Raw genomic sequence first — 288,358 nt, forward strand, 5'->3', positions numbered from 1 at the left:
ACGCTACCTCCAGAATCTACGGATTTGATCCAGCCTAGGAATTCGGCAGAAATTCCGGCAGCCATCTCAAGCCACTGCAGCGCGGCAAATTCAAACGCGAGAAGATGGCGATGCATGCTCCCCCCGCTCCATTCGACCCAGCGAATGACGAATGGGAAGCCTTCATGATTTGTTTCGAGTGTTTTCTCGAAGCGAATGAATACACGGGGATCACCGACAGCCAAAAGAAAAACATCTTCCTCGGCTACTGCGGAAAAGAAGTATTCAACACGGCCAGAGACCTCACCGCGCCTACTCCAATACAGGCAGTATCATGGGCAGCGTTGCAACAGGCTCTACAGACTCATTACGCGCCAAAGCCTTCCCGCCATGTTTGCCGCCAAGCGTTCAACACGAGGAACCAGAAGGCGGGAGAATCTATCAACCAGTACTTTGCAGCCCTACGAAAAGCAGCCACACAGTGTGGATTCAGAGACCTGGATGAGCAGATAATGGATCGACTCGTTAGCGGGCTGAGAGACATTTCCCTACAAAAGCGGCTGTTAGCCAAAACCAATTTAAGCCTACAGATCGTACTCGAGGAGGCAAGAGCTTCAGAAGCAGCAGACAGATCAGCGGAGACAATTCAACGCGGGTTCAACGCAGGCCAGCCAGCGCCAAGACACACGAAAGTTCACTATGAGGACACAAGCCCCGACTACGAGGATCCCGAGTTCGAGGACAGTCACCTGATGCGGAGCAGTCACTTGAGGCCTGGGGGGAGACCCGGATTCCGTTTGCCACCCTGTGCAAGCTGCGGAGGGAATCATCCCAGGTCTACTTGTAGGTTCAGGAACGTTGTTTGTTCGCACTGCAACAAACTTGGGCACATCGCACGAGTGTGCCGGAGCGAAGTCCCTGCCTCACGGCAGCCACCCATGTACCACCAACAGAAGCCCAACCCAGGGGCTTGGCGAAACCAAAAAGGGCGCCCAGAGAGAAATCCACAAGTGTTTACCCAGAGAGAAAATTCCCAAAGAGCTGAGCGAGCGTATCCCCAAAGGGATTACACACAAGGAGCTGAGCGAGCGTATCCCCAGAGAGATTACTCACAAAGAGCTGAAAGAGCGTTCTATCAAGACGCTCAACGAGAGTATTTTCAGGATACAGATACTGAGATAGAGTTGACCCAGAGAGAGGAGTTGCGAACGTATCTCACCACGATAAATCAGGTCCGCCCCAAGCGGCCAAAAAGGCTGAGAGTCACAGTCCTCTTGGAGGGCTCACCTTGCGAGCTAGAAGTTGACACAGGATCGACCCTGACGATCATTTCATGGGCATCCATGAAACAGGCTATCCCTAGCCTCAGAAAGAGCCAACTACGCGCTCCAGACGTCCTGCTACGAGACTACCAGGGCAACCAAGTCCCCATCGTGGGCCAAGGCACATTCCAAATCCGTTTCAAGGACATCGTAGCCCAGCTGCCCGTGACCATCGCCAGCGCGCCATTACAGAACCTTCTGGGGCTTGATTGGTTTGAAGCCCTGGGGTTAGAAGTCACCGGAATCAACGCCGTGGAAAACAGCAGCGCTGAACAGATGTTTAAGGAGTTCGAGGATGTGTTCAGCCCCGGTCTGGGTAAGTATGTGGGTAAACCAATCTCATTCAATTTAGACCCCAAAGTGGCGCCAATACGACTTAAGCCGAGACGAGTGCCTTTTGCACTCCGCCCAAAAATAGATAAGGAGATAGATAAATTAGTAGAGCAAGGGGTCCTTGAGCCGGTGGATCACGCGCGTTGGGAAACTCCCATTGTGACACCAGTAAAGCCAGATGGGTCAGTCCGCATCTGCGCGGACTATAAATGCACAATTAATGTCGCGCTACAACAAAGCGCATATCCTGTGCCTGTAGTACAGCACCTATTGCACTCGTTGGGGCCAGGAAAGGTATTCGCTAAATTAGACATGGCACAAGCTTACCAGCAGTTGCCTGTAGATAGCGCCACAGCGGAGGCCCAAACTATAGTGACGCATAGGGGAGCATTTAAATGCAACCGGATACAAATCGGCGTGAGCATTGCTCCAGGATTGTTCCAGAGCGTCATGGAACGACTTTTGCAAGGGATACCGGGGGTCGTCCCTTATTTTGACGACATCTTGGTGTCCGCTGCAAATGAGGAGCAATTAAATAAAAGAATCAGAACTGTTTTGACCAGAATCAGAGAGAAGGGTCTCCGCCTCAAAAAGGAAAAATGCCAATTTAACGTGCCCAGCATAGAATTCCTGGGTTATAGAATCGATGGTCAGGGAATACACCCCACCTCAAAGAAAATTAAGGCGATCCAGGACGCCCCCACACCACGAAATCAGACCGAGTTGCAGGCCTTCCTCGGACTACTTAACTTCTACAGCGTTTTTCTGAGGCAGAAGGCGACCGTTGCTGAGCCACTACACCGTCTACTCCAGAGGAACGCACCATGGAAATGGGGATGATCCGAAGCTGCAGCTTTCGCCGGAGTAAAGCGCCTGCTTACCACTGACTCACTGCTAGTCCAATACAGCCAGACCCTACCGCTGGTATTGACCTGCGACGCATCACCCTTCGGAGTTGGAGCAGTCCTCAGCCACAGGATGCCCGACGGAAAAGAAGCACCCATCGCCTTCTACTCCAGGACTCTTTCATCGGCCGAGAGGAATTACAGCCAAATGGACAGGGAAGCGCTAGCTGCTGTAGCTGGAGTAAAACGTTTCCACGAATACCTCTACGGCTGCGATTTTGAACTGATTACAGATCACAAACCGCTGTTGGGACTTTTGGCAGGAAACCGCCCCACTCCCGTATCCTTTTCTCCTCGCATGACCAGGTGGACTGTTTTCCTGGCTGCGTACTCATACATATTGATTCATCGACCGGGCTCCACTCTAGGACACGCAGACGCACTCAGCCGTTGCCCACTACCGGACCTTTTGCCAGACCCCACTCCAGAAATACCGGTGCTGCTCATTGATTGTTTGGACTCAGGACCGGTTTCTTCCTACGACGTTGCAAGGTTTTCTTCTAAAGACATGTTAATAAAACAAGTTCAAACTTGGGTTTGGAGGGGGTGGCCAAAGGGAAACGTGGGCCCGGAATTCAAAGTGTTTTGGTCAAAACGGGATGAGCTCTCTGTGTTACAAGGTTGCTTATTGTGGGGGGATCGAGTTGTTATTCTGCATGCATTGCGTAAGAATGTTTTAGATGCTTTACATGTGGGTCACCCGGGGATTGTTAGGATGAAAGCGTTAGCAAGAAGTTACGTTTGGTGGCCAAACATGGACAAAGAAATAGAGGAATGGGTGGCCACTTGCGACCCATGCCAGGAATCGAGACCAGCACCACCGGAAGCGCCAGCCACAGAATGGGAGAAGCCTAAAGCACCATGGTCGCGATTACACATCGACTTCGCAGGGCCGTTCCAAGGTCAGACTTTCCTTATAGTTGTGGATGCATACTCGAAACGGCAGAGGCAGTCATTAAGGTTCTACGGCGACTTTTCGCCACTCATGGCCTGCCCGACCTCCTGGTCTCCGATAACGGGCCCCAATTCACGGCCATGCAATTTGAGACATATCTAGCAAGTCAGGGAATTCGGCACGCCCTCGTCGCGCCGTTCCATCCGGCATCAAATGGACAGGCGGAGAGAATGGTGCGATTCGCAAAAGAGGCCCTCGCTAGGATGGGTCCAGGTGATTGGCAAACACGCATTGACCATTACCTCTTAATTCAGCATATTACCCCAAGCGCAACGACGGGTAGGAGCCCCGCTGAACTACTCATGGGCCGTCGTCTACGGTCTCACCTGGACCGTCTTCACCCGAATTACTCTGCCACAGCTCCCCCAGACTCCACAAGCAAAATTCGGTCTTTTAGCATAGGGGATTCAGTATACGCCCACAACTATGCAGGGGGAACATTGTGGATGCCGGCAAAGATCATTGGCATCACGGGTCCACGATCGTATCTGCTGGAGCTGGAAGATGGGCGGAACTGGAAAAGGCACATCGATCAACTTCGGGGTCGCCTAGCACATTCAGACCTTCGAACCGAAGACGAGAGTTTTCAGCCAACGGAAAGTCAGCCACTCGAGAGCCCCATCATAGAGAACTACGACACCTGCGAACCCAGGTCGGAACAAGAGATCGAGCACGAAGCAGAGCAGACCCCAGACAACGCAACCGAGCAGACTCCGGAACGCCCTAGCAACGAAGGCACAAAACCTCCCGAACGTGAAACAGGAAAAACACCCGATCCTGCAACCACTTCTAACCAACCCGAACTGCGACGCTCCTCCCGAGCGAGACAAACACCAACGTACCTAAAGGACTATGTTACTAACCGCAACGTTCCATCTAGGAGGGGAGGGGTGTTAGATATTAACATGGAGGAAGTCTCCTCTCTGGTCCGCTGCTACAGCGGGAAACAGGTATTACTCTGATTGGTCAAGAGGCGTACCCGAGTACTATAAAAGGGGAACCCTCCAACCACAGAGCAAGCTGGATCACTACTACTACTAATAAAGAGCTGTTAAGTCACTTCGTGTCCGCAGTCTGTCTTTCGTTGCCCAGATCCAACAGGTGTTGTCCTCCACTTCAAATGCTGCCAAAAGTGCTTATCTGTAACCTGAAATAACTGGTCCAGAAGAGACAATAACTGGAAGAAAATAGTATGAAAACATAGCTTTATATCAGAACTTTTCCTCCCCCCCCCATCCCCCACTTTCTGTGTTGCATGAATTAAATGCTCCAAATATTTTTGAATTCCAGCTCCATCAGTGCTCCAGGCTCAAAATTTGTATATAATAATGAATAAGTATTCTTCACTTCATACATTTTACTATTAACAAAATCTCTCTTATGGTATCAGCTGACCTGGAACAAAAAATCAATTTGGTAAAGAAAAATTATACAAAAGTGGGATTGAAATAATTAACACAATAGTTAATGTTAAGTAAGTTATTTTTGTATCAGTCAGAGCTAAATGAACGGTAAACAACTTTTGTTAAACTACTCATTTTAAAGTGATCATTAGCTAGATTGTTCATTCAGAATATATGCTGTAGTGTATTGATGACAGCATAGAACAAAATGTATAGAAGTGGAATTAAAAAAATTTATACATACTGATACCAATCAGCAATATATGCTTCACAAGAAAGCAGCTTTCTATTTTAGTAGGTCATCTTTTGGACAACTAAGGGCATTTCTAAATTAAACATGTTTTAAAATTTAAAATTGTTCCAATCTCAGTTAGCAGCTACATGAAACCACAATGCTGGCTTTCTCCACTTGCTATATTCCCAAATTCAATTGGAAATGATGCCTGGGAATTTGATGTTCCCAGTGACATTGTGGAAAGTTCTGCAGTGTGTATAGCAAGGGCCAACTTGTATTTGTAGTAGTAAATGTTTGTTTTTAGAAAACAGTAAACATTTTTAAAATGAGATGCTGTTCCAGCACAATTGCCTCATCTGGTTAGACTCGGTCCATCCAACACCTTTGTCCATTCATAAGCTACAAGCAGCTTACCCTTTTTTTATGGGGAGAGGCCTGGAAATAATGTCTTTCGGTGATGATTTTTATTTTGTGGAACAGCATCTTTCCCAAAGTCAGGTGGGCAACCACTTTGATGATATCCTGGAAATTGATTAAAATATAGTTTTTTAAAGAGTCTCTGGAGAGTAATTCAGGTGGCACTATCTCTTAGTTGATGCTGTTGTTTGCATAAGTTGTTCTACTATTATATGTTCATGTTTTTCTAAGATTAACCAGTGAGAGTCCTTGATGATTCTGGTAGTATATAAAACAAATAAATACATAAATTAAAACAAATGCATTTCCGACTAAGGAATGTTTCTGTCAGTTTAAAAACAGCAATGTGAAAGCAGGATCTTTTAAATAAATCTTATTTTTTGTCTTTGCTATTAAAGCAAATTAAACAACTAAAAGCTCTTTTTATACCAAAAAACACAGGCTCTGAATGAAACCAACAATTGTGGTGTTTATGAAACAAACAGTGACGTGCGGTGAGGTTTATGGCTGGTGAGGCTGGTGACGTCATCAGGAAGGCGGGGAATGGAACCACGTGTGCTGGAGGCTGAGGCTGCCTCAGCCTCCAGCACACGTGATCCCATTCCCCGCCTTCCTGAGCGTGCTCCACCGGCTCGCGCTCCGCAGTCCTTGAAAGCGACTGGGGAACGACGAGAACCTTCCTGCCTCTGCTGGACTTTGCACGCTCCTCGCGACTGCAATAGATGTCCAGAAGTGGCAGGGGCTGTTGGGCTGGAAGGCCAAACCCCATTAGCCACAAAAGTCGCTTCTGGACGTATATTACAGTCACGAGGAGCATGCGAAGTCCAGCAGAGGCAGGAAGGTTCTCGTCGTTCCCCAGTCGCTTTCGTGGCTTCGTCATCCGGGAGCGCCGACAACATTTCTGCCTCCGCAGCTCGTGGGCGCGGAGGGACGGAGGTAGCCAGAGTGGAGCCGAGGCAGTCCGGCGGGCGAGCGACCGAGGATCAGGCTGCCTGATCCTCCATCGCTCGCTCACTTGCTCGCTCTTTCATCCACCCGGACCGCCTCGGCGTCACTCTGGCTACATCCGGCCGGCCGTGCCCGGGAGCTGCGGAGGCAGAAATATTGTCAGCGCTCCAGGATGACGAAGCCACAAAAGCGACTGGGGAACGACGAGAACCTTCCCCTAGTCGCTTTCGTGGCTTCGTCATCCGGGAGCAACGAAAACATTTCTGCCTCCGCAGCTCCCGGGCGCGGCCAGATGGATGTATATAATATTATAATATTATATAGTATATAATATTATATACTATTATGTCATGAAGAGAGGTGAGGCTCTGCCTCCCCTGCCTCCCCTGACCGCACGTCCCTGGAAACAAACAATTGTGGTTTACAGAGAGAGAGAGAGAGACAGAGAGACAGAGAGACAGACAGAGACAGACAGAGAGAGAGAGAGAGAGAGACAGACAGACAGACAGACAGACAGACAGACAGACAGACAAAGAACTCAGCAGCTGGTTTACTCAGTTCATTTTTATAACACAACATACTGTATTCAATCAATAAAACATAAATTGCAACTATGTTTGAACAAGTGGTTTAATCCATGTGTGAAACCAATTACTGTGGGAATGGGAAACAAAACTCTGCTTAATAGCTTTGCTCATATAGGCCTTTATACATGATGGCAAGTTAGCAGTGGAATATTGATTAGCATAATTGGTTAAATAAAGGTTTAGTAAGCCACAGTTGATAAAGATTATGCAACAACCAGGGCCTATAAACACCATGGATTGGGTTAGCATAATATAGGAAGCCAAGATGATATGAATATTATTGTTGAATAATAATAATATTCATAATAGTAAGGAAGATAATCAAAGTTTACATCCTGCGACTATATCTGTACCATCAAATATCTACATCTGTCCATCCCAGGTCCTTGGAAAAGACTTGATAGACAGACCAGATTGCCAAATCCAGTCTGAACATCTGGCTGACTGTGTGATGAATAAATAACAAGGAAAGATAATGTCTACCGAAATATAATAAAAACTGATAATTTGGAGAATCATGAAAAATTCAAAGCAGAGTTCTTAGATTATATACAATACTAGCTATTGGGCTCCATTTTTATTATTTATTTTTTTGAACAACATGCCTATTTCTATTGTTTTTATTGGAACAATTATAGACACTGCCCATACAAAGAAATTGTACCAATAACTGATACAGCTTTTACATACTGGGTCAAGAATAAGCAATAAGATTAAAGACCAGTTTGCTGGGACAAACCCTAACCCTAGTGATCGTGGCTTATCCTGAAAAACTAATCAAGGTCAAATGTGATTAGCATTTGATGGGGAGAGACCATCACAAAATTTCATAATGGATTGTATACTAGATTGGGAAGTTGAAAAAAAGGGCTAGATTATAGTGGGAAATTGTGCCAAACTGTTGCTGAAAAACTAAGTGAACATGTCCACGAAGATACCACAGAATAAAATACAGCTTAAATATCAGCTGATCAAGCATATTAGAGAACAGTAGCTGTCACAGAACAATAGTCAGAATGTATCACTCATGAAGAAATCATACTTTATTTCTCTTGGAAAGGATTAGCTGACAAGCAAGTGAATTATTTGTAGGCCCTTCTAAAAACAGTGGGGTACTGTATTGTGCTGTTCGTCCCTACTGTAGTGCCTTTTGGACTCTGCTCACTAAGGCTTTCTATAACAAGGCTAGAGTCATAAGCACCCATTAAAAGCTAAGACATTGAAATTATATGATACTGTCTGTAGTGATACCATACTACAGGTAGTTCCTTACTTACAACAGTTCATTTAGTGACTATTGGAAGTTCACTGGCACCGAAAAAAGTAACTTATGATTGTTTTTCATACATATGACCATTTTAGCATCCCCATGATCATGTGATCAAAATTCAGATACTTGGCAACTGATTCATATTTATGACGGTTTCAGTGTCCTGAGGTCATATGATCATCTTTTGCCACCTTCTGATAAGCAAAGTCAATGGGGAAGCAAGATTCACTTAACAACCATATTAGTAACTTAACAACGGCAGTGATTCACTTAACAAATATGGCAAGAAAGGTAGACAAATTTCATTTTACAACTGTCTCACTTAACAACAGAAATTTTGGGTTCCAATGTGAGTCAAGGACTACCTGTATATGGAATATCACTTACTCCCGCCTTCCCACCCACTTCCTGTGGACATCTATTGCTAGAGTTTATATTTGTGGATATAATTGTTTAACACATGTGTTCTCTTCCAGAAATAAAAAATAAGAACATAAAAAGGCCAGTCAATACAATGGGGGTCATTTAGTTCAGTATTTTGTATCATAGTGGCCAGCAAAGATGTGTTCATGGAGCTCACATGAAACAATGAAACTTCCATTGTTCCTTTGAAACAGATGCTATGTGAAGTAATCTGCTTTGATTTTTGGGCACTGGGCCAGGTCCTTATGAATTTGTGGATCTCCTTTTAAAAGTGTTGAAATTGGTGACTCCCTCTCCAATAACTTTATTTAGGAAAATCTATAAAGAAACAAAGCAATATTTATCCTAAGCACCATAAAAATATTAGTTAATACAATATTAATGTATTAACCTTCATCTTATTGTACACATGTTTAAACAGACCTATCTATGTCACATTCATCAACACAATATCTCCAAAATTAAAACAAATATCTAAAAAATGGGAGGGAATTGGACCAGTAAATGACTCACTTCCATCAAATGTGAAAAGTTCCTATATTTCAGTGATTGATTAGAAGCTAGAACTTGGATTGTAGTTTCTGACATTATGATCAAATCCGTGACTTCAAACGAGATCATCTGAAGAGTTTCGCTTATAGATGCCGTATTTTTCTCTTATGATCACCCAGAGCCAGGTTTCCTCAAATTTGCCCCTGATGAATGAAATGTCCTCACTTTTAACTTTTTAAAAGATCCTTCAAATACATTTTTAAACTAGTTTCTAAGTTTAGATTTTACTTTTTATCTTACTTTTTATTGCAAACTGCTGAAAGATGTTAATAATCCACGGTGTAACAGGCTTCATAAATAAATAAAGGCTAAGGAAAGCTGAAAACAGGATATTGTGATGATTGCCATCTACTTGAAACCTGGATTATGAAGGTCACCTGTTATTGTACATATTCCATCTGGAGCCAAGCCAAAACACAAAGGTAACTGAATAGAAGATGTGGGAGTTCTTTCATCGCCCATTTGATGAACTAGCCTTTACTTGTAAGAGACGTCATTTGCAGTGGCCATCACAGACATAAAACCACACAATCCAGATATGTTTTTTTTTTAAACAAAGAGGGTGGAAGTTACTGTATCCCACTCAGTGCATCTCATTTGTGGAAGAAAGTATTTTAAAATCACCAAGTAATGTCTCTGTAGTTGTAGAAATTCAAATTGACATATGATGTATAAATAAATGCACAAGATTTTTCAGTGAAGGTATTCATTTCAACATTAAAACTAGTAGATAGTAGACTTGCTTCTTGATAATCAAGTGATTAATGCATTCTTCTTGTAATCCATGCATGAAAAAGGCTAGGGAATCTGGTGGATTAATCTCTAAAATCAGTAAGCAACATTTTCTGAACATAACCTCACTGATCAGGTATAGGGAGTCATAGAGATGACTTTGGAAAAACAATTCAGAGACAGTGACAACAACATATGCAAAAACATAAGCCTGGGAAACAGGGACAAGATTAGGAAGAGATTAAGACAGACTTCTCCCTGATTCCCTGAAGTGGAAGAGGCAGGCATGGAAAAATGCATTCTGTTACAATAGTTTATCTCAATAAAATGTAGTTGCAGACTTTTTGAGGAGTCTGTTTTCTGAGCTGATTAACCTTGAAGGGTTGGAAGAAGGTCTGTAAAAATGCTTAGATACTTCTATAACAGACATAATATTTCCAACCACTGGGATATGACACAGGCTGACTACAAGAGTTGTATTGGTAATCCATCTCTATCACTCCATCATAGGGATAGACAACTGTAATCCCAGAGTTTATGTAGTTTGGGGCAACTGTATCTGGTCTACAAATATGTCCAGATAATCTTGGAGAACAGAAGTGATTAAGAATTGTATTACTTTGCTGCTTTCTTGTGGTCAGCCAGATTTTTGCAGGCCTTAAAAGGTAGCATTACCCAAGCCCTTCAACCATGCAGTATTTGTAATTTCAATGCAAAAAGTGTAAAAACTGACAAACTATACCCTATTATCAATGCTTAAACATAATTTCAAAAATTATACAAGGCTATAAACTCAAAACATACTTTATTTTGAAAACCCTAAAGAACCAATCCTAAAGAAAATTCTTAGCTCCATTCACATATCTGATCCTGATCTATTGTTACTGTTCTCTCCAAATTACGCCCAAGCTTTGCTCCTCATAATCACAGAAGAGTTGTGTCCAGATATATTGAGGGCAACAATTCCTTTTACAAATGCTATCTTGGGATACAAGGACATGTAACCCTTAGGGGAAAATAATGACAGTCATGAAATCTGTCCCCCTCCCCAGAGACATGTTGAGAAGAAGAGTAGGATCTTTCATTCCCTCTTTTATTTATTACAATATGGATGGCAGAATCTATCACCACCACCACCACCCCAGCCACACATACTTATCACAAACCACAATTCAAAACAGAAATGAACACTTTTAATTGGTTTGTTTGTTAATTTGTTTGTTTTGCAGTCACAAGGGCAGGAAAGAGAAGACAGATAATTGCCCAGTTTGAACCTATAATACTAAACTATGATTTAGCATTATGTCTGAATCTGGCAGCCAGTTAATTCTTGCTTCTGAACTGAGACAGCCTAATGTAAAATGGAAGCCTGAAGGCAGCAAACAAGCAGCATGAAAAAAAATCCTATTTGGGCTCTCTGTTTAACTAGGAAATGCCCTCTTGAGGTGGCTTATCCTGTTTCTCAAGAACACCCTTGAAAAATATGTAGTGAGTGCTGAAGTAAACATTTACATTCAATAACTCAGGTTTATTAGTACCATTAAAACCTGTCCATTAAAATATACTTAACAAGGTTGATTAAAAATGGTATATCTTCATTTCAAGTCTGACACAAAAAATTCAGGATCAAAATATAAATGGTAGCTGCTGTAAAGAAAACAGTAAATATTACCATACATTTCGTTCAAGGATCTGAAATGTTTCTGATGTCTAACCTGATTTCTTCCTCAAGGGGAGCTTGCATTACATTTAGAGGATACAAAATAAAGGGTGGCAAATACTGTAAGATTGTAAGAGATATATCCCTAGGTCTGGACCCTAATTTCATGAAGATGCCATTCATCTAAGAGACTCTTTCCTTTCAAAATAATCACAAAAGAAGCTTATTTCTTTCCAAACCATTCTAAGCATATTAGCTTTCTCAGGGGACCAAGCCAATGGGTACTCTAATTGTAAGGTTAGTTTTAGTAATTGTGCCATTTGTACCTTAGCATTCTTTTCAGGCATATTATATGATTCTATAAGCAAATGGATGTAGATTCTTGTATTACTAACATAATATTTGTCTCTCAATCATTTTTTTCCCTTATTTTATCATTATGTTCACTTTGTGTAATTATATAAACTGATTTTGTTCTTTAATTTTACACAGCAAAAGCTTTTTATTGTATAGCAGAAAGCACAAGTACTTCTGAGAGATATTGAATTTCATGCACATTAGAAATAATCAGGTCTTCTGTTGAAATCATTAGGAAAAAATGATCTTCCTAGTTCTCTGGTTGACGTATTAAAGGTTCAGTGATCTGATTCAGATATCATACTGAGTCATGGTTTTGTTTGGTTTTGGCTTAGCTTGGTGTGAATTTTGTTCCTCTGAATTAGTAAACTACAGTTTATGGCTGGGTTCAATCTATAGTCTCACATATGAATTCAACCAGTGAAACAAAGAAATAAAATCTTGCTTCATTGAAATACGTGGATTCAGCTACAGAGATTATTTTCTAGTTTCAGATTTGCAATATCAAATGGCAAAAAGGACTTCTCTAATAAACAAAAATCAAAACAGTAGCAATAAAAAAATCCAGAAAGTATTTAAGCAAATATACAGTAGTACAACTCTCCGTTTTGTTTTTTCATGAGTGCTTTCTTTTCAGCACTAGCTGCCCCATTTCATTTAGACGTTGGGAAGAGAAATGGTCCCTCTGAGAGAGGGGGGGAGGGAGGGGGAGGGAGGGGGGAGATAGATCTCAATATCTATGCCTCATACACAACTAAAATACCGAACTGAAGGCAGTTTCTTGGTGCTATTTTAATAAGCATTCTCACAACTGTAATTTGGCAGAAAGGTCTGTTGACATCAGTCGCACTGCTTCCAATCTAAGGTTTTATGTGCCTCAGTGGCAAGGCTGATGAATAGTTGCAAATTTAATCTGAGGCTATTTCAGATCAGCAATTGGGGAATTCCATAGATTTTTTCCCCCTTCTACCTAGCATCATCTGCCCAAGGGAAAAAGATGGTTACCAATTTAGGCATTATGCGCAGTCATTGAACTTTGAATCAGTAGTAGTGACAATTGGGTACAGAAAAAGCCTAATATATATTTGCATGAGCTCAGAAGGGCATTGACAGAGTTCCTTTTATCTTTATTATGATTCCTCATTTGCCACTGACTTGTCAGATAGAACTTTCTTTTTTGAGACACACATTCTGGTTTTCCAGAGAATGTATACTCCTATGTTTAAAAATATCCTCTCTAACAGTTTACAGATGGAGAAGAATATGAAATCAAGGAAAGCTCATATATACCTGCTTCCACCTGCTTTACCCTGTAATTTCATATATCCCAATGACAGGTCTGCTGAGAGATAAAGGATGAGACGAAGGGAAGGGAAGGATGCCAGACTTTCAGGACATACTGATAGACCAGGAAAGTCTAAAAGGAAAGGGGAAAAATCTGAGTCTTGTACGGTGCTCGGAGGGCCTACCCGCCCACCCGAGCTCCTTACCAGTCTTTTAAGTCTTCTGCACGTCCGCAGCTAGAGCATCGCGGAGGCTCGCAGAGGCGCTAAGATGCATGCACGCGCTGTGCACATGTGTATGTTCGCTGTGCATGTCCACATGGACGACGCCGGGCCCATTCCAACCGTACCGGTTGGAACGGGATCCGGAACCCAACACTGGTTCCCATATATCCCAAACTGATAAATACCATACAGAACTTATAGGTAATGAACAGCTGCTGGAAGTATCCTGTGCATTTCGGTATGAAACATGAAGTTGGAATAGGCAAAAGGATGCCACCTACCTCTGAAATAATAAAAACAGTAGAAACTATGGCTATGTGAAACCTCTTGTCAACAGTAGCAGTTAAAAACCTGTATTATTAAATATAGGAATAGCAAGAAATGACTGCTAGAACCTAATTTCTTCCCTAAGTTAAATTGATCAGAATGCCAGAATTTTTTAAAGGACAGGTCTGTTTGTGTAATACTTAACTGCAAGTCCAAACTACTACCTCTAAACAAGCAAAATGGTCATAAACAAGCAAATCTGCTGGTGACCATGCTAGACAGGATCTCATTAGGAAAAAGAAAGCTTGAGAGGCAGATCAATAGAAACATGTAATCTGTTACCTCAACTAACTATTTTACCTGGTTGGAATAGGCCATATTGAAATCAAGTGTTTAAACATGGCAATATAGGCTGATGGTTTTTTTTAATGAAACTTCTGAATACTTTTTTGCATATGCAATTCTAGCCAAAGTTTTCCTAATAATCTATGTGTATAAATAAATTTACTTTAATCTTACATGTATGATTATCTTAATATGATAGCAAAATAAACCCTCTTGTGTATATACTTTGTTTCAGAATAGTGCTAAGGGATAAAGGAATAATTTTGTTTAATTTGGTTCAAGATCCACCTTATTATTCTCTTTTCAGCAATGGTCATAACAATACTTTTGAGACTATATAGGCAATAGTCTGTTGCTGTTTGCCTGCAATGTTCCCTCATATGAAATGATTATGAAGAATTATGGAACTATAACTGTAGTACATGGAAATGAAAAAGATAAATTATAAAAAAGCTGTTTATCCTCAAAGACTTAATTTAAGTCAGGTTATTTTTTTCTGCAAAAAAACATCCAAACAAAAGCCAGTCAACAATATGCTGAGCTGAACATTTTACAGTTTTAATCAGAAATATTTAAGAACCAGAAGACTGAGAGGGTTAGCAATATCTAGAACATATCTAAATTAATGAACATAATCTATATACATAACATACCATCAACCCTCCCTAAAAATCAATGACATAATCAAAACAAATAATATTTCTCCTTCTGGCATCCTTCATCAACAACTAGACAGTTGACAAGCAAAACACAAATATATGCACACATGAAAGTTACTAACAGTAGATATTACCAATAGTAAAATTGGAACGATTTTAAGATTGTTTATCTTTGTTATTCTCACTGTCTGTAACTCAAACTTCTAGAATTGGCCTATTGTGAAAAGTACAGCATATTTTGGATGAGAAAATGTTCAACAAGCCATCTCTGAATAGATAATTCTTTTTAATGATAGATTATAGAATAGATTATTATTTTATGATAGATTATAGAATAGATTATAGAATATGAATAGATTATTCATATTTATGTGAGGACCTATTGTAAACATTAGATTACAGTGTTCATGATACACAAATTTAATTATTTAATATTTAGCTGCTCAGCATAAGAAAGAATTAGTAAAGGTCTTTGTGGTGTCCTTTTCCAATATGTTGTCTTGAACCTATGTTAGATTAACCTGGGCTACTACTCAGAATCTCTATGTTAAGAGCTTTCTTTTCCTCTAAAATGCCATAGATAATAAGGGAAGACAGTCAAAAATTGTAGGTTGCCAGCCACTACTGAACAATATTGCATCAGTAAAACTGGTTTCTTGCTCTAACAAATTTCCTCTTTTTTCAAGGTGACTGGACCATGTTTAGAACATTGTCTCATTCAGCATAAAATTTGTGATTTGGTCCATGCCCTAAATTCTCCTATTTGATGATTCTAGGAATGTTAAATAAGATACAGCAAAATCCAAACAGATGTAGAAAAGCTTTTGAATCTATAAAGATCAGCAAAAAGTTCTGATTCCTATGTTGTAAAGTTGAAGTTCTGTACAACAGTTTATAGTTATGCAGTTATTCATGCTATTCCATTGTGAAATGAGTAAAGTTCAGGCAGAAAATCAAGGGTGTGTTTTTGTATGGAAGATTGAATTCTGTTCATTTGTAAAATTTCTGGGCTCACAATTCTTCATTTCCAAGTATATCTTTTTATACCAGTTTTTCACAGGGCAAGTGTATGGGTTATTTTAAAAAAAGAGAAGTAGATTGCACAAACTTGAAATCTGCTATTCGTGACTGAAGCTACATCTCTTTTGAGTTCACCAAAACTCACTTTAGGCATGTCTCATGTACCATTTTGTCCATGAGTGCTGACCCTAATCAAACTGCCAAATTTTATATTATGGAATTAATTTATAAGGCTGATCACAGTTTTACTTTGTAAGAGTTTTTTTCTGGGGAGAGACTTGCAGATTGAAAATTGCGAAAGGAAGTTTTATGTTTTTGAGAATTCTCAGAATCAAAATAGCATGAATCTCAGTCCAGTAGTAAGGAAATGTTCAGTTTATAAAACTTAGAGAAATTAATCAACACAGGTTATAAGATATATGTCCTCCATCATTCCAACTCTGAAGTTCTTGTTTTCACAAAACAGTTGTGTTTACTAAATCTGATTGCTAGAATCTAGTGCTACCTATGCAGCAATTGGATGTTTACAGCAACTTCTCAGGTAGGTATATAATATTTTGTCAAATCCCTGAAACAGAAGTGCATAACTTGTGGCTTTCAGGGCAGCATTGAACAATAACTTCTAGCAATCCTAATGTCTGACAATACTAAATGGGTCTATTGCAGGGGTGGGTTGCTGCCGTCGCTACTGCCAGTCCGCTTCACGCATGCTTCGCTCACGCACGTTTGCACACTTGCCTGTAAATTGTTCTGCGCATGCGCAGAACATTAAAAAGGGACTAAAAAACATGCCAGTAACGGCATGGGCGACTGGAGAACTGGTTTGGGGGCATGGCCAGCCTGGGTGGCTGCCAGGTCTGGGACCCAGGCCAACATGCCATTATCGGTTCACCCAAACCAGTGCAAACTGGTAGCAACCCACCTCTAGTCTTTTTTATTTTACAAAATAAGAGTTTTTAATTAACCACTAACTTTCACATTACTGTGATTGCTATTGAATAAGAATCACATCTGTCTCCTAGTTCTGACATGCATATAAACATTAAATACGTTTACAATGCTATTAAAGTTGACCTTTTGTCAACTGAAAATTGCTAAGTGTTTTTGCAGTTATGAAATTATCTTAAATGCCAAACAAAGCAACTTGATTTCAAATTCAAAACTGTCTTTATAGGAAAACAGATTTCATCTTAATACCTGAAAGAGGGACCAGAGAAAATCTTACCAAAGGGAAGAGTAAGAAAGAAACCTAGTGTCGGTGACTTAAAACTAAGAACATGCTGTTCCTGCTCCCTAGCCAAGCAAATTTAGGGAACATTACTATGTGCTGATTTAAGTGAGAAGTGCAGAAGTAAATATTTGAGGTTTATTTAAAACACAGGTTTATATTTCAAGGAAAATACAGGAAGTATACTGTAGAGATACAGAATTATTTTCACTTCATAGAATAATAAATAAGTTTGTTTAATATTACGTTACTTTAATATTTTTGCATAGAAATCAGAACTTCGATAAGAAAAGCTGAAGGTATAGATGTCAGTTGCATAGGTCCAAAATTCAATCTAAATAGATTGCTGACACAATGGGGTTTCCTTCTGATACCAATATTTTATAGCGTTACAATCTGGAGTTGACACTGTTTTGAATGGAAGCCAATCTGCATTCATTAAAACAGGAGAAGCACCTATAACTTTATTATAGCAAGAATCTATAAATAGAAGATAAAGAGGTTCCAGTTGAAAAGTAATGTGAGACAGCACATTTGAATCAGGAAGGCCTACATTTAAATCTCCCTGTGTGCTTATGTAATAATCACTTCATTTTTCAGAATAGACAAGTTTAGAGGAAAGGAAGAAAGGAACGAGGAAGGGTAAAGTTTGGACTGCACTGGGCATTCGCTTCATAGAGCTAACAGAGCTAACATAGACAAAACCAATGTGTATAGTATACTAACTATCTTCACTCATTTAAAACAGAGAGAGTGAGAGTGAGAGAGAGAGAGGGAGGATACTGAAGATGAAATGTCATCACAGGGGAGCAGAATGCCTGATCTTCTCCATGTTCTGGGGTATCAGCAATATCCAATCAGACTCCTTATTCCTAATATTTTCATGTTTCTGTTTGTGTGCTACTGAATATATGAATCAGAGTTATTAAGATAAGAACAGTTAATGAGCCCTAATTATAGTGAATTATTAATTGCTAGTTTATACATTTTACTATGTTTTATTTAATTGCTTTTGTATTTTTTATAGTAATTGCTATAATGATTTCTATGCAAACTCCACTATGGAATATAATAGATATGTTGATGTAGTGTCTTTTGCAACTATCAAATACTGCTTTGCATGTTATGCCATTATTACTTTTAAGAATGGAAACTCTATGGTTCCAGAGTACCGTAATGACTGTCAGTGAACCAAAATATACAATGGGGTTATTAGCTGCTTTCTAGAAATGAGCAATGATAATAATTGCAATCATCATCCATCTTTTACGATACTGTTGCTTATGATATTCTACTTAAGCATACATGGAAATCATATGCCAATATTAAGCTTTCTCTGTTACATCCAAAGAATCTACTTGCTCCCTTATCATCTTATCTAACATAGCTAAACCCATAGTGGGAAAGCAGGGACAGACAACTGATATTTTTAACTTCAAGTACCTGGACTTGAGAGATTCAGTAGGAAAGACTCAGTAGATAAGATGCTACAAATTCAACTCCATCTAGCCCTTTTGACAAAAGCATGATATAAACATAAGCATTGTACAGCTTCAACCTTAGAATGGAAACAGTCAACCCCTGCATTAACTTTTATGAACCCCATTTCCATACAAGCATGGATTTTACTGTCCCCGTGTGATATCCTATAATGAAAGATATGAGATTGTGATAGTATGCAATATCTCTAGGGAGATAATTTCTGAGAAAGCATAGGATTTCACTTATGCACCACAATTTCCCTGCAATATTTAATTTTACTCCTTGCACGACTGGTTTCTGTCATTCACAGACCAAGTTGGCTATTACTGATACTATGCCAAGATTTATTCAGACTTTACCAACATAATGGAATTTTGTAGCAATCCTGTCCACACCCAGCAGGTTTAACTCAAGGATAGAATTAATAAAAGCTGAGTTAGTGCTTATGAAAAATGTCAGCACAAAGCACAGTGTTTAGCATTGTTCAAGGTTATTATAATTCTTATCTGCCGCCATGCTTTCAGAAGTTATGCAAAAGATAAAGACATTAACACCAGTTATATGAGTATGTGAGATAAGGATTGAAAGTAATAATAAACCCTTTTCCCACACACCTTCAGGTTCACCTTCCATTGCAGGCGGCCAGGGATTTACAGAATCTGACATAGCTAGGACCCAGTGATAGCCTGCCAGTCCTCTGACCTTCTCCAATAAGACTTACATATTTCTTCATCTTTTTGGAATGAAGCAGTGATAGTCTGTTAGTATTCTCCAGCTTTTGGGAATACAGTCTAAATCTAAGGTGTTCTGTTTGGTAGATAATATTAGGTTATTATGTGTTTTGTAATTCTGTATCCCAATAGGTCTCAACCTTTTCTTCATCGTGGATCCCCTTTAAATAACCTTTTGTGGTCATGGACTATGGCCACGGCGTCAGGCCTGTAGTTATGTTTCTTTTAGGATCTTTGGCCTGCCACACTTTCTTATATTTTTCCTATGCTGTTTCATTAGTGTAGTAGTTGGGAGGGGGGACTAGAAAGGAGTAGGATTGTGGAATGTATTGTTGTGATTCTTTCTAGAAGCTCAAGGTCATCTTTTGTCTCCGCACCTCGACACCTGACCGGAAGCAGAGGGGTGTAGATGCCAGCGTGGAAGATGATGATTGGAACATGTGATGGATTATGGGGTGTAGGGATAGATTATGAACTTTCAACTGGGTGGAATTCCAGGAAGAGAATCAGAGTTGGAATTCCACAGACGTGCCAACATGCCTGTATGATTAAATTGGAACTTTAAGGATGATTCTGCCTTGGTCTCTGATTGATTTCATGCATGGTATTTGGAACGCTGACACATGGACTACCAAGACTTAACTCAAGATTGAAATTGAAATTGATCATTAACATTTATTCAAGCCTTCATGGACCCCCTGTGATGATATATGGACCACAGGTTAAGAACCATTGTTGTATCTTGTTTAATTTTGCATTATTATTACCTCCCCATAGAAAAACTTAATTAACTAGTTTTGATATTTAATCAGGATTTTCCCTTGTATTTCCAGGGGAGAAGAGAATACCCTAGTTTCATGAGTACGTTTGAAATAACCACCAAGGCATGGAAACAAGAATGCAGACATTGAAGATGCCATTGTTCTCAACTCAATAGTGGTTGGAAAGCAATCCCATTCATTTGTTGAGTCAACTTGAGGCAGGTGATAAATGAATTTGGTAGGACTAATCCTGCAGTTAAAAATTAAGCAGTTGAGTACTGAAGACGAAGAATATAAATACAAAGGTGAGAAATTCTGGTGTATTCTCCGAAATATCTTCAGAGACAAACCACAGAATGGGAACTTATAATAATATTTATGTGGCATAGCTTGGGTTCTTGGAAATAGCTGTAGATTACATCAACTTAATAGAGATTCTAGACTTTTGTTTTTCTTTTTTTTTAAATGTAGTTTATATTGATCAAAACTTCATAACATAAATAGCATGCCCCCAACTCAGACTTCCAGATGTGGTCTTATTAAATTCCCAGAATCTAAGGTTGTTAATGGTAAGTCTTATGTAAATATTCGGAACAGTGTCATGGATGTATTCAGAACGATCTTCATGGCTAGATTTACATTATAATTCCTCTATTAACCTCAACAAATTGGCTTATGGCTATAGTTTTACCAGATATTCCAATCAAAGTTTTGACAGTTACTTTGGAGGCAACAGCGTCATAACCTTCTTGGAAGCAAGTTTTCCCCAAAAGGTGCAGTAAGTTTGTAGATTTTATATCATTTAGTAGCTTTGGGAATAGATATTTCCTTATTTTCTAGGACAGGAGGCTTCTATAAATTGCAAGCTTTTCAATTTTATAAAGCTTTTATTCTTTCCTCTAGTTAGATGCTTCACAAAGTCATGGACCAATCTTAGGTACTTGGGATTCCTGATTCATGCACAACAAAAATAGTTGCACCCATCTAAGCATTATTAATTAAGCTTGCAGGTAATATCTGATGATGTGAGAAAATATAAGGTATAAACAGTGGTGGGTTTCAAAAATTTTTGGAACCTACTCTGTGGGTGTGGCCTGCTTTGTGGGAGTGGCTTGAAGGCCATGTGACCAGATAAGAGTGGCTTGCCGGCCATGTGACCGGGTGGGAGTGGCTTGCCAGCCATGTGACCAGGTGGGAGTGGGATGTTAGAAGATCCCAAATGAAGTTAAAAAGGCTGGGTCCCAAACCGAGCTGGATTAACTGGGATAGGGGGAATAGGGGGTAGAGCTTCACCAAGGACCCTCCTCTCCTTTCCCCTCCTGATATCGCTGCCTTTCCCCAAAAAAGCAGAGGGCATCAGTATTTAGAAGGAGCGTCTCCCAACTTCCCCCCTTTGTGTCACTCTTTTTCTCTCTCTCTTCCTCCCCCCTTTCCTTCCTCCTCCTTTTCCTCTGCACGGTTCCCCCCAGTTTTTCATGCTGAGCCATTGGGGGAGGGCAGAGGGAGAGAGAGAGACAGATTGAGGGGCGCAAAGAGATGGGGGTGTCTCATTTTGAGAAGCCTCCCTTTGCAAAAGATCGCTGAGAGGAGGAAAGGGAGGATTCCCCATCCCACTCAGCGCTGTTTTCGATGGGAGGCTTTCCCCCCCCTCTCAGAGCTGTTTCCCTTCGCAAAACATCGCTGAGAGGAGGAAAGGAAGGATTCCCCACCCCACTCAGCGCTGTTTTCGATGGGAGACTTCCCCCCCCTCTCAGAGCTGTTCACAAAACATCGCTGAGAGGAGGAAAAGGGAGGATTCCCCACCCCACTCAGCACTGTTTTCGATGGGAGGCTTCTCCCCCCCTCAGAGCTGTTTCCCTTCAGAAAAGATCACTGAGAGGAGGAAAGGGAGGATTCCCCACCCCACTCAGCGCTGTTTTCGATGGATAGGCATCCCTTGGTTTAGCAATGGAGTGGCTTCTGGACAGGCGGGGGGGTGAGCGAGCGAGCAAGTGAGTGACAGGGGCGGGGCAGGAACATACTTCCCGGTTCATTGACCAACTGGCTTGCCCGAACCGGTGCGGACCAGCAGAAACCCACCAAGGGTTATAAACATCAAGTTCTACAAAGGTATTTAAAAGAACAGTCTTTATTTGATAATTGTGTTCGTGATTAAAAACTTCAGCATAGACTGCAAAGCGGAAGATATAGTAGCAATTATAAATCAACACACTGAAAAGAGCTTTTGGGCCTCTGAATTAAACAAGGAGTGCAAATTGCTCTGAACTATTTTGACTAGAAAGGATTAATCATGGAATTCGCCTGGCAAAATTTCAGAAGTCTACAACACTATAGGAAAACAATAAAATTGTGTTGTACTATACAAATGTGTTTCATTAATAATTTATCTATTATTCAAGAAGAAACATAGCAATTTGTAAAGCAGATCCTTTTCTCACATTGAGATAATGACAGTTTTGCCCATCCATGAACACTAACTTTGCAACAAAATAGAAATAAGCCATCAAAGTAGAGTGAACATTTGAATGGAAAATATTATTTTTATATAAAGTGGCACACAATTTTCTCATGATATAAAAGTTTTATGAAAAGAAATTCAAATTTTGAACATGACCTAAATACATGGTATGTTGTAAATTTTTACTTTACGTAATGCAAAAGTGCCATAATATGGCCAAATGTATTGACTTTGAATGTTTCATTCTTATTCACATTTGCACAAAAGGGGAACCTCATTATCCTTACTTGAATTATCTTGAAAAAAGTATAAAATTGGGTGGCCAAGTTCACTGAGTTCAATATTTAAAATATTTAGATACAGAATATAAAACCTCATTTAAAACAATAAAACTAATAAAAAGAATCAAATAAATTAAAATCTATATAAATAAAAATGTAATGTTTGTTTGTTCAAAATCTCAAATCTTCGAAAGTTCTTCACTGATTGCTTTGAAACTTTGACACAACGTTGCATTAGAATATATGTATGTTTTTATATACGTATATTATATAGATGTCACACCTGTGACAGGTAAAAACATGCTTTTCTCTCCTCTCCTCCTGCCGGGCCTTTGCTGTCTGAGGTGGGGTGGCGCCTGCACCATCCCTTGGCCGCCTTCCTCCGCCCTTAAGCCAGACTCCCCCTGCCCAGCCCAGCGTGAGTGCTCTCCACCACCCCCACACAGCGAGCCAGCTACGGCCCCGCCAAGGCGGCTCTGACGGAGGGTGGCGGCGGTGTCAGCCTGAGGTGCAGTAGGGCTGGGGCGCCCACTGGGTGCCTGGTGAGGCGGCAGCTGCAGCGTGGCATCTCTAGATGGGCCGCGGCTGGCGGGAGCTGCCTCGCATCCTTCTCCTCCCCCTGCTCCTCAGGGGATGCCGGCCGCCTCCTCTCGCCGTTGCCACTGAGGGAAGCTGGGTCAGGGGTGGCGGACACCTTCTCCTCCTCTCCTCCTCAGCCCGGCTGGGCCGGCACCTGAGGCAGGTGTCGTCATCATCAGTGGCAGCGGCGGGCCTTCTGCCGGCCTCAAAGCAGCAGCAACCACAGCAGTCTGACTCAGCACCAGAGGCATGGGAGAGGAAGAAGATGGCACAGCCTGCGATGTTGCCTCAGCAGTCCGGCAGCAGCAGCAGCACCGGCTTGGAGGACTTCCCGCCCAACCTGCTGGCCCAGCTGATGCCGCTTTCCCCGGCCTCCGATGCCACCTCCATCTCGGTCTCCTCCTGCTCTCCTGGGGCATGTCCGCTGAAGAGCCTGGCGCTGCTCTCACAGGGAGGAGGAGGCGTCGGGGGTCCGGCAGCCGCCTAGTTGAAGAAGAAGAGCAGCTTCCAGATCACCAGCGTGACCCCAGCGCAGATCTTGGCCAGCCTCAACTCCAACAACAGCATCGCCGAAGATATGGAGAGCTACGACGACCTGGACAAGTCACAAACCGAGGACTTCTCCTCCTCCGAGATACTGGATGTCTCGCTCTCCTGGGCCACCAACTTGGGGGAGGCCGAGCGCAGCTCCTCCGAGGAGAAGCTCAACAACTTCCACGAGGCTGACAGCCCCGACGCTGTCTCCCCCAACCAGCCTCGCCTGGCCCAGCAGCCCCGAGGCCTGACCAACAACAGCACCCACCCATCGCCCCACTACGCCCACGGGAGACACCCCCCAGCCTCCCTCCCACGCTGGGGTCTGGAGGGGCCCCATCCAGCCCGTCGTTCCAGAAGCTGCCCGTCGCGGAGAGCTTGGAGGGCTCCAGGCTGGGGCCTATGGGAGTGTCCTCCATGGTGGCTCTTGCAGGGGCCACCATGGCTCACTTCCATGTGTCTGCCGGGGAAGCCGTGTCCGGTGCAGCGAGTGGCAGGTGGGCAAGACCCTCATGAACCTTGCTGCTGCTAGTAACGGCATGGCCCTGCCCGGAGGGAACCACCCTGGGAATGTTTCTTTCTTCGCATGCTTTTGGTAAATGTGCCCAGTCCAATGTCTTTCCAGCAATTGAAAATTGTTTCTCACATGGACAATTATATGTTGCATGTTCTAGAGCCGGCAAACCAGACAATCTATATCTGCACAGACAATGGAACAACAAAAAATATTGTATACCCACAATCATTGTGAAATTAAACATATTAGAAACTTGCGCTTTCTCTTTTCTTTTCCATTTAACTAGACTGGGCCACAGCAACACGTGGCCGGGTACAGCTAGTAATATAATAAAATCATTTCACCCCCCACCCCAGCAACAGCAGATCACACGAGCCATTTAATGGGCTCCATCGTGCTCTGGGTTACCCAGGCCTGCTTGCAGAACCAGGTCTTCAGCGCCTTCCGGAAGAGTATTAGAGTAGGGGCTGTTCTAATCTCTGGGGGAATGATGTTCCAGAGAGAGGGAGCCACCTTGGAGAAGGCCCTTCTTCTGGGTCCCACCAGGTGTATCTCTCTTGGGAATGAGACCTGCAGCATTCCCTGCCTCTCCGCTCTGATGGGTCAGATAGATGTGACAAGCAAGAGACAGTCCCTCAGATAAGCTGGTCCCAAGCCACGAAGGGCTTTAAAGATGACAACCAGCACCTTGAATTGCACCCGGAAGCAAATTGGCAGCCAATGCAGCTCCTGCAGGAGAGGTGATTCATGTGCACACCGGGGTCTGCACAAAACCATTGTTTCAACAATGGCAAAGAGTTTCTTGAATTGTGATGCCCTTGTCAACTCTGTGATCTGAGCTGAAGCATCTTTGTTTATATACAAACCTAAACCTTGATCTTGTAGTGAAGAAGCTACTGAAATGCCTTGGTATAAAAATAAAAACCATTAGAATGTAAAAAAAAAAACACTTGGTATTTATATCAGCTGAATAAATATTAACAAAAGATGAAAGTATGCAATTAGCAATGAATTATATACAAATGTGCATGCAGATAAGTTGATACAATGTTGTAAATAAATACAGATATATGACTAATATGACAGCATGTTACACCCAATTACATAGGCTACACAGCAATATTTCACACCCCAAATAGAATAGAATAGAATTCTTTGGCCAAGTGTGATTGGACACACAAGGAATTTGTCTTTGGTGCTTATGTTCTCAGTGTACATAAAAAGACAAGATACATTCATCCAGAATCATAAGGTACAACATTTAGTGATAGTCATGCGGTACAAATAAGCAATCAGGAAACAATATCAATATAAATCGTAAGGATACAAGCAACAAAGTTAAAGTCCTGCAGTCAAAAGTGGGAGGAGATGGGTGAAAGGAAAGATAAGAAGATTAATAGTAATAGTAATGCAGCCTTAGTGAATGGTTTGACAGTGTTGAGGAAATTATTTGTTTAGCAGAGTGATGGCATTGGGGGAAAAAACTGTTTGTGTGTGTAGTTGTCTTGGTGTACTGTACTCTATAGCGTCATTTTGATAGGAGTTGAAACAATTTATGTCCAAGATGTGAGGTCTGTAAATATTTTCACAGCCCTTTTTTTGATTCATGCAGTATACAGGTCCTCAATGGAAGGTTGGCAGTAATTAATGTTTTTTCTGCAGTTCTGATTATCCTCTGAAGTCTGTGTCTGTCCTGTTAGGTTGCAGAACCAGACCAGACAGTTATAGAGGTACATAATGTTCCCACAGTTCTTTCCTCACTACATATATGTATAACCTGAATCACAAAATACATGTTTGGTTTTGGTTTATTGTAAAAATCCACATTGCGATTTATAAAGCAAACCATGTCTTAACATGTCATCAGTGTTGGGCTCCTATCAGTTTGGACCGGTTTGGCCAAAACAGTGGTGGTTTCGCAGCCTGGGTCACTGGAACCGGCAGCTACCCAGGCCTGCCAGGCCCCAGAACCTATGCCGCCACCATCTTGTTTTTCGCTTCTGCACATAATTTTTATTATACTGCGTATGCGCACAGGCTCGCACAGCACGCCTACGAGTAGTGCCTGCTGGAACCCACCTCTGCATGTCATGCATAATACCATGTATTATAACTTCATCAGTAACTGCCTATATGCTTTCTAAATACTACTTTGTAATGAGAAAGCAGATTCTGCCATCAAATCTCAAATCTGTCAAAAAGTGTGAGTTATATGAATTGTTGTTTCCAGATGGCAGATTTCTAGTTCTACGTAGCAATCAAAAGAAATTGTGCAAATATTTCTTTTACCCCTTTTTCATGTATATGCTGGGGAAACTGAAAAAACAAAAATCAAATCAAACTTTGGCCTCCTGAAAAATTATGTAAATAAAGTATACTAATTACACATTGAAGAAAAAGTTTCTGTCCAAAGAATGCAATATTTTCTATATTTCTTTAAAAATAAATATTGACTGTACCTAGAAATATATAACATATTTTACCAGTTAAAGATATTGCAGTATTTTTCAATTTTTGACATAACATCAGATGTTATGTCAATCTGAATGTCCTTACAATGTCCTTACAAGACTGAGTCTTCTTGCCAAAGTTTCTACTAGAACAAATTGTTTTCCTCTTTGGGTAAACAGATTCAAATTGATAGCAGTTATGGATTATAAATTAGAATATTTATTGGCAATAAAAATAAGGACGTTATAGATGCCTTTTCCTGATTACTTGTTCAATTCAGTCTTATATAATTAAGCTATTTTGAAACTGTTTACATGTACATAGTGTTGGTTACCGTTCCTTGAACCCACCTCAATTGTCCAATATTTGTGGAGTCCTTGACGCTTCCTAAACTGAGTGGGCAAGTGACAAATGACCAAAACAAACAAACCTCCAAACAATAACAATGGAAGTCAAAACGTTTATTAAAAGCAATCCACTCGGGAGATGTTCAGGGGCTGCAGTAGACAAGAATCTCCTGTCCTTCAACAGATGCCACTAAAAAAATACAAAAATTAATCCAGCTGTTTTAGCTGCAGGATTTGCAAGTTAACATCAGTTGCAAGGGGTGACAGCTGGTTATGGGTGATGCCGGGGTAGAGGCGGGAGAACTCAGCACAGGACAGGAGGGAACGGGAGGATCTGGAGTCGACCTCCATTGTGCAGGGCGACCCATCGAGCAACAGGGAGACTGTGATCTTCTTCGATCCGGTCGAGGCGTGGCTGACCGACACTGCAGGGGTGGCAGAGAGGTCTGGCTCGACAGTGAAGCAGTCATCTCGTCAGCGTTGTTGGCGGCAAGGCTGCTGGGGGCGAGGTGGTGCCTGCTGGCTGGACGGTTGCACGGGGACGTCTGGGCGCTGAGGTAGCGGCAAAGCAGCCCGGCAGACCTGGGGCAGGTGGCCCTTCTTGTGGCATCTGCGGCATACTGAAGCCTTAAAAGGGCAAACGGTCCAGGCATGGTTTCCTCCACAACCAAGGCAGACCCCCCTGGTTTGACGGAACGGCTGCTGCGCTTGGTGCCGCAGCACGGCCCCCAGCTGGTCCACCTGGTCCTCTTCCTCGAGGTCTTCCAACGGCACGAGCTTGTCTATGAGGCAGGCTTGGGTGGTCTGAGGAGGTAGTTGGTTGTTGAACATCTTAGCTGTCAGACAGCTCCACAGTTCTGGTCTCTTCCACCACCTGCTGCAGTGTGATCTCCGGTCGGGCCAACAAACACCTCCTCAGGTGGAGGTTCCGGACCCCGCACACAAACTGCTCCACCAGCGAGTCGTCCCGGTCAGTGAACTCGCATGGGATCGCAGCCGTCCTCAAGGATTGAAGGAATTGGCTGATTCGGATTCCTTCTGTATGCATTGGCGAAATGCGTAATGGTGTGCAATCCGTGAGGGAGCTGGAGCGAAGTGATTCTTTAATTTGGCGATTAAATTGTCCCAGGTGAGGGAATGAGCCGGGAGTGGCGGCAAGAGCCCTGGCAGCGTTGAACATGACCGGCCTGCAGCAGCTGAGGAAAAAACTGACCTTGCAATTCGCGGGCAGGTTGTAGTTGCCGTTAGCTATTAAAAAGCATTGAAGCGCTCCATGAACCTGGCCCACATCTCGCCTGGGGTTTCATAAGGAGCGAAAGAGGGCATTGACGCCATGGTAGTGCCTGTAAATGGGACGAGGAGGCAAGAGCGAGAGACAGAAAAAAAAAACACAGCCTCATCGGCTGAGGGAACACCATTCACTCCCACTAGGGCGCTGTTAGCTGGCCTCCAGGATCCCACCTTTGTCACCAGTGTAAAAGAGTGGCCGAAGGATGAGGCAGGACGAGTTCTGAGGCAACTCAACAGGTTTATTTAGAACGAGCAGTCAAAACTATATACATAAGGAGTTCAGCACCTTTCCCTGCTTGACAGCTATTTATACAGAGCTGTCAAGCAGGGCAGCCAATAGACACGCCCTGAACAGTCCGCGCTCAGCCAAGCAGTGTCTTAGCCAATCAGGCGCGGCTTGGCTGTTGCTGGCTGTCAGGTCATAAGTCGAGGATAGAACATAAATCATACACCACAGTTGTCAAATTTGTCGTGTCACCTTGTCGTCATGTGACATTTCGTAACATTTTTCCCATTCGTGGAACTGGGTACTTGACGCATCCGGCCCATGGGCTGCCAGTTTGACACCCCTGCCATAGACTGAGTCATTAACTAGAGTAGGTATTATTAGTACAGTAACAGATTACATATCCCATTCAGGAACACAATATAAACTGAATCACCCATCTCAGGAAACATAAAAGCAGGTAATTCTGAATCAGTATTTTGTACTACAGTATAGGATATATGAACTGGATTATTTTGCCACAATCTTGATCTAATATCCACACTGAGAAAAATGGGAAGAGCAGAATTCAACAACTGTGTTAGCTGCCTTGAACTAGAACATCTCGGATGGAGAATGAATGCATATATTTATGTACAGGTGGTCCTCAAAGTACAACCCCATTTGTAACCAGAATTTTCACTGCTAAGCAAGGCAGTTGTTAAGTGAGCCAAGTCCAATTTACAATCTTTTGCCATAGTTAAACAAATCACTACAGTTGTTAAGTAAATCATGCAGTCATTCAGCGAATCTGCCATAACCCATTGACTTTGCTTGTCAGATTCCATCTGGGAAGGTTCATAAATGGCAATCCCATGACCCTACAAGGCTGCAACCATCATAAATAGATGCTGGTTGCCAAGCTCCTGAATTTTGATCACATGACCAGGGGGGAATGCTGCAATGGTCCTAAGTGCAGGACAAGTCATAAATAATCTTTTCAGGGCTATAGCAAAGATTTTCCAAGGATGCCTAAACTTACAATAATTTTATTGCTGTTGATATATAGATTGTCTGTTGTTGCTTTTCTACCCACAATACTAAACAATTTGTACAAAGGGGACTTTATTTATATATATATCCCCCCAAATGGGGACTATCAATTATTTTTGTCTTTGTAGATAATTTAGAATCCTTGGATAATGCTCATATAATCTCTGTGCCAGACTGCAAATTTAATAATTCTCCATCTTACCTAAGAAAGTAATCTATTAGAGGCACGGCTTCGACCTCATGAGTACACATTGTATTGTTTTAATTGGGTTCACGCAGCACATTAAAACAGATTATGACCCAATGTGATATGCAAACCCATTCAATATCTCCTCCCAATTCCTCAGCTTTCCTTTTAAGGTTTAAAAACAACTCCCACGAACACGGCAAAGGAGTAACATCTTTTCACCCAGGAATTTTCTACCACAACGCTATTTATGTAAGAGCCTACTGTTTTCTACTTGGACAGTTGTTTGAAAATCCATGATGGTCCATCTTAAGATGCCAGAGACATGTGGAGGACATACTCATTTTCCATTATTTGTATACTACATGTAGGGGCAGAGACTAGAAATCTCGGTTTTGTAGAGCTGCTCCAAGTGTTATCTACTTCAGCAGCAAGAGTTAACTCTGAGTAAATGCTTCCTTCCATGCTCACTGACAAAGTTGATTTAGAGATACCCCCTCAGCTAAATAGGTTACAGAATTCACATGGCATCAGCTAATCTTCCTCGACTGGGTTGAAAGGGTGAAAACAGGGCCCTTAACATAAAATAGCGTCATAGCAGAAGCTTCCTAGATGTAGGGCTGTTACTCCTTTTCCTTGAATGGGAGTTGTTTCTAAACCTCGGACCTTGAGAGAATAATTTCCACATCATTTAGCCTGTCCATGTCGGGGAATTTTTGGAGGATGCTCAATTCAAAGAAAGTATTCACTAGTATGTACCACACCAATTTAATTTAATTCCTGTGCAGCAACAACCACCAACTTCTCAGGATTGTGATAGAATTTAATAAAAACAGCAATAAAAACTTTAAGTTTTCGGTTTGTATAACCATGCGTGGACTGTTTTTGTGTGGGGACTGCGTTTCTCCCCCTAACGTAGGACATCTTCGACACCCTAGGAAAGCAAGGCTTGGCTCAGTGAAAGCCATTACACATCTTTTAGCAACTGAGACGTCCTGAGCAGTTTTCCCTGGGAAGCCAACATCCCCTTGGAGCATGTGGAGATCCGCTCCTTCCTTCTATAAACCGCCCTCCTCAACGTAAAGGTTGCCGGGGCTTCTTGCAACCTCCGTCACGTCTGAGCGTCTTGATCGCGATATCTTGAAGCTTGGTGGGGGTTTTTTTTCCTTCCTTCACAGCAGAAGGAAGAGCCGGGGAACTTTCCTAGCCGTCCGCCCACGGAGGAGCAGTTTGCTTCGTAGGCCCGCCCATCCCCGCTTCGAGCCCAGCGTCAGTTTTATAACCCGCCATCTGCCTGAAAGCTCTTCTCCGTCGAAAGGAGGCGGAGGCAAGCAGCACGCCGGGCGGATGCCTTCTTCCTTTCCCTCCTTCCGGACACTACGGGAGTAGTAAGGACGCTGCTGGCTGAGTCGTCCTGCAGGGGGAAAAGCGGGCCACGCTGGACCGCGGCCTCGCTCTTTCTCCGAAAGGCATTTAAGCCAGGCTGAGGCTCCCGGCGGCCACGCAGCGGACAAACCCTAACCTCGAAGTACGCCAAAGCCGAGCCAGCATCCGCCAGCTCCAGGAGTAGCGCCCGAACGCTGCTCCGCCCTCGCCGGGCCAGATCCCTCCCTGCTCGGGCTTTGCCTCCGCCTCCCGCTCCCCTAGCAGCGGATGCTTTAAAGACTCGTCCCCGAGCAGCGCGGCTGTTAGGCGATTGGCTGCCGCCGGCCCGCTCTCCTTCGCTCCTTGGCGCCGGCTTTCGCTCGCTTCGGGGGTAAACTGAGGGGAGGGAGGGGGATAACGGAGGGCCCAGCGGAAGCTTTGCGGCTGAAGAGGCCAGCCGCCGGCCGGATCGCACAGGCGTACGCACACACGTGTCGAGACCTTATTCAGACTGAGACAGCGTAGGTCCGTGGCGGGTCGGTCAGCCGGTTTCCTCCTCCCCTCCGCGGCCCCCCGGGGAGTGCTGTCGCCTTGGCGCCCGCGATACCAAGCGTGTGGCGTTGCTGCTTCCAGCCGTCCCTGAGACTTCGGGAGACGAACCGAGGGTGCTCCTTGTCTGCGGGGTCGTGAGGTAAGAGAAAGCGGGAAGCAAGGCGACGGGGGGGGGGGGGAGTAGCGGAGACGGAGACTCGTTCCCTCCCCTCCTTCGGCTCTTTCCTTGTCTCGGGTTTCGAGGAGGGGGACCCGGGTAGGCAGAGGGGCGAGAGGGGCCAGCAGCTGCGGAGCATCACCATCACCTGGTGCGGCGGCGGCGGCGCTAGAAGGACTGGGGCGGAGGGACTGGCAGGGAGGGAGCGGCAGGGCCGGGCCGCGCAGTTATCTACCGAGGAAGTGCGGCGTGTTGCCTTGCTTTCTCTCGAGGGCGGCGGAGTGGAGCCCGGCAGCGGCGGGGCGCCATTAGGTGGTTTTAAAGCGCCCCGAGCGGCAGCCAACTGAGGGTTGTTGTTTTTTTTGCTTGCTTGCTTGCCAGAAACGAAAGGACTTCATTGAACCAGCCAGAACCGCAAGGAGGTCTGTTCAGGTCCGCATTGTCGCCGCAGAAAAGCAGAAGCCATGGAAGCAAAATCTTCGCGCGCATCCTCCCCGCCGCCCCGCTCCGGCTCGCCGAAGCTCAAAGCTGCAGCGGCGGCAGGGAGAGAAGGAGGAGGAACCACCGATGCAGCAGCAGCCACAGGCGCGGAGGAAGTATCTCGTCTGCCGGCGAGTGACGGGGATGCGCCGGCTGGCACAGGCGACTCCTCGTCGGACCCGGGGAGCACCTTGACTCCTGCCTCTGGAGATGGGCTGGGCAGACCTCTGGGTCCGACGCCCAGCCAGAGCCGCTTTCAGGTGGACCTGGTGGCAGAAAACTTGAGTCGGGCAGCCATGGCAGAAGAGGGGAAGACAACTGAAGGCACCCCCGAAGTCCCCGGTGATGGGCATAAGAAAAGCAGTGAGGAAGCAAAAGGCCGGTTCAGGGTGAATTTTGTGGACCCCTCGGCTGGAGACGATAGCTCTGGTGAACTTGGAGGTGGCGGCCCAGAATGCTGCAGTGTCAGCTTCCAGAATGGTGGTGACACGGTTATGAGTGAAGGGAGCCTACATTCCGGGGGAGGCTCAGGAGGACACCATCACTACTATTATGACACTCATACGAACACGTACTATCTGCGCACCTTCGGCCACAACACCATCGATGCCGTGCCAAGGATAGACTATTATCGGAATACTTCTGCTGGTCTAGGAGAGAAACTTATTCGGCCCAGCCTCGCAGAGTTGCATGATGAGCTGGACAAGGTGAGTGATGGTGAGCAAGTCAAGAATATCTGGTAACCCCATTTGGGATATTTTTAAAAAAATGGGGCATCAGGCTGATGCAGTGTCTTGCTGAGAGTATAGAAGTAGAAAAATACTGTGTTTTTCTAAGCAAGGTGAGTTTTATTTAGAATCTATATATAAATGTTACGTTTTCTATGTTCTCTCTGCATGGACTTTGGCTTTAAAGATATGCATTGCAAATGTATTTTCTGTCTTTCTGTCTTTCTTTATGTTACATATTGTCTCATGTTTGTGCATCATTTACATGGAGCCAGTACACTTTATAGGTCTGTAAAAGTTAATGGAACACTACAGCAGTGCTTGTCTGGTCTAAGGTAATAGTTCCCCCTTCCAGATATCTTAGTTCATTTTAGATTAGGACAAGTGGTTAAGTAGTTGCTGGAGAAACACAGTGTAAAGTCTCTACATGATGTAGGAACAACTGAAGGCCATCTTCAGATAGGCCAGAAGAAATCCCTTTATTAATATGGATGCTTGATATAAAATATTCTCCCTCAGCTTTCTGGTTTTCTGTGTGCTTCGATTATTTACTGGTGCCAAGTTCTTTGTCAGTCCACTGGTCAGACTTACTGCAATGTTCATGGATTTATAAGCTGTCTATAGATATGTAAATTATGTTTGAGAGGCTATTTTCAGAATAACAAGCTTTTACCTAAATAATTTAATAACACAGGCTGCTTTAAAATTGCATCTTCCCAATGTCAGAATTAAACATGCATTTGTTATAAGATGATGAAAGGAATTTAAACTCAGCAGCTTAAGTACTTCAACTATGTGTAGGTCTGAAACATATTAAGGAGTTTATAGTTCATTATGAACTTTATTAGTGCTTATTTATATTGTATTTGAAAGTTTTGATAACTTTCTGAGCTCTGTCTATTTGAAAAGTAAGTCTATAAGAGCCATTGTTAATATTTCTGGTTTTATTAAATAATTAAGATTTCCCAAAAAGAATTGCATATTGACTATTACTATTGAAAACCTGTTTGATAAATTAGTATAAAGATTAGATAGTTGGTTAAAGCAATATGTTAAATGTTGACAATAAGGTAAATATACAATGGAAATTTGGTTCCCATTGTGTTAACAGCCTTTTAAAGATATAAACATTGTTGCTGACGGGAAAAATCTGGCATGATGAATATTGAACAGGTATTATACTACCTATTATAAAGCCTGCTCCAAAATTTATCTAGTGCCTAGTGTAATATGGAAGAATTATATTAGTAGAATATAAATGTCGTTTTCCTGTAACAGTGCAACTCTGTTAACTCCAGAATTCATTGAGTTGGCTTGGAGCTTATTAAAATCTATTTGTCTTGAGTATTGTCTAAATTAGATTTCCATTTTTTCAGGAAGTATATTCTAAGCATGGCAGTTTGAATCTAAATACATAGAGTGTATTTATGGAAGAAGTAGGGTATTGTCTTGAAAGAAATGAAACAGGTTAAGCAGATATTTTTAGACAAATGAGTATTTTCCATTAAAAGTATACGTTGATTGCTTTTTAGCAGTTAAAAAATTGCTACACATGTATAAGCAATCTTAAAATGAGCAGTATATTCTGTAAATGTAAAATGGTTATTAGTTTAAAAATTGAAGTTAATGTAAATTATCCTGCTTAGAAAGTGATTATATTTATTATCTTTCTGTCGTGTAGCTTTGTCATCAAGAAATCTTGCAGTTGTGGTTATGTTGATTGTGTGAGGGCAGCCTGTCCTATGGAACTGCATGCAAATGTGGTATGTTTGAGGATTATTGTCAGGTCAAGAGCTGAAATGTTAGCTGGGTGGCTCTTTAAAGCTTGCTTAATCAACTAGCTCTAATTATCTATTAACTTAACATTAAAAGTAAAAGAAAATGTTAAAGAGGGATAGATATCCAAAGAAATATATCTGATGAAATCTTAAGCCAAGCTAAAATGCACCAATTCGGTTGGTTACCTTGGTTCTGCATTACTTTATATCTTTTTTGATATAAAAATGAGGGTTACCTTGAAGTGAGGGGTTCCTTGACAAGGATATTTTGAAACTAGTTACACATATAGCACTAGTTTAGGTACTTTATGATATCAAGTCAGCTGATGTTATAAGAAGGTTCAGCCAAAGCTACTAATGCATCTCCGAGTAGCAAATGCATTAATCATCTTGGCAATCATTCTGGCTTTGCTATATTGTATGGAATGTGATCTTGTCAGTAACATTTTATGTTAAAATTTGAAGAAAATATAATTTCTCATTTCTTAGAATATTTTAAAGTTGATCTATGTTATTTGAGAAGATGAAGAGTGACTGGTTTGATGAAAATCACGAGACTGATTCAGCAGCACTTCAGGTTAAGAACAATGTCTACACCGACAGGCAGAATGAACTGTCACCTGTCTCAAAGAAAGGCAAGTTTAAGCACCTACAGAAATACAGGATGAGTGGCAGCAGAGAAAAGCTGAGCTGGTAGAATGCTGCCACTGAAATTCTTCAGCGTCAGTTTATGGCACTTGTAAATCAAGATGCTTCCTCTTGTTGTCATCTGAGCTTGATCAAAGATCAGGAAGAATCTAAAAATCACTAGGCTAAATAGTTTTCTAACCTATTTAATAGGCCATCCACAACTGATCCTGCTGTCTTACAGCAGATTCCTCAGCTGTCAATTTTGGATGCCTTAGTCTGATGAGATCAAGACAGTGATCTTGCAGATGAACTCAAATAAAGCAACAGAGCAAAGGGTATTCCTGTTGAGATCTATAAAGCTCTTCACCTAAATACCGTATAATTGTTTCAAGGAAGACATTTCGTTCATGGAAGAGATGCCTGATGATTTCTGTCATGCCCTCATCATAGCTCTTTATAAATAAGGGAAGTTAATCAAACCGCATAAATTATAGAGGCAGCTCACTGCTGTCCCTTGCAAGATCTCCCCCCCCTCAACCTCCGTTTCTCCTGAGTAGACTTGCCAATGTTTTGGAAAAGAACCTCCTGGAGGCACAATGTGGCTTTTGGCCAGAAGTACAATAGACATGATATTTACTGTGAGACAAGTCCAGGAGAATTTCGTTGAGCAGAACAAGCCTCTTTACTCTTGTCATCAAGTTGATAAAGCCATTTGACACTGGAAACGGGGGCTCCCTGGATCATCCTGAAAAAACATGGATGACCAAAGAAATTGATTGAAGTTGATTCAGCTGCTCCACATCAGAATGACAGAATAGGTTCTTTACAATGGTGATAAGTCAACTGCATTTATCATTTCCATTGGAGTTGATGCTGGTACTAGCCCCAGTCCTGTTCAATCTGTCCTTTGCTTGCATATTGTCCTATTCTGTCCAAGGTCTGAAGGAGGGAATTATATCAGCTACCCATTTGATAACTCTCTTTGACCCTTGTCCCTTGAACACATGGACAAAGGACCTCCATGCATTTAAAAATAATGATTGCTTATGATTATGTGCACTTGACGCAGAAAGACAGTGATCTACAATTTATGTTAAATAAAATTTTAGATATTGGTATACTCTTTAGCATGACTATCAACCTGAATAAGACTGAAGATTTTGCCAGCCTGTGTCAAATACCAACCCTATAGAAGATCACTGTTGATACCCAGCTGACAAATTAAACAGCTTCAAATACCTGGGAAGTATCATCTCAAACTATACATCTTTGGACTAAGAAATTGATCACAGGATCAGTAAGGCCAGCCAGATTTTGGGGCAGTTGTATACTAGAGTGTTTAATCATCAAAATGTCCATATCTCCACAAAGCTGAAAGTTTGCAGAACTATAATTATCCTCTCTCTCCTCTATGAATATGAGCCCAGATGCAGGATGAGACACATCATCAGAATGGATGAACATTTATGTCTAGTTAGTAACTGTATGGCGAATTGGAGACCAGAAAGAGACCTCAAGCTTGTCCCTACATGTGCCAAAGATGCTGCCACCAAAAACTGATAGAATATTATGAGTAGCAGCACAGAATAGCATCCACAATTATTGTAATAATGGACTTCTAGTGCCTCTATTTTCTACAATGTGCTTCCAGACTGGGACTGCCACCTCCGTGTTCATAAATGCACAACATTGTGTCTTTTTGAACTCAAAGGACTACCCATTATTATGTGAACAAAACTTAAAATAGTTTGCTTTAAACTCCTGGGGAGACGAGGTCTATAGCTGAAGTAATCATTTATTCTGCCTTTTATTCTTATCTACTACATTGGATTATTTGGATTTTCCTACAATACAACATAGGTTTATTGTATACTTTTGATTATAAATATGCTGTGTGGTAATCAGATTAGGAAATGAAAAAACATGAAGGGTTACATGAGTAAAGGCATTTCTTCTGCCAGAAAGCATGTTGAAGAATCCTTCAATCTATTAATCTTACATTATCTGAGGATTACCAGATTTCAGAAGGTTTAATTAAAAGTAATGACTTTGATGCTACAGGTTATTAACAGATGGAATTTGTAATTGAATTTTAGCCTAATGAAGTTCACTGTCAAATTATTGATTATTTATTTAAAACATTTATATAGCCTCCCTTTATACCAAATTCTGGGTTGCTGCCAATGAAGAATTAAAACAATATAAAAACCATCTAAAACTATAACAAAAAAACTGACACCAATTCAAGCTTCCAATATTCAGTCGTTTTAACCATGCTAGTGCTTGATGGAAAATCTAGGTATTTAATTTTTTGTTTCTTTTTGGATGACTAGAAGTGGTAGTAAAGTTGAGGATTTGACATATTGTGCTTTGCTGAGTCCTTCCCCCCCAAAAAATAAAAATGGTGAACCAAATAGTGGTGATTTGTGTGATTGAGAATGATGTGGATGACTTGCAAGAGCAATTTACAAATTCATATGAAAAAGATTAATGAACTTTATTCAGATATAAATTGCTGTCAGGCTTGACATTTCATAGGAATGCATGGGCCATGTTATTAAAGTTCTTCAATTTTGGAAGATTGATGCAAATCAAGTCTTTCTTACATCAAGGATCAAAAATTGCCAGCAATTATTGTCATACTATAAGAATGAATGAGAGGAATTTCTTCACAGAAATTGTGACAGCCAACAAAACAAGTCCCAGGACCAAAATGCCAGTCCATAGAATATTATTATAAAATCTCATATATGAACAAAGGATTCAAAACATAGGTTTTGACAGGAAACATCATGGTTATTGTTCAGGGTTTGACGGGAAAACTCGTAGTTATAGTTTTTGAGAAGCAGATAGTGGTGTTCACATAGATTTCCTTGAATCTGGCACTACTATTAATTTGAAGCACTGTACTGCAATACATATTATATACGGTTCGAAAATAAAATAAGGAAATTTGGATTGCAATCTGGCAGTGTTAGGTCTCATATTTCACAAGACACCCAGTAGTTATTTGTGAAATCGAATTTCGCAACCTTATTCCATCTACCACATAGTCCAAAATTTGTACTATGCAACTTTCACCCTTTCCCAAATTTAGGAATACTTTTGTGGATATTCATTGGACTCAAATGAAGAGGTACAAAGGACTGTCAAGACTGGGTGAAAGACAAAGTTTAGAATTTTTTCATAATAGGTTTAAAAAGTAGCTTGTTCATCACTGGCAGAAGGGTAACAAATGGTGATGATTATAGGACATATATTGAACATGTAGAAAATAGGAAGGTGTGTTTGATATGTTCATGGTTTTGAGTTATTTGTAAAAATAACAGGTAGAATATACATAATGTGAAGAAGTAAATAGAGGTAATAAATAGAGCTTATTTTGAGGATTATTTTTTCGGTTTCATTTATTATAATATCCATATAGATACTATGGAGATTAATGTATTACATTCATTAAACTTCTTATAATCATTTTCTGTGCTTTTTTTAAACATTAAAATCTACAGCAGCCTTTCTCAACTGGGATTCCATGATGAGTTGTTTGGGGTTCTGCGAGAGCCCATGATTGGGAAAAAAGGGTGGTGGTGTTTTTGTTTTTTACTTTATGCACCAATACTCACAGTGGCAGGAATTTTTACTCACCTGAGTCAGCTCCTGGCCTGCTGTTTTGCTGATGTTTTAAATGTGTTGCATAAGCAAGAAGTGAATTCTGTTGTAAACTTTTTAGAGTATGTTTTGTGATTTTTATACAGGGATCCTTGATATCTGAAAATTATTTCAAAGGCTCTTCTAGGGTAACAAAGTTTAGAAAGTCTGGTGTAGAACATTGAGCCTTTTGACTGAATGTAAAAGTACCTATGAATTATGTATACAGATAGTTCTCACTTCACCACCATAAATGGGGCCAGCAACTCTTGTCACTAAATGATATCATTAAGCAAGTCATCATGTGACAGCAACAAACTTAAGTCCTCACTTCCATCATAATTGTTTAGAAAGTCACCCATGGTTAGACATCAGTGACCAAAGCTTGCAGTTTTATTGCCAGCTTCCGTATTGACTCTGCTTGTCAGAATCCAGCTGTGATGCATGCAAATGACAATCATGTGATCACAGGACATTATGAGAGTCATAAAATACCCACCAGTTGTGAAATGCCTGAATATCATGTGACCATGGGGACACACTGACAGTTATAAGTGCAAGGACTGGCGATAAAGTTCCTTTCTCAGTGCTGTCGTAACTTTGAATAGTCACTAAACAGGTCAGTTATTTAGCAAGGAATATCTGTATATACTTGCTTTATATAATTGACATGATTTCTATAGTCTTTTGTGAAAGTTATTCATTTAAATATATTTTGTACATCATGCAAGGCATATTTTATTTAATAAATGAATCATATAAAACATTCATATGAAGCTTCACTAGCTTTATATAAAAATGTTATCATAGAGTGGTAGACTACTTTTCTACAAAGGAAAAAAAAACATTTCCAAGCTTTCTGATATTAGTCAGAAAGTATTCTGCCATTTAATCCTTGGTTACAACACTATCAACATTAAACAGATTTATTAGAGACTCTTTCTTACAATCTCCCTTTCCCTTCTGATTGTTATTGTGCCTTAGGAGCTATTTGAAGATGGCTATGCAAATGGAGAAGAAGGAACTCCCACTGGAGAAGCCACTGCAGCATATACTGCTGATAGTAAAGGGATTGTCAAATTTGGCTGGATTAAAGGTGTCTTGGTGAGTAAACTTCGGTATTTCAAGTAATTCTTAATTTCTATTTAATGTTTTAAATCATGTATGGGGTGAGGTTCAACATTTCATGAATGGTAAAAAAAGATCTTATGATAGAATAGAACCAGAATTACTTATAAAATAGAAATATTTCAATTTAGTCACTTAGCTCACAGTATTTTCTGTTCACCCAAATACCAATATTTAATTCTATTACTGGTTTGATATGTAAATATATTTTCAAGTTCATATCTAGGGTGAAATAATTTATCCATCTACTAAAAGCTGTGCAGACCCCGCTTTTTTTCTTGTCTTGGTTCTCTTCAGTCTTTTTCATATTTGTTGTCACTTAACATCTCTGTTTTTGCCTGGCAGAGTTTTTCCTTCTGTTTGCCTAGCAGCAATGCATTTTGTTTGCTTATTTCCTTTCTTCTTGCCTGGTAGAGAGGGTGAGAGCAGGTGTGGGTTCTCAGGGAACGGTGCTGCCCATCACAAGGAGATTTGTGGGGTTGATAGCGTTCCCTATGCCCGGAAAATATGCTAGGCTGGAGTATTAAGACAAGTTGTGAGGTCGCTATTTCCAGACTGCTTCTATTCCAGGCCTTTTCCTGTGGCCTGGCATTCACATCTGTAGAGCACTCATTGCCCTGCCTTTGCTGTTTAACATCCATGAAGTGTCATTATAGGCCATAGAAAATGGCTTGGAAAGACAGCATTTTGAGGTCCCTGTCTGTCTATCTGGCAGTTTTCATAGTCACTGCCCCAAAGATTCTTTTTTTTAAAGAATGAAAAGGTAAGAGTATCACTGGACTGAAAAAAGTAAGCTATGAAAATGTTTTCATTTGTGTCTTTTCATTCTTGATAGTCTATTTTTTTTTGTTGATTGGATTACCATAGTCCACAGACTACTTAGAAAAAACCCACATCCCATATAATTTATTAGTTCATTCTACCACAGAAATATTATAGAGCTATATGGTTAATTTGTAATAAGCAATATTATGGTTAGTTATATGTAATTAGCATCTTTTAAATTTATTTGAGATTTCTATTTCTATATTTTTTGCTTTCTGTTCACTTATGCTGGCTTCAAGGATAGTATTGTATCTTTTCTATGGTTTAAACACTCCTTACAAAACAGTTTTCAGTTTGGCATGTTAAGAAACTACAGCTCAGTACTCACACTCTTCCTATAGCCATACAAAGCAAATGGCTCCAAAATGGTGTACACATAACAACAAATGATATGTTTTTTGGAGTGACATTATATATTATGTTTGTTTTTTATTATACTTTTGGTTTATAAACAGTGATCAGTCTTTTTCTGGTGAACATGTTTTCTTGCTATTAGGAATCTAGAAAGGTAATACATTTGTTTTCTTTATATAATTATTGATTAGATGTTAATAATAATTTCTTTCAATAATATACAATTAGCTTTTTAAAATTGTCATCTTGCAATCTTGTTTTCTAAACTATCTTTTTATATGTAAATTAGAAACTTTTGCCCGCTGTTAAGAATATAAGATCTTGAACAGTAATTATAATGAGCTTTAAACAGAATAACAGAGTTGGAAGGGGCCTTGGAGGTCTTCTAGTCCAACTCCCTGCTTAGGCAGGAAACCTTACACCACTTCAGATAAATGGTTACCCAACATAGTGTTGGAGCATTCACAACTTTTGGAGGCAAGTTGTTCCACTGATTAATTGTTCTAACTATCAGGAAATTTCTCCTTTGTTCTAGACTGCTCCTCTCCTTGATTAGTTTCCACCCATTGCTTCTTGTCCTACCTTACTGTAGGTGCTTTGGAGAATAGTTTGACTCCCTCTTCTTTGTGGCAACCTCTGAGATATTGAAACACTGCTATCATGTCACCTTGTCCTTCTTTTCATTAAGGCATACCCAGTTCCTGCAGCTGTTCTTCATATGTTTTAGCCTGCAGTCCCCTAATCATCTTTGTTACTCTTCTCTGCACTCTTTCTAGAGTCTCCACATCTTTTTACATCATGGTAACCAAAACTGGATGCAGTATTCCAAGTGTGGCCTTACCAAGGCATTATAAAGTGGTATTAACACTTCACGTGATCTTGATTCTATCCCTCCGTTTATGCAGCCTAGAACTGTGTTGGCTTTTTTGGCAGCTGCTGCACACTGCTGCCTCATATTTAAATGGTTGTCCACTAGGACTCCCTCTCATAGTTACTATTATTCAGCGAGGTACCACATATACTGTACCTGTGCATTTTGTTTTTCTTGTCTAAATTATTTTTTTCACCATTGAATTTCATTCTGTTAGATAGCCCCCAATGTTCAATCTGTCAAGATCCTTCTGTATCTGAAGCCTGTCTTCTGGAGTGTTGGCTATTCCTGCTAGCTTGGTGTCATCTGTAAATTTGATGTTCCCCATTTATCCCCCCATCCAAATCATTAATGAAGATATTGAAGATTACTGGACCTAAAACAGAGCATTGGGGTACCCCACAGCATGCAGTTACATTGAGGACTACATGTTGAGTGCGGTTGTTCAGCCAGTTACGAATCCAGCCAGTTACGAATTTACTTGCTGAAAACTCATCTATGTGCTGTTAAAGTTAGATGGATTCCAAGTTGCATCTTGAAAAGAATGCTTGAAAGCCTGAGATGCTTGGTTCTCTCATAAGAAACTTTTAACTTGAACTGTTACAATTACTTCAAAAATCTAATTTTAATATAAATGTTACTTACCTTCATGTTGATGTAGGTACGATGTATGTTGAATATCTGGGGTGTGATGCTCTTCATTCGACTATCCTGGATTGTAGGACACGCTGGCATAGGTAAATACTTCTAAACACCATATTTTCGCTATTGCTAAAATTCCTGAGATTTGACATGTGACAAAATATAGATTATAGAGTAGGATTACTGCTAAATGTCCATAATTTCTCAAAAAGCAAGAACTGAATGGTTAAAACAACTGTGGGTTTATTTTTTTTGCAGAACTTTCACATTTTGGGGTGAGGGAAGTTTGTTTCTATATTAAAACATAACACACCCGAATGATTATCCCTATATTTGATTCCCAGAAGTTTATGTAGGTGACTTTCTTACTAAAAATTAATATGATTTCTACTAAAGTTTGTTTGAAAAAAATATTGAGCAATTGCTGAATATGTTTCATTTGCTGGGAACTAGCAGTATCTTTTACACTCCCATCATTAAACATGTTTCCATATTTGACATTTATGTTACTTTTGTTATTTTTATATATTGCAATCAGTTGTTAACATGTTCGATCAACCTGGTATCAATAACACTTATTGACTAGATAAGTAGATTTTCAGGTCTTCCAATAAGACATCTATTGCTGCTGTAATTCACCACTTAAATGTATTCAATTTTAAGGCTGGGTTACTGCATCTGTTTTTACTAGTTTGGTTTTCTTTATATTTAATTATACTCCCATTTTCTCACTGAGGTGTTTGACTTTGATTACTACAGTAGAGCTCTCTAGTCATTTGTACTTTTAGAGTAATGTCAACCAACAAAGCCCAGTTTGATATTTATTTCTCCACTTTTAAAATTGCATTCATCATCTTCTGATCAAGCTTCTTTCAGTTTATATTTGATACATAGATCAAATAAATAAGACAGATAATTCAGTCTTTGCTGACCTGATCTGATTCTTTGCCATTTTCCTGTTCTGTGTGGTTTTTGCATTTGAAAATGATCTGAGAATGCCATTTACCTAAAGGCATATCCCAGCTTGACAGAATTACAGGCCTTCCTGTAATCAATGAAGTACATAGTGAATTATTTTTAGTATTCTTTGGTATTTTTTCTCAATTATCCAGAGAGCAGTATTGTCTCTTGTTTTTAAAACTAGTTTGAGCATAGTATTCTATTCAGCTTTGGATGATCCTAAGAATTATTTTGCTAATGATGAAATTAAAGATGGGTGCAACAGTTTGCAAAGAGTCTTCTTTCTTTGATATTTGCATTAAGGTGATCTATTCCAATCACTTGCCAATGTGTCTTTCTCCAGATTTACTGTTATAGGATGGAATCATTCAATCATTATTTTGTTACCTTGTCACATTTCTGTAAATATTTCATCAAATCCTTTAGCTTTTAAACTTGATAGTGGATTGTTCACCTAAAGTTATCATCTAGTACTAAAGGTCCTTGTAAATAGAGTTTATCTTCTAAGGCAGGGGTGTCCAAACTTGGCAACTTTAAGACTTGTGGACTTCAACTCCCAGAATTCCCCAGCCAGGGAGTTGAAGTCCACAAGTCTTAAAGTTGCCAAGTTTGGACACCTCTGTTCTAAGGTAAATTGGATGTTGACATTGCTGTTATTCAGAATTTCATTACATATTTTCCAACTTTTGTTGAATCAGTATTTTTTGTTAAATAATATGCATTCGTTTTAGGAAATATATAGTCCTTACAAATCATAACAATTCTATTTTCCTTATAGGACTTTCTGTCTTGGTTATTGCAATGGCCACTGTTGTAACTACTATCACTGGCTTGTCTACATCAGCAATAGCTACCAATGGTTTTGTGAGAGGAGGTAAAACTTCATCAATACTTACATGTAGTTGGTATAAATGTTTTTTTTAGCCCTACATTTATATATAATAACTTACGTATGTAAATTCCCTGATGGAACCATTTTTCGTATAATTTAAAGAAATGTTTAAAGACCATGAAATATATGATTGATGTGCATCCAACAGCAATTTGATACCACCTGCAACAGCAATAACAAAATATTATGCTAGCTTGTCAGTGTCAGTTAGTTTCAAAAAACTTGTTTTTGGTAACTTGTTATAAAAATCCTCTATTCATCATGAATGTTTTGCTTAACAAGCAGAACAGTTACTTGCATGCAGTTTCATAGTTCTTTGGTTGTAAGGAAAGTTCTAGAAAATACATGAGTGCTTTATCCCTTGATCTTTTTCCATACAGTTAGTAGCTGTAATTCTCTCTATCTTTCTGCCTATCTATAGTGTCTATCTGTCAGTAGGACAATCTGTCTGTTAGGTGTTGTTTACTTCAGTGCTAAACAGATGCAAACATTTTCTTATAAGTGAATTATATAATGTAATTAATGCTGTACTTCTTAAGACTGTGCACATGAAAATCAGAATTGACCTCAAATAGAAAAAAAGGGGGAAATCAGTGCTTGTAGGATATAATCATAAATTCTGTGCATAAAGATATAATTTGTATCATAACTTACATCTTACACTGTCTGTTCTTTTTTAGGTGGTGCATATTATCTCATTTCCAGAAGCTTGGGGCCAGAATTTGGTGGTGCTATAGGCTTGATCTTTGCATTTGCTAATGCTGTTGCCGTAGCCATGTATGTAGTTGGTTTTTCAGAGACTGTTGTTGATCTACTTCAGGTAAACTCATTCTTCTAGTGTGATGTTTGTTATCTTTATGTTTCACAGTGTGAAGAAGATTTCCTCAGAACAGTTCTACTTTGGAATTGTTTATAAAAACCTTTTAGAGAGATGTGGGACAGTTTGGATTTAATGGTGGTAGTACTGCAATGGACAAAATATTTGCTGAGATCAGCCCAAGATCAAATACATCATTAAATTATGCATACTGGAAAACCTGAGGAGGTCTATGATTCATCAAAATAGTTTGATAGTTCCAGTAGAAATAAACCTGTGAAAAACCCATGAGTTTATAAAGTATCCCTTTAAAGGTTTGTGCAACTCTAGGAATAATCATAATGGGGGATTTGGTGCTATGAAGATTATTCAGTCATTTAACATCTTTCATTTATTAATTATTGGTGACTATAGCTTGTGCTCTATATGGTGTGCTTTACTTCCAAACCAGAATTTGAAAAAAAAATGAAGTCTGGATTAGAGGGCAAAGGCAAGTTCAGTGGTGGGATTCAAATTTTTTTACTACGGGTTCTGTGGGCGTGGTGGGCGTGGCAGGGGAAGGTTACTATAAAATTTCCATTCCCACTACACTCAACTGGAAAGATATTGTAAAATCTCCATTCCCTCCCCACTCCAAGGGAAGGATACTGTGAAATCCCCATTTCCTCCCAATCAGCTGAGACTCCGGAGGCAGAGAATAGATGGGGGCGGGACCGTCAGAGGTGGTATTTACCAGTTCTCTGAACTACTCAAAATTTCTGCTACCGGTTCTCCAGAACTGGTCAGAACCTGCTGAATACCACCTCTGGGCAAGTTATACTTCATTGATGACCAACCTAAGTGGAAATTAAGGCAACATGAAAATATGGAGCGTACATACTTGTCATGTATTTCTAAATCACAACTTTATTTTTCTAAATTTAGGAATCAAGTGAAAAACATTAAATTTAGAAGAGTTTAATATTAATGTCAATGATTAGAGATAGTTCTTATAAAATAGAGCAAAATAAACTTCAACACTTGTACAGTCAGGATCTTTGATCTAATTATTGTATGTGACAAACTAAAATGTTCTGTTTTCAAATATTCTTCCTAATCTTCTTTGTATTTGTTAAAATATTATTTTAGTTTGTTGCAATATTAACTCTATTACAATTATCTCAATTTTTTTGTAGGAACATGACATAGTTATGCTGGATCCAAGTAATGATATCAGAATTATAGGAGCAATTACAATTGTTGTTTTATTAGGCATCTCGTTAGCAGGAATGGAATGGGAAGCTAAAGTAAGTAATTATGATTTTAAAAAAGATATAAACATATAAGTAATTATGAAAAAATGTGCAAAAAGAAGATGCATACATTACAAAACAGAACATATTCAGACATCTAAGATGCATACATTACAAAACAGAACATATTCAGACATTGCAATAACTTTTCATCACATAGTTACAATACAGAGATTATTTAAATTGTCTGTTAACATAGCTTTTCCATTAGGGTAATGGGAGCAAAGGATTCTTCAGATACGACTGTTGCAGTCCTAGAGCATAGTATCAGAGTTTTGTTGTGAATGCAGTAAGATTTGTGACAGTTTTATGCCCCTCAAAAGAAAATTTACAATTCTATGAATGCTTTTCAGAAGTAAGTACTATTATTTTAATACTGATGAAATGACACATAGGACCGTAACATTGTAATTTTTTTTAAAAAAAGTATTTCAGAAGGAGTTAAAACAAGATAGTATTTTTTTAGATTTAAAAGAATGCCATGGCATTCTTATCCTATAAGATACTTTTTTTAAAGGATAAGTTATTTTCATTTTATAAATCTAAAAAAAATATTATATTCCTTATATTCCTTTTTTTAAATACTTAAGATCTTAATATGATTTACTTCAAAGAATTACTATGTTTACAAGTTGGTTTCATCAAATGGGGAAAATTCTAGATTTTCTGTTACAAAACATTTTCAAGCACAAACATTCCTACTTCTGACTCAATTGATGGGAGGTTGACGTGTCTAAAGAACTGTATTTATAACATTTATTTGACTGCCTATTTAATCAAAGTGATCTGGGTAACTCCCCCCACCCCAAGAATACCTAAGAAAAAGACAACAAATTTGCAATTCATATACCTACATACAACAAAGAAACATTAAAGCAGTAAAATGGTAATCTAAACAGTAATAATACTATCATCCAGTTTCTGATTATTGAATTTAACCTTTTGTTTCTATTTTTAATATCTGTTTCTGAGACAGGTTTTTGACCCCTTTGACTAATAAGGTTACCACAGATAATAGAAATTGGTGAACTATGCTTTTAAATTTATTCAATATGAAAGAATATTTTTGATAAGCAGATGGCATTGATTAAAAATAGAAATCCCAAACCTTTATAATTTATATTTCACTCTTAACTAATAGATCAATATATCTAAATATAATGTTGGTTTTAATTTGGAGAATTGTTTTATATAAATATATTAACCACTTGATATTAATTACTTGAAAATTATAGGCACAGATTGTTCTGCTGGTGATATTACTAGTAGCTATTGTTGACTTCATGATAGGAACATTTATTCCATTTGAGAACAAGAAGCCTAAAGGATTTTTTGGTTACAAAGGTAAGACCCCAAAAAGCAAGTAATTTCTGTAAGTAATCTCTCCTTTGCCTGACCTTTTCCTGCTTTCAGCACAATCACATTGCTTTTGATGTGTAGAAGAGCAAACAGCTTGCTCTCTTACAATCCCATCTCTGTTCTGCAAGATGGGGGAAATAGGAAAAGAAACAACCAAAGGTCAGATATAGGATGTGTACTGTCTGTAATGGGGAATTATGTGACTGAGGAATACTGCAAAGGTCATTAAAGATTGTAAGCAGGCTGTAAAGTTGTTTTTTCCAGCACTGTTCTCATTTTAAACAGTCATCCGAAGACTGTTCAATAAGTGATGACTACCTGTATGCTGTTTCTAGTTAATATGTCTACTGTAATCCTACAGGAATTCTTGTAAATTTAAAAGTGGATTGCATTAATATCTGTGATTTAGTTAATAATGGGAGAAAAATTACAGGTAGAAAGATACACTGATTTGGTGAAAGATTGTATTTGTTAAAAAAACATCTAAATATCTACCTTACAGTTTGTTTTTTAAGTATTAGATAATTTTTTAAAGTTTCCTTGTAGTTTCTTCAATGGAATAATAAATACGAAGTTTATTAGACAGCACAATGTTAAAATAATTCTTTTTTAACATTCTTATTTAATAGCTGAAATATTTTCCGAAAACTTTGGACCAGATTTCAGAGACCAACAAACTTTCTTTTCAGTATTTGCTATATTTTTCCCAGCTGCAACAGGCATTTTAGCTGGTGCAAATATCTCAGGTGATCTTGCGGTGAGTGATGTTTAGTTCTTTTGTCGCTATTCAGTTCTTTGGAGTGTTCTTGTGGTTCATAAATTCAATTTTTTCCAGGATCCTCAATCAGCCATACCCAAAGGGACACTGCTAGCCATCTTAATCACTACAGTGGTTTACATAGGAGTAGCAGTATCAATAGGTAAGCAATTTTCACTTCTAAATTGGAAGTTTCTTGATGTGTGAGCATGATTTTTCCCAGGTTGTTTTTTACAATTTGAATTATCGTTTATTCTTCATATAGAGAATATCATCTTATAATTTTCCAAATACAAAATTTATCTATCTACTATGCATCATCTTAGACCAATCTTCTATATTGTAGTCCACTTGGTATTGCCAGGTATTTACACCTCTATATAGACAGAAAAAGGTAGGGCAAGAATAATATTATAAATATTGTATATGCTTCTAAAGGAGAATAAAAAGGACAAGAAAACCAAACTGCAGTTCAGATAAATTAGTTGTTTAAAATTTTCTAAAAATAGATTATAGATATTGTGAAGTTAATTTTTTTTCTTTATAAACTGTAATAGTCATTTCAGTAGAAATTCTCCCCAAAGCCAGGCATCATTTTTGCTTTTGCTTTTTATGGTATTTATGTTTTATGTTATTTAGATTTTTATACTATCAGTATAAATTTATAGTGTATGTCAACTACTTGGATTTCTAAGCAGTGCTTAGCTTTCGAAAATATCAGATTAGCAGTGTAGGATACTAGAGCCAAGCATACAGAACAAATGTTGTTAACGAAATTATTAAAAAGTTGAATCAAAAAGAAAGAAGAGTCATTACTAAGAACCTATATTTCTTCTTTATAACATATAAAACAAACTTTTATTTTAAATATGTTAAATTAGATAAAATAAACCTAATTTTACCAGAGTTTAGTCCACAGTTTTTTTACACTTCTGAGGTGTTGTTTCTCTAAAGTTGCTTAAAATTAGATCTATAAAGAACAATGTTAATTGCAAAGGCAATATGATAGTTTGTTAGATGTTAGTTCTTGGTAATAATTTTTTTACCTAGTTCATAAAAAGTTAAGTTTAGTTTTGTGATGCTTATATGGCATTTAAGAATCATATCATTCAAGAATACGGCATTTTTACAATTCTGTTTCCCTAGTAGCATAGAAGATTAAGATGGGGAGATGAGGTCTGCAAAAAACCTCCTTCCCCTTTCTTTCCACAAATAAAATCTCAACCATTTCTTCACAGACCCCCTTTAAATATATTTTGTGGCCACAAACCCCCAAGACTTAACTCAAGATTTAAACCATAACATTTCTTCGAGCCTTCATTCACCTCTATGATCACATTGTGCCCCCCTCCCCCCAGAGGTCCATGGACCACAGGTTGAAAACCACTTTTCTATTAGATTCAGTTGCTCTTTTGGGTTAAAAGCTATGTAGAACGAAACAAATAAGTCTGCATCTGCTATTTCTATCATGGTATATGTCTCATTGCTATTGCAACTTCCACAGATACTGGTGTATTTTTGTGAATAAGATCATCTAATGTCACTGGACATCAAGAAGCAAAGGATTTGTCAATTTTGCTTCTTTTCTAGTTCATAATTTGTGTTAATATGTTTTACTTAATTGCTTGAATTTATTGGTCCACTCCCACATTCCTGGCTTTCTGGAAGATCCTAAAATGTGCTGTGTGCTATGCTGTTGGACATGCAGGTGACTGACGGAATAGAGAAAATTCTTACCCCCAAACCATCCATCATCTTGGTTTTAACTTCTGTATTCAAATTTTATAATTTTAATTGATTTTAGGACTTTTTAACTGTATTATACACCGAGCTGCCCAAAGTTGCTTTTATCAGTGAAATGTGTGGCATAGAAATTTAATAAATAAAATAATTAGAAAAAAACATAATTTACAAATGTGGGTTTTTTCAGAAGATAAATTTGTGTACAGAGTAATGGGCTATTATTTTTCTTTTCCTGTCTCTACCTATGGCTATCAGTTGTTTAGAATTTTTTTACTTCCAGACCTCATTTGTTGTTCCTGCAAAAGAATCTGTACATCAGCATAAGCTAATGCCTGAGCAACATAACTTTATATTTACTTAACATAACTTATATTTGTGGCCAGATGCTTTTCATAAATGTGCATAAATGCTGGTTAATATATTACAACAATATTAGTTTCCCATCCCTTGTGAAACAGGTCCAAAGAATTTTAAATTACCGTATATACTTGAGTATAAGCCGACTCGAGTATAAGCCGAGACCCCTAATTTTACCCCAAAAAACTGGAAAAAGTTATTGACTCGAGTATAAGCCGAGGCTGGGAAATGCAGCAGCTCACAGTAAATTTCAAAAATAAAAATACCCTCTCTCTGTTCCTCTCTCTGTCTGTCTGTCTCATTCACACACACACACACACACACACACACACACTGTGGTCACCTTGCAGGCCAGTTGTTGAGTGTTTCAAATGTGATTGGAACACTCAACAAGGTGACCACAGTGTGTGTGTGTGTGAGTGACACAGACAGACAGACAGAGGAACAGAGAGAGGGAGAGAGAGAGGGAATCAGAGAGAGACTGACAGAGTCGAATCAGAGACGTACTTTTAACTACCTGGCAGCGGCGTTTTGCATTGGGGGGCTCCTTAAAACATCCCAAGACTTCGGAGGGAAGTTTACAGCCCTCCCTCGGAACGCTTCGGAGGGAAGCTTCTGCAAAGGCGAGTGACAACAAGTCTCCCAGGCTTTAATTTGCCAAGCTGTGCGCACGCGCCTGTTTTCCACGGCGTGGAGCAGCGGCGAGATTCTGCGCGGCGAGCGATGATTCCGGGGGCCATCCGGGAAGATGAGGAACGTGAGGGGGGACCCTGCCCCCCCCACTGATGGCCCCCAGAATCATCGCTCGCCGCCCAGAATCTCGCCGCTGCTCCACGCCGTGGAAAACAGGTGTGTGCACACAGCTCGGCAAATTAAAGCCTGGGAGACTTGTTGTCACTCGCCTTTGCAGAAGCTTCCCTCCTTTTTTTGTTCACTGGAGTATAAGCGGAAGTGGATTTTTCAGCCCAAAAAGTGGGCTGAAAAATTCGGCTTATACTCAAGTATATACGGTACTAACGGACTCGATCTATTTTCAACTTGTTAACCTGTCATCTACAGTGCATTCAGAAAGTATTCAGAACCCCTTCACTTTTGTCAATTTTGTTATGCTGCACCCTGATTACATTTGTTGAAATTCATGTTTTTTCTCATTAATCTACACTCAGTATCCCATAATGACAAAGTAAAAACAGTCTGTAAATTTATTAAATATACTATATTAATAACAAAATAGTTAGCAGGAAGAACAGTAATAATACACAAAAAAAAACCCAAGATTAAAATTCCAAAACCTTGTTTACCATAGCTTTTTAACTATTCCAAATCGTGCCCAAAATTAACCTTGGTTGGTTCCAGAGTAAATATTCACAATTGGTTTTTTAATGTCTCTCATCAATTGTTTTTTGATTGAATGCAATAAATCCAATCTTAAAAAGCCAGTCTATCTGCCCCGAAAAATCCAGATGAAAATTGTTTTCTAGTTAAATGTGATAGATTCACATTTCCTTCAATCCACTTAAAAAAAAACAATTTCTCATTTATCCACCCAGACAGTTTTCTATTTTATATAAAAGTACAGACTTGGAGTTGAGGAAAATGTATAAAGTTGACTCTTGTTATTTCTGAGTCCATTTTTCTTCTCAACCAGTTACTGCTTTGAAATCACATTCCTTTTGTGGATTTGATTTGTTTATATTCGGTTTCATCTGAATGTTTTCTATGCCCTTTATGAGTTCATCAAACATTTTAGAAAAACTTTCACCTAAAGATTGCATGTTGTCAAGCAGTCTTTTCCCCCCCAAATGTCAGCTTCCTTCCCTCTGTTATCTGATATGTTGTTACTCAATGTAAGTAGATAAACAGAACAAGAAAAAAACAAAAGAACAGGAAAGGTATTGATATCTCATTCCAAGAAGTTAATGAAGTTAATGAGAACAGCCAAATAGATCAAAGAAGAAAAGGAGAAAAAAAACCCCAGATAAAATCCAACAGGGAGTTAAACTAAATCAGCATTCAGCCAGCCAATTAACCTTTAAAGATAAAGAACAAAACAAAACTTGAAAAAGTTAAATTAAAGCCCTGGCTTGCTTATGTGAATGTTCTGCTGAAAGGAAGAGGTGGAAAAAATACCAATGACTTTCTGGCTGCTCCTATAGGTAGCTAGAATCTTTGACATTCCTCCTCCCACATGGGTCCATAGCTGTCCAAAAGTTTCATTGGATCATTCCTAGATGCCCCCATTGAAATCCAGTAAGCAACACTGCCAAAGAATCAGTTTTGGCAACAAAAACAGAAGATTGTCAGCAGGGGAGAAAAAATTTCCCTAATGGGCAGCAGCCATCATGGGGGAGTAGTTGTTGTTGATATATTTATGAAGATCTTTATCAAAATCTAAATGACCTTCTTTATAGGAATGGGTTAAGATAGCTGTAATGTAGGGTGCTTTTCTGCTTGGTAAGTCATCTCTTTTTCATCTACTTTTCTAGGTTCCTGTGTTGTTCGGGATGCCACCGGGAACCTTAATGACACAATTATTAATGAGCTGACAAACTGTACAACAGCAGCCTGTAAACTGAATTTTGATTTCTCTTCCTGTGAAACAACAAAATGTTCTTATGGGCTAATGAAAGACTTCCAGGTAAAGCACAATTTCCAATCCTGGGAATTCTTGGAGGGAGGGAATTTTCTATATTATATACAATTTTACAAAGAAAGATCTTTTTATGTTAAAAGGATGTGAAATTAAATACTTAAAATGGAAAATGTTTCTCTCATTGGATGTTTAAATGAAAGTCATGCTTTTCTATGTTTTTACGTTGGTGGTTCCTTTTTGTTACCTCCTTCATACACACACTATCATCTATCTATCTATCTATCTATCTATCATCTATCTATCATCGGATTTTAATTATAATAGTAAAATCTAATACAAAAAAGAGAAAGGGAAAGGTGCAGAGGAGAAGAAAAAACAAAGGAAAGAAAAGAATATAGAAAATATATGAAATAGCGGTCTTCCATCTTTGTGTTCATCATAAACATTTTTGTAACTCTTCATCCCCACTTAGTTTGCAATGATCTCTTCATCCTATACCCATCCCATTTCTTATCTATAACAAATTCATAAACCATGGTCTTTTCAGTCCTAATATCATTAGAAAGTCCATTGATTAACAGCAACATCTTATTTTGACCTTAATCAAAGAAACCAACTTTATATTCCTTCCTTTTAGTTCAAAATATTAATTTTTTGTCCATTCAGTGTTTCAAAATTTGATATATATATATTTTGCCAATTCTCACAAGATTCTTGTAAGCTTTTAACAAGTTTTTTTTTGTAAATCCAATGTAAAGAATTGCCCAGGTCACTCTTGTGGTTTATTATTTTTATTTTCCTTTGTATTATTAAACATCAACTGGTTTTGCATGTCTTAGACTTAGACTAACTTTATTGTCACTTTAAATGTACACTAATCAGCATACATTAAAATGAAATTTTGTTGCATGCAGCTCTCAAAGGGTCACCACCTCCAATGTACACTACATAAACATCACAAAAATATAAATAAAGAAATATACATATACTCACATACATTATAGTACAGGAAAAGAAAGATGTGCTCTCTTCATCCGATGCAGGAAATGCAGGTGCTGGTTTGAATGCTTCACTAAGGATGACATGTAGAGAGATCAGTCCAGATTGTTAGTTATCTATACCCCCAGATATTTAATATTGTTGACCACCTCTTCAGCTGCATCTTTGATACTGAGTAGAGTATGACTATGCTGGCTCTTCCTAAAATCTACAATGATCCCCTTTGTTTTATTAACATTTAGAATCAGGTTACTTGTATTACCCCCTCCACCACAGCCTTCACCTCTTCCCTATAAGTATCTTCATTATCATCCCGGATAAGACCCACCACCGCCATGTCATCCACATACTTCACAATATGATTTGTAGCAGATTTGGCACAACAGTTGTGGGCAGTGATAGGATTCAAATAATTTAACAACCGGTTCTCTTCCCTAATGATTTCTTCCAACTACTAGTTCACCAAACGGCTCAGAAAATTAACAGCCGGTTCTCCCAAAGCGGTGTGAACAGGCTGAATCCCACCACTGGTTGTGGGTCATCAAATTGAACAGTAGCGGATTCAAAACACAGCCCTGTGGGGAACCTGTACTCAAGGAGATGGAGTTGGAAACTTTTATTCTAACTTGCCAGACTGAGGCCTATCAATAAGGAAATCAAGTATTAAAACCTAATAGCATTAATTTGTTCACCAAATGCTGAGGAATGATTATGTTGAATGCTGAACTAAAATCAACAAACAGCATTCACACATGAGTATTCTTCTCCAGGGGCACCAAGCTAAGATGAAGCACATAGGAAAGTGCATCATCTATAGCGCGATTCTTCCGATAGGCAAACCTAATGAGTCAAATGTAGAGGGAAGACATGAAACCATTTAGAGAGACATCTTTTTCCATGTCATTTTTAAAATAGTCAGTTGTAGATCCATTTCTATCCATATCTATCTTGTCAAGTAAAACATGTTCTTCACTTGAAACATATTCCATAATATTTTTGCAGACAAATTGTTGATAGAAACAAACATTACTATTAAGATTGGTGATAGTAATTTCTGCTTCCAAAAGTCCCCTTCAGTAGCTATCCCAGTTAATTAACTGTTAATTAGGCTTGCGTAATTTTATCCTTTAACTAAAATCTTTACTTCCCTCTAGTGTCCAATTTTTAAAATTTATATATTTATTTTTAAGGATTAAAGGGAACGTCCTGCATAGACCTGTTGTCTGCCTGGTGCTTGGACCTAAAAAGCCTGCAGGGACCCAAGGGCAAGAAATGGATCACAGTGTGTGGGGGGGGGGGGGGGGCTCGACAGGGCAGATGGGCCTTGGGCCTAGGCTTGTGCTGGGAGGCCTGAGGCACCCCATACTCTGCTTAAAGACCTATTCATTTAATGACTGTATCAGAGGAGCAGGGAGTGGGATTATTAAGTGAGGCCATCTTGCTTAATAGCCATTGTGACATGCAACCATAATTAGTAGACTTCATTATCGTTGTATTTCAAGGACTGTCTACTCCTTTCTCTTATTTTCCCCACAAGAAGCCGGTGAGGTAGATTGAGCTGAGAGAGAGTGACTGAATCAAAGTCACCCAGTCAACTTCATTTGTTTTTCTTTTCTTTTCTGTAATAATAATTTCAGGTTTAGTCTTGGCAAACACTTTTCATGTCTTCAAGTTTTCAGAAAGTATAAGGACATTGAGGCCAAACAGAGAATGCAACAAATATTTTAATTAGAAATACTGCCATTCAATTTTTTGAGAAAGTTGTATTTCTTTTGTACAATTTAAAAAGTTTTAAACCTCTAAATACTTAGTAGTTCTTTCAGGACAATAATCTCATTGACAGCCCATATATTACCCACCATCATACAGCTGTTTCAAAATAGGAATTGTTCACACTATGAGGAAAAAAAAATACATTTAAATTCCTGTCCAATAAAGGTCAAATAAGTTTGGTCCCCTTCAGTGGGATAATACAAATTTGTATTGTAATTGGAACCAAGAGCTTGCCAGGGTGAATCGTAACTCATAATGGTGAGACAGTATCACTCACATGCCAGACAAATAGTGTTAACAAATATCACATAAGTATTGTTTAAAATAGGAAAATTAAAACCACAGTTTTAAAGGAATATTATCTGCCTATCTGCTATCTGAGTAATCTAGGTAATTTGGGTAATCTAGGCTCCTTCCATCTAGGTAATTTGAATAATCTAGGCTCCTTCCATCTAGGGCAGTGGTGGGCAACCTTTTTTTTCAACTGAGCCAAATCTCGCCAAAACCACGATTGAAATTTATTTTGAGAGCCACATTTTTAAAATCGAAAATACATAGGATGGTACACTGTTTTTAGTTTCAATAAGTTTTTATTGAGAATATTCTGCATGCAAGTATCCACATAGGTCGGGAGGATACAAATAACACAACTAATAAAACAAAAACTTTAGAACGATATTATTTATCGATAACGTTAAATATTTATCTGTGGATGACACATATATGGCATCTTATGTGTGTGTAAATAGTATTATAAAATTAGTGGGGCTCATCATGGATATTTTAAGCAGGGTTCTCCACCTTGATGGATACACCCAAACAGTAGGCAAGAAGTAAAAGTAATAAAACAGGCATGCACACATTGCACTGGCTCTGCAGTCAAGTTGAATAAAAGTAAAAAATGACAACATAAAATGAAATAAAAATCAAGATACAACTAAAAAAGTACATATAAAAGTATGTGAAAACACACTCAAATAGTCCTCACTGGTACTGTTATATATTGACCTCAGAACCTGGCCACTAACTTATTTTGCTGGCTCCTAGATTACGATATTCCGCAATTTTATGTCCACACACCCCTTTTCACATCAACCCTTTTTATGTCAATCCCACAATGTCACATTTCTCCCCTCATGTCACATTTCTGCCCCTCCATGTCACATTTCACCTCCTCATGTCACATTTCACCCCCTCATGTCACATTTCTCCCCCTCATGTCACATTTCTCCCCCCTCATGTCACATTCCCCCCCCCTCCATGATGGCCATCACGCCTTTCTCTTTACCCTGCCCTGTTCACATCTCTCATTTCCATAGTTAGGCACACTTTTTGCCCTGTTCACAGTTCACATCTCTCATATGAGTACATAATTCATAATCATCCCCCACCTCCATGATGGCCCTCAGTCACCCCTTTCATTTGTCTCTCCCTGGCCCTGCCCACATCTCTCATTTCCAAGTTCAGAGGCATATAGTTCATATTCATCCCCTCCCCCCCTCCATTCCCTCCCAACCCTTCCTTTTTCTGTCCCAGAAATTGAGTTCCCAGAGGCAGGCAGGCCAGGCCATTGCTACACCTACCGGATGACACGCTGCTGATTTGGGAGGCACAGTCTTCTTCTGAGGGCGGCAGACAGAGAGAGGATGCTGCCTCGCCGCCACCGCACTACACAGAAAGTCACGCCCCCCCCATACCACATGACCCGACTGGAGATGTGTGGAGCCGGCCGCAGGGGCTGCACACAGGGCACGCACTGACAGAGGCTAGCTGCAGAGTCCTGACTTTTGGGGCGGCCGTCCGAGAGGAGGGAGGGGAGCGGGCGCCCGGCACACAGAAGAGCCGCATTAAAGTGTGTAAAGAGCCGCATGTGCCTCGCGAGCCGCGGCTTGCCGACCACTGATCTAGGGAATTTGGATAATCTAGGTTCCTTCCATTAAAAAAATTAACAATTCATTTATGAAACAGTTTAAAATGTTTAAATGTAAGCAGTGTGGACCTTGCTTTCAAAATATATATATATATATATAGTCAGTGTTAATACAGATTCCATTTTCACAACATTAATTCTTGCAGGCAAACTATTTTCTTATTTCTTATTCAATATACAGGTAATGAGCATGGTAGCAGGATTTGCCCCACTGATAACAGCTGGTATATTTTCTGCAACTCTTTCTTCAGCATTAGCCTCTCTTGTCAGCGCACCTAAAATCTTTCAGGTAAGAAGGATTGTTTTCATTGTTTTCTTCAAACATGATCCATGTTAAAAAAAAATACTTTTCGCAACTTGCTTATAATTTATGTAGTATTCTTTTTTTAAAAAAAAAACCTACAATATATCTAATAATGCTGTTTTGTCTATCAACTATATCGTCTTGTGGCTATATTGTTGATGATCTGTATAGTTTTAATGTTATTGGATTTTTTGTTACTGCCTATGTGTGCTTGGTCCTTGTCTTCTAAGATTTAATGCCTTGAGTGTGTTTTTATATGTCCATACTTTAATTGGCCATCTCTTTTGATCCTAGGCATTGTGCAAAGACAATATCTATCCAGGTTTTCTGATGTTTGCTAAAGGCTATGGGAAAAATAATGAACCTTTACGAGGGTATCTTCTCACTTTTTTGATTGCTCTTGGATTCATATTAATTGGTTAGTTTAAATCATATTTGTATACAAAACGTTTTTAAAAACTCTGAATTATGTGGCATGATCTGTGGAAATAAAATATGACAATACAATACCTGAACTGAGCCTTACAAATTTTACCGTGTTTTCCCCAAAATAAGACAGGGTCTTATTTTCTTTCGACTCCCATAATAAGGGTTTGGCCTTATCATGGGGGCTTATTATTTTCTGGCAGGTGGCGGGCGAAAAGCGAGACTCGCGTCTTACCTTTCCAGCTCCATCACGTTTCTCACCATTGTGTCCAGGAAAGCACGTTGTAAAAAAAAACTTCTCACAAGTTCAAACTTCTCAACTCGCGAGAAGGATTTTTTTACAATGTGTTTCCCTGAGCACAACGGTGATGAACACAACGGAGCTGCCAGTGTCTGGTAAGACATACGTCTCGCACTGGAGCGCAATTTGGGGGTTAACAGGTGGGGTGTGGGATGGGACAGGGCAGGCCGTGAGATGCGCATCTTACCGGACACTGGCAGCTCAATCACGTCTTTTGGCCAGTCTGTGCAAAGAAACACTTTGCACAGTAAAGAAAAAATTCTCACGAGTGTGAGCAATCAACAGCTTCTCGAACTCGTGAAGTGTTTCCCTGCACTGACTGGAGCGCAATTTGGGGGTTGGCAGGTGGGATGGGGGATAGTGCTGGCTGGGCTGTGAGACGCACATCTTACCGGACTCTGGCAGCTCCATTGCATCTCTTAGCCAGTCTGTGCAGGGAAACACCTGCACATGCGGCTTAGTAGTTTTTTTTTGGGAGGGGTGCTAATTTTGGGAGGGAGCTTATTTTAGGGCATGACCTGAAAAGCCTTATTGGGCTTAGTATCAGGACGTCATATTTTGGGGGAAACACAGCATACAGATTAATTTCATCAGTCACATTAACTAGTTAGACTTCAAAGGCTTGTCACTAGAATTTCTCATTTTCTAAATATTTGAACAATCTTTTGGTTAATCCAGCGCTCAACATTAACAAATGCAAAGAAGTATTTCTACCTTGCAATTACACTATGAAAAAGATTCCTGTGTAAATTAACCTGCTTAACTGTCATGGTGTGCAAAATATTGCACTATTAAAAATAAGTTATTAACATGACCTGGTCTAAAATCAAATATCAATTCAGAGCAGCTATACAAATACTTACCTGAAGTATCCCAATAGTATTCCATCCATTAGAACAGAATTCAAGATCCCTAAATACAGTTTTGGAATGCTTCTCGAAAGCTCGAAATATTTCAGACTTGAAATATTTCAGACTTGAAATATTTCTAGTTCTAAATATTTTGCATACTCTTAAAGTTTGGGAGGGGGTTTTGTGGAATCTGTGCTGAGAAGAGCAGAGGGAGAGAGAGAGAGAGATTGATTCTGTGTATTTATACATTTTGCTATATTCTTAGTAAGAGGTATTTCAGCTTGATTTCAGTTCTAGAGTTGTCTCATCCTGCTATCCCAAATAGTGTAAAAAGCTTTAGCAGAAAAGCCACTTTTGCCACCCTAATCCAGATTGCATATGTCTGCATATATGAAGAAGGCAATCCTTTTAATTTGCAGCATCACTCTTGGAAGTTATGTCTTTCGTTCATGTAAATGCCTCACTATAAAAGAATACAAAATCAAAAGAACTACCAATTCAAGTAAGGAGCTGTTTTTCCATAGCAGTCTGCTCTAAAAATCAATATGATTATGTGTTTCTGTCTTTGCAGCCGAATTGAATTTAATTGCTCCAATTATCTCCAATTTCTTCTTGGCTTCCTATGCTTTAATTAATTTTTCCGTGTTCCATGCTTCACTGGCAAAATCACCAGGTATGGATTTTATATTGTTCCTAGTGAGAGCATGGGGTCTTTTTAAAAATACTTTTCAACAATGCTAATTGTACATTCATTTTTAAAATAAACACCATCAGCAATAAAAATAATTTTTAGCTTAATCAGATTGTAATCACTTTGCATTGGAAGTTTGGAGGGTGGGGAGAAGGCATAGTATTATTATACTATTTTCTTTCATTTTTGATATATTTAAGTACATTGTAATAGCAACTGCATATATGAATGCTGGAAAATTTATGTAACAGGTTTTTTATACAACGTATTAAATGTGGCAATTAAAGGTTAAGTTTTATATATGTCATAACATATGATATAGATATATAGACATGTGTGTATATATATGTATGTATGTATATATGTATGTATGTATATATGTATGTTTATTTGTTTTTGAATAGGCTGGCGTCCTGCTTTTAAATACTACAACATGTGGATATCTCTAATTGGAGCAATTCTCTGCTGCATAGTTATGTTTGTTATTAACTGGTGGGCAGCACTCCTCACATATGTTATTGTTCTAGGACTCTACATTTATGTAACTTACAAGAAGCCAGGTGGGTACATCTTTTTTAGCCTGTTGGGTTTGCATGGTTTTCCCCTTTGCTGCTACTTCACTCTAAGCCTTGTGTTAAGTTTAGGTGAAGTAAATTAAAATCAGGATTTGTCTGTATGGTAAAATTGAAACCATTTTTTTTCAGAGTAACAGTTTGTCGAGGGAATCAGTAACAAAGGGAAATAAAGCACTACTTTTCAAATAATGTTTGAATAGTTCAAGCATTTTATTATATGTTTACACAGCAGTCCTATTTTGCAAGACTTTCTTAGCTAATATGCCTTCAATGGCTTTTCTTTCAGACCAGACTCTTGTAAGCTCTTTCTCAGCAACATTCACAAAGCTTTGAAGAGAGGCAGTAAAGGTTTTCTTGGTTACATCTGGGTTTTGGAATCAATTTATTTTCAGTATCTTTTTCCTTAGGTTTCTTCTTTAAGTTTCTTTAGTCATAAATCTGAAATCTGATACTCTCCTTTGTGCCTTGAAAGTTCACTATTACCTCACAGTATAGCCTTTTGGCTTCTCAATCATTACTACTGTCCTCTGGGACTTTTTCCAAATAGGATTCTTATACCTTTTTTTGAGCTCAGATTTCCTCATCTTTTTCTGAAACTGTTTGTCCAGAAATGCCATTCTAATTCTTTTTACCAATTAATATTTTACTCTAATTTCTTATAATCGTATCATACAGTCATTAATCTATAGTTAAGAAAACTCTTAGAAAGTTAGCTAGAGCTTTTTTCTAATAAATATATTCATGGTAACTATTAATTATCCTTTATATTAAAATGTGACGAATCCCCATTTTATTTAGCTATAAAAAATATAAAGGGACCCTTAAATTTGAAAAATTTGCATATCTGATTATTCTTGGAACTTGTCTGAAGACAACAGTTTATGCCTCCATAAGATACTGTATTTGATTATAAAAATACATTTTAGGATCAAGTAAATTGCTAGTGATACTGCCTATGTGGTTTTTTTCTTTTCTTAATGAAGTGCTAAGATAATTTATCTTAACTCTTGAGTCGTGTTGGGATGTGACTTCCCTGATAACTAGAAGCATGAGTATAACATTCAGTTATGTTTTCTTGAAATTAAGATGGTTATAGGGCATTTATGTTTTAACATTAAAGTTATTTTTTGCAGATGTGAACTGGGGTTCCTCAACTCAAGCTTTGACTTACCTGAATGCTTTGCAGCATGCTGTCCGCCTTACTGGTGTGGAAGACCATGTAAAAAATTTCAGGTAACTTGAAAAATAGTAATCTGTATATTACTAGATTTGAAGCATAAGAACAGCAGTCTGGGGAGAAAAAAAATATATTTTTGAAATCAAATGTTTGGAAAATTAGGGTTAGTTGACTTACACTGAATTGGAATGTTCAAAAGTATCGCTATTGGTATTGATTGGTTATAGAATTATTATAGCCTTATTGATCTTGCATATTAGTGCCTATTTACCATTTTCCTTAAGATCTTTTAAAGTGACTTGATTAATGATATGGTAAATATGGTTTGAAATATGCATAGATTACAGAATTCATTTAATGTACTTCTCTACTACAGAATTCATTTAATGTACTTCCCTATTGCTGATTTGGACTAAGCATTCCTCTGACAAAACATATAAGTGGTTCTAGCTCCACTGTGTGATATTGTTATGGATCGCAGAAGAGGAATTTTGAAACTTAGTGTTTTTATTAATTACAATCTCCCAGAGATGGTAACACCAAGTTAAATATGCCAAGGCCAATATGCAGCAAAGATTCATAAGTCGGGTTTTTTTTTCTGTGGGGAATTTGCTTACATGATAGCTTAACAATAACATCAAAATATTATTACACCCTTGTGTTGTATTTATCTCCTTTGTTTTGATATACTGCAACCTAGTCCCTGACCAATAGATTAGGTCAGAATCCATGTCTTTATTTTAGTAAATATATTTGTAGACCATATTTTTCACTTGGACAACATTATTCTAGGCCAGTATAAGGGAGTCTTTACAAATGGTGATTCCAGTCACACGAAAAACATGGTGCTAATTCCGAATTGTTTTCATGTGCAGATTCTGCTTAATGGCAACATTTTAACAGCAGTTCAGATTGGATTGCAAAAATGTACATATTAACTGTTGTTTGCATCTAAAAATAGGCCACAATGCCTTGTCATGAGTGGTGCTCCAAACTCACGTCCAGCTTTGCTTCATCTGGTCCATGCCTTCACCAAAAACGTAGGATTGATGATCTGTGGTCACATACATAGGGTAAGTCTCTAAATAATTGGGTATACTTCTCCAAAAAAATATTTCTGTCCCGTTGTTATTTTCCCCTTTCCCTTGTTTATCTAGAAGTCTAAGATAATGCAAATTGCATGAAATAGAAGAAAGGAAATAAAAAAATAGTGATACTCTAGTTATGGTATCAAATAAATTTTGGTTTAATAGTTTTATCTTTAAAGCTGGTAGCACATCTTGATTCTTAATAATCATAAAGCAGGTAAAGGTGAAGAAAACTCTTCCTTTCAGATAATTGCTTTTTTATGTAACATAATTAACAGCGACTATTCAAAGATTACTATTGATACAAAGATCTTGCCAATCAGTATTACAAATAACATCCATAGCATGATACAAGTTTAAAATATTAGTTCAGGGTATAGGCTGAAATCGATTTTTATTAAGCTCCTTTGCTGCTGGAGGTTACAATTTAATAATGTGTCATGAAATATTAAAATGTTGTTATAGTTTTGCCTGTTGTCCATTTTTATATTATTTTTGTAAAACCAGTTATTGCTTGTATAGGGAGTAATGTTTGTCTTATGTAAGTTTGATAATGTTGTAATTGTGAATAGAAGCAGGCAGATAAGATGTTCTTGGAGAATGAGTTGTTTGCTAGCTACTGAGGAACATTTTGACCAGCCTCGTCTATCTAATATTCAGATATCATGGTACACAAAAATAGTTGAGATGCAGAAGGTTTTAGGTATACAGTTTCTGCAGTTTCTCATACTCTGTGAAATGGGTAACATATATATTGGTGATTTATATATATATATCTATATAAAAATCACTATGTACATATTGCTCATTCATATAGGGTATGTAAGATTTCTAAATTGTGTGAGAGTGGTTATCAGTAAAGGTTTTTTTTAGTTTGGCTTTTGTGTTAAAAAAGAATGCTAGTTCATGGTTTCTTCAATTATGTTCTAAATAATTTGTTTAGGATATTTTTTTTATCTAATCTAAGAGATATCATATCTTTTGATAGAACAGTACATGGTCCTCAAAGAGGAATGCACATTTAAATTTCTTCCAAAAATTTTGATCAGGGGTTATGTTTCTTTTAGGGTCCTCGCAGGCAAGCCATGAAGGAATTGTCAGCTGACTTGGCCAAGTACCAACGGTGGCTTATTAAAAACAAAATGAAAGCATTTTATGCTCCAGTACATGCAGAAGACATGAGAGATGGTGCCCAGTACTTAATGCAGGTAGGTGGTCTTTCTAAAAAAGAGATTTCTCTTTTGCAATTATTTGTGTTCTTTATTATATTATGCAAATTATTTGTATATTTTGTGTTATAGTTACATACATCCCGATAGATGGGAAGGCTTTACAAGATCGTTTAATTAATAATTTCTGTTTATAAATACATGTTATCTACACACGTTTTAGAACTACATTATAGGAAAAGTAATATCCAGAAAATAAAAATGGTGAGAAATAGGTGAACAGTTTTTCATACAGCAGAAATTGAAGCTTGATTGTTTTTCATGTATTAGAAATTGACATTCTTTTGGTTTTGAGTATCAAAAAGCAAAGAAAGGGAAACTAATTTTTCTGCAGCTGGGTTTCATGCATTGTGAAGCTGGATTACAATTCACTGCCTCTCACTTGCTGCAGACCATTCTAAAAATTGCTACAGTTTATAGAGTTCCTTCTTCTACTCTGCCATATTAATGAAAGGTGCACGTATTCAAGAAATGTGTATTTGAATATTCTCTTCATTAGACGGCAACATGACAATAGATTTGAAGTAAGTCTTAAAGCTATAAAATTCTGTGTGCTCTTACAAGATGACAAAACCACTCTCCTGCTCCCTTTCAGAAAGAATTTCATTCAGAATAGAATAAAAAATACTAGGTCTCTACGGAGATAATTCTGTTGGGTTCCTTTACCTTTATAATTGTACCCTCCTTTCTGACTTTCATTAGAAGAATCTAGAAGGTGGCTGATAGAAATCAGAAAACAACTGCAAACCCTGCAGTACATTATTTTAGTAGGAAAATAGGTGTTGTTCTCAGAATCTCTTTATAGCCTATTCCAGCGATGGCTAATCTGTTTGCCATCACATGCCAAAAGCGGGGGGAGCATGGGGTTGTGCATGCCCTGATCCATAATTCTATGCGCCCTCCCCCCACGCTTGTGCGCGACACCTCCTGCACCTGTGCACATGACCCCCACCCTCCCTCTACTTTTGGCATGCAATGGCGCGGTGGACCCGTTTTTCATCCTCCCAAAGTCTTTCTAGGAGCCTGGGAAGGACAAAAACAGCCGCCCTGGCCCGTTTTCCTTCTTCTGGGTTGCTCATAGGGCTGTTTTTCTCCCTCCGGAGACTGATGATTCATTATATGTAGGGAGAAGGATTACGTATGTATTAATATAATTTTATAATATAATTTTATTCTAATGCTCTTATTAAAAATGTAGGAAGAGTTTTGAGACATTAAATTACATGTTTGGGCTTAAATTTGCTTACAAGATTAGTTTTTACTTCATTACTCATCTTGAGGCATTTAGAGGGCTTCACAATTTCAGCTAGTGTTGTCAAATGATTCTCAGTAAAACATAGGACTAGGTAGGGTAGAAAAATTCCAGTGTTTTATCTTACCTGAATAAAGCAAAGTTTAAAGATGGCATACCATTCCAAAGTGCTGTATGTACTTTTTTTTCTAGGCTGCAGGTCTAGGAAGAATGAGGCCAAATATTCTTGTTCTCGGGTTTAAGAAGGATTGGCAGTCAGCTGATATGAATGATGTTGACATCTACATCAACTTATTACAGTAAGTAGTAATTAAGATATTGTTCTTGTAACCAAATAGCTATACATATCAAGTTTTCATAATAATTATAAACAGCCTTTTTCTGCTAGTATGTTCTGATATTGTGGGCAGTAATTCAGTACAATACTGCCTTATAAACTGATCTTCTAGGCATATTGATGGTTCTGAAGTGGATATCATATTTCATTCAGAGTCCTTTTGATTATATGCAGGGAGAGAAGGAGCTTTTTTTCCACTCCTGTTGTGGATGTTCTGAGATTTCAATAAAACAGGGTCCTGGATTGCTGATGAACTGACAACATATCTTTAAGGGGGATCTTAGAATAACATAGGATAAATGATATTCAGTTCCTTTTCAGTGTCATTTTTCTAGATTGCCTGTGAAGGTTGAGAGTGAGGACATCATATAAGTGATCCATCAGTGGAAGAGAGGTGAAGCTCTTCAGTGGGCTGCCAGGCACAACTATCCCACTTATATTTAGTATTTACACGAAGCCATTGAGAACTTTTATTCAATTTCATAAGATGAGGTATCATTATCTCATCTATTTATTGGGTCAAACAGGAGATATTAACAAAGTTCTTTTTTAATGTATGGAGGCTGTTAGGGTCTGGATGAAAACAAACAGATTTAAATTGAATCCCAGCATGGCAAGTGTGGCTGTGGGTTGAGAAATTAGCTAATTTCAATAGAGTTTTGATCCTAGATTGCTCACTTTGCAATGCAAGTGTACAATCTGAGATCCTATCATCATTACAGCTCCTGCTGGAAAAGCAGAGTGGAGGACTTTCAGCACTGCTCAGTCTTATGTGGGCTAGTTCTATACCAACATGCTTTGTTATCTATTAGTCATGCTTTTGTTACTTTATACTTTGATTTTGCAATTAATTTTACACTGGCTTGCCTCTGAAGACTATTTGGAAGCTATAGATGCTCCAGAATGCAGTAGATCAGATCAGTTTACTCAGATTAGATATCTATTACAAAAGCTGCATTGGTCGTCAGAAAGCATATTGGTATAATTCAAGTTAATTGTCATTATTTTTAAAGTGTTTATGGCTCAGGCCCCTCCAATGAATTCCAAAGAGGACATTTGCTGCAGGTCACAATCCCTAGGCAGTATCTCTAGTAGGATTTCTGAAGGCAAGCCTTCTCTGTGGCAGTTCCTTTTCTTTGGAATAATGTGCCTAGAGATGGGAGTGGTCATATCCCTGATATTGTTTTGGGGTGGGAAAAAGACATTGGCTTTGAGGATTGTGTGGAAGGATACATTGTTCCTGGAGAAGTGGTGCTACATGTATGATTATAAAACTGTGATTATGTACTGTTGTTTTTGCTTTTTTGTGTGATATGGACGTTACCCAGTTGTTCTAAGTCAAAGACTACCTGTAATGATTTTGCCAATGGATAGCATTTGAACAAAAAGCTGAAGCTAGAAAGAACAGTATTTTAAGTACATTTTTTGTTTTATAGGATGACCCGTGGAGACATTTCCTATATGGTTTGCTTGATCAAACTTGCTTGTCCTTTCACATTAATTGTACTAATTAGCCAATTCTGACTGCTCGCTGGTTTTCCCACTTTATTTTATTTCAGTGATGCTTTTGACTATCAGTATGGAGTGGTTGTCATCCGTCTGAGGGAAGGTTTGGACATATCTCATCTTCAGGCACAAGGTAACCCTTAATATGATTTGGGATTTTCATAGTATTAGAATTATCCTTGCTTTACAACAACAGTAAGCACTCTTCTGATGTTCTCTTTACTGTAATAGGCTTCCTAGATACTATTGTAATGTCTGCATCAGACTCTTGAGAACCTCAGGGGAAAAACAAACCCAGCTCCTTAGAACATTCTGTTATAGTAGCACTCTACTTAATCTTGTTTTCTGCCCATTGTGAGCACTTGAGCTGAGTTCTATTTCATTCTCAAACGTCGTATCGCAACCTCTGGTGGTGGCTTCTTGGGAGTTTTGCCTTTTCTTTTAGCTAAAAATAATAAGGACAAGAAACACTTTTTTAAAAAGATCATTCTTTCCATAATCACACAATTTTGACACTAGTGAGTTCATTACTTAATAGCCTGGAGCTACTATTTCTTGCTTTGCATCTTCTTCAGCTTTTTATTTCTATTGATTTCATTTCTGCTATCCATCATTGCTAGTTTGATAAACTTGGCTCCAAGAATTAAGATCAAGAAATTACTGCTGAACACCCTCCCTCCCCCAATTATCTCTCAGGTTGAAAATGAAATGCCTCTGTCACAGTAGCCCCAGGTACAAGTATGTAGATTATTGCATCTCCAGTGATCAAATATTTCATCAGACTTTGTTTACACAATATTGTTGAAATGATTTGCATCAAGATATGCATCAGTGGTGCTCTTTATTATATTATTTTCATAAATGTCTTGGGATCAATGAACAACCTGAACCTTGATGAAGAAGTTAAATGAGGTGAAGAATTGGGGATACCTTATCTAATGCTGTAACATTATAACCATCTTTATATGCATATATGCTCATAAATTGATGTTTCTGAAACCTTTGGAAAAAATTCTTTTACATCCATTCCTTTCTAGATAAGCTTACTAAATAACTATGTATTTAATATGTAGGCACCATGAAGAATGATGACAGATTATTTTCCTGTGATTATAACTCTTCACTTGCAGCACATTCACACAACCAATCTCCATTCTCTTGCTCAAATAGCAATAGCACTTAGACTTATATACCGCTTCACAGTGCTTTACACTTAGCGGTTTGCAGAATCAGCATATTGCCCCCAACAATATGCGTCCTCATTTTACCCACCTCAGAAAGATGGAAGGCTGAGTCGACCTTGAGTGTGCCAGCAAGGCTCTTGGCAAATGCTACTTTTGCAGTTATTACTTGCATTCTGAATATGAACATTGAAAAATTTTTAGTTATAGAGATTCTAGTGGAACACCTATGCAGAATCCCTATGTGCAAAAGCTGGGATTCCTCCTGGAAAAATCATGGTTTCAAATAGCAACCTATCCTTGCATAAATATTAAGTCATATATATTTTAATGTTCACAGAAGAATTATTGTCATCCCAAGAGAAATCGCCAGTAACCAAAGACATTATAGTAAATGTAGACTACAGCAAGAAGACTGATACGGTAACTTCTAAGCCAGTTAGTGAAAAAGGACCTATTCATAAAGGTAACTATGTATGTAGTACATGTATACTTCTTTTTTTCTAGGAACTCAAGGTAGCATATATAGTTCTTTTCACATAGGTGTATGTGTGCACACAGACATACATACACACACATAATTATTATTATACCAACCCTACAATGTAGATTTGACTCCAAATAGTAACTGATGACAATGTCATAGTGCTGTGTTTATTTAAATCTAAGACTCCTTGCTGTATAATGGAATAATTGTGCAGATCTTTTATTGGCCATATATCTGGGGAAGGGAATATGTTAATTCACGTCTTTTCCTTATTACATTTTGTTTCATATTACAAAATTTGAAGTTGGTGAGAGTTTCAGAACCAGCAGTGTTCAGCTTTGCTGGTGTGCAGTGTGTTACTGAATCTTATTCATTACAAATTAAATGAATAAATAAAGCTTTTGGTATATTGAGTCACTGCACCAAAGGGGTTGCTGATATGATTATGGCAAGCTTGTTGACTGTAATGTGGATTAAATTTAATAGAGAAATATATTGGCTCTGCCAACTCTAAAATATGTATTACTTGTATAGTAACTTAGTCTATTTTACATATTTGCCCAGTGGTACAGCTTGCCTTGAGTTAAATGTGAGACTGATCATAGATTTTACTCATCTTATTTCCATCTTAAGCTAATGTGGAATTTTAAATTCTATCAATATTTTCTCCCTGGATAAAAATATTTTTGTGTATATGCATGTTTTGTATGCATGTGTGTGTTCATATGTCTAGTGCAAAGAGGAGGGATATAGTGGACATTTATTTTAGCTACTGACATGATTCTTTTTTAAAAAAGTGTAGTGGTATAAAGAAAAGTTGTGAATATGCTAATTAATAACATGATGGCACGTATTAATTCATATTCATTTTTTTACCATTGAATGGTAAAACTGAGTGGTCCATTATCATTAATATTGCAAATAACCTTTTTTCATTTTTTGTTTACTTTTAAAACTTGTCCAGAAGAAGAAGAAGATGTCAAGACTACAACACAGCCACTTTTGAAAAAAGGCAGGCCATTTTCCATATTTTTGTTTTGTTTTGTTTAATCCATTTCCTCTTTCTGTCAGTGTCCATTTATTATTTCTTTCATATCTTATTTTGTATATGGTTTATCACAAGTAGAAGTTAATAATTCAGACTTCCTGGGAACTTGGGTGGATGTTTTGGCTAGAACAGTGTTAGCGTTTTTTTTTTAAATTTCAGTAACTTTGTTTACCTAAATCACTTTTTATTTCTGTGCTAAAAATGTAAGGATAATATTACAGTGTATGTGTGTCATTGTTGCAAATAGCTGATAAAAGTGATGCTAATTATTTCAAGCCATGACCAATATCTACATCAGTGTTTCTCAAGATTTTGTAGCTTTAAACTGTGTGGACTTTAACTGCGAAGTCCACACAGCTTAAAGCTGCCAACAACAGAGAAATACAGATCTAGATAGTGGAGTAAAAAGTGGTTGACCATTCATTTACACTCCCACTCCTCTCTGCAGTCATCTGTACTGCATATTGGGAGCTTCAAAGGCATGCAATGTGATGAAACTAAAAAAAATTCAAGTGTGATATTAGGTCCATAAATTTTAGAACATATCCTCTTTATCTCTTATTTTTTTCTATTCCTTGTAAACCAGCTTCTGCATTTGAATGGAGATGGCTGATCGGATATTTTGGACTTCATTTTCTTCCAAATGTCACTTCTCAATTTTACAGATCCTAAGGGCCCGTCTGTTCCTCTGAACTTGGCTGATCAAAAGCTGCTTGATGCAAGTTCCCAATTTCAGAAAAAACAAGGCAAAAATTACATTGACGTTTGGTGGCTCTTTGATGACGGGGGTAAGACTTTTTTTAAAAAAAATTACAAGAAAATTAGAAATATTATCTGGTATTTTTTTTCCAGCATTTGCTCCACACTAATATTGGGCTTTTTTTCCTCCCCTCTAGGCTTAACACTTTTGATTCCATATCTTCTGACGACCAAGAAAAAATGGAAAGACAGCAAGATCAGGGTGTTCATTGGTGGAAAAATAAATAGAATTGACCATGACAGAAGAGCGTGAGTTTAATGAATTAACAAAGTTCCTTTGGCTAAGATTTTTTTCTACTTTAACCAAATCAATTAATCAAACCCAATCAGTGCATTAATATATTTATTATATTGTTTATATCAAAATTCATAAATTGCTTTAGAATAATGATAGTGCTACAATGGATGAAAAATTTATATATAATGACTCCTATGTTTTGTTGATCATCTTCTAAGCACTTCAGCATTTATAAGGAATTGCTTATGAAATGAAAAGTGGGATGAAAAATTAAATGTATCTATTTTTACTTAATCATTAGATTTAGAACACACTAAAAAAAATCTCATACAAAATATTTTACCCTACACATTTCATAGAATGTAAAAGTTGGAATAAATAATTTAGTCTAATGTCTGCACAGGGTAGAAATCTACTATAGCTAGTCCTTGACACATGACTGGTTGCTTAGCAACTGTTCGAAGTTACAGTGGACATCCCCAGAGTAGCTTACAACCCAGATTCAAAGTTTTGATGGCTCACCCCAGTCACATGATCACATATTGGGCCGTTGGCAACCATATTGCATTTATGGTTGTTTACAGTGTCATAGTCATGTGACCATGTTTAATGGTGGGTTTTGCCAGAAGCTGGCAGTTACTTCCAGTTTACAGCAAAAAAAATGCTCATTGTGAATGGGATTTGCTGAACGACCATGTTCGCTTAATGACCATGATGTTTGCTTTATAAACTCTGCATTTAATGACTACAAATAAGGTTATACAATTGAATAGGAATCACATGATGACTCATTTAACAACCAGCACAACCATAATTCTGAGCTCAATTATAGTCATAAGTTGAGGACTGCCTATATTAATAATATCCTTACAGAGGCCCCGGTTACTTGTCCCAGCTTCTGCCAACCTAGCAGTTCAAAAGCATGTAAAAATGCAAGTAGAAAAATAGGGACCACTTTGGTAGGAAGGTAACAGTGTTCCATGTCCCTTCGGCATTTAGTCATGCCGGCCTTATGACCATGGAGACATCTTCTGACAGTGCTGGCTCTTCGGCTTTGAAATGGAGATGAGCACACACACACCCTCTAGAGTCGGGAATGATTGGCACATAAGTGTGAGGGAAACCTTTACAAATGCCTCCTCAGAAAGAGGATCCAGAACTTTCAAGGTACTATACATTTCATTGTTGAATGTTCTATCATCAAGATTTTCTTCTTGATGTCTACCTGTGCCTTGTCATTTAAAGCCATTGCTGCTTCTGTCTTCAAAAATAATCTTATTGTTCAGCTCTGTTTCCTAGACGACAGCCTTTCAGAGACTTCTAAGCAATCATTATAGCTCCCCATCACCTGCTCTTCAGGCTAGCTGTACCCAGTGCCTCTTAGCCTTTCATAAATATGTTATTGTGGCTACTGTCCTCTGGAACCATTCCAGCTTATCAATATCCTTACATTACTGAGCTCAGAAGTGGATGCAGTCTAAATTCCTACTGTTAAGTATGGTCTCCTTCTTTTAACTTTCAGGATGGCAACACTGCTTAGCAAATTTCGGATAGACTTTTCAGATATCATGGTTCTTGGCGATATCAATACAAAACCAAAGAAAGAAAAGTAAGTTGCATACTGATTTTCAATATCAATTTCTATATAATTTAAATGAGATATTAGATCAATATTTAGACTCTAATGTAAAATGATTATACAGTGAGGCAGGGGTGAAATTCAGCAGGTTCTGACAGGTTCTGGAGAATCGGTAGCAGAAATATAGAGTAGTTCAGAGAACCAGCAAATATCACCTCTGGCTGGCCCCAGAGTGGGGTGAGAATGGGTATTTTGCAGTGTCCTTCCCCTGGAGTGGGGTGGGAATGGAGATCTTGCAGTATCCTTACCCTGCCACGCCCACCAAGCCATGCCCTCAGAACCAGTAGTAAAAAAAATGAATTTCACCCCTGCAATGAGGTTTCATTTTTAAAAATAACTTAAAATAATTAGTAAAAAAAAGAGCATAGATATTGAGTAAGAAATGGCTTTTACAGAACATTGCTATTAAAAACAGAATCATTAAGTGCCATGTGAATGTCATGCTACTATTTAAATAGCATTTCCCTGTGATAATTTATTTAATTATAGATTTAACAGCAGAACCTCAATAATGAAAATAACATGTTAGTATGATTTTTTAAAATTACCGTATAATCATTTTCTCAAACTACAATCTGAAAACAAATGGTAATATGGAAGACTACAGATAATTCTTGCTTAACAACTGTAACTAAGATTGGCAATTTCATCACTGACAGTCATTAACCAAAATATCACACGACCATGTCAAATTTACAATGCAGATGCATTGCAGTATTAAGCATATCACAATGGGTTGTTAAGGCAATGTCACATGACTACAATTTATAATCTGCCCCTTGAGTTTTCATGTCGAAACCTGATTTTGAAGGTTGCAAATGGTAACCACATGTCTGTAGGATGCTGCAACCTTTGAAATTCAGGTTGCAAAGTGCCTGAATTGAGATTGTGTGACCATGTGGATGCTGCAAGCGCCATTATTTCAAGAACCAATTGTAAATTTATTTCTTCAGCACTCTGATAGGTCCAAGCACACTAGCTGAAGGGGCAGTTGGTAAACAAGGACTATCTGCAATAATAAGCCTCTGCCCTCTAAAGTCTTAACCAGTGAATCTTGTCCAGATATAAAAAGGCAGGATTAAAGTTTTAGTGAAATGAAAATTCCAACTTTACAAGGTAATGAACAGGCCCTACACTACCTGGGAAGACTTAGTGTTTTTAAATAGAGGTAAATTGCAAAACAAATTTGTGGTGTCCTTAGTGCTCTCTCAACTTGGTTGTTTGCTCAGGGGCTGCGCTGAAGATATTATTTAGTTGAGATAACAAAACATCCAAGCTCAGAGACGATCAAGGATTCCATCGCTTAAACCCAGGCTACATTTATTCTCTTCTATTGGAAAAAGAAGTTGCTAGGGACCAGGATACCTCTGTGCAGAGATATAGTGGCTGTTCAATTCCAGTTATTAGGCCTGCAGTTTTTAATGGCATGATATGGTATGTGACATGGTAGTCGCATGCTTTATTGCTGACATTGTGGTTAAAACCTAGAATTGATATATTTCAACTCTTGTGATCAAATAACTTTCAGCATTGCAGCCTTTGAAGAAATGATTGAACCATTCAGACTTCATGAAGATGATAAAGAGCAAGATGTTGCAGACAAAATGAAAGAAGATGAACCTTGGAGAATCACAGATAATGAAATTGAGCTATATAAAACCAAGGTATCTAGCATTCTTTTCCACATGTACAAATTTTTGAACTTTACATCAGTATTCCAAATTAATTTTAAAATGGTTATTTGCCTTTCAGAAATCAGTAATGCTTTCATTTTTCCTACAGAGTTACCGTCAGATTAGATTAAATGAGTTACTGAAAGAACATTCAAGCACAGCTAATCTAATTGTTATGTAAGTACTCATTTCTGTAATTCTTGGCATCCTTTCCAGTAAATATTTGAAATAACAAATCACTCAAAAGTGTCTTTGTTTAATGCCCGTTCATTCAGTAAATATTAAAAGTTGCAACAGAAGTGGGGGAAAATGAAATTGTGATTAATCATTGAACTTACAATCATCATTGAACCCTTATGGTCACATGGTAATTTAAGCCAGTTCACATTTATGACCACTCTTTGCCTTTGTCTTTGCCTGCTTCACCCTCTCCGCTGGGTTTACCACCCTGGCTATGCGTGGAGGCACCGTGACTCCGGGACTTCTTGTGCTGTGACTAGGGATACTTGCACCCTTGTGCATCATCTCTCACCCTTGCCAGGCCTCACCGGTGACCTGCTCTCTTAGTCCATGGTCATGTAGTTTGTTGGCCATTCACATATCCTCCTCCAGTCCCACTGCAACTCTTCTCACCAGCCACTTGCACACCCCACCTGCACCAGTTCCAATCTAACCTTGATCATTCCTTGAGTGGACTACATTAGATGCTTTCTGAGATTACTCAGGCTGCACCTAGGGCAAACATGATAACTTTTATCATAAGATGACCTCATCTTTGTAAAATGATGCCAATTATATGGTTGTTGCGCTGGTTGTCAGTAGCTTCTGGGACCAGTTCATTTCCTTGAAAGCCACTGTTGCAACAGGATATGTGATCAGAGATTTTCTAGCTTGAGTCTGTGTATTTTAGACATGCCTGCTGTGAGTCCCAACCCCCTTCTCACGAAGTTCCTATGGAACAGGCTTCCTGTGGGAATTTTCATTTTTATGCCAACCCTGTTGTCTCTGTTTTTGCTTTCTTTTTTAAAAAAGGAACATAATTTGGGGGGTTTGAGATTTATAAATATTGCTAATAAGCATTAAATAACTAAAATAACCTTGGATCAATGTAAGCTTAACGGCATAAGAATTGAGTGATAATGGAAAGAATACAGTACGGTGGTTTGCAGTAAATTACTTATTTAATTGGGTGAATTCTGCTTGAATATAGGTCTTGCTACTAAAGAACCTGGGGATGATTAGTAGAAATAGTAAATCAAATAAAAAATTTAAAACTGCTTTCAGTGGAATTGTTTATCAATACAACTCAATGAACAACATTGAGTAAAACCATTTCATGTCAAAAATATTTTGGATGTCAGTTCAGTTTAAATTAGATTACATAATACAATTCTAATCCTGTGCATCTGTGAATAATTTCCCCCTACCCCTCTGTTTTTTAATAGGAGTTTACCAGTTGCACGAAAAAGTGCAGTATCGAGTGCATTGTACATGGCCTGGATAGAAGCACTTTCAAAAGACCTGCCACCCATTCTCCTTGTCCGTGGAAATCATCAAAGTGTTCTTACCTTCTATTCATAAACTCTCTTGTGCAAGATGCAACGGGGAAGAAATGGTACTTCAGTGCCTAGAGGAAAGGGACTGGGAACGTTCGATTAAGATATTAACCTCATACAGAGGCAGAAAGTGATAACTTTCTCACTATTCCCCTGACTCAAAAGCACATAAGGAAAGTCACTATACTCCTAAAGTTGTGGAAGTTCCATTTTTTTCTAATTCTTCTGTAATTTAATCTTGCTAAATGGGGGAGGATTCCTTAGTAAAGAATAAATAAACAGGTTTTTCTTTGCTACTTGAAAGGCAGCAATAAAAGTGTTTATTTTTGATCAATGAATGGGTTATAGATTTATAAAAACCTTTTAGCCTTGAGGTGCCTTCTGAAGTTAACCAAATTTCATCCATATATCGTTTTGTAAATTTATAAAGTCAGCCTGCCATTGGTTAAAACTTTAGATCAGACTTCCTTTAGTTTCTAGACTCTTCCATCTTACAATAATAAAGATGCTGCATTCTGGTCTTCCATGAAGGTATTAGTTTGGACTGTTGTATGTTTCTTATTGTTTTGAACGGGGGGTTGTGTGTCTGTGGTCTGTGTATGTGTCTGTTTAAGAGACTGGTTAGACCTAAGAGGTAAGTGGGATGACTTGGCTATGATAATAAAGTCAAATTCATGCAGTTAGCATTGAGGACTTTGTAATGTTCAATTTTTACTACTGAAAGATGTACGTAATGGGGAACTACTGATGTTCTCCTATTCCATCCCGTCCTATGTTTTCCTTGGGCTCCTATGACAGAAGATTAACCAGCCAGATTTTATTGTGCAGCTCCATTGTCAAAGGGTGCTTTTGTCACAGGATGCCATCGGTGTTGGGACTGATATTGTGTGTGCCCTTTTGGGGGCACCATATGGATAAAGAGTAGTTCTGTGGGACCATGTTTTCTCCAGGGCATCCAAGGGCAGTTTATTTAAAATCTGCTAAAACTCTTGCTAAACACTCAGGTTTGGTTCTCTTGAGCTTTTTAATTTGATAAGAAGATGGTGTATTCCAGAACTGCCCATTTGTGTGCCCTCTGTTTATGGATGGGTATATATTTCAATTGCTTTATATTTTTTTACTCTATGAACTGCTTCCTGAAGAATCTCTTGAGGCTTTATCCAATAAATAGTAACAACGCTTATACCTGTTACCTGTAGATTGCCTAAAAATATGTTTCAACTTTTGGCTTTAATACAGAGCACCATATTAGATCAAAGATCTATACTTTCAGAGTTTGTAAGTGAACACATAGCATATAAAAACACAGCTTTCTTGCTACGTGAGATCAAAATCTGTGAACAAATAATTGTTTTGGAAGATCTGGTTATTGGGACAACAGGATTCTTGCATAGTGTAATTTACCTTCAGTAACCTACTGCTCTAATGCTGATTGGGTTTTTTTCCAGAAGTGCAATACACGTTGGCTTCCACATAGAGTAATTCGTTGCCAGGATATATTTTTGAAAGGAAATTGAAAGTTTATAATAGTTTATTGTTACTTTTAAAAAAATCACATTGCAAATAAGAGTATTGATTACTACCAGATTGGTTGATTGTTGCTGTGATGAGAGAAGATGTAAAATTACTCAGTGAGGCTGAATTTCCTTTCCCTTGTTTTGTTAAGTGCAGACTTAGAATAGGATAGAAAACAATGTCACCATCTGGAAGAAATGCACTTGGACATGGAGTAGTTTGGTCCATTCAGGGCAGCCAGTATTTGTGATGTGCAAAAGAAAGGAATTGCATTTCTGTCTGTGTTTGGTGGCTGAAACAATTATTTTAACATTTGGATCCATTAATGGGTACCAAATGTAGTCTGTGACTTAAAAGTTCTTTATCCAATGAGAATTTCCAATATTAGAAATTCCAAATGCCAAGTCCTGATTATAACATTAAAGCTCTCCAGGTAATATATACTATTAACTTGTTAGCAAATTTAGCCATTCCAGTCTCTATTTACTACACATTTAAATTTCTTTTGGACGCCTTTTAAGTTTCAATTAATAACTTGAAATAGTTTTCCATTGACACTCAGCAATATCATTTTTATAAATTTATTTTGTGAAATTTGGAAGTGTTTAGAAAATAGTTGAAGAAATTGATTATTTATTATTTTCATTATGTTTGTCTTTCCTTTTTACACAATTATTTTATATGCTACTTTGTTTATTTAAAAATGAACTACGGTCTTAATTTAAAGCTTGAGCTTTGGTTGGTACTATCCACAGTCCAAAAATGTTATGTCATATTTTGATAATGTATTGTAACTGTTATCTACAGTTATGACTTTTCTAATGTTTTAACAACATGGAGTATTGCAGCTGCTATACTATACTGAAGAGGGATCACTGCAATAAACGGAAGTGAATTAAATACCTTTTGTCTAAATCATTTCATTTTTATTGATGGGCTTCCCCTACACTTCCCACATCTACCCAGTGGAGTTCTGACCATTTTCCTTCCATGTCATCTGTTTTGGTTATTGCAGGTTTAATATTTCAAGCACCATTGACACTCTTTCTGTCGTCTCCAGATAAGAGAACTTCTATCTATCATAGTTGGCCCACTTCCTTCTCCAGGGGAATCTGCCTAACAGCTACTTGCTTCTAACTGTCTGCACAAAGGCCAAATATGAATTACTTGGCCGAATCAGCCTAGCCCAAGCAGTCTTGCTTGTCAGAGATAAGAAAAAATGCACAGGTTTTTTGCCTGTTTATCTGTGAATGAACTCATTCTTAAGTTTGAAACTTGTATGTTTAAATTCAGAAACATCGAGTCCCATCCAAAGATTATTGTGTCATTCTTCCCAGTCACCCACCCAGGCCACAGATGGTCTCTCTCTCTCTCTCTTTCTCTCTCTCTCGGTCTCTCTCTTTCTCTGTCTCCCTCCCTCTCTCCCAGGCTGTGTACTGCCCCCAATTCAGCAAAACATCAGCAACAGAATCCTCATTTATCTCAGAAGCCAAATAGAATATAATGTTCCATATTCCAGTGTATATATGGAATATTCCTTTTTTCACGACTGTTCTGCATATGATGAAGAGGACTGTGATCCATAAAAATATTTGTATTGGTGTTAAGGTGCCACAGAAATCTGCATAGATCTTTCCGAATCTTATCCCACTCAGTATCAGTACCTTAAGTATGAAAAATCAGCTGCCCTCGGTATTGGCTCTCTGCATTTGAACATCACCCCAAGGAACTCCATTCTGGTTGTCCCTGCTTCAAAATGTTATCTGCTGTGGCAGCTCAGTTGCAAACAAGGCTATACTGCATTTTGAATACAGGCAAACATAGTCGCAGTTTTACAATATCTAGAAATTGAGGCACTTTTTCAGAGGGGGGGGGAGCAGCTTAATTTTACTGATACATGGGCTGTGCCATTTGTGCTGTTTTCCAACATTATGGATGAGTGCCAATAGTTAAAGAATTCAAAATAACTATCCACACACAAAAATGGGAATAAAAAGCACTTAAGACGTCTAGAGCCATCCCAATTGCTTTATTTACAAGCCTACAAAGAAGCACGTTTCCAGTCCCAGGAAAATATTTTTCTGGTCAGTGCTGTACTTGCATCTTTCAATTTTATTTAATTGCATTTAAAAATCCCCTCCCCTGACCTCATTTGGAGCTCTGCTGTTGTTCCATTGGAGGGCCACAGTCCCTTGAGATGGAACCGGTCAGTACTCCCAGCTTGTCTTTGCTACAGCGTGTGTTGCGTTGAAACCACTCCCTTCTTCAGCTTCATGCTCAGCTTCACTGAGCTGGAACTGGTGGTTAATTATGCAGCTCCTATAAAAGTTTTAACGCTTTTTAAAAATTCAGCTGACCTGTAATCATGTTTTATTGTATTATTGCAATACTTCTTGTGAAAATGAAACTTGGATTGCTTTACATTCCTTTTTTGTATCCACGTTTTTTTCTTTGTGAGATTGTTAAAGATAAACTTTCCTGTCTGCTTTTCTCCCATTGTCCTCTTCTTCAGCTGATTAGTGTACAGTTCTACAAAAACCCAGTTCTATTCATTAAGATGCAAAAGAATTCTGCATTTAGTTTTAACCCACGAGGAGTTCAGCAAAATATGTCAGTGATTCACAAATCTATGCAGAATTGCCAATAATTGCCTTTTCAGCTCTAGTCTGGTTAGTGTATGGTTTAACACAGGGGTGTCAAACTCGCAATGACAAGTAACGTATCGCGATTTTTCCCCCTTTGCTAAAACGGGGATAGGCATGGCCAGCATGTGACGCATCCGGGCTGCAGGCCGTGAGTTTGACACCCCTGGTTTAACAGGTTTCATGATAGAGATATTTTTCTGGTCATGAGCTCTGAATCTAAAATTGCAAATCCTCCTATCCAAATACTAAGCTGGGCCACAGGGAAAAAAATAAGCTATTTTATTCTTTCACCTGCTTAGCAACGTTGACTAACCACCTGCATCTTGTTGGAGGCTGGAGCTTTCTCTGTGGACCTGTGAGCATTCCTGAGGGGGAGAATCTTACTCAGAGCAATAATTAGCGAAAGCAGGTTTTTAACATGCATTATAAGGATAGGCAGCACCTAGCACTGAGATAACTACATTCCATGCCCCACATTGCTGAGAAGAGGCAAGAGGAAATAACCTCACCTTAGCCACCTCTTATATAGCAGGAAGATAGCCAGTATAAGGTTAGCCCCACCTTTGGCATGAAAGGCAGCTGGGTGACTGGGCCAATCATTCTTTCTCAGCCCAACGTACCTCACAGGGCTAATGCCGTAGGGAAAATAGAAGGAATGTATGTTGGATATGTTCACTATCTTGAGTTATTTATAAAAATAATAAAGGCAAGGTTTTTTTAAAATGTAAATTTACTCTCTATATGTACTTTTGATTCGCTATATCTACGGCCCATAGATCATGAGGGAACAAAGCCATGGAATTGGAATCTTCAACAGGCATTTCATTTCATTTCCTTGACTCTGCCTGTGGCCCCAAATGACAGCATTCACAGCAGTCTAGAGATAGAAGATCATCTGCTCAGTAGCATGCCTTGAAGTCACTGCAGGGCTGGTTTGTTCATCCAAAATGGGAGCACTAGTGTTAGGCCTGCAGTCATATTCCTTGTAGGATCTTTGGCCTGCCACACTCACTCTCTTTCTTTACTATGCTGTTTCATTAGTGGGGAATTGGGAGGGGGAATAGTAAGGAGTAGAATGTGTGTTGTCAAAATAAAACATTCCTTTCTAGAAGCCCAAGATCATTCTTTGTCTCCGCACCTCTGCACCTGACTTTAAACAGATGGGTGGAAATGCCAGCCTGGCAATGGAAGATTGGACCATGTGATGCACTTGGGGGTGTGGGGACAAGATCATGAACTTTCAACTGGGTGTTTCCCAGGAAGCTTTCAGATTCGGATTTCCACAGATGTACCAACGTGTCTCTCTTATTAAATCGGAACTTTGATGAAAGCTATGCCTTGAACTCTGATTTAATTCTGGATGATATTTGGAACGCTGACAACTAGAGCATGACAATTATCCCTCGGGAGGGGAAAAGGTGTATGTGAGCGATGGCGTTACAGGTTGGGCTGGATAACCACACTATGGATACCAGAGTGAGTGGTAGATCTTGCTAGTCCTCTATAACTTGCCTTAGAATAAAGAAAGAGAGAAAGATAATTGTCATGACTGAACTCCAATGTTCTGGTTCAAACTTAGTCTTCCCTTTGTAGGAAGCTAGGCTTATACTGGAGTGGAATTGAGGCTCACAAGTTAGCTTTCCGTTGCATTTAATTTCCTCCAGGAAAAAGGAGTAGGTATGAACTTGCTACCTGGACTATATAATACTAATTTGGGGTTCTTGTTGGGTTTTTAAAATGTTCAATATTGTTTTGTCTTCTTTTTTCTTTTTCTTTTTTGCAGAATTAGAATGAAAATATTTCTGAAGAATGATAGGAAAAGTCATTTTTATCTCTCCTCCAATTTGTTTTCTCTTCCAGCAAGATTGCTAGAAGCATCTCTCAACCGGCCTCTTCATACCTATCTATGCAGGAATGGAGGCCAGTTGAATTGAAACAGACTATCTCAAGTCTTGACAGACTATGTCAAGTTTGAAATGAACAAGATAGTATGTCAACTAGGAAACAGAAATTGAGAACACTTGTCATATGAAAGTTGTCAAACGCCATCTTGTGGTCAGAGAAAAATCCTACAAACCCTGCTTAATTTGATTTTAATATCAAACTATAGATAGTGACCCAAAATGACTGCTGTGGTTGTCACATTTTGTACCCTCCATACACTAAATTATATATATTATTTATATATATAAATATTTATATTTATAAATATTTATAAATATTTATATTTATAAATATAAATATGAACACAAATCCAATCAATCCACTTACTGAAACACAGCCAGCACTCCACAGCCCCCACCAAGATTTATAGAAAGACGGCAGCTCTGGCCACGCTTTAAGCCAAAAACACCAGCCTGAGGATGGCGAGTGAGACCACCATATATGGAATCATATACGTCATCTTCAGGCTGGTGTTTTCGGCTTCGTGTTTGTGTGAGTAAAGCGTGGTCGGAGATGCCGTCTTTCTATAAATCTTGGTGGGGGTGTGTGGAGTGCTGGCTTTGTTTCAGTAAGTGGAATGATTGGTTGTGTGGTTGTATCATGATTGGTAGATTGGCGCTGATTGGTGCTGGCTGTGTGTCCGTTGTTGTTTTGTGTTGTAACGGCCTGGGTGGTGGGTGGGGCTCGTTTGTTGACTAGGGCTGGTTTCCAGATGTCTGGTAGGCAGGAGGTATCATCACGTTTATTCATGTTGTGGGGCAGTGACGTGCGGTGAGGTTTATGGCTGGTGAGGCTGGTGACGTCATCAGGAAGGCGGGGAATGGGACCACGTGTGCTGGAGGCTGAGGCTGCCTCAGCCTCCAGCACACGTGATCCCATTCCCCGCCTTCCTGAGCGCGCTCTGCTGGCTCGCGCTCTGCGATCCCCAACAGCAGCTGCTTTTCGGTGCTTTTCTGTGCGTCTGGCGTTTAGGACATCCGGCTATCTACCTAAACGCCAGACGCACAGAAAAGCACTGAAAAGCACTTCGCCTCCAAGCCACTTCGTCTTGATGACGTCGCTGACGTCACTGCTGGGCATGGCCGGACAGAGGTAACCAGAGTGGCGCCGAGGGGTCCGGGCAGACGAAAGAGCGAGCGAGCGATGGAGGATCAGGCAGCCTGATCCTCGGTCGCTCATCCACCGGACTGCTTCGGCACCACTCTGGCAACTTCCGTCCGTCCGCGCATGGCAGCTGCGGCAACGTCATCAAGCCCCTGCCACTTCTGAACGTCTATTGCAGTCACAAGGAGCGCGCAAAGTACAGCGGAGGCAGGAAGGTTATTGGCGCTTCCGAGAACCCTCCTGCCTCCGCCGGTTGCCTCCGCCGGTTGCCCAGCTGGCACCGCCCCACGCGCGCTCCTCCTCCTCCCTCCTCTTCCTCTTATATATATGAAACTCCCTTGTGGATATTATTATTATATATTATTATTTCATGATGAGGGGTGAGGCTCTGCCTCCCCTGCCTCCCCTGACCGCACGTCCCTATTGTGGGGTGTTTCTCTATTTCGATAGCTTCCATAATTATTCTCTTGTTGAAGTGTTCAGTTTTGGAGATTAATTTGGTTCCTTCAAAATCAATTTCATGTCCTGTAGCTTTAAGGTGCTGGAAAAGGGACGAAGTTTTTTCTTTTTTTCTTACTGCATTCTTGTGTTCTGCGATGCGTGCATTTATTCTCCAATTAGTTTGTCCTATGTATGTTTCAGGGCAGATTTTTCATGGTATTTTGTAGACTCCTTGGTTTTCTAGCTGGATTTTGTCTTTGGGGTTTCTTAAGATGTTGGCTATTTTTTGGTCAGTGTTGAAGGCTGTCTTGATATTGTGTTTGTGGAGAATTTTGCTGATTTTATCTGTGGTGCCTTTGATGTAAGGGAGGAGGGCGATGCCGTTGTCCTGTTCTGTGTCTCGGTTCTTGGGAGGAATCTCCCTTTGTATTAGGTTGCTAATTGGAATCCGTTGGAGATTAATACGTTTGTGAGAGTGTGTAATTCAGTTTTCAGGTGATCTTTGTCGGCTAGGTGTTTGGTTCTGGAGATAAGGGTCTTGGCTACAGAGTTGATCTGTGCAGGGTGGTTATGGGATTGTGTGTTTAGGTAGCGGTTGGTGTGTGGGTTTTTTTTTTGGTAGATGGTGTGTCCTAGGGAGCCATTGGGTTTTTTGTAGATTAGGATGTCTAGAAAGGGAAGTTGATTGTTAGCTTCTATTTCCATAGTGAATTGTATTTTGGAGTGTAAACTGTTGAGATGTGTGAGGAAGTTTTCCAGTTTTTCTTTCCCATGTAGCCAAATTATGAAAGTGTCATCTACATACCTGAGTTTGGGTTTGTGTTCAGATTTATGTAAGGCATTAGTTTCAAAATGTTCCATGTATAAGTTTGCGATGACGGTGAGAGGGGTGATCCCATGGATGCTCCTTCTATCTGTTTGTATCTTTGTCCATTATGGATGAAGTATGTGTTGGTTAGGCAGTGGTTGGTCAAGTCCAGGATGTGTTTAGGGGGTTGTATTTGTTCTGGATAGCTGTCAAGAATTCTTTTATAGGCACTTGGGTGAAGAGGGATATGACATCGAAGCTCATGAGTAGGTCACTGGGTTGTAGGTTTTGTTTCTTTATTGTTTCTATGAAGTGGAGTGAGTTTTGTACGTGGATTCTGCATAGGGTTGGAGTTGTTTGGCGAGGAATTTGGCAAGATTCTCTAGAGGTGAGCCTATGGAGCTGACTATGGGTCTGAGTGGTGTTCCTTCTTTGTGTATCTTGGGGAGGCCATAGAGTTTAGAGCATCTGGAAGATTTCTCTCTGGGAATGATTCTTTGCTGGATCTCTTCACTGATGGGAGAAGCTTTTATTTTGGATTTGGTGGTTTTTTCCAGGTAGGTGGTGGGATCTGTGTTTAGAGGTTTGTAAGCAGGGTCTTGGAGTAGGTTGGATAGTTTGGCTTGGTAGTCAGACGTGTTCATCACCACTGTGGCATTACCTTTGTCTGCTGGGAGAATAATTATGTTGTTGTCTTTCCTCAGGTTGGTGAATGCCTTTTGTTCTTCTTGCTGTAAGTTGCTTCTGGGTGGATTGCTGGGGCAAAGGACGTTGGTGATTGCAAGTCTGTTTTTATTGGCTTCATCTGGGTTGATTTTGGAGAGTGTAGCTTCAACTCCGCATATGATGTCTTCAGTGGGGATGCGTTTAGGGGCGACTGCAAAGTTGAATCCTCTGGAAAGGACATTGGTTTCAACTGTGGTGAGGGTTCTGTCTGATATGTTGTGTACTGTTTGTTTCATGAGTTGCTGAGGGGGGGGGGGTTAGGCTTCTGTCATTTTTCTAGTCTGTAGAGTTTGTATGAGTGTTTCTCTGTCTTATAGGAGGTTTCTGTTTCTGCTCTCCAGAGGGCTAGTTGTTTGGATTTGTCCCAGAGTGCTGGGTGGATTTTGTTGCTGAGTTTGAGGTGAAGAGTGAGCAGGTCCCGGTTGGTTTGGTCTAGTAGGAATCTTTTCCTGTGGAGTTCGTTTCTGATTAGGGCTAATTCAGTTCTTTTCAGGATCCTTTCGGTGGCTGAGGTTTGTGAATGGAATTTTAGTTGGAAGCATGTGGGGATCAGGCTTTTGTCTTGGCAGTTGCGTAGGAATGTGAGGTCACATAAGATGGTGGCTCTTCGGACTTCAAGTTTCTTGTAGGATCTGGTGAGCAGGAAGGTTTCCTCCCCATAGAGGTAAGATATTTGCTTTCGTAGATTTTCACGGGTATAGGTATACTGGTCTTGTTGTATTGGGGTATTTTTCCATATAAGATTGAGATTGTTTTGGCAACATTTCGGTGAGGTCTCACTCGCCATCTTCAGGCTGGGTTTTGGGCTTAAAGTGTGGTCGGAGCTGCTGTCTTTCTAGAAATCTTGGTAGGGGTGTGTGGAGTGCTGGTTTTGTTTCAGTAAGTGGAATGATTGGTTGTGTGGTTGTATCATGATTGGTAGATTGGTGCTGATTGGTGCTGGCTGTGTGTCCGTTGTTTCGTGTTGTAATGGCCTGGGTGGTGGTGGGGCTCGTTTGTTGAGCCCCACCCACCGAGACACAGAACAGGACAATGGCGTCGCCCTCCTCCATTACATCAAAGGCACCACAGATAAAATCAGCAAAATTCTCCACAAACACAATATCAAGACAGCCGTCAACACTGACCCCAAAATACCCAACATCTTAAGAAACCCCAAAAACAAAATCCAGCTAGAAAACCAAGTAGTCTACAAAATACCATGCAAAATCTGCCCTGCAACATACATAGGACAAATGAACAGGAGAATAAATGCACGCATCACAGAACACAAGAATGCAGTAAGAAAAAAATAAAAAACTTCCTCCTTTTTCCAGCATCTTAAAGTTACAAGACATGAAAGCAGTAAGAAAAAAATAAAAAAACTTCCTCCTTTTTCCAGCATCTTAAAGTTACAAGACATGAAATTAATTTTGAAGGAACCAGGTTAATCTCCAAAACTGAACACATCAACAAGAGAATAATTATGGAAGCTATCAAAATAGAGAAACACCCCCACAACATGAATAAATGTGACGATACCTCCCACCTACCAGACATCTGGAAACCAGCCCTAGTCAACAAACTAGCCCCACCCACCACCCAGGCCATTACAGCACAAAACAACAATGGACACACAGCTAGCACCAATCAACACCAATCTACCAATCATGATACAACCACACAACCAATCATTCCACTTACTGAAACAAAGACAGCACACCACACATACCCCACCAAGATTTATAGAAAGACGTCATTTCCAACCACGCTTTAAGCCCAAAACCCAGCCTGAAGATGGCGAGTGAGATCTCGCCGAAACATTGCCAAGACAATCTCAATCTTACATGGGAAAAGACTCGAATACAACAAGACCAGCATACCTACACCCGTGAAAATGTACGAATATATATGTGTATGTGTGTGTGTGCGTACACACACACACACACACACACACATATATATATGCAATGAATCTCTGCTGATTTAATACCTAGACTTTTGTATTATAGGTTGCATGAGGTTTTTAGCAAAGTCATAAAACTGACATCATTCCTTTAGTTCCAGTACTACCTATATAATATTCAGGAAAATCTTTGTTAATTCTAATTCTATAGAGCAGGTAAGAATTACTTTTGTTGTGCTTTCAGCAAAACATGCATTGGAATACAGACATTTTAAGTGTGACAATTTCCCCATATCTCAATTTCTACGGCAACTTTGTTTTGTTCTAGAAGTCTTCCTGAACCCGTATGTATATTTAACCAAGCAAGAGCTACAATTGAACTAAAATTATCAATGTATACAAATTCAGGCTAAAAAAAGATCTGAGGTCATAAAACAGGAGTTTCTGCCAGTGTCTTTAGATTAAGCACTGGAGAGGAGGGTCATTGAACAAATATTAATAACTATTAAATATTTAATCCAAACAAAGGAACCATTCTCTACGAACAGAACTTTCATTATTTGTAGTTTAGCTAACTTTGCATTGCTCATCCTATCTTCTCCAGCATTTGCTGAGAAATGCGGGTGATTCTTTGCCCTTAAATTCCAAAGCCAGCATTTTTTTTCAAACCCCTTGTGCTGTTTTCAAAAGCAAAGGAGGCACCCATTTAAATAAAGGTAGGGCCAAGTGCAGCCAACTATTTTAAGTCTTTGAAGAAGGAAAGAATGGAGTAGAACCTGATTCTGTGCATTACCAGGTACAATTTGAAAACTGAACTGAATGGAAAGAATACACTTCCACCTAGGTTGGCCTACATTTCCCATAATTCTTAGCCACCATACAGTATGCTACATATACTGATAAATTATAATCAATTTGCTACACATTCACCTGCAAAGGAAAACACTCAGGGTTACTCAATGCAATAAGGATAGGTATAAAGAACAGCATAAATGCACAACGGGTGATTTGAAATCTGGGTTTAATTCTTAAAAGTAAGGTCATTGTCACTAATTTTCTATTTACCTGGAATGCCGCAGGTGATCTGAACTCTGCCAGCCTGGTCCCTGAGCTCTACAAAATTCCACTGTCATTTGCCAGAGTAGCTGCACTGAAAGTGGAAGCATCTTTTTAACGTGTAGCTAAAAGCTACAAAGGGAAAGGAGAAAGAAGAGGGGTAGTATACTTCCCCCCCCCAAAAAAATTAGAATATTCTTTGCAATCGGGCCCCAGTGAGAAGAATAGATTGGGGGAGTAGAAGAAAGTTCAAGGATTAAAACATGATCATTTTGATTTGCCTCATTCTGATTTCTGGAAAGGACTAGTGATCCAATAAAGAATATTTGTAGCTCAGGGATAAAATGTGGGGCCCTTAAACTTGGTTGTTTTCTTGCAGACATTTCATTATCCAAACTAGGTAACAGCTTCAATGCACTGATGATCTTATCTAATTGGAGTAATGAAACATCTGCAAGAAAACAACCAAACTCAGAAAGCACTAAGGACCCCTTAAGACTAGTGATGGATTCCTTACATTGCTTTGCTTCCTGATGACCAGGTCATCTGCATCATTCCTTAGAAACCTCCATTCTTTCCAAATTGGCCTTTCAATGTATGTGCCTCCAATTTACAATGCAATACAATACAATACAATAGTAGAGTTGGAAGGGACCTTGGAGGTCTTCTAGTCTAACCCCCTGCCTAGGCAGGAAACCCTATACCGTTTCAGACAAATAGCTATCCAACATCTTCTTAAAGACTTCCAGTGTTGGGGCGTTCACAACTTCTGGAGGCAAGCTGTTCCACTGATTAATTGTTCTAACTGTCGGGAAATTTATCCTCAGTTCTAAGTTGCTTCTCTCCTTGCTTAGTTTCCACCCATTGCTTCTTGTTCTACCCTCAGGTGCCTTGGAGAATAGTTTGACTCCCTCTTCTTTGTGGCAACCCCTGAGATATTGGAACGCTGCTATCATGTCTCCCCTAGTCCTTCTTTAAATTAAACTAGACATACCCAGTTCCTGCAACCGTTCTTCATGTTTTAGTCTCCAGTCCCCTAATCATCTTTGTTGCTCTTCTCTGCATTCTTTCTAGAGTCTGCACATCTTTTCTACATCGTGGCAACCAAAACTGAATGCAGTATTCCAAGTGTGGCCTTACCAAGGCATTATAAAGTGGTTTGTTCTATCAGGGCTACTCTCAGCGCCAGCATCTGGGAGGAGGGCACTGTGCAGGGTCAGAAAGATGGAAACCACATCAGGCCTTTGTGACACAAGCACACACATTGATCTTGCATTGTTTTGCATGCACCCATAAAAGGGGGGAAGCTCACAGCACAACAGTGCCACACTACTTAGCCATTTTGACAAAAGCAGCAATCCTGTAACTATCTAGAACCACTGCATCTTTGATCGTATTCTGTTCCAAACAATAAAATTAGAAGCTCCTCAAAAAAAAAAAAGGTCAGGTATTTAAAAAGTATAACTTAGAAAGTTCCAGCAAGGATTTAATATATGTTGGTGGCTCTTAATGAACACCTTATAGCAACTTGAAGTATGTTTTATAGAGGTACATAAAGTGGAAGTGTTAATCAGTAAAAGCTCATTAAATCTGTTAATTAAGGAAATATTTCTCTGCCAAACTGAGAACACTGGTGCAAGAAGATAGCTGACCTTGAAGCCTGATCTGTCTTGCCTCCTTTTCCAGAATACAAAGGATGTTTTTGTTCAGGGGGAGGCAGGGCTAGCTTCAATCTGTTATCACCTTTTTTAAAAGAATAAACATAGGGCCCCACATGACTCATATCCTTCTGCCTAGGATTCTGCTAGCCATCAGAATAGACAAGTGTCAGCAGAAGCTTTATGAGTTGTCTAGCAATGCTTTGCCAGGAATAGTATGTATTATTGCATGCACTGATTTCCACACTACCTATTTTTCATAGGGTTCAAGGAGGTTTAGAATCCTATGTAATAAACAGAAGTGTTGTAAGGAGACCATTGGCACCCTGAATGCTCAGAATAAAAACCTGTTTTTAAGGTCTTTTTTAAAAATCAGGTCATCAGGACAGCCACCAAGAAGCCCTCATGGGATGGGAATCCTCAAATCCTTTCTATATGGGTATGATCTTGTGGGACCTATATGTGTGGGGGACCAGAGCTGTCATGCCACTAAATGCTGGGACCAAGGCATGTTGAGACCCAACCCAGGTAGAGAGCCTCCCTTCCGAATCTAGGATAATTTGCCATGGCCAACTCACTGAAGACAATTCACCATAGCCAATTTGCCACAGCCAACTTGCTGCGTCTAACTCATCATGGTCAACCCGCTGCAGGTTAACTGGCCACAGGATAAGAATTACATAATATTTAAGACGTGGTGGAATAGAATTGTTAAAGAAAGGAGGGACAAAATGAAATGTGAATGACAAAGATTGATATTTTTTAAGAATTATTTTAAATTAAATTGAATTGTTGAATTGTCCCACAGCAAGGTGTCCCAGAGTTGGCCACGTTGAGTTACTCTATTCTGCTCCCCTCCTGCCTTTTCCTCTGTGCAGGGAAAGACGTCTCAGGCCCTGGAAATTATTCCTCTTCCTACCTGTGCAGATTAGATCACATAAGTGATTAATTTAGGGGCACTACTTAAAACAGTCTGTTAAATAAAATTACCAAGTCATTAACTGAATTCATTATTCAGATTCCCAATATACTTTGACCCACAATGTACAAGTGGAGCCCTTTTTCATACTTTCCATCTGTCCTGTTTTTCACAGTAACATTTTTCAGTTTTATTTCAGGAAAAGTGCTACAATTCACCCAGGAAACAATTATAATGCTGTGCAAATTCTGCAAAATTGAAAATAAGGAGAGAAAACACATCATCATCCTTCACAATGTTATAATTTTTACCATTTCCCCATATCAAAAGAAAATAATGCAGCTACCGGAAAATAAGTTTTATTTCAGGAAAATTGATGCTGTATTAATACAAAGACCAACAAAATAATACTGCTTTTTTTTTCCAAAATGCAATTTACAAGGTTTTCTCTTTTCATAAAAAGAAAATTCACAGAAAATACAGAGTATGAACCAAAACAGTGAGCATAACTTCTGGTAATTTTTGATCAGTAAAGGTTAAAAAAAAAAACAGAGGAAAAAGCAGGCATGGAATGTGTTTTGTGTTGGTTCACGTGAGGCTTTTTTATATGACCTGTAACAAGTACAAGTTATTATTTAATAGCACCATGGTGACATACACTTATTAAATGACAAATTAAAACAAAAATAAAAAAACACACTAAAATAAATGCCAACACATTGTACAAAGGTAACATAAAATAGGTTATGATAAAAGGAGACATATTGTGTATAACTACAGCATTAATGAACAGTCTTATTTTCCAATATGTGCTTTTTTTTCCATGCAGCATGAATAGTGTACACATATGACAATTCTGCAATAGCTCAGACATGTTTATTTCAGGATGAATTCAAGCCAGCACCACTTAGAATGAAACATCTAAGATGTTCCCTTCTAAGAATACATGATTTGTAATCAGCTGCCCACAGTAATGCAAATGCGTCAAGCACCTTTTGTTGTAGTTTATGAGGTTTGTGTGACATAGTGAGGTTACCTGAAGGAAATACAGTACGGGTTGGCTTGCGATACCAAGGATATCACAAGCATTCCAGGTGTTTTGTTACAGTGGTTGTGCATCATTTCCATGAATAGTCTTCTCTGATAGAAAAATCTAGTTTGTATGATGGGTATGTTGGGTATCAGCACCAAGTTTAAAGTTGAAATTCTGATCGTAGTTATTTAGGATAATGCATTATTTAAATATCTTGCCTAGGGAAAAGAAAGCCCTTGGGTAGTATATTACAGTGCTCATTTGATCACGTGATTTTAAAAAAAAATGCTTTGTGGATAATAGGCACAAGACTGAGAAGAAACTTTTTCAATCTATTCGTTTCTGTTCTTTTTTCTAAAATACCTAATACATGTAATAGTTCAAATTCATAAAATTGCAAAGAAAAGCAAGTGCTTTCTTTTTCCTTTTTAACACAGATTGTTAATTTCTCCATATATTACTGCATTAAAAATAAATAAAATCTCTGTTTTTAATTTAGGAACTACAGCAAAATCATCAATATGCTAGAGTGCTTATAGGAATAAAAGTAACTCACATTTTGTGCCATTTAGTGCCATATATGATTTTTAAGCACATTTTCTTTTTTTCAAAAAATATATATTTAAAATTGAGATTATATAGACAATATAGTAATCATGATTGTTGGCATTGTAATCAAGGTTTTGGTAATAGAAATGTTGAGGTCTGTTCTTCAGTCTTATTCAGGACAGAAAGATGCAGAGGTCACTATTTGCAATTTTGGGTCTTCTGAAAAAGTAAGTTACTGACCCCTTTAAAGCTTTCAAAACCAAAGTATATGATATGATACGTGAACAGAAGGGAATCCTTCATGATGGGAGTGAGGAAGGAAGGTTTTAATAGAGTTCAATCCAAAGTCTCATTTTAAGAGCTTCTCCAAGTTCCCCTAGGAGGTAGTTGTCCTCATTGCTTTCTTCCAATTTCTTTACTTCTTCCTTTTTGTACAGAGGAATGCTAACTATTTCCAGTGTGTAAATACCAACTGTGGCTTTTTTCTTAGCAACCTGAAGATAACTGAGCCCATCTTTCTGGTGTATCCGGAAGGTGCTGTTGTGATTACCAAAGGAGATAACATAGCGGTTGTGATTTGTGAGGGTCTGTATTGCAGGCATGAGATCTAATATATGTTCTTTATTGCCAAGGCCAGTTACGCTGAATCTCATCTTCAATGGAAGATCAATGTCCAAACTTTCCAAACTGATCTGTTAAACCACAAAGCAAAGATAAAGGTAAAAGGGCTAGGCAAACCTCAATATTTCTGTTTAGGCATTTGTTTAAACCATAGATCATTAATTATTCTAATTTTCCATCATTGCTCCTACCTGGCTCTAGCATGGTACCAAGACCAGAAACTGCATTTTGGAGCATGTATAGACATCTAATGGACATCTACCATTCTTTCAGAATATTTCATCCGAAATGAATTTTACATTTCATTTGTGCTCTGATAATTTACTGGGTAATTTATTCAATAGAAAAATATAGAATTTGCATAGGACCTGATCAGAAATACTGATCAACACAGGAGCTGAATAAGCTTCTTGGATGAGAAGTGAAACGAAAGGGAAAAAACAGGAAGATCAAGTTGCCTTTTGAAAAAGCATCTTTGGGACAATCGTGACCTTAGATGTTTGAGAATCTCCAGAGATGCTGATCAACATACTTTAATCATATCACCAAAGCAACCTTCCTCACACACAGGCCTTCAGATGTGTAAGATTTATGTTTTGTCAGCTAGTAGAAGCAAAGCATACATGGTGTTAAATATCAATTAAACCAAGTGTTTATCCAGAGGAAGGTTAGCATGAAGTAATTCCCACCCCTGATGAGAAAATCTCATTTTACTGTTCTTTCATTTTAATAAAACAGTTGTGGGGAAAGTGTGTGTGATGTCCACAACTATCTGATAAATTGGAAAGCCTATCACTATGGAGGTTTACATAATCTGTGATGTCATAATCAAATGGCACAACGTCTGGCTTGGCATCATTTGTATGATGACCGCTGCACACATTAAGACATTTATACCATTACCATCATCATAATTAGCCAAATTATATAAACTGCAGTAAACATTTGATCCATTGCATGCAATATCTATTCCATTATGCACTGAAATTTCACTGCAGTTATAATGATTAATGACTAATGGTGAGAATAACCGCAAAGCATGAAAAAAACAGTCAAGAATTGAAAGTAGGATTCAGTAGACCAGAACAAAATTATCAATTGATTTATTTTAATTTCTGAGACTCACATGCCGTAATTCTAAAATGAATCTGAGTGGCTTATATCACGTTTGATAAAGTAATCATATGAAGATTAATTTGAAACAGTTTTTTCAGGATTCCTCAATATTATGTAGTAACAATCTTTTTCTCTGATGATTGCAGATAAATTGCAACTGATTAATCAGTCCAATTTCGATTTATTTCAATCCAATTATTTTGTTTTGTTTGTATATACAAAATCTCTTTGAAATTGGAAGGGCAGAACTACTGTGCATAATGATTTCACATTCTATATTAATGCTATGCAAGCTCATGTAAAAAACTGCTATTGACAGAAAACAGTGGGCAAAAGAATATCACTCTTGATGTTAATAATGCAAATAATAGTTTCTTTTCAAAACTCCCTAAGATTCTGACCAATTCAGTGGATGATATTGCTTAGATCTGGTTTTGGAAAACCAAGTGCAAATCAGTTGGACAGTTTTTGCTTACCTCTGTAGGTTCAGATGGATTGAGGCTTCTTTTCTTCCTGCTGTCTTTTTGGGAGTATCCATTAATTTTACACTCATAACATCCTTCTGGGGACAAAGCATTCTCTTCACCTTGATCCACTGGTAGATACTGGCCTTTACCAAATCCCATACCGGAGACGCAGTGCCTGATAAATAATGTCATAATATTAGCACCTGGAGAAAGAAGGCTTTTTTTATCCAGGTTGCTAACTCATAAGAGAAAAGAGTAATGTTTTCAATCTTTTACTTTTCACCTTTGTTAGTAACTTAGCTTCAGGAAGGGATTTATTCCTTTCTAAACCTTTTGTGTAAATTACATACATATTTAAACAAAACAAAACAAAAGCAGGGACACTAACACAAATAGAACAAACATTTGTAAGACAAAGGAATACATTTCTATTTCTTTCTGCAGAGTGGCAAGTCAAAGATATATTTAAAAAGGTAATGTAAATGGAATTAAATATATATTTTATTGTCAAGGTTCTCAATATATATCACTGCTATTTTATATGTAAAAATCAGAAATTGCATAGTGTCTTCATTCAAGGTGATGTGATATCATAAATACATCACTGGATAATGATGATATATTTCATCATTAGCTTTGGAATTATGGTCATAAGTTATGGCGGCCGTAAAGCAGGTCACCACATGATCTGACTCAACTTTATGTCCACGCTCCGACTTTCCAACCTGTGGTTGATAAACAAATGAAGCAAAAGAACTACCTGACCAAGGGGGATAGGCCACTCCCCTGTAGGCACATAAGGGACTATGTGAGATTCTTTTTTTTCCGACCTAGTGCTGCAGTTCTCCTCCTGTTTGCCAAAGAGACAAGCAGCATTTTTTCTCTCTCAAGGAAACTGGCTGAAAAAGGTCTGTCCTGAAATCCAGTCTTAGATTTTGAGATGGACCTTTTTCAGCCAGACCCCAGGAACCAACCAGACAGCAACAGCTTGTGATCTTGTAGACTTTCTGGAAAAACCAGCAGGGAAGTTTGCCAATGGCAATCATATGATTGCATGGCGCTTGGCAACCAGTGGTGGGGTTCAAATATTTTTACTACTGGTTCCGTGGGCTTGGCTTATTGGGCGTGGCATGGCTTGGTGGACATGGCTTGGTGGGCGTGGCAGGGGAAGGATACTGTAAAATCTCCATTTCCTCCCCACACCAGGGGAAGATTATTGCAAATTCCCATTTCTTCCTGATCAGCTGAGACTCGGGAGGCAGAGAATAGATGGGGGTAGGGCCAATCAGAGGTGGCATTTACCAGTCCTCTGAACTACTCAAAATTTCTGCCATTGGTTCTCGAGAACTGGTCAGAACCTGCTGAATACCACCTCTGTTGGCAACCCATCCTAAGTGTGAATGAGTTACCAAATGCCCAGATCACAATGCTGTGTCCTCATGAGTGCTGGAACAACCGTAAGTTAGGATGCTGCTCAAAAATCTCTTTGTTCAGCACTGAAGTAATTTTAAATGGCCACTAAAAGAATGGTCATTAAACGAGGACTCTCTGTAATTGCAAGCCAATTGATAAGCACCAAATTGTGATCAGATGACTGCGGATATGCTGTCAGGGAAGCAACTTCTAGGATTAGTTCAAAATGATTCAACTCATGGAACAACGGTGGAGAGGAGACATAGGATACCACAGAAAGTAAGATTATTGTTTCTTGCATAATTTAGGTGGCTAAAAAACTCTACTGATTAAATCTACTCCTGAAATCTACTCCATCTACGCTGAAAAAGGCTATTCTGTCAGTGGTGGTTTTACTCTGGATCTGGTTCACATATTTAATTTTCATCCAATCTGAATTACACATTGTAAATTCTGTATAATTGTAATGTAAACACCATGGCTACCATCTTATTCAGTTTCATAAATATTTCATGTTTAAGCAACAGGTATATGATTTGTCTTACAAAAATGTAACTGGAATAGCATGAATTCAGTGTTCATTGGAGAACAGAGGAGCAAATGAGTTGGTAACTGGCTGGTAGCATTGCTTTAAAAAGTAATGATTAATCAGCACTCAGTTGGAATTGACTTGGACAGATATTACACATACATTCCTTTTTTGTGAAGTAACAAAAATTATAGTTTCTATTAACTGTTTTAAACATTCAATCTTTCATGAAAGCATAATATGAAATCAGAGATCACAGATCAGAGATTAATAGAAAATATTAACTATTAACTATTTATTAATGAACTGAGATTTGACTTCCAAGATAGTAGAAATTGCTTCATACTAAAATATGTTAGTTACTCACAGTTTTGCAAAATATGCAGGAAGGGTTTGCTACCATCAACTACTCACCCTTGCCCTGCTCTGTAATACCCTGGAGGGCAGCCGCAGAGGTATCCTCCTTCAGTATTGGAACAGCCATAATTGCAGGGATTCTTAGTAGAAGAACATTCGTTGACATCGTGGCATGCGCTACTGAGCTGATCATAAGAGAATCCAGAGGGACATGCGCATTTGTAGCTTCCTAGAGTGTTGTAGCATGAAGCTGAACCACAAATGCTAGGATTTGTGCATTCATTTTCATCTGTTGGGCAATTAAAAGTGTACTTTTTAAGTATACAGGTTTTATCAAGGGAGAGAACAGTGTTACAACAGTGACTAGTTTCTAAGGCTAATAAACGTGTTTCCCGGTTTTCTTTTTTAAGATTGGCATACAGAAATAGATGTTGTTTTAAAGAACACGGAATAACAAAATAAATATATTTCATTTTAATAGCAGGGGTTGGTATATCAATAGCAACATGAAGGATTAAATGATTGAGTTTCTTACCCACACACTGATTCCACTGATAATGCTGGATATATCCATGTGGGCAGCTGCATCTGTAGCCACCAAGAATATTTTGGCAGCCATGTTGGCATCTGTGATTTCCATCACACTCATCCACATCTATAAATAAACATATTAAAACAAAGAAAAAGATAAAAGAATAAAGCAGTAAATAATTTGCTAAATTTTGTGTATACTGTCACGATGTTAAAAAGTTTGCTAGGCCTGAACTGCCTAAACTGACACTCAAGAGTTAAACTAAGAAAGCTTTATTGCGCAGGTCATAAAACAAAAAAAGGTTCTTATCTGAAAGTGATTTATTGCGCACGCGTTACACATTCCAAAACTCCTCTCTTCTTTGTTCGGCAGCCAACTTTGGCTAACGTAGCTTTCATTATCAAAATGTAACCAATTAGTTACTTCTGTTTTTCATTTACTTTTATTATTTTATTATTAAAGTTTGTTTATTAATTAGAATATTTTCTTAAAGACTTATTTTTTTCTCAATATCTCAAAAGATATGCGGAAGGGAAACAGCCACGGTCCATTGATCTCCAACAGGGTGTTTTTTCCCCTGACCACTTGGTAGCAGAGTTTTGGCTTTTGATGATACAAGCTGAGATGACTACAATTTATGGCTGTATTTTCTCTTCGCGCTATCTTAAGATAACCGACTAAGCCTAATTAGCCATGTCGAAGAAGAGAAAGAAAAAGAAAGATGGGGCGAACACAGATGAATCAGCTTCCTCTGACGAGGAGGCTTCCTCGGACACAGAGAAGCAAAAACCTTCAAACGTATTCCAGGAGCAACAAAGTACCGAGCCAGAAATGGGGGAAAGAGTTACAGAAGGCAAGATCTACGGACCGAGGTCAGTGGTTCCTCCTTCTAAAATATCTCCAGGAGATTATGAATTTTTGGGGGCCAAGCCAAAACTTCCCACTCTGCCAGAGCCACTCCATTCCCAGACCCTCGCAGATTATCAAACGATTGATGAATGGCAACTGCCGGCACAAAAAAAATCCTCCCACGCAGAAAGCAGATTTTATAACATCTCCCCAGATGGTGAGCAAGAAATGCAAAGCTATCTTGATCAAATAGAACGTTTAGAAAGACATGTTAGGGAGGCGAGAGTGTGTTTTGAGGAGATAAGGCGAAGTAGAAGAAGCTCCCCCACTCCCAAAATGTCTGAGGACGCCATCTTGTCTTCTTCAAAACAACAGCCTAAGACACACCCCACAGAGTTCATTGGTCAATTAGAACAAAGAGACATGTACACGTCACCGAGGTCACGTGGTCCCTTTGAGCCCATTGAACTTCCGCATATGTATAGAGGGCTGCAGTCAAGAAGTGAAGCTGCACTGCCATCTGCTGGCGGAGAAAAATTATTACAGCAAAAGATTAAGCAATTGGACCAGATTTTCAGAGATATGTCTATGAGTTTTACAGAAGCCCAAACTTTGCCATCAGAGGTTAAGTCTTCAACACCCCCTGGCGGCGTTGAATCCTCCCTAGATGAAAAAAGGCAAAGCCAAAGGCGAATTCGAGGAAGCCAATTTGATGTTGCCACGCAAAGGCCAATGATGCAACCCCAGCATCCCCTGGTTCAACAACCAGCTTTGCAACCAGAGCAACAAATTGTTCCTCAGCAGGTATTCACAGTCACCCCCTTGACTGGTGAGTCCAAATTAAAGGAGTCAGGAGAGAATTATAAAGCCTGGGTCAGTGAAATTGCGCTCTTGCTTCGAAGAGAAGGCACATATTCCATGGTTTTTAATCCTCCTCCTCCACCGTGGACGCCTGCAATAAGAAACCTCGAAAACAGAGCAATCACGACTTTACTCATGTCAATGGAAATTGAGATCCAAGGTATCTTTCCACCTGATGCAACTGCCCAAGAAATTTGGGCTATTTTGGAAGATTGCTACAGGCCCGTTTCAATTGAATCTTCATGTTTGCTCATGTCTGAGTTCCATGGTTCGAAGTTGAAACCTGGTGAACGAATTGGTGGACATTTGACCAAACTGAAAAGAATGAGAAGTGAATTGAGACAAAATGGCCATGTAATCGATGATATCCAAATGATTAGCATCATCATTAACTCATTGAATTATGAATGGAAAGATGCTGTTGCAAAGATTAACTACGTGCCTATTGCTCAACGCACAGTTAACCACGTTTGCAGACTTTTAGTGGAAGACGAAGCTATCAGGTTAGCTACCCCACATCTGCAACGGCCTCCAGCACCAAAGGCTCCAGCCAGACGTCCCTTCCGAGGAAGAGGCTACGCTCCAAGGATGCCAAAATGCTACACCTGCAACCGTGTGGGACATGACACCCGGGATTGTCCCCAACGAGTTCCAGCTCCCGCCACGTACCAGCCCAGAGGAACAGATTCCAGAGGCAGAGGTAGAGGCGGAAGACAAGGTCGTCGTGGTCCAAGGCGTGATTCACAAGCTCCGCTTGCAACACTGGCCATAACTAACGTTCCACAACCTGATCCAAAGTTCGACAGACGTCTTTTGTGGACTTTAGATAGTGGAGCAGCTGTGCACGTTACCCACAGAAGGGAACTTTTCACAGAGATGGGCGAACCAGAGCCCGAGTATCGAGAACTGTATTCCTTCACCAACCACACTTGCAAGGTTATGGGAAAAGGAACTGTTTACATTGAAGAGCTCGATACACACATCCCTGATGTTTATTACATACCTTCAGCAACCAGTAATTTGCTTAGTCAAAGTCACTTGTCTAGAGATTTAAAGTTCCAGGTTCACCACCTCGAAAAAGCAAGTTACTTAGTTAAAGATGGTGATATTGTTGCTGAAACTATGCTGATTGGTGGTGTTTATTACTTAAAGCCAAAGCCTAAAGGGCAAGCACAGGCAAGTATGCAAACTCCAAAAAGGCACAACGCAAACCCAGAGAGAGTTGTCCCAGAGAGAGAAAGCGTTACTGTGCCAAAGGCTCCTAAAGCCAACAAACAAAGAAAACAGAAACAGATTGCTCAGAGCAAGCCTGAGGGTCCTCATGAAACTGTTAATGTTGAGAATTCACTAACTGGTAAACCTTTGCATTCCAGGTGTATTCACAAGTGGCACAGAAGATTGGGGCATGCCAGTTTCCGTGTTCTTAGAAAGATGCCGGAGTTCGCAAAAGGTTTGGATCTAAAGGGGTGTAAGGTGTTTTTGGATTGTGCGGTTTGCAAAAAGGCTAAATCCAAGGCGGCTGCAATTCCCAAACACACTACACGCCGGTCAACACGCATTTTTGATTTGGTACACACTGACATAGTGGGTCCTTTCCCACCAACACTTGGTGGCAGAAAGTATTTTTTAACAATTGTAGATAATCATTCTAGATATGGATTTGTATATCCTATGAGAGAGAAATCTGAGACCTTTCAGATCTTTAAAGACTTTGCAGCATTTGTTTCTACACAATACCAAGTTCGCATCGCCAGAATCCAGAGTGACCGTGGTGCAGAATTCATGTCTCAGCGTTTCCAGGACTGGATGCGTAAGAATGGAATTCTTCATCAGACATCTGCTCCATATACACCGGCTCATAATGGAGTCGTAGAAAGAAGACAAGGGGTTCTACAAACCATGATGCGTTGTCTTCTAGAAGATGCCAAACTCAGTAACGCATACTGGGGTGAAGCAATCAAATATGCAAATTACATTGTCAACCGTACTTGGAGCAGTGTAATCAATCAAACTCCTTTCTACATGCTGTATGGCTACAAGCCTGATCTCAAGAACCTCCACATTTTTGGTTCATATGCTATGGTGAACACTCCCTTAAGTCAAAGAAGAAAGGGAGGTACAGTAGCAAAGAGACTGAGATTTATGGGTATTGATGATAATTCAAAATGGTACAAATTCATTGATACTAAACATGTGATTGTCATTTCACAATCTGCTAATTTTGAGGAAGACATTGACTGGTCCAGGATTCATTCCAATGATCCTGAAGTTTATTTTCCTAGAGATGGTGTTCCAGATGCCACGCAGCCTGATGACAATTCGCAGGCAGATATTCCTTCTACCAGTTCTTCACAACCTGATGTTCCGTCTTCTCAAGCCGCGGATGCTGATGCTAGCGACGAACGTGAGGACGAGGATGATGATGAAGAAGAAGAAGAAGACTGGTCTGTTGTTCCTAGACGCTCCAAGAGGGCCACAAAAGGAATCCCTCCACAACGTTATTCATGGCAACTGACAAAAACACCATTACCTTTGATTTGCAACGTTACTCTTCCTCCAGAGACATTCACACAAATCAAACAGCTTCCTGATTCAGAACAAGACAAATGGTATGATGCAATGCAGGATGAAATGGACAGTTTGAAGAAACTTAATGTATTCACACCTGCAAAACCTCCAGCAAACAAGAAAGTCATTGGCACCCGATGGGTCTACAGAATCAAGAAGAAACCGAATGGTGAGTCTTTATACAAAGCCAGACTGGTAGCTCAGGGTTTCGCTCAACGTTATCCTGAGGACTACACAAACACTTACTCACCAACAGTCAGAACTGAAAGTGTAAAAATTGCTTTAACCACTGCAACTATTCTTGGTTTAGAAGTTTTCCAATTTGATGTGGACACAGCTTATCTACATGCAGACCTAGATGAAGAGATCTACGTGAGAAGCCCTCCAGGATTCCGAAAGCAAGAAGGGGATACCTGGTTCCTGAACAAAAGTCTTTATGGTCTGAAACAGTCAGGTTTAATGTGGTATTTATGTCTTACTGACAAACTAAATTCAATGGGCTTTATTAAGTCCGAAACTGATGAATGCGTGTTCACAAAAAGATCTAACAATGCATATGAGATAATTCTTGTTTATGTTGATGATATTGTTTATATTGGTCCAAATAAGAAAATGAGTGAGATTTTTGCCAAAAGTTTGCAGAGATACTTCACACTAAAATCTTTAGGACACATTAGCACTTATTTAGGTGTTCAAATTGAAAAGACACAGAAGGGGTTTAGTCTTTCACAAGAAGAGAAAATTGACCACATTCTACATCATTGCAACATGAAAGATGCTAGCACAACAAAGACACCCATGCAAACAGATTTTCACAACTTAACACATGAACCAAGTCCTGAGTTCGAGGATCAAACACTCTATCGTTCAGTCATTGGTTCACTATTATACATTAGTAGTTGGACCAGACCTGACATCGCACTTAGTGTTAATCTTTTATCACGACACGTAGGTAAGGCAACACAATTTCATTGGTCATGCATTAAGAAGTTGTTGAAATACCTGAAACACACTAAACACATGAAGTTATTGCTAGAACCAACACACACTGATCAACCAAAGTTGATTTGTTTTGCCGACGCCGACTGGGCGAGCGACAAGAAGTCACGCAAAAGCACTTCTGGTTACATGATGTTCCTAAATGGTTGTCCTGTTTACTGGCAAGTGAGAAAACAGAGTTTTGTTTCATGTTCATCTACTGAAGCTGAATATGCTTGTGTTTCAGATGCTTGTAATTCTCTAACGTGGTTTGATGCTTTGATCACAGATATCTGGACACGTCCGATTCGACCAATCACCGTGATGGAAGATAATGTATCTGTTGTTTATATTTCTGAGTCACATTTTACAGGTTCTAGGTCCAGACACATTGACATTCGTTATCAAAACACAAAGCAATTAGTTAAGCAAGGTTTTGTTAAATTGCAATATGTTTCTACACATGATCAGATCGCAGACATGCTTAACAAACCACTCGCCGCAAATCAACACGAATATCTGCGAAAGAAGATGTGCCTTAATTGATGATTTGATGACGTCAGCCCAGACTAGCAAAAGAAGGGGTGTCACGATGTTAAAAAGTTTGCTAGGCCTGAACTGCCTAAACTGACACTCAAGAGTTCAACTAAGAAAGCTTTATTGCGCAGGTCATAAAACAAAAAAAGGTTCTTATCTGAAAGTGATTTATTGCGCACGCGTTACACATTCCAAAACTCCTCTCTTCTTTGTTCGGCAGCCAACTTTGGCTAACGTAGCTTTCATTATCAAAATGTAACCAATTAGTTACTTCTGTTTTTCATTTACTTTTATTATTTTATTATTAAAGTTTGTTTATTAATTAGAATATTTTCTTAAAGACTTATTTTTTTCTCAATATCTCAAAAGATATGCGGAAGGGAAACAGCCACGGTCCATTGATCTCCAACAGGGTGTTTTTTCCCCTGACATATACAGTATATGTTTAGAAAAACAATTCCATATTACTCAATGGCATTTTCTTCTGAGCAAAAGATTGTTATTATTAAAGTTTTTATTAGTAGAAAAGTAGATTCAAGCTGTAAAAATCCTCTACAACCATTACAAGAAAATAATGCTTCAGTTTTCTCTTGCTTCCCACTTAAGGATAATTATGAATCAAAGGCCAGGAGGGCAGCCCTACCCTTAGCCATTCAGTATTCAGTAGGAGAAGCAGATGCTTTATTGATGGTGGGGATGGGGATAACAATTGCACATGGTTAGCTAGAAAGTTCAGTTTACTTGTTGGCTATTGAGAAAAGGACAAGACTCAGGTAAATGAAAGGATGGAAGATTTATGACATAATTTTGTACATTTCAGGTACTCTTTTTATTTTTTCTCTCTTATTATTCATTTGTTTGTTGAATTTGTAGGCCATCCCATTCCAGAAGATTCTGGAAAGCTTTATGAAATTAAAATAACAGTAAAATACAAAACAACTAAAGCAATCCATTCAGGAAGAAAAAACACTCTTATGTTCCTCACAGTGCTCAGACCAACAGCAATGTGGATGGGCTCAGTTACAGTGACAATGGGTATGTTGTTAGAATACCTAAAGCAGGGGTGTCCAAACTTGGGAACTTTAAGACTTGTGGACTTCAACTCCCAGAATTCCCCAGCCAGCCATGCTGGCTGGGGAATTCTGGGAGTTAAAGTCCACAAGTCTTAAAGTTCCCAAGTTTGGACACCCCTGACCTAAAGGAACAAGTTAGGCATAGATTTTCATCAATTTATGTGATAGAGAAAATCTTATCTATGTGGTAACTATGGGCTAAAAACAACTTGGATGGCACATAATCAGTCAAAAATTCAAAATTGTCCAATCTATATTTCAATAGCTCTGCCACACATACATTACAAAATTCAAATAACACTAAGAGTTAAAAGAGTTCTGGTGAATAATAAAGATGCTAAAAATCACATGATGTCTAACAGATACAAATATGATCATTAATAATAACTGGCAATTTCCAGAAATACCTCTTCACTATATAATTTATGACACTCACAGTTTTCACAGCTTATTACCTTCACAGTTCAATCCAGTGGAATCTAAAGAGAAACCTCTCTGGCATTCACAGGCAAAACTTCCAGGAGTATTTTGACAGATTCCTTTTGATCCACAAAGTGAAGTCTGTGATCCACATTCATTGTTATCTACAAAATGACATTTAATTTTTTTCATAAATCAGATACCAAAAGAAAAATAAAGAATGCTATGCTCGAATTTTTTGCAGAATTGTATCCATAATTGATATTCTTGGTATCATAAAGACATGCTCTCAATTTCAAATATTATCAAGGCTTTTAGCTTTCATTATAATATACAGTGAAAACTATTTGTACCTATTGCATACTATCAATGCAAGCAATATAGGAAAATTATGGTTTCACTTTGAGAATGTTTCACAATTTCCCTCCACATGAAAGAGGTTGCAAATAGCAATGAATATATGATAAAGATCAATAAATGGAAAGATCAAGTGGAATTGATCAAATTCTCATCTTAATCTTTTTCTTATTAAATCATATTAATCTGATTTTATTAATCTAGCAATCTTATTACTAGTCCAGTTTGTTGCTAAGGAGATCTGAGAAACGTTACATGTTTTTCATGAAACGAAAAACAACAACATTAATCTCTTACCTATACAGGCTGTATGATGTTGGGTGAAACCTGGTGGACATTTACATGTGAATCCCCCAAGAGTATTGACACAAAGGAATTGACAGTTATGTTGCTTACTTTGACACTCATCAAGATCTGAAAAAATAAGGTGTTTATTTCTTTTCAAATGAAGGCAACATAATTATTTAATCTAATATTTAATAACACCGCTGCAGCAATCAAAATTGCTTTTAAATGCAGTGAATTAGCTAAAAGGCTCTCTTTGATTCAACACAAAAAACAGCATTGTCTAAGTACCACCCCTTACAAATATTCACGTAGAATCACAATGGTTATACTAAAAGGGTGGAGTTGTCCTACAATGGTATGGCACTCATTGCATCATTTGAGCCACCCCACCACAGATATCTGTTCCTTACCAATTTTGCCTAGAAAAATCCAATCTCTCTGGCTTTCTCATAAATTGTCCTTTCTCAAGATCCTAATTTTATTAATACCCCATATTCTGTGTTGCCCTGTATGGTTTTCAGAGAAGAGGATGCTCGCAACTGCCCTGCCCTGCTATCATTTGGACAGATAGTGAGTTTGATGAGCATTTCCTTTATAATGGGCAGGGTGATGGGAATGGCATCCTGTAAAAGCATAAAAAATCCCTGAGCAATGCTTCCTTAAGGATTTGTGTATAGAGACGCATCTTTAAAAACCCACAAAAATGCTCAGTAAGAATGGAATAATGGCAGTCCTTACACATTTGCCCATAGAACTGGAATATATAAACCAGGGGTGTCAAACTTGATTTCTTTGAGGGCCAGATCAGCATTGTAGTTCTCCACGTGCTGGTGGGGAGGAGGGGGGGCAGGCAGGATGGATGCCTCCTGCAGCACCCTGCCAGTCAAAACAGGGCATGGGAGGTGTCCATGTGCGCCCCCCCTGTGCCTCGTTTTCACCCTCCATGGCCTCCTGCACAACTCTGATGGAGGTTTTCGGGCCCAATTTGGGCCCACTTTTCAGGCCAGATTTGGCCCGTGGGCCTTGAGCTTGACACCCCTGATATAAACAACCCAATATAGGTGTAACTGAACTCTATGATTTTATCATTATTTTCTTTGAAGCTATTTCGCTTCTCATCCAAGAAACTTTTTCAACTCTCTGAAGAAGATGAAGAGCTGAAGAAGCTTCTTGGATGAGAAGTGAAATGTCTTCAAAGAAAAACAAAAAAGTTTAGTTGCATCTTGAAAAGCACCTTTGGGGTTAAATCCAATGGGCCACATTTAATATTATTTTTTTGATAGGTGATATAAAACATGAATGTATCACATAATAAATTAATTGGTTAGAAAATCCACTAAGTTACTCAATCTTTTACCTCTACAGGATTTTCCATCATCTTGGAGGATATAGCCACGTGGACATGAACATTGGTAGCTTCCTTCAGTATTCTTGCAGATAAAATTACAGGGTTTGGGAGACTGGGAGCATTCATCAAGATCTAATTACAGAATAATTCATATTCAAGTTTAATTTATTCCATAGCATTGGATCCAAAATAAAGTGAGAGGACAATGCCTAATAGATTAAAATTTATTTAAAAAAAACATGTTTAATAAAGTTAAAGACAAGATTCATCATAGTGAAAAAGGCAAATCAACCTGATAGGCAATAGTAATTTTGAAATTCTCATTTAGTAATGGAAAAAATTCCTTCAACTCAATTCAGAGTTCAGCATTTACAATCAAATTTGTAAAATGATTGAGAAAAAATATTTCAAGAAAGTTTAAACTCACAATATCAAGTTTACAGTTCATATAGGAAGCTATGTAAGTTTAAGTCTCAAATTCTCACATGATAAACCACAGTGATATTACTACTTTCCAATCTTCATAAAAATATTTCCAAAGGCACTGGAAGAAAATACTACTTTGCTTAAAATAATTTATGACATTCCCCCTTCCAAGCTTTGGAACTCTACAGAACAAGAACACTATTTTTGATCACAATACAGGAACTATGTTAAAAGGCGTTACTATTCCTATTGACATGAGACAGTCTTGAATCAGGAATATAATTGAAGGTAACCTTCTATATTTGATGAAAAAGTAAATACAAAGCTTGAGGCTTTATAGCACAATATTTTAAATCACAAAATGGAAAATGTAACAAGTTATAATATAGATATAATAATAAACTATAATATAGAAGTAACTATAAAGGCTATAACTTACCCACACAAGAAGTACCACTTATATCTGTAGTATAGCCAACTTTACAAAAACATCTGAAGGAACCCATGGTGTTTATGCATTGGCCATGCCTGCATAAATTTGGCATGACCTTACACTCATCAATATCTATGGAATAAAAAATAAGAATTATTTTTTATTTTGGCATGTAATTGCTTGCAGCTAATGAAATACATGCCATTAAACAAATACAAATTAATGATATAGTCATATCCCTATGAGTTTTTTGTATGTATCAAAGTGTAATACCTTTCTGTCTATGGACAAAATGATTCATCAGCAGAGAAGCCAGCATTATTTTAGCCAGACTGAAAATGAGGGCGTTAAGAGTTAAAAAGCTACTGAAAAATTCAGGATAATTTTTTAAATAAATGAGTAAATAAAATGGATCTCAGTATAATTGTCCCAGCAGCTCTTGAAAGTGTAGCATCTCTTCAATCTATCTTAAAGGGACAGGACGAAATGAAAAAACAACTGCAAGACTTAAATGATCAGCTCAGAGAAACAAAACAACAAGCCACACGGAATGAACAGAGAATAGGTGTACTGGAGGAGGGTGTGGTTGGGATGAGGGACGAGGTTAAGACAATCCAAAGTGGGAATGTAGAATTTGAAAATCACATGATAAAAATGGAATTTGAAAGGATGTCTTTTTTCTTTAGGTTTCAAAATTTGCCAGAAGTTGAGAACGAAGATCTTAAAGAGATTATGACCACAATACTAGCAGAATACATTAATAGAGATAAACAACAGCTTTGGTGGGATATTGACTTGATTTATAGGATTAATTCAGCATATGCAAGAACACACAATGTTCCAAGGGAAGGTCATGTTAAATTTCTTAGAAAGACTACAAGAGATGAGGTTCTAGGAGCTCAAAGGGGAGGACCACTAAAATATAAAGATAAAGAAACAACCATTCTTAAACAGATTCCAAAGAAAGTAAGAGATAAGAGGAAGAAATATTCCTCTTTAGCAAAAACATTATATAATAAAGGGGTCTGGTTTAGGTGGTTATTACCAGAAGGCATGTTGATTTTCTGGGAGGGCAGCAGAATTAGAATTAACACAGTTGTGGAGGCGGAGGCTTTCACTAAAAAACATAATGCTCTCCTAGATGAAATGGGGGATGGTACACAAGAGACGAGGGACGGAGGGGCTGAGGCTCTGCCAACAGATGGGGGGGGGAGGATGCAACAACTAGAAGACTCAGATCACAAAAGTGATTTGAAACATTATTGCAATTGTTGTTATAATGTACCTTTACGGAAGTGATACAAAAAAAATGATTGAAATATATTGATGACAGTGTTAAACTTAAAACTGCTAATATTTATTCAAATGTTGATGTTTTTCTATTCTTGTCTGTAAAAATTGCGAGACTTGGGGGGACTGCTCTCCCCCGCACGATGTAGCTGTCAAAATGTTTTATACCCTTTTTAACCCCTTTTCCCTGAAAAAAATTGTAAAAATCAATAAAACTTGCTTTAAAAAAAAAGAGTTAAAAAGCTACTGAAAAATTCAGGATATTTTTTTAAAATAAATGAGTAAATAAAATGGATCTCAGTATAATTGTCCCAGCAGCTTTTGAAAGTGTAACATCTCTTGTAATCATTGTTCTATCCACTGCGCTAAAATGGGACAATTTTTCCACATAAAAAAGAACCCCTGCAGCATCACCCTTTCCCCCAAACCTCAGTAGTACTTTGCTACTACTTCTGTCTCACTCATAGCCAACAGATTATCCCAACTTTCACTTTATAGCATTTCAATATGATGCCTACTAGTTTTATTCACAACAGTTAGTATCAATTGTTTCAATGTTACTACAATATTAAAATTTGGTAGAGAAATGCAAAAGAAGTGCCAATCTTTGGATGGTTCACTTCTATACAGAAACAGCATGTTCTTTTGAGATTGGGAAGGTTGGACAATTTATTAACAATGAATTTTCTAGCTGTTTATCAATGAATAATCTCTATAATATAAATCAATAGAAATAATCCATTTTAATTATTAACTGCATTGGAAAATTTCATGACATGAAATTGTTTGCTAAGCAATGTAGCTAAAGTATACCACAATATTCTTCTATTTTCAAAATCAAGATATCCTTAGGGGTACTAAGGCAATATTATACATCTTCATCTTCCTACCACCCTATAGTTAGAAAAAGGAAACTTGTCTGAAGATTCCACGAAGAATACCTCTCCCATCAGTGGTGTATCCTGGACCATGTGGACACAGCTTCTTGTACTGAGTTGTTACTAAGAGTGGGCAAATCTCACACTGATTGCCCCACCCCCTTCCACCATCACAACAGCATTCGGATTTGGTGACAAGATTACGGCTACTGGAAGCCATTTGACACATTGTCTGCAAGACTTCAGCAAAGCAGAAACCTTGTCGGTTGTCTGTGTAATGAATGTGGAGAAATAATATACACATTTAAGTAAGGAGCATTTCATTCTGTTAAAATAATTTCTCATTTTTAAATCATGATCCCTAGAGTAACCATATTTTGGAAAACATATTTTCATAAAAATAGCATCTAAATATACATTTCATGAAATAAAATGAAGATTTTTAGCTATGATAACAATTTAACACTTCACATATAATAACTTTTAAATCAAAACATTTGTTTATTTCAAAACATTTGATAATTTATCTCTCTTACATCAAAGTAGTTTTTAAAAAATGATTGTAGCATCCTAATAATAATAGTTAGTAAAGATTGATTTTTGTGAAAAAAACAACCCTATTTTATGTGCCAAACAAGATATCTTTATTCTTGTCAGAAGCATCTACAAACTATAGACTAACAGAGACAGAAATTAAGGAATCAAAATTTACTTGCCAATGCATTCAGTTCCAGATGGGCTTGACTGGAAACCTTCATTACACTCACATATGTAACTTCCAATAATGTTTATACAACGACCATTTTCACAGATACCAGGCTTACTGTGGCATTCATTTTCATCTTGATCACAAGAAAACAAACAAAAAAAATGAAATAGCACAAAAGCAAAAGGAGTAACCGTAATTCCCACAATTCAAAATGAAAGCTACACTTCTGATGATAGCCGATTTTTAAAAAAATTCAATGCTAAAAAGTCTAACCTCAGAAAGACAGTCATATTAAGTGTAAAAAAAATATGATATGATTTTAATTTTTAAAAGCTTGCATTTCTAAAACATTTCAAAGAGAGTAGTTTTTTGGAAAGGCCAGAGATATAACAATTACTGCATGACAGGGATCTGCATCTGCCTTGGTACAAATATGTGTAAAATTGCTAAAAAAAACCTTAAATGGTAAATAGTCGGAGACTAGAAGGAAAGTATGCACTTATTTGAATAACTATTTGAAGCTTTAGCTGGATTGAACAAAGAAAATAATATAAAATGATGTAATTTCTAATGAACAAAAATATTTTAAAGCTCTTATTTCATGATTGATAATTCTTCATATTTATAGCTATATATTAAAAGTAGTGGATTTTCCATATTGCAAAATTTTCAGGTTTGTTTTTTCCAGGTGTCTTAAACTATAAAGCAGAGGTGTCCAAACTTGGGAACTTTAAGACTTGTGGACTTCAACTCCCAGAATTCCCCAGCCAGCATGGCTGGCTAGGGAATTCTGGAAGTTGAAGTCCACAAGTCTTAAAGTTCCCAAGTTTGGACACCCCTGTTATAAAGGTACAAATCTAAGAGCTGATAAAATATGCCGGTAGTTTGTTTGTTTTCTAGCAACACTACCTTGATAATGCAATTACTATTCATTGCCACATGACAATTTATAATGACTCAATACATTCTAACCATAATATATGTAAACTTTTTATTATGAGAGTCCTTTGTGAAATATAGATTATTTATTTTTACAATCCTAAATTAACTTGGCAATGTTCTCCTCCCTACAGTTGTGGGAACTAAAATGTCAGAGGTTGCCAGGCAGAATTATACATAGTCTTGGCATGAAACTCTGTATCAAGGTGTTCAGTTATACCTCTTAAATGGTTAAGGTCTGGCCTTAGTTTCTGGGATATGGAAGGTAATACATCTGTGTATTACCTGTAGAAGTCCTGTTATCAGCTACTGCCTATGAACAAGCCTTTTTTGCAGGAAGGCATCAACTGGGAAACAAACTACACCAAGTGGAAGATCTAACAGGTTCCTAACAAACCTAGCAGACAACTTTGTTTCCCAAAAAGTAAAGAAGGGAACAAGGGGATCAGCCATATTGGACTTAATTCTCACTAACAGAGAGGAAATGATAGAAGGTGTTGAGGCCACAGAAACCCTAGGGGCAAGTGACCATGCAATATTGGAATTCAACATTATATAAACACAAGTAGTAGAACAAAATGAAACTTGAGTCTTGGACTTTAAGAAAGCTGATTTCAATAAACTTAGAGAGAGCTTGGGAAGAATTCCATGGATGAGAATCCTCAAGGGGAAAACAACTCAAGAAGCTTGGGAAATTTTGAAAAATGAGATTACAAAAGCCCAGTCTACCACAATACCAATGAAGAAGAAAAATAACAGCTCCAAAAAGAAACCAGCATGGCTGCATAAAGAACTCTCTGACAAATTGAAAGACAAAAAAGCTAAGTATAAAATGTGGAAAGGGGGGGGGGGAACATAACTAAGGCAGAATATCAGCAAATAGCCCGAGCATGTAAAGATGAAGTGAGGAAAGCTAAGGCTCACAATAAAGAAAGGCTTGCTACAAAAGTAAAAAAATAACAAAAAAAGCTTCTTTCAACATGTTAAAAACAAGAAAAAAGTTAAGGAAACAGTTGGTCCATTGCTGGGAGAAAGTGGCAAGAAGGTGACAAGCAACGGGGAGAAAGCAGAACTATTTAACTTATGTTTTGCATCTGTCTTTACACAAAGGGATAAAACAGTCCAACCTATCAAAAACAGCACCACAAAAATCAGATTAGGAACACAAGTTGAAATAGGGAAGAAAATGGTAAGTAAGCACCTGTCTACCCTAGACGAGTTCAAATCACCAGGACCGGATGGATTACACCCGAGGGTTCTGAAGGAACTGGCAGACGAGATCTCAGAACCACTGAACTATATCTTTCAGAGATCCTGGAGCACCAGGGAACTACCAGAGGACTGGAAAAGAGCTGATGTGGTTCCCATCTTCAAAAAAGGGAAAAAACAGATCCAGGAAACTACAGACCTATCAGCCTGACCTCAATACCAGGAAAGATTCTGGAAAAGATAATCAAGCAACGAATTAGCGAACACCTAGAAGCAAACAAAGTAATAGCCAAAAGCCAACATGGGTTTCTCAAAAACAGATCATGCCAGACTAATTTTATTGCATTCGTTGAGAAAGTGACAAAATTAGTGGACCAGAGGAATGCCGTCAATATAGTTTACTTGGACTTCAGTAAGGCATTTGATAAGGTAGACCTAACCTATTACTAGATAAAGTAGAAGAATGTGGGTTAGACAGCATCACCACCAGATGGATTCGTAACCTGCTGACCAATCACACTCAACATGTAGTCCTCAATGGAACTGCATCTACATGGAGGGAGGTATGCTGTGGAGTACCTCAAAGCTCTGTTCTGGGCCCAGTACTCTTCAACATCTTCATCAATGATTTGGATGAGGGAATAAATGGGGAACTCATCAAATTTGCAGATGACACCAAGCTGGCAGGAATAGCCAACACTCCAGAAGATAGGCTAAAGATACAGAAGGATCTTGACAAACTTGAACATTGGGCACTATCTAATAAAATGAAATTCAATGGTGAAAAGAGCAAGGTTCTACATTTAGGCAACAAAAATGAAATGCACAAGTACAGTATAGGTGGTATCTTGCTCAACAGTAGTAACTGTGAAAGGGATCTTGGAGTCCAGTGGACAACCATTTAAATATGAGCCAGCAGTGTGCAGCAGCTGCCAAAAAAGCCAACACAGTTCTAGGCTGCATAAACAGAGGGATAGAATCAAGATCACGTGAAGTGTTAATATCACTTTATAATGCCTTGGTAAGGCTACACTTGGAATACTGCATTCAGTTTTGGTTGCCACGATGTAGAAAAGATGTGGAGACTCTAGAAAGAGTGCAAAGAAGAGCAACAAAGATGATTAGGGGACTGGAGACTAAAACAAATGAAGAACGGTTGCAGGAACTGGGTATGTTTAGCTTAAGAGAAAGAAGGACTAGGGGAGACATGATAGCAGTCTTCCAATATCTCAGGGGTTGCCACAAAGAAGAGGGAGTCAAACTATTCTCCAAGGCACCTGAGGGTAGAACAAGAAGCAATGGGTGGAAACTAATCAAGGAGAGAAGCAACTTAGAACTGAGGAGAAACTTCCTGACAGTTAGAACAATTAATCAGTGGAACAGCTTGCCTCCAGAAGTTGTGAATGCCCCAACACTGGAAGTCTTTAAGAAGATGTTGGATAGCCATTTGACTGAAACCGTGTAGGGTTTCCTGCCTAGGCAGGGGGTTGGACTAGAAGACCTCCAAGGTCCCTTCCAACTCTGCTGTTGTATTGTATTGCATTTGTATTACAAACCCTTATTTGGATTCTATAGCTGCTTCTCTAATAATCTGATGACAATTGTATACAATTATAATGCCTAGCAATAAAATACACAATAAGAATGAATTATTAAATCAAATAGTTTGCTTTTAATTTACAGAGAAAAAAGTAAAGTACCTAGTTTGGGTACCTACCAATACAACCTTCGCCATCTGGTCTTCGAGTCATTCCAGGGGGACATATGCACATGAAGGTTCCAATCAGATTTTTGCACATCATGCCTCTTGATTCACAATCATGTAGACCCTCTGCACATTCATCGAGATCTTTTCAGAAAACAAAATAATATTAGTGGTAGACAAACATACCTATTTTTTCTTAATACCAGAGTTAATTGGAAATTGAATGGCATCCAAAATCTTGTAACCTTATCAAAAGCCAAACTGAAATATAATGTAGCAATTCAATAATTTATGAAGGACAATGTTTTTATTAACACCAAATAATTCCATGTTTTATTATACATTCTGCATACATTATTTAATGCTCAGTTCCATCTTTCATACTTTATAGCAATAGCCTTCTCTTCTATAGTAAATTGTCATGCTTCAGTTTCAGAAACTTTACAGAATACATTGTTCTATATAAATTGTATTGGCAAAAGTGTTAACATGCTAAAGAGATCCTTACCTTTGCACATTTTCTGGTCCTCTCTTAATTCATATCCCACTGGACAAGTGCATTCATAAAAACCATACGTATTTATACAGCGAAAAGCACAAAGCAAAGGATTTTGTGCACATTCATTTATATCTAAGCAAGACAAAACAGAATAATGCACTTGCATTTAATAGTATACTTATACTTTATAATTAATCATTTTTTTTCACATTTGTTAATGCTGTGGGTGGTGCAGTTATATGTGGATAAGAATTAATGAAGTCCTTTCTCAACAAACAAAATTTAGTATACTGGTCATACATGACTTTTTTTATTCCTAAAATAATTAATAAATACCTAAAATAATTATCATTATTATCCAACAATATTTAAAACATTAAAACAATAAAACATAATTAGAACAAAGAAATAGTAGGGAAAGGGATGTTACCAAGGTCGGTAAAATGAGGACCCAGATTGTTGGGGGCAATAAGCTGACTTTCTAAACTGATTAGAGAGAGCTGTAAAGCACTGTGAAGCGGTATATAAGTCTAAATGCTATTCTAGTAATAATGGAAACATCTCACTAGTTCACCAGTGTGCAGAAGTCCCTAGGTCTCAATGCATCAGATGAATATATTTTACTTTATCAAGCCCACTCTACATGCAGGAATGCACAGACATGAGATACACTGCTGCTGTTTGTGTTTTTGCTATATTGAAGGGGTTCTTAAAGCTGAACTGATTAATTTCAGGCAGTTAACAATGCAATTAATTGAAAACTTGCTACAGTCCTACCATCTTCTTTTTCTCTTTTAAATATATCGTATTTTTCAGAGTATAAGACGCACCTTTTTTCCTCAAAAAAAGAGGTTGAAAATCTGGGTGCGTATTATACATCGCATACAGCATTTTTTGCCTCCTGAAGCCCACCCCTTTCACCAAAATGGCCGTGCATAGCCTTCTGAAGGCTTTCAGAGAGCTCCTGGGGGCTGGGAGGGCAGAAATGAGCAAAAAATCCCCCCCCCGAGCCCCAGCAGCACTCTATAAGCCTCCATAAGGCTATGCATGCAATTTCTTTGACAAAAAACAGGCCCGTTTTCACAAAAAAATGGGCTATTTTTTGTTAGTTTTGGACGGCCCACCCACCAGGAGTATTCTGTAAGCTACCTCAAGGCTATTCATGCCTTTTATTCGAAAAAAAGGGCCCATTTTTGTGAAAAACGGGCCGTTTTTTGGAGGTTTGCAGAGTGCAAAAACTTTTTTTTCCTTTTGGAAAGCTTTTTAACTGATGAGAATTACACTGATCAAGTGCTGTGCCAGCAGAAACAAAGTCTTAAGGTTTGTCAGCGATTTCCTTCTCCAGCACATGGATAAATACACCTGGAAACATCTACCTATCTACCTACTTTCTCTCTCCCTACCTACCTACTGTATTTCTTTCTCTCTCTCTCTCTCTCTCTCTCTCTCTCTCTCTCTCTCTCTCTCTCTCTCTCTCTCTCTCTCTCTATCTCTCTCTCTCTCTCTCTCTCTCTCTCTATATATATATATATATATATATATATATATATATATATATATATATATATATATATATATATATATATATATATATATATATATATATATATATATATATATATATATATATATATATATATATATATATATATATATATATATATATATATATATATATATGCTGGTTTTGTTGTATTCGGGTCTTTTCCCGTGTAAAGTTGAGATTGTCTTTGCAACGTTTCGGCAGGATCGCACCTGCCATCTTCAAGCGTGGGCTCAAAATGTGGGCTTAAAATGGGAACGGAGCTGCCGTCTTTCTGTAAGTCTTGGTGGGAGGGGATGGGGTGCTGGCTTTGTTTCAGTAAGTGGAATGATTGGTTGTGTGGTTGTATCATGATTGGTAGATTGGTGCTGATTGGTGCAGGCTGCGTGTGCATTGTTGTTTTGTATTATAATGGCTTGGGTGGTGGGTGGTGTTCGTTTGTTGGCTAGGGCTGGTTTCCAGATGTTTGGTAGGCGGGAGGTATCATCACGTTTGTTCATGCTGTGGGGGTGTTTCTCTATTTCGATGGCTTCCATGATTATTCTCTTGTGGAGGTGTTCTGTTTTGGAGATTAACCTGGCTCCTTCAAAGTTGATTTCATGTCCTGTAGCTTTAAGGTGCTGGAAAAGGGAAGAAGTTTTTTTCTTTTTTTCTTACTGCGTTTTTGTGTTCTGTGATGCGTGCATTTATTCTCCTGTTTGTTTGTCCTATGTATATTGCTGGGCAGATTTTGCATGGTATTTCGTAGACTCCTTGGTTTTCTAGCTGGATTTTGTCTTTGGGGTTTCTTAAGATGTTGGCTATTTTTTGATCAGTGGTGAAGGCTGTCCTGATATTGTGCTTGTGGAGAATTTTGCTGATTTTATCTGTGGTGCCTTTGATGTAAGGGAGGAGGGCGATGCCATGGTCCTGTTCTGTATCTTGGTCTCCTTTTGGATTAGGTTGGTGATTGTTTTTCTTTGGAATCCATTGGAGATTAATACATTTGTGAGTTTGTGTAATTCAGTTTTCAGGTGGTCTTTGTCGGCTAGGCGTTTGGTTCTGGAGATGAGGGTCTTGGCTACAGAGTTGATCTGTGCAGGGTGGTGATGGGATTGTGCATTTAAGTAGCGGTTGGTGTGTGTTTTTTTCTGGTAGATGGTGTGTCCTAGGGAGCCATTGGGTTTTTTGTAGATTAGGACATCCAGAAAGGGAAGTTGGTTGTTTGCTTCTATTTCAATGGTGAATTGTATTTTGGGGTGTATGTTGTTGAGATGTGTGAGGAAGTTGTCCAGTTTTTCTTTTCCATGTGGCCAAATCACGAAAGTGTCATCAACATATCTAAGCCAGAGTTTGGGTTTGTGTTCAGATTTGTCTAAGGCGTTGGTTTCAAAATGTTCCATGTATAAGTTTGCAATGACAGGTGAGAGGGGTGATCCCATGGGTGCTCCTTCTATCTGTTTGTATCTTTGTCCATTATGGATGAAGTATGTGTTGGTTAGGCAGTGGTTGGTCAGGTCCAGGATGTGTTTAGGGGGGTTGTGTTTTTTCTGGATGGCTGTCAAGGCTTCTTTTATGGGCACTTGGGTGAAGAGGGATATGACGTCGAAACTCACGAGTAGGTCACTGGGTTGTAAGTTTTGTTTCTTTATTGTTTCTATGAAGTGGAGTGAGTTTTGTACGTGTGAGGTGATGGATTCTGCATAGGGTTAGAGTTGTTTGGCGAGGAATTTGGCAAGGTTCTGTAGAGGTGAGCCTATGGAGCTGACTATGGGTCTGAGTGGTGTTCCTTCTTTGTGTATCTTGGGGAGTCCATAGAGTTTGGGGCATCTGGAAGATTTCTCTCTGGGGATGATTCTTTGCTGGATCTCTTCACTGATGGCAGAGGCTAACCTCTTCATGGAACACTTTGAAACCCAAGCTCTAGAAAAATCCGATCACAAACCCAAACTCTGGCTCAGATATGTAGACAACACCTTCATAATCTGGCCACATGGGAAAGATAAACTGGACAACTTCCTCACACACCTCAACAGCCTACACCCCAGAATACAGTTCACCATGGAAACAGAAGCCAATAACCAACTCCCCTTCCTGGATGTCTTAGTCTATAAGAAATCCAATGGATCCCTAGGACACACCATCTACCAGAAGAAAACACACACAAACCGCTATTTGCACGCACTCTCACACCACCACCCAGCACAGATCAACTCTGTAGCCAAGACACTCATCTCCAGAACAAAACGCTTAGCTGACGAACAACACCTCAAAACCGAACTACACACTCTCACCAACGTACTAACATCCAACGGATTCCAAAGAAACAATATCACTAACCTAATCCAAAAAGAAAACCCCACTAAAATCCAAGACAGTGAACAAGAAAACGGCAAAGCCCTCCTCCCATACATAAAAGGCACCACAGACAGAATCAGCAAGATCCTCCACAAACACAACATCAAGACAGCATTCTACACAAACCGAAAAATATCCACCATCCTAAGAAACCCCAAAGACAAAATAGAGTTAGAAAATCAAGGAGTATATGAAATCCCATGCACCACCTGCCCCACCACATACATCGGACAAACCAACAGAAGAATAAAGGCACGCATTGAAGAACACAAAAACTCAGTCAGAAAGGAGGAACCAACTTCTTCCCTGGTCCAACACCTCAAAGCCACAGGACATGATATAGACTTTAAAAAGACCAGAACTATTGCCAAAATTGAACACTTTAACAACAGAATAATCAGAGAAGCTATTGAGATAGAAAAACGACCACACAGCATGAATAAACGAGATGATACCTCCCGCCTTCCAGCCATTTGGAAACCCGCCCTCACTGACAAACGAGTCCCTAACACAAAGAATGATACCAGACCCACACTCACAAAAACCACACAGGATGTCACTATCACACAACCACGCAAAAAGCAAGCTCAAACCCACACCGATAATGACCACAAACCAGAAGCCGGACCACAAAACAGAAGCCAGACCACAGCTGCATTATTAGCCACTTTAAACCCCTCAGATCCATACATTAAGCAAACTGATGCCCACCACGGAGATGTGGCACGACCACAAACGCGAAGCCAAACAACAGTAAAGCAGCTCACCAGCTCAAATCCCTCTGCAACTCAGACTAACACAAGCACAACCAGGCCCCCACCCAAACAGAACACGCCCCCATCCAATCAGAGCACAGCCAAACTCCCATCCAATCAGAACACAGCCAAGCCCCCTACCAATCAGAATACACCTCCACCCAATCAGAATGCAGCCAAGCTCCCACCCAATCAGCACAAACCCCCACTGGCAGTTAAAAGGAGGAACCGGCTGAGATCTCACATTGCTCCTGGAAGCACCAAGCCGGAAGCACCAAGCCAGAAGCACCAGCCTGAAGATGATGAATGAGACTTCATTGAAACGTCGTGAAGATACTTCCAATTCTACGCGGGAGAAAACCCGAACAACCAAAGACATACATACAAATACCCACGAAAACCTCAGAAAACAAATTATATATATATATATATATATATATATATATATATATATATATATATATATATATATATATATATATATATATATATATATATATATATATATATATATATATATATATATATATATATATATATATATATATATATATATATATATATATATATATATATATATATATATATTTATATTTATACATATACATATACATATACATATACATATACATATACATATATATATCCATATATATATTACCTACCTACCTACCTACCAACCTACTCTCTCTCTCTCCCGACCTATCTACTGTATTTCTCTCTCTCTCTTTCTATTTCTCTCTATTGCTCTACCTACCTACCTACACACACTCTCTCTCCCTAGCTACCTACTGTATTTCTCTCTCTATCCCTCTACCTACCTACCTAATTATTCTCTCTCTCCCTACCTATCTACTGTATTTCTCTCTCTCTCTTTCTCTCTCTCTCTCTCTCTCCCTTTACATACCTACCTACACTCTCTCTCTCCCTACCTACCTACTGTATTTCTCTATCTATCTATCTCTCTTTCTCTCTTTCTCTATCCCTTTATCTACCTACCTACCTAACTACTCTCTCTACCTACCTACTATATTTCTCTTTCTTTCTCTCCCTCTCTATCCCTCTATCTACCTACCTACTTTTTAAAAATGTGCCTCTTCAAAACCTTGGTGCATCTTATACTCCGAATAATACGGTAACTACCCAGAACAGGCTAGCTGTTGAAATACACTCTTCAGTTCAGAGGTGGGTTGCTTCCAGTTTGGCTGAACCAGTACTGGTGGTGGTGGGAGGCTCTGCCCACCTGCCCGGACGCTTCTGCGTATGTGCAGAAGCATTGCACGCATGCACAAGCATGCACATGAGCATAAGTGAACGGTAGTAAACCAATTAGAAACCCACCACTGCTTCAGTTGTATAAAAAACATACTGTAACTTACCTTCACAATTCATCATTGGCCCAGGTTCAAATCCATCTAGGCAATTGCACTCAAAACTACCGATCACATTGGAACATGTGCCATTTCCACAAGGATTACCAATGGAACATTCATCAGTATCTAAAATATAACAGGCCAAAGAAGTATTTTAAAACTGAAATTCAAGGCAAGTTTATAAACTTTAGAGGTTATAAAACATGCAATAAACAATGTGCAATACAGAATCAGCACATACCTACACATTGCACTCCAGTGTAGTCAAGGTTATATCCCAAGGGACATTCACAACGGAATGATCCATCAGTGTTTATGCAGTGTCCATTAGAACAAATACCAGGATTCTCCAGACATTCATTGACATCTAAAGGAAAAAGTTATGCCAAATCTTTATTCTCTATTAGGATTTCAGTGTACCATTATTGAATAATAGAATGTCATTTTTTTCTGTTAAAAACAGTGAGTAAAAAACAAAAAAAGCTTTAACACACCACAGGTTTAAATGCTATCATTTTCATTAAAATTGTATTCATAAAATAATATCAAGAGCATACAAGAATATCCTTTCAGGGATTCACCAGATTTATTCTCATTACATATTGTTGAAAATATTTTTAATTTGATTGGATGCTAGCACAGGATGTATATGTGATTAGCTAACTTTTGATGCATTATTTTTATAGGTTTATATTTTAAAATGTGAAATAGCATTTTAGTATCAACATGTTAACTAGTGCAATGATTTATATATTTAAGTATTTATTACATTCGTTTTTATATATTTTATTAGAATTTAATTTTTTATTAGAATTTAATTTTTTATTAAGCAACTTTAATTTTTAATACAATAAATGGGATATAACAATTTATTTATCAATGCTATAAACCAGCATTAACTATAATAATATTAAACAACATTGTACTAAAGATAAAGGTAAAGGTTCCCCTGCACATGTGTGCTAGTTGTTCCCGACTCTAGGGGGCGGTGCTCATCTCCGTTCCCAAGCCAAAGAGCCAGCACTGTCTGAAGATTTTTTTGTGGTCTTGTGGCCATCATGACTAAACACCGAAGGTGCACAGAGCGCTGTTACCTTCCCACTAAAGGTGATTCCTATTTTTCTACTTGCATTTTTTATGTGCTTTCAAACTGCTAGGTTGGCAGAAGCTGCGACAAGTAACGGGAACACACTCTATTACATGGCACCAGGGATTCGAACTGCTGACTTTCTGATCGACAAACTCAGCATCTTAGCCACTGAGCCACCGGGTCCCTTACATTGTACTACCTTATGATAATTCTGCACTTAGAGGCAGCAAAGCTTTCTTGAAATAAAATGTATATTCACTTCCCTTCGTTAAGTATATAAATCTTTTTTAAAAAGAGATCCATCCTATACAACATTTCTTTTATTATATAAAACAAGAGTGATATTTAGTGGCGTGGTAATGAGGAAATTTGTACCTTCTCGTGTATCATCTATTCCAGGTATTGTTCCATGGCCAAATGGACACAGATCCTGAAAAGCAACTGTTAAAAGAAAATTGTTGAAATACCACTACTAAGGAGACAATATACAAAGCAATATATTAAACTCTCTATTGTAATTTAAATAGCATTTTCAACACATTCTTTCAAGGAAACTTTCCAATTACTCTTGTATAAGGAATTCAGCTAAGCAAAGAGTACGTCCAAAATGTAATCAGTAATTATAGCTGTAATACTGCTCAGCATCTAATGTAAGATAATAAAAACAGATGAAGAAAGTTTTTCTATGATAGGTTCCAACTCATGTTTTTCTACTTCCAATTTCATATAATGACTTGATGAGTGAGATCCAATATTTTAATTTAGGATGTGGTTTTATAAATGGAGACACGAGGTATTGGCTTCATGTTTCGTTTTCTGCTTTTCTTGAAAAGCTTTGCAATGTTTTTACTACCTTCTTCTTCCTTAGGACACAGTTCACATGGATCACCCCAACCTTCTCCTGGCATTTTGCTGCAACAACATTTTGCCTTGGTGGTATTAGATGCTTTTGGCACAGAGCACTTCCCATTCTCAAAGTTGGTGAAACAGAAGCTCTGTCGAGTATCTGAGAGAAATAAAAAGTCATACCACTGTAATTAATTCCACATTAAGAATGAATTAATCCAGGCTTTTTACTTGGAAATATTCCAACATAGACACTCTTCATCAGTAGGAAATAGTAATTCGCCATACATTGCCATGTTTTTTGATTAAGCCTTAGTGTTGATTACCAATAATAATTTGCACTAATCACAATTCACTTCAGTCTTACTTAGGGTTAATTAGTACATACTTAATTAGCAACCATTACATTTATGTTCAACCCTATATCATGAAGTTAGTTGAGATTTCTTTTAAATGTTTATTTGCTTAATTTTTTAAAAGGCATGTACAGCTGAATTTGTTACATTTACTCTTCATATCTACAAAATTTGTTATATTAATGATCTTTTTAACTACTCTGACAAAATTTTAAAGGGAAAGGGGAGATAGAGATGGTTTTATTCAACAAAAACATGATTCCATATTGTTGTTAATTTAATCACTCATAATATTTGACTTCATTATTATTACCTGTTATAACCATTATACTTACCAAAACATCTCCTACCATTGTCAGATATTACAAAACCTGGAGGGCAGATGCACTGAAATCCTCCTGGAGTATTAGTGCAGGATCCAAACAGGCAAATGTTAGGATCCTCATTACATTCATCAATATCTAAAAATATAATTAAAACAATAAATATTTTCTTATTGCAATCAGTTAAACCAGAGAATGGATGGAAAATGTTATAATTATCAAGGTATCATATGTTAAAAGAAATTTTAAAATCACATGTATCTTAGATTAAAAACATTGTTTTTATTTGTTTGCTTCAGATATGGTTTTGATATATAATTAGCAAAGACACTTTTTTCTGAATATAAAAATAGCATCCATCTCAATTTTTTAAAAATGCAGGTACTGCATTCAAGAGGAAAATTTGTTCATAGAAAACAATGCATAGGTTTATAAAATATGTAGTTACAACCTCCTGAATTCCAAAAAGTCACATGAAGAAACAGGCCACCTATAACTAATGTGAGTATAGACCAAACAGGAAATTTATGATGTTCTGAAGCTTGTTGACTACAATTTCATAAGATTTATTCAGCATGGGAACAACATCTGAAAGATCACGAAGGTCAGTATGTTTCTGGTATCACAGAACAATCATACACACACACACACACCTCTGTTTGTATGTGTGTGTGAGGGGTGAGTTCCTGCCAGTTCTAACCTCTTCTATAGAAGAGGTTCCACAAATCTACAGTGCCGTTTAGAACTGGTTCCAGCTCCCTCCCCCTGCCCATCCGCACATCATCAAGATGAAGAGCAAGAGGAGGGATTCTGGGAGTTGAAGTCCACAAGTCTTAAAGCTGTCAAGTTTGAACACCCCTAGGGTTTTTTTTCTAAAGGGTTAGGGGTGCAAGGGTCTTGTAACTTGACAGTTTTAAGACTTGCACACTTCAATGCCAGAGTTCCTGAGCCAACATGACTGGAGGAGGAATTCTGGGAGTTGAAGTCCACAAGTCTTAAAGCTGTTAAGTTTGAACACCCCTGGGTTTTTTTTTCTAAAGGGTTAGGGGTGCAAAGGTCTTGTAACTTGACAGATTTAAGACTTGCATGCCTCAAATGCCAGTTTCTGAGCCGACATTTTGGTTGCTAAGCAAGAGCATTGTTAAGTGAGTTTCACCACATTTTACAAGTTGGCCACTCCCACCCGGTCACATGGCCGGTAAGCCACCCCCACAAAGCAGGCCACACCTACAGAAGAGGTTCTAAAAAATTTTGAAATCCACCACTGGTGTGTGTGTAGCGCAATACTTAAATTTTATTTCCATAAACAGTTTTGTTACCGTGCAAATCATCTCCAGAAAGAAAAGGCAGCCTTACCAACGCAGCTTTCACTTTTTACTTCATATCCTGGTGGGCAGATACATCTGAATGATCCTTCCAAATTTTGACATGTTCCAGGAAAGCATGAGCCAGGAAGCACTACACACTCATTAATATCTCAATAGAATGGAGGGGAAAAACATGGAAATTTAAGGATTCTGAGTTGAATTTATATCTTACATTTATATTCTGTCTGTCATCCTAGAAAGCAAGATTCATTATTTGTCCATACGTAAACGTAGATCCTACTGACAGACTGTCCCATAATCACTTAACGGCTCTCATGGATAAATTTTAATTTCTACTGATAGTTCAGTACTTTGATGACTGCACCATAAAGTATACAAACATAATAGGCAAATATGGTATACAAATTCAATGAACTTCCCTCAATTTCTATCACTAATTTTCTGGATTCTTTTCTAGTAGATTCATCTATATAGAACTGCTGTCTTCAAGAAAGTGTCATGGCTGAAAGAACTGTTAAATCTGCAGATGAAAAAATTATATCTAATGTTAAAATCAGCCCCTGCTAATAGTGCATAATCAAATCTCTTGCATGGAAATTTAATGGTATATTTATCCTATAGAAATTAAGCTACTTCAAATCTGCATCCCAAATAGCTAAATGTTGGGCAGCCAATAAATTTAAATACATAAATAAAATAATTACACAGTTCTATGTGTGGTGCCTAAAAATTCAGAGGAATATTGTAAAATATATGTAAAAGTATATTCCACAATGTCCAGTGCAGCTGATTAAATGTGCATTACATTGTAGTAGCATAGAGCTCTCAATAACTGCTTTTATACATACCAATACAGTTTTTGCCATCTGGAGTCAGTTCATAACCTTCATTACATAAACATTTGAAAGAACCAATTTCATTAAAGCATCTTCCATTTCTGCACAACTGCCCAAAGAAGGAACTGCACTCATCAATATCTATAAATAATCAAGAAAAAGTTAAGTATTTCTCACGAGCTCAATACAAGGAAATGCATGTACAGGCAGAGTTACCATTTTAAAGTATAAACACAGCTAATGGACAAAATCATAGAAATTGTACAACAGAGCTGGTAAGGAAAGAGGTATATTTTTATCCTTGTATATAAAAAAATAATATCTCAAGCACTTTAAGGTATATGGATTTTTTAAGAATGGATATTACTAGACAGATCTTTATTTTTTAATATTGCATTCATCAAAGAAATCTATTCAGAAAGACCAGAAATATTTGTATATACATTTTGATTTTAATCTTTAGTGCATATACAAAAGCCAATATGGCTGCCACTGTCAACCCTGAAGATGATCTGACTGGAGCCATATTGGAACTTCAGTGTTGCCCGACTGGAGCTGAGGGAGAGGGAGAGGGGATTAGAGATAGCGGGTGTTGTGTAGCTAAAATAAAATATTTTCCCTTGAGAACCAAGGACATTCTCACACCTGGACCGAGGAAGGAGGAGTGAGGTCACTAGACAACCAGACAGCGTCTTGATTAGACCATGTGGCTGATTGTTTGGGGTTGTGGGAAAACTTTCTCTTTTAATTAGGTGAAAACAGCGGGAACTTCAGTGTCGTTTTTTACCAGATTTGTGCCAATACGATATTTCCAATAAAGCTATTATTTGAGGAATTCATCTGCCTCTGGGTTTTGCTAGGACTACTACTTGGAACCCTGACAGCCACACTTTATGGCAGAACTACAAAGGGAGGCTGCTTTAATTAGGTCTTTGACTGAAGCAAAGAAATCTTTCAAGTCTTTGCAAATGACCCTAATAACTCATACCAGCATCAGGTATGTTATCCAAGAAAATTCTAGGCACAGGAAGAGTTAAATTGAGTTGAAACAGTCCATTCATATTCACCTATTGGATAGTGGAAAATGAGAAGAGTGTTTCAGTTTAGCAGAGGAAAGAAAATCTTCCCATTTGGGGGCGGGGGGAGGCATTGGCTGGGCAAATGGATAGCAGCACTATTATACTCTGGTTGATATTTTGACTGCCGGCTGGGAATAACCTGGAGGGATATGGCAGCAAATCAGAGGATAAGCACAATCACCTTGCCTAGCTGGCTGGCACACCAACAAACCAAGACATCTTAGTATGGCAGTGATATTAAATAGATGCAACAGAGACAGGGCCCCACTGGCAATGGGGAGTACAAATACAGTTTATGTTGATATATGAAAAAGAGGTTAATACTGTAACTCAATAGTCGAGATAGTACTCTGTGGAATTCTACAATATAGATGCCAGAATAGAAATGCAACCATGTAATTCTACTCTCTGAAACCATCCATGGTAAAACATCACAATCTCCACCACAGAAATGATTCCAAAGATTCTGTGCTTAGTGCTAAAAGTTCAAGCAGGATCAGAACTGCCCTCCTTCTATTTCTCTCCAACAAAAGGAAATCTATCAGGGCAATTAGGCCAATTTTATTCTCAAATCTGTCTAAATCCAGACTGCAACTGCTTAGCAACCACATTCTTGGGTAATTTCCCCCCACTAAAGTAGACTTATTTGTATTTGATTACAAGTAAAACTCCAAATCCAGAAAAAAACATTTTTGGAAAGGAATAGAATATTTGTTTTTTTCAAGTGTGAGCCAACTGGAGATCTTCTGTGTTTGACCTACATGAGTTTGACTCATAAGAAATTTTGGTAGAATGTCCTCATATTATCTATCATTCTTATCAAGAGCTTTTTTTGACTACAAACTGGTAGAATTAAAATATAACGATAGGCCACGTAAAACAACAAGAAATAACTGAGAAATGACAACCCTAATTTTTGCAAATTCTGATTACCGTGTTTTTCAGAGTATAAGACACACCAAGGTTTTGAAGAGGCAAATTTTTAAAAAAGTTTTTGTACTCTGCAAACCTTCCCAAAAAAGCCAGTTTTTGTGAAAATGGGCCTGTTTTTTCACCCCAAAAAGGCATGAATAGCCTTTAGGGGACTTGCAGAGTGCTCCTGGGGGGTGCCGCCCCAAACGAGCAAAAAGGGGCCCATTTTTTGTCAAACAAATTGCACGCATAGTCTTTAGGAGGCTTATAGAGTACTCCTGGAGGCTGGGGGGCAAAATTGAGCAAAAAATGGCCCATTTTTCACTCATTTCTGCCTTCCTCAGCCCCCAAGAGCTCTCTGAAAGCCTTGTACAGGCTGTGCACGGCCATTTTGATGAAGGGGTGGGGTTTCAGGAGGCATAAAACGCTGTGTTCAGTGTATAAGATGCACCCAGACTTACAGCCTCTTTTTGGAGGGAAAAAGGTGCGCCTTATACTCCAGAAAATACGGTAGCTAAAAGTATAATCATAATTACACTGCTCAATAAAATTTATGAAATTGAAAGATTATCATAATATTTTCTGATAAATATTATGGCATTTCCATGTTTCTCTTTGATAGTAATATATCATCACTTTTTCTAAATGATGATATGTACTATTTATTCATTCTCTTACCCATACAGTCATTATTATGAGTTAGCTCAAATCCTGGATAGCACAGGCAGTTATATGATCCAACTGTATTTTTACAAGTTCCATTCCCACAAGGATGTCTTTCACATTCATCTACATCTAGAGATAGAAAACATTAATACCAAACAATTATTCACAATACACTTAATTTTCTATTACTTTATGTGTTTTACTAAGGCTCATATGGCTCTCAGAAAATTATTCTGGGCAGCTTACAGATCTCATTACAGTTTTGCAATTAATAAATGAACAACAAAACCATAGCAACAATCATCATTATCATAATTTGTCATATATCTATGCTCATTAATAGAACAAGTATCTTATATCTCAGGAGCATCTCAAAAACCACCATCCCCAATGGTCTTGCATAACACCCACACTTTAAATACTATTCTGAAATAGTAGCTATCAAGGAAGGCATCCTTATTTCCATGCAGTCGTGAAGCTGATAGTCACATTCTATATGAGTGGGGACCCACAGCAAGACTTTCCTGCTCAGTCTTATTGGGCAAGCAAATTCCACTGAGAGAAGGTGGTCCTACAGATATCCAAGTCCTCAGTCATCAAGACTTTACATTTGAACTGGATCTCCCTAGTATTATGAGTCTGTAGGGCTATAGATGTTTAATACAATGCCTTGCTACAATGCTTTGAACGTCATTGGGGTTTTAGCTTGATTCAAATCTAGTGTATAAATGGGTTGTATTAATTGCATATTTTTATTTGCCTTATGCCTTTATTTATATTTGCCTTATGTAGAATCTCTGGTCTGAACTTTCTATCCGTGAGGTAATGACTTCCAGAGTAATTTATGGGTAATTGTGGAGAGCAAATGATCTCAGCTCCATTTTTGGATTTCATCCGCTATTGCTGGCTAATTGCAACACTGCTGACAGATGGTGTCATTTATTATGTGGTCTATCAATGGGGTGTCAGGATCCTATAGGGCAGTACATTTGGAAGGTTTCCAATTTTTGGATTTCTGCCTGTAGAAGCATCCACCAGTTTGCTTCTTAGAGTAGTATCAGTGATTCAACAAATGCTGAAGCCTTCTAAGACTGATTTGGATCCCTGGGATCTGGGAGCTAGGGTATTTCTGACTTTGGTTCTGAATGGAGTGGTACTGTCCCATTCAGACTTGTGCAATCTGGGATTTCTCAGAGAGCCGGTAGCAATTATGGCTAGTGGGTCCTTTCCACAACTATTATCTTGTATGTCAGTTTTATGTGCTGCTAGCTTGGGACGATATACTTATATACTTAGGTTTTTTTTGGATTGGATTATTGTAACATGCTCTATATGCAGCTGCTCTGAAGACCATCTGAAAGTTTTAATTGGTTCAGAGTGCAGTGGCACAGGGTAGCATCATTACATCCATGTAACATTGCTGCTCTGTAAGCTGCGCTATCACTTTAAAGCCCTACACAGCATAGTACTGAGTTACTTGCAATAGTGCCTTCTCCCAAGAACCTGATCCATACTATCTCATGAGGATGGTAGGGTCCAGTTTCCCTCTTTTAAGCTTTGCTATATTAAAATGTTTGGATGAAATTGAATGGACCTCTTTGTGGTTCTTATTACTGCGATTGGTCACTGTTTGTCATTTTATATTTATTCCCTAATTATTACCCTATTTATTTATATTCCCTAACTAAGTGGGGTCATATGAACCGACCATGATACTCCAATGACTACTCAACGTGTTGCATTCTGAATTAGAATAACTTCTGAATGGTCTTCTGTGATAGCCTCATACACTGGTCTTTTGCAAAATTTCTTGACACAGGAATGGTTGCAGTTGGTGTACAATATGAGGCTGTGCAAAGGTCAAGGTCTCCACCTGCTCTTCTAGCAGGAATCATGAGACCAAGAATAACTGCCTAGTTGCTTCATGTGAGAGAACACAAAAACACTCAGGACCAGAGAAGAAATGCTATTAGAAACTATGGCATTAATTTCTGCATCCATAGCCATTACAACTTGTAGGAATTGAGGATAAGCCCATTCCTCTCCCTTAAATCCTCCAAGGACCAAAACATAATTTTAGCTAGATTCATAGTTATGTCAGAATGTGTAACTGGGTATTATCAATATATTGATCTTCTCATGCCAATAGATGTTCGGTTCCAATAGTGTTATATGATTTTATTCATATACTACAGTCTTAACTAATATTTGTCTGTCAGGGATTCTGACAGTTGTAAGCTCTGTACCCTTGGTAGGTAACAAAGCTTGGCATATTAATTATTACATTTCATCTGTGCATATAAAACTTATACTTCCCTATTATACTCTACTGTTGCCATCCTATCTTCAGCATAGCAATACTTTAATTTACTGTAATATAAGAATTTTATATATTTCTTCACATACCCATACACATTGTTTGATCACGGGATGCCTTAAAACCATTTTGACAGATGCAGTAGTAGCTCCCCTCTTTATCCACACATGTGCCATGACTACATACATTAGGTATTTCCTGGCATTCATTGCGATCTAAAACAAAACATAAAACACATGACGCATATATTTATCTATGGTGTTATGATTTATCTCTGACTCATAATTCCACTTTTAGAATCTGTTAATGATTATTAGAGTCAAAGCTTACTCCCTGGACAAAATTGTTGTATGAAAAAGCTATATTCTCTGAATCAGCAATCTTTGAACAAGCTTTATTTTCTGTGCATGTTAAAATCAATATATTAGCTACACTGAAGGAAATTACAACACCAATTTCCCTACATTTTCCATTTATGAATTTAAAAAAGGGTGAATAAAATGCAAATTCAGTATAGAAAACTGGAAAATATGTAACCAAAATGAAACTTAAGCAATATGCTAATCATAACTGACTACTTACCAATGCAAGCACCATTGGGTGAAAGTTTGAAACCCGTAGCACATTCACAACGGTAACTACCGGGGCTATTGATACAATCTGCATTCCGTTGACAGAGATTATCACCATTGCTACATTCATCAATATCTGTAACATCAATAATCCATGATTAAGAATCAATATATGTGTTTTATCACAATGAAACCTTCAGATATTTCCTATATTGAACAAGGAACAGTGAATATGAATCAGGCAAAGGATATTTATATTCCATTCATTTTAATCTAACAATTGCAAACATTTATTTTACATTCCAGCTGAAATCTAAAACCTAAATGCATTTCAGATCCATCTATAGCTGCCTAGTATTTTAGAGTACCTATATGTTATTAAGACATAATTATTTTAATTTACTTGTTAATTAAAATATCACAACATCATCTGAAAGGCAATACGTATGTTCCCAAATATATATTTAAAATAATAAATAAAGATAGTAATAGAAGATTATCAGTATTAAAAATTATTGAATAAATCTATCATTTTGCTTATAATATAGCAAACAATAGGAAAATCAACATAACATTTCATAATGTTTGCTTATAGAGGGTCATTGTTTTCTTTTTTCCCTAAGTAGGAAATCAAATCAAAAGGGGATCGCATCCTACCCCATACATCCCTGCGACCAATTCGCTCTCACAGAGAGGGACTCCTCCGGGTGCCGTCCACCAAACAATGCCAGCGGGCGACGCCCAGGAGTAGGGCCTTCTCTGTGATGGGCCCGACCCTCTGGAACGACCTCCCCCCTGACATTAGAATCATTACTGATCTCCGCTCCTTCCGTAAGGAACTCAAGACCCACCTGTTCCAATTAGCTGGCCTGACCCAATCGCAATCATGATCTAATCCCTTGACTCTCCTGACTGGTTATTCTAAATTTTGGGGTATTTTAATTTGGTTTTAATCATTAATTAATCTATGCACTATTGTACAGACTTGTGTTTAATTTGTTTTTATGGGGTTTTGCAATTGCTGTATATAATGTTTTTATAATGTTTTATTCTGTCTGTACACCGCCCCGAGTCCCCTAGGGGAGAGGGAGCGGTTGATAAATCAAACAAACAAACAAACAAACAAACAAACAAACAAACAAATAAATAAAATTATCAGGATAAATATTACCTTGTGAAATAAGTCAAAATACAGTGTCTTTATATTAGGAAAAAAATTGTAACTCATAATAAGGTTTAAAACTTAACAAACAATCTAAAGACTAATATTCTGGCACAAACCAAGTCAGAAATTCAATGAAATGAAATAAAATAAAATCTATTTTTCAAAGATAATCTTATCTAATTTTATCTTTTCAACAAACATTAACATTCTCATATATTTTAACAATTGGACTGTTTTAAGAACACATTCACACAGTTCCAAACTATGGAGGATTATGCACTGACATTCCACAAGTATTATTTCATCTTGTGCATTTTTTTTTCTGGCCCACTCAAACACAGTAGATGATTGGGAGATAATGGCAATTTGGCAGTGCAAGAGTATAAAATCTGCAGACAGTTGTCAATGCATAAACCGAGTCATTTCCAAAAGCTTGAAACTCATATAATTGCTGTAATGGTCAGTCTTTATAAGAAACTACATCACCTTCACAGACCAAGAGCAGATCATTGTAGCTAAATCCTGTGGGGCATTCACAACGAAAACTTCCAATCTGGTTGATGCAAACACCATTTGCACATATACCTGGAATCTCTTTACATTCATCAATATCTGAAACGTGAACATTCATTAATCAAATGTATTGGGTTCATATGCTAGTATGCTTTTATTTTAAAGCTTTAATAAAAATTATACATAAAAAGTAAAAGTATAGGGAATCAGAGTAGGCTTTTCTCTTTTAACAATTGTATTTAATAATACATGCAAAGATACATACAGTATATTGATGTATTTTATTTGAAATGACTCATTTTAATGAGGAATGCTAGGCTGACAGACACATGCATATCTACATATGTAAATATCAGAATGAGCTTCAGTTTATCTTCAAAATATAATTTGGGAAGAGATTCTTGAGAAAACATTGTAATTTCTAAAACAGCCGGCAACAGAAGTCAGAATTTTATTATTTATTTGATTTTTAAAAGGTAATTAAAAATAGAAGAGGTTTGCTTATCACTGTCTTACATTATTAATTATATAGTTTAAAAAACACACAGCTTTCAGACTTACCAACTGCTTTTCCAGTATGAATGTCAAAGGTGAAACCAGGAATATTTCCACATAATGTTTTGAACTCAACTTAAGTAACAAAAAGGAGAAAAACTTATTTTTATTGGAAGTCTTTTACAATTACTTCATAGTTTTATTTTACAATCCTTGTATTTAATTATTAACTATCAACTGGTATCAAAATTCTGTAGAGGCCTGTAGAAACTCAAATCAAATAAAAGCTTGAATTAATCATCATGTTCTTCTCAAGACTGAAAGCTTTTTCCTCTTCTTTCCCTGTTATTGTATGGCTGTCAATTATCCAAGTTTTGAACTGATTTGAAAAAAAAATGTCTTGAGTTATTTGGTATGAGAAGAAATACAGATTACTTCCAGAATAATCCAAGGTGAATTAGTGAGAAATGAACCTTATTTTTCAGATTTGTGATGATCCATATATGAATAAAGCCAACAAGGACATAACCTTTCTGATTGTATATGTATATTGTATTTATCGTGTTTCTCTGAAAATAAGACAGGATCTTATTTTCTTTTGACCCCCGAAATAAGCCTTATTTTCAGGGAGGTCTTATTATTTTTGAGGTGCAGGAGACAGTGAGCGTGGTCACCTCATGGCTGTTGCTGTGTTGCAATATTTTTGGGAAGGGCTTATTTTTGGGGGAATAATTATCTGGGGAGGTCTTATTTTTGGGGAAACAGGGCTTTAATTTATAAGTATAACTAATTTTAAAGAATTATTTTTGCAAAATATATTATCTCATAAAACCACTGCAGAGGATTTCCATATTGTTCTTATGATATGCCAAATTCACATCTGTATAATATTTCATTCCTTATCTTTGTTCAAGCCACATAATTTTTTTGTTTATAATTAAAATGAATTACTTTATTTGTTATAAACATTAACAAAGATAGCATTCCCTAATTTAACTAAAATAACATACTTAATATGCCAGAAAAGAACATGCATATTGTAGAAAGCAAATACATTTCACTGCAAGACTTAGACAAATATACCATTATTTTAAAAATAGTATAATTATATTTCAATATTTTAAAAAAATAAATAATTGCTTCATTCACTAATCTAATACTTTCCTGCCTTGGATTAGCAAAAGAAACACCAGCATCAATAAGAAAGGAAATGTAAAAACCAGTAATTCTGAAGAAAATACTGCATTATAAACTTCCATATAGGAATATTTCCTTCAGCCAAAATAATTCAGTTATTAACTACTGATTACACACTGCAAGATAGGATTGTAGAAAGATATGGTAATTGTGAATTCCTACCTTTTTAAAATTATTCAGTTTTCCTATCAAAATACAGCAATGGAGAGGAAAGCATTAATCCTGCTCTCTGGAATATCCCACCTCCCCCCGAAGGGATCTGCCTCTACCCTTCTATCCTTCTGCAAGATACCTGGCTCTGCCAATTGGCCTGAGGACCCAATGGTGCAGTCCCACACTGGAGGTGGCTACTAATTTTCCCACCTTCCCCCCGCATTTCCTGATCCCATCCAGCCATCTTTTAATCTCATATTACTGTATTTTTATTCTTTATTTTATTGTTTCATTATTTAGCTACTATTAGGTTTACATTTCTTTTCATTTCTGTTTTACTATTGTAAGCTGCCTAGATAGCCTCACGGCGAGATAAGCAGCAAATAAATTAACAAATAAATTATTAAATAAATAACTGAAGGAGGACAGCTTTCTTTCACTGCTATCTAAGAATTAGAGCTTTCATTTTTAACAAGTTTAATTGTACATGGAAAAAACACAATACTGGAGAGAGAGAGAGAGAAAAGTTTTAAAATATACTTTCTTCCTTGCTGTGAAATTGAAAGTGAGGCTAACATGCTAAAGCTACCACAATACCAAACTGACATTCAAATGCATCCTTTAAATATAAATTGCTCAAGAAAATGTAAATAAATTGTTACCTGTCCCTGGAGCTGGGCATGGTTCACAGAGTTTGTTCCAGGCTTTCCCAACATTGTACGTGCAGCAACACATTCTCTTGGTAATATTAAAGGGCAGTTCATTATCACAAGATGTTCCATTGTAGCTTCTATAGCAAAAGCTCTTTCTCATATCTAAACATATAAAAATCACATGCTTTTAAAAATATCTTCGCGAAAGAAAGAAAGAAAGAAAGAAAGAAAGAAAGAAAGAAAGAAAGAAAGCTCAATTTTATATGACAGAGCAGAAAATATGTCAGCCATATTTATATCCCATAATTTATTAAAGTGGGTGAAGAAAAGAAGAGCATAAGTAGGAAATTTAGCCATGATAGAGGTACCGGTTAATTTTTGTTCTGAATTTCCAGAAGAAAAACAAGATCAAGGAAGCTTAGATTCATGTGACTTTTATTTTTACCTTGGATCAATCTGGCCTCTTATAGCTCCCAAATTTGGCATAATTACAAAATTATGAAAGAAAGAATTATAAATGCATCATTAATATTGGGCAGTTTATATTATGGACTCTACTTTAAATGTGTTTCTTCCAATATTCATTGTTTCAAAAGTAATTTAGACAGAAGGAAGTATAACATGTATTAGTTTGGGTTAATTTATAAGTAGGATATTCAACAGATATGAAGTTTGAGGGATACTTGTATGTTTATGAGTGCATATACGTTTGTACACCAATTAATAATAAATATGAATACTATAAAACATCTATCTCTATCTCTATCTCTCTATCATCTATCTATCTATCTATCTATCTATCTATCTATCTATCTATCTATCTATCTATCTATCTATCTATATCTATCTACCTATCTACCTACCTACCTATCTATCTATCGCTATAATATATCTTTACTACACCAAGGGACCATTGTTCTAATCTCACCTGTTATCTTGGCTAGCTACCTCTCTCAGCCTGAGGAAACAGACAATGGCAAACCACTTCTGAAATCTTGCCAGTAAAACTTCAGGGACTTGTCCAGATAGTCACTAGGAACCCATGCCGATTCAAAGGCACAAAATAATAGTTTAGTTGACCTTAAATAAAATTTTCCATGTGATGCTTCTATATAAATATTTTGCTTTCATGCTTATAGTCTCTGCATGTACAACATATGTTCACTGCCTTGAGTTGTTTATAAAAAATAACAATGACAAAACATAAATTATATAAAATTAAAAAATGCACGCATAGAAATAATTATCAGTGTAAACTGGCCCAATGTTTTAAGAATTTAAGAAAGTAAAAATAGCACATAAATGTGACAACATACCCATACAGTTGTGTCCTCCGTTCACCTGCATATATTCCGGGGGGCAAATACAGGTATAATTTCCTAAGGTGTTATAGCATGTCCCAGGACCACATACACCAGGATGTGCAACACACTCATCAATATCTGGGGGGGGGAGGGGGGAATCAATCACCAAAATTAATTTTAATAAGTAAAAATGACAAATAATAACAAAACAGAAAAATTTAAACATAGAATAGATTGAAGAAATGAAAACTACCATACTCTATTACAAAGTTCTCAAGGTACAAATAATGGATCCCTTAATCCCGTGTTTGAAATTTTACTCATCTTTTAAACATCAACATTAACAAAATGATCTACAAAGTACATCAATAGTACAATATTTTTCCTATACTACATTCTCACTGAAAATCACTATGTGAATCTGACAGATATGTGGTTGGAAAAACATTGACTCAGGATACAAGTTATCCTTTCCCTCTCCGATACAGGCCCTATGCAGGTACTGTAGTCCTCAACTTACAACCACAATTGAGCCTGGAATTATGGTTGTAAGCTGTGTTAATTTTTAAGTGGCTCACCATATTACTAGACATATTAAGTGAATGCTACATTTGTTAAGTGATTCTATTGTCTGCAATGACATTTTTCGCTGAAAACCAGCTAACCAATAAACACCAGTTTCCACCAAAAAATGTTAAAAATCATGGTCATGTGGACAATAGGAGACTGCAAATAGCTATAAATGCGACTAGTTGCCAAGTGCCCTAAATGTAATCATGTGAATCTGGATCATAAGTAACTCTGGGGAGGTCTGTTGTAAGTTTATGAGTGCTAAGCAATCGATGCTAAGTCAAGAACTACCTACATAAGATCAAGTTGTCATTATTTCAAAACGGAAAAAAAAAAAGAAATCAACATGCTGAATTTGAATCAAATAACATCAATTTAGAGTTTGTATATTAATAGATTAAACTTAAGTACATCAATTGTGTCTTACAGTGAATTATACTGCAATTACTATAAATTAAGAATTTTAAGTCCTTTGAATCCTTCTTAAATTATTTAAAATATCTGTCTTTCTTTGTGTAAGACAGTGACCTAAATAAATTTTTGAACTTATTGCTTGAACCTATTTTTGAAAAAGAATCATGGGAAAGGACATAATTTGTATCCCATTGGATTATTTGGGTTAATATCAGAATACGAAGAAGTCAGGATTCAATTTCTATTATTCATAAGAAATTCAGTAATGGGATCTGCAGAATAGCTAGAACCCACAAGCTTTAATTTATGACTCCACATTAAATATATATAGAATATTCTCAAGAGGAAAATGGTTGTGGGACAAAATATTGCTTAAGAATATTGTTTTTCCATTCCTGCTGTAGGGAAAAATAAGAATTTTCACCTTCACAGATACGTGTTTCTTCACTGAGATAGTACCCATGGGGACATTCACATTGGAAGCTGCCAAAAGTATTGATGCAGTTTCCACCTTGGCATAGACCAGGCAGTTCTTGGCATTCATCAATGTCTGCGAAGAAAAAGAAGGCCATGTTTCTTGGCTGATAAAAATTACATGAAAGACTACTTTTAAATCATTAACTTATGCTTTTAGTTTTTTATTATAAATCTGCTTACTTTTGTTATTACAGAGATTTTTTGGGGGGGCTGCAAATAAATGATTACCCATGCAAAGTTAAGAGAATAATTAATTCTCATAATTTTGGATGGAAAAATATTAAGTACAATATTAAAATACTGAGCAAATTTGATTCTCCTAACAAAATCATTACAATTAAATTATACTTACTATTAATTTCTGCCTTTATTAAATTGATTTAACCAATCTTAAACTTTTTGCAGTAGATTTTAATACATGTTCAGTAACTTTTCATTTTCAGTCTTTTTTTGTCTTGCAGCAGGAACTAATAATCAAGTACAGAGTTGCCAATTCATATTTCTAATTATTCTTTTTCTGAAGTAAAGATGGAAATTCCTTAGAGATACCAAAAGTAATAAAATTTGGGCAAAGAATATTAACGTCCTTATTCCCTTTTAACAGTAACTCTTGCCAAATCCAACAAGAAATTCTGAGGACCTCAGCATTCCAAAAGGAAATTGTGAATTGGTGGAAAAATTATATAAAAGGAGAAGGTTGAATTATCATCATGAACTTTTATCAGTCTTCCCATCTATATTTTAAAATGTGATTGTAAATTTATTCTAAATTTGAAAATACTTTCTCTCTAACCTCAATTTGCAAATCTCTCTTTTATAGATAATTGACTAAATCTGACTACTGTCAGCAAAACCCATGGTGGTTATACTGAGAGAAACAGAAATACCTTCTAAGATAATTGTTATGGGATTCGGTCTGAAGCCTTCACCTCCTGGACACAAGGTATTATATTCACCTAGGAATTAAATAAAACAACCAAGAATAAAACCAAGTCATGAGGATTAATTTGACATGTGCTAGAAGCATAGCAAGGAACTTTGGCAAGTTGATGTATCACCTCAGAGAAATGCTTGATTCCTCATAAGCACTGGTTTATAGAAAGCCTTATGGCTTATGTATATAGCCATATTATCTGCTATATTAGTTATTTGTCCTCCCATCTAACAGAGTCATTTCCTTACTGCTATTTACAGGTGGGCATGTCTCACAGGGATAACCCCAGGCTTTTCCCAAAGAACAGCAACAAGAAGAACGACTGACTCCAACACCAATTTCAGTACTGCAGGACAGACTTCCATCACCCCTTGGTCCATATTTCAAGTAACAGTTGCCAATTCTGTTATCTGGACAGAACAAATAAAATAAAGAGGTGTTGATAAGCATGTCATTAAAATGAGACTGTAGAGAGCAGCAATGAACAAATTAAACAAACAACAAACAAATAAATAGCATATGACTATGGTAACCAGTTCTAATTTTATCACTATTATTAAACTTGGGAAATCATTTCAGTTAAAATCCAATTAAATTAAATTAAAACTTGTTAATAAGGCTGTTAACGCCATAAATATTCTTTACAGGGTTGAAGGCAGAATGGATGGATGGATGGATGAATGAATGAATGAATCACATTTATTATATACTGGCTATCTTCAAGATATAATATTGAAAATAATAATGATATATTTTACTCATACAGCTCCTCATGTGCTCCATTCATATTAAAATGCAATAAATTCATTTCATTATTTCCATAAGCTTGTGAAACAAAGTTTAGGTTTTATAAATTAGCCTATGTTTATCAGCAAAATGTTGGAAAATTGACTATAGGTAATTCCTGGTTTGGTTTGCACCCAGCACACTCCCAAGTTCCTAAATCAAAATAACAGTCTATAGTTTCAGTATTCATGCATTTATCAAAAGGAACTTTCCATAGCCATTGGAAGTATATTATGGGTAATTAGCCCAAAGAAAACAGCATTTGGTTTTTCTAGCTGCAGCTCTAAGAGCATCAGAACAGAGATGGAAAGTAGAACACCAGTTATGCCTCCTATGTTTGGCACCATGAAGGAAATAATTTGGAAGTAGGGAGATGTATTCAATATAGAAAGGTATTCCACAAATGCTTTTAGAGAATAATCCAAGACGACTTTCCTAAACAAGCTAAAGAACAGCTTATTTATTGTAATGGCTATGAAGCACTGACTATGATTCTTAGGCTGTTTTTCCACGTAACCTAGATACTAAACCTAAAAATATGTTCTCGTTCATATTTTTAAGTGGTTCCTCGCTCATTAGTAGTAACTGTGAGAGAGTTACAACTGCCAAAAAAGCCAACACAGTTCTAGGCTGCATTAAGAGAGGGATAGAATCAAGAACCTGTGAAGTGTTAATACCACTTTATAATGCCTTGGTAAGGCCACACTTGGAATACTGCATTCAGTTTTGGTCACCACAATGTAAAAAAAAAATGATGTGGAGACTCTAGAAAGAGTGCAGAGAAGAGCAACAAAGATGATTAGGGGACTGGAGGCTAAAACATATAAAGAAAGGTTGGTGGAATTCGGTCTGTCTAGTTTAATGAAAAGAAAGACTACAGGTGACATGATACCTGTGTTCTGATATCTTAGATGTTGCCACAAAAAGAGGGAGTCGAGTTCTCCAAAGCACCTAAGTTCAGGACAAGAAGCAATGAATGGAAACTAATCAAGGAGATAAGCAACCTAGAACTAAGGAGAACTTTCCTGACAGTTAGAACAATGAACTAGTGGAACAACTTGCCTCCAAAAGTTTTGAATTCTCCAACACTTTAAGAAGAAATTGGACAACCATTTGTCTGAAATGGTATAGGGTTTCCTGCCTGAGCAGGGGGTTGGGCTAGAAAACCTCCAAGGTCCCTTCCAACTCTGTTATTCTATTCTATTCAAGTAAAGTCATTAGGCATATCACAAAACACACCATGTAACAAAGCTGTGTTTATAATACAAGCATATATAACATACTGAAATGTATAGTGTTTTAAGTGCAGAATAATAGATTTTTTAGTTTTTTAGATTTTAGTTCAATTACAGCGCAGTCATAAGCTATAATTATTGTTATTTCTGGTTGCTTTATAACCTGCTATTTTCCTACTTGTTAATTTGTTCCTCAAGAACCAATCTGAACACAATGCTTCACTTTTAGAAATTAACCATTTTGCCAGCTAATCCCACTGGATTAGCATGTTTAATGAATTTGAATCATCTGCATCATGAAACATTTGTTGTCATTTTTGTTCTTGTCTCCATACCAACATCCATATGGTAATCTTTCCTCTCCTCTTATATAAAATAATTATATGTGTAATTCTACATACCAACACAGCCAACTCCTGTAGGATTCAGCTGGAAATCTGGAGGACAGTTACATTCATACCTTCCAGGAGTATTTACACAAAAGCCATTGACACAATTTATAGGATCAGCACACTCATCAATATCTAAAGTAAAAAACATGTATCTGAAATTAATCTTAAATTCATTAGGTTTTTTTCATAATAAAAAATAAACACACTTCTTAACTGTTTACTTAACACAACCTATTAATCTCAACCAGTTTCTGAAATACTGAACCAATCAGCATTTCACTGCATTATATTTTGATTTCATGGCTATATTCTAGCAATTTTTTAAAAAATTATTTTTATGACCTTTTTTATAGGGGTGGACTCAGGGTGACTGAACGGAGCTGAATGTTTACTGGTCAGATGCCCTTTCTGGTGCCTATGTGGAGTTTCTTGCAGATATTTTCTCTTTGTGTCCTCGTAGAGAAACATAGGTCACTGCCTAACTTTGAATTTTCAACCTATTGAGTGGGAGGTGAGTGTCTTCACTCTCGGCCATGGCACCACTCATACTCTAGCAATGATTAGCATAATGAAAAAAGAAGTCAGAATTCTTTCTTTTAATCAATATCTAATTATATAAACTATAATTGAATTTCATAGCTATTATATTACTATTAAAGCATATATATAATTATACTTTAGTACATATAACTTTTTTACGCTTTAATGATTATTAAAGAATAATCTTTTAAGATTATTCATCATTATGGCTTTTACCTAATCTGTTCATAGGAAGAATATGTAATTTTGTATTTTTGGAAATATTTTCTGACAGTCCATATGAAAAAAAATTATCAATGAACAGTAGTCCAGTGGTAATAATTTTTATCTTTGTCTCAGTAATGTTCCTATTTTGACTTCTTTACATAGAGGATTTGTTATACACATACTTCCATATATACACCTACCACACCCAGAGGCATATTTTTTTACCTGTACAATTTCCTCCAGTTCTGTCCAGTTCATAGCCATCATCACAAATACAGTGAAACATGCCAGGTAAGTTATTGCAAGTACCAAACACACATATATTCTGAAAGGCACATTCATCAATATCTGAAACAAAGGATAATAGCCAAAATGATTAGTTACTATGTATGAATACAATACATACACCCAATAATTTATTTCCTAATAATTCATAGAATGCAAGCCTATATTTGAAAGGTCTAAATCTTATATGTATATGGTTCCCTGTGTTTTACTGAGAGAAAGTTGGCTCTATTAATTTTATTATACAATAAGAAGATAATGTCATGAATGAAGACAAATACACATATTCCCAGGATGCTGCAGGATCCAATCTGGATCCATCACCAGGACCAGAGATTTTGTCTTCCGAGTTTTTGGACTCATGCTAGAGCCCATCCTTAGGAAATGTCATACTCTGCCAGAGAGAAGTTCCCTGAAGATGGGCTATAGCAGTGATGGCGAACCTATGGCACGTGTGCCACAGGTGGCACGTGGAGCCATTTGTCAGGGCACGCGAGGCGCTGCCCTGTCAGCTGGCCAGTGTGCATGTGCACACTGGCCAGCTGAGTTCACCGTTTTTAGAAGCCATTTTTCACCCTCCCCAGGCTCCAGAGGCTTTATAGGAGCCTGCGGAGGGCGAAAAGAGCCTCCCCAGCCCCCCCCGGAGGCCCTCCGGAGGCTTCAGGAACCATCCGGTGGCTTCCCTGAAGCCTTTGGAACGCTTAAAACGACTCTCCGAGCAAACAGGAAGTGACTTCCGGTTTGCTCAGAGGGTCGTTTTAAGCACTCCGAAGGCGTCAGGGAAGCCTCCGGACGGTCCCTGAAGCCTTCGGAACGCTTAAAACAACCCTCCGAGCAAACAGGAAATGACTTCCGGTTTGCTCGGAGGGTCATTTTAAGCGTTCTGCAGGCTTCAGGGAAGCCTCCGGAGGGCCTCCGGGGGGGCGGGGGGCTCTTTTCACCCTCCCCAGGCTCCTATAAAGCCTCTGGAGCCTGGGGAGAGCGAAAAAAGCATGTAAAAATGGGGGGGAGCGCCTGTTGTGCACGCATGTGCACTGGGGGGTCGCACATTGCATTATGGGTGCAGCACTCCCGCACACGACCCCCCTGGGCTCCCCCACTTGTGGCACGTGAGCCAAAAAAGGTTCGCCATCACTGGGCTATAGCCTTAATCCTAAAACTTGGAAAACAAAACCTCTGCTCCAGTGACCAAGCCAGATTGGATCTGCAGAAGAGAATGTATATATCTTAGAATACAATATTTATATATAATGGGAACATTTGATGGTGATCATTTGAAAATATTTGCATATCACATTGTATTCATATTGCATAGTTTTCCATTCAAAACAGCTAAATAAAAAAATGAAAAATTTAAACAGCACACCAAAATAATTGATAAAATCAATTTTTATCAACAGTGCTAAAATAAAGACTGCAATAATAGATTTAAAATATCATAGCAGAGATAAACGTGATGGATATAATGCAAATGAATCATGAAAGACCACAGCCATGTCATTAAATTAAATCATTCATTTTACTTTGAAATCTACTGAAAAATATATTATTCCAAATACAAAATTCTTATGTTTACTTCTCTAAGATCCCTATTAATGAAATATATTTCCATATACATACACTGGTGTAACTAGAACATTTTTTTCTACACTCTATTTGTTAATTGACAAAAACAGACAATCGACTGTTCAAAGCAACATTTTATGTGCAAAGCCATAAAAACGTCTAGTGCAAACCTTCATTAAAGACTTTTTGCATGATAGAAACAGCTAGCTTTATATGTAAATCATATGGTGTATATTCTGCATCACACAAAAACTCTGTTAGTACTTGGAAATTACCTCCTCATATCTGATCCAAATTCTCAAAATAAAAGGGGGGGGAGGTGTCCGTGTGGATTTTACTCCACTAGTTGTTGCTGACAATAAGGCAGTGCTCATCTCTGTTTCAAGGGCCATTGAGCTACTGCTGTCCAAAGACATTTTTGTGGTCATAAGCCAACATACTCTTACCTTCCCACCAAAATGGCACTTAGCTACCAGTATTTGCATGCTTTCAAATTACTAGATTGGCAGGAGTTAGGGTGAGGACATGAGCTTATCCCAACATGCGATACTTGGGTCTTGAATCTGGGCTGTCGGCTTTCCAACCAACAAGCCCAGGGTCTTAACTGCTGAGCCACTACTCAGTCGCAATCCAGATACTCAAAATGAGGTTAGAATTACCTTGGCAAGTTCGGCTATTGGAAGTTGAAGTAAAGCCCATCTCACACTCACAACGGTATTCACCAGGGATATTAAGACATTGTCCATTGTCACACAGGTTAATATTTTCTGCACATTCATCAATATCTATTGAATCGGAAATGTGAAAGCAGTAACCATTTATAGATTAGAAATTGATTTCATTCACTTTTTCTTAAATTTATTAGTAGAAAAAAATCAATTTTATTCTCCAAGAAATATATATACACTATTTTCAAAATAATCTGTGTTTCGAAATGATGTATCAGAAAATTTAGGACTTTGATGAAATTCCATATTAAGGTTCACATAAAAGTAAATGCTGAATTGATCCATTGTCACATGAAGTTCTGAATTCAACTTCCAAATTAAATATAATTCTTTCATAAAATATGTTTAAACTTTTTCTCACCTGAACAAATAAATCCATCTCCAGTAAATCCTTCTGCACAGGTGCAATGATATGATCCAGGAGCATTTACACACTGAGCATTTATGCTACATTGGTGTGTTCCATTAGAACACTCATCGAGATCTATTAAAGCAATTAGTAAGAAAGAGAAAAATCATAAACATGTTAATAGTATCCATTATTTGGCTTTATGGAATTCATAGAAGCAAATTGCTAGCAGAAGTTAGCTTAAAAGATATTAGTATTGGCTTCAATCACTATGATATAATTCCTTGAAAAAGCAAGCTCGGAGCTCTCATAACGACTCTCTGAGCAAACCGGAGGTCAGTTCCCGAACTTCTGGTTTGCCTATAGGGCCGGTTTTGTGCACTCCGGAGGCTTCAGGGAAGCTCATGAAGCCTCTGGAGGGCCTCTGGGGGGTAGGTGAGGCTCTTTTCGCCCTCCCCAGGCTCCTATAAAGCCTCTGGAGCCTGGGGAGGGAGAAAAATGGCTTTAAAAAAGGGTGAACTCAGCTGATAGGGCAGCGGCTCACCTGCCCTGACAAATGGCTCCGCGTGCCACAGGTTCGCCATCCCGGACCTATAGAATCAATTATAAAATAAACACATAACTTACATTTGCTTTTTTATGAGGCAAACAACCATATCAATTTATCTTTACTCACCTATACACTTAATTCCATTTCCAATCCATCCTTCCTTACAGCTACATTTGAAGCTTCCCGGAACATTGAGACACAGACCATGCATGTCACAGTTATGGGCACCAATCTCACATTCATCCACATCTAAACAAAGAAATGTTAAGCATTAAAATATCAAAACTTTCAATTAACTTGTTAAGTGTTAGTTAGGTTGGTAATAATGATAATGGATTTAATGTACCACATACTTTAAGTACCATGATTATATCTTTTTAAAATGTCTGCAACTGATAAAATAACTGTAAACAATTCCTATAAATCATAACATAGATTTAATATAGATTTAAATATAATAGATATTAGTTTTATAAACCTAAGGAAGAAATACAGTGATACAAGCAATTTTAAGCAATTAATAATAGAAAAGTATCAAAATATATAAAGGAGCCAATATAACATGAAAAGAAAACCTGCCACATCTCTCAGTGTCACATTTTCTTGGAGTTCCTGATATGACAGAAGAGATACAATTTAATTCCAATAAAAATATCAATAAATCAAATACAAAAAAACCTCCAAAACAAACTAAAAATTATGTGTTTTGAATTACATGCAAGAAAGGATGAATTAAGGTAAGAACAGAAACTGATGTACAAATTTCATAGAAAGCATTTTACATTCATCTGATTTCTACTGCTGTCATCATATCTATGGAAATTACAGCAAGAAAGGGTGAGGAACAAGCATGTGAAAATCATAAATTCCTTATAAGATTTTTCTGATGAGCATACATTTGCTTTTAAAGAAAACAAGTAGAGAAATTTGAAGCACTGGAATTTCAACTTCAGCTACAGGTAGTCATCAGTTAATGACCACTCATTAGTGACCCTTCAAAGTTACAATCTGAGTGCTTGGCAGTTGGCTCACATTTATAAAAGTTGCAGCACCCCACCATCATGTGACTGAATTTGTGATTTTCCCTACTTGTTTCTTACAAGCAAAATGAATGGGGAAACTGGCAGAAAAGGTCACAAGTCATCCCAGCATTTCCCCCTTAGCATTACTTATTGCCATGGCCCAGTCGCATGGCACTGCATGAATCACTTGTGCACCCTCCCTCATCTAGAATCAGTCGTGCTCACACTAAGCTTCACCAGCATAACCTCTTATCTGTGGAATCCTTTTTTTTTAGTAGCATGAGAAGGAAGCTCAATCAATAACAATGGAAAATGTTCAGAACCTCTCCACGGAGGCAAATCAATGTTTGTTTGTGCTTGCATTGTAATATCATACCTGTGCATCCAGTAGTTCCCTTCTTGACAGAATAACCCAGTTGGCAATGACAAATGAAGGATCCTTTGGTGTTCTCGCATTCTCCAAACATGCAAATGTTCGAATTTAGATCACATTCATTCACATCTGTATAAAAAAGTAAAATGTCTTCTATATTTTGGCTAACGTTTAAAAGAGCTTGATTAACAAAAGCATTTAATAAAGAATTGTTATATATTAATAAATTACTTAAGCATATTATTTAATCCCGTGGAGAATAATAGAATTGGACCTTTATTCTTTTTTTCACTTTTAGGATAATGATTGAACCAACCCTTTAGTTAGCTGAAAAGTACTATCATACATCAAAGCTAAACATAGCCAGGTACATTATTACCACAATTCTACTGCTCTAAACATATGCTAGCTTCTTTGAATCTTTTTTAAGTTTGGCATTTGAACAGCTCTCTATCGAAATGGAGTATGAACAATACAGCATTGTAACTTTTTCTTCATCAGAACTGGAAACTTTATTTGTACTGTTGCAATCTAAGATTGCATTGTTCTTTTACACCACAATTTACAATAGAACCAAATTTGCTTCTGATCAGTTTCAATTCCCAAACACATTTCAATAATGTTATTATTGTGCCTGGTATGGAATAAAATGGACACTTTTATTTCATGAAGATAAGAGCAAAGCACCCTTTGAAGCACCTTTTCAGCAGATTTTTTAAAATATATGCCTCCTAAGTATTAGCCGTCTCATTAAGTGATATGTGAACTTCAAATCTGATAAGCATTCCTTCTGCTTTTTCATCCAAATTATAAATAAAAAGGTTAAATATACTAGGCCGAGCACTAATTTCTATGCTATTTCACTTGATATCTTTATTCAATTTGATGAGGAACCATTCAAGGAAACTATGACCAGCAATGAATCAATTTAACATATATGCCATCTTCCCATCCAAAATTAGTTTATTAGAATATCATTGGTACAAATAAAATCAAGATATATAATATTCCCAGAATTTTCACAGGCTGAAATCAAATCTATCTGAAATAAAACTACATTTAAGCACAGAAAAACTATAATTCATTTCCCCTACTTGCATGTTACTGTTTTATAACATTAGCTTATAAAAAGTAACCTCTGAAACCTGTAACCATCTCACATACCAATGCATATTTTCATGTCAACCGAAGCCATGAATCCATCATAACAAAGGCAACGATATTCTCCTGGAATGTTAATGCACTGTCCACCATCACAGATATCTGGGTTGCTGTCACATTCATCAATATCTGAAAATAAATCTCAGTATCATCACATTTGATCTTTCATTTGCCAAATAAATTTGATACCCTTTTCCCAGTAATAAAATTGAAAAAAAATGTTCAAATGCATCATTATATAATCTGCTATGAAATATTTGTTGGGGCACACATTTTTTTTCAGCATAATTGTAGAATGTCAACATTTTGTAGTCTTTACCTGTATTAAAGTGCCCAAAATTCCCTTGTTTCCAGGCATATTTTACTTTCCCAACTTGCTGCCTTGCCTACATTTCTGCACAGTGACTTTGCCATAGGATTTGCCTTGGACTATTGTAAAACTCATCATCTCTATTTTATTCTAATATCTAGGCATCCGAAATCCTTTGCCTGGGTCTGGCTATGCTAACCTGGAGTGATTCTTACACTGTAAAAATGCTTCCCTTATTCCTTTTATGAAGCAATCACTAATCCAGTAGCACCATGCAAAATACTTCTATTCTACATATGTATTTTTATGTTATGTGCATGTTCCAAAAGAGCAGAACTTGCATGTCAACTTGCATGTCAACTGACATTCTTTTTGTCATTTTGATAAAAGCAACTGAAGCTACGGCTGTCTGTGCATTTAACCCATGGCCCATTTTCATTCCTGACTTGACTTTCCCTGATTCTTCATTTCATTTTTCTGATGCCTAAAAAAAAAAAATCCCTCATGAGTTTCTTGTTGAAAATGAATAGTTCTAATGCTCAGACTGAAATTTGTGAGGAAACTATTACCTATTAAGCAAACTTTCCTTTTCAGAAGTTTAAATTAAAACCTGTAAATCTTTCCTAATTCAAAGGTTTTAATAGAAAGAAAGATAGGAGAGAGATCTGTTCATGTTTTTTTAAAGCACCATTTGATGTTATACAAGGTTGCAAAGATTGCAAAGACTTGCAGAGATTGTCCTTTCTTTCTGTATTTTTATTTTTTTAACCTGATATTTGGTGTATACTGCTACTTTGTTGTACTTTAATGGAACCACACATTTGTTAGAATCATACTAATTTTACTGTCAAAGCTAAAATCCTAGTGTGACAGCTTAAAGGCAAGTAAGGAAATTACTGAAAGAATTGGGCTGCTAATGTACATCGCATTCCCTCCTCCAATTTTCCTCCAGAACAATTGCCCTATGTGGTAACGGGGCTGTGAGAAAATGACTCACTGAGGGTGAGTTAGAACCTTCGTCCACCCATTTCTAGTCCAGCATCTTTACCACTTTATCACCCTGACTCTAACTTTGATGGTTCGTGGTTCATTCTCTAAGCCTCTTTACTATAGAACTGTATTGATATTTTCTCAATTGTTCGGTGGATGTAGTATAAGAAATAAAGTCAAACCTCTTTATCTTACCTGCACAACTCCTCATATCTGGCATCAGAGCATATCCATCACTGCAACTACATTCATAGCTGCCTTCTGAATTACTGCAGTGAGTGTCACAGCCTCCATTCATAATCATGCACTCATCAATATCTAGGAGAGTATATTTGGGACAGATGAGACATGTATTTTACAAAGCATCCCCTTTTTGGTTTCTAATAGCTGCATTTTTACATTTTTATTCTCCAGTTTTCATATTTCATCCCTATCTCTATCAACAGAAGAACATAAGTGCTTTTAGGAGTCAATATTTTGTGATATAACTTATCAAACTAAAGTTATAATTTAGATAACTTTAGTTTTGTTTTATAGTTAGAATGTAAAATATAGCTAAATTAACAAAACTAACAGTGCAATTTTGTACTGAAGTGTACTCAGGGTGGCAGAGCTTTATAGATCTTGAAGCTACATCTTATTTTTTATGAAGTTGAAATTCTGAAAAGAACACATTAAAAAGTAGTATAAAATTGTCCGGTTTTAAAATTTCTACTACTCACCGATGCAACCTTGCTTATCTGGAGTTGCCTGGTACCCAGGATTACAGGAACACTGATACATTCCAATCACATTCACACATTTCCCATTTCTACATAGGTTATCACTAAGAGAACATTCATTGATATCTGAAAAAGAAAATTTGCTTGCTTCAGCTCTTGTCTTTTTTTCAGATTTTCAACGGGAAAAACATCTAGCAATATCACGAAAGGGGTTTCTGATATGAAGTTAAACTTTTCAACATCTAAGGGCTGGTTGTTTTATGCTTTAATATTACAAGAATGCTAATATTACAGTCATAGAAAAATAATCACATTAGTGATATAATACAAATTCCAGTCCCTATATACATAACACACATACACAGAGAGACACTACGTTCTCCAAAGTTGGTGGAGACAGCAGTCATGCGTGGGTTAACTTAGCCAGTAACCAATAGACAGAATCTACCAAAGTGATGTCATAGCCTCTGGGGAATGTCCTCCCGCTTTTTTAGACTCAGTCGATTGGGACTGGCTGTGCTGATTGCTCTCACTGCTTCTAGAAATTAAGAACCAATTATTAAATTGGCTATTTTCAAATTAAATTACCTGTTTTCGCTTCCCCTGCTAATAATTGGCTTCCACAAGGCAGGGGATCTTATTTCGGACTTCCAGCTTCCTCCTGGAGCTTTGGGCTTCGCAGCCCTTCAAGGCTGAGGGAAAGGAGAACCACGAGGCACCTCGTTTTTCCTCAGCGCTTCTCGGGCGGCATCGCTGCCAGGCACTGGCCATTGGAGGCTACTGCCCATAAGGCAGCCCTTTCCTGCCTTCTGGCTTTGGGACCGGCCTTTCTTGCCATCGTTGCCATTGCTACAGCTGCCGCCGCTGCAGCCTTCACCTTCACCACTGTTATCGCTGCTATTGCCCCTGCTGCCATTGCTGTTGTCGCCATCCTTGCCATCATGCTTGCCACCACCACTGTAGCATTGGGGGCCCAGCCAAAGCTTCCCGCAGCATCCTTCGTCTCTGCGGCTTCCTCTGCGGCTTCCTCGGCCATGCTGCCTTCTGGCCCATAGGCTTTCTGCCTCAGTGGCCATTTTGAATTGGAGGGAAACCTCCGGCTGCCATTTTGAGTGTCACAGTCAGTACTGGCCATGTCTGCCACACCAGATCAAGGCCCGCAGGCTCCTCCAGACAACCAGGCCTCAGGCTGATCCTCTCCCCACCAGGGCTTCCAAATGCAGGCCCACCAATGGGGTCTCCTCCGCTCCACCACCAACTAAGACACCCAGGCCTGACTGCAGGCCTACTTCAGGTACTGCGACAGAGGAAGGGGGCGGAGTCCAACAGCCTGCCCCAGAAAGGCCAGGGAGAAGAGCAAACATGTGGAACCCCATCCTTTCCAGGCCCAAAGGTGGGTTGAGAATAGCCCTCCTCCAGACCTTTCTTCAGACTCTGAGGAGGAACTCTCTCCTGCAGCCTCCATCATTGAACCTGAGGAAGCCAGGGGTGCAGATGCCCAGGTTTACAGTGGGGAGGAGTCGGACAGGGATAGGAGTCTCACTCCTGAAGGCGAGGTCTTCTCCCACCATTCTGGTGCTACACTCTTCAGCCCTATACACCTGAGATGGCAGCTATCATTTCTGATGCCATTGAGCGGGGCATTGCTGTGGGACTAAAGCACAGGTCTTCATCTTCTTCTCATTCCACTTCTTGCAGGTCTTCCTCTTCCAGTTCCAGGCGCAGGGAGGGTGATCTTTTGGGCTCCGTTTCTCATGAGCTTCCAGGCACCTCCAATCAACCTTCCGTTTTTGGAGAAAAGGAGCATCCAGCCAGAGATTCGGACCTGTCTGAGGATGAGGGTCTCCCTCCCAATCCCCCTTCTTTTGTCAGTCTGTTTAAACCAGCTGTTTTTCATTCTCTTTTATTCATATATATATTTGTTTTCGTAGATTTTCACGGGTGTAGGTATGCTGGTTTTGTTATATTCGGGTCTTTTCCCGTGTAAGATTGAGATTGTCTTGGCAACGTTTCAGCGAGATCTCACTCGCCATCTTCAGGCTGTTGTCTTTGGCTTTAAGTGCGTATATTTGTTTAATAAATAAATGCTCCTTATTTGCAGTGTTGTCTTTATTAATGTTTATGAGATGATATACAGTGATAACGCAAATTGTCCTTGGCTCCAATTAGAAAATGTTTACCCATATCGCAAGCTTTTCTCGCAAATGTCTATAAAACAATGTCTAGTTTCCTTTTCCAATCCATCCCAATTTGAATATCTATAACCCTCCTTAATATGTCATCATTTTTAGAAATAAAATTGAGGCTAATCCTTGTATAAATTATCTTCTCAACCCAGTGATAAGAACCCTGACTCCATGTTCTAATTAAAGTCACACAGTTTGATAAGGTCTGCTCAACAACAAATGAACAAACTGACACTAAACTCCTGTTTATGTTGGGAAACTTAATGATTTTGGTCAGAAAATTTTAGGGATTTCTGGTTCTAGTTGCTAAGCATGCATACTATTTCTTGGAAATTTGAAAAATGCTTATGCAGTTTTGCACATATCTTACATAGCTATTATTTAATATCCAGCCTTTCCATATGGAAAAAAGTTCTCCTTTAGATTTATTAATTAACAAAGATAAATGACAATGTTATCAAGTATTAATAACTTAATATTATCAAAAGGCACATGTATCTTCAGGGTTGATTATTCAGAAGTATATGTGAAGAATTTAATGTGAAGTAAATGTGAAGAATTTAATTTCACATATCTAACCCAAATTGTGAAGGAAGCTAAAGTGGAAAGCTATAGCAGGTGCAAATGAAAATGGTCTGACCCTGAATAATTAGGGCCATGATGGCGAACCTATGGCACGCGTGCCACAAGTGGCACGCGGAGCCATTTGTCAGGGCACGCGAGGCGCTGCCCTGTCAGCTGGCCAGCGCGCATGCGCATGCTGGCCAGCTGAGTTCACCTTTTTAAAAGCTATTTTTCGCCTTCCCCAGGCTCCAGAGACTTTATAGGAGCCTGGGGAGGGTGAAAAGAGCCTCCCACCCCCGGAGGCTTCAGGGACCGTCCCTGAAGCCTCTGGAACGCTTAAAACCACCCTCCGAGCAAACCAGAAGTGACTTCCGGGTTGCTCGGAGGGTCGTTTTAAGCATTCCGAAGGCTCCAGGGACCGTCCGAGGCTTCCCTGATGCCTTCGGGGTGCTTAAAACGACCCTCCGAGCAACTTCCGGTTTGCTCGGAGGGTGGTTTTAAGCACTCCTAAGACTTCAGGGAAGCCTCCGGACAGTCCCTGAAGCCTCTGGAGGGCCTCCGGGGGGGTCGGGAGAGGCTCTTTTCACCCTCCCCAGGCTCCTATAAAGCCCCTGGAGCCTGGGGAGGGCAAAAAGAACATGTAAAAATGGGGGGGGGTCGTGCGTTGTGCGCGCATGCACACTGCGGGGGTCACCTGTTGCATTATGGGTGCGGCCCGCCCACACTCGCCCCCCCTGCGCTCCCCCCACTTGTGGCACGCGAGCCAAAAACGGTTTGCCATCACTGAATTAGGGTATCGAATACAGACTTGGGTTTCATTACAATGAAATGGCTAAAAGCATGAAAAATATGCTTGACATAAGTTTTCCTTTGGATTAATATAAAAACAGAAAGTCATACATTTATGACATTTGCAAGTTATTCACCACAGAAAGGTGCTAATGGAAGTATGGATTTATTTATTTATTTATTTTATTCGATTTATCAGTCGCACCCTCTCTGCGAAGGGACTCGGGGCGACGTACAATCAAATATATAAGCGTGTGGCATGGAGGAGGTAAATACATCAACATTTAACAATTTAAATAGAAATAAAAGCCACAAAGTTAAGATAAATAACAATAAAATTACAACAATTAAAACAATTAAAATACCCAAAAGATTTAAATTTACAGTTTAAAATTGCCAGGGAGGTTAGAAAGTTCTAATTAAGCCAGGCCAGCAAGTTGGAACAGGAGGGTCTTGAGTTTCGTGTGGAAGGAGCGGAGGTCAGTCGTTGTCCTAATATCTGGGGGGAGGTCATTCCAGAGGGCTGGGCCCATCACAGAGAAGGCCCTACTCCTGGGTGCCACCCTCTGGCACTGCCTAGTGGACGGCACCTGGAGGAGTCCCTCTCTGTGAGAGAGGATTGGTCGCAGGGATGTATGGGGCAGGATACGATCCCGCAAATAACTAGGTCCTGTGCCATGGAGCGCTTTAAAGATGGTGATTAACACCTTGAAGCGCACCCGGTAGACCACAGGGAGCCTGTGCAGCTCGCGCAGGAGAGGTGTTACATGGGTGAACCTCGTTCTCCCCATAATTGCCCGCGCGGCCGCATTCTGGACCAGCTGTAGTCTCTGGGTGCATCTCAAGGGGAGCCCCAGGTAGAGAGCATTGCAATAGTCCAGATGGGATGTCACCAGCGCGTGAGTGACTGTGCGAAGGGCATCCCGGTCCAATAGAGGGCGCAATTGGTGCACCAGGCGAACCTGGTGGAACGCCCCCCTCGCCACGGCTGCCACATGGTTATCCATAGACAGCCGGGCATCTAGGAGGATGCCCAAATTGCGCGCCCGCTCCACGGGGGCCAGCTGCTCGCCCCCGATGGCCAGCGATGGAATACACTGATTGGACCGGGGGGGGGCGGTAGCCACAGCCACTCCGTCTTGGAGGGGTTGAGTCTGAGTCTGTTGTCTCCCATCCAGACCCGTACGGCTTCCAAACAAAGGATCAGTTTAGTGAAAAAATAGTTGTGCAACATTTGGAATAAATGCAGTTTCAAAGACAAGTTATTATTTTGGGAGGCATAAATAAATGGGTGGAAACAGGAAAAGAGAGTAGACAAAAGGTGACAAGGCCATTTGATAAAGTACAATACAATAGCAGAGTTGGAAGTAGGAAGAACTGATAATGGCTGCATATCATTTGGGGTGGGGAGGTCACAGATCTGGGAGGAAAGGAAAGCTTAGAATGAGCACTTTTTCCCAGAATTATTCTGTACATCCTAACCATGACTTCTGTGCATTTTATCTTACTTTTGTTGTTTCTCCCCCACATTAAATTTGATCATGTTCTGTTCTATTTGCAGACAGTTATCCCATTGACAAAGATGCTATAGTAGATAACCATGCTGACAGAAACCTGATATCCTTTATGTATTGTCTGAGAATAAAATGATGAGAAGAAAATTGTAACTGATGTAAAAATGTTACAAGTGTAATTGCCATAACTACAAAGATGCTAAAATACGGATGCAGTTTGTTTATGCAATGACTGTACAACGTATTTATGTTTGAGGAGTGCACCTTGACTGAAGAAGGAACAAAGATTTAAAAGGAAAAGTTAGGAATGAATGTAAAAACTATATGTTGTTATATCTTTAAGTATAACTGGGAAGATGTTGGACAGAATTGTGATTACATGTTAAAGGAATGACTAGACTAAACTTTGAGAATTGAAACGAAGTATTATACTGGGCAGATGCACTGTATACAGTATGTATATGATTTTGCTTTTCAACAGGTCATTGTAAAATGTTTCAATGAATACAATTATAGACAACTGATTTAGGAAAATTATCATAATTAATTAAGAAAAATAATTGTACTTTTAAAGATTTAAGACCGGATGAAAAGCCTAAATTATAGAACAATATGGAGCTGAAGGTTGGTTAATGAGTGGGATAAAAGCAGTACACAATGAAGGTAAAGAATGTATGAGAGTAAATGGAATGCTTATTCAAAGGTGCTTTTTAAAACAGAAATTGTTTTTTTCCTAGAGAAAGAAGAAAATGACATTTCACTTCTGACCCAAAAAGCTTCACCAATCATAACTGGATGATGGGTTTAATAACTACTACAAAAATAATGTTTATACAGACCAAAGCTTATGAAACGATGGTGCATTTGGTGGAACCAAAGAATGGCATCAAGAATAGAAAATTATTGAAAATTATAGTGAATGGTGTTAATGTAAGCTAGATTTAGTTAAGTTTATATACATTTCCACTCCGAACCACCCCAATGAGGCCGTCGAAATGATGTCCCGGTGTCTGGAGGCCGTACGGGTCTGGATGGATGGCAACCGACTAAAACTCAACCCTTCCAAGACGGAGTGGCTGTGGCTTCCGGCCTCCCGGTTCAACCAGGTGCTTCCATCTCTGGCCATCGGGGGCGTCCAACTAGCCCCCATGGAACAGGTGCGCAATTTGGGCGTCCTCCTGGATACCCGGCTGTCCATGGATAACCATGTAACAGCCGTGGCAAGGGGGGCGTTCCATCAGGTTCGCCTGATGCGCCAATTGCGCCCCTTATTGGACCGGGATGCCCTACGCACAGTCACCCATGCGCTAGTGACGTCTCGCCTGGATTACTGCAATGCTCTCTACATGGGGCTTCCCTTGAGATGCACTCGGAGACTACAATTGGTCCAGAACGCGGCCGCGCGGGTGATTATGGGGAGGACTAGATACTCCCCTGTAACACCTCTCCTGCGCGAGCTGCACTGGCTGCCTGTGGTCTACCGAGTGCGTTTCAAGGTTTTGATTATGATCTTTAAAGCGCTCCATGGCACAGGGCCTAGTTATATGCAGGATCGCATCCTGCCCCACACATCCCTACGACCAATTCGCTCACACAGAGAGGGACTTCTCCGGGTGCCGTCCGCCAAACAGTGCCGGGGGGCGACACCCAGGAGCAGAGCCTTCTCTGTGATGGGCCCAGCCCTATGGAATGACCTCCCCCGTGACATCAGGATGATTTCCGATCTCCGCTCCTTCCGTGTACAGCTGAAGACCCACCTCTTTCAATTATCCGGCCTGGCTCAATCGCAATCGTAATTTTCCCATTCCTCCAAACTGTTTTTTAAATTGTTCTTAAATATTAATTTTATTGGGTTTTTACAATTGGGGTATTTTAAAGCAGATTTTTAACTGTCTATTGATGTAATTTGCTTCCTCCTCCGTGTATGTATGTGTGTTGTGTATGTATGTACGTTTGGTGTTGTTATATATGTTTCATGTTATATGCTCCATTGTACGCCGCCCCGAGTCCTACTTGGAAAGGGAGCGGCTAATAAATCCAAATTTATTATTATTATTATATTATTATTATTTTCTTTTATATCTTGCCTTTATTTTCTTTTGTTTGTTATTTGTTTCTTCTACTCTGAAATTTGCGTAACACTGCTTTCCCCAAAAGGAAAACAAGGGGGGGCTGATGTCGCGATGTGCAATCTTGGTGCTCTGAGATCGCAGTCAATATTTCTGCCACTGGATGGTCCATTTGGACCTAAACCATCCCGCAGAGACGGTAATTGAGAAGGGCACCTCCTGCTGATCTCAGGGACACCACAAAGTCCCTGAAAGATCCAGGAATAGCCTTTTTTTTCCGGTGACAGAAACGCAGCTAATGAAGCTTCTGAAGTTGGGAATGGGAAGAAAGCGAAAAGAGAAAGTGTGTCAAATTGGTGAGGAAATTTTATTATTAGAAAAAGAGACTACCCCCAAAAAATTAACTTAAATTAAAATTAAAATTGTAAGTGCCGAAATTAATCTACATTAAACTTAGTGTGTTATCCTGTTTCTAATTTTTTTTCATGGATGGAATTTTTGCAAAGGCTCCCTATTTTTTAAACTGAATGGATTAATTTTTACTGGAGACTGGATACATTGTTTTCCTCTTTCTCTTTGATCACTTGAGATTCAAGGTTCTTTCAGTTTGTTTACTGACAGTGATAGTAGGAAGAGTACAAGTTGTTTATACAAGTGCTTTTTGGGATTTCTATCACTAGCTATTGGAGGGAAGACAACATTTTGACTTGAAAGATAATAAATGAACCTGTCTGAAGTTTATTAAAATAGCCTTGAATCCTATGGTGGCAGTGCCTGCAAAATTGGAAGAATGGCACAGCAAGAAAAAGAAACTGTAACATTGCAAATAATTATGTTTGAAATTCAAAATCTATTAGTTGTGACAGAGAGAATTGAAAAGAGATTGGAGAATATGGAATACAAAACAGAAAAAATAATGGAAAAACTGAGGATGTTTATCAAATGAAGAATGTGGAGGACAGAGTTCAAAAAATGGAAGAAAAAAATGAGCAAAAAGATAAGAAAACTGTGGATACTGATAACAAAGTGAGCATTGTTGGTAATGGCAAGAGCGGAATAAGGAAAGGGCAGATAGATGGATTGGAACTCTACCTCAGACTTCAAAGCACAGAAGAAGAAAAGAGAGAAAAATTGACGGAGATAAGGAGAGAAATTTTGACAGAAGTACCAGTGATAACCAAAGATAAGCTGATAGAAAGAGCAGTTGCTGGGTTTCAAGCTTTTATGAGATACGAAAGGAACAACATGTTGCGAAGAGAAGTTCATGCAAGATTTATTACGAAAAAAAATAGAATATTAATGTTACAAATGGCAAGAGATATAAGACTGCACTATATTAATGGAAAGATACAGGTTGATGCAATGAAAATGTATAATAAAAACTAAGCTAAATTTAGTTTACTAGTAGTATGTATAAAATGAAGTGACAATAGCTATAGTTAAATAATGATTAATAATGATAACAATACATATAGATATATTAGTTTGATAATTTTATATAAACAACACATGGAGAATATGAGAGGTTTAAAAGCTTTATCTAGAATATGTTATAAAAATGTATTGCGATTGGATGATTTTAGGATGATTTAATAGAATGTTATTATATAATCCTATTCTAGATTTTGAATATTATATATAAAAGGATATAAAATCAAATATAGTCAAATTAAGGTTGAGATATAATAATTGTGATATACATGAATATATGTGAATTTAAAATATGCGATTTGATATGAAAAGCAGATGACGACTATGGAAGAGATGCATGGAAATACTGTAACCAACTGACACACTTTCTACAATTTGTAATGGAAGATGTTTTTTTTTATTTTTATGTTTGTTTGTCTTTGTTTAAAAATAAATAAAAATTTGTTTCAAAAAAAGAATAGAAAATTATTTAAAATTATAGTGAATGATGTTAGTGTAAGCTAGATTTAGTTAGTTTATTTTCTTTTATATCTTGCCTTTATTTTCTTTTGTTTGTTATTTGTTTCTTCTACTCTGAAATTTGCATAACACTGCTTTCCCCAAAAGGAAACAGTATGATGGGTATGTAGGTAATCCAAATATTCCAGGTAAAACAATTTTTAATTAGTGGATGAATTTATATCATGCTATTGAACATCACAGATGATTTATTCACACAATAACTTATTCATAAATTCACGAAACTTACCCACACATTCTTCACGTGATGAAGACAATTCATGCCCAAGAGGACAATCACATCGAAAGCTTCCTTCAGTATTCAAGCATTTCCCACCTCTACAGAGAAGCGGGTTACGTTCACATTCATCTATGTCTGAAAAGATTTTAAAGGATATGTTAATTGCCAATATAAGGAAGCAACAAGAAACAATTACATTCTAAGATTCTATTTATAAAAACAATGACAATTTATCTCCTCTACATTTTGTAATAATAATATAATCCTTTATTTGACCAAGTGTGTTTAGACATACAAGGAATTTGTCTACAGTGCAGAAGGTCACAGTATACATGCAAAGCAACAGAATAATGATATTACAGGAATATGGGTAATTTGGTGCTTACAAAATCCTATATAAACTTTAAAAACCTAATGTATTGAGGTTTCCTTTTACTATTTCTGAAGTTATTATATATATTCTAATATGTACAAAAGGATCATGCCCCATCCAGGAGTGGGTTGCTGCCGGCATTACTCCCGGTTCAGTGTTCGCATAATTCAGTAATTTGAATTATCTTAAAGGTAAACTGATTATAGTTTTCAAAGTGGAGAAATCAGATTTTTTTATTATTCTGTTTGCCACTCAGAATTTCTTTTTGTACATGGGTTACCCAAAAATAGATCTGCGCATGCGCAGAACATTAAAAAAGGGGGGGCATGCTGTGCCGACTGGAGAACTGGTTTGGTGATGTGGCAGGTCTGGGTCGCTGCCGGTTCCAGAGACCCAGGCTTGAAAACCACTACTGGTTCGGTCGAACCGGGCCAAACTGGTAGGAACCCACCTCTGGTCCCACCACATTTTTTAGAGTTTTGTTTTAGACTATAAGCGGCAAAAAAGGTGCTAAGTCTCATGTGTTTTTCACAAGTGGTTTGTGATCTTTTGGTATTGCTGAAAAATCTTTTTTCTGTACTTAGACCACTATTTAGTTTAATGGATTTCTATGTTCTGAAAAAGAAAGAGAAAGAGTTTTTTGTTTAGATTCAGTGTTAGTGGCTTCTATTAGTCCCATAGCACTTACTTTATACTATTATGGGATACCATGGCTCTGAATTGTATACCAAATCACTAAATAAAAATAGCAGATATCACTAAAGCAAACTAAAATAATTAAATGGCAATCAGGATTAAAATGCATGTATGCCTTACATTTATTTTGTAGATCTTTTCATCACAAATATAGTAGTGTAATATAATATAGTATAGTAGAATACCATACCATACCATACTAAGTTCCCCAACCTTTCCAGCTTTGTGGCCTAGTTGGGAGGAGGGGGAGGGAATGGGTCTATGCGGGTGGCAGGTATGCGTGCAGCTCCTTTTGAGCAAGTGGTGGATATTGTACCCACCACTGTTCCCACTAATGGAGCACAAATGCACACTTGACCCTCTACTTGCAAAAGTGGGGATGTGCACTTGCGTACTTGCCCACCACCTCCATGGCTCAGTTCCAAGTGGCTAATGGTCTGGTAGTGGACAGCAGCCAGGGGTTGGGGAACCCTGTAGTGTAGCATAGTATAGTATAGTGTAGCGTAGTATATAAATATGTATATATAAAATTGTTGTACCCCAATGGGGAACCCTGTGTAGTGTAGTGTAGTGTAGTGTAGTGTAGCATAATATATAAATATGTATATATAAAATTGTTGTACCCCAATTGTAAGATTCTCAGTCCAATATATGTAGAAATTTGAAGGTGGAAAAAAACTGCACAAAAAGTCCATCACTCACCCATACAGTTTTTCATCATCATAAATCCACTTTCATAGCCATCAAAGCATTCACACTCAAAGCTTCCTGGAGTGTTGACACAAGTTCCACTTCCACAAAGATCAGGTGAGATACGGCATTCATTAATATCTAGTTCCAGAATAAAAAAAGGAACAATATGTTATTGTTAACACAAGCATCAAATAAATTAATTCTCCAAAAAACAGAGACAATAATACAGTTCAAATGCAGAGGCAACAGGAGCCTTACAATTATTGTAACTAATTGTAAGAATGATGACTGAAACAAGAAGATGATATTTATATAATGAAAAGGATGCACTGCTATAACTAGTAATTTCTACAATCATTGACAAACAATTATTTTTTATCATTCTTCTCAGATCTCTCCCTCTTTCTACTGGAATTATTTATAAGCAAATGACTTCTTCTCATAAGGTGGATAGAAGTTCATCTTGCTGGGTTCCTAGGATACTGTCTGCACTGTGGAAAATAATACCACACATATCCCAAGAAGATACATCATGGAGTCTGCAGTATGGATGTCTTGATCTATGTTATGCCATTCACCTTCATACTTAAAGACTACATTTTGCATCTGGAAGCAGTTAACATGAACTGGTGTTCACTCTGGAGGCTCTGTTAATGTTAATCAACATTTGAATTTACAATATATATTTATATATATATTTATTAAATTTATAAACCGCTCCCTCTCCCCAAAGGGACTCGGGGCGGTGTACAAACATAGCTAAAAACCACATACAGAATACAATATTGAATAAAAACAAATCCAGTATAAAACCGTTCTAAGACAAAATTAAAAACAATCTAAAAAATCTATCCCCAGGGATTAAAATACCGGCCAGAAGGGTTGGGAATTAAAACTACGGTTAGGCCAGGCCAGCTAAATGGAACAGGTGGGTCTTTAATTTCTTGCGGAAGGAGCGGAGATCGGTAGTTGTTCTAATGTCGGGGGGAGGTCATTCCAGAGGGTCGGGCCCATCACAGAGAAGGACCTACTCCTGGGCGCCGCCCGTTTGCATTGCCTAGTGGACGGCACCCGGAGGAGTCCCTCTCTGTGAGAGCGAATTGGTCGCAGGGATGTATGGGGTAGGATGCCACAACCAGAATTAGATTTGATTTTATGTTGATGTTCATAAACATTTTGATACTTTCTATCATATCTGTAATATGCATTTTAATTTTATAACTTGCTCTGTGTGGATGGATACATGTACGGATGGATAGACAGACAGACAGACACTGCCAGGAGGAAAACCAAAGGCCTTATTGATTGATATTGAAATGCACCTCTTTCACATTGCTCTGAGATGTCCAGAACAGCTGACTGGCAAGTATGGCAACAAATAAGCCTTCTCTTTCTGCGTTTTCTTTTTTGCTTCAAACTGCAGAAAAAAATGGCAGAAAGCTTGCCCACCCTTACTAATGAACGTCTAGGATGGCAGGCACATGGTTACTTCTCAAATTGGCTAGACTGGAAAGGAAGTGAGACAAGCCAATCAAAATTCTAAGACTGAAGGAAGGTTTCAAGCATATTTTTCCCAATCTAGCAGTCAAAATAGGTAGAAAAATTTAACATGCATTGTTCTGACACAAAAAAGAGCAGGAGGCCTCCCATTAACAACATATAAAGCCTCTTCCTGACTTACTCAGTTGACATTCTAATCTCTCACTACATATTATGAAAGAAAAGAAAGGAGGTAAATGTGATAGCGTGAGTATAAACTTACGTGGGGCTCTATTTTTTTATTTAACTTGACTGGGAAATTGGCCTTGCTCCCCTAATGAGAGAATTGACCTTTCTTCTAGTGATGAGGTGACTCTATGTCAGAGGAAAAGGAAATTCTCCTGATACATGATAGGCGTAAGAATTCAGGGTAACATTTTCTTTCCAAACTTTAAGTTAAGTTTGGCAAGAACGTTTTCATGAATGCAATCTTTATAAAAACAAGGAAAACAATCATTATATAAACAAGGAAATAACTGCTACAGCAGTATTAATACCAAGAAAACCTTGATTTACATGTTTTGCCACACACATTTTACATTACTCTGGTGATTTAATTTCTACCGTTCCAGAACAAACTTCTCTTTACTTTAAATGTGCAGCCACCCACATGCAAACAACTACGGTATTCTTCACAGATGTATAAAGTCACTAACTAAATCTAAGATTTTTAGATGCTAAATAATTATTTTTCCTTTCAGAACAATGTTGGATAGTGATTTATTTAGAAAGGTTGAAACCATATTTAAACAAACGGAGCCAGTTGATGATAATTTAAATAACCTGCCTTTTCTCTTGACTCCCTGAAACTTTTCCAATTTATTTTACATTAGTACTATTGTTATTTTAAATACAGTAGTATAACTACATTTTACGAAATCTTTTCAAGCTCTACTGTCCACAAGATTCTTACTTATGCTTTTCTCCTTACAGTAAAAAAGATGAGATCTGTACAGGTAATCCTCAACTTACGACCACAACGGAGACAAAAAATTCTGTTGCTAAGTGAAAAGTTTGTTAAGCGAGTTTTGCCCCATTTTACAACTTTTCGTGCCACATTTGTTAAGTGAATCACTGCAGTTGTTAAATTAATAACACAGTTAAGTGAATCTGGTTTCCCCATTGACTTTGCTTGTTAGAAGGTCACAAAAGGGGATCCCATGACTCCAGGACCCTACAACTGTCATAAATGTGAGTCAGTTGTCAAGCATCCGAAAGTAAATCATGTGACCATAGGCATGCTGAAACAGTCCTAGGTGTGAAAAATGATCATGTCCATTTTTTTCAGTGCCGTTATAACTTTGAATTGTCACTAAATGAACTGTTATAAGTTGAGGACTACCTGTATTTTTAAAAAGACACACCAAGTATATTAATGACAGAATGTTGGACTCCAGTGCAAAATGGGCTTAGCATTTTTAAACTGTGGCATTGTGTGTTAAAATAGATTGAGATAAGTATTTTCTATAGGCATGCTTCATATTAAATCAGGGGTGTCCAAACTTGGGAACTTTAAGACTTGTGGACTTCAACTCCCAGAATTCCCCAGCCAGCTGGCTGGGGAATTCTGGGAGTTGAAGTCCACAAGTCTTATAGTTCCCAAGTTTGGACACCCCTGTATTAAATAATCTATCAGAGACAAAAGAACTGGAGAAAAAAATTGTTGCTTCTGTATGTTCTCTCATTAACTGTTCAAGATCAAAGAATTAACAAGGCCTGCAGAGAGAAGACGGAACAAGAAGGCCCCAGGGCTGAATGCTAGCAACTATTGGATTGTAAAAGTTGCTTTACCTCTAAGGCTGAAATGATTTGAAAGGAATTCTTTTCCGTTTTTCATTAAAACAGCCCAACTTTCCCACTTTTACAGCAATATGCTCTCATGAGAGCTTGAAAAGTTAGCCTGCTTTAATGAACAGCAAACAAGTTGTCTACATGAGAGGTCCAAAACACTTCTGAATCATTTTCAAAGCATACATAACCTTACTTACAAACATCTAATTCCCACACTGTGGATCTTAAACACCTGTGGGCAGGCTATTGCATACATATTTTTCAAAATATTTCAAAAATGAAAAATGTACAAATATTTGTTAGTTTTGGTAGAAAAATGGAAGGTGGAACAAAACTACTCAAATTTTTACTATTTGGTGATTTAACCATTCAAAATGACGTACCATCTAAATTTAGATTGTAGGAATGTTGAGAAAAACAACGTTTTACTTTTTTAATGAACATCAGATGTTGATATCAATATTTTTCAAACTTTACTTATTGCAAGATCGATACACATGATCAGTAGTGAGAATCTAATGACAGCAATGGGAGTCTCTCATCTAATAAAGCAGTGAAAGGCAATCCTTTATATGTAATCCCACCTCAGATTTACCTGTACAATTTCTCTCTTCCATATCAAGTGCAAATCCATTATTGCATCTACATTTGAAGCTTCCAATTGTATTTCTACATTTGCCATTTGTGCACATGCCAGAGAACATTTTACATTCATTTATATCTGCAACAAGAAAATAAATTCATACTTTTGGGTTCAAAAGATTATTTATCAGATAGAAAAATGTACTCACACACCTTAAAAACATCATAAAGCACAGGAATACATCTGGACAATCATTATAAATATGTGATAAACGGTTTTAATGTTTCCATTCATTTAGATGCCTTATACTTATTTTGTAGATCTTTCCATCACAAAACAATTCTCCAAAGAAAATTCAGACCATTATGAATTTGTATCAAAACGTATTTTCTCAAAATGCACAGTAAACTCTTTCATTTTTGCTTTAATGTCATGAGCAAGAAAGATATCACTGTCTGAAATTAGGAATTGTGCTTCTTTGTGGCTGGCAGTTAATAACATGTACTTAGATTAAATAAGAAAAGATACAGATTTATTTTGATGTAGGCAATTAAATCATTAAATTACTAAGCAAGTTTGTGAAGTCATAATTAAAGTAATAATAACATCCTGTATACAGAAGGAATGTTTTTGTACAACAAACCATTTCTCAAAATATTGCCTAGAAAACTGCACATGCTTGTCCACATAGTTAGTAGGAAAGAGTTAGTAAAATGCAAAAACAAACAAAAACGTCAATTTGGTTTAATGATTAAAGCACTGGATTTGAGTGAAAAGACTTCAATTCTCAAGCTACTTTAGGTACAGAAGCGAAATGAATGATTTTGACCTCTTAGCTGTAGGAAGAAAGCATTGGCAAAGAAAATCTGAATATGCTGCCTGGAAAAGAATAAAGGACCAAGGGAGAGATTAAGGTTACATGGCGAAATCTTGTGTTTCTGAGAGGGCTCCTTGATTATTCAGACAGTAGTCTGGGAATTATAAATGTGTTTTACCAAATAATTTCATTCCTTCACAGAAAATTAGGCTCAATAATTCAGTTGATTGTATAAATAAATATTATTTTTATTTATAGTTATATCTGATTCAAAAACCCAGAGACAAATATATTGAACTGAACAAAATATCTTTGGCTGCAATTCAATATATAGACTTGGATAAGTGCTACTGAGTGCCATGTATGGGGCTGCATACTTGCATATTTCAAACTTTTGAAAGAACCTTTTGTCATCCTGGATACAGTGGTAAGATGTTTCCACACTCTCCTTTCAATTATACAATGGCAAAACTAGACCTTACAAGACAGAGTATTTAGTAGTTTCCTGACATCTGTAATGAAAAACATCTGTTAGGAATGCTATGCAGAGCTGCTTAAATGTTTCTTCTTTAACCATTTTCCCAGTCAAAAACACTTTTCTCAGCTATTTCTCATTTGAGAGACAAAATATATGGTTTTGGAATATGATTTTGAGTGGAAAATATCTCTAGGGGAAAGAACTTTCATTCCTCACCAAATTCACAATCCTTTGTAGTTGCTTCAAAAGAAAAGAAAAAGAAAATGCTTATTTTGTTTTGCTTGAATAATTGCATTATATACTGTATATAACATTTCATATGTTTTGGAGAAGATCTTCCAAGCACAGGAAAGGAGGGAAGAGACTTATGTAGATTGTTTCAACAATTGTGTATTTCATATAAGGACTTTGTGTTTTTTTTATTATCAAAAGGTATCTGTTAAAATTGTACAGGTAGACCTTGACTTACTACCACAATTGAGCACAGAATTTCAGTTGTTAAATGAGACATTTGGTGGGTTTTGCCCCATTTCATGACATTTCTTGCCATAGTTGTTAAATGAATCATTGCAGATGTTAAGTTAATATCATGGTTGTAAAGTGAATCTGGCTTCCCCATTGACCGCTTGTCAGAAGGTTGCAAGAGGAGATCACATAACCCCAGGACGCTGCAAACGTCATAAATAGCTGCCACGCATCTGAATTTTGATCACATGACCATGATGATGCTATAATGGTCATAAGTGTGAAAAATGGTCATGTCACTTTTTTCAGTGCCGTTGTAACTTTGAACGGTCATAAATGAACTGTTGTAAGTCGAGGACTACCTGTAGTTGATGGATTATGAGTCCCTGTAATGGAATTTAAAAAAATATTAATGAAGCACATAAAGTTTGTCTGAAATATTATTCTTTACCTTTGTAAAATGGCCTTCCAGTTAAAATATCCCCACGGTTGGAGAAGCCTGGACCTCTGGGGCATAGGTCTTCATATTCTTTTGTGCCTGGCTTGGGGCATTCTTCGCAGTCAGAACCCCAAGCGGCACCAATAGCACAGCAACACGTATCCATACGAAATTTTCCAAGCACAGGTTGCACACAATCATCTTCATCCCATCTCAGGTAACACTGTTCCATTCGGATATCTACATGTGTCATTAAAAGCAATATCACATATGGAGGTTTTTCTGCTGCACTTATTTGTATATGCTGCATACCTGGCCTGGGCTGTGGCCCTTTGGGAATATTAAAACTATATTCAAATGTGTTGATTAGTTTACTGCCAGTTAAACGTAAGGGAATAAGCATGTGCATTCATATAACGGCTTTATATGTTGCTCATTATGAAAATTAATATGAAAGATAAATACAAAAGTTTCCCATTTGTACTTAAGTCAAATATAATAAAGATTAAATATAATTAATTCAAATTAAATAATAATTCAAAAGAACACCATTTCTTCTACAACTATGCATGAAAGTCTTTCTTATGGATTAAAAATAGTAAATTACAGGTGACTGTTACTTCTTAAAGAAAAAAGTCTTCTCAATATCCTAGAATTTAGTACAAAGCAGCATATACAGAAGAGGGCAGAAGGATGAAAACAGCATGGTAGATTTATGTTGTAAATTTTTGTATATGCATTATAACATTGCATCAGGGGTGGGTTCCTGCCAGTTCTAACCTCTTCTATAGAAGAGGTTCCACAAATCTACAGTGCCATTTAGAACCAGTTCCAGCTCCCTCCCCCCGCCCGCACATCATCAAGATGAAAAGCGAGGCGGAATTCTGGGAGTTGAAGTCCACAAATCTTAAAGCTGTCAAGTTTGAACACCCCTAGAGGGGTTTTTTTCTAAAGGGTTAGGGGTGCAAGGGTCTTGTAACGTGACAGCTTTAAGACTTGCGTGCTTCAATGCCAGAGTTTCTGAGCCAACATTTTGGTTGCTAAGCGAGAGCGTTGTTAAGTGAGTTTCGCCACATTTTACAAGTTGGCTACGCCCACCCAGTCAAATGGCTGGCAAGCTACTCCCACTCAGTTATGGCCAGCAAGCCACTCCCACAAAGCAGGCCACACCCACAGAAGAGGTTCTAAAAAAATTTGAAACCCACCATTGTATTACATGCATGTAACAAAGGAGCAGAACCTGCAGTTGTAACGCTACCATGCTGCTTTCTTATCCTGATAAAACTCCTGAAGAGGTCTATCTTTTTAGAAGAAAATGTAAATGTATTGTCTATTCTGAATACATTTGTATACTATAACAGAGAGGAAAATTATATATGTTATTTTGTGGTGAGAGAGACATAGCTCTGTTTTTAATTTTATTGCAATTTAGTTGTTTTGTAAAATTAATTCAATATGTTTACAGATGCATTACGAAATGCTGGCATATAACAAGTACAAATATAATGTGAAATTCTAAGAAGTGGGTGAAAAGTACATCTGCAAATGAACCAATAAAAACAAAAGAGAGGCTTTGTTATTATATTGTATTTTTTTCCCTGACCATTTCGGTCATTCTGTGATATTGAGGTGGAAACAACTTCCATTTAATTAACGGACTTCATTTCCAGTAAGTATGACCAATATATCCCAAAGGCGCTTTTTTCAAGAGGCAACTGGGCTTTCTGGTTTTTCTTTGAAGATGTTTTGCTTCTCAACCAAGAAGCTTCTTCAACTCTGACTGGATGGTGGAGAATGGAGGGATTCATACTCCTTGCAGGCAGCTGATCATTTGCATTCTTTTAGCGGGTCATTAAGGTCACCTGGAGGTTTATCTGTGTCATCAGGGTCACCTGACTGGTGCAAATGGGTGTGGAACCTGCTTGAACTGTTGAAAGGACTGTGTTGAAGACTGGAGATAGGTGATGTTGTACCCCTCCTCCTTTATTGAGAGAGGGCTGTTCAATTTTGACATAGATTGCCTCTTTAATCCCTCTTTCAAACCAGCAGTCCTCTCTGTCCAAAATGTGGAGTTTGCGATCTTAAAAAGAGTGGCCTGTAAAATTCTTCCATACCCCACCACTCAGTCAGAGCTGAAAGTGAAATGTTTTCAAAGAAAAACCAGAAAGTCCAGTTGCCTCTTGAAAAAAGCATCTTTGGAAGGAGGAGCTGACGTCGCAACGAGACAACGTGCGATCTTGAAGCTCCAAGATCGCAGTCGATACTTTTGCTGCTGGACGGTCCTTTTGGACCTAAACTGTCCTGAAGAGATGGTGATAGGGAAAAGTATGTCCTGCTGATCTCAGGGACACTGCAAAGTCCCTGATTGATCCAGGAGAATCTCTTTTTGCCAGCGACAGAAGCGCAGCCATTGAAGCTGCTGAAGTTGGGACAGCTCCAGAATGGGAGGAAAACGGAAAGAGAAAGTGTGTCCATCTGGTGAGGAAATCTTATTATAAAAGAGATTACCCCTCCCAAATTAAAGCTAAATTAAATTTGAAAACAGAAGAGAACAAGTGGCGAAATTAAGCTACATTAGGCAGTGTGTTATCCTTTTTTTAAATTTTCTTTTACGGATGGAACTTTTGCAAATGTTTCCTATTCTTTAAATTGAATGGATTAGTTTTTCTTCTACTACTTTTTATATTCATTTTTTTATACCTATGGATTAAAATATTTTTCCTTATTTTTATAATGCTGGATTGCATGGTTTTTTGGATTTTTTGCTCCATTTAAGAATTTTGTTTTCTTTAAGCCTGGAATATAAAGAAGATATAAAAGGAATACAAAGAGGGCTGTAATAACAGAGGGAAAGGAAGTAACACTGCCACTTGGAGGCTGGAGGCTTGGAAATATTGTTTATTCTTTTTTCTCTTTGATCATTTGATTTTGCATTTCAAGGTTCCTCAACTTGTTTACAGAGAGTGATAGTGAGAAGATCATGGGTTGTTTATACAGGTGCTTTTTGGGAGCTTCATTGGCAGCTGGAGTGGCATGAAAACAAAGCCTTGTTTTGAAAGATTATAAATGAACTTATTTTAAATTTAATAAAAAGTTTTGAATGCCAAATGGCAGTGTTTACAAGTTGGAAGAATGGCGCAACATGGAAAAGAAACCTTAACATTGCAAAAGATTATGTTTGAAATTCAAAAATTATTATAAGTAACAGAGAGAATTGAGAAGAGTTTGGAGAACATGGATCCTAGAACAGCAAAATTTGATGGAAAAATTGAGGATGTTCATCAAATGAAGAAAGTGGAGGTCAGAGTTCTAAAAACTGAAAGAAAAAATAAACAAAGAGACAAGAAAATTGTTTATACTGACAGTGAACTGAGCATGGTTGGAAATGGAAAGAGTGGAATATGGAATGGGGAGATAGATGGAATGGAGCTCTACTCCAGATCTCAAAGTATAGAAGAAGAAAAGAGAATTGATGGAACTAAGGAGAGAAATTTTGTCAGAAGCACTAATGATAACCAAAGATAAGCTGATTGAAGAAGCAGATGGAGGGTTTCGAGCTTATACAAGATATGCAATAAGCAATAAGTTGTGAAGAGAAATCTATACAAAACTTACTAAGGAAATAACCAGAATACTAATGCCACAAATGGCAAGAGACATAAGACTGCACTATTACTGGAAAGACACAGGTTGATGTAATGAAAGCTTATAATAAAAAATTAAATCAAATTTAAATTTAGAGCATTATGTATAAAATGAAGTGATAATGGATACAGTTAAAGAATTGATTGATAACGATATATATATATATATATATATATATATATATATATATATATATATATATATATATATATATATATTGGTTTGATAAGAGGAAATAGATATAAATTGCAAATGGTGACTACAAAAGGAGGTTTAGAAACTGTTATTAAATATAGCCAATTTTTAATTAGAACATATTATAAGGATGTAATGTAATTAAGTCAAATTTAGTTAAATTTAGAGCATTATGTATAAAATGAAGTGACAATGGATACAATTAAATAATTGATTGATAATGATAACACACACACACATATATATATATACAAATACAACACACACACACACACACATATATATGTGTGTGTGTGTGTGTGTGTGTGTGTGTGTTACAACCCTTGGTATGCCCAAATTGAACACAGCCGAGGTTCAAATCCCAGTAAGGGTATGGTTGCTGATGAGAGCTAAATAGCTCGAAATGGATCTATACTAGTCTCCCTTTATTTATTTATCAGCACAAATACAACACACACACACACACACACATGTATATATACATATATACATATATACATATATACATATATACATATATACATATATACATATATACACATGCATGCATGCATGCATGCATGCATGCATGCATGCATACATACATACATACATACATACATACATACATACATACATATATATATATATATATATATATATATATATATTACTGGGATTTGAACCTGGGTAAGGGTATGGCTAGTTGATGAGAGCTAAATAGCTTGAAATAGATCTATACTAGTCTTCCTTTATTTATTTATCAGCACAAATACAACACAAATATAACAAAGGCAACATTAAAAATATGGTTTTCTAACTGGATGGTCTCCTGGAGTGAGACAAAGGGAAACAGTGTGTTCCCTCCCATATTTGGGCATACCAGGGGTTGTGACACAATACATAGATACATACATAGATACATACATAGATACATAGATACATAGATACATAGATACATACATACATAGATACATACATACATACATACATACATACATACATACATATTGGTTTGATAAGAGGAAATTTGATATAAATTGCAAATGGTGATTACGAAAGGAGGTTTAGAAACACTGTTATTAAATATAACCAATTTTTATATAGAACATATTATAAAGATGTAATATTACTGGATAATATTGGGAAGAGCTAATGGAATGCCATTATGTGGTTTTGCTTTAAATTTGGAATATTTTATATAAAAGGATGTAAAAACAATTATAATCAGATGAAGGTTGAGGTATGATGATGATATATATACATATACATACATACACACACACACACACACATATATACATACATACATACTTGATTTAAAATACATGATTTGATATGAATTCTAGGTGATGACTGTGGAAGGGATGTACGGAAGTTTTTGTAACTTTTTATAACCAATGGACACAATTATGTAATGGAAGATGGTTTTGTGGTTTTGTGTGTGTGTGTGTGTCTTGTCTGTTTGTGTTTATTCAAACATTTAAAAAAATCTTTATTAAAAAAAAGCATCTTTGAGACAACCATGACCTGGACGACTGAATCTCCACAGACATTTATGATCAATATATTTGCATGTATATGTATATGCATATATGTGTGTGTGTGTGTGTGTGTGTGTGTGTGTGTGTGCCTAATTCTAACATGTAATTCTTGTCTTTAGCTTCTCTGAATCTGAAGCTAAACCTGAACAAGTGCATAATAAATGCAAAAAATACCTATTCTATCTCATTTTTCTTCAGTTGACAAACATGTCTAAGATTCCAAGACTTGCAGATATATAGCATTTGGAAGTTAACAGACTAGAAAGGCCAATGTGTGTGAGTGATAAAAGCTGAGGATCTCTTTCACTGTGTAACTTGTAGTGGCTTATGTAGATAGATAGAAACTTAATATCTTGAATACTCACCTAAACACACCCTGCCTGTTCCATCCAAGGTTAGACCGCTGGGACACTCACAATGAAAAGAGCCTCTGCTGTTGATGCACCGCCCATTGGGACACACACCCGGAAAAACTTCACACTCATTTACATCTGATATATACATAAAAGGGAGTTGACAATCTATTCTTATAGGCATACAGTATATCAGAAATATAAAATACCTAGCATATTTCTTACAAATAAGTTACATTTCTTTATACAGCTTATTTTTTGAAGTAAGAAAATGTAAGTATGAGTACAATGCTAGGTACATCTATTTTTGAGTAAGCTCTACTGAGCAGTGAAACTTTATTTTGAATATTTAGGTGTAAAATTGCACAGTCAAAATTGAACTGATTTATTTTTAAAAAATAAAAGGTGATTGGGAAGGTATCTGTTGAGAAAAAGGTTAGAACTTCGATGATTTAATAGTTTTTTGTTTTCTATAGACTGCAGCTGAAATCAGGATTCAAAATGATTTTTCATATAACTTTTGAACTGCAAAGAATTTGGTTACATACACTTAGGAAATATTTCTTAATCCAAAGAATAGGCAGCTGAAGTAGTTTTTAAAATGTCAGTCATTTAGAGGATTTGGTCCCCTACAGAAAAGAACAGGTCTGGACAGTTGATCAAAAGGATAGGGGTCCTTTTGACAAGCTTTGGCCAGTGGGTCACTTGTGGCTCTTTTTATAGCCAAAAAATTTCGGCAACAGTGACTTCAAATTTCAAATTTTTAATTTGTTAGCCGCTCCCTCTCCGCAAGGGACTCGGGGCGGCGTACAATAAAAATATACATACATACATATAGACATACAGGTACACACATATACATACATATACATACATGCATACATGGAGGAGGTAGTAATCAAATACATATCACATTAATAATAATAATAGAAAATTAAAATTAGCCATTAAAATATCCCTTGATAAAATGCAATTTAAAAGGACTGTCAGGAGGAGGATAAAACTACGGTTGAGCCAGGCCAGATAATTGAAAGAGGTGGGTCTTAAGCTTTACACGGAAGGAGCGGAGATCGGAAGTAATCCTGATGTCAAGGGGGAGGTCATTCCACAGGGCTGGGCCCATCACAGAGAAGGCCCTGCTCCTGGGTGTCGCCCTCCGACACTGTTTAGCGGACGGCACCCGGAGAAGTCCCTCTCTGTGTGAGCGGATTGGTCGTAGGGATGTATGGGGCAGGATGCGATCCCGCAAGTAACTAGGTCCTATGCCATGGAGCGCTTTAAAGATCGTAATCAAAACCTTGAAATGCACCCGATAGACCACAGGAAGCCAGTGCAGCTCGCGCAGGAGAGGTGTTACATGGGAGAACCTAGTCCTCCCCATAATCACCCACGCGGCCGCATTCTGAACCAACTGTAGTCTCCGAGTGCATCTCAAGGGAAGCCCCATGTAGAGAGCATTGCAGTAGTCCAGGCGAGATGTCACTAGCGCATGGGTGACTGTGCGCAAGGCATCCCGGTCCAATAAGGGGCGCAATTGGCGCACCAGGCAGATCTGGTGGAACGCCCCCCTTGCCACGGCTGTTACATGGTTATCCATGGACAGCCGGGCATCTAGGAGGACGCCCAAATTGCGCGCCCGTTCCATGGGGGCCAGTTGCTTGCCCCCGATGGCCAGAGATGGAAGCAACTGGTTGAACCGGGGGGCCGGAAGCCACAGCCACTCTGTCTTGGAGGGGTTGAGTTTAAGTCGGTTGTCATCCATCCAGACCCGTACGGCTTCCAAGCACCGGGACATCATTTCGACGGCCTCGTTGGGGTGGTTCGGGGTGGAGATGTACAGCTGAGTGTCATCAGCATACAGATGGTATCCCACCCCAAAGCCACGGATGATCTCGCCCAGCGGTTTCATGTATGTGTTGAACAGGAGTGGCGAGAGAACCGATCCCTGTGGCACCCCGCAAGTGAGGGGGCTCAGGGTCGATCTCTGCTCCCCTGCCAACACACGTTGCGTCCGGCCGGAGAGGTAGGAGCCGAACCACCATAAAACGGTGCCCCTGACTCCCAACCCCCATAGCCGGCACAATAGGATACCATGGTCGATGGTATCGAAAGCCGCCGAGAGATCTAATAGGACCAGGATAGAGGAACAACCCCTATCTCTGGCCCTCCAGAGATCATCAACCAACGCGACCAAGGCCGTCTCCGTGCTGTGCCCAGGTCGGAAGCCGGACTGGCGCGGGTCTAGATAATCATTCTCCTCCAAGTGACGTGGAAACTGTTGGGCCACCACACTCTCTACAACCTTCGCTAAAAAGGGAAGGTTGGAGACTGGACGATAATTAGCTAGCTCCGTTGGGTCTAGGGAAGGCTTCTTGAGTAGGGGTCTCACAACCGCCTCTTTCAAGGCGGCCGGCAGAGACCCCTCGCCCAATGAAGCGTTCACCAGGCCAAGGAGCCAGTCGCGTGTAACCTCCCAGGATGCCAGTACAAGCCAGGAGGGGCACGGGTCCAATAAACATGTGGTAGGTCGCAGACGTCCACGTAACTTGTCCAAATCCTCGATGGCAACCGAGTCAAACTCCTCCCAGAATGGTCTCTCAAGACTCGCCACGGGCGTCTCCACTGGACCACTGAAAGGGACCCATCCCCTCCGGATTTGAGCGACTTTGTCCTGCAGATATTTCCCAAACTCCTCTGCTCTGCCCTGTAAAGGGGCTTCCCGCGGCCTTTGAGACAAGAGGGAGCGGGTCACCCGGAACAGGGCAGCAGGGCGGTTATCTGCAGACGCAATAAGAGCGGCACAATGTTGACGTTTGGCCGCTCTTAATGCCACAAGGTACGTCCTTAAGTAGGTTCGTGCCTGTGCTCGGTCAAATTCGGAGTGGGAGGATCTCCAACGACTCTCTAGGCGTCTCTTGTGGCGTTTCATCACCCTTAGCTCCTCGGTAAACCAAGGAGCCAGGGTGGTTCGTTGCCTCAGGAGAGGCCGCAAAGGCGCCACCCGGTCAAGGGCCCCAGCAGTCGCACTATTCCATGCGGCTACCAGGTCCTCCACCCGGGGGCGGGGCGGGTCTACAGGAGGTGGCCCAAGCTCCGTCTGGAACTTATCTGGTTCCATCAGGCACTTGGGGCGGAACCATCTAATGCCTTCCGGCTCCGCCTCCCCGCAACGGGGGGTAGCACCAGGGAAGTCAAGTCGGAGAAGTGAGTGATCCGACCATGACAGGGGACTTTTCGCCTTACACCTTAACATTAGAATGTTACAACAGTCTGCCTTTAGAGATCATTCAGAAAGTACAAACAATACACAAGATAGTTGCTCACATGCTGACAGGTGACAGTTGCTTTAGCTCAGCGGTTCTCAACCTGTGGGTCGGAACCCCTTTGGGGGTCAAATGACCCTGTCACAGGGGTCAGCTAAGACCATTGGAAAACTTGTATTTTTGAAAAAATACGGAAAACATAAATTAATTTTATGGTTGGGGGTCACCACAACATGAGGAACTGTATTAAAAGGTCACGGCATTAGGAAGGTTGAGAACCACCACTTTAGCTGATTAACCCCAGTTTTGTGGGTACCGCAGAATTCTGAGGGCAATTCAAAATTATATATAATTTTATATATAATTATTTTATATATAATTTTATATATAATTTTATATATAATTTTATATATAATTTTATATATAATTTTATATATAATTTTATATATAATTTTATATATAATTTTATATATAATTTTATATATAATTTTATATATAATTTTATATATAATTTTATATATAATTTTATATATAATTAATTATAAAGCCTTAATTCCTGGTTACTATTGGAACCATCTCTTCTGAATAGAACAATTCTCTGCAATTCTTTAAGGGATCCTTCAGGATCTGACCTTATAAGGAATATGGAGCATAGATCCATATGTTCTATTGCCAGAAAATTACTGGAAGCTGAAGGAGTTGAAATCAACTCAAAGGAAAGTTTACAACAGTATTATTCCAATATAAAATATAGTGTTCCATTGGAGAACAATAAGTAGATTTCAACAGCAATATGTGTCATGTAACATACTTTCATTTTACCTTCACAAGAAACACCTTTGACTCTTGCAAATCCTCTAGGGCATGCAGTATCTGTAAGAGAAAAGAAGAAACATTTGGAGAAAAACGCATATGCATACGCGCGCATACCCACTCACCCAAACTTAGTTTAGAACAGGATAAACCACAGTTTTAAAAACGGGAAACATTTATTATCAGCTACATGAAGGAAAAAATATACTAAGAGAATGATTGTTGGAGTAATAGCAAATAAGTCCAATACTGCAAACCCCACTATCCCAATAACAAAATATTTCATCCTTTATGAACTAAAGATATATTAATAAATCCATCTCAGATTTGCATGTATTTTACTCATTATCCCATTTCTTCCATTTCAAAAGAAAAACTGGAAGTATTTTCCCCTAATACATACATTTTATATAACTTTACCAAAGACAAACTTTTATAAGTATGGTATTCGTACATGCATACCTGTGCATATCCAGGTTAGGTAGGACTTCAGATTCAAAGAGAAAAAATATTTATTAAATTTATAAATATATAACATAGAAATATAAAAATATCATCTAGACTACAGCACATGGTTGATATATGCAGCATCTGTCAATAATTCCTTAAAGCAGCTGCAATTTTTATCAGGATCAGCTGCAGCTGCTTTACAATCCTAGGAAGATGTTTTTGATTTATGGAATTATTGACAAATGCTATTTTCCCTTTGAATGTAAAATTCTGTATACATACAAACACACAAACATACACACATACACACACACACAAGCTCTGGCAATGGTCACTCATGATCTTTACTCACATCATACACTATGTGGGCCTGAAGAATGTTCTGAAAATGCTAAATGTATAACTGCAACTGCGTGGAGGCCAACTGGGACTCTTTAGTATATCCATAAACACTTGTAAAGGAGACATTTTCTTTGCTGCAAATTGGTTCAACATACAAGGGCCTTAATATCTGGTTACCTGTGAGACCATTTAGTCAGATAGAATCTGCCCAACCAAGATATGTCTGAAGAAAGTTTGCTGACAGTCACCATATCCAATCAAAACAATACAATAGCAGGGATGATCACTCGGCCACCCCACAAGAGGCAACCTTGCTGCGATGAGAGTTCATGCTGCCTGGTGGAGAAGGGTTGCCACTCGGTGCCCAGTGGCTGAGACGGCCAACCTCGTACAGTCCAACCCAGCACTTTGGCGAGTAACTGTTTCGGCTTGTGTGCTGTAATCGGTAGCTGCATCTCATCGATCAGCAAAACCTCGGAGGCAGGCGCTGGGTCTTTTACCGTGATGGGCAAAGGGCATCTGCTCAACGCGTCGGCATGGCAAATGTTTTCCGGGCTGGTGGTGCAATGTATAGTTGTAAGCAGCCAGGAACACAGTCCACCTTGTGAATCTGGGAGACAGAATTTGGGGTGTCTGTCTGTCCCAGGCGATGATGCCCAGCAGGGGCTTGTGATCCGTCACTATATGGAAATGACAGCCGTATAGATAAGAATGAAAACGTTTCACCCCAGCCACTATAGCTAAAGCTTCCCGATCTAGCTGGCTATAGTTCCTTTCAGGGGAGGACAAGGTGCGAGAAAAGAATGCAACAGGAGCCTCCCTGCCCGATGGCAGCCGGTGGCTTAGGACTGCTCCGACCCCATAGGGAGACGCATCACAAGTCAATACAACTGGGAATGATTCGTCGTACTGGAGCAGGACCCTGTCAGATGTCAGAAAATTTTTTACAGTCTCAAATGCCACCGCTCCACGAAGTGGGTCTTGCCCCAGACCCACTTCGCCGAGCGGTCTAGCAGTCTGTGGAGCGGTTCCACAACGGAAGCGTTGTGCGGGAGGAATATATTGTAAAAGTTCACGAGGCCTAGGAAGGCTTGCAGCTCGGCTTTTGTGGTAGGCGTAGGGGCTTGCTTAATGGCCAGCACTTTGTCGGGAGTAGGATGAATGCCGTTGCGGTCAATTAAAATCCCAAAAATTCAACCTGTGGCACCGCAATCTTGCACTTGGTAGCTTTGAGTTTCAACCCCACGCTTTGGAAACGAAGAAGCACGGTACGCAAATGGGCCAGGAGGTCGGTCAGGGTGCGGGCTGATACCAGGATGTCATCAAAATAAGGCACAATGCCTGGAATACCCTGTAAAAGCCTTTCCATTAAATTTTGGAAAAGTCTAGGTGCCACACTGACTCCAAATTGGAGCCGTTGCACTTGAACGCGCCCCTATTCATGACAATCGTTTGGGCTTCAGCAGTTGCCGCATCCACAGGCAACTGCTGATATGCTTGGGCGAGGTCTAGCTTCGCAAATATGGTTCCCTGCCCCAGAAAATGCAGCAGATGCTGCATTACAGGCACAGGGTATGCACTCTGCTGCAAGGCATGGTTCAAAGTGCATTTAAAGTCAGCGCAGAGGCGAACAGACCCATTGCTCTTCATAGGGGTCATGATTGGGGTTTCCCAATGGGCGTGGTCTATTGGCTCTAACACCCCTTGAGCCAGCAGCTTATCAATTTCTGTGTCCACCTTGGGTTTTAACGCAAAAGGTACCCTACGCGGCTTCAGCCGTCGTGGAGGAACCTGGGGGTCCAGGTTAAAGGAAATGGGAGTACCTGTGTACTTCCCCAGACCTTCCCCCAAAACTTCAGGAAATTCCTTAATGAGCATGTCCAAATATGGAGTGCTCTGAATTTGGTTAATTCCTGTAATGGCTAGCCCTAGGGCTTCAAACCACTCTAACCCAAGCAAGCTTCGCCGGGGGCCTTTTACCACAATGAGAGGCAACCTTTTGCTATATTGTTTAAAAACCACCCTACAAAAATACTTTCCCAGTACTGGAATGGATTTCCCCTGGAAATCCCTCAACTTTAAGAGACATGGCGTTAAGCTGACTTGGGATATAGCAGGCACAATCCTTTTAATTGTTGCCCAAGATATAATAGAGACAGCTGAGCCCATGTCAATCTCCATTTGGCAGGGTCTGCCTTCCAATTTAACCGTGAGGAATATTTTCCCTCTCAGACTGTGGATGATCTGATCCACTTCAGCCTCTTCCCTGTCTTCTTGAACAGAAAAACAGGAATCCCGTTTTCTGAAATTGTGAGGTCTGCCTGATCTGAAAGGTTTCTTGACGTACTGACTGCTGCCTTGCGAGTTGCCTTTCAGAGCGCTCGCACAGGGCACAGCAGCCCTGCAGCCCTTCGCTAAATGGCCTCTCTTCCCACAACGGAGGCATGTTGTATTTTTAAAACGGCACTCCACTCTGTCATGCCTACCCCCGCACCAGGGACAGTTTGTTTGGGGAAGACTCTTACCCTGCCGACCTCTGGCTTGCTCCACCTTCAAGCGATGTACATCATCATTTCCGTCAGCCCCGTCATCACCGAAAATGTCTTCATGGTGAACCTCGGTGTGTTTGTCCGCTGCAGGCAGCTTTGAAAATCTTTGTATTTCTTCAGTGGAGTTATTTGACAGCTCCACTGCCCTAGCCTCATCCAGCGCCGTCTGTAAGTCCAGCTCAGGCTTGGCTAACAGGTGGCGCTATATTCGGAGCTCTCTAACCCCCCTCACAATTTGGTCTGTCAGTGTCTCATCCAAATCCTTGAATTTACAGTAGAGAGCCGCTGCCCGTAATGCAGCCACATATTCATTAATAGACTCTCCCTCACATTGGAACCTTCTATAAAAAGCATACCTACACGTTGTGCGAGACGGGGTAGGGACGTAGTAATTTTTAAATTTGGCCATCAGCTCATCCCAGGACACCGTATGGACGGAGTGAGGGGCCACTAAGGTTCCCGCCAAATTAAACATCTCTGTTCCACATAGGTTTAGGAAGCATGACTTCTTACGTTGTTCAGTCAAATCAGTGTAGTTGTTGGCTTCTGAAAAGCACTTGAAACGGGAAATATAAGAGTCCCAAGTTTCTGTGGCCCCATTAAACACGGCCAATGTGTTCATTGAAGCCATCCTGAGGCAATTCGTCTCTCCGTGGCAGGTAATCAGAGGCCCTCTTCATAGTGAGTGACTCGCTCGATCTCTCGTCGAGTGATTTCCCTGAGGGAAAATTCAGCTCTGTGACTCAGCTCAGCTTAGTGACTTTCAACAGCACTGCCTGGGCTCCTCCTCTGTGTATCCCATCCTTGTCGCCAGTGTTCTAGCTGGGAGAACGCGGGTGGACAGACAGGAGGCGAGCCAGGACTTCAAGCAGCTAACAGCTTTAATCATAACAGGTTGCCAAACGCGGCACTTCACAATTCGCGCGTCTCAGCTAACTGGCAACAGCTGAGCCCTGTTTGGCAGCTCTTTATATATGCCGTCTGTCAAACAGGTAACCAATCAGCGACGAGCACAGCGCCCTCTAGCGGAACGGACCAGAGGGAAAACTAGAATGCATAACAGGAATCACATCAGCTCTTTTCCAGTCCTCTGGCAGTTCCCCGGTGCTCCAGGATCTCTGAAAGATATAGTTCAGTGGTTCTGAGATCTCGTCTGCCAGATCCTTCTGAACCCTGGGGTGTAATCCAGCCGGTCCTGGTGATTTGAACTCATGTAGGGTAGACAGGTACTCACTTACCATTTTCTTCCCTATTTCAACTTGTGTTCCTAATCTGATTTTTGTGATGCTGTTTTTGATAGGTTGGACTGTTTTATCCCTTTGTGTAAAGACAGATGAAAAACATGAGTTAAATAGTTCTGCTTTCTCCCTGTTGCTTGTCACTTTCTTGCCACTTTCTCCCAGCAATGGACCAATTGTTTCCTTAACTTTTTTCTTGTTGTTAACATGTTGAAAGAAGCTTTTTTTTTGCTATTTTTTACTTTTGTGGCAAGCTTTTCTTCATTGTGAGCCTTAGCTTTCCTCACTTCATCTTTACAGGCTCAGGATATTTGCTGATATTCTGTCTTAGTTATGTCCCCCTCTTTCCACTTTTTATACTTATTTTTTTTTGTCTTTCAATTTGTCAGAGAGTTCTTTGTGTAGCCATGGTGGTTTCTTTTGGGAGAGGTTATTTTTCTTCTTCATTGGTATTTTGCTAGACTGGGCTTTTGTAATCTCTTTTTTCAAAATTTCCCAGCTTCTTGAGTTGTTTTCCCCTTGAGAATTCTCATCCATGGAATTCTTCCCAAGCTCTCTCTAAGTTTATTGAAATTAGCTCTCTTAAAGTCCAAGACTCTAGTTTGACTTTGTTTTACTACTTGTGTTTGTATAATGTTGAATTCCAATATTGCATTGGTCACTTGCCTCCAGGGTTCCAATCAGATTCAGTGGAAAGAACTTAAAACACAAAAACTTTTCAGGAATACCCATACATCAGAAATAAGACCTGTAGCTTCACTCCAGGTAGTTAAATAGCTGCCAAAACTTCAGCTTTTAAAAAAAGCAATTGGGACATTTTGATATTGCTGTACTACAGACAGTCCTTGGCTTATGACAGGCCACTTAGTGACCATTCAAAGCTATGACAGACCCCCTCCAAAAATTACTTACAGACTAATTTCAAAGTTACAATGGCTGCACACACCCCTGCAGTCCTGTGTTTTCATTTGGGTCCTTGACATCTGGATCACCTTTATAGCCATTTGCAATGTCCTGTGATCACATGACTGTGATTTTTTAATTTATTTTTGCAGATTTCAGGTGTTTACTTCTGGTTTCCAGCAAATAAAATTTCCATTGGGTAAAATGGATTTGTTTTATTCGATTAATGATCACTAGAAAAAAAAATATAGTGACCTGCCTAACAATCACAATCCTGTGATTCTGGCCTCAATTACAGTCCTATGTCAAGGACTTACTATAAGCTGCCAAAAGGCAGAATGGTAAATCACTTGAAATAAAAAAAAATCAACACATAAAAACTATAGGTAATTGTTGTGGCCCAGCAGGTGCCGCTGCCGCTGCCACCAGACTCCGAGAGTGAGTGCCCCTACGAGTCAACTCCAGAGGAGATGGGGGACCCTGGACTGGATTCGGATGCTGAGCAGGGATCCGAGAGTCTGGTCGGCCACCAGGAGGCGCCTGAGGCATGGAGCAGCGGTGAGAGCCAGAGGAGGGGGGCTCCCGATGCCATGCCTTGGAGCAGCGGGGAAGACTCTGGACGCCCGTTACCGCCGCGCCCACAGACACAAGGAACGTGGGTGTAATTATAGGCGGTAAAGAGCTCTCAGCTGCTGTTTGGGAGGCTCCCTTTCCAGGTTATAAAAGGGTTGACTGTGCATACGCCCTTTGCAGCAGTCAACAGAAGACTTATGCCAGAAGTTCTAGTCTGGAATTCTAGCAAGCTGGATTGCTGCTTTTGTGTTCTGTTCCTGTGAGTTTTGTCTTGGTGGCTTGCTGCCACGGAACCTCTTGTTTGTTTGTGCAATAAACCTTGTTCCCTTGTACTGTTCCGGAGTGTGTGTTCTGTGTGGGCAACGGAGGAACGGGGGTCAGAACAGGTAATCTTCAACATATGTCTTAATAACTGTTGAAAATTACAATGGATACCCCCAGGTTACTTAAGATTCGTTTTTGAATCATGATGGTTACCCCTACCTCAGTCACATAATCACATTTTGGGTACTTGGCAACCAGCTTATCTTTATACATCCCTGCGGCCAATTCGCTCACACAGAGAGGGACTTCTCATGGTGCCGTCCACTAGGCAATGCCAACGGGCGACACCAAGGGGTAGGGCCTTCTCTGTGATGGGCCCAACCCTCTGGAATGACCTCCCCCCCGACATTAGAACCACTACTGACCTCCGCTCCTTCCGGCAAAAATTGAAGACTCACCTGTTCCGATTAGCAGGCCTGGCATAATTACAACTGTCCCTCCTGGCAAATGTATTAACTGGTTATTTTAGGGGTATTGTTTTTAACTTATTGTGTGTGTTTTAGGGGTTCAAAATCCTATATTTATATATATTGCTTTGTACAGTTCTTTTAATTCCATTTTAACCTCCTCCATTCCAACTGTACATATTCAATTTTTACTGTATTTTGATATATTTTGCATGGACTGTACACCGCCCCGAGTCCCTTTTGGGAGAGGGGGCGGTCTAGAAGCATGAATAATAAAAATAATAAATAAATAAATATGGCCATTTGTGGTTACGTGAACATGTTTGCAGCTTTGTAGCTTATTTTTTTTTCTATAGTTTCTAGCATTTAGTTTTGGTTACCAGTAAAAAAAACAGCCACTGGGTTAGGGTTCACTTGACAACTACTGAAAAAGATGTAAAAAAATATGGTGCAGTCACATAATGCCATCACTTATAACCACAGACCTACTACTATAATTCCTGGCTCAGTTATATGTCATAAGTCGAGGACTACTTTTATTTTAATTGAGAACTACATTACAATAGTCCAAGAAGTGTAAATAAAAATTTAACTTTAATCTACAAAAAAAATCTAAAATTTGGAATTATATGTTTAAAAACATAGGTAAAATGAAAGTATTTTTTCATACTCATGCATATAAATAATAAGTTTGTTTGTTTATTAAATTTATCTATGCTACCTCTCACCTCAGAGATGTCTTTGGACAGCCTAAAAGCATTAAAACTAGTACAGATTAAAATAATAAAACAAAATAATAATAAATAATTTTAACACAAAGTAAACTCTGTGTTATATACATGTTCTACTGAAGTCGAAGTCTACTTACATACACAAATATGTAAGGTATGTATAGGATTTAGAAAACATTATGAAATAGAAATCATACCAAATTCACAACGTTCGCAAGGGCTACCCCAAGCAGCTCCGAGAGTAGCACAGCATTCTGATTTCAAAGTAGCTCCATGAAGGTTTACTTCACAACGATTATCTTGGATGTTCAACCAGCATGTTCCTTTCAGACTATCTACAGGAAATCCAAACACAATAAGGCCTTCCTAATTCATCTGTGGTAAAGCATATTAATTATAAACACAAATTAACTACTGATCTTGTAGACATTTACTGTTAGAGTCTTTCAAACTGGCTTGTCAAATTTTGCTGCTACAATATAATACTGCTGTAAATAAAGTAATGTCATTCTATCCAGCCTGTTCTTCATGCCTTTTTAAAAATATTATTTATTCCCTTTAATTGGTTCTTTTTATAATCCCTTGCTTTCAATTATTGTGAGCCACCCAACTGGCACAGTTCATGAGGAGACCTTATCAGTAAATCAGAAAACTCCTAATTAAATATTAATTCTTCTTCTATTAACAGCAATTAGGATTTTTTAATTAGGATTTTTCTAAATGTAATAAATGTACCAATCGCGAATTACAGTTTATTTTTCTCTGAGGTATATTTAAGTTTCACTAAATAAAAGACAAATTCTTTTTGTAACATTATATTCTGAAACTTTTTTCTGAAATTTGATAGCATTTTCTTGCTGAAAAATGAATTTTAATTAGAATGTCACCAAGTAAGATATTGTATGGAGCTATTGTTCAGCTATATTATTTTTTGGATATTACCATATACTCTTCTTTTCTCTTTTAAAGACAATTGTGTAAAAACAAATTAAAGAATTCATACTTTTTTTAAAAAAAGAAATCATTAGACTCACCAATACAAATGAAGCCTGTAGAGTCTATTTTGCTGCCAGATAAACATTCACAGATGAAAGACCCAAGATTGTTCCTGCAAGCACCATTGACACAAGGACTGCTTTCACATTCGTTTATATCTATAATGCAGAAGGAAATATATCAGACTCACTGTATGTTTCTGGAAAATATTATAATGTATGAATCTTGCCATTAACAACATTATGCCAGAATGTCTGGAAAATGTGTTCACGGATCTAAGAAAAGAGTTAAATGTCTATAATGCAGAGAATGTATGGCAGGCAGATAACAGTGCCTGCATAATTTTGTAAATGATAATTGGTTACCTCAAATAACCTAGAAATATATAAGGATTTAAACTGAAGCAGTTTTCCAGAATAACTGTTTTGTGAGAAATCAAGAATACTTTTTAATGGAAGCAGCATGTTCTGTGCAACAATATGTCCAATATTTTTTTTTTCATTTATGGCTCATACAGCTTTAAGATATTTTTTAAAACTACATAAACTAAATGTAATTGTGTTGTGACTCCACTGACTCAGCCAGAGTTTGGAAAAATAATACTGTATAAGAGGGTGTGTGTGATTGCAATAATCTATATTTCCTTTTTCACATTCTCCTCCATTTTTTCCACAATTGTTTTTAAGTAGTTCCATGTGAAGACATATCATCTGACAGTTGATATTAATTGCATCAAGAGATAAATAAGGGGTGTTTTTAGTGACTTGGCATTGTGTAAATGGTGTATGAAAAAGACCTTGAGAAATAGGGCAAAGAGAACAATCAGATAAGAGAGGGTATAGGCCACAGCTACATAAAGGGTGGAGAAAGAGGTTCAGAACACACCTTCCCTAACTTTACAGGCTTCAAAAGAAACAGTGGAGATTTATATATTCAGACTTGTAAGATTCTGTTAATTAGCATTACAATATAGTAGTAGTTCATCTGTCTGTTTCATATATGGTATACCTAAGATTAACACATTTATATTATTTTATTGGCAAGAATACCTGTACCCCTTTTCCAGTATGTTGTTCTGACTTCTAGGCCGAACATGTCTATAATAGTCTACTAAAGATTAAATGGTACAATTGACAACCTTTAGACATTCAAATTGGGGACAACCTGTAATGGTATGTGAGAATGTATTACATGAATGAGGGAAGGAGATGTTGTCAAAGGAACAATCAGACAAGACAAGGAAAAGTTCCCAATGGCTTAATGTCACAGCAAGAAACCTAGAAAAGAACTCCTATTGCTTTTAACTGCCTGATCAGTTAGGATAGATCCTGTCCCATTTTATCATGAGCTTGTGTGAAATTCTAGACTAGGGGGGAGGGGGATTTCTGAGTTTAAAATCCTTGAAACAACCATTTTGAATTCCATTTTGAAAAAATGGAACACAATGAATTTATCATTTAATGTATCAGACAGTAACACATCTGCGTATCTACCCATCCCTAAATTCTATCAGCAATTCAATCTGGGGGGAAAAATGAACTTGGACAAGGTACTGAAAACTCTGTTTTACTTAATCTAAATGAATTTGAGTTTCCATAAAGACTATATATCAATAAAAATGCTGGAAATTTTCTCAAGAGGTTAGGTGGAAATGGGGAATCTGTATTTATGTCCTGTAGTCACTTCTAATGATTAGAAAGTGTGTCTTGTGACTTTGGCCAAATAGCCTTTTTTGGGTGCCAAATGAATAGAAGGTTTTTTCCCCCAGTCGTCTCCTTCTCCCTCTCTCTTCTGCTAACTTTACTCATGTTTAGTGTTTAGAAACTCTCATAAATTTAAGAGATTGACAGGGGCATGGAGAAAATTTGCTCTTTTAAAATATGTCCACCATTTAAGTGAACTGTAAATGTCAGTGTTCTTATAACTTTATATTTCTAGACATACTATTAATTATAATAAACCTACCAAGCCCAAGTGGCTGGTAATATTCCATGTTTAGCATTTTCCCATTCATGGGTGGTCAGACAAGACTTTTACACAGTTTCATCTGTTACGCCAGTTATGGCCTAGATCAGTGATGGTTAACCTTTTCAGCACTGAAACTGGAACGTGCGCATGAGCGCCAGAACCCAGAAGAGAGCAGCCCGTGTGCATGTGCAAGGTAGCCAGCTGCTCTTCTGGGTTCCATGGTGCTCATGTGTGCTTGCCAGCTAGTCCGGCACGCATGCACACTGACCAGCTGCTCTCTTCCGGGTTCCGTTATGCACATGCTTCTAGGTGTCATTAGAGATGCTGGCTGCTATTTTCAAAGGTTTACATAGTATAGGGCCTGGTTACTTGACGGACCCCTGTGTCACATAATATCTGCCTGCTTGATTCAAGGTAGTAGGGTTGGCACACTGCAGGTTCCTTCTGTTAAACAATGCTATCTATTGGGTCAGTGGTGGGTTCCTCCCGGATCGCACCGGATCACGCGCGCTCCCCTTCAGCGCTCCACCTGGCTTGCGCGCTCCCTTTCAGCGCTCCACCTGGCTTGCGCGCTCCCTTTCAGCGCTCCACCTGGCTTGCGCGCTCCCTTTCAGCGCTCCACCTGGCTCTCGCGCTCCCTTCCGGCGCTGAAACCGGAAGTACAGTTTTGCCCGCCCCTGGCGAAGCAACGACGCCTGCCTGCGCTCCACCAGCTCGGCTGGGAACGGAGATGTTTCCTCAGCGGAGCGGAGCGCCTGGCGCTCCGCTCCGCTGAGGAAACATCTCCGTTCCCAGCCGAGCTGGTGGAGCGCAGGCAGGCGTCGTTGCTTCGCCAGGGGCGGGGCAAGACTGTACTTCCGGTTTCAGCGCCGGAAGGGAGCGCGCAAGCCAGGTGGAGCGCTGAAAGGGAGCGCGCAAGCCAGGTGGAGCGCTGAAAGGGAGCGCGCGCGATCCGGTGCGATCCAGCAGGAACCCACCACTGTATTGGGTGCTAGAAACACACTTTCTACCTGCTACAAGTATGGCAAAAAATCAAAGTTAAGCATTATACTAAAATACCAAATTGGCTTTCAACGATGGAAGTATTAATCTATCCAAACGTGTTAGATATAGATAAAATAAAGAGATACAAATATTTACTAAATGAGCAGGGGGAATTGAAAACGAGACCAGAACTAAAAGAGCAGGGCACAGATATCTATTGGTGGCCATATATGCAAATTCAGATATACGAAGGACAAAGAACAACATGGATTCCAAAAAAACCTGCAAGAATTAGACAAGATTTTACAAGGTACAGAGGATAAATTGATTAAGAAAATATACAATTATTTATTGAATTATAGAATGGAGGAGGAGATAGTTAATAATAGTAAATAATAATAATAGTAAATAATGAAGAAAAATGAAGAAAAAAGGAAACATATCTTCTTGTAATAGCACCTGCCCTCTGGAATGAGATTCCTCCAAAATTCAAGTAGTCCCACCCTACTGGAATTTTGAAAGGTCCTGAAGACCTGGCTTTAGATATGTTATCTCAGCCATCTTTGTACTCTTTTTGTGTGTTCTTGTTTTAAAGTTAACTATTTCTAAACCCAGAAATGCTGGGAGTTTGTTAGCATATAAATTTGATAAATTATGGTTCGTCACACAGTCAACCAAATGTTTAGACTGGATTTGAGTACCCAGGTGGTTGAAGGTAATATGCTGATATTTGTAAACACTATGAAGTGATGTATGTAAGAGCTATTGCTATTGCTATTTGTCATTTTTATCCACATATTAAGTCCTTCCCAAGGACCTGGAATAGGTAGATGTTGATGTCTGATTGTTAGAGGTATCACTGCAGGATGTAAGCTGTTCCCAGTAGAGCTACTACTACTACTATTATTATTTACTACAGGTAATTATATGTAAACCTTTTTAAGACAAGTCCTATTCTTATATGGTTTGGAGTGGACTGTAGTGTTACATTTTGCAACACTCTATTTTCTTTGTCTTAATGCACCCTTAAGTATTTTATATATTTGCCATAGCAGTCTAAGAATTAAATAACATTATTTAAAATAAAATAAAAAATATGACAACTTTCATTTCTGTTTCACATAGATTTAAGCCCAGATTATTCAATATTTTAATATGCTTATAGGAGTCTGCAATCATCTGGATCTAACGTTGCTTAGAACAGGTTTTAGGGGTTTTTTAATCTAATAAAATGTTAAAGAAAAAAAGATTTATAAAGATTATAAACAGGCTATTTTCCATTGTAATTTCTACATTAAAAAATTAGTGTAGCCGAATTTTCTCCTTCTATAAAACTAACTTGTGTTATTTTTTTCTTCTTGAAAGTCAAAGCCAACATCTGAAATGTTCCTTGTGATTACATTACAATGATTTATGTATTGTTGTTTGTGTTCTGGATTCATGTATAACAGCGTGAACATGTTTATAGCTACAGCTGTTCTTTGAAGCGAAATATCAAGATAAACAGATACAGTTAGCATCTCTTTGTTGTACTATTTCAGCCTTCATTTTTTAATAAATTCTCCATAGTACTAAAATATTAAAACACATACGCAACCATCTGAACTCCCAACAAAGGACAACTTCAAATATCCTGCAAACTGATTTCCCTTAGTTCTTCTTCCTTATTGTCTTCTACATACATGAAATCTACTCTGGAGGTTTCCCCCAACTCTCTAAACCAGATTTAGAGGTCTATAAAGAAAAAAAATATCCATCTGGTGGACAGCTTTTAAAACATGACATGCGCTACAATGCTAAGCATGTTTATTTAATGCAGGTCCCCCAGGGTTCAACAGAATCTTCTTCCAATTGAACGGAATTGTGTTACATAAAATAACTCTTGTAGCAGTGTTATTTGTTGCATCAATATATTTTTACACAGATATATTTATATATCCTGATTATACAACAGAGATGTGATTTTTAAAAAATACTTACAAGGTTTTCAACAAGTGTTCAAATTACACTGACTATGATGGAAACTGGTTATTTAGAGTGAACCAAAATGTAGATATGTAGAAAGAGTATATGTTAACCATAAGGTATGTGGAAATCAGGAGCAAAGTTTTCACTGAACTTTTGGGAAGGCTTCGAGAAGTGCTGCTTGATTGGGCATTGATAAAATTAAAGTGTCTCTGGAAGTGAATTGTGAATTCTATTGGCTACAATATGTCCCTGATAAACAGACTGCTTTTATTAACAAACAAGTAGGGCATTGTCCAATAGGGCATTTTCAATTTGTTGTAGCAAGGTATATAAGATTATGATTCCGATGGCTATCATAAAATTATTTCAGAACAAGAAATCATGTTCTTTAGAAATATGGATAATCTTATAGGAGCACATGAGTTCCTGCTTGGCTGTACAAAGTACCATTCAACTTTTACCTGTGCAACAAAATTGTTATGCCATTGCTTCACTGAGTTGACCACTTCAAATTTTGCTGGTTTTCTGCACATTTATCTGCACAGAACACATTTCCTCTGAAACTGGGCAGTGGGCAAAACAAAAGCAATTGCCTTATCATCAACCAGAGATGCCATATTTTTCCACAGCACTATGCTATCTCATAGTAGACCAGTTAATCAACTGGAATTGAAGCAGCACCTTTCAAAATTATTGCTATTCACATGTATAATTCAAATCACATTTTGCTTTGCATGCAGATTTTACATGTTAGTTCAGCAGATGTAAATGTTAGATAATAATTTAGAAAGTTATCTAGATCAGGCTAACTTTGTAGTACATGATAATATTTTTCAAAAGATTATAGCCCAATATTCAAACCCAGTAATGTAGTTCTCATTTAATATCATAAACACACTTCCAGAATATTTAAGCAAATATGCCGTACACCACCGTCACAAACAGCTTTTAGAGGAATAGTTACTCTGTAAAATATCTGCCCTAATAACTAAAAAACTGATGCAACTTTACAAATTAGCTCCCAATTTAGCTCCAGATATGTCCTACTTGTCCAGAAAAGTTTATTAGTATTTAATGAATCAGACTTCAAGATTTGTCTATTTTAATGTCTCAAAAATTAAAAAAATTAGCTTACAATTAAAGTTTGTAAGAATGAAGAGTTTTGGCACTTTACATTTTTTAAAGGAAGAAGTCCTACTGTAATCAAGTACTTTACCTTTACTAATATTATCAATTTAAAGTAATGAGAGAATTGATTAAACAACAGAATCCCTATTTTTTTAATTAAAAATTATTACCTTCGCATGTGTCAGTTTCACTGCTGAATATATATCCTTTTGGGCACACACAGCTGTAACCTCCAGGCGTATTTCGACAAAGGCCATTGTCACATAATAATCGATTCACAAAACATTCATCAATGTCTAGAAAAGAAATGAATAGTTCAAATTAGTTTATATGCTAGAGAATGTGCTCTTCTATGAGCAAGCTATACCTACATTTAATTTTCACATTACTAAGTGTTTCAATAATAGATTGTCTCACTTCTTGAGACTTCAATTTATTCATGGTGACTGCCAGTTGCCTGCAATTTGGCAGTTCAAATCTCACCAGCCTCAAGGTTATCTCAGCCTTCCATCCTTCTGACGTGGGTAAAATAAGGGCCCAAATTGTTGGGGGCAATATGCTGATTCAGTAAACTGCTTAGAGAGGGCTGTAAAGCAGTATATAAGTCTAAGTGCTGTTGCTATTGCTATTTCCACTGCTCAGCCAAAGCAAGTAGGTGCCTATACCTAGTGGGTGGCAGTCAGATAGAATAGCGACATAGGAAGATGCAAAAATCACATGAGTCATATTAGGGACAATAATGAAGCATCAATTCATAGTGTATAGATACAACAATGTGCCATAGAGCTGACAAGCTAGATACCAAAATGGATGATAGCTTCTGTGTTTTAGGATCAACTATCCATAATAAAATAACAAATACAATACAATACAATAGCAGAGTTGGAAGGGACCTTGGAGGTCTTCTAGTCCAACCCCCTGCCTAGGCAGGAAACCCTATACCGTTTCAGACAAATAGCTATCCAACATCTTCTTAAAGACTTCCAGTGTTGGGGCATTCACAACTTCTGGAGGCAAGCTGTTCCACTGATTAATTGTTCTAACTGTCAGGAAATTTCTCCTCAGTTCTAAGTTGCTTCTCTCCTTGATTAGTTTCCACCCATTGCTTCTTGTTCTACCCTCAGGTGCCTGGGAGAATAGTTTGATTCCCTCTTCTTTGTGGCAACCCCTGAGATATTGGAACACTGCTATCATGTCTCCCCTAATCCTTCTTTCTCTTAAGCTAAACATACCCAGTTCCTGCAACCGTTCTTCATATGTTTTAATCTCCAGTCAAATAGTCAAGAAATATAGTGATAAGACTAGAACTTAGTAGAGGAGCCACGAAGGCCTTGAAAAATAAATTCAAATGCTGCGTTGCATCTACCTTTACAGAATTCAGAATAATGCAAACAATGGTATCTCCTATAACACTTGGTGTAGACAAAAGTTGGACTGTAAAAAACAGGATAGGAAGAGTTCTAAAACTTTTCAGTTTTGGATTTCTGAGAATACAAGCCAAAAAAACAAACAAGTTGATCATCCCAAAAAATCAACCCAGAATTCTCACTCAAGGCACAAACGTTCGGTTTCAAACTACTGTACTACATTTCAGGCACATTGTGTGAGGATCTACCCCTCAGAAAACATCAGGGAGAAAGATGACCTCAGTTACTGTGGCAATGGATTAGAAAGACTTAAAGGACTAGGCTAGGGACAGATCGTCATGAAGATAATAACAGATTGTGTTTGAGAAAAATTATCTATATAAGGGCTTAAATGGTGATACTTAATGATACTTATATGATGGCACATAATCAAAAATAACAATGCTACCCCCCGCCGCGAGGAGGCGGAACTGGAAGGTATTAGATGGTTCCGCCCCAAGCGCCTGATGGAACCGGATAGGTTCCAGACGGAACTTGGGCCACCTACTGTGGACCTGACCCGCCCCCGAGTGGAGGACCTGGTAGACGCATGGAATAGTGCGACTACCGGGGCCCTAGACCGGGTGGCGCCTTTGCGGCCTCTCTTGCGGCGACGAACCACCCTGGCACCTTGGTTTACCGAGGAGCTAAGGGTGATGAAACGCCACAAGAGACGCCTAGAGAGTCGTTGGAGATCCTCCCGTTCCGAATTTGACCGAGCACAGGTACGAGCATATTTGAAGACGTACCTTGTGGCATTAAGAGCGGCCAAACGTCAACATTGTGCCGCTCTTATTGCGTCTGCAGATAACCGCCCTGCTGCCCTATTTCGGGTGACCCGTTCCCTCTTGTTTGAGAGACCACGGGAAGCCCCACTACAGGGCAGAGCAGAGGAGTTTGGGAATTATCTACAGGACAAAGTCGCTCAAATCCGGATGGGATGGACCCCTTTCAGTGATTCAGTAGAGACGCCCGTTGCGAGTCTTGAGGGACCGCTTTGGGAGGAGTTTGACTCGGTTGCCATCGAGGATTTGGACAGGTTGCGTGGACGTCTGCGACCTACCACATGTTTATTGGACCCGTGTCCCTCCTGGCTTGTACTGGCATCCTGGGAGGTTACGCGCGACTGGCTCCTGGGCCTGGTGAACGCCTCGTTGGGTGAGGGTTCTCTACCGGCCGCCTTGAAAGAGGCGGTGGTGAGGCCCCTGCTCAAGAAGCCTTCCCTGGACCCAACGGACCTAGTCAATTATCGTCCAGTCTCCAACCTTCCTTTTTTAGCGAAGGTTGTAGAGAGTGTGGTAGCACAGCAGTTCCCACGTCACCTGGAGGAAAATGATTATCTAGACCCGCGCCAGTCCGGCTTCCGACCCGGGCACAGCACAGAGACGGCCTTGGTCGCATTGGTTGATGATCTCTGGAGGGCCAGAGATAGGGGTTGTTCCTCTATCCTGGTCCTATTAGATCTCTCGGCGGCGTTCGATACCATCGACCATGGTATCCTGTTGCACCGGCTAGAGGGGCTGGGAGTCAGGGGCACCGTCTTACGGTGGTTTGGCTCCTACCTCTCTGATCGGACGCAACGTGTGTTGACAGGGGAGCAGAGTTCGACCCGGAGGCCACTCACATGTGGAGTGCCACAGGGATCGGTACTCTCGCCTCTCCTGTTCAACACATATATGAAACCGCTGGGCGAGATCATCCGTGGTTTTGGGGTGGGATATCATCTGTATGCTGATGATACTCAGCTATACATTTCCACCCCGAACCACCCCAATGAGGCCGTCGAAATGATGTCCCGGTGTCTGGAGGCCGTACGGGTCTGGATGGATGGCAACCGACTAAAACTCAACCCTTCCAAGACGGAGTGGCTGTGGCTTCCGGCCTCCCGGTTCAACCAGGTGTTTCCATCTCTGGCCATCGGGGGCGTCCAACTAGCCCCCATGGAACAGGTGCGCAATTTGGGCGTCCTCCTGGATGCCCGGCTGTCCATGGATAACCATGTAACAGCCGTGGCAAGGGGGGCGTTCCATCAGGTCCGCCTGATGCGCCAATTGCGCCCCTTATTGGACCGGGATGCCCTACGCACAGTCACCCATGCGCTAGTGACGTCTCGCCTGGATTACTGCAATGCTCTCTACATGGGGCTTCCCTTGAGATGCACTCGGAGACTACAGTTGGTCCAGAACGCGGCCGCGCGGGTGATTATGGGGAGGACTAGGTACTCCCCTGTAACACCTCTCCTGCGCGAGCTGCACTGGCTTCCTGTGGTCTACCGAGTGCGTTTCAAGGTTTTGATTATGATCTTTAAAGCGCTTCATGGCACAGGGCCTAGTTATATGCAGGATCGCATCCTGCCCCACACATCCCTACGACCAATTCGCTCACACAGAGAGGGACTTCTCCGGGTGCCGTCCGCCAAACAGTGCCGGGGGGCGACACCCAGGAGCAGAGCCTTCTCTGTGGTGGGCCCAGCCCTGTGGAATGACCTCCCCCGTGACATCAGGATTACTTCCGATCTCCGCTCCTTCCGTGTACAGCTGAAGACCCACCTCTTTCAATTATCTGGCCTGGCTCAATCGTAATTATTCTTATTCCTCCTAACTGTTTTTAAATTGTATTTTAAACGTTAAATCTTAATTTTATATCGGGTTTTTACAATTGGGGTATTTTAATGCGGGTCTTTTAACTGTCTATATGATGTAAATTGTTTACCTCCTCCGAGTTTGTGTATCTGTATGTATGTTCTGTATGTACGCCTATGTGTTTTATATATTTTCTGTGTTTTATATGCCCCATTGTACGCCGCCCCGAGTCCTACTTGGAAAGGGAGCGGCTAATAAATTCAAACTTATTATTATTATTATTATTATTATTATTATTATTATTATTATTATTATTATTATTATTATTAACTTATTATTATTATTAATGCTTTATTTTTTATTAGCCTCTAAAACGCTAATAATGGATTGACAATGTTAATTATGATTTTAGAAAACGATCTCACATTTTATTTATAGGAAATGTACTTATAATGCAAAAGTTCAATAAATAGCTAAAGTAGCTAAAGCCCCTGCGGTACAGGGACTGACAAGCAACATATTTCATAATTCCCACAAAATGGCTATGTTTAATAGAATAAACAAAATGAATCACATAAGAAAATGATTTGGAAAATATTGGAAGGTAGATATAATATGGTTAAATATATTTTATGCAGTTAAAAATTGGTCATAACTGTTATAGGATACAAAGTCAATAACTTATTGATAGTAAATGAAGACATACTCTAGTAGAGGTCACTATTCTTTCTGTGTATCAAAATCTTAAGGTATTAGAATAGTTTCAGAATGAATATTGTTCATATAACATACCAACACAATTTTGTCCTGAAACATCTGATTCATATCCACTGTTGCAGTTACAACGATAGCTGCCACGTAAGTTTTCACAAACCCCGTTAGAGCAAATATCGGGATCTAAAGCACATTCATTTATATCTGCAACAATAATATAATCTGTCAGAGTATATTCTGCAGTACCTTTTATTAAATAGTAAGGATATATTATTCATGAAGATCAGCATAGGTTTATATTCAATATGAACATGAATAGATAAAATAAAAAATCTTGGTTAGAAATCTAGAGACATATACATTGTTATTTAAAAATGGCATCATCAAAATATCCAACATATTACAATGTATTAAAACAGAATGAACCCAATACTATGTGGTTCTAAAGAAAAATCTGTAGTCATTATAACAGTTTACATGCACAAGAATACAGGTAGTCCTTGACTTATCATCAGCCGCTTTGTGACCATTTAAAGTTACGATGAATCCCAAAAAGGTACTTATGACCTGGATTCAAAGTTCTGATAGTCACCCACAACTTGTCATGTGACCACATTTTAGGAATTCAGCCACTGGATGACATTTACAGTTTATCGTAGCGTTTTACAACGTATTTTGCTGGAAACCAGCATTTACTTTAATTTTTCAGCAAAAATGTCCATTGCCCAAAGTGATTTTGTGTAATGACCATGGCATTTACCACAAAAAAGAAAAAAAAAATCAGTGCAGTCATGTGATGATCCACTTAATGGCCAGCACAATTTATGATTATAATTTGGAGCTCTGTTATAGTTGTAAATCAAAGACTAGGTTTACTCCTGTGTGTGAATGTTATTTGTTATTTTCTGTATATGCATATTTTACCTCTTCCATCCACAGTAATTCCTACTCCTCCACTACAAAGGCCATGGAACTCAGCTTCCCATGAGAAAATAAAAATAGCAAAACACAATATAATTAGAGCAACTATATTAACTTTTAATATTTTAAAATATTTTTATGAATGTAGTTAAATTTTTTGAAAATTCTGCTCTTGTTCATACACACATCAACATAATCAATTTCATTCTCTTATAAATAAAATAACTTCAGAAACACTTCCTAAAACAACAGCAACATAATTTGGTTTAATGTTACTATAGTAACTATACCATAATTACTGTTTTTAAATAAGATAAATGTAGTCAAATGTACACACATTACCTAGATGGAAACAAACCTTCTACTACAATCATTAGATTATATCTTCATTTACAGTACAGAATACTATCTTGTTCAACTTCACATTATTGTGTGCTATATACCACCCACTTTCACAGATTCCAAAATTCCTGGACAATTACATTACATTGTAATAGAGCAGTATCTCAACTAACAATTTACCATTGGCAAAGTTTGTAAAATATGATTTTCTGGAATAAAAAAGTTGCAAATTATTGGTTTTATATTCAATATCCTCTATTTTTATATTTATTTGCATGTTACGGAATATGAGCAAATAAGCTTTTTGGAACAGAATCCAGTTCAACATTTAGATCCAATTAAATTCAATGTTTGGATTAATTTATTATGAATGTCCTGTGCACATACACTTTGCTTTCCACATTCCTATTTTGTGCTACAGGGTATACTTTTTTATTTACTAAAATTGAATTCAATCCATTGTGATTTTTTTATGCAAAGCATGATTTTTTTGTATATAAGAAGAGTGTAATGCTCTCAGTAATATAAACCTTAAAGGGGATCTATATTATCATCTGTGGTTTAAAGACAAATAATGTTTCCTAAGAAAAACATACGCAAGTATTAAAACTCCCACTGAAAAACAAAGAGATATACTTTCATCTGAAACAGATTTGAAATACCATTAAAAGCCCAGCAGAATCAAATGTCCTAGACATATAATATAGTACTTTGGGAAACTCTCTTTGTTTCCCTCTCTTTGTTTGCAATGCTACCAAAATGGTGTAGGTTCTTCATAATAAAAAAAAACCCTGTTTTTAAAAAAACAATGGACAAGATTTATAATTCATCATTTGTTTACAATTTATTATTCATACCAGTTATGTAGTCCAAAATTATATCCCATTACCTGAATTCTTGGCAGGACATGGGTGGCATGGTTCGCCAAAACCATAGTCTAAATTGGCACAGCAACATTCAGATTTTGTCACTGCTCCAGGAAAAGGGCGGATACATGCCCCCTTTTTTATTCCACCATAGCATGTGCTTCGCATATGAGTATCTAAGAAAAGATGTGAAAACAATATATAAATTCTTACTCTATAATGATATAAATATGCATTCTCAATTAAAAAATGAATCCAATTTTTACACCTAAAATTTATGGATTCAGATGGAATCCAAGAATTTCCATAAAATTCTATATCAGTCAAATACTAACATCCAGTTGTGGTTTATGTAATTACTGTTTTTAAGTGGGTATTCTATGTTACAAGTTATTTCTTAAGTTTAGTTAACTTTAACTTAACTAAAGTTTATCAATTAATGTATTTGAGAAAAACATGTTATTTCAGATATGGATGAATCCATGTTCTACTATTTGTAACATTACTTTTTTTAAAATCTAAGATAAATTTGTTGCAACAGGTGAGTATTTTGAACTGAGCCTGATTAATTAAAAAACAAGATAAACAGAGTTGGACCCAATTAGCACTTGGATGGAAAACCACTAGTAAATCTCAAAACTATAGGCTAGACCTAAAATGTTTTCTTAAAGTGGAATAAAATACTAACCTACACAAACTCGACCATCAACTCCAACAGCTAGTCCAGATGGACAATCACAACGAAATGATCCTTCTGTATTAATGCAGTGGCCATTCATGCAAATACCTGGAGTCTTGCATTCATCAATATCTATTAGAAAAAGTAAATTGTACATATAACTTAGTACTCCCTATGTGACCACCAATAGATTGTATTGTTTAAAAATAAACAAAAAATCTTATTAAGTAGATTGCTTGATAAACAATTAATACGGCTTTATTAGTCAATGAATATTTCCCACCATTAAAAAAAGGTTTGCTATCCTACATACACAATCATATAACCCAGCGGTCTACAACCTTTCACGGACTGTCAGTGGCAACAGCGGGGGGGGGGGGGGGGATGATGGTTTCGTGCATGCAATCTAGATCCTGTGCATGCACAAATGAAACTTGATGCTGGCTTAACATTATGTGTAGCTACCGTAATGTAATTCTGCAATTACATTAAAGACTTTAACAACAAAAAGATAACATATGCATGTTATAAATAATAAAAATTTTCATTACACTTTCAAATGCAGAAAACACATTACAAACACATCACAAACAAGAGTCGCTAGGAGTCAGGTGGCATTGAAATTTAAATTGAGTAGTATTGTTATATAAGTATAGATCTTTTTATACAAATACTGGTCTCATCAAGACAGGTATAATATATATATACCAGTACAGTAACGTCCATTAGGAGCCAGGACAAACCCAGGTTTACAGATGCACTTGAAACTGCCATCCTCATTAATACACATTCCATTCAAACACATGTTGGTAGTTGTACATTCATCATGGTCTGGAAAATAAAGCATTAGAGATTACAATTGAAATAATAGCTCAAATTCTAAATACCAAAAGATTTGCTTTTCTACTCAGAAATAGAATTCTGATCTAATGGAAACTCCCGGATTTTTTAAAAACTAATTTTCCTCCTTGTGCCAATCCCATTATGCCACACCTCAGAACTTGACAGTATCCAATATAATCTCTTAATCCATGGAGTGCATCTTTAGCAATTTGCAAGCTTTTCTCGGGGAATTTGATTTTGGCAGATAATTTGAGGAATTATAATTAAAACAAACCATGAATTCAAAGCTCATATAAAAAAGTAAAATAAAATAAGAAATGCATACCAACACAGTTTTTCCCATCAGTTGTTAGTTCAAAGCCAGCATTACAAATGCACTGGAAACTACCATCAGTGTTCACACAACGACCATTCTTACAAAGGACACCATTCTGAATACACTCATCAATGTCTGAGAAAAACAAATAAAAGTAAGCATTTCAATAACCAGCTATTATTTTATCTCAAGTGTTTTAAGACTACCTTCGTCTATAAATCCTGGGAACCTAACTATTTTGTGGACAGAAGGGAGAGAAGTGGAGCAGCAAGAAATAAAATGAATTTGGCTAAGCATAAAATGGGTATTTAATATAAAAACCACATGTTTTAAACCCCTTAAATTTTTCAAATAAATTTATTCCTTATGTCTTCCACTTTGTCGCTTTGCATTTAAAACCACAAATTTTAAAACCACTGACCAAAAGTTACTGGCAGATTAAAAAACAGCACAAGTATCTTTTTCTAAAACAAATAAAATTAACTACAAAACTAAGCTATTACCCTGACCAAAGATAAAGACAATCAAGACTCTGTTCTCCACATACCAGTTGCCTTCTTTGCCTTAAAAATAATGCGTAGTTGCATGGGACATCATTAAATTAGGACTCTTTAATTCGTACCCATATTGAGGCCCTAACTTGGATTGCTATGATTTCCCCAAAATCATTTCCCCTCCTTTCCCCTAGGTTAGGGGCTATTTTGAATAAGTGTTCTTGTCTTGAACGGTAACTTCTGCTGAACTTAAGCAAGAATGAATTTTCCTCTGGCTATAATTTCTGGAATAAAACAGATAACCAAGTTCAGAACAATTTTTGTTCTAAAAATTGAACCCTAAAAAAAAGTAACCATATGCTTGTGTTGTATACACACCAATGAGAAATTATATTAATTGCAAATCGCAAACTTCCAGAATTAATCATGATTGACGAAAAAAGAAGCTGGATATGCAAACATACAATTTATTCATTATTTTTCATTATCTAAATGGAGCATTCAAGCAGCAAGAGGGTTACAGCTTTTCATGTTTAAAGCCTCAGAATATATTGGATATATCTGAGATCATACACTGAAACCTGAACTCTCCTAGTCAGCAGAATACTCTTTATCACCCGAGTTCAATAGAGTCCAATATATGCTAGGGATCAATAGGCCTGTGGATTATAATTTTAATACTATCATTAGGATCAAAATGGGTCTTGAAGCTTCTTCAGATTTTTTTAGTACTTTTCTGGCAAACGTTAATTTGAAAAAAATGAAAACTGTGCTTGGGAAAAAGACTCCTTGAAATCTTGTTAACAGAACCAGTAACTGTTTATTAGAACTGTACATATGGAATGCTGCTTTATTTTTTCATGGTTCAAATGAGATACATGTGTGCAGGATCACCGGAGTTAAACATGATACAGTTTGTCAAATTTTGCTTCACTATACCATAAATTTAATTAAATACATGCAAACATTAAATCATTATCATGGTTTATTGAAGAGACAAAATAATCTTGTTTTCAGAGTTAAATAAGTATCAGACTGAAATCAAATATAAGCATACGTTGAATTGATAGATTGCAAATAACATTTCCATACCAATGCAAGCCTGCTTAGTAGGTGTTCTTTGGAAACCTGTATGGCATTTGCAATAATAAGAGCCAGGTGTGTTCACACAGTCTCCATTAGAGCATGGATTTGATATACACTCATCAACATCTGTTGGCATCAGAAAAGAATGCAATAAGATTTCATAATTGATACATAATAGTTTTTAAATAAGATACAGCATTTCATAAACAAATAGCTCACATCAATCACAAACTACCTAATTCATTTCCCCATTTTAAACATATAAGAATCACAATTCTCTAAAACAAACAATATAAAGTATAAATTTGCTTTTTAAAAAATAGAATATTAAATTCCATGCAAATAAAATCTTCAAAAAGGAAATAATCAAATACAGACATTTACATACAAGTAATCATCAACATTATTGCGTTTCCATTTTTTGTTTTTACTCTAGCCTGTTATACAGATTTAGATATACTGAATTTTGTTAATATAATGTTATTAACAAACAAAGCAAAATACAGTATCACAGAAGTCAACTACAATAGCATTAGAGTATTCCCTAGTCATAGGTCGTTATTCTGTAGGGAAACTATTGCTCAAGTAATTGTGTGCTTGCTGATACTTCCACTTGACTTTAAAAAATTAAGCTGCTTCATTTTTTTTAAAAAAAGTAAATGAAGCAACTAGCATTCTGTAGAGCAAACTGCAATTATTAGAGAATCCAGCACGTTTTTTCCCCAACAGTACTTTTGCCAAGAAGCACTATGGAACAAAAAATAATGGCTCCTTAGATATTCTTTGAAAGTAAAGATTACATGTGACTAGCCCAATGCTTTGTTTGGCAGTGTGCCATTTCTAAATTTCTAAAGTATGCTTAGAAAAAATAGTACGTGTGCTAAGTCCAAAAAGGGGCACACTATATATGTATAGTACTTTATCTCTGAATTTGACAGAAAGAATATTTTCTTTCTATTCAGATCAATGAATACAGAATAAGATCAAACCTTCCTTGTCTTTTAAGTTAAAAAAAAAACTATCCAGAAAAAAATGTATGAAATCATATTGTCTTTTGACATCTTTGTAATTTCCCAGCCATACTACTCAAACTACCTTATGATTGTTAAGTATTTTCTAAACACTTTCCTCCCAGGTACTCTCTTTAATATTTTAACTTACATGGGAATTTATTATACAATATTTGTTTTGTCCACCCAAGCAAGTTATTTCAGAACCAATACTTCTATGGAGCTTTATAAATGAATTCATAAATATATAGTTAGAAATTTGGAGCTGTAACTGAAATATGTATTAGGAGTTGCTTCTTAGCATATTCTAATAATTCAGTATATTTCCTATATGAACTTGTTCAAACATTTGATTACCTTAGATATTGCAAATGCTTTCCTATTATTTTTCTCTAAAATGTCTTAAGAAGCAAAGGGCTAGAGGAGATATTTATACTCTTAATTATTTTTACCGAGCAAATATGTTACTAATTTATATATATTTTGTACAGAAACAGAAAACATTTCCTTTGATGGATATGCCTTTTGAAGGTTTTATGTTGGTGAGATGAGTACAATTAAAAATTGTTATTGTTATCAATTATCTAAAACATATCAATCTACATTTCAGATAGATCAGAGCTTGCAAAAATGCACTAGAATCAGAAACATGACATTTCTAAATGTCTAAATGTCTGATTTTAAAAGAAGGATATAATAAGATATATAATAAGAAAAAAGATGAAATTAGAAGTTGCACTCACCAGTACAGTCTCCATTGGCATCCTGCTTATATCCCATATTGCATTCACACCGGTAACTGGAAATTGTTGGGATGCAACGCCCATTTAAACATAAATTTGGATGATGTTTACAGATATCTATTGTCTGATTGAGTATTGCTATAAAAAGACATAAGGTAAGTTTGGATTATTACCTCTAAAGTTCTTATTTTAAAAAAAAACAGTACTGTTTTTAAACATTAAATAAAAAATATTGTGTTATTATGTGAACTCAACATTCTCTGAAGTCAACTACATTGGTGGAATCTCTCTTAGAATGGAATGTAGGAAGATGCTGGAAACATTTCAAATTAAACTTGACCAGACAACAAGGGTTTCAAACAGCTCAGCCAAGGTAAGGGCTTATTACTTATTTCAGGAGTTCTAGTTGATGGATATAGGATTTCCTTGTGAAAGAAAGTGGTATTCTCACAATCCTATAGAGAATTCCATTTCAAAGGGGGCTTCATGTTACTGAGGCTCCCTTTTCTTTAAAAATTGAGATTTCCAAAGGATTTCAAGAAAAGCACATGCTTGCAAAATAACAGGAGGCTACCACAAGGCTTCCTCTAAGCTTTACATCTGTTGAGTGCCTCTCTCAGAAGTTGCAAAAAAAGAAAGATGAGTTGAATACTGCTGGGTCCTGAAACTGGCTTGAGTTCCAGGACCCTGCAAAGCCCCAAGTGGCTGATTAGGAAACAAGACCAAGGTCTGGAAGCTTCAACAGCTTTGCACACATTAGTAATCTCTGCAACTGATTTGAGGCTCCCTGAGTGACTAGCTTGGGAGCAGGGAGGTCTGCAGATATCCAGTGGGCCGGGATGGGTGAGGGAGATCTATGGGTACAGCTCTGCTACATACCTGCAGTGAGTCATAAGGGTGAATGACAACAGGGGCACTGCAGAGGGTGTAACTTTGAAACCAGGTCGTAAGTAGGTTGGGAGCAACTATCCTAACTTTGGTCACCAAGTGACTAGTTGTACATATGTATTTTCCTATTGGTTTTTGCTGGTTTCTTCTTAATTTAAGCAGAACTGCAGATTTCTCTCACATAATGTTGAGATTCATCATTTTTCATTCCTTACATAACTTGGTTGTACCGCAATGAAGAAATCTAGAGTTTTGGAAATGGAAATCAGATTCCACTGGCATCCACCAATGGGGACTAATGAAAGCAGCATCACAATATTGTAATGTGTTATCTGTGTTTTCCCAGAAGCCCAAAAGAGGTACACCTTTCATTGGGTTACTTCAAAAGAGGTACACCTTTCATTGGGTTACTTCTTTCATTAATCTAAAGAAAGCAGCTAGAAACTGTGGATGTCACTGCCAGGTTCTGTTCCCTATCAGGAAGAAAATGGAAAAAGAGCCCATAATGCATGAAAATATGGAAAGACCAAGTGTAGATCAATTAATGTTTTTTAAATCAAAAATTACTTAGAATATATAATGAATTTGAAATTTTACATAAGATTAAATTAGTCATTGATTGTGAGCATAGACTTAAAATGTACGATTATTTTTTTAAAAAAAATTGAGGATACATATTTCACATACTGAATGACTCATAAATGCAATTGGAGTATCCTGGGAATGTAAAGCAACTTGCGAAGCAATAGGAACAACTGAAAAAATCGAGTTTATATTGTTAGCCATATTTTATTGATAAAGTAGACATTAAAAACCTTATTAGTTTTAAGCATGAAGCAGAAAAGAAGGTATTAAAAAGTTTACTGTAAAAGCTTTCAGTTTTATAATTATGCAATGAAGCAACTTACTCAGTCCTGTAATGATGGGGCCATTTCCTGTGGGACCTTGGCCACCAGTCCCTATTCCCATTCCATGCACACCTGGGGAAAACCCATTTCCACCAGGAATAGGGATGAATCCTGTTCCTCCTGGGCCAAAGCCATTTCCTCCTGTGCCACCAGGCCTGGAACCCCCTATAACAGGAATGCCATCTATGCAAAGTCTACGATATTCATCTACAAAAATTAAAAACATTTATAATCACATTTTTCCAAAAAATGCAAATCATAAGTTCACATATTTTTTCAAAACATGCATACAGACATCAATTGGTGAAAAACAGATCTAGTATAACATTTTATTAGATCTAGTATACATTTTATTTAGTTATCAATTTAGTTTAGTTCACTATATGATAAATATTGATAACTGTGAACATTTAGATAAAATTTAAGACACCTCCAATATAATCACACTCTAAGTCAACATTTCTCAGGAAATGATGTAGGCTTTTAATACGGAAAACATTATTCTAATCAAAGTAAATAAAATAACTAAAAGGAGCAATAAAAGCTAGTGCAAATCTACATAATAGATGCAGATAATATAGGCAACATTAAAATGAAGTATAATTCTGAATTATTTCCCACATCAATATTCTCCATCAGCCACTACAAATGTTGCTCCTACTCAGCAAGTCAATGAGCTACTATCTAAAGATGTTGTATTTCAATTAGCTTAAAGGAAGAAAAAGGACTTCTATATAGAACAACTCTTACATATACAGTGCAATATAGGAAATTATAATTTTCTATGCAGACAAATAGCTCATATAACTAAATTTTCTTGCTACTTTTTTATTTCAAAAACATCCTATTGGTTGATGCTTTCTGTATGTAAGTTCACCCTTCGAAGATCCAACAGAATGAAGATATAAAAAATTGTTATCAGTTTAATTTAACAATGTAATGAAATGAAAGTTGCTTCATTAAATCCAAATGATTAATAATTCCCTCGAACAAATTTTGTTTTAAAGAATTATTTCAAATAACAATAGGAAGAACTGGCTCAATCAATAATAAATCAGAAGCAGTGGGGCTTAATTTGATAAATACTTTAAAGTAAGCCTTTTCATTGTTTCAGGACTGATATTAAAATGAGTTTTTCTAGCAATTTTAACACGCTAAGATATTTACCAGAGCCTCTAACAGGACAAATTTCTGGAATGGATCCAAGAGCCCAACACCGTCCAGACTCACAGCAGCACTGCATCTTGATAAACCTGCCTGGAAGTTCTTGTGCACAGCGACCATTCAGCAGACTGGAGAAACAAGTACCTGCTCTTTGATCTGGATATTAATTTAAAAAAAATATTAATGGAGCACTTAGTAAAAATATTTTCTTTATTATTATAAATATAATCAGTGAAACAGGCAACACTACCATCTGTAATTTGTGACTGCTGTTGTTGTGAATATAGCTTAAAACATTTGGGAAGGCCACAGACAAAAAAAGACAAAAGTATGCAAATAAATTTATATCTATACCACAAATCAGTCAAGTGACTCCATTCTTAAGCACTACTTCAGACTTTTCCTTTTTCACTGCAACTCGCAGTGGGAGAGAAGAAATGATTTGTTTATTTAGTTACAGCATTTACTGGTATATAGCCACCCATTTCTAACAAAGTGACCCTGAGTGATACAGAAAAGTCTTCTATAAATACAAATCCTCCCCTTCTCCTCAAAAACCCCAACACAGTACTTTACAAACTAACTAGAACCATAAAATATATCCCATCTCCCAAAACAAGCAACTTTGGGCAGTGTACAATAAAGCTAAAAAACAATTCTTCACAAATAATAATAATTATTAAAACATTAAAAACTAATGGTGACTAATTGAAATGGTGACTAGACTAAAATATGCTGCAAATTAACTACTTTTATTTTGTACATCTTTTATTGACTTACATTATCAGGTTTGTCATGTGGCTATTTTCAGGAATCTTGTGGCTGGAAATTAATGTGGGGTTGTGAATTTGCTACTTTGTATTTGTATCTAGATCACTTGGATGGATCAGCAAGCATCTGTAACAGAAGGTCTGTGGCACCATTCTATAAGGCTTCTGTATATAGAAATTTCCTTGTGATAAATAATTTAATTGTGCCTTCTAGGCTCCCAAGGAAAGCATGATAAATGTGGCCAGAAAGTGTATCTTTATTGTTTAGAAGAATTGACAACCATATACAGTAAGATAGATGGCAGTTTCTGAGGAACAGTACCGTAGAATTGTGCCTCAGAATTTACTCTCAGAGTTTCTGTGCCCTCTTAAAGAACTACCCCCCTTTCAGAAGAAAAGCTTTGGATTTCTTCTCTTGGCCTCCACACTGTCTGTTTATGATGGATACTTATTTACAATCGCGAATTTTTCCTTTTAATGCAGAAAATCTCACCAACTTATACTGAAGTCTTTCAGCTACTAACTTGATACATAGCATATCCACTGGTTTTCTGATATAGGATAAAGAGTACAAAATGATATCTTACAAAAAAAGTGTAGAAAAAAGGCAAAAGTGTGTAAGACCCTAACATTTTCTCTTCCCAAAATAATTAAGAACACAATACTGCACACCATCTGATACAATGTTCTCTGAACAAGATCTTCAGAATCAAGTAACTTCAACTGCAGAATAGGGCAAAGATTAGAAAGTTACTCCAGAGACTAGTAAACAAATGAAATGAAAAGAAAAAAGAAAAATCCATAGAAAGGACAATAAAAATTGCTACTTTGCAGTATGGTAACTTACCAATGCAATGAGAGCCATCTGTGGATGTCACAAAGCCACGTGGACATAGACAAATGTAACTTCCAACAGTATTGGAACATTCACCAGCATCACAGATTCCTGGGATGAGGCTGCATTCATTAATATCTACAGATTTAAGCAAATGAGGAATGACTCTCCACAAAATATAATTATTTTAAATATATTTATGTTATTAAATATGATATCCATGAGTGCACTATCTTGGGCTCTATATGCCAGCTGGAATTCTGATTATTTGATATATATCTACAAATATTGAATTCTCCTACACTTTTATACCTGATTTCCCGAACTATAATTAGCTCAATAGAGTATAGGAAATCTTATGCAATTTGTGATCTGCAACTGTAACAAAATATCATTATACTATAGAAGCTGTAAATAGGATAAAGCTAAACTGCAGGGGGGGGGAGATAAGACACTTCTTTAACATAAAATGGATATTAAATCTCATCAACAAAAGAGCATCTCATCTATGTAAAAATCCTACACTGATACAAAATATCTATTTGTGATATAAGATGGGCATGGGGGGAAAGTCTGACTTTTGTCAGAAAAACTAAAACATGGTGTTTTGTTTCATTAGCCAGGTGTAAAAGCAACAATGTGACTGCAATTTTCAAAAGACGAGGAGGCATAATTAAGGTAAGAGGGTCAAAACTCTGTAACTTTCTTGAAAATAATGCCTTCAATTTATTTATATTGGTCCTCTATGTTTTAAAAGATTTTTAGACTACAGAAATCCCACATGTACATATCAAAAAGATTAATGGAAAAAAATGTAGTGAAGATCTATCAAGAAAGAAGACTTATCTATGAATCTCAGAATAGAGATTCATACCAAATTTCTAACAGCATTTTAAGCACTGAAATTTTCTGAAGAAAGTATGTGAGGGCAGCTGATAGATTCATGTCACACTCTGTTGGATATATCACTTTAATAAAGCATCACACATTTTGGAAAGTGTAGGTCATTACTCAGAAAGGACCAATGTTAAAAAGGATGCTTTTGTTTAACACAAGGTAAGGACATCACTATTATATGTTATTGTAGCTGTCAAATCTTCTGTTGGACAGTCATTACCTACATAGAAAATGATACCTGTGTAGAATTTTCTGGAAATCTAGATTCTTCTTTTGGAGGGGACAGTCCTGGCGGATACTAGAAATATGCATATGTAAGTTTCATACATATTATTTTTCTGATGAGTGGGACTTCTTGCTTGTAATCAAGCTAATCAAGTAAACACTTCAGATCTCTCTAATTACTATTTTTCTTATATACTGTATTAAACAATATGTACATGTTGCACTCAGCAAAACAGTGTACCCAGTACCTTATCCCTATGCCCAAATTAATAGGACAGTACATATTTCTTATTATATCAGATTGAAAGCATGTCCATACTTTTTGTAAGATAGAGAACTTATATCCAAGATCATTTCAGATAGTAGAGCAGGTAATCATATTTCTTTGGCTTCAGTTATGTTCACTTTGAGCACAAAAATGGTAATGGAGTATAATAAAAGCATGTATTTGAAAAAATGAGCCAGTTTCACAATTATTTGAGGCCAAGTAGTAATAAAATTTCTTTTATCCCCATTCCACCCCAAAACACAATCTATAGGAAGGTAGAGGACTACCATACTTCAATATATATTAATGCTCAGAATTTTAAACTTCAGTAGTATTACTAATAGCATCATTTCTAAAGCAATAATACTAAATAATACTTCACATTGCAAATCATGCACATAGATTTATTAAATATAATAATTACATCTCTATTATAGTAGATAAGGAATTAGTACATGCTATATAAGTTGTAAAAAAAGCCGTTAATGATAAGTTCATCTCAGAAGCAAAGATTTCTTAATAAAATAGTGATGTCCCACTCCAAATTTTGACCCCACTATCCAAATTACGTTTCCTTGTGTTTAGAAAATTGCAACTATCCTCATTAATTTAAGCAATGTAGTGCATACATGCATTGTTGCTTCTGTACCTAGATGATGGAAGGAAACACTAAGCAGCTAAGAAAAAATATTTAGGTTTCTGCAGTACAAACTGCTTCTATTTCCTTCTTCAAGAAGTATGTATAATCACTATTGAATCAATAAATACACACACACACACACACACAATTTTGTTCCTTTAAAAATGAGAAAAATCATATATAGTCAGCCAGTAACTTGTTGAGGTAGAGTTCAGGAGGGATACTTTTTTACTTTACAGTAAGCACCAACAAGCATTGATTCATCCAGCTGATTTATCTCCCAAAAGTATTTTTGAATCCCCACATAATACTAAATGCACTTAAGAACTTTAAACTTTAAAACAATATATTAGAAAAACAAATATAAATTGTAATCTGTAATAAAAATACAATAAAAACAAATTAAATAACAAACATCTATATATTAAAATTAATAAGGAAAATTTCTTTAAAATAGTGTTCATATATTTAACATCATTTAATAAAAGATGAAACTTGTTATAAAATGAATTATGCAAAGGATGTGAAACCAGAAAAGAACCTTGCCCCATATTTCCATAAACCTGGCCTCCTTAATGGCAGAATATATAGAAGAATGAGCAATACATATCTTATTCAAGGCAGATTCATATGGAAGATTGTTTCTATAGTTAATTTTATAGTCCATTAATGCATGAAAATAAAAGTTGAATTATAAATATGTAGAAGGTATGTTTAAAGAAACTTCAGACAAACTTGTTTTACTAGTTGCAGTTTTTAAATTTTGCACTTCTCTCTTTCAAAGGTTGCAGTGTTCACTTAAAATGCGTGATGTAGAAGTAATAAATCCATTAGCTACACTGGAAGCGGCCCTAGCAGATGGTATGATTTTTTTATCATCTCTACAGTACCTCCAAAGTAAATGTATATGGAACTATTTATTGAAGATTAACAAGGATACAGAAACTTTTTAACTGGAGAAAACATAGTCATTGTTCTAAGTCCTAACAAGGCCAGGGATGTAAGGACCAGGCACCAAAAACAGGAGTAGACACAACTATAAAAATGATTGCCAATTCCCAGCTATGGAATAATGTAATAAAAAGCCAGCCTGCCAGGAAAAACAGTTTTCCTCCTTGTAAAGTAATGAGGAAATAAAGGAATAAAGTAAGAATGCATCTTTTTGCTAAAATACTTTCATTGAATATCTAATGAGTATCTAATAAATAATTCCACCAATATACAAGAATAATTTTGCAGATGCATACAAATGAATAAATGTTCTTTTTTGTTAATAGTAGAATTGGTATTATTATTAATAAAGCACTTAAAACTGTATGGTCCCATATTCGGAAGCTTCTAAAAAGTCTATTCTTACAGTTCTATGCATTAATAAAACCAGAAAAGGAGCCACCTAACATTCTGAATTTGGTTGCTCTTAGAAATGTCTACTAACAATTCATAAGAAAATTCCAAAAGTTTGGAAGCCGTTACTGGCAAAGGAATATGGAGATTCTCAGTCATTCAGGACTTGGTTGTCACCAGGATTATTGGTGAAGATTAGATTGAACTACAAATCAAGGATTACCCTTCCATCATTATAATCAATATTTTTAGATTAATTGAAATTAATGGATACTTTGTGGTGGAGTGCTGTTCCTCACTGTTCAACAATTATTAAACTCCTTAATCTAGAAAGAGGAGTATTTCTCTTTAATATTTTTTCCATTAACAAGAAATGAAATGCAGTGATCTAGAAAAATGTCTCCTCCACATTTCATCTCAAAACAAATCACGATAACTCAAAAGTCGCTGTGAGCGAATAGGTGGCTATAGGGGAGAGGAAGGGAGGGAGGAACCCTGCATTCAGTTCCCAAGTCAAACAGCTCCCATGTATCTTCTCTGACCTGTGTCACACCCCACACATATTCCCTGACCCTTGTAGTAGTTTTGCATCACTCCACATACCCTCTCTGACAGCACTACCCCACAAACACTTGCCCCACGCCAAGAGACAAGTGAGCTTCATAGTTCTTATACCATGGGAAGTTTTAGCAAGCACCAGCATATTGATTCATCCAGCTGATTTATCTCCCAAACTCAGCCTGCACCAGCAAGCAAACCAAATGCCAGCAAACATTCATTCACTCGGCTGTGTTCTCTCCCAATTCCCCACATCAACCTTTTTCACCCAGGGCTTTGCTGCCTCCTATTCAGACCTAGTTTCTCCAGCAAATGCTTCCTACACGTGCTTAAATCTGCATAGTCTTCAAACTCCTCACCCCATTTTCAAAGTGGCTAAAACTACTGTGCAGTCTTTGGAAATTTTCCAAAGACAGTGCAGCTTATGAACATTCCAGTTTGACACGGCCAAGACAGTAAAAGGTCTACATATAAATAACAACATATTTTTTATAGAACTGAAAGAGTCTATATGTCAGGTTCCTCTCCAGTCTGAGGAGGCAGTGAAACCGCCAGACGATGACTATATATATAAATGCGAAAACACTCACGCAGGAATCATGAAATCTACAGAACCGTAAAGCCTACAAACTTGAAATTTGGCACATATGTTCCTCTTGGCTTCCAGATTCTCAGTAACAAAGGATTTTTCAAAATGACCACCAGAGCATTAGTATTTCATATATTATCATTAACTCGCTCTGATGCTAAGGAGTTAGACATTTTACTCCCCCTCCCAACGTGAAAACTTGGACATGGGCATGGCCAGCGCGTGACTCATCTAGCCTGCTGGCTGGAAGTTTGGAGAGGAGCCTGAAGGAGAGAAGGTGATAAGATAGGTGGAGATTCTGTGGGGCAAACCTGAGGGAGAGAAATGGATAGGAGAGGTCGATGGTAACTACTCATTAATTTTCAAGCTGCAAGTGCAAATTTATCAAGCCCATTCACATAGTTTCGTAGCAGAGCACGGGTATTCAACTAGTTATTATATATATTTAAATTGAAACCTTGAAGCAAATTATGAATGCTTTTTGTATATGATGTTTTTATACCTATTTTTAAAGCTAACAAAACTTTTCATTATTATTAGAAGTAGGATACATTAAAATCAATTGAAGTTATATCTGAATAATACTGGGAAGATAAATTTCACATTCAGATCACATAATAGATTGAAGATCTGATGTCACTTGAAATTTAATAATAAATTGCTTAGAGGCAATGTATGTATGAAGTGTTATGTAGTCACTGCTTACTGAAATATTTGTATAAAACTCTGTTTAAATATATAATATACGTCAAGCCTTTCATGTCTCTGCATGTATGTGTGTACATATATGTGTGTATACACATGTATGTGTGCATTCTATTTAATTAATGACAATAAGAAATTACGCCAAATGTACATGGAATGTAAGGTAAGAGACTATTAGCAATCCTTTAAGGCTCTATAATTTTCCTACTATATAACTAGTAACTAAATAAAAAGCTTTCAGTAATAAAAATGAAAACTAATATACAATTGCATGCAATTACAGAAGTACAACTAACTTTACATTTAGTAAATGTTGTGCTTTTTAAAGGAATTTTATCTAGCAAACTTTTGAAAATGTAATAGCAATACTTATTCAGATTATTGATAGGAAAAAATATTTTAAGCATGCTAAAACATAACTGAAACTGTAGGCCTCCCATTTAAGAAACATGGATCATTAATGTCAAAGTCATATTTTAAACCTGGCATGTTGCCTAGGTATGGCCTATAAGACTTTTGCCCCTTTGCAATGTTTGAACTGGCTTTGTGCACGTATCAGGAAAGGAAGGGAGTAGACAGGATACTTGCCAGTGAGATCAGTTATGTTAAGGAAAAAATAAATATTCATCTATTGACTGAATAATTCTCACTCTTCTCTCACTATCTGAAAATGGGAGTTCCATTTTAAAAATGATTTTTTAACCTCAGTCTCCAATTATGTCAATGTTGTATTTTCAAATTTGTATTTTTAAGCAAATGACATTTTTGTCTTAAGAATATAATACACACTAAAAAGATTTTAAAAGTTCCTTATTGTTTTTATTTAACATTAGAAATGCCACAATTGCTATTTGGGGTCATTCCAAATGACATGAAAATTGTAGGGTTTCCATTATCTATGCTTTCAAAAGGCAATATAGGTACCAACTACTGTATATTATTTTTTTAAGTCATTTTACTTACCTTCACACTTTTGAGTTGCTTCATTCTGTTTATGGCCAGCAGGGCATTTGCATTCATAGGATCCGACTGTATTGATGCAAGTTCCCCCCTGACAGATTCCAGGGATAGCCTGACATTCATCTATATCTGTAAATTAAGTAAGATAAACTCTGAAAATTTATCTTCCATTGTTCTTCAAAATAAGTTTTATTTGACTGCAAGACATTCTAGATAGAGGATTTTTCTACTGGTAACAACTAGAATACAGAACTCGTACAGAATTTTCTTCAAAGGTCAATGGAAGATTTCTCCCTTTTTATGATCCTGTAATCTCAGTCCGGGCAACTGGATGGAGCTAAACAGTTACAGGCCAGATGCCTTTCCTGACATCATGCAGTTTGCAGCAGATATGTTTTCTTTGTGCCCTAAAAGAGAAATACCTGCTGCTACCTAGGATTGAACTCTCAATCTTCCAAGTAGAAGGCGAGTATCTTCACCATTAGGCCAGGTTCTAAGAGCTGGGGTGGTGCAGTGGTTAGAAAGCAGTACTGCAGGCTACTTGTGCTGATCACCGGCTGCCAACAGTTTGGCAGTTCAGGTCTCACCGGCTCAAGGTTGACTCAGCCTTCCAACCTTCCAAGGTTTGTAAATGAGAACCCAGATTGTTGGGGGTAATATGTTGACTCTGTAAAACCGCTTAGAGAGGGCTGTGAAGCACTGTGAAGCAATATATAAGTCTAATTGCTATTGCTATTACTATAAATTTTAGAAAAAATTACCCTTGCAAGCTTTTTTATTTAGTTTTAGAAAATGCTATTTATTTTAAATTTCTGTGCACATATATCCTGAAATGTACATTTGGATGGATCCAATTCATTTTCCTTCATTTACTACACTTTAATATTAAAGTAAACAAACTTATGTAAAATAACAATATAGAAATATTTTCAAAGATCCAACAGTCTGAAAGAATGTACCCTGTGGGGGGGAAAGGGCTTGGAACATGTAGCATAGCAATGAATATTAAAGCTTTAGTTTTTAGTATAATTGCAGGAAGTGTTTATGTTTTACTGAATTTACTTAAAACACTTTAGTTTTCATAATGTATCATTTAGTTTAAACTGAGACAAAGCCATGTTCATATCCTGTTTTCTTAAGGCTTACCATTTTAATACATTTCCATTTTAGTGCATAGTCTAGGCTGTTTAATACGCTTTACAGTAGATTAATAAAATTAATATACTTTCTAAGAAGAGAATTTTACACATAGAAATGGTGTACAACGGAATTATCTGAAAAAGCTCAATAGCTCTTCAATTAGTGAGTTAGTAGTTGCAACAGTAACTACTGATAAACATTATCTTTACCATAAAATATGTGGAAATATTGCTACCAAGGTCTTCAGAAATGTGAACAATATTGGTAATTTAATAATTAACAATCATTGAGCATCTATGAACAGCGCCATTTTATTCTATTGTGTCTGAAAAATGAGTGCAGTTGCATATATTGTGCATCTTGTCAAAGTTGATATAATAGTGCAGTGTGCTAGTATCATTTGGACCATTATTTTCTTGGATTGCTTTCAGTTGTTCTATGTATCAACAAACTGGAAACAAGATAAAATCATGAGCAAATTTCTATCATTCCAAACATGCATACTTGTTTATCACTTGTCAACTGTACATACTTAATTTTATTGTATCTGATATATTTTGTATGAACTGTACACCGCCCCGAGTCCCTTTCGGGAGAGGGGGCGGTCTAGAAGCATTAAATTAAATTAAATTAAATTCAAAAACTAGCAATTTACATATATCAATAAACACCAAACAGTAAATGCACAAACAGAATTTTCCTGTCACCTTCAAACTGAATGTTTTAATTGGATGGAAAATCATTGAAATGCATTCATTCTATTTCAGGTGAAGCAATCATTGGTGAAACAGAATTAAACAACAAAATGGTAACAGGTGATGTTTGTGCATTTAAAATACTATAAAATACAATCCAGCCCAACTTGATACTAACTGAAGCATAGTATTTGTAACCATTTCAATATTCCCAATAACATTTTCATTTCTTAAATTATGTTCTGCTTTGGACTGATGCTTCAATGGGCACTTAATACATTTAGTTACTGAGTATAAGTACATTCTTTATCTGCCACTGTTATTGTTCAATGTAGCCAAGGCAGTCAGGAAAGCACTAGCTAGTACTAACAATTTACAGATGTTTTTAAGCAGCAAAGTAATGTGCAAACAGAAATATATGAATTATCTAGTGACAATTACTTTACAAAGAAGTCTCTGTCTGACTCCCTCACAAGAAGCTGTTTCACAGTTGAAAGAAATGAAGTAATTAACTAATTAAAAAGAATTCTTGTATTTATGGTCTTGAAGCAGAGATGAGCACCGCCCCCTATAGTCGGCAATGATTAGCAGAGTAAAATATGCAAGGACCCCTTGTACTCACAGGAAACAAAAATATGCTAAGTTTCCCTTTCTCCTTAAAAATATTTTTGCATTGAAGAAATGTTGTCAACCTATTACCAAATTATTTTAAAAAAAAATTTTTCTAAATGAGGAAAGACAAGTGACTTGCATTATGTTAAGACTGATCTACTGAAAAGAGATCAAGAATTTTTTAAAAAACAGTTTTCCTATATTATGACCTGAAGTTAGAAAATATCTTACTAGACAAGGAAATAATCTAGGGCTGAAGCATATCTGCAGATATATCAGATAGACTTACACAATTATATATTCACAATAGCTGTGACAGATAATCATTACCAGAAAATATAAATGAAAAATCACATTTCCCTTTGTATAGTTATCTCTTTCTATAGTTCCTTTTACTAAATCTATTCTGATTTTTTTTCCACTAGCTGAACTCCTTGGCAACACCACTGTAACAACTTTTATTTAATGTAAGACAGATATCTGTGTGCTCCAGCAGCCTGCCCATAACCATAGAAAACACTCCTAGAGCGGCCACTGCTGGAAGAATCGGAAGCTGAGTTCCAGAGTTTGGAAGCCGGAGAAGAAATTTTGCTGGGAGCTCGGTGGCAGCTGCAAGGACAGTTGGCCCAAGGCATGGTGAGGCTGGGAAGCATGCGAGCTGGGGGCAGAACAGGCATTTGCGCAACCCCCCCTCCAGCCGGGCAGAGCTCCATGCACTGACCTAGGAGTATCCCAAATGTGCCAAGCCACAGCAGCTGGGGGGGGGGCGGGCAGAGCACCACATGGCTTGGCGCCCTAGGGATACTCCCTAGGTCAGTGAATGGTGCTCTGCCTAGCTGGAGAGGGGGTTTGCTGGGTGGCTGCTCGTGAGCGTGGTCACCTCATGGCTGCTTCACCCCTGAGGCTGTGCCCGGCTCTTCGGGAGCCCACTCACAAGGGAGCAGCCGCCCGGCAACTCATCCCTCCAGCCAGGCAGAACGCCATTCCCCAACCTAGCGGTATCCTGAAGATGCTAAGCAGGTGCTAAGCAACGTGAGTGCCTTGCTTCTGTCCCCCTGGCTCCCGCAGCTTGGTGCCTTCAGGATACCGCTAGGTCGGTGAGTGGTGCTCTGCCTGGCTGGAGGGGGGTTTGTCCAGGGGGCTTATTTTCAGGGAGGGGTTATATTTTTGCCCACCCATAAAATGTGGCAAGGCTTTAGTTTCAGGACATGTTGTATTTTCGGGGAAACACGGTATCAATGATGCACTTAGCAGGTAGCATCCTACTATAATTTGTCTTTTTCTTGAAATGACAACATTCTTCATTGCTGGTAAGCATTTGTTAACTTTATAAATAAGCAGCCATGTGCTACCCTGTATTTGCTGTTATGTTTAGAATAAAATATAGCAAAAAATATTCCTCAAAGGGATATCTCGCAATATCTTCTACTCTTTAGCCCTGTTAATGCATATAAAAATAATAATTAGGGAGTTGTTAGATGCGGTGTGGAGGGGGTGGCCCAAGGGTCCTGTTGGGGCTGATTTTAAAAAGAATTTTACTAAATGCAATGAGTTATTGGTTGTAAATGGCTGCTCACTGTGGGGGGACCGGGTTGTTGTTCCACCCAAACTGCGCATTGCAGTATTAGAGGCTTTACATGTAGGGCATCCCGGAATTGTCAGGATGAAGTCTTTGGCTAGGAGTTATGTGTGGTGGCCTAGCATAGACAGGGAGATTGAAGAATGGGTGGCTACCTGCACACCGTGCCAGGAGTCCAGATCAGCTCCCCCAGAGGCGCCAGCTAAGGAGTGGAAGCAACCTCAAGCACCATGATCTAGGGTGCACATTGCCCAGTTCACGGCCAGACATTCTTAGTAGTTGTGGATGCTTACTCGAAGTGGTTAGAGGTAGTCCTGATGACCTCCACAACGGCAGAAGCGGTCCTCAAGATGCTACAGGGACTTTTCTCCATGCACGGCCTGCCCAATGTCTTGGTCTCTGACAACGGGTCCAAATTCATGGCCATGCAATTTGAGACCTTCTTAGCAGCTCAGGGAATCAGGCATGCCCTGATCGTGCTATTCCATCCGGCCTCCAATGGTCAGGTGGAGAGAATGGTGAGATCTGCAAAAGAGGCCCTCTCTAGGATGGGCCCGGGTGATTGGCAAACACGGGTTGACCATTACTTGCTAATTCAACACATCACACCCAGTGCCACTACTGGGAGAAGCCCCTCCAAGCTTGTCATGGGTCGCCAGCTAAGGTCCCACTTAGACCAGCTACACCCCAATCTGCTTCATCACCCCCAGACTCCACAAGCAAGGTTCGGACTTTTAGTGTAGGGGATTTGGTATATGCCCACAACTACACCTGGGGAACTCTGTGGATTCCTGCCACAGTGATAGGCATCACCGGCCCTCGCTCTTACCTCCTAGGGCTCAAGGAAGGTAGGAATTGGAGAAGGCATATTGACCAACTCCGTGGCCGCCTCTCCAACTCCACTCTTAGACAACCAGAGGTAACTCCTGCATGAGTTAGCCAAAGCCCTACCCAAAAGGAGCAAACGCTCACTCCTTCCACAGTCAGCTCAAGCCTGAGGGTACCAGGAAACTTATCTGGTGTTGTTGCATGCCTGCAGTGAGCTCCAAGCGAACCGGCTCCAGAAGCTCCAGCCATGGCCTGTGAAAGGTTCCAGGAGCATCTACCAAGCAGAGCTGCGGAGCAAACAGGTCTGTCCAAGGAAACCCCTCCTACTGAACTGCGGTCAGGCAGAGCTACCCAAAAGTCCACCTACCTGCGTGACTATGTTACCAGTAGGATTGTTCCATCTAAGGGGGGAGGGGTGTTAGATACTCATACCAACTACAGTGGTTTCCACCAAGGTCCTCTGTTCCGGCAGGAACAGAGGTTTGTTCCTATTGGTCGAAGGATCTGACAGCTCCCTATAAAAGGGCTGCTGTCAGACTCAACCTTCGCTGGATTGTTCTTACTTGTTGTATTATAATAAAGAGCTGTTGTACCGTTAAGCCTGTGTGTGCCTATCCATTACCCAATCTAACAGGAGTTATGATTGCATAGTAAATGTTCACTATGGAACCATCTTTTAGTTTAGCATCATTTGCGTCTCTATCTTACTTCTTAAGGAAACATGAATTATTTAATACATGGAAATCTGATAATGTGTAGTAATGTTCTGTTTCAAACTTCTTAAACAATTTTAAAAAATATTTTAAGTTCAAAATAGTTGCTCCAGTTTCCAAATTTTAGGAATTCAAAATAGTTTAAGCATATCCAAAATGATTGAGATAATTTCAAATGCAAAAAGTTGTTTCAAACTCAAAAACATAGGTAAAACCTGAAATCGATCATTTGCATTTGAAACCTTTTGAACCTCCCTAATAATTAATATCCAAGAAAATTATACATTTTAATGTAGAAATTAAACTCATGTCTTAATTAACAAATGCACAATACAGTTCTTTTCGCTTCTTGTTTTCTTTGTAGTATGTCATTCTTTCCCAAAGACATTAATTTCATTGTAACATAATGCAATCTAGTAAGTACTTGATACTTGCACAACCAGCATACATAAAGGAATAAGTATCATCTGGCTGGAATAATTTATTCTAAGATATTTCACAGCAGAAAAACATTTAACATTATTAAAGTACTTTGCTCACCTTGACATGCTCCAGTGCGGATGTTTGGAATGAAACCACGACGACATGGTTGAGGTTGAGCAGGGCACATTTCACAAGGATGGCCCCATGCACGTCCAATAGTTGCACAACAAAGTGTCTTCGTGCAAACAATACCAGCTAGCTGACCTTGACACACCTGATTGTTGACTTGAATGAAACAAGGCCCTGTTCTATAATCTGGAAATTAAAAGGAAACAGTTTAATACACAGGCAGTGTTCCTCCATCCCATCTGTTTAAACACACAGGAATTTTTCAATCTAGTTCTGTTATCCAATGCAATAATCTGTTCCCCATTAATGCTCTTGTCTCAATAAACCACTGATCTCTAAGGTCCAAGGGCATGATTTTTAAAATATTTTTTATAACCACCAAAAATATTAAAAGTGAAACTCTAGTCTTAGAGCACCTTGTCTATCTTTTAAAATAATAGAAGGGTTTAATAAAAATCTCTACCATACGATATCCTATTATGAGAGACATTATACAACTGACAGAATGCCAAATTTCAAAATGTTGCTTTTTTATTATTTCAATTTACAGAAAACACACACAAATGTAAACAGATTAAAGATAATTCAGGTAAATAAGGTATTTAAGAAAATGATCATATTCAAAAAGTTATAACCTGAGGGGGGGAAAACACAGTATAGCAATATTATTATTCAAATATTTGCAAGACCAGAAATTTAACAAATAAAAGATTATATCTTTACTTCTGTAATTATAGAACATTTGTTTTACAATTGTAATCAGATTGTTTTAACCTTCTATCTCGTTCCTGATTTTAAAAAAGAGTTAAATTCAATAATAACTTAACTGAAATACATTCTCCATCATTATTTAGATGATGTCTATATATATATATTCAAACCAACATGGATATATTTCCCAAGATGATATCTCCTATGATTATTAGTCTTATAATAAATTGAAGGTCACATTATCAGATTGGGTTATTCAGTCTCAATTTCCCTTTTGTGCGGTTATTCATTTTACAGAATTATACCATTTGAATAATCTTCATTTATTTTTGTGACTAGCTAAGCTTCCAGACTTGTAAAGTTCCATAGAGTGTCCTGGTAAACTGAGGATGTGGAGATGATTTCCTAACGTTATTCTCTTTAGCTTTTCATTTGAAAAACACTTTTAATATTATATTGAAATATACATCTTAAAAAAACTAATGGATATTAAAGTTTGTAAACTTTAAAATTATGTAAAATTATGGGAAAAATCATATTTTTACTAATGGCCAGTCTTGAATGCACCATAAAATTATAACAAGGTTGCACACGTAGCTTAAAGCCTTCTCCAAGCAATATGGATGGACCAATTAAAACTTTATGGACTGAATGAGGATTGCTAATAACATGAAACACCTATAGGCTTTCTTTCCTTCTTCAGCTATTCAGTCCTCTAATACAGTGTTTCCCAACCTTGGCGACTTTAAGTCCTGTGGACTTCAACTTCCAGAATTCCCCAGCCAGCATAGCTGGCTGGGGAATTCTGGGAGTTGAAGTCCACAGGACTTAAAGTCGCCAAGGTTGGGAAACACTGCTCTAATACATGAGTAAGGTCAGCAATGCAAATTATACTGGGAACTAGTTACTCAATTCCAGGTATACTAAGAATTATTGACTTTTTAACTAGGTAGTGCTTAATTTAATGCAGCAGCTCCTTGTAGCACTTTTCTGATTGTCACAAAACTTACTCTGCTGGTTATCCCTGGAATCTTTGAATTTAAGGAATATATATATTTTGTCCATATGTAAAATTGATTAAGGGAAAGGATAGGTTCTGACTGGAATTGTTTATGTCCATCTGTCAAAATAAACAACTACAAAGGACAAAAAGCCAGAAGATCTGAAAAAATGATCCTCACCATACTGATAAATTCCAAGAGTCAATATATGCTAAATAAATAAAATAAAATAAATAAAATCACCTACAAATATATTATGAATCAGCAACACACACACACACACACACACACACACATCAAAATAATAGGTCATTTCACTCTATTTAACTTGTGCAGATCCCACAAGCATGTCTTCAGCTTTATCATAAAGAGTTAGATGGCTTTACAGAAGATAAATAAGGATGATTAGAGGATTATAAATAATAATTATGAATATATACAACTTGAGGAACAAAAAATGTTTCCGGTTGTAAGCATTAGTATCATTGTCACATAAGGATAATTATTTTACTCATTAAACTATGTTCATATACAATTCTTAAATATTTATTATGAAATAGTTTCCTTAATTTTGTTAAAATATATCTTATTTTGGTAAAATATATGTTATGAACAGAAAAGTCAGTAAAGGGTACTGAATATCTTAGTATTTTAAATTGAGAAATTCCAATTATTTACTTTAAAATGATACATAGAAACAAACATATAGAATATATATGCTCACATGCATTGCAATCTGAAACATTGGAAAAACCAAACGATAAAGAAATATTTCACAATCTTTAATGATTGCTATTGGTGTGTATATGGTGGCTTCTTTATAGTAAGATACATAACTGGGCTAAATTATATTGAGTCACAAGCAGCCAATATAAGTGAATGCAAGAAAAGGCTTACTGAAAACAAGCCAAGAAACAACTAAAGAAAAAGCTTTTGAGGGTGATATCCCATTTGTGGAATGTCTTCCCTAAAGAAATGTATCTGGCATCTCTATTACAATCTTTCTGGCACCTATTTAAAACCTTCACTTTCCCCAAGCAAATTAAAATGAAAAAAAAATGCCATTACCTTTTGTATTTTGTCATGATTTAAACGAAATTTATAACTTACAAATTTATATTTATAAGATACATTTTGTTTTAAAAGAATGTTTCCATTTTGCTCTAGGTTTTATTCTAAAAAACTCCCAGAATATATGTCTTTTACACCAGGAATAGAGCTAACCACAGCCAACAGTTCAATAATGAATATAAATATTTATATAGAAAAATGTACTCAGGAAAGCCCCCCAAAACTACTTTCTTGTAACATAACAATTAAATATAGTAATAATTTCAATTATTAGTTACTTTTCACCCTTCTACCTTCAGCTGGCTTCTGCCTTCAGCTGGAAACCAAGATAGCTGAATAAGCAGTCATGCTTTATCATTCTAAATGCTATTATGAAGGAAAACTACATATATTATGTATTAAGTAAAATATTTACATATAACATATACATGTTTGTATGCAAAAATTACTTAAATTTACAATTCTGGATACAGATATTAATAAGTAAGCAGAGCATCTTATAAAATATGCAAAATTATACAATACAATAGTAGAGTTGGAAGGGACCTTGGAGGTCTTCAAGTCCAACCCCCTGCCTAGGCAGGAAACCCTATACCGTTTCAGACAAATAAGATATCCAACATCTTCTTAAAGACTTCCAGTGTTGGGGCATTCACAACTTCTGGAGGCAAGCTGTTCCACTGATTAATTGTTCTAACTGTCAGGAAATTTCTTCTCAGTTCTAAGTTGCTTCTCTCCTTGATTAGTTTCCATCCATTGCTTCTTGTTCTACCCTCAGGTGCCTTGGAGAATAGTTTGACTCCCTCTTCTTTGTGGCAACCCCTGAGATATTGGAACAATGCTATCATGTCTCCCCTAGTCCTTCTTTCTATTAAACTAGATATACCCAGTTCCTGCAACCGTTCTTCATATGTTTTAGTCTCCAGTCCCCTAATCATCTTTGTTGCTTTTCTCTGCACTCTTTCTAGAGTCTCCACATCTTTTTTACATCGTAGCGACCAGAACTGAATGCAGTATTCCAAGTGTGGCCTTACCAAGGCATTATAAAGTGGTATTAACACTTCACGTGATCTTGATTCTATCCCTCTGTTGATGCAGCCTAGAACTGTGTTGGCTTTTTTGGCAGCTGCTGCACACTGCTGGCTCATATTTAAATGGTTGTCCACTAGGACTCCAAGATCCCTTTCACAGTTGCTACTACTGAGCAGGATATCATCTATACTGTACCTGTGCATTCCGTTTTTGTTGCCTAAATGTAGAACCTTACTCTTTTCACCATTGAATTTCATTTTATTAGATAGTGCCCAATGTTCAAGTTTGTCAAGATCCTTCTGTATCTTAAGCCTATCTTCTGGAGTGTTGGCTATTCCTGCCAGCTTGGTGTCATCTGCAAATTTGATGAGTTCCCCATTTATTCCCTCATCCAAATCATTGATGAAGATGTTGAAGAGTACTGGGCCTAAAACAGAGCCTTGGGGTATTCCACTGCATACCTCCCTCCATGTAGATGCAGTTCCATTGAGGACTACACGTTGAGTGCGGTTGGTCAGCCAGTTACAAATCCATCTGGTGGTGATGCTGTCTAACCCACATTTTTCTACTTTATCTAGTAGTATACTTGTACACATTGTAATGTACATTACTGAATAATAATATAGTTAAGTTACCAGAATAGATTTACTGTCTGTTTAGCACTTAGTTTCACTGCTTTGTGTAATCTAACACAATGGCGTCCAACCTTTTGGGTACCAGGGACCAGTTCAGTGGAGGGTGTTTTTTTCCATAGACCAGGGTGTGTGGTTTCGTGAAGTGCCTGGACCCTGCACATGTGTGAATGGGGCTTCACTTGCTTGTGCAGCCTGGTTCTGGGGCAGAGCAGACTGGTGCTGGTCCATGGCCCAGGGGTAGGGGACCCTTGATTTAAAACATCTTTCTTTAGGAAAATGCACAAAATATTGTTGAACTTTATTACCAGACATACCATTCTTCTTTGCAACTTAGTAAGACTGCAAGCCTAAAGCAAAGGTATGCTGGTTGTAAGGAATTAAGGCGAGGACAAAATCCCCTTCTGCCATCATGTAAAACAATTTCCCTTTGTTTAACCCCAGAAATATATCAATGAAGGGTTCTGCTAGCATAGATATGAGCCTCCCAATCTTCTGTTGATTCTACAGAAACATGATTGGAAGGAATGTATGGGACGAGGACCAACTGTAAGGGAAACCATTGCCATGATTGACTTTAAGAAAACTCTCAACCCTCTAGAATACCATGCAGCCTCCATTTTTTTCTACCTGGACTATGCCGCCCTCCACTAAAATACCTTTTCTTAAGAGTACAATAAAGCTTCATTTATTATTTATTTTTATTTTTATTTATTAGATTTAGCCTCCTGTTGGCTTAACCAGCCCCAGGGCAGGGTAAAACAAGGCAATGAAGGGAAGGAAAAGCTTATTAAGTACAACAAAAAAGTGACTACCATATTTTTCGGAGTATAAGACGCACCGGAGTGTAAGACGCACCAAGGTTTTGAAGATTTTTGCACTCTGCAAACCTCCCCAAAACGGCCCATTTTTCGCAAAAATGGGCCCATTTTTTTTCAAAAAACCATTGGGGGCTTGCAAAGTGCTGGGGGGGGGGGGAAACAAGCAAAAAACAGCCAGTTTTTCACGAAAATGAGCCTGTTTTTTGTCAAAACAATTGCATGCATAGCCTTTAAGAGGCTTATAGAGTACTCCTGGGAGCTGGGGGGGGGGCAAAATTAAGCATAATCCAGCCAGTTTTTCACTCATTTCTGCCCTCCCCAGCCCCCAGGAGCTCTCTGAAAGCCTTCTACAGGCTCTGCACTGCCATTTTGGTGAAGTGCATCCTCCAAGAAGCAGGCCATGTCCTACCAGCCTGTACACTAGTGGCCATGATGCACAAAAGGAGACGGGGCTTCGGGAAGCAAAAAATGCTGTATTCAGTGTATAAGACGCACCCAGATTTTCAGCCTGTTTTTTGAAGGAAAAGGGTGCGTCTTATACTCCAAAAATACGGTATATAATTCACTCAAAAATATGTTCAGAAGTATATAATAGTGTGTGTGTGCGCACACACACACACACACACACACACACACTGTATACTGTTCAAAATTACAAACTGAAAAAAGTGACTTATGACCATTTTTTACACTTACAAAAATTGCAGGATCCCTACAATTGCATGATCAAAATTCAGACACTTGTCAATTGACTCATAATTATGATGGCTGCAGTGTCCCAGGTTCATGTGATCACCTTTTGCCACCTTCTGACAAGCAAAGTCAATAGGGAAGCCAGATTCACTTACCAACCATGTTACTAACTTACTAGTTGCAGTGATTCACTTAGGATCTGTGGCAAGAAAGGTGGTAAAATGAGGCAAAATTCATTAACAAATGTCTCACTTAGCAACATATATTTTGGGCTCAATTGTGATTGCAACTTGAGAACTACCTATATTTAGATGAGATAAAAAGTTACAAAATTTGCAGACAACACAATATTGGGAAGGATAACTAAGATGGTAGAAGAAAGTAGAATTTATAAAGAATTTTGAATAGAAATATACTAAAAACAGTAGAATGAAATTTGGCAGTCAACACTACAAAATTATCTATTAAGACCATACATTAAATTCTGTTAAGAGAAATTGATGGATTAGGAATGTTTATGGGGCATGATTCATTATTCAAGGAATGTCACTAAAAGCTAAGACCTCTTCTTTATTATCATGGAGTATAATATATGAAATAACAGACTTAACTTACTACAGAAAAGCAGATTCCATTTGAACAGGATGAAAGATTTTCTGGTAGCAAGAGAAATTCAGCACTGGAATCAATTATATAACAATTGAGTTGTGCTCCACCGAAAGATATATTCAAGCATAAGTAGTCGTTTGTCAAGAATTCTTTAGTTTGGATTGCTGCATGGGGCACAATACACTGAAACATAAACTAACCAAGCATGAAGAGTTCTAATTCAGTTATATCTTTACTAATACAAGCAGTCCTCAACATAGGTCCACAATTGAGCTCACAATTTCTGTTGCTAAGCAAAACATAAAATGAATTTTACCCCATTTTACAACCTTTCTTGCTACACTTGTTAAGTGAATCACTGCAGTTGTTAAGTTAGTAACACGTTTATTAAGTGAATTGGCTTCCCTACGGATTTTGCTTATCAGAAGTTTGCAAAAAAGTGATCAAATGACCTTAGGACACTGCAACCATCATAAATACATACCAGTTACTAAATGCCCAAATTTTGAACACATGACCACGAGGGTGCTGCAATCATCATTAGTGTGAAAAATGGTCAGAAATCACTTTTTTGGATGCCGTTTTAACTTTATTCTAAAGTTAAATGAACCATTATACGCCGAGGATTACCTGCATACTGATCCATTCCCAATGCTCAGATTATTGTACAACTCTATTTTATCTTGCTTAGCGGAAATACAGGGCTCTGTTATCTGGCCATTCTTTGAAAAAAAACTTAAATTCCCAACTGGAGTAATATCAACATCATATTAAAAACTGCTATTCTAATTGCTTGTAAACAGAAGTGATATCTCACCTGCCTCTTATTTAGCACTACAGCACTTAACGGGAAACATTCATATTTTGGGTACATTTCATTTTAATTTTGTGGGTCTTACCTCTTTCACATTGAGGTCCTGTGAATCCATATACACATGCACACCGATTGGGCCCAATGCAGCGACCTCCATTCTGGCATCCATGTTCACAGACAGCTGTGTTTTTGAATAAAAATATTATATGTCTATAATAAAGTGAAAATAGTCACTTGAGGACTATTAAAAAACTAGATAGTCACAATCATCATTATTCCTAATTTAGAAGACTTAGAAGAAAATGAATTAGGAAAATGTGCCTGCATTAATTAATTAATTAGCTAATTCATACAATTTTAAGCCTGGGACAAGGCTTAAATTCTTTGCCAAGTATTTAATTGTTGAACATTATCAGATTGAGAGCTATCTATTTCTCTGGCCAGTTGTCATTCCAGAGGAAAGGCATGATACCTTGATTCCATGATTCCTCAGAAAAGGCATGATTCCTGCATCCCACTAGATGACACAGCTTCACTGATGAGTCCAAATACGCTACGATACCTTGTACTTGCCCTCAACCAATACAAGTGCCATTTGCAATAGGTGTTGACAAGGCATAATTGAAAATGGAAATGGATTTTAGAAGAACATCTAAATTAAGGTTTTTCTTCATGACCATATTAAAATGACTGGCAGATGTTGTCCCTAAAATTTTAATGAGGGACAAATGGGGAAAAAAAACTGGTGGATTGCCACGGCTTTCTCTCCACTCATACTAAGCATAACTTCTTGAAAGGAAAAATAATCACCAATTGCTCTCATGAACCTGAAGGATGGGTGGGTGGAAGACATTTGCTTTAATGACCAGTTTAGTTATATACATTGTGCCTAAAGCTTTGGGAGAAAGAAGGTCATACATGACAGCTGGAGAAATCAGGAGGTATTTGAATGTTAAATAGATATTGAAAATCTATGCCAAAACATGACCACAATGTCTTAAAAACATTTAGGTAAATGGCACTACTTATTCAGAGGTTAGCTGTATAATCAAAGGAAAAATCAAAGTATGACAGTTTTAAACCAGTCATTAATTGTAGCAAAAAAGAAAGAAATGTTATGCTACATTAAAATATTGTTTTCAATACTAAAATATCAAAATACAGTTTCACTGAAAATCATATTCAAATATATTACTTTTTAAATATAACATATAGAAATTACATGTGCCAAGTACAGCCTGAAAGGATTTTCTATAATAAATGATATCACACACCTGTCTGACGTAAGAATTTCTACCATACAACGATTAAAGCACCATTTGTTATGCTTTCTATATTGCCTAAGATTTTTGACCTGGCCTCTAAGAAAACAAGCATTTATATTCAGCTGAACCCACTCCCTTCTCTTGCAGATCTAGACATCTCAGGGGACATGACATTTATTTGCAGTGCCACAGTGTCTGGGAAAAGAAGGGGGGAAAGCATACATCCAGATAGTTAGAGGAGACAAGTAATACTCAAAGCGAGGGAACTAAGGAAAAGATTGTGTTGAAAAGATCAAAATGCAAAAAAAAAAAAAAAAAGCAACGTAATTCATCTAGTGTTGAAAAAATAATGGCAACAGCTTAAAGACTTTTCTATCATATGTTTTGAGGCTACAAAACCTTGAGACTATGTATGTCATCTGTAAAAAGAGAGTGAAAAATTACATTGTCTATATTTTACTTGGATAGTTGTGTTTATATATTTTATTTCATATGCTTTTGTATCAGGGTAATTGCATTATTTTAATGCTTCTTTTATTTAATTTGTTATCTATTAATAAAATAAATATATTTCATTGCTTACTGTGTCAGCTATTGAAAACATGTATTGTCTTGTGCCAAAAGAACAGATAAGTAGAAAGAGTGTGTGGGGGGAACCATTTAAACATGGAAAAAAGAAATTAGTTCTCATTGAATGAATGATTGCTGTTTGGTAATTACCATACAATTATTTTTTATATAAAGTAGGACAGTGAATTATGGCAGCAACGGAACAATTTATGTAACAAATAACTATATTGTCATAATCTAAAGATTATCTCTCTAAATACTTGTGAACTAAAATTCAATGACTCCAAATGGGAATTGCCACAAAATGTTACAATGTAATTTTATCCTGACCTCATTTTAATCAGCCATGCCCTTCTTCAGGATATTCCATTCTTCTGTAACACCACTATACAAGAATTTTAAACACAAACCATGTTGATTCTTCATTGAATTCTCTTCCCTTAAATAATCTCCCTGGATTTCACAAAGTCCCTAAGAGCTGGCTCTGCTCCCAGGCCTGGGTTAATGTGTTTCTTAATGCATATATGGGGCCCTTCTTGCATTGTATGGTTTATTGTTCTGCTTGATTTAGTCTGAGGCTGTCTTTTTATGCATTTTTAATGTTTTTTTTTTTTTAGAATTCTGTAAACTGTCCTGTCTAATGATGTAGTAGATCATAATCAATTTGAAAATTAAATTAATGACAATTCACAAACTTGTTAAGACCATGTCTGTGAAATTTCGGTACATTTTTTTTTCATTTAAAAATGGTGCTCCAACTCAAAACAGCAAAAATAGGATATAACAGTAAGAAACAAAGTAATGAAATGATGCATAGTTTAATCAGAACCAATGAACTAGTAGAGAAGCAGCATGAAACAGCTAAAATAAAAAAGTGGGAATACAAATACTGTATTATGCCTAGGAAAAGAAAGAAGGCTGAAAAAAGAGCAACAGATATAAAACAGGATCTTCTGAGACAAGAAATAGATAATTGTATTTTGCTTACATCATATATTTCTATTCTTATAGCTAAGGAACAAGTTGCCAACAACAATAAATCATTAATTGGTATTTTTTTCAGAAACAAAATCAATCCTTTGATTTAAAAAAAAAACAGCTCCATCTCCCAGTCTTCTTCTTGTGCTCCATCACTTCTACAACACTTTTCAATTTTTGTACACAAATTATTTACCACTATTATCAGAACCTGCAAATTATTGCTTTATAACTTTAACTTGCTCTTAAAATGTGCGTTTAACTTTTGAGGCATTTTAATATAATTCACATGCCAAATCTCCCCAAAGGAAAAGCCTGTTGCATAGACTTTATAGTGCCATACTGACAAAACCAAACCATCAGGACTTATTACTAAGATCATTTTTCTGAAAAACACCAGAATGTGAAGCATGGCTGTAGTATTTGAAGTGAACATCAAAAATTCAGATGAAATATATACACAAAACACAAAATATATAACAACGTTATTGTTTTTACATATAAACTAAAAAGTCTGCTTAATTAAGGACTCCTTGAAATGTAAAAATTCATTCAAAATGTTCCTACTTACTGCCAGTACTTTAATTCACAATTCTAATGGTGCTTAGACAATTAGTGCTATTACTGCTTCTTATAAATACATCTCTGTATTTTTATAATAATTACACCTGAGAGAAATATGTCTTCCCTGTAACCACCCTATCTACATAATACATGTTTGTTCATGATTATCCATTGAACCTAACAGATGAAAAATGCACTGAATTCACAATTCCCATATCCAGATGAAATAGCAGCCATTCAAAAAGAAGACTATGCAATACCTATGCTACATCCATGACATGAATAATTCAAATAAATCACAGCTGCCAAATGTCTACTTACGTTGCCCACAGGAAGTGCCAATATATCCTTTTTGACACTGGCATTGGTCATCTAGACAGGTACCACCATTCAGACATCTGACGTTACACTGTTGTACTAAAGAAAAATATAGACAATTAGTTGTGCATTAAATTGTCATTTTATATTAGGTAGCAAGGACATAAATATTGAGAAATAATGCAATAATATATACATAATAAATCATTAAAATACATCATGTAAAATATATATCTATTAGCATTTTGTGGCCTAAGATTTCACTTCAAACTGATTTAAGGTTCTAGTATAAGTGACTAATAGTCATTAAAGCATCAGGCTAGAAATCAGGAGACTATGAGTTCCAGTCCTGTCTTAGCCATGAAAACCTGCTGGGTTACTTTAGCCAGTCACCTCAGAGGGTTGATGTTGTGGAGGAAATAGGAGGAAGAAGGAGTATTATCTATGTTCCCTGCCTTGAGTTATTTATAAAAACAATAGAGGCAGGATGTAAATTAATAAATGTTTCTTTATAAATGCTACTGCATGTATAATTTCGAGGACTATCTATTCAGCTTTTTTGTACATTTTTCCTATTAATGTATCTTTCTTACTCTTCCTCAGCACACATACATTTGTCCTTAACACTTTTCATCTATTTCTTTGTTTCTCAAATGCTGTTTCAATGTTTCATTTCTTTGCCAAAATAATACTAGAGCAGGGATGTCCAAACTTGGGAACTTTAAGACTTGTGGACTTCATCTCCCAGAATTCCCCAGCCATCTATGCTGGCTGGGGAATTCTGGGAGTTGAAGTCCACAAGTCTAAAAGTTCCCAAGTTTGGACACCTCTGTACTAGAGTATCTGAATTCTGCATTAATAAACTCAATCCAACTATATTTTTTCTTTTGTATTTAGAATATGGTTTCCTCCACTAATTCCTTTGACTACATTATCTTGATCTCTAATCATCTTTAATTGGTTCTCTATTAATGCTTTGAAGCTCTTTTTATCTTTATTACATTCATTTAATTTTAAAACTCTATCATTCTGATTTCAACTAATTTGCACTTTGTTTAATTAAGTTCACTCCAATATAAATCTAAACTCATGTTATTGCTATTTTAAGTATACAAGTTACGTATTTTAGTTGTTTACCACATAACACAATTGATATCTTATTTTTCAATCCAAAAAAACAATGTGGCTCATAAAAATTATAAATCAATATAAAAATGCAGTAAAACAATGGGATATTGTAAATGATCACAAGCAAAAATGAATGAGGTCAAAACAACAGGAAAGAAAACTATATTCACTTTGCTATAAGAAGCGGGAAAGGGATATAGTCCATGAGATAACTTCAAAGGGGTGCTTCATACAAGCTATCAAAACAAAAAAGGGGTTTGAAATTTTGCACAGCCCTACTATTTAGGTAATTAAACATAGCAAAAAGTCAACAACATCTTGCTTGCAAAGCTTCTTTGAACTCAAACATATAGATCTAGGAAGGAACTAGATAAACAGTGAAATTAGAATTAGAATCAGATCATGTTCATCCATATTTACTTACTGTAAAGCACATTGTTTGCTTCTGACTTAGTGTATCCACAGTTGTTTCTCAATCATGATTTAGTGATTACTGTGTAATATGAACACAGCTACTTAAAATTTTCAATAAACTAACATTATATCCTGACCCAGCATGATCTGTGAACAAATCCAGATAATATGCTAAGCTTTTTGTGCTTTTAGGTATGGGTAACTAACGTGCAAGTTTAGCCCTTGCTTCCAAAAGGGTTGTCAACAGAAGAGACACAACTGAAGGGTAGGAAAACTGTAGACACATACTAGACGTTTCAAAAGACAGTAGCTGGACTTACTATTTATCTATTTTTAAACAGAATCCCAGAATAAATGCAATCCCTCTAACCTTAAACAGCAAATGCCTTTATTACGTATAATAAAATGAAAATGATGCTATTTAAGCCTTACTTGATTTTGGTCCACAGCTTGGCAATATCTGTCCATTGGAGCAAGTGCACATATTAGGACGAGAACAAAATCCATCACCACAACTATTTCTACATATTGCTGTGGAAAAAATAATATATTAGATGACTTGCAATATTACATCGTTAAACAAATAAAACATACATTTAAAAGTTTCAAAACTACAGAACGTAGCCATTTTCCTTAATTATATTAGGGATTTTTATTATTTTGCTTTCATTTATAATTTATTCATTGCTCCAACAATCAGAATGAAAACAATAGTCTTCATTCAGTATCTTTAAAATGTTCAGTGTGGGACAAAGCACACAAAATTCTTCTCCAAAGAAATTATATATAGGTAGTACAAAGTCGATATAGAAATCAGAATCATCCAGATCATCTATATAGATAAAAATAGGATATCAAGTTTTTGCTGTCAAGACAATTTAAGACTGAGAGATATGGGGATCAGTCGGGCAGGAATGTCTACAAATAAGCCTACCCTAAGCTGCTACTAAATCAATGATAGGCAATAGAAGTTTCCCATTGAACACCTTCAAGAGAAAAAGATTTCTATCAGAAGTGGGATATGAAAGGGGAAGTCAACTGAAATCAGCTCCCATTTATCTGAATTCTATTTCTCCACACAAGCTCACGATTGCTAATTTGACAGATTTATTGATAGATTCTTGCATTTAGCTAGGACTAAACTATTGGTTTCCAGCTGATATCTTTAAAAAAAATAACCTTCAGTAATGTTATTTTCCCAACCAAAGCATGTGTTTTTGAGATATGCTAGGTTTAGACATTGTTTAGATGCATTGATTGCAAATGCATTTCTAGCTTCACTTCATAGAACAATATATTTTTCTTAGTTAACTGGCTACATTTATAAAAATACAAAAATGAGATCTTAATTCTGCCTTAGTTGCCCCTTTGCAAACTATAAACTACCAGAGCTAAGGTAATATATAAATGAACACATATTATAGATACATCCTTTCTTTCACAGTTGATTTCTTTCTTTACTTCTTCAAAAGAAATTTATTAGTTCAAAGAGATTTATTTCAAAATATCCTTAAGACAGAAATATTTTAATTAAATGCTATAGACAATGAGAGCCACATTAAGCAGAGTAATGCCATCAAACAAGTTGGCAAGGGTGGTATTTTGGCGGAAAGAAATTATGGACATTTGTAGAAAAGCTGTACTTCAAATCTATCTTGAGAGCCAGGTTGATGTAGTAGTTGAAATGCCAGGTTAGAAATCAGTAGACTATGAGTTCTAGTCCCTGCTTCTAGACAAAGCCAGCTGGGTGACCTTGGGCCAGTCACTCTCTCTCAGCCTTAGGAAGAAGGCAATGCCAAGCCACAAAAAAAAAAAAAAAAAAGACAAGTCACCATAATGAATGAATGATTTGAATCTGTTTCTATACCTGGAATATAACGTTCACAGGCATACATATGCTCATAGATAGTTTTCTTGGCAACCATCAGGTTCCATCTCCCTCATTTTTCTATTTTTATTTCATTAACCGGGAGGCATCCTTTATCTCAACTCTGGGTGGTATAACTATTGTTAGAAAACAAACTCTGGATAATTAGTGTTCAACACTTTCTTCTGAATGTCTATGGAGATTCCCAGTCATCCAGGTCATGGTTGACCCAAAGGTTAGCATTTCGCTTCTCATCCAAGGAGGTTCTTGGATGAGAAGCGAAATGTCTTCAAGGAAAAACACAAAGAAAGTCCATTTCCTCTTGAAAAAGAATCTTTGGGAGTTTTTTTAAAAAGCATATCCAGATGCCTGAAGGGGACAGAGAAGCTAAAACGCGGTGGTAGGATGCAAGCTGATGAACATAATTTAAGACGGAGAGTACTTTTAGTAGATTAGAGTGTTATATGGCATTGCACTGACCTGTATGATCAGTCTCTTTTATTGATTGACATTGTAAGGTTAGTTGAGTTTTATGCCTCACTGTACATGTGTGATTTTTAGCTATTTGATTTAGGGTAATATTAGGATTGTGGTAGTATATAAGCTTAGTATTTGCTTCATGAATTGTTATTATATTGGGTGGAATAACTGGTAGGCCTCTCTGATAACCACAACAACGAACAATAAAAGCAGGCTAATTATACAATGTATTAATTGGGTAGCACAGAAATGTTTTTGGGATTTTTATTCGTCAACCAAAAACCAGCACCATATAAAGAAGACTAATCCTCTCAAAATCTACATTTCTGAAAATTCACATTTGTGTATGTATGCACACAGAGGTGAAAAGTTTCACTGGAACCAAGGGAATCTTTGATTTTAATCTTTGTGTATTTGAGAAGAGTAAAGGTAAAGGCTATGGGGAAAAACTTCCCCCACCCATGCAATGGCCTTGATCTAAGTCAATCCATTGTGTTTATTTATTTATTTTAAAAAAAGGAGAGCAACCACATGTTCATAATTTAATATACTCCATTGTTTGTCCCTCAGGCATAAGCCCTATTGTATTTAATAAGAATTACTTGTAAATAAACATACATAGGATTTCACTGCTAATAAAATTCAATTTACCCCAAAATAGATATAATTTATATATTATCTATAGATAGCAGATAAATAGAAAAACCAGAATAAATCAAAAATATTCTGCCCAATACTTTTTATCATTTTTCAAATGTTCTAGAGCTGAAAGATGATCTCAACTACAGATTGTAGAGGTCCAGCTTGGTGAATCCCAGGCATAGTACAACTAAATTCCATTTTACCAAGACCATTTTACCAAGTAGTCACATAATATTGGCCAAACAAGACTGATAAGCTATTAAAATACACTTATCACATCTAATCTAAGTCTATTATAACTTAAGGTCAGCAAAAATACAAATATCCTAAACAATACATATCATTTATGTACCGTACTATATTATTTATGAATTTCATAAATGAGTTTTTTTATCAAATTATTTTTGAACTTTAGTATATATTGGCCGTATTTTTGCTTTTAAAACTGTCAAGCAATTGCTATTTCTTAAATTTAAAGTTGAAGCCTAAATTTAGCAATTCAGCTACTGTAGTATAAATTCATATTTTTGTTTAAATATAAGTGTCTACTAAAAATAAATATTGCAATCTCTGAAGCCAGAATACTTACGAACAATACACTGATTTCCCCCAGGGAGTGTTTTCCATCCAGGGCAACAGTAGGAGTGGAATCTGGAGCCACACACATTTGGTCTGTTGCATGCAAACAAATACATACACAAAAACACAGGTCATTTAGAACAGGCATTCAAATATTTGCTCCACAGAATAAAAGAGGTGTCGTCTATAGCAGTGTTTCTCAACCTTGGCAACTTGAAGATGTCCGGACTTCAACTCCCAGAATTCCCCAGCCAGCATGGCTGGGGAATTCTGGGAGTTGAAGTCCGGACATCTTCAAGTTGCCAAGGTTGAGAAACACTGGTCTATAGCAATGACAGACAAATTCAGGTAGGTTTTATATTTCTAAAAAAAATATTCCTACTAATTATTTTAAAAATTAATAACTTGCTTCTAGCAAAAAAAAAAAAGTAGGGGGAGATGAGCAATATGCTTTCAATTTTAAACTATTCTGTGAATGGATCAAATCCATGCATACTTTATTTTTATTAAGAGTGGAACATCAAAGACATCTGACAAAACATTTCTATCTTAAGAGAAAGAATTACAGCGTCTATCAAACTGGCATGCAAGTAAGCCATTACAAAGACTTAAAATGGAAAGGATTTGTCACACATTTTATATAGTGGCACTTTTAAGTTTCTCCCCTTAAATTTGAAAAAGCACGTATCTTTGTCAGATTTAACTGAAATGATTCTTCAACTTTACTATACCAAAACCCTTTAAAACTTGATAATATCTGCTACATTTGGTACTCTTGCTGATATCATATTATATATGTTTAGTTTTTTAAAAGCCAGTTGTTTTCAACTGGCTTTTAGAAAAGTAACTGATGATGTTGCCTAGTTTAGGTAATGAAACATCTGCAAGAAAAAAATAAGCTCAGAAAGCACCAAGGCCCCCTGAGTTATTTTTTTGTTTTAGTTTTACACCAGACCCTCAAGACACATGAAAAGTTTCCAACAAGGAGCAAAATTAAAATTAAAAAGGAATAACAATTATAAATATGGGAAATGACATATTGCAGTGTTCAAAAGGAAAACTGAGATACCTGCCAAGTATTTAGACTAAAAGTTTTAAAGGGAGTAATATATTAAGATATGATGCATTTTACCTGAGAAAACAAGTAAAATAAAGAAGTTATTGTAACACAATTAAAATGAACACAACAAGCAAATAGGAATAAAGGAAAAGAAATTATATATAGAACTTCCAATTTAAACTTGCGAGCAAGTTTTCTACTTAAGTAATTTTAAAAGAAGGAATTGCGCTTATTATATATAATTCTATGGAACAGTGAAATAAAAGAGAAAATAATTATTTTTAATGCTGTAGGATTCTGTCATGAAATCACACAAATACTGAGAGAAGTGTTGCCACAATTAACTATTTAAAACCTAAGTACAATCCAGTTTTGGACATACAGATTTGTTAGCGAAGCAAGGTGGAAGTGTGTTTTAAACAATGTGGTTTTGCTCCAGACTTGATGCTATTTGTGGGTAAATGAATTGTTTGGACACAGGTTGCTAAGGTACTTAGGTACATAGACATTCCTGTATCATGTAGGCCTAGCCATGTTCTTGAGAAGGTTAATAATCAAATCAAAGAAAGACAATGGGTTTAGAAGTAAAAACATAATTTGGCAGAAATGTGACATCAAAACAGACTTATGGATTATAAGCCTGTAACTACTGGTAGATTTCAAGACTGCTTTAGTCTTTAAGGACACAGAGTAAAATAGTATGCTGTCTCTTTAAAGACCACAATCTTGAAATGGCATTTTAGTCAATGAGGATACACCTGAAACACAGACTTGATCAATGGCCAACAGGCTTATATGCTAAAGAATGAAGATGCTCATTGTATTTCAAGCAGGTGAATTACCTGCCTTTAAATGCAAAGTTTAAGAAAAGTTTTAGAAACAGATGAAGGCCATAAGGGATTAAAGACAAAGTGTTTGTCTATTCTACAATCTATGTCACAACCTCCTTTGTTTAAGGAAGAACAAAATTAGTACCTACACTATCTTGATATTGGTATTGTGGAATAATGCTTAAAGGTGGAAGATGCTAGTTATAGGTGTTACAGAAGCAGAAAAATGACAGCATCATTTCATCTGTGAGTTACCTTCAGATATTAATAAAGGCCTATACAGTTCATATCTAAGTTTAAAAGATGTGGTCAACTACATAATTGCTGTTGTGTGTGTCATGTGGCCTATTTTCCCCCAAACAGCAGCTGAAGAAGAAAACCTGTGGCTGAATTGTTCCACTTCAGACAACCCTTTCAGAGATGGAGGGTCACAGTAAGTGGAAGAGGGAGAGCAGAGCCAAGAAGGGTAGGTAGACTACAGTCCTAGTCCCCTCCTTATCTTTGCTCAGGGATTAGTTGATTTTATCCCTGGGAAGGCACATTTCAGCATGCCACCCCCTACCTGCAGTCTGTAGTGATCCCATCCAGGCGCAGGTTTATACTACCTTCCACTGCTGTCTGCAGGAAACAGGCCTACCTGTGGCGGACGTGGGTGCGAGCAAAGGTTGCTTTCCTACCCCCTAAGCGTGTCCTGCTGGCCTCTCCTGCGGACACGGTTGGCGGCGGCTGCGGCTGCGGCGGACGCTGTGCCTCCTTCCAGGCTCCCCAAGATAGAGTAGCGGCTAGTATCCGCACCCTCCGCCGGACGACCCTGCCGCTGCTGCCCAGAGGATCCATGCGCCCAGAGCGCCACACACCCCAGCCAAAGGAAATAAGGCTGCAGGCAAAGCGCCCGCCGTCTCCCCATCGCGGACGGCAGGAATTCCTGAGGTGTCGGCACTGAGTCCGACTTGTTCCTAGGGGAGCGCCCGCTGCTGCTCCTCTCTCGCCCGCTGCCCTCCTCGGCGAAGCGAGCGACGCTCCTGCTGCTGGCCCTCCGCCCCCTCAGCGAGACGCCTTGCGGGTCGCGGCGGTCAAGGGGACTGCTGCTCGCCTTCCGCGGTACATCTTTCTCACTCCCTCCTTCCCCCTTTTTCGTCCTGAGCAACTGGAAAGCGCGCCAATTTCAACCCCCCCACCACCACCAAAGGAAAAAAATAGAGCAACAAGTGAGGCTTCCAGTTTCTTTCGGGGGAACCGTTGGGGGGGAAAGGGGGAAAGGCAGGAGGGCGGGAAACCTTGTCTGAACCAGTTTTACACTAACTGAAAAGAATCCTCGGTGAGCCAAAACTACTCTTTGCAAAGAAAGAAAAAAAATAAAGAGAATTGTCCGCCTCAAAAATAAAACATTAAAGTTACTAATAACCACAGCAGACACGAGCCAAGTTCACCCGGGCGGCGAACCCAGCGACAAAAAAAAAAAAAAAAAAGAAACAAAAAAAAGTCAGGAACTCCTTGCTACGCTGCTGCCGCCCCAGGAGCGAGGAAAGGCGGCGATCCGGTGTACGGAAAGAAGAATGAGGGGAGGAGGAAAGCGCGACTGGGCGAGGGAGGAAAGAAAGGGCAAGGGGGAGGCGATTGCCTGCCTGTCAGTGGAGAGCAGCAGCGGCGCGCCAAACACGTGGGAAAGGAGCCCACTGGAGGTGGGAGGGAGGCTGAGCCAAGGGGGCGCCGAGAGTCGGGTGGGGGCGGAGGATGGAAAAGGAAAGCCCGCGCGGCGCTGGTAATTGGCTGAAAGGAGGGGGGAAAGTTTTGGAAACCGGGATGCGAGAGAAGGAGCTGAGGCCGGGAAGTTGGAAGGGGGCGCTGGAGAAGACTGGCGGAGGAGGAGGTGGGCGCCAGTCAGTCAGTCTCTACGTCCCAGGAGTACCGCGGCGTGGTACCTTCTCCGACGGCTCTTGGCATCCTCGTTTTGTACCCAACGAAGGAGCTAAAAAGAGGCTTTCGCCCGTTGCCACCGCTTCCTATCGCAATTTTTGTAGACCCTCGGAGAGCAACTGCCATAAAAGCAAAAAAAACAAAAAGACGGATCGGATTGATTGCCAGTAAAACTTGGTGTTGCCCTTCACTTCCTGGGTTTGGAAGAAATGTGTTTAGGCTACACAAGTGGCTTGTGGTAGTTTGTCAGTGCGTCTCTCTGTGACACGCACAAGGGGATTTCGTAACAATTCTTCAGTAACCTGGCTCAAGATATCGTCCCTTGCCACTGATGTCACTGAGAGCACCGGCTCAGCTTTGATCAGAGAAGCTGGCAGCTGCAAACACAGGAACAAGAGAAGGTCGTGTGTGTCCCCCCCCCCCATGTTTCAGAAATATCCATGTCCAGAACTCCATTGTTGGCAAAATGATCTTGGAAATGGAACAATAATTCCTTGAAAAAGAAGGCTATGAAAATATTTGGCCACTCCCTTTGGTCCAAAAAGTTCAAGAAAGCATTGTAGCAGGAGGGTGTTATTCCCCCAAAAATGGATGTTTTGCTCTTCCAGCAGAGATAGTTTCCAGAATGCTTTTGAGGAATCTTTTCTCAGAAGTCCTGCTCAAGCCCTGGCCAATCTCTGCAATATGAGATATCTGGGTCAGTTTAAGCAATTACTCCTGAGCATCCCCTTCTCTTTAACACAGCAACATTGTTTTAATAGGAAGCAGAGAACAACAAGGAAGCAGAAAACAAAGGGCTGAACAAAACTTAGGAACTTTCAGGATGGGTCAAATCAGAATGAGGTCTTTTGTAAGACTTCTCTGAAGTCTCTTGACAATGAGTGCAATGAAGAGAGATGACTTCTCTTTGCACCATTGCCAGCAATATTTTCCCATTCTGAATAGAATTTATTTTTTGTGCCATTTATACAATTTAGTGCTTCCATTTTCTTGAATTCTAGATAGTTTAGTGATATTAAAACAGTGATAATAAAATATTTTAAAATTCTACTAATAAGGGGATAAAATAATACAAACACAAATAGGTTCTTAGAGCTCTGCAGCATCAGAAGCCTTCCGGAAAAAACAAGTTTTTATTTCTTCTGGTAGGAGAAATAAATAAATACAGGCTATTTTCCTCTTGTTTTCTTGAGAAGGTAGACAAAACATGTGGAGAAGAGCAACAGCTGCTTGCTCAACTCTTCTCATCCAGATGATTAAATTATCTAGCCTGGGACTAGAGCAAGAGAAAGATGGTGAGGGGACATTGATGGCTTTTTGATGAGAAGGTAAACTGCTATCTCCAACCTTAGAACTACCTTGACTGTCAAGGATGAATTCATTGTGTCCTGGCCCAACTAAACTTCATCTCCAAGGAAGTCTGAGCTAATCAGAAGGGACATAGATCCCATATATGGGAAGCCAAGCTTTCTATTCCAAAACCCCTGTCCATTCCACTATCACTAACAGGATCAAATTCTTCCCGGAATACTAAGCAACACTGGAGTACTAGAGAGCCTTACGCTTTTCTATCAACCCAAAGGTGAATTGAAAGCTACTGTCCTGCTCCTACCTCTTCTGTGTGAAGCCCAAACAGCACCCATTTATGAAAATCTTCCAAGTTCAAATGTAACTCATTGATTAAAGGTCCATGAGGGAAAGATCTAAAGTCCAGAAGGGAAATTCATAAGTTCCAAATACCCATGGCAGCTTTTCCATCCTCTCCAGAGTCAGATCCTGCACAATGGTTGCCAACTAAATTCAAAAGGTTGAGTAGCAGCTCAAGGACAGGTTCACCCAGTCAACTTCACAAGAAGCTCTTCCTGGTCCCAGTGCTAGTGCAGTTCCTCTATGGTTGCTGCCTGCTCTCCTTTCACACCTCCCAGAATGACTTAGTTCCTCCAGCATTATCAGTGACACGCTAAAGACTGGATGGGAAGGAGGCAATCATGCTAGTCTCCTGGACGCCTTGGGGCCGTGATGGCGAACCTATGGCACGCGTGCCACAAGTGGCACGCGGAGCCATTTGTCAGGGCACGCGAGGCGCTGCCCTGTCAGCTGGCCAGTGCGCATGCGCGCGCTGGCCAGCTGAGTTCACCTTTTTAAAAGATATTTTTCGCCTTCCCCAGGCTCCAGAGGCTTTATAGGAGCCTGGGGAGGGCGAAAAGAGCCCCCCCGCCCCCCGGAGATGACTTCTCTTTGCACCATTGCCAGCAATATTTTCCCATTCTGAATAGAATTTATTTTTTGTGCCATTTATACAATTTAGTGCTTCCATTTTCTTGAATTCTAGATAGTTTAGTGATATTAAAACAGTGATAATAAAATATTTTAAAATTCTACTAATAAGGGGATAAAATAATACAAACACAAATAGGTTCTTAGAGCTCTGCAGCATCAGAAGCCTTCCGGAAAAAACAAGTTTTTATTTCTTCTGGTAGGAGAAATAAATAAATACAGGCTATTTTCCTCTTGTTTTCTTGAGAAGGTAGACAAAACATGTGGAGAGGAGCAACAGCTGCTTGCTCAACTCTTCTCATCCAGATGATTAAATTATCTAGCCTGGGACTAGAGCAAGAGAAAGATGGTGAGGGGACATTGATGGCTTTTTGATGAGAAGGTAAACTGCTATCTCCAACCTTAGAACTACCTTGACTGTCAAGGATGAATTCATTGTGTCCTGGCCCAACTAAACTTCATCTCCAAGGAAGTCTGAGCTAATCAGAAGGGACATAGATCCCATATATGGGAAGCCAAGCTTTCTATTCCAAAACCCCTGTCCATTCCACTATCACTAACAGGATCAAATTCTTCCCGGAATACTAAGCAACACTGGAGTACTAGAGAGCCTTACGCTTTTCTATCAACCCAAAGGTGAATTGAAAGCTACTGTCCTGCTCCTACCTCTTCTGTGTGAAGCCCAAACAGCACCCATTTATGAAAATCTTCCAAGTTCAAATGTAACTCATTGATTAAAGGTCCATGAGGGAAAGATCTAAAGTCCAGAAGGGAAATTCATAAGTTCCAAATACCCATGGCAGCTTTTCCATCCTCTCCAGAGTCAGATCCTGCACAATGGTTGCCAACTAAATTCAAAAGGTTGAGTAGCAGCTCAAGGACAGGTTCACCCAGTCAACTTCACAAGAAGCTCTTCCTGGTCCCAGTGCTAGTGCAGTTCCTCTATGGTTGCTGCCTGCTCTCCTTTCACACCTCCCAGAATGACTTAGTTCCTCCAGCATTATCAGTGACACGCTAAAGACTGGATGGGAAGGAGGCAATCATGCTAGTCTCCTGGATGCCTTAGGGCCGTGATGGCGAACCTATGGCACGCGTGCCACAAGTGGCACGCGGAGCCATTTGTCAGGGCACGCGAGGCGCTGCCCTGTCAGCTGGCCAGTGTGCATGCGCGCTGGCCAGCTGAGTTCACCTTTTTAAAAGATATTTTTCGCCTTCCCCAGGCTCCAGAGGCTTTATAGGAGCCTGGGGAGGGCGAAAAGAGCCCCCCCGCCCCCCGGAGGCTTCAGGGACCGTCCCTGAAGCCTTCGGAACGCTTAAAACCACCCTCCGAGCAAACCAGAAGTGACTTCCGGGTTGCTCGGAGGGTGGTTTTAAGCATTCCGAAGGCTTCAGGGACCGTCCGAGGCTTCCCTAATGCCTTCGGAGCGCTTAAAACCACCCTCCGAGCAACCCGGAAGTCACTTCCGGTTTGCTCGGAGGGTGGTTTTAAGCGCTCCGAAGGCTTCAGGGAAGCCTCCGGACAGTCCCTGAAGCCTCCGGAGGGCCTCCGGGGGGTCGGGGGAAGCTCTTTTCGCCCTCCCCAGGCTCCTATAAAGCCCCTGGAGCCTGGGGAGGGCAAAAAAAAATGTAAAAAATGGGGGGGGGTCGCGCATTGTGAGCGCATGCGCACTGGGGGGGGCGTTGCATTATGGGTGCAGCACGCCCGCACTCGACCCCCCTGCGCTCCCCCCACTTGTGGCACCCGAGCCAAAAAAGGTTCGCCATCACTGCCTTAGGGGTTTATTTATCACATTTTGGAATTTCCCATTTCCCTCACCAATGGACTCCTAATAAGGGATAACTGCATCTTAAAATATATTCTTATTGGGAGGATTCCATTAGTTGGTTGATTTATAAAAATAATGCTACAAATATAGATACCACTTCTGAAGACGTCCAACACTATTGGAATATGTAGAATATACTAAAATTACTTTTAATAATATGACATAACAATCCCAGCTGATTTTTGGTATGGAAACAAGAAAGATATAACAAGATAGATATATCAGGTTACCATGCCATGATTAAAGTTCCCATATATATGTTATGCATTTTGAGTATGAATATGTTTGAATTGTCTATTTTCTTTCCTGCCATCCTTTTTCTTTAAATTCACCAATACCATTTATGGGAGAAGGGGCCAAAATCGGGGAAGCAAAGACTAAAATGTTATATTACACAATACTGAGTATAGCCATTGGAGGAAGGCTTCTCCATTTAATCTACAGCTGTCTTAAATGAAAAAAGTGTCTATCTGCCAAGCAAAGCACACTGAATCTATTACCCGGTGGATATGTTAAAAGCAATGTCAAGAGACAGATGAAATGAAACCAAAACAGAATGACAAATTCATATAAGCAAGGAACAAGAGAGCAAAGCAAAAGTTGTAACAGAGCACTTGCAAATATGAAAAAAATGATCAGAAATAAGAAAAAATATCAATAAGGAAAAATATGGGAATGCCAGGAACATCCTGGAAAAATACCAGCAAACAACAAAAGTACCAACGTTAATGGAAAAAATAGACAGGAAGTGATCAATAGGCAGATAATGTCTCAAATACCCATCCTGTAGAAGGCATACTAAAAGTCATACCAAAGAAAAAGTAAACACCATACATGGTGTGGTTTGGGGTGGATTGAAACCATGCACAGCCAATTGTCATTACTGCATGGCCTACCACCAATCACCCAAAGAGAAAGAACTCCCGAAATAATTTAAATTAAGGAAAATGTTTCATAAAATTCTGTAATAAAAAATATATAAATAGTGTTAAAACAGTTGAATTAAAACTGAAGTCAGTAGAATTAAACTCAACAGCTACAGAATTGTTATGTTTATTGTCTATATAGAAATACCAGCTATACAACTGAAGAAGCTTCTTGGATGAGAAGCAAAACATCTTCAAAGAAAAACCAGAAAGTCCAGTCGCCTCTTGGAAAGGCACATCTGTGGGAGAAGCATGACCTGGATGAGTGAGAATTTCCATAGACATTCACCAATTATATATGTTTCAACTTTTAGTAGTAATTGACTATATTTAGACTATGTTGAAATGGAAAGCTAGTAAAAATTACTAATAGAAAAAAACTGGGATCTGTTTAGGTGTTTTTTAAATGTCTGTGTAAGAAAAATTCTTTATATATTATCTAAATATATAATTTATGAGCATTCTAGAGTGATAGACCTGTTTGTTTTTATAGATTAAACTTTTATGGATGTTGCTCAAAAGAGAATACCATTTTACTGCAACAGAATAGAAAATTAAAAACTCAAAATATAGCATATTCTAAGGCCTGTCACATAAAACAAATCCAACTAGGATTTGTTTTATGTGACAGGCCTTAGAATATGCTATATTTTATGCTAAAAGATTCTACAAATACTTGTACTCTGATATGCCACTAAAACCGCTATAGATTCTACAAAAGGAATCACAGTAAAATGAATTAAGACTTTTTAATGGCAGGTAAAATTTTGAATTGCCATATTTCATTTTACAGGAAGTCTATGTAGACCTTAGAAATAAAGGAAAGCAACAAAGGATCAATGGGTCAGTTATTTCTTCTCCACCACTACCATAAATCATGCAAGTGCCATTTTCGGATGTATTAGCAGGAGCATTGAGTTCACCTCAAAAGTAGCAATGTCCCACACTGCTTTGTCTTAGCCAAGCCAAGTTTGAACTGCTGGGTCCAGCTCTGCAATCTAAAACTGGTATTGAGACATGAAGCGCCAAGAGGGCTTCAAATGAAGAACAGCTGAAACAAGAGTCTGATCAGCTTATGATAGCAACCTTCAAATAACTAAGAAGCAGTCATATAGAGAGGAAGTAAAGATGTAATTGGTTGTTGCCCTCTAGTAAGGAGTATTAATAAGTGAAATAAGACTTCTGAGACTGAGTAACCATTTGGTGAAATGCTTTAGCATATGCCTCCCTGGACAGGTTTCAAGTAGATGTCTTAAGGTCCCTTCCACTCTATGATTCTGATTACATTCCTTTATACATATCACACTCCAGGGATGACAACATAATATTTTAAGCATTTTTAATATACATGTGTAGTGAATTTGTTTATGTTAGCTGCTTTGAGATTCTTTCTATGGAATTTCAACAAAATTTTATTGTTACTCAGAAAGAAGAAAGTCTGGTTCATTGATGTTGCTATGGTGGTTGATGCTAGGATTGAGAAAATTAATTAGAGAAAAAATAGAAAATATTGGAAATGGCAAATTGAAGTTGAGCACTTGTGGAAAAAGAAATCTATCATATTAATGACAACTAAACCTTTGGAGTGATATCTGAAGGATTTCTTCAATATCTGGAAATGTTGAATTTATCAGAATTCCTGAATATCCGAATTCCATAATTTTACAAAGACCCTATCCTATTTGGAGCTCTCTATATTCGTACACACTAATTCATTTTAGGTTGTTGGTTAAGACTTGAATTATTACATTTCTACCAGACTGTGAATCTGTCAATTATATTAATATATTAACATATAACAATAATATAATGATAATATAATAACAGCAGAAAATGGATCAGCAACCAATTGCCTTATCGCTTGAAACTCTTTCTCTTTTTGATGCTCAACTTACAATGAAGGAGATCTTTCTACCTGAGAGCTCACAGAACATTTTTTAAATAGTAATATTTTTATTATATTATTGCTAAACTTACTCAATACATTATATTGTTTGATACAGTGATATTTGTGCAGTGTTGATTAAAGATTATTAACATTCTAATGTTTAGGTAACTTAGACCATTAAGGATTTAAAAAAAGAAATATATACACAATGCATAAAAAGGGATGGAGCTTTGGTTCTATGACTTGGTTGCGACCTTGACTTTTTTGACCTCCCCTGCAAATATCCCAGACTTCAAATAAGAATTAATTTCAAATTCATTACCTTTAAATTAAGACTGAAGGAGCAACAGCAACAGTCATTCTTGAAAAATGACTGTGAAAGAAGACTTGGAGTAAAACAGTAGGAGGGCTGGGGGGGGGGCGGTAAATGAAAAGAGGTTTAGAATCAGATGATGATAAGGTAAGTATTTTTTTAGCTCCAGCATTAAGATTAATGTATCACAATACTATTTTGTACAGAAAAAGGAATTTTACATGTCCTTAAAATTTAAGTTATTAGCCCACATCTAACAGGCATAAAGAGCATTATGTATTCCTTCATCTTTTTTCTCATTGTTTATAAATCATTATAATGGTTATATATTAGGTATTTGATGATGTGCCCATTATTAATTTTTCCAGATAAAACAAAACTTGACAGAACTAAACTTTTAGTTCATGTCTCAGTTTTCCATAATAATATGCTTGATTTTGTAGCATATTGAGTTTTGTTCCCATATTTTTTATATTAAAATTCTTTAAATTCTACATCTGTGTTTGAAGCTGATCATAATTCAAACAAAAAGAAATATTCTGAATTCCTTTACATACACAGTAAACTGCTATTACAAATGGGATCTGTGCAGATGAATCGCCTTTCAATATATTTTAAAAAGCAAATAACAGTATTTTCAAATCTAAACAGATTGGGCCGGATAACCACTTTTTAATGCAGAATTCTATTGTCTGATTATATATACGTCTTGTAAAAATCACATTCACAATAATGTGTTTCTTCTTCTTCTTCTCTGTAGCTGTGAGTTCCTGGAATGGTACCTATAATTTTCTTTGCAAGTATTTTTGGGGTTGCTTTGCCATTGGCCTAAGGTCACCCAGGTGGCTTCATGCCTAAGGCAGAACTAAAACTCATAGTCTTACAGTTTCTAGCCTTTTGCCTTAACCACTAAACCAAATTGGCTCTGTATTTCTTTTTAACACTTGTTTACAGAGCCAGTTTGATACAGTAGTTAAAGCATGAGGCTAGAAACAGGAAGATCATGAGTTCTAGAGTCTCGTTGGGCCCAAAGTCAGCTGGGTAACAGTGGGCTGCTCACTTTTCTCGCAGCCCTAAGAAAGAGGCAATGGCAAGCCTCCAAAATCTTGCCAAAAAACTCCTAAAGGGATCTGTCCAGGCAGTCTCCGAGAATTGTTTCATTAATCCCATCTTCTAATTTATTCATACAAATATAATGCCCCGCCCTCCACCCTAACCCTCCCCGACCTCCCACAGAAACCCACCCCCCTGACTTCCGCTGTATACCACTCTAACAATTCCAAACATCCCGTATATTATTTACTCTGATCATCTATCAATCTAAGCATTCTTACCTAAAGGCTACATAATAACTCCTAGTCTGGTATTTATTCTCTATATAATCAATCCATTTTACCCATTCCTGTGTATAATCCTCCTGTTTCTGAGCTTTTAAAAAAGCTGAAATTTTTGCCATTTCGGCGAACCCTGCCACCTTCTGAATCCATTGATCAATTGTTGGTAAAAAATCTTTTTTCCAATGTTGCGCAATCAACAACCTAGCTGCTGTAACCATATGCAAAGCCAATTTTATTTCCCCTTTGGAGAGATCCTTAGCTATACCCAGTAAAAACATTTGCGGAGTGAAATGTATTCTTTTCTTAAATACATTCTGCATAACCCACCATATTTTTATCCAAAAAGCTTTAACCTTGTTGCAAGTCCACCATACATGAAAAAAGGTAGCATCTAGACACCCGCATCTCCAACATTTTGGTTGAACATTTGGGTACATGCATGATAATTTTTTAGGATCTAAATACCATCTGTAAAACATTTTATAAAAGTTCTCCCTTAAATTCTGTGACTGTGTAAATTTAACATTCTGAACCCATATTTTTTCCCACGTTTCCAACATAACCACTTCACCAAAATTCTGAGCCCATTTAATCATACAATCCTTAACCAATTCACTTTCTGAGTCTCTTTCTAACAATACATTATATATTCTTTTAACTTGTTTTGGGCCGGTCTCTTTTATCTGCTTAATCAGTTCCACTTCTTTATCCATAAAACCGACCCTACGATCTTCTTCCCATCTCTTCTGTAGCTGTATATAATGTAACCAATTTAAAATAATTCCTTCTTCCAACAGGTGTTCCAAAGTTTTTAACTTCCATTCGTCCCCATCAGCAATAAGCACATCTTTATATAAACAACCCCCGAGTGACTTAGTATGCATAATCCCCATGGTGTCTGCAAGATCCAGCCAAAGCGGTATTTTATAATCCCAATTGGGCCGGTGCTTCTTCCATATTCTCATCAAGACACTTCGGAGAACATGATTGTTAAACACTTTATCCACCCTATCTTCATAAAAAAGGTATGCATGCCATCCCAGAACAAGATCATGGCCTTCTATATTCAGCAAATCCATTTTTGTTTTCCCAAACCAATCTGCTACATGCATTAAAACCGCAGCTTCATAGTACAATCGGAGGTTTGGGAGTCTGAGGCCGCCTCTTTCACGAGTATCTTGCATAATCTTCATCTTTACTCTCGGTTTTTTCTCCTTCTAAACAAATTTATTTAATGTTGTTTGCCAATTTAACAAGGTTTTATCCGATTTAAGCACCGGTATCATCTGGAATAGAAAGATAAATCTAGGTAGAACGTTCATTTTAATTGCTGAGATCCTTCCAAGCAAGGACAATTGTAACTTTTTCCACACTTCAAGATCTTTCTATATCTTTTGCCACAACACTTCATAGTTATTTAAGAAAAGTTTTGTATTTGATTCTGATATTTGTATTCCTAAATATTTGACTTTAGAAACTATTTCAAAACCTGCTAAACTTACAAGTCTCTTTCTTTGAATCTCTGTCATATTTTTGACCATCATTTTCGTTTTGTTTTGATTTAGTCTAAACCCAGACACCATGCCAAATTCTACTATGATATTTTTCATCTGGATTATTGATTTCAAAGGATGTGAAAGGGTAACAACCAGATCATCGGCAAATGTTCTAGTTCTATATTCCTTTTGCCTGATAGCTATGCCATCTAAGGATTTTGAGTCCCGAATTGCGTTCAACAAGACTTCCAAAGTTAAAATAAATAACAATGGGGATAATGGGCAACCTTGTCTTGTGCCTTTTTGTATCTCGAAAGTTGTTGACAAATTTCCATTACTAATAAGTTGCGCATTTTGTTGCTGATAAATTGCTCCAATCACCTGCCGAAATCGTAGTCCCATATCCATCTTTTCCAAAGTCTTGGTTAGAAAGTTCCAATTCCCTCGATCAAAGGCCTTCTCTGCATCCAAGAAAACCAGCACTGCAGAGATCTGCTTATTCTTATCAAGATAGTCAATTAAATCTATGAGTTGCCTTACATTCTCCTTCATATGTCTGCCTTCAATAAATCCTGCTTGATCATGATGAATAATCTCTTGAATAACCGGCATCAATCTGTTGGCTAGTACCTTAGCAAATATTTTATAATCTGTGTTCAGAAGAGATATCGGCCTGTAATCCTCTGGTTTCTTAGGGCCCTCTTTGTCTTTAGGTATCAATGAGATAAAAGCCGCTTTCCATGAGGAGGGTATTTTACCTCCTTGTTGTATATTACAAAATAGTTGTGTAAGATATTCAATCATTTCCAGTTGTAAAGTTTTATAATACATTGCAGTCAAACCATCAGTCCCTGGAGCCTTAGCTAATTTAAGTTGATTTATAGCTAAAGTGATCTCATCAGCAGTTATCAGACGTTCCAGATTTGCCTTTTGAAACACAGAAATTTTAGCAACCCTTTTTCCTTCCAAAAAATCATCTATTAACTTGTTCTGTATATTATCCTGTATAATAGTCCACAAATGATTTTTTAATCAAATCTTGTTGATATACCGTCTTCCCTCCATACTCAATTTTATCAATAATTCTATCATTCGTGTTCCTTCTCAAAGTATAAGCCAGCCACCTACCAGGTTTATTAGCATTAGCAAAGGTGTTATGTTTAGCAAATTGTAAGTTAGTTGCTGTTTGTTCTGCTATAAGCATCTGAAATTGGTCTTTCAACAGCTTTAGCGCCATCTGGAGCGCCTGGTCATTCGGGTTTGCTATCAGCAGCTGTTCCTTGCTTTTTATTTTATCTTCCAATTCCATTCTCCTTTTCTGTCTAATTTGTTTATGTTTAGAATTCATATGTATCAGGACCCCACGCATATAAGCTTTACTTGCATCCCAAACTGTTTCAATGGGAGTACCCTTATTCATGTTAAAACTGAAAAATTCCTTCATGTGTTTTTTAAGTTCATCAACATTTTTTTCGTATCTAAATAAGTTTTCATTTACTCTCCAAGACCTTCTTGGCCTCTTCCCTAATTCAATTTGTAACCACACCGGACTATGATCGGTAAGTGTCCTGGAGAAAATCTTGGATTTCTTAGCTTTAGGAAGTAGATCCGGTGTTAACAAAAAGAAATCAATCCTTGAAAAGGATTTATGTCTATCTGAGTAAAAAGAAAAATCCATCTCATTTAGGTGTTTTTTTGCCAAAAAACTCCTAAAGGGATCTGTCCAGGCAGTCTCCGAGAATTGGACATGATTGAACAGGAAAAAAAATCCCACTTGTTTAATAGCACCAAAATATACTAAAGATAATATAGAAAATTTACTGCAACCATCCTATAAACTAAAATTCCTACTCCTTGCATATTACCCATGTTACAAAAAGGATTTTAGGAGTAAATAAGACTGAGAAATTAACTAAAATATTTGTTCAATAGTAATTTCATCTTAGTATTATTATTTTGAGGAAGAATGGGTGCTTACCCACCACTCAACCAGTATCATGGAAGAAAATTTTTCAACAGCCGGGGGGGGGGGGCATGATTTTGGTTTTGCTCACTTGCTCACCTGCAGCTGTGCAGCCTGGTTCCTAACAGGCTGCACAGGGGTTGGGGACCCCTAGTATAATATAATAATTAGCAAGGTACTGTATATTCCTAGACTTATGTATTACAAAAACAAGTGGTCCAGTACTTTGAGTTCATGATTGGCTGAAGAGTCTCAGCTGGATTAGGATTCCATCAATAGTCACCATGCTGTGCTTGCTTTCAAAGAGACCACCAAGAATAAACTGAAAATGGAATCGGATGATGAAAAACTTTTGAATGAAACTAGCATTCAAATATATCAAAGGTAAAAACTCCAGTTCCATGTGCAATACACTAAAAGAAAAAATGAACTGAATTGCATTAAAAAAACAGATTGTTTTTTTAATTGAAGGAAGCCAATGGGCTAGACATGCATGAGGTGGAACTATTGGGATCTATAGTGATTTTAGACTTAACATTACTTCACTAATATAAGCTGAAGAATACCTCTTGCCCAGATTTGAGGATAGTTTTGCTAACCAATCCCACTGGGGTGAGACGGTTCTTTGACAATGTGGACCCATAACATGAAGTGCTTTAAATGTGTCAATTAATTCCTTGAACTGGACCCAGAAGCAACTGGCAACCAGTGCAGCTTACAAGATAGGGTGTGGGCTATTCTAGGGGCCCCAAGAACTGTCTGTGGGGATGTATTTTGTGCCAGCTGTAGCTTTAGAATATTCTTCAAGGCTCCATGCAGAGCATGTTGCAACAGTCCAAGCGTGTGATGACTAGGGTTTAAATGACTGAGAGCTCAATCAATGCCATTAGCCAAAAGAATAGTGTCTATTTTTCCTCAATCCTATACTTGTGATTTATTTGGCGAACTGATTCATTGGTTGTAAATCAAAATATTTACTATTAATTTATTGTTATCAAATTTTTAAAAAAGGTATAGGAAATTTGCCCAAAACTCTATCCAACACATTCACTGCCACATATTCTTGGCGAAATAACAGCATTCCTCTTTACAGCTTGGGGTAGATGTGGAGAATGATCAATCAAGTGTGAAGTACTTTACTAAAATTGACAATAAATTAAACAGACAAGAAGGCTGAAAGATTCTTCCAGCAGGTGCTTTTAGCCAGATGCTAGTTTTGATTATGACATTATGTTGCTTAGTTCTTTTGCTTCATTTCCAACTATTTTATTTTTCTGTGTATCATTTTCATTTCTTCTGTTGCCTTCCAAAATCTTCTATAAGTGGTCTATTTTTCCATCAATACGGTCTACATTTTAGCATTTAATGTTCTTTTTCTCGTACAACCTTCGGTTTAAAAACCTAGGTGGATTTTACAGCTTGATTCACTTAATCCCATTCCTCCATTCTCATATTGAATATGGATATCTGTGTGTTTGTGATGGTGAGATCAATGGCATCAAATGACAGCTGCAGCCAGGCAATTGAAGTCCCAGCCCTTTTTAAAAATGTGTCATCTGCATTGCATGCATGTAAAAAGAGTCAGCACTTCAATTACCCAATTACACCAAATATTTTGACACTGTTGAGCCCTCACTCATGATGCAACTAGTATTTGATTATTTTAAGATAGGGAATGTAAAAACCTTCTATTGGTATTTTATGAGTGTATTCTATTCCCAAGGAATTAACTCACAAACTTTAGAGAACTGATAATGATAATGACCAGATAAAGATCTTTTGCATGCATAAAAAGATGCATAGAATCAGAATCAATACCAATGATTGCTTATGTGCCATGGCAAGATGTATGTCTGATTATTTTTCTATCTAAAAGCAACTTGCTAAAAAGTGGTTTGCTTAAGTACATGCAATCAACAATTTGTGCTTGGAAAAAGATCAGGCACAAGGCATTTATCACTGTGACTTCACCTTCTATAGGCCCTTCCCCTCATCTTGAACCCAGTGGTTTTGAAGCCACTCATATAAAATCACTCGGCAAATACCAAGATATTAATATAGATATTTACATAATTACCATAGTGACTAATGAACAGAGATAACGGTGGTCCAGATCTAAAGACACCAACCCTATTGTGAGTCTCTCAACTATTTGTGATGGCATTCTCTCAAATTCAGAATGAATTATAGTAGTATTGAAATTTAATGTGGGAAAAAAGGCAAAACTCCCACCTACAGAATTTCTATTTATTTAATATGTTAGCTTTTCAGCATAAGGTTCAGAAAGGGTAAAATAATTTTTCGGTAAAACTAATCTATATATGGGCATTTGGCTATCTTGAAAAACAAACCTTCAAATTCCTGTATAGTCTGTCATAACTTAAAAATTTTCATGCTAGTAATGTTACTTTGGGTGAAAGCTATACAATTTTAATTAGGAAAAATACAGAAGTGCTACTAGTAGTAGATACTAAAAGTAGGCTAAAAATAGTTTCAAAGAATTGGGGGGGGGGAAGATGTGGGGAGGGAGGGAGGGAGGGAGGGAAGGAGAGAGAGAGGGAGGGAGGGAGGGAGGGAGGGAGGGAGGGAGGGAGAGAGAGAGAGAGAGAGAGAGAGAGAGAGAGAGAGAGAGAGAGAGAGAGAGAGAGAGAGAGAGAGTCTCCAAAGTCATGTAGCCAGCATTCATGCCTAAGGAAACACTAATAAGATACTGCCAAGCACAAAGGCTATCACAAGAAATGCCTATTCAAGTGGCTATTCAAAATGCCACATTATTTGCTACTTATATGAGGGCTTCTGCAATTGATTTTAGGTCTATAAAAGAGGAAGCATATTTTCAGATAACATACTCCAATAAAGAGTTTAATAAGAAAGAAAATGCAAATAAACTAGAAGACAATGGAGATGGCATACATAACACAATATGCAGTTCCAGTCAGATTTTAGGTCTCATATTTTGCATTAATTAAAAATTTTGCAACCTCATTGCAACACACTTCAGTAATTTAAACAAGAAGTTGTTATGACATGGATGACTGAAGCATGGCTATGTCTATCCAAGAAGGGTTGCATCTGATACAACTTGGTGCAAGTTTGTAAACAACTATTCATGCCACAAAGAACACTTTTGTTCCAATGACAAAAAAGAAAAAAAAATCTAGAGACTCTCCCAAGCGTATGGAATTCATTAGTCTCTGCACTACAGTATCTTAACCATCCCTCATTCCAACAGTGAAAAATAAATGTTACAAGCATAAGATTAAGAAAAATAAAGAGGCACATTTTAGTACAAATTAATTAATAAGTTTGTTTGTTCTTATATCTACACAGAGGATTCCTGAATCAAAGGATAGACAAAGCAAGCAAACAATCATAACTGCTGTGACTTATAGATTGAAAAGAGCTGAGATGTACAGTTACTTCTTACTCATTTTTTCCTTTATCAGCCTTGTCCATAGCAAGACTTGAACATAAGCATCTGACTTGAGAGCAGAAGTATTTATGATTTCATACATTTTTCCAACATAACAGAGTTTTACTATGACATATTGAATTGTTGTTTACACATTAAAAAATAGGTGTTCTGCCAATATTAACAACACAATTTTACAGCTGGCAATATTTATTTTTCAAACAAAATATTGTACATCTATCAAATTGACCTGTATTTTTAAGGACTTTTGGATACTTAGCAACTTTTCATCCTTTTGATATAAAATGCCAAAATATTAAAAGATCAAATTCTTTTTAACTCCACTGATATGTCTCACCACACATTTTGCACACCTATGCTCACAGCATTAATAGTTTTTAGTATATGAACCAATTACCATATTTTTTTGGACTATAAGATATACCTTTATCCCTCAAAAAAGAGGGTAAAAATCATCTGGGTGCATCTTATAGATTGAATACAGCATTTTGGTCTACCGAAATCCCGCCCCCTTTGCAAAAATGGATGTGCAGAGGGTTTGGGAGGCTTGCAAAGTGCTCTTGAGGGCTGGGGAGGGCAAAAATGAGCAGAAAAAATGGGTCGTTTTTGCTCGGTTTTGCCCCAGCCCCAGGAGCACTCTACAAGCCTCCCAAAGCCTCTGCATGCCCTTTATTTTTCAAACAAAAAATGAGGCATGCAGAGGGTTTGGGAGGCCCTATGCAGAGTGCAAAAAAAAAGTTTTTTTAAAATTTACCTCTTCAAAATCATGAGGCATCTTATACTCCGGTGCGTCTTATAGTCCTAAAAATATGATATATTCTTGCTTTTCTACTTGAAATTACTACAGCATAGAACCAATAGTAATTATGGCCATTCTTGAAGTTATGGCTATTGTAGTGGCTCTGTAGTCATGTGAACAAAATATGGCACTTGGCAGTCCAGACATATTTAGGACCATAACATGAGCTTTAACTGCCTCACCCATCTTGCTCCCATCTCTGTCCATTTGGCTGCCCTGCACTCTGCCACCACCTACATCTGCTGCCTTTTGTCAATCCCAGCTGATTCTCATCAATTCTTTCATAACCACTGTCAAGGTGTACCTGGCCAAGGGAGCTGCTGGCCCTTCCTGAGATCTTGCATGTGTGGTCTCAGGGTGGCCTCCTGAAGGACTAGCAACTGTTTTGCTCAGCACACCTCATCATTAACATAAAGAAAACAGTGATGGCCAACTGCAGTGGTGCAATTCAGCTGATTCTATCTGGTTCGGGTGAACTCATGGCGGTGGCGGTGGGAGGCTCCGCCCATCCACCTGGACATCATCACATCCCGTTTTTGACACTGCGCATGTGTGGAAGATCTCTGTGTGCACACGCTCACATTTGCAAACCGGTAGCAAAGGTAAGTTGATTTCACCCCTGGTCAGCTGGAATCATGAGGATAGAGGAAAGATAAGTGGGCAGAGAGAGTTGAAACACAAGTGACAATGTCAGGGCAGGTAATGATAGCAACTAACAACTTGCCTAACAATTGCACTAGCAGATGGGACTAGCAGAACCGTCATTGCTAACATGTTTTTGATTCTGGTTTGTTGAAGGAGAAATAATTTAGAGTTCCCATTTGCACATAAACATAACATAGCAAACCACATACTTGAATAGAGGGTTAGACTAGAAGACCTCCAATGTCTTTCCAACTCTGCTGTTTTGTTCTATTCTGTTCTACCTGAGTAGAATTTACTGCTCCTGCTTGCAAAAGTAATGCCGATCATTCACAATTAAATTCCACTTAATATTTTGTGTGACCAAAACTACAAATGGAACAGAAATGTTCTCTGAAAATCTGTCCTTCATTGCAATGACAAAAAGAGGATTTAGGGGCAATTTCTGGTTGATTATAATTGACTTTTGACTTTCACATGTTTAACTGAAGCAAGCACTATCTATCTTGCTTATATCTAAATTATTTAAATAAGCTTGAGGTAATATGGACAATAATATTTCTGAGTAAAAATGAGAGTTTAAAAATGTTTGATAAAGCAAACAATCAGAATATGTTCAGTATCCTTTTGTTATTCAACTCTAGTAACTGCCTACAGGATGTTGGGCTTCTAGTTAAAAAAAGATAGACTTGAGACTTAACCATCTGTGATCTACATTATGCCTAGGCTTGCAATATGCAGTGCGGATTAGATGACAGGACAAAAGTGCAGCTGTACAAATGTAACTTATCCACTCAGCATTTCTAGTTTAAAAAAAAAAGACCCCAGAATATAAAAGATAAGGTCAATGTATGCATGTATGTATGTATGCATGCATGTATGTATATGTATGCATATGTATGTATATATAGTTTCATCTTTTAAGTTGCATTACTGAAATAAATGCACTTTTTCACGATATTCTAATTTTTCGAGTTTCACCTGTATGTAAAAAAAAAAGTCCTCTTGAACTCTGTAATTTCTTTCCACAATAAATTATTGGAAGACACAAACATGTTCTGTTATTGGCAAATAAAATGAAGAAAAGGAAGAAGCTTGGGGAGCATAGGGAAGTTCAATATAATCAGGACACATATAAACTCTTTGTAACTCAGACTGCACTTAGGATTTTTGATATTGAAGATTTGCAACAGCCATGATTTAGAGAGGGCAGGGCCATGTCATGCAGATGGGTAGAATTGGATTCATTTTGATAGTAGTTGTTTGGCAAGATTTCTGACAGGTATTTTATTCATTATTTCCACTCCAGTTTTGAATATATACACATGGGAAATGCTATGCCTCTCTTTCTCAACTGAAGGCATATGAAATGCTAATCGGGTAAGCTTACAACTTTATCTTCTTTTACTGTTGAAATTATAGCCTTCAGTTGCCACTATTGGTCTGAATGGTTTCCCCTTTCAGAGAGAAATAAGCTTCTTTCAATTGAAACTGACATGAAACTAATCTTTTAAAAGAGAACCTCAAAAAATAAATATTTGAATCCAATAATAATTTCTACCATTAGATCTCATTCAGGTTTTTCCTAGCATTTTCCCACAAGCGCAGGACCTGTTTTTCCCCCCAGATCAACCAAGTGTTGATCCTTTGATTGCAAAGGAATTGACCAACTGGCTTGCTGCCTGAGCCTGATGCTGTGTGTGGAGACAGGCTGACTGGCCCAAAATCACCCAGCTGGCTTTCTTTCCTTAAACTACACTAAGTCTCCAAAATAAGACTAGAACTCACTGTCTCCTGGTTGTTACACTGGTGCCTAAATTACTAGACCAAACTGGTTTTCTTTAGACATACAATACTGGTTGGTTATTTTCTCTTGAAAACATGAAATAAAAATCAAAAAGAATTTTTCATGTAACTCACAAAATAATTATCATGGACTAGTTAACTACCATCAGAAAACATATTCTCTGTGTTGAAGCAAATGTTACACATGATCTACATGTCAGGGGCATTTAAGCAAAAGTTCACATTGCAACTACGATTAAATATTCTTGCATCGTATCAAACAAAGGGTGCCAGTTCTGATGTAAATCTGGAGATAGGGTTCAGGTTTTCCTCTCAACAATATCTTAATTGTTCTCTAAAAACATATTTAGTAACCTTTAATAAGTTATTAAGTTTATTAAGCAGCCAACAGTATATAGAAGTGTTCTAAGCAAGTGTTTTATTGACAAGCAATTTCTTAAATTTATACTCGGTCTGCCTCCTTTCCTCATACCAACACAGAAATAAGTCTGGTTTTTATCTCCATGGATTGACAGTTTTCTGAGTATTTCATCCAACTAAATAAATCAGCTACCTTGAGAAGCCACTCAGTCTGGCAAACAGGTTCTATCTTCTTAATTGCCAGACTGATCAAATCTGATTATTTTAATTCATGGTTCTGAAAATAGTGAATTTACTTTCCTTTGCTTTGTATTGCTTTGCTTTGCTTTGTTTTGCTTTGCTTTACTTTGCTTTGCTTTCTACTGTAAGCCCTTTTTTGCCCCAGCATGATCTTGGCATCCAAGCTACAGTTGAACGAAGCAGACATTCCTAAAGTGTCTCTGCCAAAAATAATGGAAAGCTTGATACAATGGAATAGCACCTGAAATGCTTAGGAAGCCATAATGTTTAATGTTGCACAGCTCTCCTACTGGTGCCAACTACTGAATACAGCTGCTGAAATGGTCTGTAGTGAAGGTTTTTTTTTTTGCTTATTTTTAAAAATGTGCAGCACGCAATAGACATTTAAAACTCACTTGTGTATAATACAAGCAACAATGATTTCTACTGTGATTGTTTGGGGAAAAATCAACTTCAAAATAGCAAAATGTCATCCATAAATTACTGGAGTGGAAAAGTAACAAAATAATGTTTGATTATTTTAATATGTTAATTTAATATTGCCAAGTGCTGTTTAATAGGAAGTTGATAAGCATACAGTAAGCCACTGTAATACTGTTTTAGGTCAGCAGATGGTCCAGTCAAACTTTTCTTTACGAAAAAGAAGCTAGCAAGCAAGAAATTGTTTAGCATCAGGGAAAGAAAGTGATAAAACAAATATTTTTAATTAAACATCAGTATAATTTCACAGATGTCAGTTATGTATTTCAGCTCAGTATTCCTCATATAGCTAATCTCTATCTCCACTTATCTTAATTATCCAGTCTTACTCTCCTACATCTATCATTTTCTTGCCTAGTTCCTCTCAATCTCTCTCCCTTCTTGATTGTAGGTCAACTATTTACTGTTCTTAACAACTTCAGCAATTCCTCTACCAATTAAATGTTTCTAAATTTTTGTATAGATAAAATATTTCTTAAGCAGATATTCAAATATTTTACACACACAGTAGTTTTGTCTATAAAGAGATTCCTATTTCTCAGTAAGGGTAGAAAAAAAATGGCCCAGTTAATTACATCCAGTTTCTTAAGCACTATCAGGGAGAAGAAGAAGAAAAATCTATGCCAGGGATTTGTACTGGAATTTGTTAGACTGGCTGAACACAGACCAAAACAGGAAGGCTTCTTGCTACTGTATATAATGATCCAGAGTCTGAAACTATCTTGCTGAAAATATACTGCAAAATTTAAATGTATGTTTGAGGCTTTGATTTCATTTCTAGTGTAAATCTATAACAGAAGCTAATGGCATATCAGCAGTGCTCTGTTATTTATTAAGTATACATCAGAACTAGCTTGAGATTAAAATGCATTCCAGGAGGGCACTTGTCTAAAGTGATATACACTAGAAAGGCAAACACAAAACAAAACAAACAAACAAGCAACGATGCACCCTTGCATACTACTCTATTATATATGCTTTATAGGAAATGTAACATCTACTGCAACAAAAAATTCCATTTTTTTGTTATTGTTGCTTTTGAGTTTGTTCATGAGTTCTGACACAACCAACTGCAGTTTTCTTCACACGTTTTTCAGAATTGGCTCCCCATTGCCTTCTTCCAAGGGCTAGGAGGGTATGACTGGCCAAATGTCACTTAGCTGGCTTTGTGCCAAGGCAGGACTAGAATGTATGGTCTCCCAGTTTGTAACCCAGCTCAAAATACTTGGAGAATTCTGGAATTAAGATACAGAATTAAAGTTATAGGATACCACTCATTGTGATCACACTGCAGGGACGTGCGGTCAGGGGAGGCAGGGGAGGCAGAGCCTCACCTCTCTTCATGAAATAATAGTATATAATATTATATACTATATATATAATATATCCGTCCGTCCGTGCCCGGAAGCTGCGGAGGCAGAAATGTTGTCGGCGCTCCCGGATGACGAAGCTATGAAAGCAACTGGGGAACCCAGTCGCTTTCGTAGCTTCGTCATCCGGGAGCGCCGACAACATTTCTGCCTCCGCAGCTTCCGGGCACGGACGGACGGAGGTAGCCAGAGTGGCACCAAGGCAGTCAGGCGGGCGAGCGACCGAGGATCAGGCTGCCTGATCCTCCATCGCTCACTCGCTCGCTCTTTCGTCCGCCCGGACCGCCTTGACGTCGCTCTGGATACATCCGTCCAGCCACGCCCGTGAGCTGCGGAGGCAGAAATGTTGTCGGCGCTCCCGGATGATGAAGCCATGAAAGCGTCGCTTCGGGCGGATGAAAGAGCGAGCGAGCGAGCAATGGAGGATCAGGCTGCCTGATCCTCAGTCACTTGCCCGCCGGACTGCCTCGGCGCCACTCTGGCTACCTCCGTCCGTCCGCGCCGTGAGCTGCAGAGGCAGAAATGTTGTCGGCGCTCCCGGATGACGGGAAATGGGATCACGTGTGCTGGAGGCTGAGGCAACCTCAGCCTGCAGCACACATGTTCCCATTCCCCGCCTTCCTGATGACATCACCAGCCTCACCAGCCATAAACCTCGCCGCACGTCACTGGATCACAGTAAGCTTTCATCTGCCTGGGGACTTTTGCTAAATCTGGAGAAATATTTGTGTGTGTTTGTGTCCAACAGCTGCTCCCTAAAAGGCATACGAATTGATTTATTGTTTTCATAATAAATGAAGTTGTACAAAGAGCTAGCTCTCCACTGCATATCAAGTTGTTATAAAATCAGCTTTATATTTAAGATAATAAATGTTTTTACAATATAAACAACACTATATAATTATAAAGAGGAAGTATAGGTAGATGAATCCAAGCCCTATAACATTGAAGATATATGGAGCTGGCAGGAATAGCCAACACTCCAGAAGATAGGCTAAAGTTACAGAAGGATCTTGACAAACTTGAACATTGGGCACTATCTAATAAAATGAAATTCAATGGTGAAAAGAGTAAGGTTCTACATTTAGGCAACAAAAATGAAATGCACAGGTACAGTATACGTGGTACCTTGCTCAACAGTAGTAACTGTGAAAGGGATCTTGGAGTCCTAGTGGGCAGCCATTTAAATATGAGCCAGCAGTGTGCAGCAGCTGCCAAAAAAGCCAACACAGTTCTAGGCTGCATCAACAGAGGGATAGAATCAAGATCACGAGAAGTGTTAATACCACTTTATAATGCCTTGGTAAGGCCACACTTGGAATACTGCATTCAGTTCTGGTCGTCACGATGTAAAAAAGATGTGGAGACTTTAGAAAGAGTGCAGAGAAGAGCAACAAAGATGATTAGGGGACTGGAGACTAAAACATATGAAGAACGGTTGCAGGAACTGGGTATGTTTAGCTTAAGAGAAAGAAGGACTAGGGGAGACATGATAGCATTGTTCCAATATCTCAGGGGTTGCCACAAAGAAGAGGGAGTCAAAATATTTTCCAAGGCACCTGAGGTAGAACAAAAAGCAATGGGTGGAAACTAATCAAGGAGAGAAGCAACTTAGAACTGAGGAGAAACTTCCTGACAGTTACAACAATTAATCAGTGGAACAGCTTGCCTCCAGAAGTTGTGAATGCCCCAACACTGCAAGTCTTTAAGAAGATGTTGGATAGCCATTTGTCTGAAATGGTATAGGGTTTCCTGCCTAGGCAGGGGGTTGGACTAGAAAACCTCTGAGGTCCCTTCCAACTCTGCTATTGTATTGTATTCTATTATGCATTTTTCTTTTGCATTTTAACTACTGAAAACACAGCATTCATTATCACCCACTATAAGTTTTGTACATAACTTTCCCTCTATGAATGCTTTCATAGCTCCATGTACTGTATGCTTTTTAAACCACTGATAATATACAAACCTTTGTATGCAATATTCACAAATAGTTGCTTACGTTGGTTAAATAAGAATCTGTTCTCATGTTCCACACTCTTTGATATCTCTGGTTTTTTAATTTTTTTAATTTTAAAAACATGTATTGCCAACTTTCAATTAACAGACTTCATATACAGTAAACCAAATTTCCACTGTTTTTTATATTATTGGTTTACCAATGGCATGAATTACATATTATAAAGTAATTCACATAGATAACATCATCATGGTATCAATTGCTATGATGAAATAATGGACTTTCTAAATAACAAGGACCTCTACCGCCAATTAATCAATGAAACAAGGTTTCCTCATATTGTTAAAAATGTTGCCATTAATCTTTCTGATAAAGCACATTAGCACTAATGAAGGTAGATTTTCCAAAGATTGGGAAGGATTCATGAGTATGAAATGCAATTTCTACACTTTTTTTACCGTTTATTCATAGCTTTTAAAAGAGAAATTGAGTTAGGCATAGGAGTAAGATTTTGTTGGCACTTCTTTAGAAACATTTGTCATGCATGGCTTCATTATTCACAACTTAGTTGGATATAATTGGTTGATGACAAATGTATGGGGAGGTATATCAGTGGAGTTAAAAAGATTTTGATCTTTTAATATTTTGGCGTTTTATATTAAAACAATGAAACGTTACTAAATATTATTCAAAAGTCATTAAAATACAGATATGTTTTCTAGATGTCCAAGATTTTTTTATTTTTCTGTGAAAAATTAGCTTGTAAATAATTTTTTGTAGCAATATCTCTCAACATAGCAAAATAGTAATTGCTACCAAATTAATAAAGTTTATTTTTCACACAGTTTGCATTTTCTGCACAACTCTGATGCAAGTTATATAGTGGCTTTTTAACAAAATATGATCTGTATCAATATTTTGCATTACTGTTCTGATCTAATAGGATGAAATAACAAACTACAGTATAGGATAAATGATCTACTGTACATTATGAAAGACAATGCATTCCATAGGGTGAAATTCTAGTAGTAAACCTCCTGACTTTTATAAAAGCATTCATTTCATCTGGCATTTTGAAAAAGTCAGAGGACAATGCCAAGTCTGCAATTATAGTATGCTGGCAACTTAGAAATGTAAGGAAATAGGTTAGCTTGTTCAGATAAAATTATACTTTCTAAATCAGACATTGACAATATTATTAAATTGTTATTCAAAATACAGCCAATTATACATGTAATAAGGGAAACATGTTTGCCACCTTGAGTTAATTGTTAAAATAATAAAGGCAGAAAACAAACAAACAAACCCAAGCATAAAATAACTTGCATTAATGCTACCCTTTTATACTGTTCTGGTTATGCTGCATGATTGTACTATGCTGTGTTTTTCACATTTCATAGTAATTTTTAAAACAAGCTTTCCAAGGGAAAATAAAAAGTTGTCAATGAACAATTTTCTCTATCAATGTGTAAACAGAGATTCTGAAATATGAATAAAATTTTTTAAAAAATGAATCCCCGAGATAATCAAGTCTAAATTATCTACTCAACTTCAGCTGATTAGTCCCCCTGAATCTGGCATAAATCCAAATCTTCCAGTTAGTCTACTTTGTAGATTGCATTGAAAATTTAACAGATGGTAGTCTTGCTCATATTTCATCCGCAACAGTCACACCAGTTGGAAATACAGTTTGCTTAATTGCTTATGTTTTTTATTACCATATATTCTGTTGCAAAATATCTAATGTGTGCTAGAAGCTACGTGACACAATGTTGTTGTGAAAGCAGAGAACATAAAATGCAATTTTGGTCAGTTAAAAGAAATTATATTTTGCCAAAAAAATAAAGCAAAAATTATTTTTCAGTAGTAATCAAACTTACATCTTTGCTCCCAAGCACTTGGGTCAAATTTCTATAATATCCATATTGCCATTAAGAAATATTACTATATCTTATTTTTTTGTAGTAAAATCATATAAAGTACAAAAAGCATTAAAATACTTTTGTGAATTAAACAATAAGCACACATACATTATGAGCAGCAACAACAATAAAAGAATGTAATCTAGTCCTCAGTTTTCCTCATCTCAGGGCAAGGGACACCACATGCATGAACCTCAAATTGTCTCATTGATATGATTGTGTTTTTATGCAAATAACATTGGTCATACAAATGGAATGATTTGTATTATTTGTTTTGCAGCAATGATGTACTTTGTACAATTTGCATCATAGTAATAATGCAGTGTTTGATTTCATGGACTTTGAAGGATGTGGCTCTTCACTTCTCTTTGCACCACAGACTTTCCCATGCAGGCTCATCTCTATACATTGTTGTCCTAACCAAGCAGGTAGATTACAAGAGTAGCAGCACCAGGAGATCAATTTTGGATTTCCTTCAAGCCTTTCCAGAATGAGACCAAGGACTTAGAAGACTTGGACTTAGAATAACTTTATTGTCACTTTGAATGTACAATAATTGGCATTCATTAAAATGAAATTTCATTACAGGAACCATTTAGATTACCGTAGTCTTGCCTATCTGTTCTATCAGCTGCTATCCAGATTTAGTTACACCACTTACACTATATCTTATTTCATTCATTGCAAGACTAGCTTGCTAGTTGCACTGAAATACCAGAAAAATGAGTTCTAGATCTATCTTTATTATAAGATTATAGTAACAGAATCTTGAAAAATTGAAAGACATCTTCCTGCCCAGAGGTGGTATTCAGCAGGTTTTGACCAGTTCTGGAGAACCGGTAGCAGAAATTTTGAGTAGTTCGGAGAACCGGTAAATACCATCTCTGCCTGGCCCCGCCCCCATCTATTCTCTGCCTCCTGAGTCCAAGCTGATAGGGAGGGAATGGAGATTTTGCAATAACCTTCCCCTGGAGTGGGGAGGGGATGGAGATTTTTCAATATCCTTCCTCTGCCACATCCACCAAGCCATACCCTCAGAACCAGTAGTAAAAAAATTTGAAGCTCATCATTGTTCCTGCCTTTCATGTTTACTCTCTTGAACACTAGGGAGGGTCCCTTGTGAGACACTTTTGCCACTCCTTCAGATTCAAATTTCATTTTTTTAATGCCGTTGTCTAGGACATGGCTCTTTCTCTTCTTTCCAAAGGTTAGTCATACTTACCTCTACGCATATTTTCACCTGGTATATAACTGGAGTGGAACAATGCAACTCAATGTCTATGGAGATTCTCAGTCATCCAGGTCATGGTTGTCCAAAGGTTCTTTTTAAAGAGGCAACTGGAATTTCTGGTTTTTCTTTGAAGATGTTTTGCTTCATTCATTCAAGAAGCTTCTTCAGCTCTGACTGGATGGTGGGGACTGGAAGGATTTATACTCCTTGCAGACAGCTGATCATTTGCATTCTTTTAGCAGGTTGTTAAGGTCACCTGGATGTTTATCTGCGTCATCAGGGTCACCTGAGTGGTGCCAACTGGTGTGGAGCCTTCTTGGAACTGTTAAAAGGACTGTGTTGTAGATTGAAGATAGGTGATGTTGAATCCTCCTCTGTTGAGGCTGTTCAATTTTGACATAGGTGGCCTATTTAACCCTTCTTTCAAACCAGGGGTTCTCTCTATTCAAAATGTGGACTTTGCTGTCTTCAAAAGAGTAGTCTATAAAATTCTTCCATTCCCCACCATCCAGTCAGAGCTGAAGAAGCTTCTTGGATGAGAAGAGAAACATCTTCAAAGAAAAACCAGAAACACCAGTTGCCTCTTGAAAAAGCACCTTTGGGACAATGCAACTCAATATTTAAACCACCATAATCAAATATTACAAGGTATTGCTCATTGGACACTAGGAAGTGAAAGTACGGGTAATCCTTGCTTGGTGACCACAACTGGAATCAGCAAATCCATTGCTAAATGATGTGCTTGCTAAATGAAACATCACATGACAATGATGGCACATTAATCAGGACATCATGTGAATGCAACGTATGATTTTACTATGGACTTCTTCATTGATTCTGCTTCTGTGGAAGATGGCTATGAAGAATGCAAATGCAATCACATGACCACAGAATACTGGGACAGTCATAAAACCTGCAAAGTGCCTGAATATCAACCACAAAGCACTTATTAAGTTGGGGAAATCTGCCTTAGATCAAGAGCAGAGTTGATGCTTTGCCTTTTTATTTTATTATATATTGGAATTTTGGGAGGAAAATTGTTTTGCTTTGCTAAGTGGCACAAATAGTCTTTTCACCCAATATCCTGGAAATAAAAGCATACTGATGTTTCAGTTCATTAAAAAAGAGGATGCAAAAAGTGGACAGATATGCAATGCAAATAGCTTATACAGAGATAGACAAAATAGGATAGAAAATAATGGAAAGTTATATTTGGTGCTGAGAAGACCGCATGGAGTAATGCTTGAATTCTAAAATGAAGGGGCTGGGGTTCAAGAATCGGCTTGCCAAGAAGCTGCACTCTTTGATGGCTGTAAATCCAGATGTCTGGGAGATGTTGTGGTTATTTAGTGGCAAAGAATGCCATTGTTCATATGCACATATGTATTCTATTTCTACTTTGCATGCCCATGGTATTTAAAACAGGTTCTGGAGTTAAGCCTTAGGTCTTTCTGGCTCAAATTAACCTCTGGGAAAGAGCAGAGAATAACCAGAATTCTTATTGCACTTGTCATCTTCAAAGCATTTTAAACAGAATCCCAAACACATTCACTTTCAGGCAAGTTGCTCTTGTTCTTCCTAGCTCTTATCCTGCTTAATTGCAAGATCACTTGTTTTGCACGTGCTCACCTTAGTTCTTCAGCAAAGCACATCAGTGCATGATGTGATAAGGGAATTTCTTTTTCAGTCAGCTTGTTCCACAGCTTGATAAAGACTGAATGATTCATCCAAGGTTATCCTGCTAGTCTCCATGCTTAAACTAGAATCTGGCTCTTGGGGTTACTAGTTCAGCAACTTAACCAATACATTGCTCTGGTTCTCTTAATTATTTCAGGGAAAATCCATTTTAATTTCAGTCCAATTAAATGTGTTTAGGAACAGGATGAATATTTCTGGCATTATTCAATATATTGGAAATAAATGCAATTTATGACTAAAATATCTGAATATTTCATCTGAATATAATGATACAGTATGACTAGATTCTAATGATCAATGGGAGAATGTGTGGAGTAAAGGATTGAAATTTACATTGAATTAAATTTGAAACATGATTTTTATAAAATGATGTCATTGGTATTTAACATATGATAAGTTGTCAAAGATGTAGAAGGGTGTGTCAATTATATAATGGAAATGTAATCAAGCTGAAGATGCCTTTTAATCATCTTTGGTGGACATGTAAGAAAACTAAGAAATTTGGAGATCAATATGTGCTTTAATTCAAATAATTGTTGGAGCAAAGGTACATTTGAAACTAGGACACAGCTTGAAAAAAATGAAAATGTGTTTTTATATATGATAACAGCAGCAGGACTTTTGTATACACATAGACGGAAGGATTTACAGATTCCCACAATGGAAGAATAGATGATGAAGCTAATTGAGTTGGCGAAGATTATGAAATTGACAAATTTTATTAAAGAAAAAGAATTTATCAAGTTGTATTTCTACCTGGAAACCACTTGGATTTTTTTGGGTTGAAACTTTAATTTTGGCATTTGATAATTAGAACTGTTTGTGATTATAGAAATATTATGTATTATTGTTAATATGATATAAAGGATTACTATATTTTATATTTTATTATTATTATTTATTAGACTTGTTAGCCGCTCCCTCTCCACGAAGGGACTCGGGGCGGCGTACAATAAATAAATCACATGTTACACGATTAGACATTACACGGAGGAGGTATAAAGGTATATTTGTATCTGTACCAGAGAAAGTCTTTTTTTCCCTTTTTTGTTCCTAATTTGTTTCTTTTCTGAGGTTTTCATTTTCTACTTATTTTTGTTTTCTTATATTATATTTTTTGATGAAACTTAAAAGTTTTCAAAAACTTTTAAAATTTTCAAAAAAGTAAGAGAAAATTATTTATTTTATTGTGTTTTGGTACACCAAAAATTTCTTTAAAAAAGTGTAGGACTACAACATCTGAGGAATTATTTTTCATTAAATAATATTTTCTTCTATCAAGTATTTCATATGGTATTGTTATTTTAATGCAGCAAAAATGTACACCTTATTAAAATTTTAGTGCTAAGTACTACTGCTCCTTTGATACCGGGGACAATAAATTCTTTGTATAGGCTTTTTGAAAGAAGAGTACTGTGTTCTAGGAAGCATGCCCTAAATTATTTTAAAAATATCTGCATAAATCCTGCTCTATTACCACCCACATAATATAGCAAAGATCTGTTTATCTTTGTTTTCAAGTCCAGCTAGTTAGATTCGGATTAAATTTCACTCAGGTTGCTTAGATTTAGGGATTACTTGCATTTATCCACACCGCTTGGTTGCTCCACTACCAGAATGGAACATTTTTTTCAGAATAGAAAGAAACAGCCCACCTCCCACCCATCAGAAATTTTACTTGTATGGGCATTTTCCTCCTTGAAAATAATCTTGTTTTCCTACTTCTGCTTGAATATAGGTAGTCTTTTTTAGCAACCACAATTGGGACTGGCAATTTGGCATCAAAAGATTTCATTCTTAGAAGTTAAGCCTCCTGCTAGAAAAATAGATTAGCACCCAAATTTTTTTTTTAAAAAATACAATAATTTTAATTAGACAAATTAATTCATGTTAGCATTTGTAGGACACAAATTGGTCTCATCTCAATAAAAAAGTTTTTAGATCATTTTAAAAACAAAAATAGTTTAATCTGTTTGACTATCAATCTAGCTAGATAGCTATAGAGATGTGTTCTGACCCCCCCCCCCGCCACGCCTGTGAATAAACCAGAACATAGGCTTGGCAGTTTGCCACTCCTGCAAATGTCCCCTCCCAACGCCTCACCTATAATCTCTCTTGGGAGGGGCCAATCCACAACCACCTGTGCTTAATCATCTTCTGTGAATCTGCCTACGAAGTTGCTGCTTTTGTTTCTCAGCCCTTCTCAATCTAGCAACAGGGACAAACTGCCTTTGATCCTCCCCACTGCTCCATGCCTCAGGCGCCTCCTGGTGGCCAACCAGCCTCTCTGGTCCCTGCTCTGAGTCTGAACTCTGCACAGGGTCCTCCACATCGTCCAGGGCAGACTCATATGGTTCCTCACTATCCGAGTCCATCAGCAGCTCAACCGGATCCTGCTGGGCCACAACAGAGATGACTTACTAAAAAACAAGTATAGACAAGAACCAAATCTTTATAAGTAATTAGTGAACATTGATCAACTGCAGTGGCCTAGTTCACATAACATACACGACCAAGTCACTAAGGGTAGGATGTGTTGTTTAAACTGACAAACTCTATAATGTGACAACTGGGGCTGTTTTAACATTAGCATAGCATTTGTGAAACAACCTTCTCCTCTGTCAGTTACAATATTATGCAGCCCTCCAGGACTATGATGTCAGGTCCTGCCTTAGGCACGAAAGCCAGCTGGGTGACCTTGGGCCAGTCACTCTTTCTCAGCCTAACTCACCTCACAAGGTTGTTGCTATGGGGAAAATAGGAGGAGGAAGGTGTGTTTAGTTGTTTGTAAAAATAATAAAGGTGCGATACAAGTAAATAATAAAATAAAAAATTAATTGGAAGCTGAGTTAATGACTGAGATAAAAAAAAGGCTTACATATACAAAAATGAAATAAAATGAAACACTATAGTGTCATAAGGTGAGGATCACATGCTTCTCCTGCTTTACTGTGCTAATCTCTGCTTTAACAATGCCAACTCATCTATCTTTCCTTATCTCTGCCCTTTTGGCTGTCCTGCACTCCAGCACTTCAGCCTACTCCAAATACCTTTGCTATCTTCTTTGTCCCATTGCTGCTAAGGCCTGCCTAGCTGAGGCAGCTGCTGGCCTTGGTGAGACCAGGTGAGACCTGGCCGATGTGACACAATCCCAGGCCTCCCTCTGGCTGTTTCTCACTGAGGCAGTTCCTGGCTCTTTATAAAGTATTTGCAAACCTGGCTGAGGCCTCTGCTAGCTGTTTGTGAGGCCATGCGAGGTCTCTGTGACATTATGCCAGCTCTCCTTGTGGCAGTGTCTCACTGAGGCAGCTCATGGTCCTTTATAAGGTCTTTGCGAGGCAGAGCCTGCTTAAAGCATCTGCTGGGCCTTTGTGAGGCAGTGCAAGGCCTCAGTGACATCATGCCAGGCCTCCCTAAGGACTTGTGAGATCTCCACGACAATATGCAAGGCCTCCCTGTGGCAGAGTCTCACTGAGGCAGTTCTTGGTCCTTTATAAAGTCTTTGCGAGGCAGAGCCTGGTTAAAGCATCTGCTGGCCCTTTCTGAGGCCACGTGAGGCCTCTATGACACCATGCCAGGTCTCCCTAAGGCCTCCATGTGGCAATGGCTCACTGAGGCAGCTCTTGGTCCTTTATAAAGTCTTTGCAAGGCAGGCCCTGCTTAAAGCATCTGCTGGCCCTTTGTGAAGCCATGCAAGGCCTCTGTGACACTATGCCAGGCCTCCCTAAAGCCTTGGGAGATCTCCATGGCAGCATGCAAGGTCTCCCTATATCCTTATATCTCACTGAGGCAGCTGCTGGCTCTTAGCGAGGCCTTGTGAGTCAGAACCTGGCTGAGGCAGCTGCTGTTCCTTTGCAAGGCCTTCGCAATATTGCACAAGGCCACCCCACAGCCTCGGCAAGGGCTTGGGAAGGCCATGCAAAGGAGACAGGAAGATGGGGAATTTGAAGTGCATGCTACAGTGGGTGGGCTGCCAAGTGCCCAAATTTTGATTATGCCTTGGCAGGGACACTGCAAAGGCTGTGATTCTGAGAACCAGTTTTAACTACCATTTGTTCAGTGCCCTCATAACTTTGAATGGTTGCTGAACAAATGGTTGTTAAGCAAGGATTTCCTGTAATTTGGGATTGATTTGTGTGGGAGAGTGGGGGCTGTTTTCCATTAGGGAACCTATATAAGGTTCTTTCCTAACAATTGGCCATCTGTTTTTGCCCTACATTTCTCCCTTTTAATTAAAGCTTTTATGTTTTTCTGCAATGCTTTGTTCAAGGTTTTATAACTGATTATCAGAAAAGTGACTTTCTGATCAAGCTGTAGATGATCTCTTGAAGTTGGAATATATGTAATCTATCTAAACCAGGTTGAGGTGTTATTTAAGTATTACTAATTAAATATTTTACTAACATCATGAATAAACTAGCTTCAGTCAACCCTTGAGATTGATTTTCAAGTCTTAGTGGAGAAGTACCATTAGCTGGTATGCTGGAATATGCCAGTAGAACCTTGGCAACAATCCCTACTAAACCATAACTCAAACCAATGAACTGGTATATGTTATAACCACTGTAATCCTGAAAGTGATTGGCTACATGATCAAGAAGAACAGAAGTACGGAGGAGCCAATGTCGCGACGATATGGATGTGTGGTCTCAATTCTCTGAGACCGCAGCTGATACTTTTGCCACTGGTTGGTCCAATCGGACCTAAACCGTCCCGCAGAGACAGTGAACAGGAAGAATACGTGTTGCTGATCTCAGGGACATTGCAAAGTCCCTGGTTGATCCAAGAGAAGTTCTTCAAGCTGGTGACAAAAAATCCAGCCATCAAGTCTGGATGAAGTTGGGGCGGCTCCAAAATAGAAGGATACGGAAAAAGAAAGTGTTTCCAGCTGGTGAGGAATTTTTACCATTTTAAAAGAGACTGCCTATAAAAAACTTAAAGTTAATTTAAATTTGAGAACAGAAGAAATAAGCGGCAGAATTAAGCTTTGAATGGTTTTGGACAGTGGGTTATTTTACTTTTTAAATGTTATTTTCGTGGATGGAATTTATGCAAGCCTTTTAAACCGAAGGGATTAAGTTTTCTTCTTCTTCTTTTTTCATTATTATTTTTTGCAACCTATCGACTAAAATTCTTTTTCTTCATTACTGCATGTGTTTTTCCCTTTTTCTTCTCTATTTCATTCAAGAATTTGACTTTTTTTAAAAACTTGGAATAAAAAAAGATACAAAAAGCAACAAAGAAAATTGTAACAACAGAGGGAAAGACGACACTGCTACTCGGAGGCTGGAAGTTTGTGTATTGGAAACAAAACACTTTTACTTTCCTCACTGATTATTGAATATTGAATGGTACCTATGAAAGGAAGATTAGAAATTTTTTGGTTATATATAAAGGTTAATAAAAAAGAACTATTAAATTTAGTTAAGTTTTGTTTATTAGGGGGGAAATGTTATGATAAAGGACACAGCCAAATAAAGGAGGGATAATGATAACAATGTGTGTGTGTGTATATATACACAAATACATACCTATTTCCCTGGCTCAACTGATAAGGAGGAGAGCCTGTGGCATAGTGGCTAAGACTCCTGCCTAAGATATAATACAGCCCAGGTTCAAATCCCAGTAAGGGTATGGCTAGCTGATGAGAGCTAATTAGCTCGAAATAGATCTATACTAGTCTCCCTTTATTTATTTATCAGTACAAATACAACACATATATCTATATCTATATCTATATCTATCTATCTATCTATCTATCTATCTATCTATCTATCTATCTATCTATCTATCTATCTATCTATCTATCTATCTATCTACACGTTGTATTTTTACTGATAAATAAATAAAGGGATATATATATATATATATGCATGGGTACAACATAAGGAAAGTAGATGTAAATTGTAAACAGTGATTTGGAAAGGAGAATTAGAAATTTTTATTACTAAATATTATGGATGTTTAGCCAGAATAGGCCATAAGGATTCAGTGTTATTGGAGGATATTAGAAATAGCAAATGAAATGCCAGTATGTGATTATGTTTTAAATCTTGATATATTTTATGATGAAGGACATTTAAACAATTATAGTCAAATGAAAATGGAGGAATGATGATGGTAATATGTATAAATATATCTGAGTTAAAATACTTGAGTTAATATGAATTATGGTTGATGACTGTGGAAGAGATGCATGAAAGTCTTTTGTAACCAACTGATACACTTTCTACAGTATGTAAAGAAGGAGGATTCTTTGTGTTGTGTCTGTTTTGAAAATAAAAAATAATTTTTTTACAAAAAAAGAACAGAAGTACACAGTAACACACACACGCGCACACACACATAGGCTAAGATCAAGGCAACTTGGAAGGACGTTAGATAGTTGGTGGAATTACAGAAGTGAAGATTACGGATAAGACTGTTACTGAAAAAAAATACAAGAGCCTGACCATCTGAAGACCTAAAGTCTGCTAAATAAAGGCTCATGGTACTGGTTACCAAAGCTATAAAGATACACTACAGGACAAGAAAATAAATGCCCTGTTTTCCAACAACCCCTTCAATGTGTACTACTAACTGCAGTGCAAATCAGAAAAAAACAGTAGAGCCACCAACAGCATAAATTTAATAGTACTGGAAGAAAGTATGAGAGAAAGAGAAGACATATAACATCAATGCAAAATGGTTGCAAGACCTGAGAACAGACCACAGCAATCTCCCAGAGTAGGAACCAGCCGCCACTGCAGTAGCAGCCATCCAACTGTGGATCAAGAATATGAAGATCTGGAGAGCAACTGATACCCAAAGATAAGCTGTTGAGACAATGCCTGAGGTGGCAGCAGAGATGAGTGAAAGATCAAGCAGAGGAATTGCCATGGCAAGACAAAATCCATCATGGGATGCATCAGAGACAATCCAACACATATGGCAGGGTATAACATAAAGTAGGAACAGCATACTTTGAATGGCAAAGCCAAGTAGCTGGAATTGTGTACAGGAACATCTGCACAGTGTGTGGGCTACCCTCTCCCAAGTCCAGATGGGAGATTCCATAGAAGGTCATAGAGGATAACAAGGCTAAGATTTTATGGGACATCCTGATATGATCAGGAAATACTAGCCAATCAACCAGACACTGTGGTAATAGACAAGAGTAGAAGACAGTGGTGATAGATATAGCAATGCCAAATGACAGCAACATCAGTCAAATGAGTAGGAGAAGCTGGAGAAGTACCAGGGTCTAAAGGAGGAACCAGAAAGTTGTGGAAAGGAAAGGATAAAGTAGTTCCTGGGTGGTAGGAGCACTTTGGGCTGTGATTCCTAAGCTGGGGGAGTGACTCCAACACATCTCAGGAACAACACCAGAGCTATCTGTCCAGAAGAGTGAAGTGCTGGGAACAGCTAAGATACTACACAGAACCATCAAACCTCGGCTCTCTAGTAAAGGACCTGAGACTGTGGAAAATACATACTACCCATAGGGGTAAAAAGGGATTCACATGAATATTTTGATTCCTTCAGATGTAAATAGTTGCCAAAGAAAAGAAACTGTAGTGACGTTTGTATTATCCCCGGATTGAACATAAAGTTCCCTTATTATAAATTTCTGTAAGAACAACAAGGATTTGACCAAAAAATGGTGGGAAACAGCTCTACAATATATTGGCAGGTTGCCATCTAAAAATGTTTATGGCTGGATATATTGGATCAGCCTTTGTCTTGCTCCATACAATAAGCCAGGGCTGGCAAAAACTCAGTTAAAAATGTAAAGAAGCCTAGCCAGTTCCTAAAGTAGCTTGATTCACATTTCCACTGACACATAATTGGACTAGATTAGTTTAATCCAAAACATACTAAATAAATAGCTTAGAATAGAAATATCCCCTTGTTCTGGATAGATAAACAAGAACTTCATTTCATTTCTATCTTCATATCTTTTATATCTTTATCTAATACAGTATTTAGAAGAAAATAGAGAGTGCTAAGGTCAATTGGTAACTGGACTATGATACAAAGTCTAGCATCCAAAACCCACTAAAATGCTGCTATCACATGAGACTTTTTCACCTGATAGCACACATGACTCTTACTGTGCATATAATGATTATTGATGATAATCAAACAAACTAACAACAGTGTTTATAAAAATATTATGTATAAGTAGATACTGTATTATGTGTTCATGTGTTGTTTATGTAAGGTAGCATTCTAGAACAGTGATGAATCCCATTTTGGTCCATGAATGGTAAGCTTACTTCAAATTATGGCTGGGGAACAGCAAAGTAAACAAATTTTATTTAATTTTTCATGTTAATCAACTAATGTCAACATGATATTATACACATGATTACTTCCAAGATATTTAATCACTTTTCCTTATATCACAGAAAAATTGGAACTCAGATGCAACATTTAGTGGAATCCTGGGGGTGAAGCCAAGGTTTTGGAAGACTGCAGAAAGTCTTCTGACTATAGATTGTTTAATCTGCTGTTACTTATGACTGTCCATAAAAGTGAAAGTGACCCCATTGCTCTACAGTCAAAAGCTTTGACATTTTGTTTTTTTTTTAAGATCAGAATGAACCAATTAGGTAAGCCTTTCATTGTAATAGGAAGCTTCTGCTTTCTTAGTAGAGTGGGAAAGAGTGTATGGATCTTTGTAGACCATACAAATGATTGTTGAAATCAGGGGTGAAATTCAGCAGGTTCTGACAGGTTCTGGAGAACCGGTAGCGGAAATTTTGAGTAGTTCAGAGAACCGCAAATATCACTTCTGGCTGGCCCCAGAGTGGGGTGGGAATGAAGATTTTGCAGTATCCTTCCCCTACCATGCCCACCAAGCCACGCCCACAGAACTGGTAGTAAAAAAAAATGAATTACACCACTGAAATTATCTAGGATAATCGTATGGTGTTAAACTCCATCTGGATCAAGAGGGATTGTATGAAGGCTGAACAGTTGTAATCTGGACAAATAAGATGAAGCTAAATCCAGAGCCAAGAAGCAATGTTGATACAAGTGATTCTGAAGTTTGGGAGTTAGACAAATAGAAGGTGTTCTGTTGCATCTCAGACGAAAACAAAGTTTATTTAGAGTTTTGATGGGAGGAAAACTGGATGTTTTCATATGTTTCCGGGTGAGATCAGACTATAACTATTTTGACTCAAAAAATCAAACAAATTGGACAGAGTAAAAGTGGTATAATTTACTTTAGCCAATAAATGTGATGAGAGAGAGATCGCTCCCCCTTATGGTAGGATTAAAGCCAACTGATGCCCTAAACTCAGCCCAACAAGGGTGCCTCTCAGCCATTATGTAGCTGACAAGCCATTAAAACTCAGCAAATGATGAAAATTAAAGCTGGGTGTGGCAGTGAAAGAGTTATTGCATGACAGCTCAGGGGAAAACTCTGTGGTGCCCTGTTTCCTATAGTTCCTTAAGCACATGCTTATTTCCCTTAATGGTTAATCCAGGACTGCTCCTGCTCCTTCTATGCTGAAAGAGACTAATCTACTTAAATCAGTAATAAAGATTTTCTTTTTCATCCAGAATTTCCTGCAACTACGCTATCATATGATTAGTCCAACTTGCCTGATGATGCCAGGAAATCCCTGAGGAAAAATAAGAGGCTGGGAATTTTACACGCAAGAGGATTTTTCTGTTTTGGTCTATTGTTACAAATCTTCATTGCTAGCTGAAGATATATTTGTGTGCTCACACTGCTGTTTGAATCTGCACTCCTTAAACTTTTTTTTTTACTGTTCTTTAAAAATGTATTGACATTTATTATTTTATTTGCTCAGTAGTAGTAACTGTGAGAGGGACCTTGGAGTCCTAGTGGACAACCATTTAAATATGAGCCAGCAGTGTGCAGCGGCTGCCAAAAAAGCCAACACAGTCCTAGGCTGCATAAACAGAGGGATAGAATCAAGATCACGTGAAGTGTTAATACCACTTTATAATGCCTTGGTAAGGCCACACTTGGAATACTGCATTCAGTTCTGGTCGCCACGATGTAAAAAAGATGTGGAGACTCTAGAAAGAGTGCAGAGAAGAGCAACAAAGATGATTAGGGGACTGGAGACTAAAACATGAAGAACGATTGCAGGAACTGGGTATGTCTAGCTTAAGAGAAAGAAGGACTAGGGGAGACATGATAGCAGTGTTCCAATATCTCAGGGGTTGCCACAAAGAAGAGGGAGTCAAACTATTCTCCAAGGGACGTGAGGGTAGAACAAGAAGCAATGGGTGGAAACTAATCAAGGAGAGAAGCAACTTAGAACTGAGGAGAAATTTCTTGACAGTTAGAACAATTAATCAGTGGAACAGAAGTTGCCTCCAGAAGTTGTGAATGCCCCAACACTGCAAGTCTTTAAGTAGATGTTGGATAGCTATTTGTCTGAAACGGTATAGGGTTTCCTGCCTAGGCAGGGGGTTGGACTAGAAGACCTCCAAGGTCCCTTCCAACTCTACTATTGTATTGTATTGTATTGTATTGTATTGTATTGTATTGTATTGTATTGTATTATTGTATTTTGCATCGTTTGCTTTGGGATCATTCAGAAGATGAAAAGTGAAATGAATATTACAGATAAATGATGAAATATAAGTTGGTATGACCATTTTAAGCCTGGTGGTTCAAGAGGAGAAAGTTTCACTATTTCTAAGAGTGAATAGATAATCTAGTTATTTCTCTAAATAGAAAGAACTTTATCTCTCTGCAAACTTTCTTTTATTATATTAAAGATCAAATGATTTTTTGTTACAGTCAACTCTGGAACTAAAACATTGCAAAATATAAATAATTTACATTTTACAAACATTTGATTGGAAGTAAGTTTCCAAAATAATCTCATTTCCTGTTGTGTCTGTACTGTACCATGACTGAGATGCTAGATCTGATTTCGTGGCAGGCTACCAACATCAACTCAACACATATATTTTTCCAGCCGAATAGATGGCTAACTCACCTAGCATTGAGTACATTGAGTTCTTGACCTTGTAAAAATGCGTCAGAATAGTTAATTTAACATATGGAAGTAATATGGCTACATTATTTAAACCTCTTTTTCAGTCCTCTATGTCTGGATAAATTATTAATTGCCTAACCTGACAGCTAATGCATTTAGCAAAAACTAGAAAAAGTAACAGATAGAGTTGAAATTTTGTTTTTCTCCCAATGACAACATACACATGTGTGTATGTGTGTTTAAAAATATAACTAAAAATCAGTACTGCATTCTGTCTGTCTATCCTTAAATCTGCCTCAAATTATCTTTGGCATTACATTACATACAGTTCTTTTTCAGACAGTCACACTCAACAAATGCCTGTTTTAACTTCTTTGGCATTTCTTCAAAAAAAATACATGCTTCACTTCTTTGAGCAGAAGTAGATTACAGAATTAGATTACAGACATTTCCAAAGGGCAGAGCAATGCTGAGATGAGATATGAACTGCTGCATTTAAGCTTGTGGTAGTGTAACAGGAAACAGTCTTCCCCAGGAACATCAAAAGGAAGACAGATTCAACAGAAGAGACGGCAACAAAATATACTTTCATAGGTTCTGCAGCAACAGTGTTGCCATTCACTAATGACATCTCTACCAATAACATTCCCACATAAGCCATATACGATAGCATTTTTCAACAGGTCCCATGCTGAAGTCACCCATTTAGCATCCACAGCACTTTTTTCAATACAACTAATACCATAGATCACTTGTCAGAAGGCAGAAATTATCACCCGTAGCCACAAATTTCAGGACCATTTGGTTATGTAAAATAATATACTAGCTTAGAGGTTCTTAACTTTTTTGTTTCCATGAGTCTCTTTGAGGATTTTGTGAAACCTACAGAGCTCTTCTCAGAAAGCATACATTTAAATGCATAAAGAAATACAAAAATATAGATTGCATTACAAAGGACACCAATCATGCTAAAATATAATACAGTACAGGGAGTAGTCCTCTTATGACCGTAATTGAGCTTGGAATTATGGCCATAAGCCATTAAGCAGGCTACCACATGACAACATCTGATTTTTGCAGTGGTTGATAAGCAAATGCTGGTGCTCTTAAGTGAATTCATTGTCCACAAAGGGCATTTTTTGCCAGAAAAAAAAATGCTGGTTTCCAACAAAAAAATGTCAAAGATTGCTGTCACATGACGGTGGGATACTACAAATTGCCCTAAATCCAGGTTGGATGCCAAGGACCCAAAATGTGATCGTGTGACTGTGCTGGGTGGACTCAGCCATTGGAACTTCAGATTTGGGTCGTAAGTAGCCTTGGGGAGGTCCATTGCAACTTCATACATTCACCAGTCGTAATTTGAGACTAACTGAACTAGATTTGAAAAACAGCATAAACATAATTTATAAACCATCAAAAATCTAGGTTAAGAATTTCTATGATAGAAATTAAATGATCCAGCTATTATTTCCTCAGTCAATACACTCACTTACTGTATGTATATCACCAACAGGTAAAACAACACAGAATGTCTAACTATCTTGCAATGGGTGCTTTTGTGCCCACAAAATGCCCACAAGGAAAACTAGTGAGAAGCAATCCACATGAAAGCTAGTGAGAAGGAGAGCCCACCATTAATTCCAAGCAAATATTTGGTGAACCCCAATACAATATGAAAAATGATGGAAGTACCCATGGAGTGATAGTCATTTTAAATTAAATCAAATTTAAATTTAAATTAGCTCCTATTTCAAGTTCCTAATTACCAGATTGGAAAGAAACAAGCTATATTTAAAAAGATTTGTAAGGCTGATAGTCCTAAAGATGAAGATGGACATTTACAATTTTACACTAGACAACTCATGCCCATTGGGTTATCATTTCAGAGATCTTTCCTTATCTAAATAGAGAAACAGAGCAGGATAAAAAAACAATAGGAACAGAAGCAACTTCTGACTTCATGCTGGGGTCCTTGTGGGAACATCAGAAATTCTTCCTTCTTCCCTCCGTCCTTCCCAAGAATTATTGCTGGCTTCCCCATTTACTTTGCTTCTGGGAAGTTTGCTAGGAGAAAGTCAGTGCGGAAGCCACTATGAAGTTGCAAATCCGCTTCCGGTTCCGGTGGCCAACGGCAACGGGCAGAGACTGCTCGCCCCGCGCATCCCCGGTGGGCTCTCCACCCCTTGGGGGGCACAGGACGCCCCAAAGAGGCATTCTGCCGGAGGAGCGGTGCAGCGGGAGGACCCCTGCATCGGCGGCGGCCGTCGGGGGACTCTCGCTTCGCTCCAGGCACCGAGGAGCGCGAAGGGGAGACGCGCTGAAGCGTCTTCGCTGCGAGACTCTCCGGAAGAAAAAAAGAAAGCTGAAGGATGCGGCGATGCGGTGAGGTGTAGACTCCCTTCATACCTATCACCAACTCTAAAACTCATCAGTGGTGTTAATTGGAACTTTTGGCTAATTTGGAGAGGTGCGGCTGGAGGGGAGGGGGATTTCCCCCCCCTCAGACAAGCGGCTAGAAACAAACGTGCTCGTAGCCCCAAGGGAAGGAGGAGGGGGAGAGCCAAACTAAAGAGGTCATACTCCAACTAAATGGATCTTCAGTTTTAAACCGTTAGGTTTTAAGACAATGGGATCTGGAAGCCTTGGGAACTTTGAATCTTGAAAACTTTATTTGCTGCCTCAATACCCGAAGTTGGCAGGGCAAGATGGCACACTTCCGTTGTCTTCATGAAAAGTGAATTTGACTCCACCTCTTAGCTTCAGGCTTCCGGTCTTTGTCTCCGTGTTATTTGGATAATTCTCTTGTGGATTGTTTGTTTTTGAACTTTCTGGAGTGAAAAACGTCTGTTCCCTGCCAGGGTGATTAGAGAGTTCCCTTGTGCCTGGTCTCTCTACCCCCCCGGACTCCCTTGGCTGCTCTACCACTCTGACTGATTCTCCTCTATACTGACTGGACTCTTTATTACTAACAATGACATCTAAAAGACCACCTCCCGGAAAGTCTGGCTTTGCTGCCTCTGCCCCGACATCTGCAACCTCAAGCCCGAGTACACAATCAACATTGACAGCCTTCAAACAAGTTAAAACTATGGACTTGGAGTTTCATCAAATGTTTCAGCAAATTTTACAGGGACAAGAGGAAATAAAGAAACAACTGAAGGAGATGAAAGAAGAAATTAGAGGGAACCAGAAAAAAATTAATAAGAACTCACAGAGACTGGATCTCTTGGAGCAGGGGGGGGCTGAGATGAGGGGGGTGGTGGAGGGCGTGCAGAAGGGAAACAAAGAGCTTGACACCCAACAAATGAAAATGAGAGAATGTCCTTTTATCTTAGGTTTCAAAATGTGATGGAGACAGATGATGAAAACATAAGGGACATCATGACAACTATCTTGGCTGAGTATATCCAGAAGTTGCAAATCCAAGGCCAGCAGGCAGATAAATGGCTGCTGCCAGGTGGAGAAGGGATTAAGGGAGTGTGGGTCAGAAATAGTATGTAGAGGTGCTGTGTGTGTCAGGAATGGTATGTAGGAGATGAGTTGGGAAAGGTGTATGAGAGTGCACCAAAGATGCTGCATGAAGTCAGGGAAGGCTTGCGAGTAGGTAAGGAGGAATGCCCATGGATGCGAAAGAAGTGCTATGTGGATTGGGAGAGGGCAGGAGGGTAGCATGGATCAAGGGTGTGTGTGTGGGGGGGTCATGGGGTTGTGTACAAGGCAGAATGTGTCAAGAGTGCATCAAGATTGCAGGGGTGAGTGAGAGAGAGGTGTTGTACCAGTTGGAGATGGTGGGTGAGAGGCATGTGGGTTGAGAAAGGTGCCTGAAGGTATGCAAGAGGTGCCATGCAAGTCAGGGAAGATGCATGCAAGGTGGTGCAAGTCAGGATGGGACCTGGCCAATAAATGCTCAGCTCCATCCAGTTGCCCCAATTTTACCTTAAATAGCGACTACAGGTAATAGAGGATCTGGAATTTTATTCCTGATACTTAGTAACCAAGAAATTCTATTACTTCCAGAAAACTCTGTAAATTACATATTAGGCTGGTCAGGAATATGCCCATTTCAAAACTAAATAATAGTTTGTAGCAATTATTTATGGAAAAAAGCCAAAGAGACTTGGAAATAAAATGGAACAGAAAAGGAAAGTTATACAACTTCATTTGAACCAAATGAAATGACATTTTTCGCATTCAATACAAAATAAGGCATGTCAGTAGCTGAACTGGAATTAGAGTTAGTTAATAAACACACAATCTTTCAATTATTCTAATTACACTTAATCCTTTTCCAATCAGGGATAGAAATCACTATAATTTTTGATGCAAAATAGTGAGAACAATTAAATCAATGGAACATCTTGCCTTCATAAGTTGTGACTGCTCCATTAATGGAGGCTTTTTAGAAGAGACTGGATAGCCACTTCTGTGGAATGGTATAGGGCTGTGATGGTGAACCTATGGCACACGTGCCACAAGTGGAACGGGGAACTGTATCTGAGGGCACGTGAGGTGTTGCCCTATGTCAGCACCATCATGCATGCGCGTGCTGGCCAGCTGATTTTTGGCCTTTCCCAAAAGGCTGCAGGAAAACCTCTGAAGTCTGGGGAGGGTGAAAAACTGCCCAATGGGTCTACTGGAAGTTTGTTTCCAAACTTCCGGTAGGCCTCTTGGGCCTGTCTTTCACCATCCACAGGCTCAGGAGGCTTTCCTGAAGCCTGGAGAGGGCAAAAAACGGCCCAACAGGCCTACCAGAAGTCTGGAGGATTCAATGAGGCCTGTGTGCATGCATGGGGGGGGGGGGAAGCACAAGGGGTTTGTGCGTGCATTGCATTATGGGTGTGGGCATGCACGCATGCGCTATTGCACACACACTCTTTTGGCACCCGAGCAGATGAACATTCACCATCACGGGTATAGGGTCTCTGCTTCAGCAGGGGGTTGGTCTAGAAAACCTCCAAGGTCGCTTCCAACTCTGTTATGTTCTATATTCTGTCCTAATTCTGTTATACTGTGGATGAGTAATATAAAGCATTCAGCCCAACCTCACCCACAATAAATAATACACATGCATAAAGCATCTAAGAAGAACAATGGACAAAAAAATGTTCAAACAAAACGGTTTTAACTTCCTTATAGAAAGTAGGCAGGATTGACACCATCATCAACTCCAAAGAGATGCAAAAGGGGGGGGGGGTGTCAAGCAGGAAAGTTTGCTTTACATCACATGAACCTCAGAAAGGGAGGGGACCATCAACCATTGGATTAGCAGATTGGCAAGACTTTGCCTGATTGATCCCAATATCAATCACCTGGATAATAAGAAAAAGACACAGAATTGTTTATTTTAATCTATGGTTACTGGTTAAATTTACTGAAGAGTACTAGCACTCTAATCTGGAAAATATTACAATTCACTTCGTATCTTTTCTAGCGTTGTTGGATAAATGTATCTATTGTCCCTTTGAACAGATTCTCATTCATTTATTCATTACCAAACATGTGCAATCCATTATGTACCATAAAGAAAAGCTACATTAGAGGTTATGCACTTTGAAAGAGCTGATAAACTAATCAGATACAAAATTCAAGCCCAAGTAATTTCTACATGGACCTTTTAATGTGTTCTGAATACATTTATTTCATTCTGGTACCTTACAAAACACTCAGATAACAGCAAGGTATTCTGGTTATCAGATGCAAATATATCCTTAGACACAATTAAGGATGAAGATATTACTTTTTATGACACAGGCACACAATCAGACACACGCACACACAGAGTTGTGTATATATGTAAATAATATATAGGAGATCTAGGACAACACAACTGAGTGTTTGAAGAAATGCTACCCAATATAATGTTAAAAGGATATTCTCCTTAGATAATCCCTTCTTAATCCATTACAAATATATTCAGTGCACTCCTTATTCGTTTTTGTATTTTCTATAATAGCTCCTTACCCTGTAGTTACATAATATAATTTAAAATTACCTACAACTTTGCTTTAAAAACCCCATTAGCTTTATAGTCAAAAAGAAAAGCTTTTGAATGGAAGCTTATTGACTGAAAATTAAAGAAATAAAAAGTGAAGAAATCCAAATGTATTTTTTTTTAAAAAAATAAAGCATAGGAGATTAACCATGGTTGGTTTTTTTTTTTTTGTTATTTTTGTTGGTAAAATTAGTGGCACTCCATAAAACATGCACATACTTAAAAATTTTAGTCTTGGGGGATTTAATAGATCACAAATATTAAAAAGAATATACATATGTATTCTATTTATGGAGATATGCATGTACAATAAAAGGGAGGGGAAGAGAGGGGGGGGGGAGATTTTAAGATAAAAAATACCAAGATGCTGTGATTGGCCAGTTGGTAAACTTTAATATAAGTATAATTTTCAACATTTCTATCCCTTTTTTTTATTTACACTGGAATTTTCTAAAGTCTACAGAGTAATTGTGCTTGTCACTGAAGACCTTAACTAAACAAAGAGGCAAGTAATGTGTGGTATTACTTGGGAAAAGTCATTTATGTTTATATAACACACTCTGGATTTTGACTACATTAAATCGATACATCTATGCTTGATGCTAAAAGAATGAGAAATATGCTATTATGAAGAACAGATGGAAGAGATCTTTATATCGAATAATAATCATCTTCAGAGGCAACAACTGCCTGGCTCAAACATAATGCTAAACTATAATATAGTCTTTATAATGAACCCAATCTATTGCCAAGTTCACATGTGTCTTCCATCCCTCTGTCAATCTGGCTATGAGCAAGAGCTCAGAAGCTTTGATTTCTGTCTTAGATATCCACAGTTTCTATACTGAAACTCAAGCAAATTATGGCTAACTGTAATTATAATTAGTGGAAACAAGTGCATTTCAGATGGTCAGTGATAAAGCTAACTTGTTTTCACCAACCCTAGTTAACATCAGCCTCATTTCAGGTTTGATTGATATGAAAATTCTGAAATAAAACAGATTCTTCCAATTTTGTGCTATGTCTGTGCAAGGAGTTCGAGTTTGAGTTTGAGTTTATTAAATTTATAAACCGCCCCCTCTCCCCGCAGGGACTCGGGGCGGTGTACAGACAGTACATATATAAAACAACAAAGCACAACACGAAAACCCAGACAAACAACGTAAACATACAGTCTGTATATTAGCCCAAACTAATTAATAGTTAAAAACAATCTAAAACCAATTAAAACCCCAAAATTTAAAATTTAAAAAGCCATCCAGGAAGGTCAGTAATAAATGTTACTTATGATTACAATTGGGCCAGGCCGGCTAGTCGGAACAGGTGGGCCTTGAGTTTCTTACGGAGATGAACATAATCAGGTTTTTTCTAAATATTTGTGGTTTTATTATATGTTTTTGTATTCAAAAGGTACAAAGCAGTAGATACAGCTTCTATAAAGCAGAGGAGTAATCCATGCATTAAGATTTTCCTGTTTGACATACTTTTTTGTACTTTTCAAAGCCCAATCACTCTTCCTTCAAAAACATAAAGAATCATAGACCCCCAAAGAGACATTTAAAAAGAAAAACCTCTCAGGCGTAGGGAGTTATCTCTTTCTGCTTTAAATGATAGTTTAACAGTACAACCAATAAAATGCAATGTTTATATAAATGTAGGAGAAATGTGAAAGATTTTAGAAGTGTCAAATCAAAACTGAAACATATTTAAGACAGATTTCACCACATTAAATAGAGCAATAAATTAAAAAGACCTGTGAACCATAAAAGCAGATGTCTACTCAAATGCTGAGTCTAAAAAATATGAAATACAGTGGTTAAATCTAAAGAACCACAAGAGGAAAACTCTGCTAAGCTATCTGCTAAGCTAAACCAAAACATCTATTAAGCGTAATATAAAACATCAATGTAAATAAAGGAAACAGCATACTGACCTGATGAAAGGTACATTCAAAACTTCTATATTACCAGTGTTTAATGTAACAATAATTTCAAAATT

The 288,358-nt window shown here is 37.9% G+C and overlaps 2 protein-coding genes across 3 annotated transcripts; one reads left to right on the forward strand and one right to left on the reverse strand.

The window, feature by feature from the left end:
- Positions 1–31,178: 31,178 nt before the first annotated feature.
- Positions 31,179–79,344, forward strand: SLC12A2 (solute carrier family 12 member 2). Of its 2 annotated transcripts, none has more exons than XM_081943298.1 (28): positions 31,179–32,037; positions 32,437–33,242; positions 40,304–40,423; positions 43,159–43,234; positions 44,878–44,973; positions 45,672–45,811; positions 46,984–47,094; positions 48,336–48,444; positions 49,089–49,216; positions 49,295–49,379; positions 53,803–53,954; positions 58,793–58,900; positions 59,210–59,333; positions 61,065–61,166; positions 61,589–61,744; positions 62,893–62,992; positions 63,898–64,009; positions 65,092–65,232; positions 66,698–66,804; positions 68,402–68,481; positions 69,870–69,995; positions 70,984–71,028; positions 71,730–71,852; positions 71,961–72,072; positions 73,584–73,670; positions 75,229–75,364; positions 75,483–75,550; positions 76,819–79,344. In XM_081943298.1, exons 2-28 carry the CDS (start codon positions 32,520–32,522, stop codon positions 76,952–76,954), a joined length of 3,603 nt encoding a protein of 1,200 aa, XP_081799424.1. In that variant the 5' UTR covers positions 31,179–32,037; positions 32,437–32,519; the 3' UTR covers positions 76,955–79,344. The 2 variants fall into 2 exon arrangements, with proteins under 2 accessions (XP_081799424.1, XP_081799423.1); XM_081943297.1 differs by having other exon boundaries at positions 31,183–32,037; positions 70,981–71,028.
- Positions 79,345–91,973: 12,629 nt separating this feature from the next.
- On the reverse strand, positions 91,974–240,416 carry FBN2 (fibrillin 2). The gene is made up of 65 exons (XM_081940241.1): positions 240,186–240,416; positions 237,629–237,711; positions 234,483–234,581; positions 232,512–232,607; positions 228,899–228,994; positions 221,418–221,615; positions 215,314–215,439; positions 209,137–209,262; positions 207,523–207,675; positions 206,356–206,562; positions 204,560–204,697; positions 202,813–202,932; positions 201,236–201,361; positions 200,776–200,898; positions 200,077–200,199; positions 199,412–199,564; positions 198,184–198,237; positions 197,338–197,463; positions 192,728–192,853; positions 186,548–186,667; positions 185,711–185,848; positions 178,006–178,056; positions 173,933–174,058; positions 168,217–168,444; positions 166,018–166,143; positions 162,102–162,230; positions 160,340–160,465; positions 151,039–151,164; positions 150,512–150,634; positions 149,020–149,145; positions 147,859–147,984; positions 146,587–146,709; positions 145,923–146,045; positions 145,493–145,618; positions 143,208–143,330; positions 142,245–142,367; positions 140,071–140,232; positions 139,776–139,844; positions 138,836–138,961; positions 137,440–137,565; positions 136,133–136,285; positions 134,187–134,255; positions 133,599–133,724; positions 131,958–132,083; positions 131,465–131,590; positions 129,071–129,187; positions 126,414–126,542; positions 125,594–125,713; positions 124,250–124,375; positions 123,566–123,718; positions 123,088–123,153; positions 121,864–121,989; positions 121,629–121,748; positions 115,624–115,746; positions 115,128–115,259; positions 111,270–111,395; positions 110,617–110,823; positions 108,392–108,517; positions 107,536–107,658; positions 106,188–106,304; positions 105,569–105,697; positions 98,251–98,370; positions 97,773–98,004; positions 95,426–95,591; positions 91,974–93,904 (listed from the first exon to the last, which is right to left on the reverse strand). The coding sequence occupies exons 1-65, from the start codon at positions 240,413–240,415 to the stop codon at positions 93,539–93,541; spliced, it is 8,673 nt and encodes a 2,890-aa protein (XP_081796367.1). The 5' UTR covers position 240,416; the 3' UTR covers positions 91,974–93,538.
- Between the last annotated feature and the right edge of the window lie 47,942 nt (positions 240,417–288,358).

This window comes from Natrix helvetica, assembly GCF_964273705.1.
Source record: "Natrix helvetica genome assembly, chromosome: 2".
Taxonomy (NCBI): Eukaryota; Metazoa; Chordata; class Lepidosauria; order Squamata; family Natricidae; genus Natrix; species Natrix helvetica.

Excerpts from the sequence above, each read along its gene's own strand:
- SLC12A2 (XM_081943297.1), top strand. The coding sequence starts at position 32,520 with ATGGAAGCAAAATCTTCGCGCGCATCCTCCCCGCCGCCCCGCTCCGGC. Across the intron at positions 44,974-45,671 it reads CAATGGTTTTGTGAGAGGAG|GTGGTGCATATTATCTCATT; the intron begins GTAAAACTTCAT and ends GTTCTTTTTTAG. Across the intron at positions 64,010-65,091 it reads TCTGTGGTCACATACATAGG|GGTCCTCGCAGGCAAGCCAT; the intron begins GTAAGTCTCTAA and ends TGTTTCTTTTAG.
- FBN2 (XM_081940241.1), bottom strand. The coding sequence starts at position 240,415 with ATGGGGAGACGGCGGGCGCTTTGCCTGCAGCCTTATTTCCTTTGGCTG. Across the intron at positions 185,849-186,547 it reads TACAGGCTTCATTTGTATTG|ATAGTCTGAAAGGAACATGC; the intron begins GTGAGTCTAATG and ends GATTTCCTGTAG. Across the intron at positions 166,144-168,216 it reads TGGAAGGCCATTTTACAAAG|ATATAAATGAATGTAAAATG; the intron begins GTAAAGAATAAT and ends TTCTTGTTGCAG.